This window comes from Mugil cephalus, chromosome 6, assembly GCF_022458985.1.
Source record: "Mugil cephalus isolate CIBA_MC_2020 chromosome 6, CIBA_Mcephalus_1.1, whole genome shotgun sequence".
NCBI classification, from domain to species: domain Eukaryota; kingdom Metazoa; phylum Chordata; class Actinopteri; order Mugiliformes; family Mugilidae; genus Mugil; species Mugil cephalus.
In genome coordinates, this window is record NC_061775.1 from 11,745,735 (window position 1) to 12,034,092 (window position 288,358).

The 288,358-nt window shown below is 41.3% G+C and overlaps 8 protein-coding genes and 1 long non-coding RNA gene across 23 annotated transcripts in view; 1 reads left to right on the top strand and 8 right to left on the bottom strand.

Moving 5' to 3' along the window:
* Positions 1-2,390: 2,390 nt before the first annotated feature.
* Positions 2,391-27,068, bottom strand: tprg1 (tumor protein p63 regulated 1). The gene is made up of 6 exons (XM_047586164.1): positions 27,021-27,068; positions 25,555-25,802; positions 23,041-23,132; positions 19,210-19,386; positions 7,467-7,620; positions 2,391-3,559 (listed from the first exon to the last, which is right to left on the bottom strand). Exons 2-6 carry the CDS (start codon positions 25,780-25,782, stop codon positions 3,365-3,367), a joined length of 846 nt encoding a protein of 281 aa, XP_047442120.1. The 5' UTR covers positions 25,783-25,802; positions 27,021-27,068; the 3' UTR covers positions 2,391-3,364.
* A 34,252-nt stretch (positions 27,069-61,320) lies between these two features.
* Positions 61,321-206,868, bottom strand: LOC125008969 (LIM domain containing preferred translocation partner in lipoma). Of its 6 annotated transcripts, none has more exons than XM_047586401.1 (12): positions 203,058-206,868; positions 197,380-197,446; positions 182,328-182,361; positions 153,228-153,406; positions 136,897-137,000; positions 132,906-133,028; positions 116,090-116,686; positions 100,360-100,456; positions 86,090-86,259; positions 69,514-69,692; positions 67,553-67,673; positions 61,321-66,105 (listed from the first exon to the last, which is right to left on the bottom strand). In XM_047586401.1, the coding sequence occupies exons 4-12, from the start codon at positions 153,400-153,402 to the stop codon at positions 65,977-65,979; spliced, it is 1,695 nt and encodes a 564-aa protein (XP_047442357.1). In that variant the 5' UTR covers positions 153,403-153,406; positions 182,328-182,361; positions 197,380-197,446; positions 203,058-206,868; the 3' UTR covers positions 61,321-65,976. The 6 variants fall into 6 exon arrangements, with proteins under 6 accessions (XP_047442357.1, XP_047442360.1, XP_047442358.1 ...); XM_047586404.1 differs by having other exon boundaries at positions 202,779-206,868; XM_047586402.1 differs by having other exon boundaries at positions 202,485-206,868.
* A 7,568-nt stretch (positions 206,869-214,436) lies between these two features.
* On the top strand, positions 214,437-230,164 carry bcl6aa (BCL6A transcription repressor a). 2 transcript variants are annotated; one of them, XM_047586399.1, is made up of 10 exons: positions 214,437-214,952; positions 221,947-222,039; positions 225,851-226,022; positions 226,132-226,353; positions 226,443-227,396; positions 227,618-227,799; positions 227,882-228,049; positions 228,142-228,272; positions 228,575-228,712; positions 228,807-230,164. In XM_047586399.1, the coding sequence occupies exons 1-10, from the start codon at positions 214,925-214,927 to the stop codon at positions 228,948-228,950; spliced, it is 2,232 nt and encodes a 743-aa protein (XP_047442355.1). In that variant the 5' UTR covers positions 214,437-214,924; the 3' UTR covers positions 228,951-230,164. The 2 variants fall into 2 exon arrangements, with proteins under 2 accessions (XP_047442355.1, XP_047442356.1); XM_047586400.1 differs by lacking the exons at positions 214,437-214,952; positions 221,947-222,039 and adding an exon at positions 223,579-223,661.
* On the bottom strand, positions 215,871-223,487 carry LOC125008971. Its single transcript, XR_007112933.1, has 2 exons — positions 223,082-223,487; positions 215,871-217,258 (listed from the first exon to the last, which is right to left on the bottom strand). It is a non-coding gene; the product is annotated as an uncharacterized LOC125008971 (long non-coding RNA).
* Positions 230,165-231,591: 1,427 nt separating the features above from the next.
* smx5 lies at positions 231,592-234,491 on the bottom strand. The gene is made up of 5 exons (XM_047586408.1): positions 234,388-234,491; positions 234,120-234,187; positions 233,832-233,862; positions 233,662-233,721; positions 231,592-232,080 (listed from the first exon to the last, which is right to left on the bottom strand). The coding sequence occupies exons 1-5, from the start codon at positions 234,388-234,390 to the stop codon at positions 231,955-231,957; spliced, it is 288 nt and encodes a 95-aa protein (XP_047442364.1). The 5' UTR covers positions 234,391-234,491; the 3' UTR covers positions 231,592-231,954.
* Positions 234,492-235,011: 520 nt separating this feature from the next.
* Positions 235,012-249,084, bottom strand: inpp5d (inositol polyphosphate-5-phosphatase D). Its single transcript, XM_047586398.1, has 27 exons — positions 248,749-249,084; positions 248,291-248,354; positions 244,495-244,648; positions 244,195-244,333; positions 243,680-243,820; positions 243,493-243,583; positions 243,328-243,405; positions 243,141-243,218; positions 242,887-243,010; positions 241,754-241,860; positions 241,498-241,600; positions 241,221-241,417; positions 241,022-241,139; positions 240,818-240,914; positions 239,367-239,505; positions 239,044-239,152; positions 238,791-238,879; positions 238,420-238,501; positions 237,257-237,346; positions 237,062-237,172; positions 236,901-236,980; positions 236,726-236,813; positions 236,496-236,642; positions 236,350-236,407; positions 236,068-236,268; positions 235,516-235,940; positions 235,012-235,422 (listed from the first exon to the last, which is right to left on the bottom strand). The coding sequence occupies exons 1-27, from the start codon at positions 248,898-248,900 to the stop codon at positions 235,391-235,393; spliced, it is 3,294 nt and encodes a 1,097-aa protein (XP_047442354.1). The 5' UTR covers positions 248,901-249,084; the 3' UTR covers positions 235,012-235,390.
* Positions 249,085-249,888: 804 nt separating this feature from the next.
* gpr17 (G protein-coupled receptor 17) lies at positions 249,889-255,481 on the bottom strand. 2 transcript variants are annotated; one of them, XM_047586113.1, is made up of 2 exons: positions 254,947-255,481; positions 249,889-252,444 (listed from the first exon to the last, which is right to left on the bottom strand). In XM_047586113.1, exon 2 carries the CDS (start codon positions 252,434-252,436, stop codon positions 251,417-251,419), a length of 1,020 nt encoding a protein of 339 aa, XP_047442069.1. In that variant the 5' UTR covers positions 252,437-252,444; positions 254,947-255,481; the 3' UTR covers positions 249,889-251,416. The 2 variants fall into 2 exon arrangements, with proteins under 2 accessions (XP_047442069.1, XP_047442070.1); XM_047586114.1 differs by lacking the exon at positions 254,947-255,481 and adding an exon at positions 252,533-252,804.
* Positions 255,482-256,674: 1,193 nt separating this feature from the next.
* Positions 256,675-278,972, bottom strand: LOC125009139 (unconventional myosin-VIIa). The gene is made up of 47 exons (XM_047586818.1): positions 277,924-278,972; positions 277,287-277,324; positions 277,062-277,163; positions 276,817-276,969; positions 276,097-276,281; positions 274,594-274,715; positions 274,358-274,500; positions 274,168-274,281; positions 273,901-274,054; positions 273,719-273,795; positions 273,523-273,642; positions 273,077-273,225; positions 271,772-271,982; positions 271,556-271,691; positions 271,278-271,453; positions 271,051-271,191; positions 270,807-270,965; positions 270,628-270,720; positions 270,366-270,460; positions 270,194-270,278; positions 269,886-270,104; positions 269,331-269,543; positions 269,033-269,242; positions 268,777-268,935; positions 268,546-268,691; positions 268,333-268,459; positions 268,118-268,237; positions 267,241-267,414; positions 266,373-266,600; positions 266,115-266,282; positions 265,884-266,001; positions 265,307-265,433; positions 265,033-265,190; positions 264,731-264,912; positions 264,502-264,623; positions 264,244-264,398; positions 263,144-263,297; positions 262,760-262,915; positions 261,469-261,574; positions 261,263-261,376; positions 261,079-261,166; positions 260,873-260,979; positions 260,435-260,620; positions 258,172-258,288; positions 257,858-257,941; positions 257,645-257,764; positions 256,675-257,552 (listed from the first exon to the last, which is right to left on the bottom strand). Exons 2-47 carry the CDS (start codon positions 277,302-277,304, stop codon positions 257,457-257,459), a joined length of 6,387 nt encoding a protein of 2,128 aa, XP_047442774.1. The 5' UTR covers positions 277,305-277,324; positions 277,924-278,972; the 3' UTR covers positions 256,675-257,456.
* Positions 278,973-279,124: 152 nt separating this feature from the next.
* sap130a (Sin3A-associated protein a) overlaps positions 279,125-288,358 on the bottom strand; it is an 11,264-nt gene continuing 2,030 nt past the window's right edge. For 4 of the 8 annotated variants that reach the window (XM_047586823.1, XM_047586821.1, XM_047586822.1 and 1 more), the window contains exons 5-21: positions 288,254-288,358; positions 287,455-287,570; positions 287,243-287,364; positions 286,935-287,085; positions 286,757-286,847; positions 286,565-286,666; positions 286,379-286,481; positions 285,157-285,275; positions 284,667-284,978; positions 284,394-284,565; positions 283,976-284,074; positions 283,531-283,892; positions 283,191-283,436; positions 282,987-283,112; positions 282,786-282,889; positions 282,308-282,421; positions 279,125-280,484 (exon numbers count right to left, since the gene is read on the bottom strand). The exon at positions 288,254-288,358 is cut by the window's right edge and continues 4 nt beyond it. In XM_047586823.1, coding sequence (XP_047442779.1) covers positions 280,326-280,484; positions 282,308-282,421; positions 282,786-282,889; positions 282,987-283,112; positions 283,191-283,436; positions 283,531-283,892; positions 283,976-284,074; positions 284,394-284,565; positions 284,667-284,978; positions 285,157-285,275; positions 286,379-286,481; positions 286,565-286,666; positions 286,757-286,847; positions 286,935-287,085; positions 287,243-287,364; positions 287,455-287,570; positions 288,254-288,358 — 2,603 coding nt within the window. In that variant the 3' untranslated portion in view covers positions 279,125-280,325. The remainder of the gene's footprint in view (positions 280,485-282,307; positions 282,422-282,785; positions 282,890-282,986; positions 283,113-283,190; positions 283,437-283,530; positions 283,893-283,975; positions 284,075-284,393; positions 284,566-284,666; positions 284,979-285,156; positions 285,276-286,378; positions 286,482-286,564; positions 286,667-286,756; positions 286,848-286,934; positions 287,086-287,242; positions 287,365-287,454; positions 287,571-288,253) is intronic. The other 4 variants (XM_047586825.1, XM_047586824.1, XM_047586827.1 and 1 more) reach the window with 4 other exon arrangements.

A 288,358-nucleotide genomic window follows, 5' to 3' on the forward strand; every position in this document is an offset into this window, starting at 1 on the left:
TAGTAAGTTAATTCGCGTTTTTTGAGAAAACATTGCCTTTCATATGTGGAGCTGACGATGATCTCACTGGCTACTGTAGCCGCGGAGACAGTGTTTGACTTAAACACACAAAGAATGGAGCACCCTCCTGCAGCACAATAGAGCGTGGCACTCAATCAGAGACAAATATATATATATATATATTCTTTGGCCTGTGCGTTTGAAATTTAAATCACGCTCTTATGTTGACTTCTACTTCACTGCATACCTTTAAAAGACAACCTCTTTATTTTGGGTTTCTTTGCAAACATTTTTTTTTATTGTCACCTCATAGGAATTTTGCATTTATTTGCGGCCTGTTTATTGCGGTTGTTTCACATCATTCTGTGATAATTCTGCATTTCTTTCTTTATTGTTTTTGTGCCTCCGCGGTCATTTTGTGGCTCTAGCGGTCACTTTGTCTCTTTTGAGTCCTGTCTTAATACCGCACACAATGTATGTAATGCTTTAATTCAGTTGTTGTACCTTGAGGGCTGAACATAATCAACTGTAATGCAACAACAACAACAACAAAAAAAAAGATCATCTGAGGACAAAGGCGGATCAACCAGTGCAACACACCCACACTCCTTCGTGTCTCCTGCACGCACACATTGGCGCGCACACATTGGCCCATATTTTTTCTCTGCACTGGCACCGAGCGCAAGTCACATCACACCTAGAAATCAGCCAAGAGAAGTGACGCTCTCTGCTGTTACGAAAATAGAGGTTGACAGACGACAAAAGAAAAAGGGGAGATTCGTGACACAACATGTAAACAGCATAATAACAAACATTACATCAGGAAGTCCTGTTTTACCTGCAGCTAAGAAATGACGAGGTAAAAATACACAAACTGAATAAATGCCCTTCAGGTAATTAATTACGATGCCTCTGGATGGCCAGGTGAGGCGAATGCAAAACTCTTAGTCGGCAGAGAAACTTTACAGGCGCTCATTTGTCTTGCAGTTAATCCTGTTTACTGAACCTCTTTTACAACTTTAAGAGGAGAAATACAGATGAGGTGCTTCGCTCCAGGCATGAGCAGCGCTTGATCCTGGATAAGAGACACATCCTCACGCTGGGATGAAACAAGTTAACCCCTTCAAACCCTAAGGTTATGATATATGATACTAAAGGTGCTGAACTTAGCCATATACTTTACCTCGTGGAATTACAGCTGGATATAATCCTGAGACATTCGCTACTTAACCTTGTCTCCTGATGAGAACGCCTTGAGAGAGACCTAAATCCTGGCAGGTTAGTTTGTCTGGATTCACTTGTATTTGTCACTCAGGAACAAAACTCACAGTTTCAAGTTCTAATCCTTGCAATTGTCCTGAAATCAAAGCCCATTTGGATATTTAGTCCGAATGCGTGTGCGTTAAGCAATAGTAATTCACATATATTTATTTATTATTTCTCGGTATGGTAGTTGTCATTGTTACTTTCAGGGTCCACCCATCCTTCCCTTGATGGATTAAAGTGCCAAGCGATGTATGAAAAGGGTTTAGCTTTGTGGTAAAAAGAAATGTGTCATCAAGTAATCAAATAAGCCTCTGTTGGCTTATTTGGATGTGGTTTAGATTTTTTTTTGTTCTGAGCTTCTTTTTTTTTTTTTTAATGGCTTTATGGATAGACTGTGAGGAAAACCAAGGAAATGCAAGACAGAAAGCAGGGGAATGACTCATAGCAAGTGGACCAAGTAGTTGGAAACTGAACTGGGGATCTGCTCGAGGTGTATTCTTAATCCATAATTGTGCTTACATAAGTTGGATGGGACCCACAAATGAGTAATGAGCTGACGTACACTCGTCCAAAATCGAAAATCTCTTTATTTTACTGAGATTGACACTATTGCACAGTCAGAGTGTGCAATCACCAGATCTATTTCCTGTTAAGCCACCTTAAGCTAGCTAACCTTCAGTGAATCCCACTAAACTGTAAAGAAGATGCAGTGTTTCCCCAGGGTTTATGGCTTTTTTTTTTTTTTTTTTTCTTTTAAACGGCTACGGCACAGCTACTCTGTAGTTGCCTCATCAGAATCACTTGTGGTGTGAACCGTGGATATTTTGACCAGTTTTTCATGTTTCTTGAGTCGTTCCTAAACCGTTTTGTGTGTCTGTGTCCCGTGGCATACTGCTGGGGGATGTCTTCTGCCATCAAGGCGTGCCATTACCAAGGGGATGGAGGTTCCTGTTTTGACCTAGGTGGGTGGTACTGACATATTCCTTCATTTACGCTGTGAAATTAAAAGTGTTCATTTTGACATGACGTGGTCTTCTCACAGAAGAAATACACAAGATCCTCACGTCTCCTGTTTGCATCTGTTCAGGAATCATCAATAAGTGCTGATTAATGAGAAAAAACTATTTCAATTGTAAAGTCATTTTATTATTTTTTGAAGATATAATGAAACATTTCCCATCACCACTCTACATAATGCAAACCTGAGCTGTATGGCATAGCTTGATGTTCAATTTGGTAGCGTTTTGGTCCACCTCAAACTTATATATCAGCTGCTCTTTTGTTACAGTTCTAAAAGTAGCTGCTTAGTGAAGTAGTTTTGTAGAGTTAAGGCACAGTCAGTGATACCACTACTAACAACAGGCGCCGCTATATCCGCCAGAACCGAATAATCTTTAGTAGGTCAGATTATTTGTCTGATGAAAAGTGCACTGAGCAGAAGCAGTGCGGATGAATCACTGTGAGAAATCTACATATTTCATACCACGACAACAAAACAACAAAATATGTAAACTTATGTTTTTTAGGTTTGCTACAAGCTCACGAGACAAACACGCGGTGGCAAACAAGGCAGGGCGCCACGCCGTAAACACACTAATCAAGGGGGAAATTCCACTACTGTATGCACTGTAAAAATACACCATGAGTGATAAAACTGAGCTGACAAATGTGCCCCCATGCTCCAATGAATCTCTAAGGGGTGGAATTGCATGGGAATGAGCTCTTAAAAGCGACAACGGGGGAGGAAGAAAGGAGTCCTGTTGCGAAAGAGTTGAATTACCATATCACTGAGGAGCAAATACAAAGCTCTTTGAGAGCGGCGGGAGATCCGTCATTCAGTCAAGAGCAGTGTCGAAATGTGGATATTTCTGAGTGCTCTCGCAACACAGACAACACGGCAGTGGAGGTGATCACACTGTTATTTAAACTTCACACAGAACGGAACATCCTGAGAAACACGTCAAATTAAAGTACATCTGCCAAAAATCCTGGGTCAATCTTCATAGAATTTCAAGGAACCCAACGTGGATTCAAAACTTAGTGCATTATAATATATATATATAGAAAAGCGAAATTATCACGTCAATGTTAAAAAGGTCTAGTAGCCTATGTTTCCTCGGGCCATGCAGTAACCCAGTTTGTTCTGGTTCCCCAGAAAAGACATGAAGCCCACATACGCCTCGATGAGGATGGGCTGGTTGAGGACCAGGACGCCATTGGCTTTGCCAGGAACTGGCTTCAGGGCGTGGACTTTCTCCGCTGCATCCTTGAGCTGCTCACGAAAGTTATGGATCTGTGGACAAGAAGAGGGGAGGATCACAAATACAGGTGTTTTAGAAAGTATTGAGACCCCTTCGTTTCATTTTTTCTTACACATTATTGCTTTACTTTATCTTCAATGGATAAAAGTGAACTCTTCACGCGTCACAGTCGATAAGATGTGTTCCATGAGAAGTGAACAACTGAGGGAACGACGAAGCCAGGTCAAGAGCTATTATGTAGCTATTTAGGGAAATTCTGGTTTTGTATTTGACCCACCCATTCATTCACACAACAGTCTGTATGACCAATGGGTTGCATTTTGGTGTAAGGTGGTTGCTACTCAGTCACCTCAGCCACACGAGGTGCAAACCTGTGAGCTTACAGTCCTAGAGCTGCTTCTCCAACCACTACTCCACCAGCTCCAACGGTGACTCAAAACATACAGCAAAGATGTGGTTTCAGGGCAAATCTCTGGTTGCTCTTGAGTGGCTTGGTAAAAACACAGACTTAGAAACGCTAACCCTTACCCACCAGACGGCAGACCAAGGTGTGCAAGGTTTAGAGACTTACCCACAAAGGCTCAAAGGTGTACCTGGTGCAAAAGGGCCTTTCGTCACAGAATTGTTCTTTAAATTACAAGTAAAGTCTTTTCACTTTGTTCTTACTAAGTATCGAGTACTGAGAGTAAACTGTGAGGGAAGTCCTTTTAAAATCCATTTAAAATTTAAGTTACAGTGCTATAAACTACGAAGAGTGAAGACATTCAAAAACATCTACTGGGAATATGACAGTGGGATTAAATGAGCGTAGGTGGGAGTTCAGTGAGGAGTATTTGTCCCCCTGTGATCTGTTCCCCTCCCAATATGAATGTGGGCTGTCGCTCTATTTCTTAATATGTTCAAAAGAACGGCAGCTGGGCTTGTAGAGTTTTGAGAAGACGTTTCGTCACAATTTACTTACTACCACTTACTACTTACTTCCACTTTCCCACGCTGTCAAAATTGGTCCGTCTTCAGCTGCTGCGTCACCACTTTCACACAATGAACTATTTTCCTGTCTTCAAACAGCGTGTCATTCCCCTTGTCCATGTGCTTTAGAGTCACTGTCATCATGTCCCTCCATTGTGCAACTTCCCTCCTCCAGTCTCCACCTCTCTACGGAATTACTTAATTTGTTTTTCAGGCAACTAATCCCAATTTTTTTGCTTTATTTATAGCAACGAGGATGGCTTGGTTTAAGAAATGCCACCGTTACTTTGTTTGCTAGTCAATTTGACTGGATATCTAAACTACAATTTGATGGATGGTGACTATCAAAGATACTGACGATCACCAGAGGATGAATTCTAATGTCTTGGTTTTCCTTTCGCTTTTCATCTGGCACCAACATGTTTGTGGTTTCATGTGCTAGGTAGCGAATAAAGGCTAAGTTGGAGAACTTGGTAATCACGTGCCATAAATAGCAGGGTGTTAGCGTTTTGCTAAATAAAGAGTTAAAGACGTGCGTTGGCAATAATCACAGATAGTTTTAAATGTTGTACAGTCTGCAGCAGGAAAACAATCTTGAGCATCCAGCTAAGAGTCCTGCAACAAATATTCTGGCCACACACACAGCCCCAATCTCTCATCATCATGGAGTCAGTCTGGTATTACAAAGAGACAGAATTAACGGGATGTTCAGCATCTTGCCACAGTTCATCTGTGTTAATTCCTAAATAAATACACAATCAAAATGTTTGTTTTGTTTCTTAAAACCCTTACTTCCCTTTAAGCGCATATACAGTAACTTATAGTATACCGTATAGATTTGAAATCAGCTTCGATTGAAGCCAGATTACTGCTAGGATTAGGAATCAAGGTGTTTGATGTTAGAAAGTCTTTCAATAAAACTGAGGTAGAGTTTTTCTTTTTAAAAGGTGGAGTTGGTTTGCGTCAGAACAATTTCTGGTTTACTGTTGGGCAAACCCGTTTCAAAGGCTGCGTCTAATTCCTGATCGTGGGAGTCAACGCCCGTATGACTCTTACCTGCACATATGATGGGATGATTAATAGAGTAACGTGTGGGCGCTGGTGTTGAAACTTCCTTTCGAACTTCCTAACCCTGAGCTTAAAGGCGAAGCAGTAGATGCTTCATTAACGTCTAAACAGTGCTGTGCATATCATTTTTGTCCCCCTCCTTTCCTCCTATGCATTTTATCCTTTATAGATGAAGAGACGCACGTTTAATGAAGACCTTTATTCAAATTTGTATATGTAAGATATTATTGGAGATAACAGATTGCCTAGAGCAGATTGCTTTCTTTTCTTTCCTTTTCTGTTTCGTTATATGTAATGTGGTGGTGTGCGACCTGCAAAATTGAATTGCCTCTTAAAGGAATAATAAAGTTGTTTTGAATTTGAATTTGACTGAGGTGCCCTCACATTGACACAGTCTAATAGTACACTAAAGCAATTAGAGCCAAACCATGTAAAATAAATATTTATACCAATCTAAAAATTGAAAATAATTAGACTAGAAAGTCTTAAATACTCCAAATAATAAATTCTTCTAGGAATATGAGTCTGGCAAAACACCATTTGCATTTAATTATGAGGTGTGTTTCGAATGTTGTTAACAAATTCAACTCCACGGCACTCAGATGAAGCTAATGACTAAGTTACTGTTGTCCATCGCCATATAAAGCTCAACCAGGTCTTTGCTGGAGAATAATCAATTCCCAAATCCTGGTCTGGCTTCCAAGCTGTCAGGCTACAAGACGAAGTATGCAAATTACGTTTCACCTGCAGAGACCGATCTGTCTCGGGGGTTTGCTTTTTATTGCATTGAGTGTTTTTACTACTTTGAATGTTGGATGGTGGCAACTTGAACTTTATCTAGTGTCTTAATTATTAAAAAAATAAGTGGCTAAAATATCTAAAACCTCAACAAGAACAAGGGTGTAGAGAGAAGTCTAAATGACTGCACACTGACGATCTACCAACAAGTGGGATTTCTCCGTGTGATATCATAACGAAGACCATGATGGCATCACATTCTTAACAAATGTGCCACCATGTCTTTCTACACCAGTTTGAGCCTGTAAGTATCCATGTACAGTCACTCACATGTGTATAATTTCCTCTCGTATCTTACTCAGCATGACAACCGTAACGGCATTGACTGGTTTGACACAACATAAAACAAAGCTTTGCTGACTACCCCTTTACCCTCATCATGTTGAAATTACAATGCAAGTTTCGCAAACACATCTCACTTTGGTGTTTTGGGTATGAGACGCTGGTTGGAATTCATAAGCACACGCTGTCTGAAGCTAAACCCGGTTTAAGGGCTGTTGTATACATTATATTTATATTTATTAGCTACCCGGTATCCACACACACACTGTATGTGTCAGTGTGTGTCAGATGTGAGTATATTACCGGGTATGAAAAGTGCTCAAATTTATATGAATCCTCTCCGATGACTGATTCCAGGTAAGCCATTTCTCTGTGATGACTCATTTGTGCATACAATGAATATCTAACCACATTACTGTTTTATTAAGAAATAAATGTGTCTATCATGGCTCTTGAGCAAGTAGAGACTTGACAGATCAAACACAGAAATTACAAAGAAATATCTTATCCTCACAGAGGGGAATCAAGCAGCTGTTGTATAGTTTCAGTTTTGTATCTAGAGCTGTTGTGAGACATCTGTCTCTTCAACTTGTTCTCTGGAAAGGCTCTGACGGAAGGTGTTGACAGTGATTACTTTTTCAGTAAGCGGTTCCTGGAACAGAACTGTTGCACCACAAATTAAACTGATTTTGGCTCCACTGAAGTGGGATTGTGGAAGGAATTTAATCTCTCACAACCCAACCCCCCGCTCCCCCGCATTTATTTGCATTTTAATCTTAAGTACAAAAATAATTTTTTTGTGACCACTCATACACAACTTACGTCGCAGAGAGCAGTGAACATGTCGCTGACATTCCTCACGGGGTGGTAAGTGAAGGTGATGAAGGGGAAGTCAGTGGCAAAGGGGTTCCACTTGGAGCTGAAGGAAGGCTCTCTTAGTCGGTCCCAGAAGACTCGCAATCCCTCCCCTGCTCTCCTGAAAACACATGACAAAAAAACAACTAGCATTACCACCTTGTGGTTGTACTCTGGTGACCATTCAAGTTGCACTCTACCTCCCTGGTTTATCTGTCAAGGTCCAGATGTAATGTAATGTAATGTAATGAACCCTTGTCACCATGTGAAGAAATGTCTATAAAAGTATGCACATAACCAAACAACGTCTGAGAACTGCTGGCAACATAAGCAGACTATGAAATCACCTGTGCGGTGAACTGCAAGTTCTGGTTTGTCATGGCCCTAACGCAGATGCTTGTTACCCATGGCACATGTTTCAAGTGCAGGACTGTGCTCATCTGATTTACAGAATGAAAGAAGCTAATAATTGTGTTCTGTGAACACAGATTAAGTTGCAGTGGTAAGTATAATTTATTTTCCCCACAATTAGCAAAAAATGCTAATTGCAGTGCAAAGATAAACAAACCGAAGTGCAGGGAGTGCACTCTTGCTGTGAAAAACTGAGTTCTGCTTACAGTTAATGTGGATGAGCTCAGTATCTGTGGACCAGAGTATGACATTATGCTTCCTTACGTGTCCTGGCTACTTTCAGGTGAAGCTAAATGGTTGCTAAGGCTAGCCAAGTCCATTCAAGACCATTTTGCCACCTTGGCTAGCCTGGCTAAACAGGAACCTAAAAGCTAACAGGTTAGCTCCATGAAACCATATGAAACAGGCTTAAGTATAAGAAATACACAGGAATAAATTCACATTAACTAATGAGAACACAAAATTAACATATTTGATATAATAATTGAGATAATGTACAATGTTAGCATTAAGTTGGATGTTTTTACAAAAAAATCTAATGTTAAAATTCTACTGTTAAAAATTATGTCTTTGTTTAAAATTAGTATTTCTGTTTGTCCTTAAACAATAAATAAATTGGTAAACAATTAAAGCAACACGAGTAAATTACCTGCTAACCTGTACCTTAGCTTAACTAGATGATTATTTATCTGTAAATGTGATAATTATATTATATATTGTTCAGCATAATAAAAGATGGACGTACAAAGACAGACATGTTTTTTTTTGTTTTTTTTTTTAAAAACTGTCTTTGGCAGGACAGCAAAAGGAACGTATTTTATCAGATTCATTTAGGGATAACGTGCTCCTTGCATGTGTGTCAGACAGTCAACAATCCAAACCCCTTTTCTTTAACTTCCCCTTTCCCCCTTTACTGTACACAAAATATCTTTGCATAAACAAATAAAAATGTACAGCATGCTTCAGACATGAAATTATTATATTTTCATGGTTCATTAAATTTCTCATGAGTTTCCATTATTTCCCTAAAGGGGACAATCCAACCTGTTGACTCCACAATAACAATGTTACAGTAATGAAAAAAAGGCACTGTCCTAAGGGCAAATACTTAATGTGAGGGCAATCTCACATTTACCAGGCTTAGAGGTAATCTACAGCGTGTTCATCACATTCTCTTTCTTCTTTAGTCGTTTTAAAGTAAATACAGGAGGTTTTAATGAAAAAGCCTCTGGGTCATATCTTTTCTCAGCCTAATGAAATCTCAGAAGAATGAGAGCAAACAGACATCCGAACACTCGCACATCCCTTCTTTGAAATGATAGTGGTGCAGGTCTTTAAGATGTAAAGCCTTAACAACTGTCTATTTACTGTTTGTCCATCAAATCTGATCTTATGCTGTGAAAATTGCAGTAACTTCCATTATTTATTCAGTGGAAAGACATTTTCTTCAATGGCTCCATTAGGGGATCTCCCAATTGGTACTTGGACCCAGGGAGGCATTTTTAAAGTGATCGGATTGGATTATTATGAGGCTTTTATGCCAAGAATTTAGACTTGAGATGGCAGGATGTAGTCTGTGATATGGATGGACATTTTACTGCTAAGCTGTGCCCATTGATTAGCTTAGGGGCCACAACCCGTTGTCGTGCTGGTTACCAAATAGAGCTGTATATTGGTGTTGATATGTTTCCATCAGATTGGACTTTCTCAGATTGAAGGCTGTGTAAAATTAGCCAAATACGTTACATGCTATGGACTGTGGACTATGGATCACCAATCACAGTAAAAAAAATGTTTTCTTTAGATGCAAGACTTTTCACCAGTACACGTCTGATAATGCATCTAACATTATATAGAAAGAGCCCCAAATTAAGGTTTGTTGGATGGACTGTGCTTAACGTTTAATGTATCATGCTCACACGTGGAATGTTTTTACTTATCAAGACAATGTCCATCAAGAATATATGCATGACTCACTCTAAATAAGACTAAATGAAACTGAAATAAATGTATTGTGACATTTAGAGTTTAGTTATTGTTTAGAAATTTTTTCCACATATTTCCATATAAAGGAGACAGATCAGTTGACTGTTTTGCAGATGAGAGTTGTTTCATATTATTAAGCCAGTCACAGTGGTCATGCAATGTACAGGGTCTAGCAAGGGACAGGACAGCTCCCGATATTTCCTGAGATCATCACGCACCACCTGCAAAATTGCTGTCGGGGAAAGCTGATTGTGATTATGCTCTGGCAAAGATCTCAACTGGTTGAGCTGTATGTGGTGAAGGACAGAAGAGTAATTGCAACGTAGCAATCCATGTCATTTGAGCATCGTGGAGATAAATTTGAATCACAGCAGATTGGCTCCTGTTAGAGAAGCGAGCTGCTTAGAGACTGCTATTGCTTCTGTTGTAACATAGTCACAGTGATTACTGCATTTGTCAAAAACATCTTAATCACTCAATATCACCTGCTTTGTTGCTCTGATTAGTTGTAGGAGTGACCAGTTAGATGCAGGGTATTTTGTCTTTCTTTATCGACTGAATCCAAATGGTGTGTTACCAGACTCGTATTCTTATAAGAATTGCATCTGGCGACACCGAGGCTGAGAGTTGCGTCACAGATATTGATATCATTAAAAGGGGAGCTCCTGATACAGGAGTGCACTCATCTAGAGTGCAGTGCTTGTGAATAAAGCAGGTCTGGCAACAAACATAAAGCTGACTAAAATCTGGAGATGTTTTGTCAGATAGAACAGCCTTGCACCTCTGATGTGTAACTGGAAAAAACAGCTCTGAGAGTTAATACTGACATCCTCAAATGAAATATAGCAGAGGGTTACACTGCCTGGCCAAGGAAAAAGCTGCTACCAAAAAAAAAAAAAATAGGTCACACAATTTGAGCCCCATGAATCCCGACATTGGCATCTTGGAATACGTCTGTGCCATCAGGGAATAAAATAAAAACACTGATGGAATAATCTGATCATTTGGTATAGTCAGGTAGTCAGCTGACCTCATTCTTTGGGCGTTGTTGCTGAACCTAAACCTGAGCAACTGCAGCAACCTCAGATCTTAGCACTGCCCCCACAGGCTGGTACAGGAGACACTAGGTATGAAGAGAGACAGATGAAGTGATGCTCCCATCTGGAATCCCTCTGGAACAAGGTAAATCTGGACACATCAGACCACATGACCTGCTTCCATTACCCCAGAGTCCAATCTTTATGCTCCCTAGTAAATTGAAACCTTTTTTTAACCAGTTATCCTCACTGATTAGTGGTTTTCTTGAGGCTACACAACTGAATTCTGCTGTTGTTTTCAATCAGTATTTTGTTTTGACCACATGTCTTCTTTGAAGACTATGGTGTCCTACTATCCTCCTGGTTTTTAATCATGCAATGGACAATTCTCCACCCAATTTTAGTATTGAAGTCTCTGCTTCAATCTCCTTAGATGTTTTCTCTGCTTGATTCATGCCAATGATTTGACCCTTCTCAACATCTTTTCTGACCCCACGAGATGCATTTGTAGACATGGTTGTTTAAGAAGTGCATCAGTTGTACTCATTGCATCAGTTGGGTTTAGACAAACTCGCCCGCTGAAAGATAATTGCCCGTGCAATAATTATCCAATAGGAGGCTGGTGCCTGTTTGCTTAGTTAAATCCAGGTGGCGACATTGTTTTTGGCCTGGCTGTGTATAATTGTTCCAGTCGTGCAAACAACTCAACAGATTTCTGTTGGGAGTTCATTTGACCGACTAAACTGAGCCACAGATCATGGATCTTTAGCTACAACAGCATGACTTCTCTGAGCAACACGGAAGGTAAACAACCAGATAAACGTTTATTCAAAACGGACTTGAAAAACCTGCCGTGACTGGTTTGACATCTCAGCCCTGCATACTGTAATTACAACTGAAGAACAACACAAAACACTGAGTACTGTTACAGTAGCTTAGCTGACCTACTAAAGATATAAACAAGTAATGAGGTAATAATTGAACAGTTTTTGCTATGGCAATGTAAAAGCCCTGCACTGCCCTCAATATCAGGCCATGAGGATCCATTATTTCCTCTGGTGTCCCTGTATGTTGTGAGCCATTAACCTTTTAACACTGTCAGAGAGGTATAAAATATCACCAAATCCACAGATACGCCTTGTGCTGCTTGTGGAGCATGGTCGGGTTTGCTTAGTGTTCACCGTTGTGCGGAGGCACTGGAGTGAAGACAGCTGTCAAGCAACTTGCACAATACAGCAAATAAAAATTGTGCAAACTGTGCTCATAAAGTGGTGCCTGCTCTGGCAATTAAGCGCTTCGTAATTCTGTCCACAGCTGCAGCTCCCGATGGTGTTAGCGGAGGTTCTGTGGTGCATCACCTGCTAGTTTGCATCAAATAAAAAGGTGACAAATAAGATAAATAAGGATGCAGGGGGCGATTGCCCAACAGTGTTCTGATTTCCTTAATGACCTGCCACGCTGATGTGCTCATTTTACCGCAAGCCTTGTGCAACTGAGCACTTCCTGCCAACCAGAATTAGACACCTGAGGCTAAACAATAGTGGTGTAGCTGTAGGTATGTCACGGACCCAGGGAGGGGCCACATCATAATGCAATCACCTCACCATGTTTACACAAGAACTTTCCAAATGACAATGCTGCCCCTGAACACTCTGTGCCTCCTACAGAGGTGTGATGGTTGAAAAAGGGAGGAGGAAAAAAACAAAACAATAAAAAAAATAATAAAAGCAAATCCTAAGCTAAAAGACTGATCATATTTCGGCAAAAGCAGGTGAGGATGGTGGGGTTACGTTTGCACACACTGCCCTTTGTAAGAGTGTGCAGCTATCAATGGGGATATAAAAAAGCTTTGGCGAATTCCACAGGTAAGCAATCACCGAGAGAGGGACCAGCCCAAACAGGCAGAGCAGGGCTGGGCTTTCCAGCCAGAGGCCTTGGAAGTCCTCACTGTGTTTATGTGGCAGGGCTGGGGTTTGGACTTTCACTGCGCCTCACTTCCATACACGCACCAAAATACAGAAACCGTGAAAAGCATGCCTCCGGGACTGCAGCAAGGTTTGTGTCAAAATAAACTCAAGAAAGAGGGCAAATGGAGGAAACCCAACCTCTTCTGACCTTCCCGGAGGAGTTCCACTTAATCCGCTGTGTTTATACAAAGCGCACACATGCATGAGAGAAACACTGTATTCTGACACATAAGCGAACAAACTAGATAAATATCAAGCCCAGCTCCAGTTGTCATGGCAAGTGTCCCACATTGTCTCAAAGCACACAAACAAATCTGCTCTGATTGCTCAACAGAGCCTGCAGAGTTGTCAGCCATCCATGCATGTATCCATCCAGCAGGGCTGCACGGGCCAAAAACAGTGGAAAGGAAAACTTGGAGTGGTGACTAGAAATAAATGAAGGAAAAAACTAAGTAATTCTACACACAGGTTATTTCCATTATTCATGATAAAACTGCTTATGCAACCTTTGTGGCGTAAAACATAGAGCCACGTTACTGTGGATGCCATGATGCAAACGCTGCAAACAATGTCATAGCTGCAGGCTCTTGGCAAATCCAATTCCACCTTAGAAAAGTGGAGTCCACAAGCCGAGCGCCGCTCCCTAGGTGTGCGAATCTACAGCAGCATGCCCCAAAACTGCAGGAATCCAGTGGTGTTTATTAATTCATGCTGCACACCACAGGGGCGGCCCGTGTGCACACTGCGCTCTTGATCTGTGCTTTGTTTTGGGGCTTGTTAGAATTTTTAATTCCACTTGGATTTAGATTTAAGACGAGACTCGTGCTACAGGTAGACGTACAATATCAGAGAGCAAGTTCTTACAGTTATACTAAGGACTGTGCTGTGATATGTTTTTATTTCAGGCACAAATTTTATTATTTCATTAACCAAATGGGAACCATTTGCCTTTCAAATGACTTGGATCATCCCCCAAATACTGTGTTTCTACAGTTTTCTACCGGTCCACAAACCAGAGGGTGTCACACGAATGTGTGAAGTGTCCTTGAGCAAGACACAGAACTCCAATTAGCAACTCTAAGTTATGCTGATGATGCACTGATCAGGAATAACATTATGACCACCTTCCTAATATTGCGTAGGTCTCCCCTTGTGTGCGGAGGGGCCTCGGTGGACGAAGCTTCTTCCAGTGCTTCCCACAGACACTTTGAACTGTCACAAGATGGTCAATGTTATCTGCTTCTCCTGTCTCCTGGTCATAATGTTGTGGCTGATGTATATTAAGTAGATACTTTGTACTGACTGCCCTCTGCTGTTGAATGCCTATGCTACTCTGGTTCGTACAGGTGTGGCCAAAAGGACTGCAGAAAGGAAGGATGACTGTACCGGGACCAGCTCAACTTAAACCTTAAAACAACAGTTAATAAGCTCACTTGCGTCTGCATATAAAATGATCAAAAGAGGAAGAATCTTAGTTAGTAAAACAGATTATAAGTACTTGATGAGGTGGGGGTCTAACAAAAGCATCATTTCCCCTGAAGTCTCATTCAGAGGAAAAATATATCTGATCAGATGAGAAGCAGAGGAGAGCAGGGAAGAGCAGAGCTGGGATTATTTCCAACCTTCATAAATATATATATTTCTCACAACAGTTACTGAAGAAATCTCAACTGGGGCTTCTTTAAACTTCCACACCCAACACTTTCAGACGGGAATAAAAAAAAATGGATGAAGCGCTGGGTAATTAGATTGTCTAGACAGTTTGGAAAGAAGGCGCTTAAAACACATCTTTCCCCACAGATTCTGAATATACTGTGCTTTTCCTTCATGGGAGCAACTGGAGAATGTGTGATGAAAACAAAATAAGGACTAAAAATACTGACACTCCCTCAACAGACTCAAATGGCATCTTCAAGCTCTTGTGTACAGTTGCCAAATGAGAAGTTCTGAGGAACGAGTTTGGTTTTCTTTGTTTTGGAGGATGGGACGGGAGCTCTTGAGGTCAGTCGTTCAGAAAAGCGCTAATATCCAGAGCAATGGGTCAAAAAAGGTGGAGTAAATTCTGACTAAATTGTTGGTCACACTGGACTTAACTGTGATGTCATGGACAGCACAATCAAATGTGAGATCGCTGCCAAATAAGCTGGGCACAAACATCTATAAGCATCAGCTGGAAATTCAGTTATACATTTAATACAATTAACCACCTCACTGTGGCCTGAAAACAGTGGGATTTGTTTTCTATGAGAGCCATAAAGTAATTTACTTCAGCCTGAAGAATAAAGACAGTTTCCAGCAGCAGCCGTTGCAGAATGATGATCCTGTCATCATCCATGACGACATCAAACAGACGAGGAAATGTTAGGCGGCTCCTGCCTTGAAAGCTCTGAACGAGGGTGCACACTGACATCAAGTGGTCAGATGACAACTGTCAGCAGGGAAATTAGGCTGCAGCTTCTCCTGCTCGTGTGTGAGACGCACAAATAGGAGGACTAAAAAAACCCTGCAGGTATATTTATCAGCTCTCGCTGAGCAGAAGAACTGGGGGCCTGACTGCATTAGTCCATCACTGTATAAACTTTTTAAAACATCAAAACAGAAAAGGTCTTGCATCTAAAAGCAACTTGCTGAGAGGTATTAACATCATAAGAGGAAGTGGGGTGTAATAAATACATCCTTGTAGTAGCTGGTAATGTAAATACAGGATCATCTGTAATAGCTGTAAAGCATATTAAGACAACGTTCATAAAAGTGCTTGGAAATAATAGATAACACTTCACCCCAGTGAAAGTCGTCTGCGCTTCGATGGATTCATTAAAAACGCCAGCTGCTAATGACTATTTCAGCATACTTCTAATGGTGATACTGACACAGTGTACACCAAACACAGGCAAAAATGATGCAGCTGCAGACCAGATCTAAACCAAGGATGACCCACAGGTTCATTAATGGAAAACAGTTCAGGGCTACTAAGCAGTGCAGGTGATATTAGAATCAGCCCACCGCACAGGGAAATAAATCCTGAATAGCTGTAGTAGGCATTTCTTCCAGGTGAAAGTGTAGCCTCATTCAACTCTTGTTGTGGCTTCATGGCCTCTAGCTTTACTGCTTCTGTCACGTAAAACTCATCAGGCAGCTGGTTGATAGCAAAACAAAGCACTGCACTGCTACTTGGCAGAAAACAGCAGTCAGGCAGTGGAGCATAAAGGAACATTTAGCAACTGAGAAGCATGAGCTGGAAGGACGGTGGGTACTGGAAGGGCCAGGAAGTTGATGTTCCTTAGTAGTTGTTGTTTAAACAGACAACCGTATCACCTTAAAAGGAGATAACACACCAGTAAGGCATAACATTATGACCACTGACAGGTGAAGTGAGTTCCCTGTCTGCAGTGATCAGTATCGTTCAAAAAGGTCCAAGAAAGGAACAGTGGAGAACCAGCAACAGGGTCATTGACTGCCAAGGCTCACTGATGCATGAAGGGATGCATGTGACTGCGTCTAATGCATTCAATTGTGGGTGCTTTGAGCATCTAATGATAAAGTACTATATAGAAACCAATGCCTTATTATTATTATTATTATTATTATTATTATTATTATTATTGTCACCAGGATGCACTATGGGAAGAAGGAAAGCCTCCGGAGGCATTGTGATGCTTTGGGCAATGTTCAACTGGGAAACCTTGGGTCAGGCCATCCATGTAGATGCCACTTTGACATGTACCACCTATCTAACTATTGCTGCAAACCGTGTACACCCTTTCATGGAAAAGGTATTCTCTGATGACTTTGGCCTCTCTCGCCAGGATAATGTGCAGTGCCACAGAGCGAAAATGGAATGGTTTGAGGAGCACCACAATCAATTTGAGGTTGTGACTTGGCCTCCAAACGCCCCAGATCTCAATTCAATCAAGCCTCGAGGATGTGCTGGACAAACAAGCCTGATCTATGAAGGCTTCACCTTGCAACGCACAAAATTTAAAGGATTCTACTGCTAACATCTTGGTGCCACAGCACACTTTCAGGGATGTAGTGGACACCACGCCTGGACAGGTCAGGGTTGTTCTGGCAGCCAAAAGGGGAGGGTGAGACAATATTGGAAAGGTGGTGCCTGATCATCGGTGTAGGTACCCAAATGTATAAAATATGTGTAAATGTATGTGTAAACATCCTGCATTTTTGAACTGGGTGGATTTGCTTAAAAGAAAAGATCCAAAGCAGGAGGACCCAGCAAGTAATTGAGGTGTTGTATCCGTAGACTCTTTGTAGAGATGGATGACAAGACAGCTCCAGTGAAGGCAAAGGTATTTTACAAATATACTGCCACTATGGACGTCATCCACAACCAGACAAAGATAATACCAAGTTTGGCTGTTGGCATGTTATGATCATCTTTATACACAGAATGAAATAAAATGACATATGTACAGTCTTCCAGGCTTAAAGCCTATTGAAACTAATTGGCTCCAAGGCCCTGCCTCATATTTAGTGCACATTATGAAAATGGCATCAAGATTCCTTATCAGTTGTACCGACTCTCACGCAAAAATGTGGTTATCAAGGTAAAACAGGCTCGTGCACACATGCAAACATCAGTCACTTTTCAACATTCAGCACTAGTATCAGTGAAAGAGCACAAAGACGCTGTTTGTGCAGCTATAGTAGCCACAGGCACCAGTATCACAAATCGACTTTCATGTATGTTGACTTTTGCTTCATTCACTTTGCTCCACAAAATACATCTAGCACGGATCAAAACTGTATGTTATCTACAGCATCATACAGCAGCATGTTGGGCATTTCAAAGGGATATTAAATGTTAGAAAGGTCCATGTATTTTCGGACACAGACAGCTAATGTTTAGCTGTTGTATGTGTAGCTCCGACCAAAAGAGCCATTTAACTAAAAAAAAAAAAAAAGCTGTTTCATGTTTCATGACTTACCTCCAATATGGATTTGAACATCACCAAACTAAAGCCCAGACTTACATTCATAAATACACTGAGAGCATAAAATACAGGCATTGCATATGAGTCTGGCAACACAACATTAGAATTTTATTGTGGAGCATTTTAGAATAGATGCTTGGAGAAAAAATACATCTGTAAGCAATCGGATCCATTTAGTTGTGAACAAATTCAACTCCACTGTAATGTGTATGACTACTACTCCTTTGTCCACTTTATATTACGTTAATTTAACTAATGTTTTTGTGCTAACCTGGATGCGAGGCCTGGACACCTCATTTTACTTCTTTAATTGAATAAAAAAAACAGCAATGGAGAAAACATGATCACAGCAGCTAATCTCCTCAGCTGAACTTGTAGTTTCCACTCGCGTTGATTTTGTGATTTGGAAACAAAGTTTTGCTTACTTTTGAAATAGTAGGAAGGATTCATTTCCATATGTACATGAACTTTACTGTGGATCAATTTCTGCCAAAAAATAAGACGGAACGACCCAGACAATAAAAGAAGACATTTCCTGAGGGAGAGGAAGAAAGGAAGACAGGGTAGGAGAGGGAGGGAGCGCCGAAGATGAAGACAGAAAGGAGAAATGTTTGAGGCAGCAGTCTTTCCTACTTGAAACCGTGTCTCTTTACTGTTGGTCTCCCGGGTGGCTTTCACAAGCGTTTTATGTATAATTTAACGTAATGTGTGGAGATAAAACCTCCAATAAAGGCCGCGCTCTCTAAGCTCTTCACAGCACATTACGTTTTATTCATCAAATTAGTTTTAGTTGGTTTGCTATCCCCTGAGCTGTCTTTAAAAGGTTTAGATGAAAGGAGTACATTAATTTTGCCACTAATCAGTTAAGTGACAGCTCCAAGTGACAGCTATGCACTTCTTACCCCCAAAAAACCTCTCAGCCACGGCGCTTTCAGCTCCGCTGTCCCCGCACTGATCCCCACACACATCTTACATTTTTCATCTGCCGATGTTTCTTTAAACGCAACACGCGGCGTGCGATACAAAATTAAAATGAGCTATAAAATCACCACACACCGGCCAAAAATGTAACTCGGCACGTTTTGCGGCGAAGTGTAATAAGAAAATTAGTAAAGGGAACTTAGCTTTTGTGAAACTAATTAGGGCGCAGTGCAGATAATTAAGGTTTATATTTGTAATCCTCCAAGCAGGACAGTTTTTACTTTTTAATCATCTGCTAAACCTCACAATGGGCAACTTTAAAGTGGCGTCAAGTAAGTACATTTTCTGTTTACGGTTTCCAAACACAAATTGCACGACAGTTTAAAGCTGTAGGTGCTGGACAGGAGGTGAACAGCGGGTTGACTGTGAGGGGACTTACTCGAGGAGGGAGCGCTTGGGGAAAGCGAAGTCGCCGTGAGAGATGCGGTCGATGAAGTTCAGCGGGATCCTCTGGATCTGCTCGCAGTTGAACATGACAAAGTCGTACTTGCACACAAGGAGAGTGTAGTCTGTGATGAGAACAAGACGCTCCTTCTCATTGTTCCAGTGATCCACCCTGAAACAAGCAGACAGTGTGTGAGTTTGTTTTTTGAGTCAGGAAATCAGAGACCATGCAGAAATATTTGAGGCTTTTTAAAGCATGTAAAATAAACATGATCCAGCACTGTTTTTAGGTTAGTTATTCACAGTTTTAAAATGCCCAAAAGAATTTGGTTGACAAGAATTAACACGACTTCTTCCTTAGTCCCACTGATGGATCTGATTGACTTATCTGCTTGTTTAAGTACAACAACTTGCACCATAAGCTGTTATAAATATAGCTGTGTATCAAGTTCCCAACAGAGAATTGCTGACTACATAAGTGTCAGAAGTACAAAATTTTATTCTAACTACAGAGTTTGATAAACAAAGAACCCAAGTGTCCAATCAGAAAAAGTCCTATCAAAAGAACACAAAGTAGAAATGACTCAGAGTAGTGACTGGTGCCTTTGAACCACTTCTCCAGGGAGGAAACAAGGCCAAGGGTGGTGCTAATCTGGAGTTGGACACATGCCCTAAATCAGCTCCTCTGATTAAGGAGACATAGCACTCCATTCGTCAGAAACAACCTCTGGTTTGTATTTTAGTGGAGACGGATCAATACTTCAACTAGAAAATGAGCCCAAAAACCCTCAAAGCTTTGAAAAACCACTCGAAGAGAAAAGAATACCAACGAGTGCTTCCTTCATGGTTGCCTGATCTGAGCCTTGTGGACTGGTTAAGATGTTATGTTGAGCCAACACTGTGCCACTGTTCATAAAAAAAAAAACACCTACATTCAGTAAAGTTATGTGTCTATCAGTAATGATACTTGTGTTCTAGGTAGAAACAGATTTATGAGTGTTTCTCTGACTTGAAATAAAGACGTCTAAAGGTTCCCTGCAGCAGCTGGTGTTAAAGTGAATGAGGCCGCTCTTATTTGCTCTTATTTGGGAGATACATTTGCTGTCCAACAAAGAACATACGGGCAAAACAGTTTTCCAGTGAACACAGTCCAAGCCTTTATGTGGAATAATTCTTGTCTTGGAAACATCTTGTGGCTACTTCTACTGTGTCAGGTCCTCGAATCTAATAAACCATGGAAGAAAAAAACTCCCTCTTTGGACTCTTCTTACAGATTAACTACTCACTGTTAACACGTCACCAAGGAGCTCAAAGGAGATCAGTCAAATGTGTCTTGTGAACCGCTGCTTTTCAGGGTGATTTTGCAAGTGTGCTCAGTGATGTGCTGTTATACAACCTCTGCAAAAGCTGCTGACAAATTTGACTGACAACTAAGTAAAAAGAGGTCATTTAAAACGAACAGGAGCACCTTAAACGCAAGTAACTGAAGTCTGCTTCCTCCCATGTCCTCAAAATGCGTGTCAGATAGCTTGCTGTGTTAATCGAGCTCAACTAAAAAACACCGTGTCACCCTCACAGATACTCCATCCCTCACCACTGTGCACACACGGCTAATTCGCGGCGACATGGATTCTCTCAAAGTGGCTCTATTTCTCATGGCCCAGTGAGCCGGGCGCATGTGGCCGGCTCAGACTAACATCCACTCTATTGCTGCTGGCAGCCGTAGGCCAGAAAAACATTTGCCTGAACAGCCAAGGCATCATGGGAAAGGCGTAGGTGAAGAGCTCTGCGTGTGCCAATGAAATGAGTTAACTTTGACTGGCGCTGACTTTCTAGCCACCGTGAGAAGATTCTCTTTCACAGCTGTATCCTACGAGCCGAGTTATGGACACAGCGGTCGCAGTGATCTTTGAAAATCTAACCACTTCACTCTTGAGTGCAAGTTAAAGTTTGTTTCATCAGGTTACAGTTACCCTTGACCTTTGATTTCTTAAGATTTATGACAAATCTCATTAAATCGCTCCTGATAAATCGTGCTTATGACAATGGTACTGGCTCGAAGGCACAGTCACCTTTGACCTTTCAAATTCAATCAGTTCATACTTGAGTTCAAGTGAACATTTGCACCAAATTTGAAGAAATCCCCCCAAAGTGCTTCCTGAGATACATCCTTTCCATGAACGGGGTGGACAACCAGGAAGCATATCGCCTCTGGCTACAGCTGATGCCAGCACATGGGCATAATAATGAATAATAAATACATAACAGATACAAAGGTAAGGAATAGTCTTATAATAAGTAAGGGCCGTGAATGAAATAATTTTACTCGTTCGGCGAAGCCACATACGAGGAATTTCTCATGGTTTTGTGACATTAGTCACTTAGCATCAGTCAGAGAATTTCAGCAGCAGAGTCATTGTGTTACCATATAATGCACTCTTTCTGTCACACAAAGTCCTACAGCATCTCCTGTAGTGATGAGAACAGCAGAGTGAATGTAGGACAGGGATTGGACAGAGCTGCATAAATTGAGATGTATTATTCATTCTCACAAGGCCAGCCTTTTAAATGTTTCCTAAAAGCTTCTGCAGGAGTGATACAACCTGACAAGTGCACTTGGTAAATGTTCTACAGTCACTTTATTTTTCTCTGTGTTAGATTACTAGCGCTAACTTGACTGGAGGGGTTTTCTAGGAGTTCTGACTGCAGTGAGCTTACTGATATTTGGGCTGGTGTTAATTGACGAGGACATCTGTTCCCGATGAGTCATTATGAGTCGGAAAAGTAACGTTTGATGCATGGGTACGATTTTAAGGGGAGCAGCCACTCTCTCCTCAGGGGCAGCAGGTTACTGCGGCCACTCGGCACACATGTTAATGATAGATTATGAATGAGCAGCACATGATACTGTAAACTGACCGAAAACATATACACTCACATCATTACTGGCAAGTGAAAACCATGAACCTCAAGTCTGAAGGATTGAGAATTCATATGTGGGTTTTTACGTTTCTAGATTAAACAAAATGTATTAACTGAGATTCTAATATATTTAGACTATAACACATTAACGTTCAGAACACACTTTAATGTAACTTTTTAGAAGATGAAATGGCTTTTCAGATCATATTTTAGTTCAATGGCTAGTTTACTGTCAGAAAATTAGCTAGTTCTAATGAGCAATATTCATATAATTTCATCAATTTCAGAAAATTAAATTTATATATTATGATTATGACCTTTTTTTTTTAGCCCTTTGAGACATTAAACTAACAAGCTTGTTTGGACAAAACAAAAAAACGAAATACATCTGCTTGGGTTGTAGGAAAGTGTGATGTGATTTTCAAGCACTGTGTAAAACAAATCAATAGCCAGGGAACTGAAAACTGAATAAAGTATGACTGTGAAGAATCCTTGTTTTAATCTATAAAACGTAAATGTTCTGGACAATATATGATTTGATAACACTATTAAACATGCCAATAACTTATTTATATCCATTAAAAGTTCGTATATGGACAGGCCTCTTTGTCTGGTGTTGTCATTATAAAAGATGATTTCTTTTGTCACTGGCTTCATGTCACATGTGGTCTTTTATCCAGTAATGAGCTGGACTGTGATTAAACCTATACATAAAAAATACAGACGTGTGAAACTACATTACAGTTCACTATTAACCCTTTAGACCGTGTTGCATTACATTTCTAAATGCTAAATGGGGATGGGGCGGCGGGGTCACGGTCAAGTGGAACAAGGTCTTCACCTGCAGTTCATCACGCTGCATGTTGAGGCAATCATGAAGCCGTGTAAGAGAACAAGAACTCACTCTGCCATCAGCCAGATGCTGCGAATGCTGCCATCTACCTCCTTATCCACGAGAGCTTCGACTTCCTTGATGGCCTGATTCAGAGTGCCAGGCTGAGGAGACAGAAAAAGCATGGATGTCACTTTCTAATTTTCCACTGTGACAATCACGACGTGCGCGCAGAAAGCTTAAGGGGTACTCTTTGAGGCAGATGTGCGACTGGGACTGGTAAAATGTCAGCGTGTCTGTGTCTCAAACGAAATAACAATAAACAACAACATGAAGCCTGGGCATGTGAAAATGACTGAAAATGAAGAGAGCTGAGAGTGTTGTAACTCAGGTTTTTGAACACGCGAGGGAAAGCTTCAGAACATAATACTCTACACATTCAATCTGTCAGCTACAAGCATTTCCATCCTCCAGCGTTATTCCATCCTTGCACTTTATGTCTTATTATTTCAAGCTGAAGAACTTAAAAAGATTAGGAGTTCAAACTGAGGGCTCCTGACAGTCTTACTGTAATCTGAGGATGGTGCTGAGTTGGCCCGGCAACATGGCATGTTGGTGTGACTGATTTGTCATTGCCATCCAATACAACAGGCCTGGAATTAACACTGACAATGCTCTCATATGTAGATTTATGAGAGTACGCCGGCTCCTCCCACTGTCCAAAGACATGCTTGTTAAGGTTAACTGGTGGTTCTAAATTGGTTGTAGGTGTGAGTGTGGTTGTCTGTGTCTCTGTGTTAGCTTGGTGATAGACTGCCGGTCTGTCCAGGCTCCAACCCTCCCCAACGGCACTCCAAATGACAAGCGATTACAGAAAATGAATGAATGCATGAATGAGCCCACCTCCGTTTTCTGCGTTTTTAAAAAGTTTGAAATGTGTCATTTACTAATGTAATACTGTGTGGACAAGCCTTTGGCAGTAATTACATTCTCAAGTCTTTGTGGGTAAGTCCCCATGAGCCTTTGTGGCAAAAGTTGGTCAGTTTATGCTATTTAGTTTATGTTTGTTGGCAGATGCCAGTAAGGCCTGGATCCTGTCAAACTCCATCTGTTCATAAATGTTCTATGTAGTTTAGGTCTGGGCTTTGGTATGGCCAGACGAGTGCCAAGGCCACTCCACTGTATGTCTAATTATTTGCCTAAATGTGATACCTGTATGTATTCTCTGTTGTGAGTAGCCTAGATATCCCTGCTGCTGAGAAGCGTCTCCATAGCATGATGCTGCCACCACCATGCTTCAGTGAAGGCAGGGTAACCCGCAGATAACGCACAGTGCCTGGTGCCCAATAGACATAAGCACTTGAAGGTCTACCCAGAGTGTTTCGTTGTTGTCTCATCAGGCCAGAGAATCTTTTTCCTCATGTTTGCAGCTGGCTAAACTGGTTGTTGTGTACTTTTAAGTTAAAGTTGCTGCCATTTAGTCAACCATCCTTAATAGTACTGCTACCGAGATGTTTGTCCTTCTACCAGCTATTTCCATCCCTGCAGAGGACCTCTGATGAGCAGTTGGGAGCTGGGCTTTTGGTCTCCTCACTGACCAAACCTTGGCCAGACAGACTGTGTTCCAGTGAACACTAAAGCTTTACAAATTGGATTATACCAAACTCCTGACCACAATTTTGTCGCTTCATGGATTGTTTTTTGTCTTATAATATGAACTGTGAAAAGATTTGTCAAGTGAATTCAACTTGCCACAACTGGATTCACACGAGGTTCTGAACAAATCTCATGAAAAATGAAAGCAAAAAAAAAGATTCAAATGCCCCAGTAACGTGAATTCTTTTGTAAATGAGCGAGTTCAGTTTTGATTTACTTACTTCATACACTACATTACGAGCTATAGATTGATAGAAAAAAATGCAAATGCATCCAATTTAATTAAATTCCTACATTCTGTATGAATGCTATATCAGCAGAAATACTGGCTCAGGCCAGTATACAGGACTGACACTGATAAGAGTTACAGAGTTTAATCAACACCTCTCAGACACAATGATGTCAGATACAGCATTAAAATGAATTACTGGTGAAGATGATTTTCAGGACTAGAGCGACATTTCAAAACACTTAACTCAGTCCATCCTCAATGATTCTTCGTGTGTGGATGAAAAAAAAAATAGTCAGCCCAAAATCACCGGTGATCTATGTTGGGTCAACCTGATAGTTAGTTCTTTTACCAAAATGTGCGCTAGGGACATGAACTGCAGTGGCATTAATGCAAATGATGGCCTATCAGCTGTGCACTGAGGCCTACTGTAAGATGTCAGACACAAGTTAGACAAACAGAGCACACGTGGCTGTGATCTGGCCCCACCAGGATCAGCCCTGGGCCATATGAGCCATTTTGCTAGCAGGCCTCTCTCACAAAAACTGTAATGGAGCAAGAAAATTTTCAATTGAAAGTAAATCCAAAAACGAAACTAAATATCACTCAGGTCTTAACTCTACTCCACACACACGGGGTGAGTAAGCCTCAGCAGTTGAGTAAACTCCACTCAAATTCTCGTTAAATGGAAACGTCGTTACCCTCAACACGAAGAACTTCCTGATTTTAAACTCCTGCAGAGCCGACGCGTCGGGCATGGCACCCAGCAGACATCGAGCCGCTGCGCCCTCCTCCGGCCGCTCCTTCTCGCCCTTCGTGGGGCCGGCAGCAGCGGGCTGAGACTTCTCTGGACCCCCGGGTGAGGAGACGAGCTCACCCTGCTCCACTGCTTTGGGCGGCGGCGCCGCTTCCTCCTCTGCGTCCATCATGATGTAGCTCCACGACACCGCTGAGAAAAAAAAAAAAAAGTGATTAGCAGCCCTTTCTCAGCGCAACAATAACACGGTCCTAAACTGCCGCTGTCTGTCTGCACTTCCTCAACAACTACAGACCTCTGTCAACAAGTGCGTACTCCCAAACAACAGAGAAAGATATAACGAAACCTTAGTCCCTTATAGAAAGTGATAGTAGTGAGTTTCCATACCTCAACTCAACAAGTGGCTATAACAGGTGCACAACTTCCTCGTTCCGTGTTTGATATTTGCAGGGTGGAGGGAGGCTGCAGCATCTGAGCTCATTTACCTGCGCGCTCACCGCCCGTACCTGCTGCACATGTAGCCCGTGGCCACTAAATCAAACACCGACGCGTCTGGAGCTAGTTACTGCAGTGACTTTTAACCTCACTTTTGACGAATTAGTAGTCTCTGCGTCATGTGGTGTGCTCCCTACCAGTCAAAAAATCTGGTCCGCACCTCCCCATTCAATGTTTTTGTTTTTATAATAATTTTCACTTCGACTATTGTACAGTAGAAGACATCCAAATTACGAATGAGCTACAAAGGAGCACATATAGAATTACAGTCTACACATACTGTGTGTGTATGTATATTATATATTATATGTTTGGTTTCTATGGGGGCATGATGATACCCAACATTAGAAGTCTCATGAGTCAAAATTGTAAGAACTGTGTGGAAACCATTGCAATTTAAACATGCACCAATGAGGCGTAACATTATGACCACCTTCCTAATACTGTATAGGTCTCCCCATTGTTCCAGTGCATCCCACAGATCTATAGTTTGGGATCTAGATCAGGGGACTTCAGTGCTTTTCAGGCCAAGGACCCCAAAACTGATGGAGAGATTAAGTAGGGACTCCCTACCTACTATATGTGTTCTACATTAAACTCAGCCTAGAGCTATTTATACATATACATTATTATTATTAATCAGTATTAATCTATCCCTTATCACTTTATTAAAATATGTTGTATTCTTGCTTATGTGTATGTATCTAAAGAAATTTAAATTTGTGGGGGAAACTTTGAAAAAAAACCTTTGCGACCCCCCTGCAGTACCTCTGCGTCTGACCACGTCGTGCACTCCCTGTTGAAGACCTGTGATCTAGAGAACTTGATATGTTATGATCCTTTTATTGTCACTTGTACAAGTACCGGCGAAATTAGCCATCAACCCGTCCATACATATACAAAACATACACTTACTTGGAGGCCAGGTCAACACCTTGTGAAGTTCTTCATCTTTTGTGTGCGTGTGTGTGTGTGTGTGTGTGTGTTCTGCTTGTGACAGGCTGCCTTTTGATGTGGGTGGTACAAGTAACATCCACATGAATGCCAGGTTCAAAAAGTTTCTCAGCAGAACACTGAACTGTCACAAGATGATAAGTGTTATCATCACCTGTCAGGGGCTTTAATGTTGTGGCTTTTCTAACAAGGTCACCAAAAACTGAAGGCTATCCGTAAAAACAGATTCGGCCACGCAGTAGTCTTAGTACCTAATTAAATGGCAGCTGAGTGTGTGTTTGATAGTTACTTCGTTTTTGATTTATTGTATAGACTGTGGATAAAGGAGCTTTTAGGTTGTTAGAGGGCAAAACATGAACCCTCAAAAAAAAAGACACGACCTTTAGGTTGAACATTATCAGCCGTAGCTTCCTGTTTGCTCTACAGTAAAATCTGAACCAGTCAGTGCCTATATCAGACACAGGATCAAGACTGAAGAGTTGTTTCTTGGGTTGTATTTTAAACCATCCTGAGGAAGACTTGCCTAGATTAACCAAAATCATTTGTAGACTCCCCAGCTTTTTGTAATACACTCTTTATACTGCTCATGATACTTTAAGCTCGCTTTGAATTGCCTCTTTCAAGTGTACGTTCCTGTCTTGACATTTTCCTAAAATACCAGTGAATGGCGTTCATGATTCATGCTGGACAATAACACAATCAAGCAATTGTGGGATGAACCAGATCACTGAAAGCGAATAAGACTGTTTCCTCCCACAAATCCTTGAATAGCATCACCATTTAAACATCAGTCTGCGTGCGTGCTAATGTTTTTTGACATGGCATACTGTAAAGGCCACTCATTCCTAGTCACAGAGCTGTCAGGGATCTCTTCCAACGTCTTGTCAGCGTTTAAAACCAATCCAGTCATAATCTGCAGCCGTCAAAGAAATGTAGACAGATTTCTAAAGGCGTCCTTTCTGCACGGTTGCTTAGCTACTCCCACGGACTGCAGGCTGAGATTTTCATGCTCGTTAGTGTTGTTTGAATGGCCAGTAATTTTCAGTCAGGCTCTCGTTTGTTGTTTTTTTTTCTTTTTAGTCCACAGTCAAGTAATTACTTCTAGTCAATCCAGGCCGTCTTTCCTCCAGTGATGGGTTAATAATGAATTTTCTGAAAATTCTACTCAAATAGAAGCACTGCTGCAGGAATTTCTTCAAAATACACATTCAACCTCCTTCTTGTTGTTTTTCCTTTTTCGTTCTGTGGTAAGTACAAGCGAAAAGACTGCAGCCTGTTTAAATCACAGACCTGATGGTAGCTTTAAGGAAATATATCAAGGGATTTCTGCTGCTACATCACGCTTTAGAAAAACCAGTGAACTTAGAAACCCTTTGCCCCCGTGACGCATCACATCATTCGGAGGAGCGAGGATAAGAATAATCCATATTGTTGTATCTAGGCCAAGCAATCAACACTGCATATCTGCAAATGTTCTCTGTTGCTAAGCTGTAAGCATTTCAGCTGGCACGACCATACATCTCCTTAAGTTTCTGATTCAGCCCCTCTGCAAAGGTTTTTTGGGTCTCTCCGAAGACATACATGTTCATTGGCGCTGAAACTGACCATGCATTAATAATAGGTTAAATAATGCATGTCATACATCCGGTGGATGTTTTAGAGGAAACATTGCTGCATGTAGTGCATTATAACGGTATGGTGAGTGGTGCAGCATGTGTTCTCCTTTGTAGCTAAGTGCAGTTAATGTTCACCAGTGACTAAATGTTACGCTGCATATTTTGAAGCCTGTCTCAGGTAGTTTTGTGTACGTTTGTTTGTTGTGGCATGATAATGTATGATGTCAAGAATGTGCCGTAAATACAACATGGGAAATTTTTGCTCAACAAAAAATCACAAAACAGTTCTCATATAACTTACCATACGCTACCACTGACACTTTAGTATTTTATATTAGTAATGGATTGACTGCAATAGGTGTAACATAAAAGGAATCACTACTGAGTGGGGCCTTGTTACAGTACAACACAGCTATTGTAACAAGCTCTTAAGTTTATACTGCAGTCACTATTTTTAAATCTCCTCTCTTTAGTACTACTATCTCTATCGACATTCAGCTTAAATACCCATGAGCCTTTGCTGACTTTGGTGACTATATTCCTGACTTGAATCTGTGAATTAGGATAATAGTCACAAAATGTACACTTCAAACTCTTCAAAACAGTCGTGTTTAACCAGAAGTTTTAACACAGCTACTGAATTTTGGCAAAACTGACAGTGAGTTTTCAAATTCCTTAAAAGTGTAATATTTATACACCCACCAGCCACTTTATTAGGTACACCTTGCCAGTAAAAGGTTGGACCCCTTTTGACTTCAGAACTGCCTCATTTCTTCGTGGCATACTTTCAACAAGGTGTTGGAAACATTCCTCAGAGGTTTTGGTCCATATTGACATGATAGCGTCACAGTTGCTGCATTTGTTGGCTGCGAGTCAATGATAAGAAACTCTCGTTCCACCACATTCCAAAAGTGCTCTACTGGATTGAGATCTGGTGACTGTGGAGGCCATTGGAGTACAGTGAACTCATTGTCATGTTCAAGAAACCAGTTTGAGATGATATGAGCTTTGCGACATGGTGCATTATCCTGCTGGAAGTAGCCGTCAGTAGATGGTAAACTGTGGTCTTAAAGGGATGGGCATGGTCAGCAACAATACTCAGGTAGGCTGTGGCATTTAAACCATGCACAGTTTGTACTAACGGGCACAAAGTGTGCCAAGAAAATATCCCCCACACCATTACACCACCACCACCAGCCTGAACCATTGATACAAGGCAGGATGGATCCATGCTTTCATTTTGTTTACACCAAATTCTGACTCTGACATCTGAATGTCACAGCTGAAATCGAGAATCGTCAGACCAGGCAACGTTTTTCCTATCTTCTATTGTCCAGTGTTGGTGAGCCTGTGTGAACTGTAGTCTCAGTTTCCTGTTCTTAGCTAACAGAAGTGACACCTGGTGTGGTCTTCTGCTGCTGTAGCCCATCTTCTTCAAGGTTGGACATGTTGTGCTTTCAGAGATGGTATTCTGCATTCCTTGGTTGTAACGAGTGGTTATTTGAGTTACTGTTGCCTTTCTATCATCTCCAACCAGTCTGCCCATTCTCCTCTGACCTCTCACATCAACAAGGCATTTTCGTCCACACAACTGCCGCTCACTGGATATTTTCTCTTTTTCGGACCATTCTCTGTAAACCCTAGAGCTGGTTGCGCGCAAAAATCATAGTAGATCAGCAGCTTCTGAAACACTCAGACCAGCCCGTCTGGCACCAACAACTATACCACGTTCAAAGTCACTTAAATCTCCTTTCTTCCCCATTCTGATGCTCGGTTTGAACTCCAGCAAGTTGTCTTGATCACCTCTACATGCCTAAATGCACTGAACTACAGCCATGTGATTGGCCGATTAGCTATTTTTGTTAACAAGCAATTGAACAGGTGTACCTAATTTAGTGGCAAGTGAGTGTATATCTGCTCACTATTAGTGGCTTAAGTTCATTAGTCCATAGTTTTTAAATTTTTAATTATTTGCACTCATCATTTAAGTTTCATGCAAATTCGAGCCATATAAGTCCACCTACTGTGAGGTATTTAACATTTGATAATAAACGGTTCTTCCAGAACCAGGGGTGCTCAAAATAGCTTCTCCGACTTTGCAACTATATTAATCCTCACCAGACTGCAGTTCAATTCAGCTAACTCTATGGAGCATTTTCTGTTCTCGTAAGTTTTAAACCATGTGTTTTAGCTAAGAAAACGTTAATACTATATTAGTCTAGCAGCTAAAACAGCATACAAATAACAACTAGCCTGCTGGTAAACATAGATTATTTAGCATCTAAAGAGCAATATTTACCAAGGTGGTAGAGCACATTTATTCCTTTCCAAAGAGCCGATAATCCAAAATTTGTGGAGTTGCATCCCCAGTCAGGTATCATGAAACCTGTTTCAGAGGAAAAGGGCACAACAGATGATGTAACTAAAGAGTTCGTAGATGCAGTGACTATAAATTGAAAAGGTGCATAAAAACAACAAATACTGAACTTTAAAGATTCTGGCAGACAAACAATGATCTCTCTGGACAGTGCCTCCATTTTTCTCGTTCTGTTTTCTGTCTCAAAATAATCCTTTAGTATCTCCTAAATGAGTAAACTGTGTCCCTTTTAATTGCCCGCTGGAATATTTTTTTTTGGGGGGGGGGTTAATTTATAAATACAATATTGATAGAAATGACTAATAAATTGAGGTTATATTTATCGTTGACTGGCATGTTGTCCACTTCTACAACCAACGTGAATTCTGTGAATCTGGGCCAGAGAGTCCGCTGTGAGATGACATCAGTTGACTTCCCAGCTTAAATACAAACACACAAACATGTCCAGGGGCATCCACCCTTCATCTCCGATGTTCTTGGTGGATGGAAGTAATTCAATTATGTCCCAGCACGTTTGTCTTTGTTTATCCATATCGCAGCATAGCCTGATTTAACTCTCCTGAGATATCACACGGGATCAGCAGATGTTGCAAAGACCTCCGTGACCCCGTGAGTTCCACAGTCATGATCTGTGTGTGTGTGTACGCAGAGGTTTGCTGAGGCGTAGCAACACTGGCAGCTTCCTTTTTCCCTGCTTAGCCCGTGAGTAATGCTCAGACCAGAGCGCGGGGGCTGGGCCATGAGGGTTCATTAACTCAGCTGAAGCCTGATGAGGTGGAAAACTCCTAACCTTCAATGTTTTAGCCCTGCAAGAGCTCCACTGAGGACCGTTTCAACCAGCATGGGAAATGACCAGAGCTGATGTAACCAACTTCTTTCATTTTCTTACCACTCACAAACAGAAAGTAGAAAAATAAACAAAGAAAAAGGTGTCAGTGCAACCATTCTGTGATTTGAATATTACGTAAAGCAGCATCACTTTAGGGCATGAAGAGAATATAGCCCTGTACATCTAATATGAACGGAACATATCCTTGTTACGTAAGGGACCATTCTTATAATGTGAAGTTAACTTTTGCAGTTCACTTGAACTAAACATAATTCTGCCTGACAGTTAAGTGTATGTGAGGTACACTGTACAGTATGTTGTCTTGAGTTGACGATAATGTGGCGTGGAGGAGCTGCACACACGGCCCGTGAGCTGATAACAGTGTTTACCGTCCAGAGGCTCCACTTCCAGGTGACTGCAGACAACTGTTTCACTTGACCTTGACCGGTAGGACCTGCAGGCCGAGACCTTACCTGTCAGGGATGGTTCACGGGGACATGTTAGGCCGATGATGGCCTGGCGAACCTTAGAGTAATATTACACACATAAATCAGTATGACAGGGGGTCGTCATTTCTCAGAGATAAAAAGGTCAAGGCCCCGACCCCCTCCATCCAGATCTAAGACGGAATTTCACATGAATGGGTTGTGGTTGAAAGGCTCAAATTAAGGGGGGGTTGAGAAATGGCAAGTAAAACAAGAACTGAGTGCAACTTTTGTGTATAGATACTTAAAAAACAGCAACTGGAAAAGTAAAGCTACTTTCTAAAAGTTTTGTTTGATGGAATAGTTAGCTTAGCTTAGTAGTTAGCTTAGCTTAAGAGCTACGGTATCTCTGAAAAAAAGATCACAATGACAAGGTCTAAAAAAGCACAAAAGTAAATCCAGTATTCAGATAATTACAATTGGTTTAGCATACCTTGAACTATCCCAAATACAATATTAGCAATATTAGCAAATTTAAGCTAACTGCTGAGACTACACGGCTAGCACTATGGACTGCCACCGTTGCTTAGTGAGTCAAATATACCCAAGACAATAAAAATAGTGGGATTATATAGTAAATAGTTTGTCCTGTCTTGTTCTAAATAATTTTCATAATTTTTCATTTGTTTTTCAGGCTTGCAGCCCAAGGCCTCAGATTACATCAGATTACAAATATAAATGTTTTTTCCAGCGACCATTAAAGGTCCAAAGAGTCCAAAATATTTTTTGCCAGTTTGAGTCATTTCATCATTCTGAGGAAACCAGATTAATTATCGTGTATCATTTGGGCAAATATTTCCTCTTCATCTGGCCATCTTTTTGGTTGTGTTAGTGCATGTGGCACAAAGTCTTTCTCTATACAAAGTTTGAAATTAAAAATTAATGGGCCAACACAACACTGTGAAACTACACTATAAAAACTTTCATTTTTTTTTTTAATATCAAAAAAATCTCTTATAAAATAAATCTCTTAAACCACTTCAGCACTTTACAAAACTACCAACAAATTCAATCATTTTGAGGATTTTAACACTTTAAATGGCAGTTTGATCATTTAAAGTCACAACAACAATTTAAAAAAAAAAAAGTTATTTTCCATAAAACTAATGTTCGTAAACTACGGCACTTTTTCAGATCAGTCTTGGATATGACCGAAATGATCTAAAATATTGACTTGATTCATTATTAGTTTTTGTTTAGCATCAGATTTAAAATTTAGCATCCACTGTGACCTTAGTGGTTAGTTATGTCCCATTGTCTCCCATTATAACCACATTTTTATCTAGGCAGTTTTTTTTAACACTAAAATCAGGCCTTTCCCCCGTTATAGAGCCAATGCATAAATTGTTTGCTTTTTTATTAGTTTCTGTTGTTGAAAATGACATTTTGCACGTCTGCACTTAAAAGTTTCCACATTTTATTTACAGAATTATTACTGCATGAATTTATGCTTGCTGAAATTTCCACACATTATTGCCAATGACATACAGCAGCATAAGAGCACAATGGTTAGAATTAAATACAAGTGTGCACCATGTAACTTAAATTCATGAAGCCAATCCTTCAGTTACTCAAAAATGCGACGTCCGTGTGGAGTGGCTCATCCTGGTAAAACAGAACTGTTTGCGAAAACAAGAACTGCAAAGGAATACATTATCAGTGTTTTGTAACTGGTGTTAATATTGTGGAAGTTGTAAAGCTTCAAGCGGAAAGAGAAGGACTGTATGATTCCCTCTCATAATATTCAGGTGAGCATTTAGTCAAAAAGTATCAACCATCCTATTCAGTTAGACTGTTTTTCATGAAAAATATTTTCTCTTTAAAATGTCATGTAGATATGAATAATTTACATGACTTATATAAATGTTTGTGTATGTTTGTAGTCACTAGTATATACACAATGTGAGATTTGTGCTTTCAAAAAAAAAAAGGACAAAAACTGAAAAGAAATAAAGTATAAGCCAACTCAGTGAGACCTTGAGATGCATTTAAACTGTGTTGGAGTCCCAGTGGCTGAAAACAAACTACACTTACGTTGGAAATTGTGCAATTAACTCTAGAGTCTACAGATATTTGTGGTGCAAGCCTGTGTAAACACCACTTGATTTACAACAGTAACATGGTATTAAATCAGACAGAAACAGAACAGAAAAGAGGAGTAAATTTTCCCCTCAAGCTTCTAGACCTTCTAGACGTACTTGCAACATTAGTTATGATGCAAACATCAGACAGGACTGAGTTTTGTCCAGAGGGAGTGATAATCCAGCCACTAAGTGGCAGTGTTGTTCCAGTGATGAATCCGACAGCAGTAAAACCGGGAGAGCGGCACCACTGGGAGCAGATTCATGTTCTACATGCATGATTACAACATGTTCAGCATGCATTAAAACTCATCGTCCAACTTCTGCTCACTAAAACGTTGACAGTAGCTGTATTATGATTAAAATTAAGCCCCATCACCGATTCAGTGACTGTACGCTTGTGAATAAATGTGTACATGTCAACACAACTTTGCTCTCTTTCTTCCCTCTCTTGCCATCCTGATTCTGTCTAATCTTTCTCACGTCACCTCTGACTGTAAAACAGACAAGGCCTCCTGGCATGTGTCATTACCGATCCAGACCGCTTCCCTGTGACGTAGCGTGTCACTCTGGACACACTGACTGCTCTCACTTGGCCCAGCCGTGCAGCAGGAAGCATGATCAGATATCGTGCAATTCGTACGAATTTGTGATGTTTCTGACTCATCTGAGTAGCACTTTAGCCTTGAGCTCAGAGTCAGGCTGGCGCAGAAAAGTAGCCAGGAAAAAATAAATAAATAAATAAATAAAAAAAACGACTGCTTTGATATGTGGGACTAATTTAAGGAGGATGAAAGCCAGATTAGAGCTGATTAATCAAAGGTGGCAAGTAACACATTTAATCTTAACTGCTGCCTTTGAGCAAGGCAGTGTATTTTCGGCTCCGTCGGTATCCGCACTCAGTTCTTATTACGTAACCACAACAAACTCTTTTAGACTTTCAGTTCCACTAAAACAAGCATCGGCGTTTTAAGCTGACACATGAAACTTGTACACTTTCTGGATATTACATCATGGGAGTTTCACTGGAGGTGAGTAATATCGGTGGGGATTCCTGGTATCGTTATGACCTCTGTTAGTACGAGGCGCAGGGATGAAGACACACTTCAAGTTTCTGTTGGTGCTGACGGGTCATTAGCATGTGTGCAGGAAGTCCTTTGGGAAACTTCGGCATCTACCTGGAAAAGCCTGCTTTGCAAAGTGCCCAGATTTTCTTCAAGCATCAGCAACATCTCATCTTAATTTGATGTCGAAGGAAAGCTTTAGTTGAAGGCCAAATGAGCTATAATTCACAATCCTTTTTTTTTTTTTTTGGACATTGCACGTATGCCCGAGGTAAAACAGCCATTCAGGAATTCTTCCAAACAATGCTCCACCTCTACTTAGTAGAAGTTCACAGATTTGTCATGCAATGCCCGTAGGAATACAGTGCATTTTCTGCTCTGTCGCAAAATAGCTTTCTGCTCCACTGGCATTCTCTTGCATGTTTGTTGGTGCAGGGCACGGTCTCGTGTGATTTATTGAGTCTGATTGCAAGACGCGCAAGCAATTCGCTGCTTCCCTGCCATCATTAAGATTGTATAATCCTGTAACGGGCCTGCCTAATATTTATTGTTCATTTCCTTGATTTCCTCCAGAATAAACGTGCTCTCTGCAAAATCCCAGACTCCAGTTTCAACATATGACACATCAAGGTCTGCTCAGTTGACAAACTTTTGTGCGCAATTGCGGAACATTAAACCAGGAAGGTGCGTGTGAGGATGTTGTCTCTGCTACGCTTCCATCACATCATCGCCCACAGTGTCACTTCTAACACAAGAGACGGCAGCAAACACTTCCTTTTCAAGTGATGTCTTTGGGAATGAAAAGCCTATATGAGCGAGAAACTGAGAAAATGAGGGGGGATTACAACAAGGTAGCCACACAAGGCACTGGGACTTGGAGATGATGAAACAGAAGCCCACTTTAGAACAGAGAGCCCTACAAATCTTGCAAGCCCCCCCAGTTTATCAAAGCCAATCCAAGAGGCAAAGCCGCCCCCCTTCCCCAGTCATTTCATGCCCTCACGTAGCTTCTCATCTCCTCAGGGAGGTGAAGTTTGAAACCAGATAAATAGCTCACCCCATTTACTGGCAAGACGAACACTTTGATTTCCCCCCGAATATTTGTTCAATGTAGCTGGGTGACGTTTCCTATGGAATTCTTGCCTTTGCTTGTTTGCAAAAACGAGTGTGCAATGGCTACTAAAAATAGCTCCATTGACCCAGTTTTTCAATAGTTCTCACTGGCATTGTTGAAAAGGATAGATCCCATCACACGAGACCTTTAACAGAAACACCCAGTCATTATGTTTTCAGTATAACCATGAGGTTATTATTATTTTTTTTTTATTATTCAAATGCGCGGCAAAGCCCGTCTCAGGCTTCGCTGCATGTGCTGTGAAGGCGGTGAAGCACTGTGGTTTCTCCTCGGTCAATAATGATCTGTTTGAACATGGACAGAGCTGCCTTGGAACTCTAACTGAGGACAGCTGTTGCGAGACATCTTTACTGTCTGCTCTTTACCTCTGATAGATAGATATAAGTGAGCGAGGCCTGAAGTCAGGGCAGACCTACAGCAGTGACTGCACAGTTGGAATAATTATAGCTAGGGATGAACTTCTGTGGCTGACATTTTAACCAATAAGCTATCAGGTGAACGCGCTTTCACAAAGAGTCGCATGATAACACATGAAAGCCAAACTGTAGAAGTTATTTGCTGAAAGTGATGAATAAATAGGTAAAACAGGTACGTACACTAACTAATAAATTGAAAAATATTTATCTAAAACAGTTCAAATAGTTGGTAAAATGAACACACATTATGACCACCATCTTAATATTGTGTAGGTCTCCCTTGTGAATCCAAAACAGTTGTGACTCATCAGAGAATGGAAATGGGTCTTTGGAGGGTGTCCCGTGGAGTCTGGTAACAGGATGTTGAGGGGAGGGGCCTCTGTGGATCTCTGTGCATCCCACAGATACTTGATCAGTTTGTGTCAATGTGTGTGTGCTGGGGATGGTTGCTGCCATCCAGATGTGTCATTGCTGTGGGCTGGGATTGCCTGGTCCCTGGGTTCCCTGGGGTGCCAGGTCCAAAGTTTTCTCAGGAGAACATTGAATTGTCACAAGAGGGTCAATGTCGTTCACTTCACCTATCAGTGGTCATAATGTTATGCGTGACCAGAGTACACCTGGGTACCTGCGGGTTTTCCAAATCTGAGCTGATTCTGGCTATTTTACCTTTGTTTGACGTCCAGTTATATGTCACGTTAATGTGGGAAACGCCTCTGATAGCGGCAAAAAATGGATACGTTTGCAAATTAAATAGTTGGCAAAATGGTGTGGACAAATAGGACACAGTAACTTAATAGGCATTCTCATAAAAGTAATCAATAGAAAGTACAATTGTTAAAAGTGATGAATAACTGAGCTAAAGGTAATTTAAAATCAAACAGTAAGTGAAAGTCATGAGTCAAAGGCAGCTGTTGTTGTGTAACAGTTGTAGATCCACATCACTACTAGTCACACAAACCATGACAACATCTACTTTAAATCGTCTGACATGAGCTCATTAGAAAGGTGAGGAGGTAGTGTAGCTGATGGAGGGTAACGTAGCTCATTTGATGGAGATGTGGGGTTCAGCTGACAGAAAAGGCTGAGAACCACTGACCCCCAGAGATCAGTAGGTGTGTATCTGTTGGGCTGACTGGTTGGGAAAGGTCCTACGCATGGTAGGACACTGAATAGCTTCTATCCCAAACAGTCTGCTGACTTTTTTCTTTTTCCGCTTGATTTACTGAGAAGCCTTTGAACTCTTCTCGGTTGGTGTGATAAACACAACTGAAGGGAGCTTAGAAAATGTTCCAAAAGGAATCAAAGTGCAAGGGCGACAAAACAAGGGTGAACAAATCCTACTTCTGTCTGCGTCTACATGCTGCGGTACAGTACCGTATACCTGTTTTTTAAAGATCTGCTAAATCTACATTTACTGTGCACTTGTGAGTCGTTCTGCAATAATAAAGACGTTCTGAACTAAACATTTGCTGCAAAGCGAGCTGCAAGTCATCTAATGGGAGCGACGATATGTGTAAAATCCTGGACAACTCCCCTGACACCTTCTTGTAGATCTGAATCCAGACGGCATGCTCTGAAGCGCTGCACTTTCATGGGAGAAAAAGAGGCCCGCTCCTATGGCAACAGAAAATCAGTTAAATGAAGACAAACAGGAGGCCTCTGAACTTCCACCTACGCGCGCACTAAAAAACACAACCTCCTTTCACAAATCCATCAATGTGGTGACTTTGTAGACTCGCTGAATGCTAATGGCTCGTAGCGTGCACCGCTTAAATAGGTCACGACTGGGAACAATTGTATTAACTGCTGTAAATAGAAATAAACAGGGGAAAGAGAGGAACAGTAATGGCTTGTCGGGATCTATTCAGAGGCTTTCTCAGAAAATGGTTCAGAAGTCTTGAGGGAGGCACTCAGTGTCACAATTTGGCTTTTTGTAAAAAAAAAAAAGTGCCATCTGCTTAAGAAAGCCAATTATGAACAGAGGGATGCAAAAGTAAAAAAAAGAAAAAAGAAAACTCTTAAAGTCATGAAGTTTAAACCTGATAATATTCTTCAGAAAAATGAGCTTCAGTAATGTTCACTCATATCTGAGTAACAGATAACAGGACTTTGGAGCTCCTGTTCTTCTTGTTTTTTTCCCACCTTACATCTCCGAGCTTTTTCACAGAACGCATTAACTCATGATTAAAACGGCTGTAGTTCAGTGTGAGATATTAGGCCCTAATACCTCCTCACATGAAAGCTTTAGTTGTTCGCGGAGATCGGTTCTCTCTGCCGTCTCTCTCTGTTTTTGTGGATCCTCTTCAGTGTTAGCCTGTCATGACTTCTGCCGGGACACAACGCCAAGAACAAGCTGTTCCCCGAGCAGCCCACAAATATGTGCAGTTGAGGTTATAGCAGCAAAAACAGCAGGAAGTTGATCACTTCTTCAGCCAAAAGTGAACACAGCTGTATATTTTCACACAGGCTCGAACGTCCTCACATCCACTGCTGCCGCCTGTGTGTTCTTCCACGGATAAATTCTGGTAGCAGTTATTTCCTGGTTGTGTTTCAAACTAATTTCTTCATCCCTATCTTGGGAGCTCCATTTACTCGACAGCACATTTGTATTAGTTGCTGGTCAAGCTGCTCCACTTTCCCTGGCTGACGAGAGCAAGGTATTCTTTAAATGTTTGAACAGATGGCTCCTAAGAAGTCTGGAGGTAAAAATAAAAACATGTGCGTGAGGCTTGAGAGCTCGGAATGCCATCTATTCTTCATCCCTTATCTCCTCTGGGATCCGGGCCTGGGGGCTGATGGTTTTGGAAGCTCATGCACACATGGCCATAAACAACAGCCAAATGGTGATATATAATTTTGAGGTTGCCTACAGTGTGAAAGCATTCCACTGTGAGCCGTGTCGTAGATGCAGATCAGGACTTAAAATACCTAAATTGCATTCTGAATTTCTGCAAAGATCCACGTTATAAAAACACTATTCAGTCCCTTCTCATTGACTTACACTCACTTGCCACTGTATTAGGAACACCTGCTCAATTGCTTGTTAACACAAATAGCTAATCGGCCAATCACATGGCTGCAGTTCAGTGCATTTAGGCGTGTAGAGATGATCAAGGCAACTTGCTGTAGTTCAAACTGAGCATCAAAACGGGGAAGAAAGGGGTTTTAAGTGACTTTGAACGAATTTCAGAAACTGCTGATCTACTGGGATTTTCACGCACAGCCATCTCCAGGGTTCACAGAGAATGGTACGAAAAAGAGGAAATATCCACCAGATCTCAGTCCAATAGAGCACCTTCTCACTCTCACCATAGATGTGCATCCAACAAATCTGCAGCAACTGCGTGACGCTATCATGTCAATATGGACCAAAATCTCTGAGGAACGTTTCCAACACCTTGTTGAAAGTATGCCACGAAGAATTAAGGCAGTTCTGAAGAAAAAAGAGGGTCTAACCTTTTACTCTCAAGGTGTACCTAATGAAGTGGCTGGTGAGTGAACATCAGTTGTGTTTTAAGAATATGACTGTGGCGGTGAAATGGCACTAGTTTGGTTAAGTAACGGATGCTCCTCTTGTGGTATTCAAGCATTTCCTCTTTAATATAAAACAGCATACAGAATGTAGTGATCAGCACTAAATCATCTCCACAGCTCTTGGATGGATTGCCGTAATATTTGTTACATTAAACAGCACTTGGCACACCAGCAATAATTCACTGCAAAACTCCAGTCATCACCATCAGAGGATGAATTCACTTTGCATGGACTTTTTGGGGACATTTGACATTTTTCAGCAGTAATAATGGCAGGACGTCTTGTCATTCTTTGAAAAGACCTTGGTTCGCCCCGTTAGCAACTGGGCTAGATTAATGAGCTAACGGGTTTGTGTCAGCCTTAATTTTATTGAATGAAATTATGTGTTTTGATGAATAACTGCCATAGCATCATAGTTAGGTCACCTCACCACATACGGGAGTTCCCAAGCTTGTCCTGTCAACAGTCACGACTCGACATGTTTGGCATGATGAGCAAAGTCATGTAACCGCTGTTATGTTTGCACATGTTTCTATTCTTAGAACAAACACAGACAAAAGTAGTCAAATGTGATGGGAGCCATTCTTTTTTATTGGCGTACCAAGGGTTGGGAATTTACTTTGCGGTGGTGGGTGGTGCAGCATGGCTGGCTCCATTCAAAGAGCTGAAATACCCATTGTTAATGTCACGCTTTTAAACTGAGCACTAGAACTGGCCCAGTCGGGTGGTGATACATACAATTAATATTATGTAATTTACCAACTTCTACTAATTCACTTCTACCTACTGAAGGAATATGTGTAAATCTGCAGGAATCCGTCCATAAAATCAAACAGCAGCAGTGCAGCATCTCAAGCAAAGCTCCTTGAAGGTGTGAGAGTCTTCTCTGTGAATCTACAGCATCCCTGCAGGCCTACGGAGACATTACAGCCTGTGCTCAAGGGCCCAACGTTGCTATTCCTTATATCCTAAATCATCAGGCTGTCCAGTCCGGCCTCTGCCGGGGAGAAAAACATTTGACAGAAACAAAACACAGATCTCTTGAGTTTTTCAACGTATGCCTGGGGAGCATGTGAGATGAAGACACAGTGTGAAGGGTGACATGTATAAAACATGAGCAGATTGGGAGAGCGAGGTGAGCACCGAGCGAGCGCCGCCTTGGAGAACAGACTAAATATAAAGTGTATGTCTCATTTATGACCCCCTAACCTTTTAACTGGAAGATTTTTAAGCCGTCACAGTGCGTTTGAAATCATTTAAAAATTATGTCTGTTGGTTTGCGGTCTGGAAATCCTGAGTGCAAGAAGACGAAGACGAAAAGAAGACACATATACCTTTAAAAATAGCATCGGTCTTCCAGTATATGTTCTACTTCATAGGTCTTCAACAGGGGTCCGCGACCTTTAGGGGGTCCACAGAGGTACTGCAGGGGGGGCTTGTAAAATCTTTGGTTGATTAGTTATTTTTTTAATATATTTTCTTTCATTTTCCCCTCACAAATCTAATTAAAAAACAACGAAAAAAAAAACAAAAACACATGAATCCAACATATTTTAGTAAAGCAATCAATGAAGGTAGAAGATGCTATCTTTCAGTCAGTACTTTACTCTTCAGCGATACAGGTGTTGTCTCAACAGCGCACCATTTCACACAGAGCACTAGCCGAGACCTGTCAATCAAAGCCTCTTGTACCGCAATAGGCCCCGCCCCCATCACTGCTGAGCCAATCACAAGGCCCCATATTACCCGCTGGCTTCGAGCCTATTCAGTCCTCAGGTGAAATCCCAGAAGCTAACAGTGCAGCTTGCTCCCATATGATAAATAGCACTAGTTTAATGTAGAACACATACAGTAGGCCGGTCGGTCTCTACTTAATCCCTCCATCAGTTTGAGGGTCCTTGACCTGAAAAATGTTGAAGAGTCCTGCTCCACATGCTATTGTCAGAGATGGACTTTGTTCTGCACTTAGATCATGTTCAAGAAAGTAATTATTGAAGAAGTCACGACTAACATCTGGAGTCTGCGTTTGAATGTCATTTACATTAACTGTTAAATACAGCCGTATGCATTGCAGAAATCCCATGTTTGCCACTTAAAGAATATGAGATAAGAGAAGTGACAGCTCCGCAGGAAAACACATTACTATTTCAACTGGCGTTGCTGCTTCCGTGCTGCTCTGCAACCACTTGAGTCATCCCTTACTCCTCTGACTCTTAATTGTTAATGATTTCTTCAAATGCGAGCTGGTATCGCTCACACTTTTCCCTCGGAAGGCGCCACATTCCAAGATCCGAGGTTAATCCGCAAATTAGGTGTCTGCTGGCAGAGCGCGCGGATATTGTGAAAATTTTACAGCGTGCCGAGAGCGCGAGAGTGTCCTGACTGCCATGTAAACCTGAACCTCAGACTAGATCTTCAGCGTGACTTTGATCATACAGTTCTGAATAATTTACCACGGAGAGCATGTGAAACACGCGTGGCCACAAAGTTAAAGCAAAAAAAATAAATAAAAAAACAGGGTTGTCTTCTAAAGGGCCTATTAAAAACGTGTTGACTTTTTTTTTTTTGATCAAAAGTCAACACATTTTTATTGAGTTTTATTCATTGTAATCAAATATGCAATAACATTTAAGATGCTGATTTTAGTCATGAGCTCCATGTGGCTCAGTCTCTCTTTTTGTCTCAAGCGTGGTCTCAGAATTGAAGTCAGCTGAGGAAGACACCGTCTTTACTGTAATTACCTTGGATAAGTACAGTCAATGAACAACAGGTTGCTAGGAGACTGTGGCAGAAAGAGTCAGAGGAAGGCATTAAAGCTGACCTTTAGCAGGCTACAAGGTAAGCTGTTCACACAAGGATGCTTAAGAATAACCTAGAAATGAATCATTATGATTATTATTATTATAATAAAAAAAATGGACTAAGTCATTGTTTCAGTGAGTCACGGAGTAAACAAACTTCACACTGCTGGTCTGACATGGAAGGGTCAGTACATTTCCTTTCAGTAGTCGACAGCTCCTTTTAAGTACATCAGCGACCACCAGTCGTCCGTACGTGCACTGTGCACTGACCTCCAGATGTGCTTCATGTACCGAGACCCACCAAACAACCAGGTGAGAGTGTGTTCCAATCAGGTCATGACTTATCTCATGTGTCGGTGACATGCGCTGATGTGAGGTGCCACAGGGCTGCCTGGTGGAACCTGCTGCGCTCATGTGAGGAGAAGAGAGTAAACACGCCTCGACGCTCTCGCGTGGATTTCTCGGTGGACGGGTAAAGGGTAAAGATGTGTGAGCACGTCAGATCGCTGGGCCTTTATTCAGGTGATTGATGTCGGGCAAAAACGTTTACAGCTACGCTGCCATTAATTCTTGAACCGATTCTTTCTACTGCTTCCAGGAATCTGTTTATATCTTGAGACATCTGATAATGTCAAAAATACATCACTGCTGTTATTAATAGCTCCCTGGCTGGAGTACACACAAAAACTGAGAGATACTGGACAAAATTACCTTCTTGTGGAATACTTTGCGCAGAGGCAAACATCTCAAGTATGTGCAGAGAGTACTCAGATCTGTTTCTCTCCACTTTATCAATCTTTTTTATCATGCGCTGGCTTCGCGTGTCATGTTTGTATAATGCATACTGCATGTGCTTCATGTATGCTAATATGGTTCCTCCTGATGCAGGTATGAATTGATCTGCTTTCTCCGGAGGCTCTTCCTCACCGTACTATTTTCTCTAGGTTCTGCTCAAGATTTCTTCTTGTTAACTTTTTTTTTTCTCCACTTGCCACTGTCACCTTGGTGCTTGCTCTGGGTTTTTTTCCGTGAGTTTTTTATGAACACACAAAATAAAACTGTGTAAACTCGTTTTCTTTCTTAATTAAAAGCAACAGACTTGAGAAATACTTACAGCATAGCATAACATGACATAAAAGCCTTACTTTTAAAGGTTTAGCGTCAAAGCATTTTTCCTTTTTGAATATTATATAATTTGATTACTGATGCACTCTCGCGTTTACCAATGCCATTGAAAAATCTTTGGTTGATTACACATTTTTATATATTTCTTTTAATTTTCGCCCACAAATTTAAATGTCTTTAAATACACATGTTTTAGTAAAGAGATAAATTACGTTATCTTTCAGTCTGCACTTTGCTCATTCAGCGATATAGGAGGTGTTTCAACACCACACTGTTAGCAGAAACCTGTCAATCCCCGCCCCTATCGCTGCTGAGCCAATCATTAGGTCCTATGTCAACACGCTGAATGTGTGAAGTTCCCCGCAATTGGCCGAGAGCCTATTAAGTCCCCAGGTGAAATCACAGGTGACATGAATATTTGAACCTGTGTATTATTTGAATAACTTGATATTGAATGCAAAATGATAATAATAATAATAATTTATATGTATAAATAGCACTAGGCAGAGTTTAATAGAGGATACATATAGTAGGTAGGGCGTCCTACTTAGTCTCAGTTTGGGGTCCTTGGCCTGAAAAAGACCCCTGCTCTATAGTCATCCCGAAGAACTGCCAGTTGTATCACAGTCATGTATGGGAGCTGCTCAGCCTCTGACCGTAAAGCACTGCAGAGGGTGGGGAAGACACGTAATCAGGTCTCAGGTCTCCCTGCCATCAAAGATCCACCCGCAAAAGCCGTCTGCGAAGACAGCATTGTCAGGGATGCTTCACAGCCGGCACATAAACTGTTCTGCCCTCCTTCCCTCAGGTGAGCTCTACAGGTGTCTGTGGTTCACAACCAGTGGGGACTCAAACAGCTTTTCCCCCCACAGCTGTCTCACTACTGAACTCTACCTCACGCCAACTCCCACTACACGGCTCAATCCCTCCAGAACTTCTACCCTCTACTCCCCTTGTGCTACTGACACTTCACCAGACACTCGTATACTCTACTGCATGTACACTTTTGTGATTGCCATAGTCTCTATTAACCATACTGTTAATATCCTGCTGTCAATAATCGTTGTGTGCACTGGAACACTGTGTGTTGTAATTTAATTTAAATCCATATGTATCTCTGTACATATGTACACACGCTTCACTTACTGCCTCTGCACTTTCATGTGGATGCTGACTACATTTATTTGCCTTATACAGAACAAAGACAACTTTATTAATCCCCGAATGGCAATTCAGTTTCTACAGCCCACCATCTAGACATACAACCATTAACACAACAATAATACTGTGCATTGCAGGAGGAGCGTGATACGACCTGGGCTCAACTACAATTAACATAAGGCAGAAAGCACAATAAATAGCAATAAAAGAGGATGCTTCTTCTTCTTCTTTTTTTTTTTTTAATATAATAAAAAAGATAATGATAACTGCCTGGAATAAAAGGTAATATGTGCTTATTAAAATACCCTATCAATAATTAAAGAAAAATAAGAAAGTGCCAAGTTAAAAGATGAGTTATAAATAACTGAATAAGTAAATGGATGAATGAATCGCACACAGCCGTTCTACCTAAAGTGTGTTGCGCCAAGGACAGATCCCTCAATAATCATTTTCTTAACTCAATATTTAACTGCGTAATAGCTGAAGGAATAAATGATCTTGCATAGTGGTTTGTCTTTTCTGCTTTCTGGGAGGCAGCAAGCGGCGCCGGCCAGATGGCATGAGAACAAATTCCAAGAGTATGATGTTGGTTCATCAAACTTTTAGCTTTTTTGGACGACACGTTTCTCCCAAAGAGAGTTCAAGTTGCACATTTGGATTCCAGTAATTTTGGAGCAGACTTTCAGAATATTATTTAAACAATTCTGGTCCTTCATTGACTGTTATATTACCAAACCAACAAATAAAAGAGAAGGGAGGACGGCTTTCGGTGTACGTTTCTTTCAGACTTCAGCTGAGAATCAAACACTGTATATTTATAAGAATCTGTTTGTCACATTTTCAAAAAAAACAATAACAAGTTTCTTCATTTTAAAGACACTGAGGCCAAGAAGGCTGTCGTCGCAACACTTTAAGAAATCAGAAAGTCCATGTAGGAGTGACAGCAGAGCAGTATCATCGGAAAATCTAACCAGAAAACTGCCCTCTCTGAGAGACCTGCAGCTGTCCGCGTATAGAGTGAAAAGCAGCAGGGAAAGCACACAACCTTGTGGGGAACCTGTGTTGGAGACCAGGGGTTTAGACATAACACCATCTACTAAAACCTGCTGTGTCCTGTCAGTCAAGAAGTTTAAGAACAAGGTGAAAAAGATGTGGCGAGCAGATCAGAATGAGAAGCAAGCCTCTCACTTAAAATATAAGGCTGCATTTTGTTAAAAGCTGACGGGAAGTTTGATGAGCAAACTGAAATGGGCCAAGTTTGCCCTCAGCCACGGTGAGAACCTCGTCTTTTAGGATTTTCTCCAGGTTTTTTTTTTTTTCACTACGAGAGAAGTAAGCACCACAGGTCTGAAATCTTGTAATTCCCTAGGTTTATTAATCTTGGCGATTAGGAATAATAGTACAAGATTTCAAAATAGTTGGGAGCTCGCAGATGCACAATTGAAAAAAGCTGAGAAAAGACACCACTGAGCTGATGAGCACAGTGGTGTAAATGTGTGACTACAGATCGGATCAGGGCCTGAGGCTTTCTTCTTTTTTGTTTTCTTAAATAGAACCTCAACTTCTTCTTCTTGAGATATCCGAACGTTGCTACATGGTGTCAAAGAGTTCTTTAACCTGGAGACATCGTGAGTGAAAAAAGCATCGGGCAGACAGTCTCCAAGGTCTCCATTTACCTATTGCTTTTCTATTTTCTCCCTATACTTACTTTGGCTTTGACTGTTGCAGCCTGAACCTCTCTAGATACTGACTTTATCTCCTGAGCGTCACCTGTAAAAACACACAGTGACAATAAAGTTGAATCTAATCAAAATCCGCTTTACTGGCCAAGTATGTGTGCACATGCAAGGAATTTGACTTTTACTCTCTTGTACAAAAACACACAACTAAAATAAGACAGGAAGAAAATAAATCTTGACCCATCTGCACAACATAAATTAGACTTTCAGGAAAAGAAAAAGAATAAGGATAAGAGCAGATAGTTTGGACAGCGTGTATATACAATTAATCCGGGGTTACTGTTATTTTTCATGTGAATGGTCTCACACTCTGTGACAGCTCAGAGTGGGTCAGAGCGACAGCCCAGGGGAAGAAAGTGTCTTTGTGATTGCGGGTGGTTTTGGTGTACAGTGCTCTGTGGCGCCGGCCTGAGGGGAGGAGTCTGAACAGATTGTGTCTGGGGTGTGAGGGGTCAGTGGAGACTTTACCGGACCCGCTTCCTGACCCTGGACCAGTGCAGGTCCTAAATGGAGGGAAGGTCAGCACCTTCTCTGCAGACGTGATTATGCTCTGCAGTCTGTCCCTGTCGAGTCTGGTGGCAGATCCAAAGCAGACCGTGATGGACGTGGTCAGGACAGACTGGATTATTGCCGTGTAGGAAATGATCAAACAGTATTTATGCAAGAGGGTCCACTTCAGGTCCTGTGAGATTGTGGACCACCTGAATGAATCCACTGCAGAGACCGTCCTGCTGAGGATTGTGAGATGAGGGGCTGATGGTGGTGGTGGTTCTGCAAAACTTCAGTTTGCAGACCACGCAGAGTTTAATCTTAATCCAAAGAGTTAGAGAGGTGCAGAATTTAAGTGCAAGTGTTGGTTGTAGTTGGTTGTAGTATTAATGGTGCGTTCAAGTGCACCTTTATGCAGTCAGCCTGTATCGTAACCAATTCTTTGACTGTAACTGCGTCGTCTCTTTTCACATCACTGTTAACGATTTAGTAAAACAGTATTTGAGTGTGTTGAGTTAAAGATGAATTTACTAAGCTGTCATTTGTTCATGTTCATTGTCATTATTTGTAGACACTGTGTTTTCTAAGTACTCTGTTTACATTTATTTATTTATTTATTTTTACTTACAACAATTAATGATTGGTCTGAATTGGGGATAAATAAAGTTTTTTTTTTTTTTTTTTCCTGATTCTGAAATTGCTGAAGACGAGCACAGACAGTTGTTTACTGAATCGTGGTTCAATCACAGCACCGCCACTGCGCTCAGCCTTGAAGACAGGATCAATAATGTTGATTACAGAATAAAACACAAAGGAATGAGGGAAGAAAGAAAAAGCTGAAGAAACACAGACACTATTCATATTAAAATTGATTCTTTACTTTACTTGGATTCTTTTGCTCACTGGCACTGACACAACATGCCTTCTTTTATCGTTTACCATGGTTGAAGAATGGGTATGTGGTATCTTTCCTCAATTCAAGTTTTGTTACCTCTAACCTTCAGTGAAAAAATACTCAATACTTTTTTCTGCAGCTCAAGCAAAAGAAGCAACTCAGCAATAAAAGTGTAAAAGCTGGCGCTTTAAATTTCGGGGAGGAGCTGTTTGTCGGGGTGTTAGAACTGTTGATGTTGTTTCACTTAATCCACTCTGTCAAGTGAATGGACTCGGTCATGATAGCACAACACAACCTGTGACATTCAGCTGTTTACACACAAACGTTAGAGTGGTAATCCAAAAATCCCTCCCAAATCCCCTTAATCACAGATGGTCGAGCCTGAACAAAGCACTGTTAGTTGAAACCACTCACTCAGGAGCGTCTGATAAACCGGAGACCTCGGCCTGACAGAGGAAGGTGGAGGACCGTTAACAGGAGGCCAACGCAGGGGCGGCTTAAGTCAGCTTGAACTGTCACACACTTTAAATGCACTGTGATGGATTAACATGATAACACAAAAAGATGCATTTACAGCAGGGGGTCTTCAACGTTTTTCAGGCCAAGGTCCCCAAACTGATGGAGAGATTAAGTAGGGACCCCCTACCTACGATATGCGTTCTATATTAAACTCGGCCTAGCGATATGCACAAATATACATTATTATTATCATTTTGCATTAAATATTAATTGTATATTATAACTTTTTAAAATTTCTTTTTTATTTCAAACATGTGCAACAATAGTCTGGCCTTGCAACTGCCATAAACAATTGGATCAGGGCCAATTGCAGGGAACCTGACAGAGTCACCGTGTAATATGTGGCCTTGTGATCGGCTCAGCATTGATAGGGGCGGGGCCTACTGTGTACAGGAAGCTTAGATTGACAGTTGTCGGCTAGCGTGTTACTCTATGTGAAAGTGTGCTGTATCACTGAAAGATAATGTCTTCTGCCTCCATTTATCCCTTTACTAAAATATGTGTATGTGTATTAAAAAAGTGAGGGAATTTTTTTTTAAAAAAGGAAAAAAACAAAAGAAATGTCTAATCAACCAAAGATTTTGTGATGCCCTATGATTCAGAGCAAACTGAGCCAATCTCCACCTCCCTAGACACTGACTTTTTCCACTGTGGTCAAACAGGGATGTAGAGTAACTCTTACTAACTTTCAGTTTTGAAGGACAGAGTCTCTTTAAGAGAGTTTTGGTTTTGAGATAAGGAAAAGTTTTGTTGTTGCTGTTGTTGCAAGCGAGTGGAAACAACAGACACACTGTTTGCGACAAAAGACATTTTCCAAGCCTGCGTTCTACAGAATTAAATGTCACACAACCTACAGCGGATATAAAAAGCACACCTCTGTCAAAATGCCAGGCTTTGTGATGTAATAAAAACGAGACCAACATAAATCATTTGGGACGTTTTTGATCTTTAATGTGACCTACAACCTGAGCAACGTAATTTAACAACAACCTGAAATCCTTTCATTAATTCTTTAATCCTAAACTATCTTGTAGTAATGCAGGTTTGTATGCGTGCACACCCTGTTATGATGACAAAATTAACCAATCGCATCCAAACTCAGGCCTGCAGGGACATCAAAGTGAAGTACTGGTTAAATTTGGTAGAAACACATTTGAAGTCCCCCAAAAGCATGCAGGAAAATGTGTTATGGCCGGACGAAACCACGACTGAACTTTTTGGCAATTATTCCAAAAGGTTTGGCACAAAAACGACACTCGCACACCACAAGAAGAACACAGTGGTGGCAGCATCATGCGTTGGAACCGGGGCCTTAGTCGAGCTGGAGGAAATTGCCAACAGGTTCAAATACCGGTCAGTGCTGGCACAAAACCTTCAGGCTTCTGCTAGGAAGCTGAAGATGAAGAGGAGTGTGTCTGTGCCGAAGATGTGAATCAAACAGATGTATTAGAAGCAGAAGCAGAAATTTAGACTTTAAAATTAAATTCTTCTCTCCTGCTTTCAGATGTCATTTCAGTTCGAACTGCTAACCCTAACCCTAACCTTGTTCCCCTCCAGGATCCAGGTCATCAGAGTCCTCTCCTCATCCTGGCCTAAGCTCCAGCTTTGTCTTCTTCCCAACACCACCACCAATGTCTATACGTTTTTTTTTTTTTTACATTAGCACCATCTTACCTTCTACCTCTCAAAATATCTATGACAAATCTAATGAGTCTACTCACATTTTTCTGTTGTGCGTGTTATCAAACCCAATCTTTATTGTTGACTCAGAATAAAGTGTCTCCTGATTGAACTCTGTTTCTGTGGTTAAAGGTGTGACTGAGAAAACATATTACACTCATTGGTGAAGCATGCACCAGACCAAAACTGTGAGAGGACGCCCAAAGCTGCTCACCAGGCCAAAGTAACACACCACACGGGGCCAAACTGAACTAAACTGCAGAAAGAAGGCACAGAGAACCCCAGGTGAACTGGAGGTGCAGAAGTCCAGGCCTCTGAAGTCTCTACTTCAGTGACTCGAGCCAAAAACAGCGGAGTTGGATGAGTTTGGAGCGTCTGAGCAACAACAGTGATAGGGGAGGGAGGGGCGACTAGTTTGATGTGAATAATTTATCACGGATGTTTCCACTGCCTTTGTTCTATGTCCAAAGGATCCGGGTTTTAAGTTTTAATAGCATTTGTGGCTGAACTTATTATGTGTGATCAAATAATGTTCAGTCCTGGGATTAAAAAATAAGTATCTTTTCCTTCTTCTTCTTTTTTTTTTTTTTTTTTTTCTAGCAATGGAAGTTATTGAGGCCACATGGGTATAGCCTACTTCCCTCTATCCGTCACCCTCTGATTTTAATTTTGCAAAACATACAGATGTGTCTCGGGTATTTCAGTGACTACACACTCATCAAAGCCATTCAGATTTTCACTGATTTAAACATTTACTTTGGTAAAAGTTCACATTATCCAGCCTAACTGAAAATAACAGATGAATCCAGTAAAACAGCAAGTTACACTTGTTAATACTTAATCTGTCTCTGTAACCATCTTACAAGACTCTTTTGTTGGATGTGGTGAAAGGAGCGCACAAGCAAGATATGCTAATCCCTCCTTATGTAATCTTCACGCTGAGTTAATATACTGTATATATATTGTACTTTTAAAGCCACTGAAATGGGGGAAAAAAATGACAGTGGCTGCATGAGTTCAAACCACAAAGTTAGAGGACAGTTTTTTTTTTCTTTTTCTTTTTGTCTCCAAGGTTGAAAGTAAAGAGAGCTTGGGAGCTGGCATTTGAGATAATTTTGGAAATTGATGTTATCTTGTTAAAGTGTAATTATCACATGGGTGATATGTAAAGAGAGAAATTCAAATAGCAAAATGAAACTGAGGGGATCAAGAGGTGTCTTATTTCATCATGCGGGCTTAGCAGTTGAACTCTGTGATGTCTGGAGTTTTCCGACACCGTTTGAATTCTGCTCTTCTGAGGGAAGCCGAAAGAAACCTCAAACACGCATTCATTAAAAGCTCATGAGTTAACAGGAAGATTGCTAGATGGACGGATGTGAGCCTCGCTGAAAGGGTAACTCTCTCTGGCGTTTTACCTGAGGCGAAATTTCAATTGTGCGACCTCCTGTGAAGAGAGAAAAAGGAAATGGAAAGAAAACACTTGTTTTTTTTATAGCAAAATTAATATAAATGTATATTTTCCAAACCTGTGTAATGTGAAGAGAATGTTTTCCGGCTGGCGTATCGCCGTTTAACCCTTCCATTAAAGAAACCTTTCATAAGAGCTGCTTGAGCAGGGTGAGAAGCATCAACAAGGATGTATCCCATCCTCACCGTGGACTGTTCACTCTCCGACCATCTGGCAAGCGTTACAGGAGCCTCCTCTTCCGCCCCAGCAGGCTCAGGAAGAGCTCCTTCCCTGAAGCAGTGACCCTGATGAACCGCACATCCCGCCACGAACTGACACAACCACCACATACACGATGTTTGCACTGCTCTGTATTCTTCAGCTGACGATGTACATGCTGGTCAGAACCTCTGTATCACGTATAACCTATTAACCAACGTCAGTTGTGCATATATATTCAGAATATTACATTACATCCCTTCGACAACCACGTATAGACTGTCTGTTAACCCTATGCAGAGCACACGCGCACATACGTCTTCAACTGTGTAGAAACTGTAGACTCTGCACCTGCACTGTACGCAGTGACAATGAAGTTAACTCTAATCTAATCTAAACTAATCTAATCTAAACACACCTGCAGCCCAGTGATTCCCAACCAGTGGCGCATGTACCCAGGGATGTACTCGCTTTGGGTTATGTAGAAAGATTGTAGAGCACCTCAACTAATAATACTAATATTAAAAAAAAAAAAGAAGAAGAAGAAATTAATTGATTAACATGATCCACTGACCTAATTTTAATACCTTAAAGCCACATCCTGCCATGAAAACTAGGTAGCAAGCACAGAAGTAAAAGTTGCTCAATGAAAGCAGCGAGTGAATGGTTTAAGTTGTTAAGGAGCATCTGATGAACGACACAAGTGAGATAATAAGATGAAAGGAATAAAATAGAACGGATAAACGCTGAATGCTATAGATAGCTAAAAAGAAATGTATAAAAGAAACAGATGTTCTGCTAAAATAATTCCTTCATCATCATAATGGCTGAAGAAAATAATAAAACTGGAATTACAAATAACAGGTTGAATAAATACTGAACGTGACTGATAGATGCTATTAACTAAATATAGCAGGTACGAGGCTAAATGGTTCAGTGTATGAACATGGCAGTAAAGTAAGAGCTTCTCTCCTTGACCACACAAGACACGTGTGTTATTTAATTCCCTGGGTGCAACTACGCGACAAGAGTTGTGATGTGGAACGTACCTGTAATCACAGATTATGGTGAATTATGTCCCTAGAGCACAATGCAACCTAAAAGTCAATTTGTAGACATAGACAAAAAATAAATAAAAAATAATAATGGATAAACAAATGGAAAATTATAATAATAATAATGAATTGGCATAGCAAGACCTCTCATCAGAATACAAGTCTAGTAGCACATGATTTTGGATTTCATTATAGGAAGTTCCAGCTGATACAGAGAAAAAAACAAAACAAAAAAACGATTCTGCACACAACTGGATAGTTCTGCAATCAGAGTCTTTTTGTTGAAAACAAATTCAACTCCACGTTGCTATTTGACCACGTTGCTCTTCTGCCCATCACAGCATAAAACCAACCCAATTGGTGATGATTGGACCAGCAGGTCTTAGCCAGAACGTGCTCCAGAACAAATGTCCATCACAAACGTGTGCGATGGAACCTGGTCTGACTAACAGACCAACCAGCTACTAGATACAGATATAATATGATATCATCTGACACGAACAAGTCATGAAACTCTCTCACAGGTATCAGGATCAGCCCTTTGAAAAGGTTCATGATCTGCCTGTGCTCAAGCTGCATGGAGGTGGATTAGTTTTTAACTTGGAAGCGGAGCATGAACTGATATGATGAAACAAAAATGTCATAAGGAATTTTTAGAGTGCGTAAAAAGTGAAATAGTGAACTCACAGTTCGGGCTGCGCCAATTATCGTCTTTGGTCGATATCAGAAACTATTGATCCCAAAGTCAAGTGATATAGCATATGATACTTACAATAGTAAATATAGGTTAATAAAGATACAATATTTATTATTATTTATTATTGATTTTCATTCACTGTTAAATCTGTGGAAGCATTTTCTGTACACATATAACAAACTGTTGTTTAAAATGACATGTTACTTCAGACAAATAGGTGTTGTTTGCACCCTTATGACACATTCTTGTTTGTTAGGGTAGAATCTGGCCCGGTTCACATGGAAACATTTGGCTCCATACCCATTAAAGTCGTATCTGCGGAGGTTCGCATATAATTGGCAGCACTCAACAATCCCACCAACTGTCAAGGAAACAAGAAAGTGGTGTTCATTTTGCGCCCACCGTTCCAGCATTCAGATATCCTCAGCCGGCTTAATCAGTTGCCCCGCTTTAGTGTGAGAATGAAAGTTCACCCTGAAACACAAGGTTTTGCATTAAATCCACGGACGCCTCTATGCCGCTTACCCTTAGGTCAAGAGGTGACAGCTCAAAGAGCGCCTTAAATCATGAGAACTGCTTTACCTTTCAGTGGAGCTGGAGAGACGCACCTACATTAAGTCAGTAAAGTCTGCGGATTTATCCAGATCTGAACGCTTCCCCTTGTGTTGCATATAAATGGATTCGACTCGGTAGGTTCAGCGGGAGTCTGACTGACTGTGAGGTGCGGGGAGAGGGGGGGGGTGAGTAGCAAAGGGCAACAAATGACACAGAATTATACTCGTCTCACGGTGTAAAACACATACGTACGATGGGAATGAGACAAACCTCTGATGTCATGTCGGACTTTGAAGTGATAACAGACGATCCTCACCCACCGCTTCAAAATCAGCAAGTTCAGACTAAACCCCTCTGTTTCTGCCGCTCGCCGTTGTAATGCCAAGGAGTCGACTTCATTTCGAAGCTGGTGAATTTGGACATTTGTGAGAGCTGAAACACTCAGAGGAGAGGGAAACTTGTGGATAAAAACAGCGTTTATCTCATGCGCTGTATAATGTATGGATTCTAATAACAGCCTTCGAGCCAAAACAACGTATAAACAATACGAACAGTAAGGAGATGAGATGACCTCCGTGCTTCTGTTATTGGCTTCATATGCAAGAACTGGAATTAGAAGCAGCAGCAATAGACAGAGCAACATTGATTATGTGATGCTGTAACCACTGGAAGAGAACACTGTGTCTTGAGGTTGAGTGTTGAGAAATAAACTAGAAGTCTCTGTGTATTTCTATCTAGTCCTTTCAGGTTGAGATAATAAGCTGCCATAGGCAAATTACACACAAGTTATGTTTAGAAAGATAATGGATTATATCAATGGGAAATATGGTTTGGGTCAGGCCATTAAAAAGTTGATTAGGGAAGGATTTTGGCTACTAACATCGCTGTAGTTGTTCGCTCATGAGCACAAAACGCTTTCATTGTTACTCACTGCAGTTACCACTTTAGAGGTAAAGTTAGAACTGTGACTAATAAATTATATTTTATACTGGAAGAGCTGAATGATCCTCTTTAATCAGCACAATGACACAGTTTGACTGTGCTGGAGCCGGAGAACCTGCCATCTGCCCTCTGATCACATCCACATACAGTAATTATGATGTCAGGTCACATTACTGTGTCATCACACTGATCAATTACTACCGATTAATTATTCATTAGCATCGGAGCCCTTGAAACATTCCCCATGAAAACAGCTACAACACGACAAAGTAAGCTGGATGAGTGAGCTGAGTTTATAATGCCGAGGAGTGTACACGCAACAGCCACAACATTACGACCACTGAGAGGAGAAGTAAATAACACTGACAATACAATCTTCTTCTGGGAAACTTCTGGTCCTGGCATTCATGTGGATTTTACTTATGTAGCACCCACCTAGACCAGACCAGACCAGACCAGACACCCCCACCCCATATCAATGACAATGACACACACAAAAAACGGTTTAGGAAAAATTAAAAAATCATGACAAACAGAACAAGGTGTTGACCTGGCCTCTAAATTCACTAGATCCCAAACTGATCAAGTGTCTGTGGGATGAACTGGAACAAGCTCACAGATGTGTTACCAACAGTAGACTGTATAAACAGATTAATAGTAGCAGCTAGCAATAGCAAAGGGAAATTAATTAAGAGACACAAGCAGACATGAAAATAATCAGAGCCAACGACAGACTTTTGTGATTAACATGTTTTTTCTCCCCCAGCTTGTTATGAAAAGAGAGTAAATCTGAACTAAATAAATCCATTCAGCTCCCCCCGAATTCCCCGTTTATTGTGTTTATTGGGCCGAGATGGTCAACTGCGTGAATACAGAGGCAGAAAATCATTCAATATTGACAAAAGGACTGTATTCTGGAAGAGAAAAATGAATGGGCCCGTTATTCCTACTGGACACTGTCTATTGTTGAACATGTGGGAGTATGTGAATGTACAGTGTGAATGAAACAACAACAAGGGATTGTGTTGCCTGAACATGTTGTGGAACTGTAACTTAGTAACAGATACCGGAGCGTCTTGAATGGATCTCACTGACTGTGTGGAAGCTTAGGCTTAGTCAGTCATCTAGTGGGAGGTTGAGTTTGCGTTCTTCATTGACAGTGAAGCTTAAAAGCAAACTAGCTTGAGTAGGTAGTTCGTGTTTTAAGGCAGAAGTACTGCAACTCACACACCCAAATCAGATCAGTTACTGTACCGAAGCGTCTCCATGTCCAACCCGTGGTGATCCTAGGTTCTCGGGGGGACCAGGCAAAGACATACATGTGCTACCCACCACCCATAACAAATAAGTTAAATCTGTCATAGAATAGATAGAAGAAGGCCCTTAGGGGACATAGTGGAGTACTGTTGAGACACTTGTTACAGGGCAATGATAGGTTTATAAAGGTTTATGGTTGTCATTGCAAAAGATGCCAAAATGTAGACAGGAGACTTGGACTTGCAAGCGTTAACGTATTAGTACAAGTAGTTCCCCTGTGCTTCTACATCTCCTGTGTCTTTGTAAGCAGTTAAAGTAGAACATTTAAAATGTATGTAACATGCTATAGGAAGCTTTGGCATGATCACGATGATTACATATGCTGATAGTTTTAAAACGACTGCTTACGAAGAGAAATGTGTTTTGTTCCAGTCTGCAAGTGATATATAGGAAAAAAATAAAGAATATAATAGAATAAATTAACAGAATACCAAATCTTTTACAATACAAGGTACGTTGTGCTATGTGGTAAAATGCTGTTTCAGATGTGAACATACACACGTACAGCTGAAATTATTAGTTTATTAATACACTGGCAGAAAATTAATCAGTGATTGGTTTTATGGTCATTTTAGACACAAGGCTGTCAAACATTTTATGGCTCCAGGTTCTCTCAGATGTAGAAAAAAAAAATGCTGCTTTTAGATTTAAATATTTGAAATTTCATATTTTTTTATCTGAAGGTTTAAAACAAAATGTTCCTGGTAGAACTTTTACAAACCAGTGAATCAGTCGATTCCTTTAAATGAGATATATTCTTGCAACATTGACAGAAACCATTTTTATGCATTAAGTATTTTTATTTTCCTGATTATACTTGCATGCTTTGACTCTTTGAGGCTCTGAGCATGACTTGCAGGACAACATCTCACTGGATGGACGAAGTAACAGCGTATGAAGAAAGAAATAATATGCAGCCATGCTGCTACTGGCACAAGCCACCATGACCACAATCTGTGGTCCGTGTGCTATACCTTCATTTTAAAATACTTCTGTAAAGAAAAAAAAAAAAAGAAGAAAAAACAGGTAATCTTCAACTTCAAGAATTTCTCTGATGGACTGTTATTAGTCGCTGCACTGGGTCATTATCCAGAGCTTCTTGCAGCTGCAGATTCTTTGCTGAGTGCAACATCCTTATATTAAGTCTCACAGTCATCATGTTGCTCAATGAAAAACACATTTCACCCAAAAAAACAACTTCTACATTAATTCTGCAAGCAGACACTGAATGTTGTGCGTTTCCCACAAGGTTTGTGAAAGATGAAGTGTCATTCTATTAAAACTCATTTCATTTAAGATCTTCAGTCGTCACTTTCCCTAACAGGCTGCAAAGGTGAACATTTCCATGCATCCAGGGGAATCAGTCAACTGTGACATAAACATGTTGCCTAAAGTTACCAAAATAATTTAAGGTGGAACATTTAAAGTTAAGGTCCCGGGTTTTGCAGGGAAGAAAAGCATTAGCTAACAGATATCTCTTTTTCACTTTTGTGGTCATTCGTGTTTTTAACGAGAGGTTTAAGAAGTATTAACCGCTATACAGATATGCACACATGTACAACATTTCTCATTTAGAGTCAATAAACCGCATGAGCTAATGGTTGACAGGCAACACCAAATGATAGCGCACCTACATGCTAAGCTAAGCTGTGTCAACAGCCTAACGGAGCCGTGTAGAAGCAGTTTATTGAACATTCTGCAAGCTAAGAGTTTGTTGTGCATATTTAAATGTCAACAGATTAACAAAGAGAACCAGCACAGTCCCCAGATGCAGAATGTTTCAACAATTGACATTAACCAGTCTGGATTACGCGTGTACGCCGGCAGAGTGGCCGCCAGAGGTAAGGTTTTCATCTAAGATGATTGCCACTACTTTAGAAACTCTGCTGCCTGGATAATAGCACTTAAAATACTTATTGTTCACTCGTGAGTGAGTCATGCAACAGTCAGACTTTTGCATCAGCCCACAAACGTCATACCACCAGAGGAAAGAGTTTAGCATGAGAGTAAGCTTCGATAGCGCCTACAGCTCCGCTGGAGTCTGTTAAAGAGTTGCATTATTTCTGCCCTCGCGAAGATGGCCGACACCCTTGAACTGTGCGAGCACCTACGCCGCTCCGCGGTGCTCGGTCCTTCACAGCCGGCTGCAAAACGAGAAGCGCTGCTAATAACGGTTTCATTCAACGTGCACACTGGGATGGCTTAGATTTGTGTCTCACAGCGATCTGTCTAAGTTTTACCCAGAGCAACACTGACTCAGTGATTACATCACCGCCTTTAGCCAAGTCAAGGACGCACAAAAATCAATGCTCTTGATGCAAATGCACAGCGGGAATTCACTTTAAAGCTAATAACATTAAGCTCAGAGCGCTGCGATGTCGGCCCACATTGTAATGTTATGTAAATCCGACCATATGACAGCTTCATTTAAATTGGAGTGTGCAAGATTATGCATGATAGTGGCCCATTTTGCTCCCTCGTGCTCATCTCTGCTTCCCGGTAAATAATTCAGGCCATAATTCTGCGTATTAGAAGAAGACATTCAAAAATGCCGAAGCATGCCCCCGGAGACTCGACGCTGGGTTTTTATGCAGAGGAAGAAATTGGAGGGTACATCATGTTGGCTGGAGGGCCCATCACTCATCAATTTGTTTGTAAACACAGATTTATGTGCAGTAAAGCAAGTCCTCTACTGAACTGCTGGGGGGCTTCTCTCTCTCTCTCTCTCAGACACACACACACAAACACATTTGTCTGACTATCTCTGTGAGAACATAATGCATTCCCAAGGCCTCTTAACCTAACCATCACATCTTTGCATTAAATCTTAACGCATACTTAAACCATAAACTAACACCCGTACAGCACTTTTGAAGAGGTGTCAAATGTGTCCCTGAATGTCCTCACTCACAGGTTCTAAGACAGGCCGTGGTCCTCAGAAAGATAGCTGAACAAGCACACATCATACACATCACACACACACACATAATGTACTGCCTCCAGCTTGTTTAGCAAAAAAAAAATACAAGGAAATGTCTACACAGCTAGCATGCCAACATTTTTAGTTTACTAATAGAGAACAAGGGGGCTGAGCACATGCTCTCCAGGTCACAGTTCATGTCAGAGGCTCGAGAGCAACAAGCCGATAACCACAGTGCTTACTGAGAACGTCAGGTTCTCTTTGATTCCGCGTTCTAATACACATTTCTTGTCGGCAACCAAAAAGAAACCCCTAAGCTGGTGCTGGTGCCGCCGCCGCTTCTCCTTTGCCTCTGGCATTTAAAACAATGTGGGTTTTCCAGTTTGGCCCGCTGAAATCCATTTGGCCATTGTTACATTTCAGATGGCTGTTTCAGTTTTGCAATCAGCAGGAAGAAAATGAAATGCTCAGTGACTTACTGCTGACATACAGCACACAAGTAAAGATGACAAATGGAAAGGATTAAATCAAGCGGGTCTTGGAAAGGCGACAGTAAAAAAAAAAAAAAAAAAAAAAAAGAAAAAAGAGGTCTTTAAATTATTCTAACAACTACATCAAGCTGATCCCAGCAGTAAGCATACTTCATACTTGAGTGCATTTGCAGAGTGTGACCACAAAAAAAAAAGAAGAAGGAGAAAAGAAAAAGAGGAGAGTGCACACTGTATCTCCGCGTAATTAAGCCGCTGTCCCAGATGTACACTCTAAAGACTATTGCGAGTGCGGGATTTCTATTAAGCAGGTGATTCCAATTTGTCTAAGAGCGGACCGGGAGTCACAAAAGACTGGAAGAAATGAAGCAGAGCTGTGTAAGCACGGGGCATTTGCTGCCACTGAAGGGCTTTTAAATGACTCTTGAAGAAGGTGAAGTATCCCTGGGTTTTACGTGTCGGAAATAAATCTCTTTCATCTGCCGGTACGCTGTGCAGGAGGTCACCGGCAGGTTTTTAAAGGGGAGCACCAGGAGGAGTTGATTACCTGTGCAATCCGATGGAGCAAAGACCCGAGTCACAGAGACAGGCAACATTAACAGTTTTCATATAATTACAATACTGGGAATGATTATTATTGTTTTTTTTCTTTTAAAGTAAGACAGAGACGTGTAATGCTATGGCAAAAGCTTTTATTGAGGAAAGGAAGAAAAAAAAACAAAAAAACACGAGACTATATTATGCATCTTCCAAAGATCAAGAACAGATGCTTTACTTTAACAGCGTCTCAGGCTCTTAAAACCAAGCTGCTGCAGCCTTATGCACCGTACCTGATGGAAACGTCTACTGTGTGGATTCAGAGTTGGTCCAAACAAAAAGGGATCCTCTTTATTTACTTTGGTAAAGACAAGTAAACAAGGCAACATCTTTGAGGCACGGTGAAATATGAATTACACAGCCACAGTATAATGATTCAATACTTCTCAGCCAAAGGCACTTTACACAAACAAGGGCAGAACAAAGACAGAAGGCAACAAAATACACAGAACAAATAAAAGAATCATTGAACATCTCTTTGCACTTGTAACATCAAGGTTTTATCAGCGGATCCGTGTTATTTAAACTCCCACAGAGACGTTTGATGTGTCCAGAGACTGTCCAGATTCATCAACAGAGATTCTGCAGCAGAGACTCATCTCTGACCCGACCGGGGTTCGCTTTGTAGAAAACATGTGCTAATAAGCCTATAATAAAATTCTGAAACACTTAAATGTACGTTTAGGAAAAAAAAAAGAGCAAAACTCATTCACAACCACTAATACAATTTGTTTACTCCCTGTTGAGAAGATCGTAGCTCTTGTAATAAAACACTTGTTAGCATTTCCACGCTAATTTCTATTTGATCTTAATGTGGCTAACATGATAGCACAAATCAGATTTGATCCGATTTCGGTTTCTTGACAGAAATATTGCTCAGAAAATAAATGGCTGTTTAACTTTGTTGGTCAAGTACAATAGGTTTATCAGAGCTGTTTTACTGAAAACTGAGGTTTGCTGGACTGGTGGGCTGAAGTTTTAGGCTGTATAGTGTATCAGTGAGATGAAAGGTACTAAAACACCTCGTAGAGTAGGGTGGTGATAAATATCTGTGTTTATCAATGTTAGCTACAACTGTGGACTGTTATTTAATCTAGTGTTGATACAAAAATATTCATAAATACAGCTTTTAATTTTCTTGTATACTGTGTGAACCTAAAAAAACCCTCAAATGCTTTCTGATTAATGGCGTTTTAATCAAAAGCATAAACTTCCTTTAACTAAACTGCCGCAAAACCTAGTGTTACTTACAAATGCCTTTGTCAAATGTTATCAAACACGGACGTATGATGTACCACACAAACTGTTTTATCGTTAACTGGTACATTTATTGGACATCTTGTAGGATTTAATAGAAGTGAACAGTAAGAGGCTGCTGTAGGATTTTGACATCCTACAGATGAAGATATCGGTACGACACAATCACTGTGTGCCTCTAATGAAGGAAAACACCAACAACACTGACTCAACACTGAACTGGTCACGTGTGAAGATCTAAAACCATCGGAGAGACTGAAGCAAAAAGACCCACTGATCAGCTCAACAGCTTTTAAACTGGAGACACTCAGCTTTAAAATAATAGGTCCAGTTTTGTTTTTAATTATTTTATATTTGCTTCCTGTTAAGTCAGTTCTCTTTTGTTTTCCTAATCTGTTGTTGGTGAACCTTTAACACAGCCGTCTCTGACATCCAGCCAACATAAGATGTCAACTTGGCTCGATCCCCAGCAACATCCATGTGAGCAACAACGCATAAAATAATAACGATGCATACACTGTGTATAAATGTCTTCTTATTTTAATCATCTTCAAACAACGGAACTAAGTTATACACTAAATGATGCTTGAAATCATAAACTGTTCCCAAAAGCTTTTGTGGCACTGTTGCCATTTAAAAATGACTTCATGTTACAAATTTGCATATCGTGCTTACTTCTTGCTGAACTTTCGTAAAATGTGTCATCTTTTGTGTTTTCGTATGTGACCAATGAACCGGGTGTCGATGATATAACGTTACGCTCCAAATAACGATGGAAAAATTCCAGGGGGCATTTAAGAGTTTAGGATGGTTTAACTTTTGGCTCCTTTCCTGCTTGAGGCATGTTTGCGAGTGAATGCTGACTGTGTCTGCAGCCAAATACTACCTGCCCCCCTTCTCACCTTTAAAGAGTCGTTTCAAAGAGAAACTTTAGTCTATTCTTAGGTCAAATATCTGGCCCAGCCACAGTCGGGTAGACTTAACAGCACAGTTATTTACAAAGTAATTTTGCCCTGGTTAAAAGATTGCCCCAACTTGATCACGACTTGATTTGCTGAAACCGAACTAACAACAGGTAGAGTATATAGATATTTGTTGTCTGTGTGATCACTTGCTGTTAAGCACAACTATTGAATGTGCGAGAAAAAACAGTAAAGATACGTAAAAGCTAATTTTCAGAAAACAACGATTGCTTTGTTCGTTATGTAACCGTCCACACTCAAAGACTTCCATAAATGAGGCTCGACAAATACTCTGCCTTGTGTGATGTGGTCAAGTGTAAACTAATTCAGCTAATACATTGGCTAAACTTTACTACTTAATACTTATTTATTACATTGTCGTAATTTAAAGGTACCATGTGGAGTTTCTTCCATACAAATAAAGAGTTTCTTCCCAAAGTCCAACTTGTTGATCTCATCTCCTTTTTTTAATTAAAGATGTCTACAGAAAATCAGCTGCAGGCCTTTGATAACATCTTGAGCGTCATTCTAGTGGTCATGCGACTGTTTTGCATCAATTTGTGGTGGCGATTTTGATTTTGTTTTATGTCTCCTTGTAGATATTTTGTACCACTTTGCAGTTGTTTTATAACTGTAGTCATTCTGCGTGTCTGTGGTCACTTTCAAGTTGCTCTACACGTCTCTGTAGCTGTTTTGTGTCATTTTGTACGTCTTTGTAGTCTCTTTGTCATCATATTGTGTCATTTTGCAGTTGCAGACAACATGAAGTTGCACTTTGTTGTTGATTTGTATCTCAAACTTCAAGGGGACACATTAAAACATTGCTCCACAGTGCCTCCGGTGGTTAAGAACTCCACAGGGTACCTTTAACTCCTCATCAGGAGTCTAGTCTTACATTGAACGGATTAAACTATAAAACTACTGGTCTATAATTCTTTAATATATAATAAAATCAATTTTAGAGAAACTCTCATTGTCCCTTCTTCACCCATGAACTTTAAACACACGCTAAATCTAAAAGATGACTGTCATTGGTGCAATCAATACTGACTCAAAGCACAGGGACACACATAGTCACACAGTACCAACAGCATTGTTTGGATTAAAGGGTTACTATAAGGACACTTATGATTGAATCTGTACAGGTAAAATATTTCCTTATTCATAAAATTACTAATAAAGTGTCAATGCAATGCATTAAAAATTGCATAGCCATGTAATATTCCTCGTCTCTGCCAGACTGCTTACAGTAAATTCACTTATCTAATCTATGACTTGGCAAATGGGGGGAAGTTACATAAAAAAAAAACATAATTAAAGTGAAATCTAAGGATGTGTACCTATATGAATGGAATATCGTGATTCTACTGCTCAGCCCAATTGAAACTAATATCCACCGCATACACTGTATATATCAAAGAAAACTCGGCTGGAAAGTAGAAAGAAAATTACGTATCGAAAAGTGAATTTCATCCAACAGCTGCTTGTTGAGGATTTGTTTCTTGACTGTGGGAATTACTGTTTGAAGTTCCCGTGGTCCCAATCACTGTAAATTGTGTTTAGTATAGTTACAGAATAAATACACAGGAAGTATGGCAGTTTGAATTAACTTCTTTGGCGTTCAGTTATGCAGAACTGTTTTACAATTATGGTCTCCGGTGTGTATCCTCATCTGTGTATTTACCGTTGGTGGATTTGCAGAACAGAATAAACAATGCATGGTTTTTCTAAATATAACTACAGTCATGCACACATCTACCCGTGATTTTGTCTGCAGGGTAGATGTGTCCAAAACATTCTGCAAGTTCTGGTGGAGTTGGGCTATAATTGAAATTACAGGAACCAGCCAGCGAGGAAAATATGAGTAAATTCCTGCACGTACGGCGTGACTGGAAGATCCATGTGGATGATAATTAAGGTATGAGAGAATAAAAGTGGGTGATGATGCATCCTGTCACTGTTGACTGAAGGACCTGGAGTGACTATTTAAAGCAACAGTTGGGATATATGAATAAAGGCTTGAGAGTGAGCATGTTAGCTTCGGATTTCTTCAACAAAAAACATATAATATATTATTGACTAAGCCCTTCTTCTTAACTTGATGCTAAGCTAAGCTAGCTAGCTGCAGCTTCATATTTAGGGTACAGACGTGAAAGTGACATAGATCTTCTCCATTTTGCCCAGCAGTGTTCCTGGTGAAGTGCTACAAGGAAATATGCCAAAATGTTGGACCATTCCTTATATAAAAGAACCCTACAGTTAAATAACACGGCCTCTTCTGCAGTGATTGTACCGAGTAAATAGTTACACGTAAGCCGGTGAACACGTGATGCTGTTTCTTGATACTGAAGATGGATACATATGTAGGGATATATATTTATATATATGTGTGTGTGTGTGTGTTTGTGTGTATATGCTGAGGAATGCAGGCTTCTGTGGATGGGTACGCTTGCAAAGGAAAGAAAGAGAGCGAGTGTTGGGTTATCACAGTGGAGGTGACCGGCTGGCGGGCTGTTCAGAGGTCAGTGGTGGCCTTGGCGGTGAGGGCCTGGATGCGGTTGGTGTTACAGTTTTTGCAGAGGACATGTCCGTCTAGTGGGTAGCAGCCCTGGTTATCCCCCTCTGAGAGGAGAGAGCCACAGTCCTGTAGGACACACACACTCCGTTAGTCCACAAACACAACCAGAGTCACTGACTGGACACGTTCGTCCCCTCACGTTTGTCAAGTTTCAGGATTCTACGTGGCTGCAGAGGGATTTAAGGGTTGATATCCAGATCAGATTTTGGTCTTTAGAATGACGTGTACCTGTGTATCTATGAGAGTGGACGGGTTATCTCCAAAAATCTCACTCTAAGTATTTATGGACAAATCGCTTCACAGGCAGGAGCATGTGTGTGTACGTGAACCGAGTATTATTATAAAACTTTACTCTACTTTGAAAGATTTTATCATAAACAGAAATATATTTAGTTTTGACTCATTTCTTTCCAAGAGCCATCACCACACTGAACTCTCACATGCAACAATCAACATAAAATAGGATGAATAATACGATGTGCAGTAACATAATATTGATGCTGCCATTCTTCTTAATAAAACCTTGTGCAATACATGTTTACACTTTTACCACTGCTGCTACAAAACAATATATATTTTATAATATTTTCCATATTTTTTTAGTGTTAGTCTTTAACCTTGGCTTGTGAATTTGTGAATAATAACTTCTTTGCACTATTGTATATACTGCTGCTCTCCAATCTCACTGTAGACTGTATAATCACTATAGAGGGCGTTCCATATAGCATCAACCTTATCTTTAGTTTGGACCTTTTTAAAGAGACACACATTTCTCCCAAAAAAGACAAAGAACAGTTACTCACACATCCCTGAGTAATGATTGGTTTTGTGTCTTTATCTGCCTTTTTCACTTTGTGATTTTTATTTGATAATGTCTGATGAATATCTGCTGTATCTTTGCTTGTTTTGTGTCGTAGCACCTGTAAAAACCTTTGAAAGCTGCGCACTTACCGGCTAATGACCACTGTACCGTTTCACAAATACACGTAATGCTTTGGTCTTATTTTCTAATTGTGCGCGAGACTGGCTTATGCTCTCAACCTTCCTGGCTCTCACACACAAAAACAGAATTACAACTCCATCTACTCATGGCTCCCTGGTGACAAAATTCTTCTCTTGTTGAGCCCCTTCAGCTGAACTAATCTGCTTTGCTTTCCTTTGACCTTTATGTCTGCCAAACGCTCTGTGTGCTCATGCTGGCAAGGCTCTTTGACAATGTGACACGTTACTTCTCTTTTAGCCGGGCACGTAATGTCTCAGCGCCTCTTATCAACTAGGCGAGCGGTGGCTGACAGATCGGTTACTATGTAAGTCCATGAACTTTGCAGAAGAGAGATGGGGAGCTATTTCGGGGCAGGTAAGAGGGGGATGATTCACTGGTCTCATTGAAAAGGTGACTCTGGTAGGTATGATACGCCGTACGCCTTCATGTAGTGAAGACTGTAACCTGGAGCGGCGAAACACGGTTCAGAACCGCCGCTGCTAATTATAGGGGGGCACACGGAGCACGTACCTCGCAGCGGTAACACTGCACGTGGAAGTCACGGTCCAGGGCCACGATACGAACAGTCTCCTCCTGACCGGGTGCCGGCATTATAGGCTCAGAGCACACACAGCAGCGTGGGGCAAACTTCCTGGAAAACAACCAAAAGCAACAGCAATGAGCTCGGGACAATAGGAGCTCTGTGACATCATGTGTATGAGTTGTAAGAAGCTTAGTGGTGATTTCAATACTGTATGTACACAAAGCCGTGCCTCATCAGGACGTGTGGACAGGTTGTGTCAGGTGAAGCCAAAACCAGATCTGGATCCTTTACATTCATACAAAGGTACAAGTATCCAGACATGCACCCAAAATATACAGTTGTACATTCTCTGCTGTCTCTGCGCCCTTTGACTTCTCAAATATATATTTCAACACCCACATTAAGAACCAGTGGATCAATAAATAGAACAGTTTAAGGTCTGCACGCAGACACGTTGTCTGGAATATATGATAACAAATGATTGTGGTTATTAAGAAACTGTGGTGATGTCCTGCTTTATTTATATATACTCAACTAAATATCAATGGCCCAAAAAAAGAACAGCTAACTATAGTGGGACAATTATCCTAACCGCCTCTGACAGTAAAATTTACTGAACGAGTAACTCTGGAAATGCCTCCAGCGGGAAGAGGTCAGTGTAACAATAGCATTGATGAGGATATGAAAAGCTGGCTGAGAGTTTAGGTCCCGTCACGTGACCGACGCTCGGGTAAACACTTCTTCTATTCCACACGCTAATTCGCCGTCTGGGAAAAAGTGAAGAGGATGTGCAGCTTTTGGGGAACCACGTCCGCACAGTATTAGCAACAGAGAAATGCTCAGACCCATGTGGGACTATTCCTCGACACAAAGGGTTGCACTGTAGAGGTCACACTTGTCATGTGGAATTAAACATCCGCCTCACGCTGCTACTCCGCAGACTGAGAGCTGTGCACTCACACCAAGAGCCAGCTATTTACTTCTGTTTCCCTTCTGGTCACTGAAAAAGGAACGTTTCTGGTAAGCTTGTGGTTATGCAATCAGTGGAGTGTGACACAATAAGAGGAATGCGCTATTAAAGTCATTGTTGTATCTCAAGGTACCCTGGACTTGTGAAACTGTTTGCGGTTTACTTCCAGTAAGGAAACCCAGAGGTCCTGAATTATCGAAACTCGCTTTGTGTCTGTTGAATTTGTTAATAACAACTGGATGTAAAGCAGCAGAATCGATTCTTTGATATTTGGTGGATGCTAAATAAGATGCTAACAAATAGTGAAACATGATCCCCTTATATAGTCTTTATGCATTGATACGTACTGATGTATCTGGCTGTTAAATGTAAATTTTTCTCATTTTATCTTGCTTTTAAGCAGCTGAATGGTCGGCAGTGCACAAAAGCTAGCAGCTAATATTCGTCCATGCAGGTACTGTAGCCCACAGTGAGAGAAGGGATAATTAAATGCATACTAACACAGTAATGGGGTTGTGCGAGCATTAGGTTGATGTTATTTCTATTGTAGTTATTATTGTTATTATTCTACTATCTCAGACTTTCAAAGGCTTTGCACAAAATACTGTGAGTAGCATCCTAGCAAACATGTTCCAATTTATATAAGATCATTTTTTCTTTTATTTAACAGGTCGATATTTGAAATGAAAACTGAGACTCTAGTTTCAGCCTGGATAACTGCAGATTTGTTTTTTTTTCCCAGCTGTTTGACGTTTCATATTCTTTGCCAGGCTGAGGCAAGTTCAACTCATTCAAGACAGTAAACTTTACTGTAACTGTAACCGAAGCATTGAGATGGAAGACGCTAAACCTGAAATGTCACATGCTAAACACAAGCAACATGTTTTTATTTTATTTATTTATTATATGTGGCTACTGAATCCACTGTTAATATAAAAGTCTGCAGCTTCCGATGTGATGAAAGCTTGAATTACATACTTGTGAAAGTCCTCGATGCAGTGGATGTGGTTGGAAGCGTCCACGGTGAAAGGGATGCCGTCCAGACTGCGGTGACACACCACGCAGGTGAAGCAGTGAGGGTGATAGGCTTTCCCCGTGGCCCGCAGGATGCGCTCCATGATAGGCTTACTGCAGATGGTGCAGGTCTCAAGGGTGTTCTGTAGACACAAACACACAAGCCCACAGACACCCACCGCATTACACAACAAATCTGATGATGGATGTAGTGATTCTGATGATTCATTTCCAGTGGGCCTTTAAGCACTTGTTTACAACTAGCTGACTTTTTTTTTTTTTTCCTTTTTCAAAACAGCATGAGGAATCTGGAAAGGTTGTCCTGCATCTCCTCCAGTTTGCAGTTTATAACTCGAAGCTTCCATTTGCTGGTGTTACACTTCAGGTGGCTTGGCTCCCACTTGCCTGTGCAGCAAATAAATCCACGCTCAGGACCTTTAGCCCGGCTGTCCTCAAATGCCTCGGAAGCTGAAGGAATCTGATTAGCACTCCTCTCGAAACACAAACACGGTCATTTTTCAGTTGCCCTCACCCACACTCCATCCTCCCATATGCAAGAGTGTGAGCAGTAAATATTTCCACTTTGTGATGACTGCAGGTTTTCTGCAGCCAGGCGACTGGGCAAGCGGCCCGCGGGGGGACGTGGCAGCCGCCCGCCTCTGACTTATCTGTGGCATCTCTCTTCTTAATATCTGCTGGGAGACGCCATTTGTTATTTCAATATTTCATAAATAATGACTGCCTCTCTAAACAGCAATGCAATTATGGGTGGATGGATATATCATGTGAGGGTGATCAATGTGCGGCCTGATGTGGGAGCTGACGGGCCGCGCTGTCGCTGCCTCTTGCTAAGGCATTTCCTGGATTTCTGTTGTCTATCCAAGCGCCACCCCCCCACCCCCATTTCTGCGCTTGGCTGGGCTAAAGAGTGCACGGTTCAGCTGTTCCCACTGGCTCCCAATGCAGTAGCAGGCCGCCTCAGTGTTTCCAAACACAGCTCGGGGTGTGTAGCAACACTGCGCTGCGTCATCGGCTGCCTCCCAGACGCACCGCCGGGCCCTGCCGTTTAAAATGACACTTCTGTGACCGCTCGGCCGAGGTAAACTCCAGACCATCCCCCCCCCGTCCGGCTGTGCAGCAACACGCAGTGACATTTATCGTCTGTATACTAATGAGTGAGGAAGCTTTTTACAGGACGAGCATCGTTGCAGCTGCACTGTTAAAAAAACAAAACAAAAACAAAACAAAAAAAAACACGCTCCTGACACTATTCTCACAACGGCATCGTACGCCACTACTAGATGGTGAGAGGGCAGGAGAGGGGAGCAGCTGACGAATGACTTGAGGCTGGAAAAAAAAATTAAAAAAAGTGGTTTGAAAAATGGCCGTTTCTTCAAAGCACTCCTGGAGAGGCATTATTTCATGAAAAGCAATGTGTGCAGACAAGCTCCACATTCTTCTTCTTTTTTTTTTTTTTCTCCCCCCTCCAAGACGGTAATAGAAATAAACATTATTCCCAGGGCAACATTTGTGTATAAACAATGTCCATATTGCAATCCTACTCGATCCTGGAAGTGGAATAAAGCCTTTAATGAGCTCGCTGCACTGAGCCCTTGAGGTTTGCCTCACGCACGCACACAGAGACCGAGAGAGGTAGAGGTAGAGAGGGAGAGAGTAGGGGGAGAACGTATTTGCAACCTGAGAATGTGACTAAGATACCGGGGCCAAACTGCTCTAAACCGTCTTCAACTCTTACTCATCTGTCTGCATTCCCACTTACTTATTCTCATCTGCCCTTCATGTGGGAATACCTTGCCCTTGTTTAGCTTAACTAGAGCATATGATTTCACGGCACACAGTTCCTCCGGGCCATTGTAATGAGTACAGTACTCAAAAGGCAAAATTTCTCTCTTTCTCTCTGATGGTAAGATTCTATGACCTCAATTCATTCATTGCTCAGCCTCCCTTGTTTTTGCATCGCACTCGTGACTCCTTTTATTTGGGATTAGGTAACACTTATTAGCCCGGGTCTTATGTCAAAACAGAACAAGGTATGCGGTCATTGGTCAGCGACCGGGCAAAACTTCCACAGACGGTTTGGGAAATTCTGCGTAAATCACTTCATGCTCTCTCTCTCCGTCAGACACCCAGGTCCTTCGCAGTTTGCCACTAGAGGGCTGTATATGTCTGCAGATGTCCGGGTTTTGCTTTTCCCTTGACTAAATGTGATGTATTCAAGCATATGTATTCTTTTTTTTTTTTTTTTTTCCTCCCTCTTCCTCATACATTTCTCTAAGTGTTTGCCCAGAAGGCTAAACAAATGTCTCGGCAGATGAGGTAAAGTGAATTTAGGTCAGACAGCCTCTTGCTCAACTGAGGGGTGAGCGGAGTGCGTTAAAGTCAATTGTGGCCCCTTTTCTCATTGTAAGTTGTTTCCTCTCGCTGCAAAGTGGCCTCGCAGCACCAAAGGTGGTCACACAGTCCAGCACGAGTTCTCACTATTTAGCGAAGGGCTCCCGAGCAACGTTCGACGCAGTCGACTGTAAGAACGAGGAGCGTGTTGGCAAACAAAGCATGTAACAGGGAGTTAAGAGGTCCCCCGAGCTCTACTCTGAACATGAGAGTCAGGCCTCACAGAGCGGGAGTGGGAAGTCTAAAATTCACTAACTGATATTAAATATTTAAAAATGCTAATGGGGTCAGATCAATTTCCACTTTAAATCAGGTTGTAAATGGAATCTTTGCTGCAAGAAATGACATAGGTACAGCTAAATAAAAAAACTTCTTCACGCCTTTTAAAAAAAAATCAACTCTTGTTTTGAAGCACAGGCCCAACACCAGCTCTGATATCTGTGATGCAAAACAGCTACAGGTAAAACAACGCTGGAACAAAGACGCGCTTCACAGATGAAACGGTTGGAAATGTGCTGTGGCATGACGCTAAACTGAAGCCGTTCACCATCTCCTCTATCAACACAAATTTTTCACCTATCTGTTCTCTTTTTTTTTTTTTTTTTTTCACGCCGCCAAGTCGGGCTGACAGGAGGCAGGCTGGAGTTCAGTGAGAGCGCACGCGATTTATGATCTGGCACGCTGAACTCAGACTGGGCCAAATTTACAGATGATCTGATTGTGTGTGTGTCCAGACCCTCACTGAATGCTCCGGTCGGTGCCAGGCCACGCTGTGTGAATTAACTACACCCTGCTGAAGGTGGCTCGGAAATACCTAACGAGGGCTTTCGGGAAAGACGCGTCTGAGCACCGCCGCTGCGTGTTCGGTTTGTTTTGGAGTGAATAAAAGATACTGACTTGTTGGTGAACTATGAGTCAAATCGCTGACCCTCCATCTTCCCGAGGGAAGGTGTCTGATGACTCAATGAACTTTGAAAAGCCGCTTCTCTCCCGGTTATTGCTTAGTTTGAGCCAATCAAGCCGGACAAAAAGTCACAATTAAAACATAATTATTACACTAAAGCAGCTTTGCTGTTTTTTTTTTTTTGTTTTTTGTCAAGTGACGTAAAATCAGAGAAGCAATGACGTTGCTATGAGTAATAAAGAAATATTACAAAGTGCATGGGTCAACAAAAAAAATGTCACAATTTCACATAATATCGTGCATCATCACAAAAAAGAGGTTGTTAAAATGTTTTCTTTTTTTTTTTTTGCCTTCTGTTATTTGAAGCTCTTTCCCAGGGAAGAAGCACAGTTACCTCACTCACAGCTGACTTGGCTCACGCTCATGTTCATGCATATTTAAACAGCAGATTTGGCAAAACTGTCGCCATGTTAGTGTTTACAGACACTGATGTTGCTGCGTGAATCCTAATTTTTGGATTCCCAAGCTAGGATTGTTGCCACAGTAACATTTTGTTTAAACAATGGGCCAAATGTATTAGATTGATGGTAATTAAGAGGTTTGGGGGGCGGAGGGGGGACTACCTTGTGTCAGTTTGCAAAGCAGCAGATAGGGTGATCATGGTTGGGGTTTTATATTCTTAGTCCAAATCGCCGCGGTGTCAGATGGTAGAAAATTCTAGCATTTCTCCTATGGCTGAGAGCTCATTTAAATCCCCGCCGCTTGCAGAGGGATTGCAGGTGCGCCACCCTTCCCTGATCTGTGGTCTGCTCAGGCCGCCGAGGTGGAGAGGTCTGTGTGTAGAACTAAGTTTCTTTCAGCTGTTTGAGTTCAGCAATCGTGATCCTCTCTCTCTCCGCACCTCATCCGGAGGTTAACAAGTGAACCTCCCCCCGCCACTTCTCGGTCCCTGCAGTCCAGCGCTCACCGAGACCCCTGACACGATCCACCCCTGACATTCAGCTTAAATTTAGTCTTATACCTCTGACTGCTTTCCAGTCGGCGGGCTTGGCGCCCTCGCTCCGTCCATCTGTCTGTGCGGATCCTAAGCATCAGGACCACAGCGCCGAACATATGAAGATATATTAACGTGACTTGACTCCTTTACAAAATCCTGTCATTTATAAGCGCGTTATGTAAATCACCCACTCGAGTCTTCTCCGCAGCTTGGAAGCAGATGACTGAGGTGTGCGTGCTTTTTGTTTACATGTGGGTGTGAGTGAGCATGTCACACAGTGGAAAGTGATTCTCCTAATGGTTTGCTAACTCAGAGGATCAGCGACCTTGAAAGTATCGGCTGCATAATTCACAGACGGAGCATTTGTGACACTCATCTGTGTGCACGCCAGTCAGGTAGGACAAGTGCTCAGAGGTTTCTGTGTTTCTGACCTGGATCGGCCCCGCTTCCTCTGAGTATAGGTTTGCTGCACTCAGCACGGCTCAGTCTGTCTGTCACTGTAATAAATTCACACTGGGTTATGGATGACCAGCGCATGCAGGAATGGAATGGCATCCTGCCAGAGCCTTGTATCCTGATTCGTTTTTAGTTTATATCTCTGCCTGGACGGTTTCAGGAGCCTCGGCCGCTGAGATACTTTTCACCGGGAGCCTGTGCAGGTTTCACTTCTCTCCTTTAACAAAAAGAGCTTTGACGAACTAATAAAAACAGCACATGTCCACCGGGATTTCAATTTCCGCGCGTTCCCTTATTTGTTCTCGCAGATTTCTCGTTTTTAGCCGCGTGATAACGTCGAGCTGCAGCCAACGCGAAGGGACAGGGTCGACACGCGGCTCAGGCCTTTCTTCAAAGAATAAAAGGTGGCAGTAGGGACCCTGATCTCATTCTTCAGCTCAGGCAAAGTGGCTGGACCGCCTATCTGCCTCTCTGCCTTAAATTCAGCTCCGCAGCAGAATGTGACCCCTCTGGACTTTGGGCAATGTCTCCTGCTCTGGTTACAGAGAGAAACTGACAAAGACCCCGGCAGTAGTTCTCTCATGCAATGAGTTAGAGTGACATTGTGGTGGGTCAGCACTGGGTCACGGATATTTTCCTCTCCTGCTGGTTCCTGAGGTGGGGTGGGGGGGCTTAGACACAAAAAAAACAAAAAAACAAAAAAAAAACAAGGATAGTTTGGAGGTGTGTGGATACAGTCTCCCGTCCCTTGTCCAAACAGTGTATTCTAACAACACGGCTCTCGTAATGTATAAGACGGCTGCATCTCTTCTAATGCAGGTCAGTAATAAGAAATAATGACCTGCTTGAATTTAGTGGGCTCGCACCCCCCACTGTACAGCACAATTATACTCACACATAATTGTCTTGGCAAGTCTGGAGACGCACTTATATGTGAAATCCTATTCATGCAAGTGCTATCTAATTGGCTCACTCCTTTGAGGAATTAGACCGAGTTAATCACGTCTGAATATACAGAACTCAATTAGAACTCTGCAAGCTAATGCAGACAGCCATGAATATTTGATGATGAAGTCAGCAGAAAGCAGAGCCTCTGTGTGTTTCGCGGGCGCGCTTCAGACGACAAGTAAAAAGAGAGTGGGTGTATACCTGCCGCCGATGCAGCACACCCTCTGCGTGGCAGCTCTCCCAGTGTGAGCGGCAGCTGTGCGGCGAGCCGAAGCGCCGCGGCGACGGCCGTACGTGGGCCCCCGAACTCACCACGCTGGGTGAAAAGCCTCTGGATCTGACTACCTGGATATCCATCACAGGAAAAGTGACAGGTGTGGGGGTGGTGTGCAGTCAGGTCTAATTAGAGACATATTACTGTCACGGTTTTAAACTTCATCCCGCGTCGCACTGTTTATATCTGTCACTGGATGAAAGGAGGGATGATGCCCTGTGAGTGGATGTATTGTTTTCTATGTCTCCTTTCTCAATGACAGCAGCGGCTTAAGGGGAGTTCTTCAGGATATCCGTTTGTAAGTCTGCTTGGTTTGTGCGGTGGAGGACATTCAGCGCCAAGGGCCCCAAAACAGCTGGCGCCATGCCTGTCACCTCTGGGTGATGTGACAACCTAGCGACACGTTTTTATTGGATTGTTTGATTCCAGTGTTTTCATCTGATCTCCCTTAGACAGCATAATTCAACACACGCACACACTACGAGTGGTCACTGAGCTACAGGCTATAGACACACCCAAACATTTAACAACTTCTAAACGTGTTGATGTTCTAGATGTGTTTCATTTTTGTTGCTGGTGGTGTTGTTGTTGTGCACACTGGTTAGAAATCATATGGCTGAAATCAGAGTTTTCTTCTTGTGATACAAGAGCGTTTACCTCCAAATATTAACGTCTAGGAACTTTTCCAGGAACTAAAAGGTTTCTTCAGTCTTTTGTTATCTTCATTTCCAAAGTGGCGTATAGTTCCAGAAAGTTCAGGTAAGTTCGTCAGCATCGAGACGTGGCTGCTTATTATTGTCATTTTTTGTTTGTTTTTTAAGCAGAAAAAATGGCATTTGCAAAGTGCTGGTTTGATTGGTAATAATGAGACTATTCAAACATCATTTGTGCACCAAGGTAAAGTTTCAAAAGCTACCACACATGTTACACCCTAAGTCTTCCTGCGACATAACACTTGTCGGACTCACTAGAAGAGAAACGATTTAGACCTTGGTTCCTCCAGCGGCAGATACAGAGGGAAGTTCCTGTAGTAGAGAACATAGCTTGAGAGAGGCTTTTCAATAATTCATCAACTACCTTCAGTTATTTCAACAGTTTTAGTGTTACGGCTTTAGTGTACGTCATGCCATTACTATTTACACCGCCACCGACGATTATTGGAGCTGATTCATGAATAAATGCAGCATTTCGGGTAAAAATAGGAACTTAAAACAACAAAGTGTTGAGTGGCTGATGGAATAAGCTCCGTATTCAAGGGGGTGAACTGCACTGTATGTGTTTACACTTGCCACACCACCAGACTGCCATGATTCAAATACTTTATAGTGTACAGCTTTGATACAGCCTGCAGGAGTATAATTATACCTGGATGGGAATTACTTAACTTCATTTTATTTGTTATTTTAGTGTTGGCTATGGTGTTGAGTGCATAAAGCACATTTATCAACTACCAGAAAAATTATTAACTATTTTAATAAGCGGTTTATTTTTATGTCATTAGCTGACTTTTGATTAAAACTTTAACTTTAAATTAACTCAGCTGGTGTTTACAGAGTAGTTAAATCAGACTTTTTGGAAATAATGCCGCGCTCTTTGTGTCTGGTGTCTTTTACACATTTGTGATGTAAAGGAAGCAGATGAGAAACAACAAAAAAGTGGCAAGGTTTTAAACTAAATAACTGTAGTACACCACTGCAAGCGTCTTTCATCAAACGGTACTCATAACTGATGACAGAAATTAACTTTTAGTTTGAGTGGAAAGTGCGTCCGCGTTTAAAAACTAATTACGCAAAATAAAGAAAGCAGTCCAACAGTTAAGGTACTAAAAAGGCGACATGAATGGGCCAGTGAGGGGTGACATCACTGCTTTCCAAGACAGGCAAACACACACACACACAGAGGGTAAAAGCTCATCAGTCAATCATCAAAGTTTCCTGGTGACTGCCAGGTCAGGGCTGCTTCCTGCAGCTCCTCCTTTAAACTAGCAGAATAGAAAACTGTCCGCGGTGTGTAGCAAACGAGACCAAAGCCCATTTATTTTAAATAACGGGGCCATAGTACAACACCAGATAATGAGCGTAATTACATTCAAGCAAATCGGCGTCCGTGACCTTGGTGGTCTGTGAAATTCTGTCAAAGGAGACGGAAATAGATTAAGGTTTTTGAGTTGGCAAATTCCTATCTCTTTATTACTGCTCTTTCAATATGACGCTCTGCTCCCGGCACGACCTTGTGTCACTCACATCAGGCTCATTACAATGCACTTAAAACCGTCTGGGCTTTAGAGGGTTGGTCTATATTCACTGGGACCGGTCGTATAAACACGAAAGTGGGGTTGTGAGTCTGTCTCAAACAGGTAACTGAGCATTGTCTGGAAGTCCATTACCATTCACTGGTGTCAGTTAAGCAGAGTGAATGGGTGTATTTACCGGTGCAGACCTCAAAGTGAAGGGCAGCTAAAGAGCCTTTGTAAAGTAAATTAACAGAGTAAAAACTCGGCTGTGGGAATGCCGCAGCAAAGTAACTGTCTGCTGTAGTAACAAGGCAGATATGGCCATTACAGAATGGACTTAAGAACAGTGGGCATGGTAACCTGTGTAAGCAATTAACCTCGGTGACACCGACTCCCACTGCCGGACTTCTTCAAAAGACCAGCTGAGCTATCAGATATGTGGAGAGTCCCTGTTGCTCTCAGCTCTGTTAGTTTATATGGTGCCCTTGTGGTTAGGCTCCCTAAAATGAAGGGAGAAAGAAAATTACTTTTCATTTCTAAGACTACTCTTTAAAATAGACGCACTGCCTTCGGTAATTCCAGTGATTGAGAACAGTTTGGCGTGAACCAGAAGACAGAATGACTGTATTTTCTATTTATCTTTTGACACAGTTTCATATGGATGTTTCCTGACTTTATAAAAAAAAAATATTTTACACACAATAGATTTAACTGGTTGGCTTGATGACACTTGTGGTCACTGGTGACTTTTTCTGATCGTAACAAACTAGGTTGACAAACTGGGAAGTGTGTTAAAAGATTTATACTACGAGTTAGAGCTAACAAACTATTAGCTTCGCTTTGCATAGAGACCAGGAAGCTAAAAGGAACCCACGTACCAGCACTTCTAAGAGCCTGGTAATTATATTGTGTTATTTTAATATAAACAAAAACTGAAATATTAAACGGCTCAACTGGAGCAACTATTTCCTGGAGTTCTGTTGCACACATTAAACAATCTAGATATGAAGTCTTAATTACTGAGCTGCAGTTTTTGGGATTTTCTCCTCCTTAGTTTTTCCGTTCCCTCTTTCCATCATCTTTATGTTAAGCTAAGCAAACTGTCTGTTTTCTCCAGCTCCATAATTAACCCACATACTGAAATGTGGCATCGATCTTCTAATAAAGGGGGTGTCAAACTTATTTTAGTTTGGGGGACACATAAAGCCCAGTTTGATCTTAAGCGGGCCAGACCAGTAACACAACAGCAGAATAACCTATAAGTAACGACAACTCCAGATTTTTTTCCATTTGTTTTAGTTCAAAGAAGAACAAGTACATTAGGAGAACCTTTACATTTAATAAACTATCCTTCAAAAAAAAAAAAAAAAATGCATTACGTTTTTCCATTTATTTTAGTTCAAAGAAGAACGAGTACATTAGGAGAACGTTTACATTTAATAAACTATCCTTCAAAAAAAAATGCAATTTTTTTTCCACTTGTCCATTTGTTTTAGTGCAAAGGAGAACAAGCACATTAGGAGAACGTTTACATTTAATAAACTGAAAAAGAAAAAGCAATTTCTTATGAAAAATAAGTTCAATTTGGGCTGATTGCTGTTTCTGTTTAGTCCTGGGCCTCAGGGTTGTGTTCTGTCCACTTCCCAAACTAAAACAGTGGACAAACTACACATAGCAGTTATTTCCATTGAAAAACTGGAGACTGCCATTTAATTTTCACACTTAGCAAATTCACGCTGCAGGCCAGATTTGACCATCTGGTGGGCTGCTTTTGGCCTGCGGGCCGTATGTTTGACACCTATGCTCTGAAACAACTCTCTGGAAGGAAGGAAGTAAAACAAAAAAAAAACTTACTACTACTAAAGATTGACCTGGACACACGTCCACACTAATAAGTACGATTTGCTTGCTAGTTAATAAGGAGTCATGCACCATTAAGAGGAGACACTGGGTCTGAAGTATTGAGATCATTTATCACTGTGCTTCTCTCTTATCCAGCTTTGTGAATTTCAGGTGGCCTGTGATTAATCTGTTCCAGTTTTCAGAAAACATACACTCAGCAATAGCTTTTTATTTATTTGTTTAATTCTGCTGGAAAGCCGTTCACATGAGAGCTTTCTTGGAAAACACTTAGTGGCACTAAAGCTCAGGACTGCTGTCTCTCGGTTACAATGATGGACGCCTCGCTGTTCGCGCACGTACTCGCAGTCTCGTTTATGTGTGTAAATTTTGAACGGGGGATGCTGGGGGACACCTCAGGCTGAGACAGATCAGACAACACGGAGAGTGGGGGAATAAAAAAAACAGTGGTGATGCCGATGTTGTCACATGATTACACATCACTCCATGCAAAATGAGACATTAATTGAGCGGCTGGGGAGTTTATCACCGTCACTGTGTATTCAAATAGGCAGCGTTAAGTCTCCTGTTGGGGCACGCCAGGGAAGTGCTGTGGACAAAGGCTGATTGCTGCTCTGCAATTTGTGGGCCAGTGGTGTGACTGAGGTTGGTTCCACAGAAAGATAGCAGATAGCAGATTGCCTAGATATCGGTAATTCCTTTTAGTAATGTAGAAGAACTCACTCCCTCGCTGGTCTACTTCCTGATTTCACAAACAGTTTGAGTGAGGCAAATCACTGTGCGGAAGAGATGCATCTTTCCCACTCAAATGTCAGCATTGTTCCACAGAATATGTAAAGTCCCAGCACAGATAAGAGCGATGCTGATCGCCCGCTCTGATACACGGCAGAAAACTTTGTTGGATGCAATCAGCGTGCAAAATGTATTCCCACAATTCCTGGCAAAGGGATTAATAGAGTTTTGCATAATATTATACAGATTTTACACACAGCGAGTTTCCTCAGGCACCTGTTATACCTGTAAGGTATTCTACATCAAATGTAATACGACGCCACTGGGTGTTGGAAAAATCTATTTCACACTTTACACAGTATACGGAGTATGAAAAAAAAAAAGAAAAGTAAAATGAGTTTTTAAGATAATCGCTGTTCATAATGTTTCCACCGAAGGGCTATAGAAAGTCAGCTTGAGAAAACTAACATGCAGCTACTGTAGACGTCTTCTGCAACAGCAAATACATGCCTTCATCAGTGTTTGCAGCGTACGACCGGAATAGTCAAAAAGCCATCGATCAAGAATGCACTTCTAGACTAATAACTCCTGATTTTCAAAGGGCGGCTCCGTCCGTTTTACTCGTCTAATTCAGATCAGTGGTTACACATAGTTAGAAGTAGCCGCTCAGAGACAATGGACCCTGAAGACGTCATTGTGACATAATTAGGACTAGTTTGGCTTATGTTAGGCTCAAACTACTAAAGAGTTTTTGGGCTGATTTATTCTCAAATTATTCCCCTCTCCCGGCAATCGATAGAGAAATGTGGTCCAGACGCTGCTTTGTACCAAAGTTTGGGCCAGATCTGTCCTTAAACCACCTGAACAGCTCGCAGACTGTTCAACGTCAGACTTGTCTGATACTTAAACATCTGGATGATTATGGCAGTACTTTCTAAACAGCCAGTGACAGAAACCACTTTACAAGAACACAGCAACAATAACATTAGTTAGCCTTCTACTATTAGGCAGATATTCAAACCTCTCTATACTTCTTTTTTCTTCTTCCCCATAAGGTTTTAGTAAGCTGTTGCACCGCGGTCTCCATCACGTGGGATGGTGGATCTCTAATCTGGTCCGACAAGATTAGTAATATCCTGTAGTGTGTTGAACTACTGTTTCCAAATCTTGCAGTGTGGGAAAGTTTAGAGAGAAGAATATTGAATTAGGCTTGGGAGGTAAACTTTTGTTTTAGAGAATCTGTGTAACAAATCGTGGGCTTTGAGTTTGAAAGATACAAACGAAAGACATATTGTGCATTATGTGAAATGTAGGTCTCCTCTTTTTTCTTCGGTTTCTTGTACTCAACTCATATTTCCAGCTAAGCTCCTTTGATTTGGACTATGCTTTTTTGTCATTATCATTATTGTAGTATTTTGATCAGACTCACAGGATAGCTGCCTCATCTTCCTTCCAGTCCTTATGCAAAGCTAAACTAACTGCCTGCGGGTCTAGTTTAATATTTGTTCTACAGGACAGAGAGTGCTATCTATCCTCTCATCCAACTGTTGAATCACTAATTTGTTTGTCTGCCACTTCACAGCGGAGAACTGGGTTAATATGGCGTTACTGTAACACGGCAGGTTGTAGTGGGGGAGCACAATAACTTTGAACGTACATTCAAAAAACTAAATTCAGAGAGTATCATTAATGCTGGTTTGATCTTGGACATTCCTAGACTGACTCTGAGGCTGACTTGAAGTTTTCCTCCTTCTCTCTGGGATTTGACATTTCTCCCCAGAGACTCAACTCTCACGTTCACTCTCTAATCGTACAGAGGCGTATGACCCTGAGGATGAGAATAAAAGAAGAAGAAATGACTTTCATTAAGAAATTCAGATTTCCCTCATCCTTTTGATCTTGTGCCAGAAGAACATTTATGCTGATGAAATGCATAAATAAAGTTCTTAAATTATCCCGTTCCTCTTTAGCGTATGTATCAGAGTTGGAGAACTTCCAGACCAGACAACTACAATCACAGTGAGTGCCTCTGAAAATGGATGATTTAAGTGATGGCCTGCTACTGGTTCAAACATCATGTAGCTCAGCTTTGAGACTTTACTGGTAAAGTGAATATTAAGCCATTTCCTGCAAGTCAGGAAAAATTGTATGTATGTGGTAATGTGTGCTGTCAGGAGAATCAACATTAACTAATTATTATTCCCTGGACATGCACTGCCTGCACTCTAATATTTCGTTGGACCGCCTTTAGCTTTGATTACAGCACACATTTTGCTGTGGCATTGTTTCGATAAGCTTCTGCAGTGTCACAAGATATATTTCCATCCATTCATTTTTAAGCAAGATCCCGTATTGATGATGGGAGAGTCTGACCACTGTGCAAAGTCTTCTCAAAGATTCTCTAAGGGGGTTAAGGTCTGGACTCTGTGGAGGCCTTTTTCCAAAAACATTTCTTTCTCAAAGACGATGGTTCCCCACCATCCTTCCTGTTTTAAAAATGCGTTGGACAGTTCATAACTCAACTTTAGTGGTTTCTGCTTCAATCTCCTTAGATGTTTTCTCTGCTTGATCCATGCCAATGATTTGATTTTTCTCAGACACAGTAACATCTTTTCCACCACCATGCGATGTGTCTTTCCACATGGTTGATTAAGAAATGAGAAGCTACTCATTGCACCAGTTGGGGTTAAATAACTTGTTGCCAGCTGAATATAATCACCCATGCAGCAATTATCCAATGTGACACCTGCATTTAACTAAGCAAATAGGCAGGCTCCTACCTATTTGCTTAGATTAATGCAGGTGGTGACTTTTTTTGGCCAGGAAGTATATAATCCTCATCGCAAGCAGTTTTGTCAAACCTGCTGTGTAGCAGCCATGATTTTCAAATTTTAAGTGGGATATAGCATAGCTCACCTAACACAAAACTCCTTATTAGCTAAAAATCTAATCTAAATGAACTTTCTACTGTCTCTTATCCATAGTCTGAACAATGGAACATTTATGTTTCATGGAAAAATGGACAACTGACACAATCTGCATCAGGAAAATCTCATCTTCTATAACTCCTTATCCTCTAGAGGGCTGCGGGTTGCTTCAGACTATCCCAATTAATTCATTAATTATCTGTAATCCAGAGGCTCACAGGGGCCTAGAGCCTATCACTGCTGGGCGCGAGGTGAGGTAGACCCTAGACAAGTCCACCGCAGGGTTGTACTACAGTCAAATCCCTGTTCTTCTGTGTTGTTGCAAAAATGATAATGCGTTTAATCATGAATATTAAAAAAACAACAACAAATAAAATCAAAACCACTGCAGCAAGACCAGTGATATGATCATTTATTTCTCCTGAGATTCAGAGCCGTGCAGATAGTTAGGTGAGTTGTACTATTAGGTCTTAATTTAAATACCACTGGCCTCTAGCTGCTTGAAGAAAAACGAGCTAGAGTTTAGTTTTAATTTCTAAAAATGAAAACCAATAATTTAAATCACTTATTGTGAAATGAAAACCAGTCAAAAGCCATTACTCATTTTTTTCCTGGTAACGACTCACTGCTACTTACTGTCTAACATATGTTATCGATGTCTGAAGAAACGCCGTCATTTCCAGCTTAAGGACCGATGGCAAAACTGAAACATATTCTAATGAAACCCAATGAGGGAAACACTTCTGCTAAATGATTTCCTTGTGGCTGTACATGATGATATGTCTTTCCTGACAATGTTGTGCAAGGGGGCACTTTCACTGGTGTGGCGCAACATATTGACAGGAAAACAGGTCACAGTTTTGTAAGAATCATTTCAATTTCTGAAACAACCCCCCTAAAAAAAAAAATAAATTCTCACTGCCAATAATTCCAATGGTTGATAGGAAGAGCGATACAGGAAGTAAAAGAAAACAAATCTTCTGCGTTATCTTATCGACAGAGGGAATTAACACTTTGTTGCATTCTGACACGATTTAATAACTCCAGTGTATTTTATAACCATATCTGAAGGCTTATCAGCTCAACCTGCAGATAGTTATGCATCATCTCGCTGAGTGAAGTGTGAAGGGAAACAATGTTCGTATATTTATTTGAGATTACTGAAAAATCTTATGTTATGATAAAAAGTAATATCAGGTTGTTTGACGTTATTATTGATAGCCCTGTGTATTTGCTGTGACTGCCCCTGATACCAAGGACACCGCCGTCAACAACAGGCATCATTAAGACGTTACACTTTAGTTTCAAATGTTTAAACCTGCAGTGACTGATTTCTGTGGACCGCAAAACATCAGTAGCTGTTTGTACATCCACCAGGTAAATAAAGCAGTATATTCACCAGCTACTTCACTCCAATGGACTGGTAATGTACGCTTGGATTTTACTGCTTTATACCGTAGAAACAAGGTTGATACAAGCGAGATTAAACTATAAACTATAAAGTTACTGCTTGTAAAAGTAAAACAAAAAGACACTAAAACTTAAAGTGTGCTGCTTGGGTCTTAACTTTAACTGAGTCCTTTGCTCTTGCCCTTTGATATATCTACCGTATACTCATTTCATCCATTGTAAATATAGTTGTGAGTCTAGCATCTTTGGTAACACTCATAGAAGTTGTTGCTCTAACATATTGACAGCACTCTTTCATTCAAATTCCACATCAATAACACCACTCGATCTGCCTACTTCCACCTCCGAAATATCAACCAGCTCCGTCCGTCCCTCCCTCAGCCCCAACACCACCTCCATCCTTGTCCACAGTCTTGATTACTGCAACTCTCTCCTCTTCAGTCTCCCTTTACAAGTCTTCCCACCATATCACCCCCCCCCCCATCCTCCCGCAACTTCACTGGTCACACAAAGAATTCAATTAAAAATCCTTCTGTGCACTTTTCAAAGCCATCCACAACCTCGCCCCTCCATATCTGTCTGACCTCCTCCACATCGCCACTCCAGCACGCTCCCACCGATCCTCCTCCTCCTCCTCCTCCTCCCTCCACCTCTCCGTGCCCCATGTTCACCTCAGCACCGCGGGGAGTAGAGCTTTCAGCCACTCTGCTTCCAAGCTCTGGAACTCTTTACCCCGAGACATCCGTAATATTGACTCTCTCCCTGTTTTTGAAACCAGACTCAAACCTGTTAAAAGTCGCATTCTCATTCCGCCACCTTTACCTCCAAAGTTTTATTCATGCTGTTCATTGTTCATGTTTGTTAATGCTTGAATGTTGTTACCTGTGCGTTTCTTGTATTTGGATGTTTGAATGCTGTTTTATCATGTTTCCATTCATGTTTTTATCCACTGTTCTATTCGTCTGTTCTTTTCTGTAAAGTGTCCTTGGATGACTTGTAAAGGTGCTTCCTAAATAAAATGTAATTATTATTACTACATTCAAAGACCGAACATGTCATGAGACCCGACTTTGTGAATTAACTGGCATAACAAGTTGTGTAACTGGACGAAAGTACATTCAGGAAAAGATATAGTAGAGAGACAGTTTCATTCAATGACCAAAAACAAAACAAAGCCAAAGAAAAGAGGAACTGAAAATGCATGCGTTGTGAGAGGCGGCAGCTCTCTCGGTTATGATGAAATGAAATGTGGTCGCTTCGAGAGAAAATACGTACACATTCCTGGCACAGCTCCTCGATGTTATAATGTGCACTTTTGAAATACGGAGACGTGAATAAACAGGGATGTGGTGGGGCAGGTGGATCTGAAAGCACAGAAGTTACTCACGATGTAGCAGGGCTCACAGTACGCCTTCTTCTCCACAGCGTAGAAGGGCTTGCCACGCAGCTTGGTGCTGCAGGTCATGCAGACGAAGCAGTCGACATGGAAGACCTGGTCCATGGCGGTGCAGCCGGTGCCTTCACCCACTACGTTCTCTCCACAGCTGGCACAGCGCCCTGGGGGGAGGGCGAGGAAGAGGAGGCTGAGAACAGACTCACTCTGAATCCACAGATATTTTAAGGCACCCAACATTCATCACAAAATAAACAATTGCGCTCGCGTCTCTGGAAATACTACAAAGATCTCGAAAAATTATCCATTTCTGTGTATTATTGGAGGGCTGTAAAGTGTCACATTATTTCCTTTCACTGGCAGACACTGGTGATAGCAGAGTGCTTCATCTGATGAGTGGCATCCTACAGTTCAGCCAATCTCTCCCTCTCAGCTTGAAATACATCCAAAAGAATCGGGCTTTGATAAGGGATACGTACTCTAAATAGATGTCATAAAAAGATGAAAATAATTCCTTGAATGGAGGAGACGGTATTTTTGTGATGTTATGAGATCTGAGAGGAGGATGCAGAAGAGTTGGAAAGGCATTTTAAACACCACGAAATCTAAAATATTAGTACATCTCAGAGGTGACTACATATATAAACTATATGGTCATTTAATAAGAGACGGGAGGTAAAACGGGCATGATTTAAAGGTACATTTAATGGCAGTACTACAACTATGTAGAGACATTTTGAAATTCAACTCCATGGCTCTCAGATGGGGTGTATGGCTATGTCGCTGTTACTCTTCTGTATAAAGGCCGTTCGCACAATTCAATTGATCAGGGACATCATCAGTTCCCAACACAGTGACTCTAGACCAGCTTTCCACTGACAACATTATTTTCAGGCCAGTAGTAACACATTTCCACCGAAATTCTCCAGAACGTGGCTACAGCGATTAATAATTGGGGACTTTCTGATGAACTAAAGGGTTCTTTCAGCTCTCTGTTAATCTGTGTTGGCACATATCTGGTCTAAAGACCTATGAAGGACTTGGTGAATTACTCAGCTGATGCAACAAAAAGCGACTTTAGTTTGTCAGTGTCATTTTTGGGAGAGACAATGCAAAACGTTGGTGGTGTATAAAGCAGAGGTGAAGGTATCAGTGCATATGCAGACGTTTTGTAGATTCAAGTATTTGCAAATGTGACCAATTCACATTGGAAAAGTAGCAAACAGAAAGAAGAAAAAAGTAAAAAGTAAAAAAAAGTAAAAAGTTTTTTTCTCAAGAGCAAAGGTTGTGATTCTCTGATTCTCAAAATAGATGTGGACAGTCCCCTGCCAATCACACTCATAAGTGTTGGTCTTGCTCTGAATTGGTGACATTTCACAGGAAGACTTTCGAGACGTTGAGCAGAGCTCGTGGTCAGATCATTGAATCCATTGTCGACCATATTTGGTGCTCCTCTTGAAAAACTGACATGGCAATGGAGTGAGTATTGGCATTTTCTACTTTGATAGCCTGGAGGCTGATCTTGTTTGATTGGAGCATTGCCCGCCCCCCAATACATGATCGCTGGATGAAGGATGTGCTCTGTAACTTAAAGCTTAGTACTTAGGTCCTCGCTCAGTGCTTCAGTTAAGACATTTCAAGATATATGGAGCCCCTTTTTGGCAGAGGTAAACTCTCTTGACATATCAGCTCAAGAGGCGGATTAAGCTTCAGTGTGTTTGTTTTGTGTCAGTCTTTGGCTCTGACCTGAAGGAGGTTTGTTCATGGGATGTGAAGGGACAAGAGGGTAATTGAAGTGTATAGGATGTATAAGTTTGTTACCGTTGCCATCCCAACAAGGCCCAAAAATATCACTTCTTGAAATTTATTTTCGTGTGGGTTTTTTTTTTTTTTTTTTTATATAAAACAATTTTGGTGTGACTTTATTTAGACAAGTTCCTCAAAAATGTTCTTCCTGCAGTGGACATATCGCTAATGTTGTCTTCTCAAATGCCCATAGCTGCCCTTGATTACTTCTCCATTGCAGCGGTGGCTGGAGTTCAGAAAGTTTGACATGTTTAGATCCATTCACTGTGTTTTTATACGAAACAGTGGCTATAACTTAAATCTTAACAGTGGTTTAATCACCAGAGAGACAAACGCGTTTCTAAGGAAATGCAAAAAAAACTACTTAGAGGTGACTTAGAGGAGTCTTTAACTCAACTGAACAAATACAAAATGTAAGTTCTCCAAATCCAATTTAATATCTGCAGTTGCTTTTAATTCTTTGACAAACTTACCAATATTTGTAAGGGTTCAATTTAAATAAGTAAATAAATAAAAAAAAAAGGAAATCTACAAAAATATCCATTCACGTCTAAGGATTAAAACATTATTGGTTAAATATTTAAGCAATGTAATCATCCGAAATAGTAACATGAAAAGTAAAAAGACATAATATACTTAATCCTAATATTCTGTTGAGGATGGGGAGGATGGGCTCATTCGCAGCTTGAATCCACAGAATTCCAACACTGAGCCGTTCACGCACCAACTCACGCTACCTCGAGCCAAAAAATATGAGCTATCTCTTTAAATGCTCCTTTGTCTGATGTCAGAAGTGCCTAATCTTCATTTCTATTTCAAACGCCGGATAAGGAAGGATTAAATACTATAATTATGCCACATTAAAGAAACTATAGACATCACCAAAGAGTGACATCTGTTTAAAAAGTCGGCCTTTAAATGATAAAAAGAAAACTTTAGAAGTACAACCGAGTCTTTGTAAAAGGGGGCACAAGTGAACTGATATTATTGCTCCAGAAAGAGGCTGATTGCATATTGCGGGACATGGCATTTGGATATCTTTAATTGAGTTGGAGATATCTTTAATTGAGTTTAAGATGTCCTCGACTCAATGCAAGTTATCTTCAACCCAATTAATAAGACTGTCAATTTAATTACTGGTATCTTACAATAATAGGGTTTAAAAGATATCTGAGAATGTTTTATTTTTTACACATCTGAGGACAGATGCAATCTCTCAGAGGGAGCATGATACAGTATATTTAATTAATTTAAGTTCAGTTCTGTGGATCATTTTTCTTCCCTTTTCATTTTTTGCTTCATCTGAAGGCTGATTTGGGCGATGATTGACACTCTGTATGTTCTGAACAGAGCGGTTCAAGCGTGTTACAGACAGAGGCGAGACACTAACCGGGGGGAGATAGAGTATCTGATGCTTGCATTTTCACAGTTCCACTTGCTGTTTTCATATCAAAAATTCAAACAGAGTGTAAAGCGAAATCTGTCTCAGGTATCAGCACAACTTTTGGAAGTCATATGTTGCGCAGATCAAATATCTGCTTGACTGCGAGGCTCGCTAATGGTATTCTAATCTCAAATAACTCATTATCTTATCGCGGGCCTCACTGGCACTGGAGAAAAGTTGCTTAAAGAACGAGCGGATCCGCAACTTTTCCATCAAGATCCTGAAATCATTAGTGAAACGTTGAAATATTGGAAAATATTTGTGACACGGCGTATTACAGGACTCGCTCAGTGGGAAAACGTTAAGGAAACACAGAACTGATGATTAACTTTTAAGGATTCTCATCACAGCTGCATTCTGCACATTAATTTAACAACCGCCGTCAACCACGGCAACTTATGGTGCAGACGAGCCTTCATAAAGCCTGCCACCGGTTCTCGTCTGTTCCCACAGCTCTATCCACACCTCAATTATGGCTGTGTTACCTACTGTACAGGGAGGCAGATTAAACAAACTAGTGAAGGCACGTCTCGGAGGGACATGTGGGTGTCAGTGGAATCACAAGCAGGGTAATCACTTCAGAGAGCCAGAGGGAAAGAGAAAGGGAGAGAGAGCGAGGGAGAGACAGAGACGGAGCACGCGGAGCCTGTTAGTGGCTTCAGATCACAGGCCATCTTCAGTGAGTGGATGAGAATGCCAAACATGTCCCACAGGGCTCCCACTTTAAATAGCGAGAAGGAAACCTCTCGGAAATCCTTTTCCTTTTGGCAGTGTGTGATCGCGAGGGCCCTCAGGAGCTATTTGTGCACGACTGTGCTGTACACAGCTTTACCTCGGCGCACACACACACACACACACACACGTACACACAATGAAAAAAATGATCTCTTAGCATAAGACACGCCACACATGTAGACGAGCATATACAAACCAGACACATGTATCATGTGTCTGGCATGACATGTCTGTGACACGCCCGACGCAGCCCACATATGAATTCACATCATCGCAGAACAAAGAGCAGGAGATTGGAGGCTGTTTACCACTGGCTTTCTATTTATTCCCTCGACATCTTCAATGAGAAGAAGATTAACATTTTTATTTTTATTTAAACAATGTCACAAATTAGTTTAATATGACCACTATAATGTCCCCTAATAAGACTACTTTCTAAATCACCAAAAATATTTGGTTTACTGTAATAATAAAAAAATGAAAAAATGAAAAGCTGCATCATTCACATTGAAGAGGCTAAAACCAGACATCCTCTCAAATAATGACATTAAACGTGGTTGATTGATTATTATTTTAAGATTATTTCTATTGTTACGGAAGTAAAGGTGGTATTCATCCCAGCTTGTGATGGCGTCAAAGGTGACACATTACAGAGCTAATACAGAAATGTGTGGGCGGCCAAAGCTCAGTCTAGGTTTCAGGATTAAACATGTGATGGATTATAAAATGGTTATTAAAAAAAATCACATATTTTTAAATGCGTGTGATATTTGGCCACCTTGCTTTTTTTTGAGCTACAGTTCTAAATCCAGATTTATTGAGTTTACTATTGTGTTTTGCTAAAACCTATAATAATGATACCTAGAGTCACCTCTAACTAGAAAGAAGAAGAAATATCTGGCTCATTAGCGAACAAAGGCTCCACGAAGTTCCTCAACTCCTGAAGTGTACAAAGGGTTTTTAGATTTGGAGGGAAGTTGGTCTGGAGTCGCTGTGTGGGGAAGTGATTATGATGCTGCAAATAACTGCCCATCAAACTGCATGGAAGGGACTTAATGTGGTGATGGACAGAAGAGTAACAGTGACAGTCAACCAGTTTAATCTGCCAACCACATATCATCTCTGATTGGTTGCAGGACGATCCCATCTGGGTGTGGAGGTGTATTTCTCTGTATGAAATCCAAATGGAAAGCTACAGACTCGTACTGTGATAAGAAATGCGTGTGGCTACATCAGGTTAGAGTTGATGAGGCCAAAAAATACTTAAAATACAACAGGCTGTAAACATATGGGCTGGACAAATTATCAAAAAGGCGCAGTCTCTGAAAATGTGTTTTGCAGGACGTGATGTCAAACAATAGTAAGAGCAGAAAGTAAAACAATAGTGTGGGATATTGCATCATCAAAAATGTGATGCGCCGTTTAATGGTAGTATGTGGTATGACTGAATATTTGCTTGATGATGATGTGTACATAAAATATTAGGCATTAGTGAAAATAATTAAGCTATTTTTAGTTCGTTTTAATTAACTGCTTTTAAAAAAAAAAAGACTTGGGTAGTTAATGCATTTTGCATGCATCATAATTATAGCAACCTAAACCATCGACTGATCAACTGATGGGGCAATTAAGCTTTCTTTTAATTTCTCTGATCTAAAACACCTTCATTTATTACGTTCACCAAGAAAGTGGAGCTTCCTCAATGAACGTGACTTATGGACTAATTATAAAACGCGCCATCTTTACGTATCAGAATTAAAGATCATTTTGTTTTATAGCGTCAGTATAATGTCTTTCTTTGTGGGGTATGAACATTATCCCACAAAGTGTAAAAATGTGAGGCTCTCAGTGTGTCTGAAAGTGTTTTTTTCTAACAGTCCTACTGTATGAGAACTGAGAGGAGTGCAGAGTGTTTTACGGTGCTTCACATCAATAATACTTCACACGTCTGCGTTAGAAATAAGCATTTTCAATTTTGAGACACAGCTTCAATTGACTTCTTGAATAATACAGGACAGCAATTGAAGCAACATCGTATTTACCCCCGTGGAGATGATCCCAAATACTTTCGAACTATTTCAGCTGGGCATAAAGGAATCATGAAAGGCCTCACCGCTCCCCAGCGTCCCTTTGCGCGGGGAATGGAACCAGAGTCTTGATATCAAAACTTCAAATACTTCCTGTAGAACCAATGCAATGGTGACGGGGCGGGAGGGGGAGTTCATTTACACTTTACTCGCTTTCTTTCCTTTCATTCTTCAACCCTCAGAAGTGTCTCTTCTCTGTTACATCGAAAGTCAAAAGAAGGACTGAAGAGAGAAATCTTTTCTTCTTTTCTTTTCTTTTTTTAAGCACATTCCCTGTGAGCTATAGAGGCTTAGGATGGTTAGACAATTTAATTGGATAAAAGGAAAAGATTAAAGAGGCCCTGACTCTGTTCCATAAATAATTGATTTCTAATGTATTTGTAGTGGCAGTGAGATGCTGTTGTTTGGGATTGGGGGATGTTGAGTGGCAGAACGCTTCAGATTTCCCTCAGTCTTTGCCTTCTTTGTTTTTTCACGCCGTGATATTGAAGCAGCATGAAAGGCAGAGAGGGAGCACACTTGCAGCTCAATTTGATCTTACATCGTCAGAAATCAAAGATCGTGCATGTAAAGAAGGATCGCAAGGAACTTTTTTTAGTGGGAGACCAAACTTTTCGCACTATGTTACTAAAGAATACAATTCTGCTGGTGCAACCCTTGCAAACCCCAAAGGCAAAGCCAGCAACTGCAGCTCGCACCCAAAACTAATAAAAGAACCACAAAATCCATTTTGGGACTTCAACTAAACTTTTGTTGCTCGGATTAAAATATCTGATGGATATTGTGGTAAAAAACACAAAACACATCAGGGCTAAAAAAAATTAAGACACAAACTGAAGTATTCCCACGTCTTTATACAGCATCAATGCATAGAGACGTTGTAAAACGTGCGGCGAACAAAGTTGTGAAATGTTGTTCACACTTAATTAAAGACGAATAATAGGTCGGCGAGTGGCTAACGGAAGAAAATAAGTCCGTTGAACACATTAAGAGTGTAACTGCCAGCTACAGAAGCGCCAGAGGCCGTGATTTGTGCGCTGCTTCATCTCTTTCCCCTCTAGGTTAATCCACTTTGTTGCTTCATATTGCCCTCTGTGCCGCCTGACAATGCTGCGGCCTTCAGTTGCCTCGGAATGACAAGAGAAATAGCTGTCATCGCTGCGTTTCAATCTCTGAATGCCTCTTTCCTAACCCCTGCTTTTAATCTCATTCCCAATGTCAGCAAATAGCAATCTGCAGAACTGCTGCGGCCACGGAGGAGGATGGCGGATAGGCAAGCCTGTGCCACTAAGCATTACGGCTCGGCCTGTCAGGGCCCACGGCGGCAGAGCAAAGGGGGGGGACTGAGTGTAGGTTACATGTTTTAGAAACAGGTTGGCAGGAGCGACATGGAGGGGTGCCAGGGAGCAAGCAGGGCTAGCGAACGGGAGGGAAGAGAGAGAGAGAGGGAGAGAGGAGAAAGGCAGGGGACAGGTAAGTGTGTTTACAGCCGAATACGTGTGTGTTTATATTCTGTTTATCAGTGCGCACCCGTGTGCTCGTAAAAGATGTCCGCGTTTCGCGTGCGCGAGCATGCGGATGTCTACTCATTCCCGAGGTCAAACGCTCACTCACAAATGAAATCTAGCAACGTGAGCGCCCGGAAGCCTCAGCTGGGCTCGCACGGCAGCTGATCTTGCAAGCCTCAGTGGAGCTGTCTCAACGAGGCAGGGTAGCAAGCGCAGAGCCTGGCGGGGGAGGACGGGGAGGGGGGGGACGGGCGGCGGCGGCGGGGGGACGGGGGACGGGGCGGGGGGAGGGAGCAGGGCGGCGGGTTGAGGGGGTGGTCACCTCACGTGAACCGCTGCCAAAAAGCGGGCTTCTGTCGTCGGGGAGAGAAAAGAAGCCCCATGCTGGCGCGCTGCTACGAAACAGCCACGAAAACTAGAAAGCAGCACAGCAAGGTCAGCGGCAGTGAAGATAATGAGAAAAAAAACAAACACACAAATAAAAAAAAGAAAACAAAGAGGACTCATGAAGTCTGCTTAAAAACTGCTTCACGTTTGTGAAACTGACCCCTGCTAAAAACAGTCATGAATATGATCAAGTGTTGAAACATGACCAAAAACACGCAAGATGATGACATAGCAGAAAAACTGCTAAAATCTCATTCATAAAAGAACTGGATTATAGACAGGTTCAACAAAAACAATAAAAAAAATAATAAAATGCAGAATTTCTTCAATCTGAAAAATGCAAAGATTAAGATTGGAAGCATTTCACATTATTTACATGAGAAAAGGGGTCTTAGAAGTCAAATCCGCCGCCTCACACTGACACACATACCGCGTTCTCCTTACAAAAGGCAGCTATGATGGATCATCCGTGGGTATTGTGTTGTATAATTTAGTCTTTTGCAGTCGTACATTATAATCCACTGTAGGTGGTATAGTGATGCACAGGCTTTAGACAAGTTGCCATGTCACCAGACTGCCTTGTATGCTGCCCTCCTCCCCCTGGGTGGTCTATGACCTCCTTCCAGCAGCATTATGCTCCTCTGCCACATAGTGAGCGCCTCCACTGTATAGTCTATACATAGAGAGTGCATCAAAGTGAAGGCCACCACTGTGATTGGAGGAAAACCTAATCTAGGAGGAGATGGGTTCTTAAAGCTCAAGCAATTACATCGTGGAGGAGAAAGAAAATAAAGGTGTGTTCAACCAACACGATTTAAATTTAGTCAAACGCTTTATTTTTAATGAACCAATTAAAGTCAAGCTGTGGTTGATACCCGTCTCAGTGTTTTAATTCAATTTAAATGATTTTTTTTTTTTTTTTTTAAGATTGCAGTTCCTGGATGATTTAGCAATCACTTCGGTTACTATGGCAACAGCCAAGTGCGTGTTAATACTACAACAAATCCTCAGTGAGTAGTTACTTTGCCAGAAACACGACATAATGGTGGCTGGAGAGTCGCCAAATCAAACTCTTGTGGTTTTCTTACAAAGAAAACAAAAATCAATGCTGATGTGATTTCATGCCGCGTATTTTTAACAGTCTCGGTCAGCGCGGACCTCCGTCAGCTTCCTGTGACCACTTCACAATAAAAGACATTCTTTTTGCCACCAGGTGAGACCTTTTAATGTGAGTCAGTAGAAAGTGTTGACTGGTATTAGTCATCGATAGGCTTTGTCTTTGCCTGTTTCATCGAGGCTGAAGCTAATATGATTTATTATGAGTTATTTACGACTACGTTCACGCACATCTGCTTTTAAGGCAAAAGTGTCAGGTACATAATTTACGTTTGTATCGGTAAACGTACCAGTATTGAGAGGATGAAAAGAAAAATAATTTTGAGTAAAGCACTTAGAAATTTAAATGTATTAGCATTTGTAGCAGGTAACCAAGAACTTTTCTTTCTCATCTCTGTATACACGCTAAATGAACACAAAAAAAAGGAAAAAAAAGGAAGTTGACATTAAAGGCACGCCTTCATACACTAAATGGAAACAGTTATCTGAATTGGATGAGGTGGTTGGCCAAAGGCATTTAGAGATGGTGGAGCGGGTGGGGGAGCAGGCTGAGGAGAGGGAGGGGGGGCGTCTTTTTTTAGGGAGCATAAAGGTTTTCAGTCTGACACATATCCCACTTGTTATGACATGTAGAGGCACATCTAAAAGCAAACTCCTAAGAGGTTGCTGAGGGCGACCTCAGTAAAATGCAAATGAATTCCACCAGAGTATCTTAGACAATGCACAAAGCTGTCTAAACTGGAAGCCTATTAATACATTAAGTTGCGATGCTCAGTTGTGTTTTAAAGAATTAGAGGCAGCTCCACAACAGCGCGCTGTGTGATCCTAAACTTTTTCTGACCCAATTACCTTAGCTGCTCCGCGCCAACTCCTCTGGCCTGCGCCGTTATTGCAGCTACACCACCATTTGTGTCTCTTCCAAGATTCCACATGAACTTTTCATGTGAGGTGTCTTATAAATTATGATGGCTCCTGCAGATGACATTATGATGGAAAATGGCAAAGCCTGCCTTTTCTTCTCTGACACTCGTCATAAAACAAAGGCTAGCAGGAAGGGCTTTTGCGACGGCTCCTGTGTGAAGAACGGCGTGTCCTTATGAATCTCTCCGCTAATTTTCCGACAAGCGCCTCTCTACGATCTGATAATAACATGCGCACAACCGCTCAGAAATCTCTCTGGAAAATATCTCCGTATAAATATTGATTGGATATTAAAATTTCAGATCTTTCTTAATTCCATAACGTGGAACTGGGAAAGTGTTGGATCACATGGAGGAATTCTCAACTTTGGCGTTGTTGAAGGAGAAATAAAAAAAAAAAAAAAAGATTCTCTGCGGCAGAAGGAACTACACCGTATAAGTATCATCATCACTAATTGTAAATAATGCAATGCAGCTCATCCTTTCAATTATTCAGCTTTATGTCCTGGTTTTGGTTGACAGAAATGTAGTGATGACAAAATATTGTAAGTTCCTCTGATGCACAAATGCCAAGGCATCTGTACTGCAAGCTGAGTAGCTGTGTCTTATTAGATTTCCACAAACACAGTACACCTACGCACAACCTAAGTGGATTAAACATGACGGATGATGACATTTGGAGAAAAGGCTCTTTCAGATTACTCAAATCTAATCTGGAACTCTAAATCAGGACTAATCAGTTGCTTTTCAAAGAAGCTTCAATCACAGGGGGAATAACTGGCACCCAAACTGGGTTTTTCACAAGAAAAGACGTTCTTTTATAGTGCATCATTTTCAGGTTTTTTTTTTTTCTACAGCTTGAGGAGCCCCCGAGTTTGAGAACGGCTGCTTTTTATCAGCCTGTTTTGCCTCAGAAAGACTTGTCCAGTGTAATTGCTGGACTGCGGTTGTTGTACAAGAGCATAATGATGTTGTATAACTTGAGGTCTAATGAAAGGTTTCCTTGTGACATCACAGAGGCACAGCGTAACGTTAATTCAATTCAATTAACCCCCTCTGGACCAATGAAAAGTCGCTGTGGTTGTTTCATATTTGGAGCTCATCAAAGACATTAGTAACACCAATAAAACTTTCCTATAGGAAGACAATGATCCAGTCCAGAAGTGCACTAGAGATGGCAGCCCCACTTTGATTAATCTTGTTAATTACTAGCCTTAGGGTTTCAACTACTGCGAGCCCTCTTTCCCCTTGTACCCCTGACAAAAAAAGAAGAGGCTTGGGTGCCATTAGATTCTTTGTAATTACAAAAGTCTCGAGCTCTGGGACCGATTCTCCCACAGCTCCGGATGTACACTAAGAAACATGCCGGACTGAAGTTAATTTTAACTGCGGTGACTATACGTACATTATTCAGTGTGGAAAGAAGGCGGCTCTGTGGACTTGCAGAGCAGCATGGCGCCCGCACTTGAACTCGCTCCTAATGAGTCCCAGAAGTCACCTCGGTCGTCGGGTTTCTGCCCTCGCCCTCTTCCCATCTCTCCGTTAATTCAGCCGCTGCCTTGTTTGACCACAAGACGACTCCAATAACAGCCAGCCGCCGTCAGCTGGGGACACACAAGCTATCCCTAACTTGCTCTCTGGACCTCAGCTCACATATGACCCACTTCTCAACTCGCAGCCTCCAGCTGACAGCCTTATAGCCGGCGAACAGCATGCATGGTATGGCAGTGCATAGAGTTTACGCGAGGCCTGCGCCACATACACATTCATCCAGAAATTAGGCCAACAAGTCCATTCCACTGTGAAATAACTACACTTTGCTTAAGCCAGCAGATCCATTTGACCTACGTCTAATGTGAACCAATTAAGGTCTTTACATCAGTGCGCACCAACGTGAAGCCGAATATCCCTTAATACCAGTTAAATACATGTCCCTGTAGCTATAATACACCTACACATGCTATCATGGTGTGCTGTGTGATTATGTGCTGATATAAAGCCTGCTCCAAAGTCCCACTGAATATATTGAATGAGGTATCTAATGGGCATGGGAACTAATTCCAGGGCAAAGGGGATTAAAGGCTAGAGAAGAGAGAGCAGCAGAGGGATGGCACTTGCTGGCAGCTGGAGGTGAAGAGGGCGGAAAAATAGAAATGAAATATAAATGCACAGAATCCTTGCCTTTTGAATCCTATTTTGCAAAATAGTATTAAAATTGGTATTTTGTTTAATCCTTACAGTTTTTTTTTTTCTTTTTTTCTCCAAGTGAGAACAAAATTAAATATGAACCGTGCCCGGGAAGAAATGCTGTAAAAACACAGACAATCAAACAACGAGCAGAGCTCCGTCAAATTCTGGATGTTTCATCGGCCCAACACCTTTTACTGTATCGCTCTTTATCACTAGACTCTGAGCCAGAGCTGTGCCTTGTCCTTTGATCACACTGTTACAGTTTTGAGATTCTACCTTGAGGGCTGCTTCCCCGACTGGCACAGCCGCTGCTCTTCTTACACCATGGAAATTAATGGGTAAAAAAGTACCAAGAATACCAGCTTAGCTTTTCCTGCGTCATTCACACCTGAACTGTAATTCTATAGCCTCGAGACATTTTCCAAAAACAGTGTTCCTGTGATGCCAAACTAACTTTGTGGGTCACTGGGTGGGCTAATCTAGGAAACCTTATGCCAGTTATATTCTATTAACCCACTATCCCACATTATTTTACTCAGCAATTAAACCTGGCAGCTGATACGCTTTGCTCTAAAAGCAGCAGCTGTTTTATTTGCAAATATAATTTAGATGCTTGTTTGGTTCTTCTTTCAGTTTCACCAAACGTCAGGAGTGACAGAGTGCCTCTAATGAGATCACATTACTTGCACCAGTGTTTACAGAAGTACATCTGAAATACATCAGAAAGATTGCTATTTATCTGAATAACTGTTCCCACTGGTAGTTCCACGTGAATCCAACGGTGAGTCAGGGGATAATTTTCTACTAGCACCTAAGCCATTAGGCAGAAGTGACTGTCAGCGACACTTACAGCAGAAAATAAAGGTCCATTTACAGCAGAAACGATGATTTAGTCCTGTTCAAGCACCTAGGTGGGTTTCTGGGAGTGAAATAGATCGACCCCAGCACAGTACAGAGCTAACAGATCACTATGATACACTGCATGGACATGGCAAACAAGCCTGTTGCCTCATGCTGCCATGAGAAACAGGATGACTAACATTATGAGGAAGAGAGATTTAGTAATAAGCATGTCTGTCTAACATATGGTTTGTATCAGGGGACCCCAAATTGATGAGAAATTAAGTAGGGACCCTCTACCTACTATATGTGTTCTATAATAAACTCGGCCTAGTGCTATTTATAAATATACATCATTACCATCATTTAGCATTCAATATTATGCTATTCAAATAATACACAGGTTTAATTTTTATTTTTTTATCATTATTTCAAACATGTGAGGTGACATGTAGGGTAACCAACCGCCAAATGCGGGAAACTTGACAGAACCAACGTTTAATATGCGGCCTCGTGATTGGCACAGCAGTAATAGGGGCGGGGCCTGCTGCCTGCTGAATTGAAAGATAACATTTTCTGCCTCCATTTATCCCTTTAACAAAATATGTTGGTTTCATGTAAATGTGTATTTAAAGAAATTTAAATTTGTGTGGGAAAATTAAAAAAATATATGTAAAAAAATGTCTAATCAACCAAAGATTTTGCTGTTGATGCCAGTGGTTTATATGTTAAGTAATAGTGGACAATAATGCAAGTAACGCAATGCATTAATATCACTATTAATATTATATCCTGTGGATTTCATGCTATTTAGTCCTCTTGAGTCATTACACACTCCAGTACACATAAAGGCTTTGCTGTATTGATTTCTTTACTAGCAGTGTAGGTGCTTATATTGTTTTTGTGTATATTTCAAGACACTTTGCTGAACGAACAAAGAAAAAACAAACATAATTTACTGTATGTTCCATCAACATACTCATATTTCTATTTATTTGGTCCATAATGCTGCTAAACTAGCTGCAGACAAAAACACTGTAATACTGACAGATAGCGTCTCTGGATTATATATCGTTCTAATTGCCATCTTCTGCGGAGTACGTATCATGTTCTAAATGACGAGATTACTTGAGCGTGGAAGTTAATGACTCCTTTACCATTCATACTCATCGCTACGTTTAACATCGTACACGTGTCGCAGACACAAGTCTGGGGAGCTATCGCATCTTACCGAAATATTCCTCAGACGGAGGGTTGTCCATGTCAAACAGCATCTTCTTGGTCAGGCGTTCGAGCTCATCTTCAGGGTGGGCTGAGGGAGCGATGCCCTGAGAATCGGAGAAAAGAACAAATGTGAATTCACAAGGCTCAAAAAGATAATTTGAGAGGAACATTTCGGCAGCTCATTGCAAATGAAAAGCAAAAAGTGCAGCAAATGTACTGCTTAGCAGGAAGAGTCCACCTTCAACTTAAACCGTCACAAAAACCTGACTTTAATAAATCAGGATGAAGCACTGCCTGAAGGTCAAACTAAATGCATTCACTGTAATTTACATGCAGTGGATGGTCCTCAGTCTGCCTGTCCCCTCTGAGATATCTGACCCTGGCTCAGGCCCCGCTGGTGTGCAGCCCAGAAGGTTGTGCATTTCCTTCTGTGCAACGCAAGTATGTGGTAAAAACTGTGACCCTGACTAATCCTTGTGTTTGGAAAATAATGATAGCAGAAGGAGAAGAAGGGGCGAACATTAGAAGAAAGCCGCTTTTAAAGGCTTGTACATTCGGGCGATAGGTCGGGAGACTCTGAGCACAAAAAGACTTTAGGTGAGAGATGTGCTGGGGCCTAATCTGTAAAGGATTCTGGAAGGATGACATAACTCTCTGAAGATGCCACTTCCTTCCTTTCCTTGTGAGCCTGCCCTCCTTCTTATCATGCAGTCTCTGACATCTGCCTGCTGTGTGTCTGTATGGGGCTGACGTGTTGTGCCTGACATTTTCTGCCAATCATCCTCAGAGCCAAAGAGCGGCTTCCCCTCCCCCAGCTCCGGCTCCGGCTCGGGCTCGGGCTCCGGCTCCAGCTCGCGGCACGATCCCATCGCAGGTGCGTGTGTCCTTTTCAGACACCCCGGAGGCCCGAACGCGACTCCTTTCGCGCCGCGCGGCCGAGCCTTTTCAGAAATCGGTGACACAACGTTGACCTTCCCTGGATCTGGAGTCGTCTCGATCTTTACAATGGATTTGATTTTCAATATTGCGACGTGGGCCGTGATCTGAGATGACCTTTGAGGGGTTCCTAATTGTGACATCTGGGAGCGGGTTTTGGACTAATTTATTTGTGATTTACTTTGTCACATAAAGGAATCAGATTTGTCAATAGGAGATTTAATATGATAATATTTTTATATTCAGAGTGAATGGATAATTAGAGATCCTGTCGCGCAGCGCTTCTGGTATTACTGACTGAGTATTGACCAAGGTATTCCAGGAGGAGTGTGGGCCTGGATATCTTCAGTTTGTTTTTGTTTTCTGTAATAAGAAATCTATAATAAAATAATACTAATATGTCACATTAAGTTGGTTCTTCCAGCGGAGCATGTTAATATGATACTTATGTTGCACTATGAGTAGAGCACAGATATGAGTTTACACACAGAAGCCATGTTTTTGCATTTTTGTCTGCACAAAGACTTTATTTAAACAAGAAAATTAAGCTTATGTCATTATTTACATGCTGCTGTAGTTTGGAATAATAACTATATATTAGTTCCTAATGTAAAAAACACACCCAAGTATATAAGGATTAATCATCAATCACTTGACTCACTGAACGTGTCAGTCAAAGTTACAAAAATATATCCAATGTAGGTGTAGCTTTAACAAGCGCCGATGCAAATTTACAGTCCATGTGAAACGACTACCGCCAATGGTCTGCTGAGTTTATTTCCAGAGACGGTGAGAAACGCTGAGCTCTGCTCACTGTCCACGATGTATCAAAGAGCTTCCACACTTTATGATGCATGACTTTGGCTCAGCCTCGGCTCAGGATGCAGCAGGCTGATAATGGAAGCCCAAACAGTAGGCCTCATTAACTCTGAGGGATCGACACAAACGACGTGTAAATCTTTCTGCCATGCCGGATCGCTCTCTAGAGAGCAGCTGGGCCTGAGCTCTTGGATTCCTTGGCACCTTGTGCCTCCTCAGCCGCTCAGCCATCACTAGCCGGGATCGCTTGATGGAGGATTAGGAGGAGATGAAAGGGAACATTCCTCGGCGGTTGGGTATTCCTCTGTTGTCACCTTAAATCTCTTGCCTCCTTAATAATACACAATGGTCAAAGGTGGTAAGCACGGCGGGGCTGAATTCTAATACAACAACCTGCAGAAAATAAAAAAGAAGGATTCTGTTCAATATCCTCGCACGCTAACTCAGAGAAGTGCTCTTGTTGTCAACCCACTGCTCATTATGCCCATGTTGTTGGGTTGAGACAGTGAAGGAGACGATTTAACACTGTTAATCTTAGCTCCACATCAAAAGCACATTGGAGAGGGAACGAAATGCTGCTATTACCAGAAACAGACTTTTGAGTTTAAGCTTCATTTATATCTTATCCACTCTTTGACACCCTGCAGCAATGCACTGCCAGAGAGTTTAAAGCACCTTGTTAGGGAGTCTTTTGTGACAGCATGGAATAATTTTTCACTTGAATAAGAGAAAGAAATTGCTTCCCTGCATGCTTTATGATTGCTTCGCAGTTCCTGTTCAGCTTTTCAGAGGCAACAATAGAAACCATACAGCCGCTATACGTGCTGCCGACATGATTTTTTCAGTTATGTCTGGCTCAGTTCAGTAAATTGTTTGCCTACACCCTCAGGACACTCGGTCGCAGTTTCATTGAAGTTCCTGCTTAAGTTTAGAGGTGACTGTGTTAACAGCTGCACACGTTTTCCACAGTTTTTCCTATATGAAGAAGCTTATAGGTCCAGACATCTGCCATATCCTTTTTTTTCTCCTCCTAAATCCGTCGCAGTACAAATCGCAGACATCTCGATGAGCTATCACATGCCTTCAGGCTGACGAATGATTTTTTTAGAGCACCGTTAAAAGCCAGACCACCGAAAATCAAAAACAACCAAAACATCTGTAAATGCCCGCTGATGTAAGCTACCCGATACACGGTGACTGGGTCTGGGAGGCGATCACTGGCCCACTGCCACATCTATGAATAAACCTGTGTGCGCCACCCACTGTGGAATTGGCATTGTGTCAGAACTGATTAGGTGAGGAGTGGAGCTGGGTGGGTGCAGGGCGGGGACGGGGTGGGGAGTTCAGTACATGCTCTAACCTGATGCCCTGACAGCATCGCGTCCTGCTAAGAGCCAAACCTCAGGCTCTGTCTTTCTTGCTCTCCGCTGCAGTGATAGAGAGTGAGCGGGAGAGACAAGCGTTCTCGGGGCATCAGATCCACACCTCTGTTAGAGGAGGTGGAACAAAGGAGAGCAAGTGAGCAGGAAGCTGGAACTATTTACATATCATCACCTGCTATGTTGCAGAATGTGGCAGGGGAGCGAACAGATCTGCGGTAAATAAAAACACGGCGCAGAGCATCGGCTCCACGAGTCACGGCAGAGGAGCAACATTATCGTCTCGCAAAAGGTACAACAATGTGAGGAGGACGTAAATGATTAATTGATCTGATCCTCTTGCCATCTGCACTCAGATTATTATTATTATTATTATTAGGGCAGTCTAAATGAATTTTTAATGTGCTGTTAATGCACACACGTTCTTGTTGTTATGACCCCGGCCCAGGCTGTAGTTTGGGAAATGAGGAAGTGATCAAAGCAGCAGCAACACAGAGGACAACAAGCAGAATCTGAAGTGGAAATCAAAGTGGGTTGTCCACAAACAGGAGGGTTAACGGTTCGATCACTGGAACGTGCCACATGATGAAGTGCCCTTGAGCAAGACACTGAACCCCCCCAGTGGCTCATAGTGGTCGGCACTGGGGTGTCAATGAGCCACTTAAGTACTTTAAGTACCAACAGGTAAAAAGTGCAATACCAATACAAGACCAGTTTAAATGCAAAAAAAATCTGAATGAAGCAGCAGAAATAAATGAGCAGAAATGGATAAAGAATCTTTTGAAAAGAGACTCAAGCTTCAAATCCCTTCTAGACGCTTCTTTGGGACAAGCACAAAGTCATCATCACCTGTGACGGAGACGCCTGGACAACAATATTCTGGACAGTATTTGTCATCGTTTTAGTTTGTTGCATTAATATTATACATTTGACTAAAGCAGCATATTTGTCTGATCTCATAAGAGTAATAAAAAATTAAAGGTACATTTACAATGTATTAAAAAATATGATTTACTTCCACTAATAACACATTTACTATGGAAATGACGCGATTAATTGAGATTAAATATTTTCATCTATTAACAGCCCAATTTTAATTTTTTACAGTTTTCCATTTCCATTACAAACAATTCCCTAAAAAATAAAAATTGGTCTTTTGGCAATTTCCACTCAAGAGAGCGGGTGCCAGCTTTGAATCCAGCATCCAGTTCAGTGCCTTGGTTTTAACGGTTTGGCAATTTAATAATGTAACCACAACTAGACCATGGAAGCTAGCTAGAGCCCCCTCCTGTGTATAATGTGGGACAAACACAACACTGTGGGAGCAGCCACTGACTCAGCAGGCGTTTGAATCACATGAAAGACATGTAACATCTAGTGGCCACATTAGAAAATCACAAAATTAGAAGTTAGCTAACATACTAATTAGATTCCAGCAATTTTACTAGCTTCCGGTTTCAGAGGAGAATACAGTCCCAATAGCTCAGTGGGTCCTCCTGAATGTTGAATGTTATAAAGAGGTATATGACCAACAACTGGCTGAAATGGGCAGAAATGTGGGCTAAGCAAAGCTTTGAAGTCTTCCAGTCAGTATAGTACCACATGCCAGTTGCCAGCGTGCTAGAAACAGAGGATCTCAAACAAACAGCGGGTTCTACAAAAACATCCAAAAAAGAAAAAGCACAATATCTTCAGTTTTGTTACTGTTTTTGCAAAAAACGAAGCGAACTCAAACGTCTGTTCAACTTTTGAGGAATCACTAGTCGTGTCCTCATATTTGAAACGGTCTCTTTTAGCGCAGTCCACCAGCAATGTGCAAAGACAATGAGACTGAGAGCCACAGCATGAAACCACTGAGCTGAAAGTGATAACCAGAAGGAGGAAACGGCGAGCGCTGGAGAAAGAGACAACGGCCAAACAACACTAATCTGTGTCTCTAAACCTGCAGTCATCTATCGCTGCGTATTGCTTCTGTTCTACTTTTTGTAAATGCAATATCGCACCTTACACCAAACACAATTGTCCCACCTTTAACAATAGCCCGACGTTTTCCTGCGCGATCAGCACAAACTGAAGAAAGGCACAATCACTCACATACATATTTATCCACAGATTAAATGATGATGGACTTTTACAATACGAAATGCTCTTTAGTGTCAATGGAGCTGCAGCTTTAACTCGGGCTTTTAAAAGAGAAGCTTTAGTCAGCTCACAATCTGACACCCTGTCTTTTTGTCTCCTTAAATCACAATAGAATTATCCGAAATGGACACAGAGCCTTTTTGCGAGGGAAATGGCTTATTAAAATAATAGTAATAATAAATCACAACAAGAGCAAATGGACCGTTGCATTAGTAAAGGTTCATGAGCAATCACATTTTTGTTTTATTGGATTGGAAATCTCTAAAAATAAGCATTTGTTGCCGCAGCACTAAACGTGTGATTATAGCAGCTTAGGCGACTCCGTTTCACCGAAACAATAAAAGGATTGCTGGATCAGTCACGCTATCCTTTCACTGAGTTTGTGTGCGTCTGCATGTGTGTGCGTGTCGACTCGGGCTTCAGCACAATCTGACACTGTACAGTAAGAGCTATCAGTTCATAGTGGGACGGCTTTATTTAGTTCCATCCTGCAGAGACCATTTCTCGCAGCTGGCTTTATCTATGACACAGGCGTGCACCTCAGTAGAAACTCCATATTCATTCATAAGACTGACCAGGCTGAATTAAGACAAATAGGAATGACAATTTGTCAGGTTTTCTCTTGGAATAACAGCAACAGCATTTGTGGGGGAAAGTCGCTTTGTCATTTCTTAGGCGGATGCATGATTAATTTAAGAGTTGTCTAAGTGCGAGAAAGGGATGACATGTCGGTGGCTTTACGTAATCCAGTTGATGAATTTGCTGCTCGCGATGTTAAACAGGTTATGAGTAATCTGTAATGCATTACACTTCGAGAGGAACCATCGCCGCGCTGCAAATTAAGCTCAAGGCCACCTTCTGAGGAGGCGCAGATAAAGTATACATTCTCTCCAAACAAAATAGGTCATGCTGTTTCAGCTCCAATTAAATGCCGCAGAAAAAAAAATAACAGCCAACTGTAGAGCAGCTGTGTACAGAGCAGCCGACGATAATTAAAAATTAACCAATTCCATAACTGACATTCTCCACAGCCATTCAAGTCGACGCAGTGAGAACTGAATCCGTATAAAGGAGTGATTTGCGTAGACGTGTAATGTATGTGGAGGGGCCTTTCAGTGTTTGTGAGATTGTGCGTGTCTAAAAACTAGGTCATCTGTTCGGAACTGACACATCCCCCTGCAAACAGATATTTGAAAATCTGAGAGTGTGGAGAGGGCTGCCACAAGCAATCGGAAAAAACAACAACGACAAATGACTGCACAAATTGTCGGGACGGAGATAAAACTTATTTGGTGTCTCATTGTATACCATTACAATCCCGTGAAACGAGCAAACACCATATTACACAGGATACAGGTTTCCCTGGTTTTGGGCGAGAGCTGAAAATCCTTCCTCACGCGGTCGTCGGATTCTATATTTAGACACATGCGGTGGACGTAATGAAGACTCACACAGGTTATCCCTTCAAATCGATGTATTGGCAGCCTGCACTTCCCTTTTGTAATACACAGTGTTGTCGATCTCCTGTGTAATTTTACCTCCCAAGCAAACCATGATATATCCTTCTCCTTTCCACCTAAACGACCGCACGGTTTATCTGAATGACACCCTGAAAGATAACTGCTGACCAAACGCTGCCGCTGGAAACGCCAACAACACACCAAAGACTTCCTTGATGAGAAAAAAAAATGTTTCGAAAGTGCACACGTCTCATGTACTCTGGTCCAGGAGCGGAGAAAAGACTGCTTTTTGTGGACAGAGGAGGATGTGAAGAGGGCAGAGAGGAATCTGGTTTCAGCAATGCTCCAACTAAAAAAAAAAAAGAATAAATACTGAGAAAACTTGTTTCTTTGTATGTAGAGAGACACTGTAGGGGACCATGTCCAGGAGGAGCCAGCAGGGGCCACTGTTTATGCAGTTGGTTTTTAGCTGCCTGGTGTCTGATTCTTCCTAGAGGAGCCCATGTTGTAAGGATCAATATATTAGAAAATAATTATAGTTCATCATCAGTTCTTTACATAACTTTAAAAACAGGCGCTTAAAAACACATTTAATACTTTCTGTTGCCTAAATACGAACAGGATGGACGGAGTTGACCCAGCATGCTGCAGTGTCAGGGCTGTAGTGGTAAAATAAAGGGTGGTTAAAACCTTAATGATGGACGAATGGGCCAGTCAGTCTCTTGAAAACTACCAAATTTGTATAATCTTCCTCATAGAGCCTCGTCTGGAATAAAACTAATTTACCAAAATAATCCGTATATAGTCCATATGTTTGAACGTGGTAAATAAGTGAAGGTCCTGACTGACCGTGCATTAATATATATGATTGTTTACCACAACTAACACTAGAAATAAATTTGTTGTTGGTTGGAATATGAGGCTTTAAAAATCTCATTTTGAGACCATGATGAAATCTTCAGTCTCTCCACCAGCTGACTCCTGGCTTGAACCTGAATCGGTTATTATCTCCCTTCCTGCATCTCTTTGTTTTGAATCAGTTGCACTTGCTCATGTTTCCACTGCTGCATTTCAACTTTCTCCCTCTCTCCTGATCCCTTCATTCAGTGTCTGGAAATTTATAAAGCCTCACTTTTTTTTTGGAAAAAAAAAAAAAAAAAACCTGGCAGTGTATCAAGCGGTACTGTAATGCGGTGTGAATACAGGTCGCGAGCTGGGGAGGCACTTTTAAGATAACTTGAAATGAACTCTTAAAGCGAGACTATATAAAAACAAGCGAAGGCCTTGTGACTGCTTGCTTTGTGCTGTTTTGTTTGACAGGTTGTTGTTTTTTGATTAAGATCTCAGTGTCTTTCCTTTCATCTACAGAACGAAGGGTGCGTTTGTTTTAAGACCCACGTAGCACATGTGGGTGGTGGTTTGATGTCAGGGGGTTGCGTAAACACCTTTTCAGAATTTGAGAGGTGGGTAAATGCCACTACAGTCCTGCACAGTATCACAAACTAACCACGGTTAAAGCTGCAGAATAATCTCGGTCCTGCAGGATACGTCTGCATCTCTTCACTACGGGCCAGAGAGGTGAGGCCGAAAACAAGAAAATAAACTGCTCAGACATTTTTGGATTGCCGGAGCCCACTGAACTGCACTGACAGCTATTGATCCAGTCAGTTATTTACCAGCCGCGCTCGTCGTCTCCGAGGGGGCAAGAAGGGAACAGGGTGGCAGGGCCTATTATTTATGAGCAGTTATGTGACAAACACTTCTGATCTACTGGAGGTTACGACTGGCTGAATGGACTGGCCAATCAACAACTAACAAAAAAGAACTTGAGAGAAAGCGCAGCAACTCCCGAGTGAGACCAACAAGTACAAAATTAATGTCATTTAATAAATTAAATGTGCTGAACCAGTAGTACTACTTTTTTTTTTTTTTTTTTTTTTTTGCGGTTCCACTGAAGCACTCATCTATTTATGAGACTGATTGTGTAATTGTAAACTAGGATTAAATGCCAGGAATCAAGAGCTCTGTATTTCCAGGGAATTTATTTTCACCACAATCTGCCCCCACTTCATAGGAAAAATACCTGTGGGAGTTTTATGATGATCACTCAAATGCAAGTCGGTTTTAAACTTGCAAACTAGCAAAATATTAGCACTTACACGGTTATACACTATAGCCAGAAAATAAAAAAAAAAAAAAAAAATATATATATATAAAGTTGTAAAGATGGTCAGTAAACAACTAAACAAATTTTGTGGTTTTCATTTTCTGCAGTTCTGTGAGTCCCTGGAAAAGTTAGATGTATTACTGGGAAGAAATGACGCTACAACTGCGGAGTTTTACTCAACCAACTATATCAGACTATTACAATGTGAGATGCAATGTGGCCTATTTTATGACTTCAGATTTCTTTAATTACTTTACATGAAGTTAAATTTCCATAAATTCCTAAAGCCAGATGATATGTGGCCTTTTGACATGGAACAGCGGAAAAAGCTCCGGTTTTATTGATGATATTCCATGAAAATGGATAACTACTGCACCATTTAGCACATTACCTCCACTAACTGCAGCTGTGGAAAAGCCTGCTCTCCTTGTGGTGAAACCCCCCCACAAGGCACCTTTAATTTTTCATCCATTTGTCTCATATGTCTAACAGCAGCGTAACGCACCAAAGGTTGTGCTGTTCAGTCTTTTTAAGTCACAAAATAATTTAACACACCAAGTCATTTACGACTGTATTTATTTTTAGTTTATTCTTGTTCTCAATGAATTATATTATTCGAATTTTGAACAATAAACTCTGGTATTTAAAACAACAATAGATCAGAACGACATCTAACTCGACTTATAAACAATCATTTTCACATTTGAAATGAGCCTGCAGCAACTTAAATGTAAAAAGTCTTCTATTTACTAATTCCACAAGTTAATCCTACTGGGTCTAATTCCCCCGTGTTGTTGCTTGTGGCTATATTTATGCTGGTGATTCGTTAAAGCCCAGAGAGTCCGTTTTAAACCTGGAAGCAACTACTGAAAGGAAGCTTTCTGATGTGTTGGCACAAGAAACTGAAACATAAGCAGATCCACTTTAAATCACTGACCTCAAGAGTCAGGTCCAGTTGACTGACCTTTAGTCCGTGAAGCATTTAGTAACCGGATCGTATGTGGACCACCGCCACACACCACGTCCTCCAACAACATGGTTGTACGGCAGAGTGGTAATTATATACAGTAGCTTGTGCATGTTGGGCCATTTGATCCCTGTCACACAGGCTGAAGAGGTGTAATGACTGTTGATGAGTGCTGATGACACAACATACAAGAATGTGTGCCGCGTGGTTACAAGACATAAGTCAGTCAATTGATATGAAGCAATGGGTTTAATATTTCAAACGGACACAAGTTACAAGGGTGAGCAGGTTTAGTTACCTAATGAGGCCTTTTCTGGTATGTGTCGAGGCCTTTGACTCTAATTCAACTGTCAATTGAGGCTTTATTTTTAATTTGAGTAATCAGAAAGGGTTTCTTTTGCTGTGTGAACAACTGTACTTTAAAAAAAGGATTTTGAACTTTAAAGTCCGCCAAGATGTCACAAATGCATGTGATGCATTGGTGGCTGCCTGGTGCTTCCTGCATAGTAATAATGTAAAATGATGCCTTCATGTGGAGTTGCATTTGCTGGTTTCATAAAAGGAATATGACTGACCCACAGTAGCATCACTACATAAACATGGTTATGTGTTTATTAAAAGTAGGGGTCAGAACTTTGGGGCGACCAAATTATTCCCCAAGCGCTACACAAGTGGCAGCCCTGTGTAAACACTACTGTGTGAACAAATTAATGGATGAAATGTAGGGAAAGAAAAGAATTTACCCATATGTTATTAATAAGGGAATAGAAATTATTATTATTATTATTATTATTATTATTATTACTAATAAAACGAGAGCAATGCTACTATCACATATTAAAAGTCCACTATGGACATTTGAACTCTAGAAGTACTTTGGAGCAATGTTTGTGCAGCCGTTGAACAGTAGTGCAAATTATCCGCACAAAAAAGGCAGAAATAGCAAATTAATGCACGTTCCATCTTCTACCGCTGGCGAGTATTAAATATATATTCAGTGGACTTCAGTGCCACCTGCAAATATGTCAGGTTTTTCACCTCGGCTGGGCATGATATTTTCATTTCTGGTTTCTCACTGTTTTGCGTGCATGAATTCAAAATGAGCATAAAAAAGTAAAGTGAAACACAAACGGTGCTATTCGCCAGTCTAAAGGTTGCCATATGGTAGCAAGCGTAAAATGAAAAGAAAGACAGAAAAGAAAACAATTAAATATTAATTCAGGTTTCAAAAATGAAAAACAATTAGTTGTACAAATGTCTTACACTGATGGATGGGAAGGAATTCAGCGCATGTTAGCACCAAAGGATACACAAAAGTTATATATATATATATATTTTATTTATTTTTTTTAATCAACAGTGAATGACTGTTCACTCTGATTTACATATAAAGGCAGGCAGAGGTAACTGTATATATCCAGTATATGTGATTCACACATTAAAATCCTCAACGCTTTAGATGATTAAAAGAAAATGTCTGTTTGTAGCGAAAAATTCTGAGATTGTTATTTGTGCTTTTATGCGTTTTTTTAATTACCTGAAAAGTATGGGAAGAAAAACTTAAACTGTTTAAAGTGCAGAAGGGCTCACAGGTGTAATTGGAGTATTCATATTTAGATATGAGTGGGAGTGCTTTTTCAAAATCACAACTCATTTTGTTTTAAATTGCGCTGTCAAGACAACATCACTTAGAAACCGCATTGAAAAAGTTCTAATTGTTCTTCTAGGTTCATTACCTGCGCACGCATTAACGTTTTCACACGACAAAGCTAAATTTAGTAAATAGAAACAGATATAATGATAGGGTCTTTTAAGTCTGTTGATATTTGAATTGCAAATAAATACATGTTTTGAGGTACACAGTGAGGACTGAAGACTGCTTTTTCTGATGATACATTAAAATGCTATGGTTCAGTAAAAATAGATGGCAGCTTTAAGAAATTCTAAGGAAGTATTTAGCTCTTTTTCATGTAGCCACGGGGCAACGCTTTTGATAAGACTATAGAAAAACACACAAATACTATATATGTGGATGAGCTTTCAGTCTTTTAGCTCAACTGAGCAGTAAAGGAAATGAAAATAGATCAGGGGGTCACAGAAAGATACTCAATGTTTATGATATCATCACTGATCTGAGTTCTTTTAATGAGGCTATTCCATAGCCACTATGGAGAAATTTTCATAATTGCAAAAAATATGGGACTGCGTGTTAATGGCTGACGCTAAATAAAATGCAATTTGTTTCAAGGTGCATCTACACACAAAAAAGATCACAGCGCTGCAGATAACATGCCTTCATTTTGTCAAAGCCTTGGGCTCTTGCTTTGTAGTTACACATGGTAACCCAGCACTAGTCACAGAATCCTCTCTGGCAATCTATAACAGAGCTGGAAACCCTACACTCGGTGTGACTGCTGTTTTAAGGCCTGCACATGAATTTAGGTCATCTAGGGTCAACTACCTGACGAGATGATATGATGTAAACACAGCAAGTGTTCACACCTGATCGCCGCATTCCATGCATAAATGGAACTAACTCTCGTGCACATGCAACCCAGTCTAGAATATACATTTACCTAATCTATATAGCAACGGTGCTTTAAATGACCCTCTGATCTTTGTGGGTAGGTAAAGGTGCATGAAAGAACACATCGTTATATCCTATATAATTTTCAGACACTGCTTAATAAGACCACATTTCCTAATCTGGAGTTCCCCAGGGGTCGATGATAGGTCCAGTTTTATTTTATTTAATATGCATTTAAACACAACGTTCATCTTGTTTAGACATTGAATTGTATTGTTAGACTATACACTATAGCCTGATGTAGCCTGAAACAGCTGATTGAGTTTATATTATATTAGATTTCCAAAAAAAGATCTGATTGAGTTTTCCTGTTGTGTTGTGTTTCCACATCTTTACGATCAACTGTCCAGATGTCAAGACTTGTAGTATTGAAAACAAAATCTCATTGGACTGTAAAACTGTTGAAGACTATTGTTACTGTTAGTATAGTATATAGTATAGATGTTTTGGTTTTTGTTTACTTTTTTAGTCGACTTTTCACTGTCAGAACCCGGTATGTTAGTAATAGTCTTTATTTAGCCACAGACAATTTCAGTTTAAGATATAATATATCATACTTTCAACACAATTTTAGGAGTTAAATGAGGATTCATATGAGGTTACATATTTAAAAGGGTTTTTTTGGCCGAGCAGGAGAGACACATTTTGAAGGCACCATATTGCATATGTTCTTGTGCAGGTCAAAAGGCAAAGTGGCCAGCACTGGAAGGCAGAAAAGTGTCAAGTTATTTAAACATGTTTGACAGTCGAAACCATTATTGACCTTCGAGGGGCTTTAACTGGTTGCGGGGATTGAGTAGTTCAAAATAATCCTCCCCTGTCAAATGTCACTCAAGCTCAGCAATAACACAAGTCATCGCTCAGCTTAGCTCTCCTCCAATTTCGGGAAAGACTGAAAGACTTGTGGAAATTATTATGTTAACCGGCAGCCATAAAATCTGTTGATTTTTTGGACTATAATAAAGATCAAACACTGCTGGAGTTGGGTAATAAAGTGTACTTGCAGCACGTTGACGCGAGAAGCTATTTTAACACCTCCACTTTACGTGTGAGTAAGGATATTGTGGGAAATTGGGTGGTTGGGTGGCACAGGGCGACTCGGGGTGAGGCAGAGGCCAGAGCGGCTAATCAGAATAAGTCTAGATGATAGAATTTTATCCAATGAGTTCATCTCGGACTTCTAATGACACTGACCTTCTATGAATACCCTCAATTATGTGAAATGACCGCTTTAATAAAGTCCTCAATCAAAGTCACAGACCCCCTACTAAGAAAGAGCTGGGAATTATATAAAACCACCATTAACTCTAAGTGACTGGAGATAATTCTAGATAACTATGACAAATATGTTAATAGTTCTTTTTAATTGATGGTGATTTGGTTTATTTACACAACGACTTAAAGGAGTCACAATCCACTACTTTAAAGTGGATTTGCCATTTGTAAAAGGTTATGTCATGACATGGGGTCAAGCAGAGTGATGATCATAAAGTTAAAGTTGACAGATGTTGCTTTCATTCTAATCTGGCTTTTATAATGTCTCTGGCATTAAAGATGGGCTATATTCGGCACAGACAAACAAAAAAAATAAATAATTGGATGCACATATTTTGGAGGAGGGTCAGGTCAAACATTATGTGCCATCACATCCCTACAAAGCACATTCTTCAAATCAAATTGTGCATTCGGAACATCATAGTTCCTTATTTTTAAAGCACTCAAATAAAGCAGGAGGAAAGGGGGTCGGCCCATTATCCAGCTACAGTATATCCTTGGGAAGGAAAGACAAATATATACATACAGTGTACAAGCTATATCTGTAAAATTAGTGATTTGCTTTTATCTGAAATCAAAGAGATGCTCACAAAACTATTAAACGCCACCTTTTGTTTTTTAATAATGTATCATACTGGGACCAAAGCGAGCTTTTCAAGCAAAATGTAGACTTTTGTTTTGAACAAATATAATTAGACTTATTTTTAAGATACTTGCTGCAATGTTGAAGCTAATTTGTATTTAGTAAAGTAGGGTCCTTGATGAGCTATTCCCAGAGGCTGGGAGGCCCAGTTTGTATTTTGAACCGGCATAAAATCCTTGAATTAAAGAAAACTCAGGGGCCTTCCACTTTCCAGAGATTGTCGAAGGCTGAACATACTGAGATTAGAATAGCTGTCTCTGTGGCATAGAGTACTCTGTTCTAAGGAAGGACTGCATTTTCTAATTCTTCTCAGTCAAGAGCAGTTCTATAAAAAGATCTAGTGCGGGATCGAGTGCCTTGCAAAGCTTTTCATTACATGAAAATGTGTGTTTATTACTTTGTAAGTAAAAGTATTATAGATGCTGTATGTTGCACTATACTGAATTTACTCTGAATTTCTTTTTTATTTGGTTATATATATATAGTGCCTACAGATATGACTGGAAATGTATTAATCAAAACAACTTTTAGATATTATACTTTCCAGAATGACAGTGGGAGACTAGATCTTGGCTGTTTGCACATGCCTGCAGTCAGATGGTCATATGTTCTTATTCTGTGCATTTCACACAGGTCTCAACTGCACTGCCACCTGAGGCGGCACAAATGTATGCATACTATACACATACATACCGTAACTACAAATAAACTGAGAAACCAGTAAAAGTGAATACAACAGTGAATACAATCCCTGTACACCCACACACTACTACTCCTACTTCTGTTATTCCTGTCACTGTTACTGTGACCATGTAAATTTTTAGGTGGTTTCAGTCATTCTGTTGCATCAGAAACTGAATAAATGTTTAAAACTCCTTAAATGTGTATGTGGTGACCACAAAGTCTAGGTTTTGGATGTAAGTAACCAAGTTAGTTTTTTTTCAGTCTTCAAAGATTGCAGAGACATTTGAAGAAGGACAGTTATGCTTTTGACAAAAGCCAGTTTAGGTGTTTCAAATGTCCAGTCACGGCTCCTCCCTGAGGAGATATTCCAGGGATATCTAACTAGGAAGGAGCTCCAGGGCCAACCTAACCACTACAGGGATTAAAAATATCCCATCTGACCGGAAATCACCTTGGGATTCTCAAAAAGGAGCTTGAGAATCCCAAGGTGATTTCAAGTAAGTAATGGAAATGAGCTACTCTGTTTAACTTCCTGCCACCAAATTGGACCATAACTTGCAAAAAACCATGGAAGTACGGCCGAGTGGGTAGCAATGATCAGTGAGAATCCTTCTAATGACAACTGTTTGAGTAGTGGCTGTGGATGAGGGATGAGGGACGAGGGAAACCTGTTCTTACCTTTGGTGGAACAGCTGGTCCAGACATGTATGGAGCCAAGCCTGGAGGCACATCTGTGATATAGGTCTTCTTGGGGCCTGAAGGTTGGTATGCCTGGGCAGGAACAGGGTCAGGTCTTCGGGAGCTTATTCCACCTACTTGGGGTACTCCAGGGTGGTGCTGTTCTTGATAGGCACCCTGTGCCATTGGAGAGAAGCCAGGCTGTGGTGGGCCATAAGCAAAGTCAGGACCTTTAGGCTGGGCGGGCATGTACTGCACCTGTGCAGGGCTGCGAATGGGCTGCTGGCCAAAGTGGTGCCCACCGGGGGCTTGATGCTGGGGGCCGGGCTGGGCCGACCTCACCTGGACGTTGAAGGTGGGCTGGCTTGGAGTGGATGCTGTAGCGTAAGAGGCTGGCACAGGCTGAGGAGCCATGTGGCTTTGAGGCTTGGCCACCGGGCTGGGGGAGGAAGGGGAGATAGAGGACACTCCACCAGGGGCCTGAGGTTTGGGTGTAGACTTCTTGGTTGCAGTGAGAGGTGGTTGCGTCGGAATGACCATACGCTTGTAGCCAGTCACTGGGGCGTTGGGGGTGGAGCCTGCTGAGGACCCAGAATTCTGAAAAATAACAGAAAAGAAACCCATAAAATTTAAGTTAAATCTAAATGCTAAAACCCTAAATGTCCACCTCAAGGTAAAGTCAAAGCTACAGTCAGCGGACCTCAGTCATAGCATTTATCATCTTGGCACCATGAATGGACATTTCATGCCAATCCATTGAGCAGTTGTTGAGATATTTCAGCTTTGACCAGAGGGAAAATCTTTAGAACCGTTGTGGCTAAAAAGGATTTTAACCGGCAAGCAAGAGTAAAAACATTAATGAATGAAAAACGAAGAAACACAACAGATGTATTCAACAGCATTTTACTGATAGTGTGGTTTACACTCAAATGATTATCCACCCTGCCTCCACACAGTCAATTACAAGGCTACCTCGACAGCAGAGGCTCTACACTGTCTACAGCCACCCATAATCTATGGCTAATAAAGCTGGAGGGGAAGGGATAAATTGTTTGGCAGAGGACGCCATGACAGCAGATTGGCAATGGCAAATGACACTTGTGCTGACTCCAGCTGCTTGGACGGGAAAGATGTTAAATCACTTAGATTTGTGGAGCTGGTGTTCCTGGGAAGAGATGGCTATAAAGCAGCAACACAAGCCACTGCTAAGATTCGCACTGTCTGAGCAACTGTGGCATTCTGATCTCATGTCCGATGGCAACGCAGGAAGCACAGGCCAAACTACAGCAAAATACGGCCGCTAATAATAGAAAAACAACACTTCACTCAGATGTCACAGGCTTCTGCCCCGAGTGTCTCTCATGTAAGTAATAATTGTTTTTCACTACCACTACATATCGGTGTCAGACGTTCAGCCAGTCTAAAAAGGGTCTATCATTAACCTTGGATGGCCTTATTAGGTTACTGCCTGAAGCCAAAAATCAGAGTCAATTACTAAATTTGCAGTACTAGAGGAACAAAAAAGAACACTTGTAGTCTTTAGACCCTTTTCAACTCGGTTTGATGAGATGTCTTTTAAAATGGGGCAGAGCAACACTTCCAATCGATTTCCCTTTAGAGCTGATCAAAGCCTGCTGCACAGGATGTCACAAATAGTAATGTTTTCCTGCACTGCTACGCTCCCTTATACATCAACAGTGTAAATGAATAAAGACTGAATAAAGACACTTATGTTGTATTTCTATCGGAGAAGAAGTATACAGCGATGTGCTCCTCATAATGTACTGAGATGAAAAGAAATCCAAGTTTTGGTGGAAACCCATCAACTTTGTCTAAATCCCATCTAATCTAAGTCAGAGGGGAGCCCCTAAGGAACCATTAAAAGCTCCAAAAAATATTTTCTGCTCTCACTCTCATTTCTGTCTCAGTGATTAGCGCCGATGTTTATTTAAAAACTGTGTCTGTCTGCATATGTATGGAAACATCTCCGCTATGCCCTTTAGGAAGTGAAATTACTTAATTTAAATGTTTCATGGGTTTTAAATGCTCTAGATTATTAATTTATCTTTAAGGCCTTAGAACCTACAGTAACATTTAGTTTGCAGAGCACTGGAAATGCAAATTGGCCCCCTCAATATAATTACACTGTCATGGTACGTTTTCCACAAATTACATTAAGAGAATGGATTCAGCCCTTTCTGAGGGTGATGAAACTAATCAAATGCACAAAATCTGAGCCAAAATGTCTGTGTAGTGGAAAAGCGGAAACGATTTCCACATTAGCTGAACTCTCTTTTTAGTTGCTGTATGTCCGACAACTGAATGTATTTATGAGGGCGGTAACAAATGACATCTTAGCTACAATGTGGACACTGACAAGGAGGGCCACGGACAATTTGCATTGATAAAAATGAGATAGCAGTGGCAAAACTAGATTATGCTGGCATAATTAGGGGAGTGGAAACACTCAGATGTATGCAGGATTGTAGCCTACATGCACATTTTTAAATTTTTCTTGTTATTGTTACAAATCTAATTGTTAATTGTTGCTGCACGGTGTGCTGCAACGTGCAACAGTAAAAATGCTCCACTGTTTTCTGCAGACAGGTTTAGAGAAACCATCATATACCATAATACAATTCCATTGGGGGCTGACAAAAGATAATTCTGACTTAATATCAATAATAACAGTTATAACATATTCCCAGTTAAAATAAGCTTGCACAGCCAGTGATTCACTGATGTCTATTTGTATGGTCAGACTTGCCCGTGTACGGCAGTTTGATATCTAGAAGTCCAGACATACATCCAGCGTCCAGCTATCTGAATGCACCCTGTGTCTCTAACACTGCCTCCATACACAAACACAACACATGCAGTTTTTAAAAAGTTTTCCCTAACCCCTTCAGAAAAGTTAACCCTCACTCTGCACCATAATTCAGCCTGACTTTGCAAACAACTTAAGTGTGAAATTTCACAGAGACTCTCAAGAAAGCCTTTTGACACATTAAAAAAGATTAGGAGAGACTATACAAGCCTTGGGGTGGGGGGGTTGGGAGGGGGGGGCGACTGAGCAAAACTGTTAACTTTGCATTTCAAACCACGAGGGTGGGGGATTTTTTTTTTCTTTTTTTCTTTCTCTTCAGCAAGCTCGGGGAAAACCCCTTAAGAGGAAGAAGTTCTGCATCTTTTCAGACTCATCTAAGACCTTGGATATTTTTCTCTCAACTTTTTCCTGCTTCTTAGTCATACAAAAGCGACTGCTGGCTCTGCCGTCCATTTGCATCTGTCCAATTCAGCGCTGACAACGTGAGCGTGGAAGAATTCCCAGTCAACACTGGGGCAATCACTAATCTTCCCTCCTTCTGTCATCTTGTCTCGCTACAATCAGGCACAATAGTCACATTTAACAATCCTTCAGCCTCTGCACGCTTGTGAAATTGGGGGTATCAATTCTCTTCCTAAAATAGTTCCAGATAAGGCACATTAAATATGATTAAACAATGTCTCGGTGGAACGTGGCGAGACCTCTGGCTGTTTTGGACTATCTCTTTCGTTTGCAGATTAAATGCGTTAGAAACATTTTGGGAACTTTCTGTGCCACGTATCTTATATCTGCTCATCGTATTGTTCTTCTTTCGCGCCTTCAAGTGACAGCAGAACGACAACCCCTGGCTTTACAAGTCGATATTTCAAAAGCGTTACATATAAAATGCACATTAACTCCTTTTTTTTTTCTTTTTCGAATCTTACGGAAATTCCAATTTGCATAACGTTTTGATAGAAATTCTGAAATTTGTAAGGGGAACTGAATTACTAAAATCAGTTTCAAGAGTAGGGACAACAGTATTTTAATTAACTGTGTCATTATTTTCTACCTATGAACCCTTGAGGCTCTTTTCGTTTCTCACTTCCACGTCTATTTTTGTGCAAGGCTGACTGCGACCTGAGTGTTTCTTTGGATTGTTGGTGTTACCGAAACTGCATCTGAAGATGTTGGAACATATTTTCTTTCGAGATTACGAGCAGCGCTGTGAAATAAAACTGAAATAAAAGGTCAACATTTCTAAGAAATCTGTGGTTTCTATTGATAATATTGGAGAAGCTTCCCATGTAATTTCTCAACCACTGTAAGGAATAGTTCTCTGACCGTGGGTTCATATTTGTATACTTAGTCATCTCCATAGAAGATTTTTGAGGTAAGTAGTTTTAAAAATTAAAAATAAAAAAATAAAGTAACAATATGTGTGCTTACTGATTTCTTTTTTCCTTTGACAATAATTCTATCAAAAGACATACCAAGTAGGACTTTCAGTTCAAGTATTTCATTCATTCGTCATTCCTCAGGTGCTAGAGTGAGTCGTCAACTAAACACAGGGTTGGAGCTTAAGTCTCTGACCGACTGAAGGCCATTTAAAAACAAAAGCGACAAGATTTTTTTTTATATAAAAAAGAATATCTTTATCAAAATGCTCCCATTCCTACTGTATCATTTAGAATAGTTTATGTACAGCACAAATCGGCGAAGCTCTTATTTTTTTGGGCAGACTGACTTTGTAATATCTGAAGGCTGTTGCGCTCTATACAGAGATTACAGACGCATAAAATGCAGGGGGGCTGTAGTTGTGATATGTACAGTACATGACACAGAGATTCTTTGATATACCACCAATGCAGCACAGAGTCGGTGTAGTGAACAAGTCCATGATTCAAAATTCCCAGTTATGTAATCCCTTAAAACTTGGTTTCAGGGGGGGAAAGGCATGTAATATTTCTAGGATGATGTAACAACTTCATACAAAGTAGGGCGTATTACATACTGATGCAACTTAAAAATCATTTTCGGGGATACTGAGAAAAAAAAAAGTCCCTGAGAGTCATCGATCGTGGCACTTCTGCAGGCTATCTTTACAAAAGAGGGAAATGTGTGTTTTTGTAGCTCTCACACAGCAGAAACTAATTGTTTCACTCACCTCTTGCTGCAGTACTACAGGCCACTCTCTCGCCACACATCTCTGACTCATCTCTGTAATGAGCTTTTCATGCACTTGTGACCTCTCCTGCATCAGGAGGTGAAATACGGCACTGTTGAAAACGTCAGTCGTTTACAGTGTGTCGAGGTCATCAATCGCAGAGACGGCGACTGTTCTCTTAGAAGCCGGGTGCACTTGTGTGAGTACTGTAAGACGGATAATACGCAATGACAGCGGTTGACGGTGAGTCCTTCAGCGGTGTTACGGGTTGGGAGCCGATTGCCACAGCTTCCTGACGCAAACTGAATTTGTTATTGGTTCACTCTGTTATTAAAAGACAAACGGATGATACTCTGCAGTTTATTTGACTAACAAACATTGGCGGAACACCCAGAGCCCTGAAGGCATACTCCGCTGTCCACAGTTGGCTGCCCTGTCAAAACTCAGAACCTGCAGCCAGACTGGCCTTAAGGTCAATGGGTGCCACCAGCACTGTGGCAACATCTCTGCTCCATGCAGTAACAAAGCAATCAAAGACAATTGTGCCACATAGAACAAACCGAGAGGGGAAGTGAAATATCACAAAAGGCCTGTAATTACAGAGTGTCATCTTGAAGCAGTCCAGTCAGGCCATGGGCATAAGCTGCAGATACACACAATCACGCACTTACGTCAGAGCCCTGTAGAACAAAATATCCACAGCAAAAAATAGCAGCCTAAGGCCTTGACCTTTTATAAGGAATACTCCAGGCTGGCTAGCATACATACCAGCGTCATACCAGTGACAGCAGCATGAGCTGCAAACAACTGAGGCAAATATTGCTGAGTTGTCACCACTGTGAGAGATAAACAAAGTCTCACAGCTTCAATTGTATATGTGCAAATATGTGACTGACCTTTGCGCTCACTGGGAACTATGGCACAAACTAGCGCTGATAACTAAAATGTCAGGTGCCACTATGTGCACAGTATTACACAGATTCCTGACTGATGAAAATATGTTCCACCTTCAGAGCGGCTTAAATCAAAGTGTCCAACTGTTGTGAAAGTTCAAACATGTGAAGGACGTTCTTGTCACTACAGCAGGACAACAGTAAAAACAGATATAGATAGACAGGAAACAAGAGCACACGCTGCAACGCCTCCAACTGCGCTCATGTTACACCTAGGGCGGGTGAGGACATGAATCAACAAATCAGCGGTGATCAGTGGTGATTTAAGGTGACTCAGAACGGATACAAAAAGATTATACACGCTCAAAACTATTTAAATTATAGCCTCAGTAAGATTAACCCTAATTATATTGTAATAAATACTACTGCACATTTTATGTTCCAACGATGGGGAAACAGTGAGAAATTCTGGTTCTGATTTCCCATTTACATGTATAACGATATAAAAGACAAAAGATTTACATTTTATTTTTTTATCTGACATTCTCTGAGGAATAAATGTCAGGCCCAATATTCCATATGGCTCACAACAATAACATCTGCAAAGATAACAGATTAAACAGCAAAGACAAAAGGTTTGTAGATGTGACGTTAGCAGACACTGTGGGACGAATATTACTATGAATCTTAGAAGACGCATTAACGCTACTATCAGTTACCATCAGTTAGCTTAGCACAGAAACAATGTTATCTTTGGCGATACCATTTAGACTAAACAAATTGCAAATTGACTGTTCATTAGCGACATGTGCTACCTGGTGAATTCCCTATAGTATGACAGACGTGAGCTAGCACTTTCCTTCATTTCCAGTCTCTGTGCTAAGCTACAACAAAATGTCAGCATTTTAAAAGATGCAGACAGACTGTGATATGTCATAAGCTACGTCTACAAATCAGCCAATTTAAAGGCAATGGTAAGAATCAAATGCAACTACAAACCCTATGCAGCCATGTCTGCTGTTACATTTATATTTTGTTATTTGCTGCTCTGTTTTCTTCTTGTTAAATGTTAAAATATTGCTGATGACTCATCTGGAGGTTTGTCGTACATACAAACAATCCCCTACTTGTCCATCACATGAATTAACTCATGGGTCACAAAATAGACATTTGATTACGTTCTGTTGGGTCCTCTAGGCATTTCACTTTCTATCTCATGTTATAAAAATACTTCTACACAACAAGCCTACGAGATGTGATCAATTCTCGTATTCCAACGAGCGAGGTTTGTTTTTGCCCTCACTGATCTGAAGATTTCCATCTTACACAATACGCCACATGATTATGTCTGACCTAAATATACGAACAGCAATTTCAAATGATTATATTTAGGATTTAAATTTTGTTTACTTTTTATGGACGGAATCACAGACCGAGGTTGTGCTGAAGAGGGTTTTTGAGGAAAGGGTTTAAAGGCTGAAATGGTGAGCCCTTCCCTTGAGATGCCTCCAGAGTTTGAGCCTCACAAGGGGAGCTGAGGAAAGGTCACCAACCCTATCATACTCTCAGGGAGGAGAATACCACCGGGGTGGTCTATCGTCTACGTTTTCCGCGATCGTTCAGCAGACTCCACGATCAGTGGGAGACTTGGGAGCAAGCACCGAGGGCCTATCATTCTGCCATGTTGTGACAGCGAGTGCCAGTCACAATGCTCTGCCTGTTGAGAGATGCGAGTGTCACGGCATGGCTTGACTGGCGCAGTGTGAAATGAGGCTTCCTTAAGGCACTCATGTGGTCGGATCCATCTCAGCAGCATTTCAAGCATTTGGCTTCAGCTAAACTGTCAGTAGACTTCAATATTGCCCATCTGTTTTCTGTGGACATGACAACTTATTACAAAGACATCAGGCTATTTGGCACCGAGTACAAATACAGACAGACATTACAGGATGTGTCAAACAAATAAAGCACACTGCCCCTGAAATGATGTGTCTGAATAGTGTAAAATAAAATCTGATTTAAAACATCTACATTTACCTTTCAATGTTCTGAAAAACTGACAAATAAAAATGTCACTTGTGGGCGACGCATACGAGTTGTGAACATTATTGAAAAACATCATCGCCATGTTAATTTACCTGAAAAACTAACAAAACGTTGTTTATTTACATTTTCCAATACTCTTTTTCTCCAGATCTTGACATCTGCCAGTGTTAAAAGGCAAACCACAATGTTCATTGCGAATAGTCACTGAATAGTGACTGCAGGCACTGGGGAACAGTGCAGGGACTGAGATTGATTAGTGGAAAGACATTTTTAGAGTCCTTTTTAGCTCCTAGTTCAGGGTCGTAACTCTGCAAGCACAAGATGTACCCTGAGTGACGTATGTGTGCGGTGATTGGTTGAACCATTTTCAACAATTTGTTGCTGTTAAATTTAGCCTTAAAACAGTAGTCTGTTATGTCAGTCCAGTGTTCCTGTTATGTGAATGCAAACAGAAAAAAACTCGGAGGCTACAGAGCTAGTGGTCAGGGGAGCTCCCCAGTGGGCAGTGATGGGGGTGTGACATCATGCAGCTGTGGGGAAAAGTGTTGACCCTCTTCCTGATTTCTTCTTCTTCTTCTTCTTTTTAACAAAAGTAAACACAAAATGCTGTTTTTATCACTCAGGGGTAAAAATCCAAACCTATACAACTCTGTTTAAAAAACAGTTTGCCACTCCTGTTAAACCATAACTTTACTGTGGTTTATTACACCTGAGTTCAATTTCTTTAGCCACACCCAGCCACACCTGTTCTTAATCAAGAAATCACTTCAATAGGACCTGTCTGACAAAGTGAAGTGGACCAAAAGATCCTTCATGCCGAGATCCAAAGAAATTCAGGAACAAAAGAGAAATAAAGTAATTGAGATCTATCACTCTGAAAAAGGTTATAAAGTCATTTCTACAGCTTTGGGACTCCAGTGAACTACAGTGAGAACCATTATCTTCAAATGGTGAAAGCATGGAACAGCGGTGAACCTTTTGGATGACGACTCATCCACAAGGTCAGAAAAGACCCCACAACAACATCCAAAGAACTGCCGGCATCACTTGCCTCAGTTAAGGTGATCATGACTCCACCATAAGACAGAGATGGGGAAAAATGATCTGCGTGGCAGAGTTCAAAGATGAAAACCACTGCTGAGCAAAAAGAACTGCAGAAAACGTCTTGATGATCCTCGACACTTTTGGGGAAAATACTCTTTGGACTGACGAGAGAAAAGCTGACCTTTTCGGAAGGTGTGTGTGTCCCATTACATGTGGTGTAAAATTAACACAGCATTTCAGAAAAAGATCATCATAGTGACAGTAAAATCTGGCGGTGGTGTTGTGATGGTCTGGGCCTGTTTTGCTGCTTCAGGACCTGGAAGACTTGCTGTGATAAATGGAACCATGAGTTCTGCTGTCTACCAAAAAATCCTGCAGGATAATGTCCGTCCATCTGTTGGTGATCTCAAGCTGAAGAGAACTTGGGTTCTGCAGCAAGACAATGATCCAAAACACACCGGCAAGTTCACCTCTGATTGAATGAAGAAAACTAAATGAAGACTTTGGAGTGGCTAAGTCAAAGTTCTGTCCTGAATCCCACTGAGATGCTGTAACATGACCTTAAAAAGGTGATTCATGCTGGAAAACTGTCCAATGTGACTGAATTACAACAATTCTAGAAAAGATGAGCGGGACACAATTTCTCCACAGTGCTAGAAAAAAACTCATTGCAAGTCATCACAAATGATTTCACCATATTTAACCGGAAACAAATAAGAAATCAGGAAATTGACCAACACTGTCAAACCAATGTAGTTTAAATAATTAACAGAAGACCTCTAAAGTCTGCGTCACAGAAATACACCACCTTTCCTTGTGTGTTCAGCAATTGAAGTCATCAGTCTAATTACCACTAAAACTTGCACACTTCAGTTTCCTCCATGGACACAAACAACGAGACAGCTTCAGTGAACTTCACTAGCTTTTAATTGAGGTGGAACCGTGAACTGTAAGTGAGTTGCTGATCCTTGTTTCCAGAAGTTCGGGCACTGCCAGGAGGCAGCCTAGTGACAGTTGAGTAGTTTGGCTTCTGTAAATCCATCTGGAAATATGCTACTTCTGTTAAAGCACCACGCAAAAAGACACACAAACACCCCTTGATGCAGCGTGGCACAACTGGGGAAGCTTTCCTAGGCTTTCAATATTTTATTCATTGCGCTGCACGTTATTGTTTCACAACACGTGGATGATTCAGACGGGGAGGGCTTTTTAATTTCAACTTAAATCTTATCACAAAAGACTGAATCAGATCAGAACGAGGTGCAGCTTAAATGGAGGAGGGGCATTAGAATTTAATTAGGACACAAACAGCACTGTGTAATGTGCAATAAAAATCGGTTACTTAATTGGTCATACAGTGGAACTGCACATTATTACATAGTTCCGTGTACTCTCAATATATGTTTACGGACTATGATGTAAAAGCACCTTAATCAAATATCCTGTCTTAATATGACATTTTATTTACACTATTACCGACACTAATTACTATTTTACTAGACTACTGTGTGTGTCTTCATGTGAATATCAGTTAGTATGACGATTTTCAGGCACCAGCATTGGGCCAAATCAGTCCAACTACGTCTTTGTGTATGTGTTTAAACTGTGTGTCCAAACGTTTGACTGGTAGTGTATTCGATGAATGAATGTAATGAATATGCTGAGGTGTAATAACAATTTCCTTCCAGTGATGTTTTCACGGCCATCGTCATTGTAATGAAAATATTATGTTCTGGACATCACGCAAAACAAACTGGACGCTGCAGAATCTCAGTGGGCCGGCCGCTGATTCATTTGATTTCTAGAAACGCATCACAGGTCAGTGTGAATTAGAGGTCATGGCAGTCGCAGCTTCTGTAGCCTCCACCAAAGCAGCAGTGGTGCTCCGGCGCTTGATGAGCACACTGTTATGACATTCATCTGGGCCTCCTTGTTAACTCCCCCACAACAGATCTGATGTGCTTAGACAGGCCTACGCTGCATATTAGTAGGGCTGGTTGGGCTCGGATTGCACCGCACTAGAAGGATTTAGCATGAACATGGTCCCTTGTGTTTCCTCAAAACACCACGCCGAACAAAAAGAGTTTGAAAATATTAGAATGGGGTTTACCCACCAGCAGACCCGACGACCCCTAGATGCCGTCTGATTCCCACTCAAAAAGCACCAATCTCACGTGCTAGCTTCTGCCCCCAGTTAAGCGTGCTGGTGATCATTTTGGAAATGATCGCTCTGTTAATAAGGTTTGAAATGTTACAAGAGGCTAGAATGTCCGACGGGTTCCTTACTGCTGTCCCCAGCTCCTAAACATGCCCCACTTTTAACTGTGGGACTTTCCATTTAAAAAATATAAACAATAATGTGATTCAATGCAATGATTCAATGTCAGTGATACCAGTAAAATGACACTGGCTTCAGTCTGAAGTAACAGGGTGCATTCGCAGTGTGAAAGGCACCACCCTACACTCCTGACCTGGATGTCCCTGCTCTGGGATTCATGACTTCATCACTACTTTTTGTTCCTAAGATCCCCACACAGTTATTTCCTTAGAGAGGAGACTGACTCACTTGTGTCTGCGCTTCCAAAAAATTCGAAGGTCTATCATTACGACATTAAAACCTTGTGGTTTAATGTTTAATCTGGGCTTTACAACAAATACACTTCCTAAAAAGAAAACTAACACAGACCCTGTAGAGATGCAAGTCATCCAACTCATACTGGCTTAAAAAATGTGGCTTCTTGAGCTAAATAAAACCACTTGGACAACGTCAATTATTGGTGCATTTATTTATTTTGCTCAAAGAAATCTGACTTAGTTTTGACGTTGCACAACTCATCCACTAAATAAATAACTGAGTAAGTGCAACTATGTTGTGTATAAAAAATACTATCAGATTTCAATTCCAGTTTTTATACACTGAGTGAAACTGAAGTAGCTTTAAAGCTACAAACACTTTCAGATTGTCAATGTGAAGAACCCAAATATACACCGATCAGGCATAACATTACGACCACTGACGGGAGAAGTAAATAACACTGACCATCTTGTGAAAAAACAATGTTCTGCTGGGAAACTTTTGGACCTGGCATTCCTGTGGATGCTACTTAGACATGTACCACCCACCTAGACCAGACCAGGCGCCCTCCCCACCCCATAGCAATGACACTCCCCAGCAGGATGCAGCCTGACACAAAAATGATGTAGAAAAAACGGAAAAAAGATGACCTGACCTCCAAATTCACTAGATCCCAAACTGATCAAGTATCTGTGGGATGAAGTGGAACAAGCCTGATCCACAGAGGCCCCTCCCCTAAACCCATAGGACAGCGCACATACTACACACTGTAATGCTATTCCGATATTTTTTAACACAAGGAATAATCTGAATCTCCAACTCAATAAAGAGCCAAACAATATCATCAGGTATGGCTTAATTTCTGCTGTCACAGGATAAAGCAAACAAACTGTAACACAAACTTCGTTAACTGTGTCAAAAAAACAAATGGCATCTAAGATGGAACTGGAGAGAGAACAAATGGGAATTATATAATGATCACATTTCATTACCCACTGTTATGCCACAGAGAATACCAACTAAAGCAAACAAAATTGTTTTGATGTCTGTGAAGCATCAGTGCTGGCTGAATGTTTGCAGGGCGCTGCTCAGATTTTTATGAATGAGCAGCAACGTCCATTTGAATTTCATCTGGGAGGCAAGCATACATAAGGTCCCCTGGCTGACTTCAAATTTAACGTCTAGGGGGGAGATTCAGAAACTTGAAAGGGAGAGCTCAGGGTGGCCTATTGATTTTGAAGAGCTGGCTCCGTGATTGCTTTTGCGTGGAACGCTGTAAATCAAGAGCACTCGTTATTCTTTGCTTATACAAGCGGAAGATTACTGTGCAGCAGTTGTGCCGATGCCGGAGAATGAAACCTGGCCCATTACACACGCAGACCAGCATTATGTTGTAGAATAATGCACTGAAAGAGCCCAAGCACAGGCTGACAGGAGCAGCTGTGTAGGGGAAAAGGTCAACCTGAGTTAATCAGCTAGAATCAGCATCAGCTGAGAAGCCAGTAACAGTGTGTGTCTGCGTGCGTGCGTGCGTATGTGTGTGTGCATGCATATGCTCTTAACGCCAGCAAATAAACAATCAAATAGAAAGCTAAATCTTTTCCACATGCAAAAAGCTCTGGGAGAGAAGGCACAGGGATGGCTAAAGGGCATCATGATAGCACAGAGATGTTGGGAAAACAGGGTTAAGTCAACAAGATGTCTGATGCACAACATTTCATGATTAATACATGTCAGAGCAAGCATGTGCACTCTGCTGAGACACAGGTGGTGTGGCTCCTCACCCGTAACCTCAAAGACTTGCAGCAGATTATGATAAAAATAAGCATGCAGCGACTTTGACCCTGACAGGTAGGAGCACCGCGGCAGCCATACATTAGTTAGTGAGACATTCTGATGCTGGGCTCTCACACAGCTGTACAGGTGCACATCAATTTTTCAAGTCGTGTTGACAAAAGCTTTCAGGCTCCTTCTCTAATATACTGTACACTGCAAATGTTTTTTCTCAACAAAGGTATGCACTTATACTATATTTTATTTAGAAAAAAAAACAAAAAAAACCCACAGCAGCCGGTAGCCCGTCCTGGAGAAGAGTTTCCGTATATTCCACGTGTATGCGTGGTCTCCTGTGCATTGAAACATGTATAGAAATGGTTGCATTACAATGTTTATAGGAAAGACGAAGAAAACAAAGAAAACACATGCTTTCACGCTGTGTTGTACGCACTTATTGATCGCATTCGTGGACTTTGAAGGCCAGACAGCTGTGGACACCACAGACTCATAGTTGTTTTTATTAAACCACTTTCTAGTCTGTCTGGAGTATGCAGGCACAGCTGGCGCCCTTGTGGAGCAGGGGCCGCGCAAGAAAAAACTGGAGGGTGCACTGGCATCTGCAGCCTCACATCCGCACTCTGACGATGACATTTACATCACTCAAACCTGAGCTGACCCTCGCGTACCCACGAATGAAGGACTTTTTCTTAACATCTTCAGATACAACTGTTTGCACGTACATGTGTTTGCTGAAGCTCAAGTGGAAAAATGAAATGATGGATGGAGACTTCAGATTTAAGTGTGCGACTCCATAAATATGTATTCGTTTGAATATCATCTGTGTCACCTCACTGGCCCAAATATAAATGCCATTTAACTCCATTTTCGCCCTCACCCCACGCCGATATAGTAACGATTCAGTGAGGAACTGATGGTGCCTTGGGAGGACAATATGGAGGAGGTCCATGAGAGGGAAGTAAGCAAACACCAGGAACTAGGGGGAGGGTGCAGAAGCTGAAGGTGGCAGACTCACTTCGACATCATCGAGGTCTTGGGAAGGACCGGAGCAGCAAAAAATAGAGTCATAAATTCTACTGAATGCCTCTGGATTAAGAGCCATGGGTTGTGGTGGGATGAATGCCAGGACCTGATCAACACCAGAACTTGGGTGAGAGGGTCTGATGTTGAAAGACCTGAAAACCCCCGATTACCAGGAACATCACTGATGATGCATCCCAGAAACGTATCTTAAAACCCACACTGGATTTATTCAGTTGCAGTGGCTTTTTCTTCCCGTCACTTTCACTTATCTAAAGCCAAATTCTAAAACTGACAAAATGGTAGATTTGAATGCACAATTATTTGTGTTTTCTAGGAGGGTCAGTTACAGCCTGTGCTACATTAGGATTTTTTTTTTTAACTACAATCTAAAATGATACTAAGAAATAGTTGTGACACAGAACGTGTCCCAGTATAAAAACAGATTGCTGAGTAAATGCTCATGGTGCCTTTTAAGCCAAAATAGACCTGCAGACTTAAACTGCAGCGGGATCTCAACAATGTGATCAATCAACAGGAACACATGCAGACACCTGCATGACCCCCATCTAAGAGGCCTGTGGGTCCTGTGTGATATTGTTGAACAAACGACTGCGATACGCGTAGTTGATTTGTCAAAAGGGCATTTCACCACATTTTATGAGTGCATAATTTCACGTCATTACAGCTTCCCGTTCAACGTCAGCTCCCATAAACACAGTGGCTCACCACAACACTAAGCATACTAGAAATCATCAAGTCGTATTTTACTTATTGCCTTGAATGTGTATCATTTCCGAACCACAGTGATCCTGTCCTTCCACTCAGTATCCGCTATGTTTCCCCTGTGTGGTGCAATAATGTTAACTTTGTGTGTAGTCCGCCCGTTTTTGCTCCCTCTAACCAGATTGCCAGGAGTCGCTAAACCAGAGGACGTCAGCACATGCAACCCTCAGTCTTTTGTCTCTTTGTGACACTGCGCACTCCCCTCAAAGTAGCACGTTCCTCCGTCTGCTCAAGAGTTTTTCCTGCCCGAAAAGTCAGCGAATGTAATTAGGTTCATCCGATACGAGGGCACCGACCTTGATCTGTGGCTAATTGAATGGCGCTGCCAATAATTTGCCGTCTTACCCCTGATTTCTTTGTTGTGTGTGAAGCCCTTTCAGGTACTACGTTTTTGCTCGAATATCTCACTAGAGATCTGATCTGCATGGTGTTAGAAGCCCCGCTGAGCCCTCCTACTCCAAACACAATTGGTTGGGGTTTTTTTATCCGCTTGTCCTACATTTATTGTGTGTCAAACAATTTAGTGAACTGCCCAAGGCTTTGACTTTTTGAAGTTGCTCCTAATATCATTTAATATCAACTAATGATATAGGTCAAGACATTTTTTTAAAGATGCATCATGTGCATCTATTTCCCGCAGAAACCTAATTTGCAATATCATTCAAGGGGTTAAAATATTTAAATTATGGTGTTAGCGCTCTTCATGTGCGTCGAAGTGTTACACGTCACCTTGCTAATACTTTCCAAAGCATTTTACTGTTGCAGCTTCTCAGAGCTAAGCTAGGTTTTACTCCGTTTACCAGCCATCTGGATTCAGATACTTTCTCCGGGATCAGAATGAATTCAGATCAGTCAGATTTGAACGTGGTCTGGTTGATCTGAATCCATTCAGACGCCAGTGCTTTGTGACAGGTTCTCAGCCAACTGTAAATGCAGGAGCTACAATATTACCACAAATCTGTGTGGCAAGGCGAAAGGTCACCTGACTCACCTCCTCCTGCTCTCTGAAGCAAACGTAACAACAGTACAGGTAGCAGTGGTAATTTTGTCAAATGGAGGTCACAGGCAAGACAATGTAAACGCATCTGAACTCACAGATCAGACGTCAGTATACAGATCACATTTGGGCCGTAGGCTCCTGTCAGGAATAACCGTTTCACAGACTTTAGCAAACTCCTTTAAAGCCGTGGACATTATTTACTGTCCAGTGGCCGACACAGTCAACGACACTCCTCAGGACAAGTAGGGAGGGTATTGATACACATTTCCTCATTCAAATCACTGCTGATTTTGTCATTGGTTCCAGAGATTTGTGGCTTTTCCGCAGTGTTTAACACTGTCTAGTCTAGTTAACACATTTGCATATGGCTTTGCTTCTGTGCAGCTCGTCTCTGTCCGCGTACTTTTTTTAAAATCTAATCAGCTTTCAGGCCTAACAGTGCTCTCGGGGTTGAAGCTTCTGTCATGTTTTGGAAATCCCTCACGCGGAGGCTAATCTCACCGAGCGGTCTCGCGAGACCGGCGTCACACATCTGTCCCGCTCCTCTCTGTCGTCATACATTTTAAATCCAAACTGCTGCGGCAAGAAATATGAATACCTCAACACAAAAGCTTTGATGTCATACTTATTAAGTACTTGTTGGGTACTTTCTACAGCTGAATGTGTCTGCGTGTTGGTAACCTACTTGTGCGCTTCGTGGCTTGTAGGGCGAGCTGCTCTCCAGGTCGGCCAAGATGCTTGTGAGGGAGTCGATCTCTGCATCCAGGCTGGAGCGCCTCTCTTCCAGAGTCTTCTCTGGTCCTTTTATCTGTGAGCAAACATCTCATACAGTCAATCCAGACTCCCTTTATTTTATCCCCAACATTTTTGCACTGCAGCACGTTTCGTTTCCAGTACTTGAAATTGACACCGTTGCCCTCTGTCCTAGACACAATAAGTCATACAAAGTGAAAATGTCTTGCAAGTTAATTTAAAGTCTAAATTTCTCATTAAAAAAAAAAAAAAGATTCAGATGAGTCAGTCTCAAATTGCAGCAATCAACTAAAGAGGCCTTTCTGTATTTGGATGCATCCGTTTTAGTCACTTTTAATGTGTGTTTAATGTCTGTGCTCCTGAAACTTTAGAAATGGTTTTGTACTCATGCCATGATCTAGACCTCGCAACAATCTCATCTGAATATGTTACTTTCAAACTAGAATCCACATTCTGCATTCAAGTGTGATCCTATTTAACATATTCTGAAAAATACATGAAATGTTACAATAGCAAATTTAATATCTATTTTAGCAATCTAGGATGCTTTTGTGGACCCAAGCGTGCCATTCAATTCAATCAGCTTCATCAATAACCAGTAATTCTGTACCGCTTGGATACGTTCTTTCTTTTTTCTTTTTTTTTTTGCTTCCCACATTTCTTAAACTTTGGATTACACTTCCATGTTCATGTTTCACCTTGACCTCAGACAATCCTTTTGAAAGCCACACATCAATAGCAGAGACTTCCCTCAGAGAGAAACGCGGTGAGAAATAAGAAGCAATGTATTGTCTGAAATACAACTTTCATAACATGGTGCACTATTCACCTCCTGCCTTTCACTGCTCTTGGATTTACAGTATCTTGCTCTTAATGCATTATTCATCACAAGCTCATTCAGTAGCATTTCAAACAAAAAGGTCAATTCTTTAATTTTTTTTCATTCCATATTTTAAATATGGTCTATAAAGGATGTGGAGAACTGCTGCAATATGTATTTGACTATTATGAGAGGAAGCTTGAAAGCAACAGTAACAGGATCACTCCAGCAGCAGTCACTGATTTATTCATACATGTTTTTTTTTTTTTTGTTTCACCTCAGAGGAAAAATACAACTCCAACATATGACACAAACTATTTAAGCAAAAGAAAAACAAAACTGTTGCACAAAAATCTGGAAAGTAGTTAAAATGATTTGACCATTAGTGACACTCCGTATTCTACTAAATTCTCGGGAATTTCTCTGTGGAATGACAGATATATTTTTAGTCATCTGAACTATGCTGCAACTGCAAGAAGACTTCTTGCAATTGCCTGCGGGGGCTTTTTGAGTTGGCTGGATCAGTGACTGCTTCTTATTCTAATGTTATGTGTTTGGATTACCTGTCATAATCTATTACAGGCAGGGCTTCCCTCCACTCGGAGCAGAGCTGCTGCCTGAAAAACATCTAAGGCGATCATGAGCGGGGGTAAACAAAGCAAAACACTAATGGCTTGTCTCAAATCAACAAAAGAAAAAACGGGTAAAGTTGTTTAACGGTGATAACGAGGAGGATGAAAGGAAACATCGCGGGCTTTGTGTTGTGTAGGAATTTGCCATGTAGGGCTTCATAATTTGGGTAACAGCCATGATGAGAGATTTGTCTTTCTCTCTTCTGTAAAAGGTTTCAGCTTTTTACGTGTCATAATCCAGACATCTCTCTCTGCCAGGGTGATAAAGAGCACATCTTCTTCTAAGTAAAATACCATTTAATCCTTGATTTATTCATTCAGCATGTAGAATTCCCCGCCGAGGCCCAGAGAAAAATATATAATGACATTTTGATTGATATCTTTCCCTACTTCTGAACAATTCTACACTTCTACAATTAGAGCTCCGCTCCGGCTACAGGACAATGACGGAGATAGCAGTGGTCTATTAAGGAATTACGTCGCAGGCCAGAATGACTACAGCCAGTATAAAAGGGGAAGATAAAACTTGAGAGAGATGAATACGGGAAAGAATTTTTAAAACTAACCGGACGACACTTCATCGTAAAAACATGAAAGGCCGCGTCTAGAGCCAGAGCTTGTTTTCTCTGGTCTGGTGTATTGTAAAAAACAAGGAAGGCTCCATGGAAGAGGAGGCCTGTGTCGACACGAAGGGTTTATTCGAGGCTAAACAAAAACAGCTTGTAGTTACATGTGAATCCACGCTAATAAAAGCGTTCGTCATAATACATTTAAAGGCTTCGGTGTCAAAAATGAACGGGAAACATATTAATGCTGCCGAGTATGTTTGTTATCACGTAATATGGAACATGTGAACGCTGCCACGTCAAAACTAAGTCGGATTCCTATGAGCAAAATAAATAAATGCACCGATAATTGACACAGTCCACGTGGTTTTATTTAGCTCAAGAAGCCACATTTTTTAAGCCAATGTGAGACTTCAGCAGTCTGAATTAACGGGGATGTATTATGCAAATTTTCCAGGTCTATATTTATTTTCTGGGGCTTTTCTGGCATATGTTTGCATGATTTACAGTTAAAAAGAAAAGCTTTATCTCACACTGTTTTAGCCTCTGTTGCTTTAAGGCCCACTGGTCACTTAAGGTAATGTTTACTCCATCCCACAAGGCCACCTTTATAAAACAGACGACTATACAACTGTTGACACAATAAACTGCGGCAAATATTCATAATGGAAAGAGTAATTTGTGTCTTTGACTGTGGTGTAAACAGAGTTCTCCAAAGGCTACTGCAGGGAAACGTCGTCTAAGAAACTAGTACATAAAAGACAGATTCCACAAAAAAAAAAAAACTAAAATAAATAAATAAATGAAAAAGTGTCTAGTACATATCAGGAGGAGTTTGTGGGCAAACAGGTGCAATGAAGACGATAATGGCGGAAAAAGTGCTCAAATAAAAGGGCCCGTGTGGAAGTTCGGGGATCCAATGATTTGCTGAGATACTTCCACAGATTTCTAAGAAGGGAAGTGAATTTTGTTGAAGGCTTATTGCATTCCTAACTGCTCATGTGTCTCTTTTCTCCGCGCTCTGCCAATTCTCGCTGCGTTAAGGGAGAGCGGCTTCGTCGGCTGGCCGGGCCTGACATTCCCCTGGTTAAACAAAAACCCACGAAAATGAGAACTCTGCCATTGCACCGCACCTTTTATAATAACTGTATAACTGCGAGAGTGTCTGCAGTTTACATTAAATCAAAACATCGCATCGACGCTCGTATGCCGCCGATCCTAAGGGTGCGGAGTTACGGTCGCTGTGTTTGCAGCTGGCGCGGGACGAGTGATGAATTTACACCCATTGCATAACTTATTTAAATTATGTAACGGTCTGTCTCCAAACTTACAAAGGAAGCATTCATTTAGGATAGAGAACTGGTCAGATCAAATGAGGGGCTTGAAGAGGGAGTTTTTTTTTTTTTTTCCCCCTCTTACACTAAACAAAGGAATGTGAAGCACTTGGAGGATTTCGCAGCAGAGGTCAAGTGCTGAGGGTGTCAGTTAAGAGCGCAGAGGCCAGATACCCCAGGAGGGCCAAATGCCTGTGGGTATTATGACCAGCAAAGCAAAGTAACTAGGCTCCACCAATAGGTGTCAGCCTTCCATCCTTACTGCATTACCGCTCTCAGATATAAAGTAAGTAGTGTGTGTGTGTGTGTGTGTGTGTGTGTGTGTGTGTGTGTGTGTGTGTGTGTGTGTGTGTGTGTGTGTGGTTTGGTGAGTTAAGACGAGCAGGCTCCAGGCAGGCTCTGGAGCCGGACGTCTCTGCAGTTGGCTGCGGGTCAAATGGACAGACAGTTTTCGCCGGACTCGGTGCATGAACTCATTGTAGCGCTCGGGGCTGTCTTTGCTTTCCCTGTTGACTCTTAGAGAGTTTACTGACAACCAGGAACATTTTAACGCAAGAGCGGCTCCTCTTACCTGAAAATCATACGAGTTCCCCGGCGGCGGAGAAGGGAAGGAACCAGGGGATGACGGGAAACCGGTCGACTCTTCGGCAGGTGGCGGCGGGGGGAGGTAGTCCGCTGGGATGGAGGCACGCACACCAAGAAAAACAAAAACGGCCTGTTAAACACTTCCCCTTTTCACTGCAGTCAAACTGTCACAATTCTGAACGACCAGACACCGCGCCGCTAAATAAGCGCACAAAAGAAATGAAACTTTTTTTTTTCCCCCCTCCCGTCGTATTTACAACAGGTGCAGACGAGAAGGTTGAAGGGTTATTAACGCATTGATGGAGAGAATCATATGAACTCCTACGGTTAACAATAGCCCCAGCTGATCACATGGTGCTCTGCACAGTCAAGGTAAAAGCAGATTACACAGTAGGAATGTTGAGCTAACGGTGTAGAAGTGCTTGAAAGGCTCAGCAGAAAGTCCTGCGCGTCGCTATTTCACAAAGTTAAATCTGACTGTGCGTTAAAAAAGATAAAGAGTGGATTGCATTATTCTAGGAATGTATGCACTAATACATCGGCTACTATTGTGTTAGGGTTCAGTGTGTTCATGGAAATCAGAACAGATCGAGAAAACGCTGCAAGTTCGCTTCAACTTTAGATTAAATACGCTACCAGTCAAAAGTTTGGACACACCTTCTCATTCAATTCAATGAGAAGGCGTCTCCAAACTTCTTGTTGCAGGTTTTACATGTGATAGTGTACAAAATGTTCTAAAGGTGTTTGAATTTAATTTTATGGATATTTGAGTATTATACAAAGTTTTTGTTAAGTGGAATAAAAAGGCACAGTTTTCCATTAATGGTGACTTTGACATGATGCAAAGTCTTGAATTTGGACGACAAATAAGAAACACTATATTTAAACATTTAAAACATAGTGAATCTAGACATCGCAGCATTTAGAAAGACGTAATGAGGCAACGGTACGGCAATGTGAGCATGTACCTACAGTACGGAGCATTCTTAAAAAAAAAAACAAACAAAAAAAAACAGCGTCCGCATAAAATTAAGATTATCAACGGCTGATTATTCTATAATAATTTATCAAAAATGGGCCCGAACTGTACAATCGAATCAGACATGTGAAAGAGGTTACACGGTAATTAGAAATGAGAGAGGGGAAAGCGAAAGAGACAAAGAAGCGGAGCCTCGTTCTCCCACGTCAATGGATCGACACACATAATTGCAGCAATTTGGTTAACTAAGAAGTACTAATCTGGAGTAAGCAGCGAGATTGGAAATGTAAATGTTGTGTTACAAACGGGTCCGACTAGGTGTTCGCTCTGCCAGGAGAGAAACGAGCCAAATTTGTAGTTGTGAAGTCCACGCTAATCCACGGATTGCATCCAGCCACATGTTTCAGACAGGATAAGGAGTTACGTGCCAAATTAAATTCTGATTTGGCTTCTCTCGGCGCAGGACTTAAGACTGAATCATTTGACCATGTACTTCTAAGTACCAAACCAGACATGAGCTTTGCAAATTAAAGGCTTTTATGAGACGTAATGGGAATTTGTTCCAACGCTAAGACTTTGATGAGTCCTGTTCAGAAATTCCATTTGCTTTCCATGGCTTTTATCTGTTTTCATTAGAATCTAATTGATGTCATCAGTGTAGTTTATCCAAGGCAGCTGACCAAATTAATTAAGCATGGTTTTCAGTTGCCTCGACAAAACAGCTGAAGAAAAAAATTAAAAAAAAAAAAAAAAAAAAAAAAGGAGTGGAGACAGAGAGATAATGCAGCATGGTTAAAATTGGACACGTCTGCGTCTTGAGCATTACTACGTTCAAGAAATTGTGAGCATTGCATTAAACATTCCCTCTGGGCGCACGAGGGCCTCCGTGTGAATTGTTTATATAATAACCTTGTGACCTCCACTAAAACTCCAGAGTGTAACAGCTCCTCTAAACCTCTGGGAGAGAAAATAAAATATGCTGCTCGACAACAAGGCTCTGCCCCGGTCCAGGCTGCATAGATCCTTTTTACCGGAATATAAGTCACTTGTAATTCGTGGCTTACAGAGAATTAAAACATTAAGTTTCTTGTTCGTTTCTCTCCAACATCAAACATGTTTTGGATTTATCATTTCAGGAAACACAAGAGTTGTAAATGTTTCAGAGGACGCATGTTTTATTAAAAAGGTCTTACGCTCTTGTATGTGGAGCAGTGGAAAGCAAGGCTCGGAGCCGGAACTCGGGGTCATCAGGCATGTTTGCTGAATGGATCTTTCTGGCCATTTCCCCTTCCTGACCTTATTTTCCTGGCGTACCGTCGCCCGTGCCAGTCATTTAGGATTGAAACGTGTTAACGCGCTAATGTAAAACACCACTGCCGGCTGTGTTTCGTATTCCCCGCGGTCCTTTCTAGCAAAACCGTTTTCTCTCATAAAAGCCTGCACTCAACCTTGAAGCTGTTTGCGGCCGATTCAGGGTCTGCAAAAGAAAAAGAGAGAGTGGCTCGACAGGAGCCTTTCAAACGACGCCGCGCGCCGCGTTACAGCTCGTTTCCGCCAACTGAACATTCTTCCACGAAAAGGAATTACCTGACTTTGAAATGACATCACCGGCGCTTAAAAATCTGTTCAAGTTTGCACAATTTCACCGAGATCAAGCAAAACAAGAAGATAAAGATAAAGAAGGAGATAAACTACAGATCTCGGCTCTGTGGCTTCGTACTGCGTTACTACTCTACTATGTGACGCATGCTACCGCTCTGTGTAATTTTATTTTAACTCATGCCTAATCGATGCTACGTTATTGACGATATGTGACGTCTTGACCGGAGTGAAAGTTGCCACTAAATAAAAAGTGTTACCATCATTAAGTAACTCAAGGCATCACATTGTAACAGTTATCACGCGAGGAGTCAAGAGGAGTCATCTCGCCAACAGAGAAAGGTTTTGTTTGTGTTCAGAGCTGCTCACCACACACACACACACATCCTCAGTCTAACAGACTTGCTTGTGTTTAACGTGTTGGAAAAACTGATTTTAAAAAAAAAATATTTAATTTTTAAAATCTGCAGGATCCACAACTTTATTTAAAATGCGCAGCGTATGGTCAAAAACTCTTCAGGGTACTTTTTTTTTCGTTTGTTTATTTGTTTTAAATGAATTCTTCTGTCTGCTACTTCAGCCAAGTTCACATCACATTAAAACTAATTCAGAAAACGAGCTGGAACAACATGTAGGTCCCGTTGCCCTCAGTTCAACTCTGGATCCACCATGACCTGGATGACTGGGAACCTTCAGTAAAAGTCAATGTTCACGTCCAGCGCGACACACGCCTACAGCCACGAATCAGCACAAAATCACGTCCGTCCATAAATATAAGTGCGTGCATTAACTTCAAAAATGACCTAAATAAATGACAGTAAACCGCAGACAAGTCCGTACGACTGAAGAAATCTAAAACCTTTATAGGAACTTGTAACATTTCCATAACCAGAAGGACCGAGTTCCAGTTTCGGTTCCTGGAAACAGTTCCTGCCCCCCGGTCAATATTAGCACAGAGGAATCGCATGGATTTTATTGGCGTTTTCTTTATGTTGTCAACTCATATGTCGGTCTAAGACAGAGATGCGCCGGAGACCACAAACCACAAAACTGTTATTATTACAGCGTTAATTTGGTTCCATATGAAAGTGTGGTGATTGGTTTAAACATTGCAAAACAGGGGAAAATCTGAGCCAAAGAAAATCTACATACTTAAGAACTATTTAAGGAGCAAACAAAAATACTTCTAACTGAATGTCCTCCGTGTTTTCTCTACTTCTCTTTTTTACCAGAAGAATTTTCTGTCACTTTTGTAACCCACGTCCTCAATAGGACTTTTACACGTTCTTACTGTCTCGTAAGCATCTTTTCGTGTATTCGCTCAGTTGCTAGCTCGCTACCAACAGCCGACTGACTCCAGAGCCTGAGCGAATTACAAAAAACAAAACAAAAAAAAAACAAAAATCCATGCTGGCGTCTTTGTCACATTTGCGTCACGATTGCGCCCAACCTTTCTATTCCTAACGCACGTGGAAATCCACGCAGGCCCGAGCCGGTGGGCACTCTCTGTACGCCGGCGTTCGCGCCGCGCTAATGCTGTCATTCTTTTAAGCAGTGTGAACCAGGCGGAGCGAGGAACGGTTCCTGTGCCGTGAATGAAGCCGACTCCATTTGTGACAACGGGGAGATGAAAGCTCCAAGCGAGCGCTAATGAGAGAAGCAGCAGGAACACCTACTTAATACGACAACTTCCCCTCTCTTTATTGAGCAATTACTTTTAAGTAGCTGCTTTGTGAACAAGGAATCCTAATCAGTGATTAAAGTTATTTGAGAGACCATAAGAGGTATAATTGGCTATCGGGAACCCAAGTATTGTTAGGAGGATGATATAAAAGGGCAGAGACAGATCCAGCTGTGACACTGGGACTAATATTAAACTTTGTTTTTCACGTAAATAATACATTTATTAACACTTCAAGTACTGTAAACTGTATTGGTAACAATGGCAGCCTGTGTGTAAATGCTATATAACGGCAAAGACTATGTAAAAAGATATATAAGCAGTGAAAAATTAGTTTTTTTTTTTAGTTCTCCTGTGTGGTAAGGATTAGTAAACTCTGTGGGGGAGGTAGATTGTACACTGAAGGTTGAGCATATGTTTCAAGATTTACATATGTACACTATCATCAGAGTTACACGTGTGTGAGCGGCGGCCATCTGGCCCCCGCGAGGACTTAGGACAAAGCCTGGCACAAAATATAACTGCCTTTCGCATAATGTATCATTTCACAGAACAAAACAGCTTCAGACAGAAAGAGCACAAACTGAAGAAACCTAAAATACAGGGAGAGAGCGTTCTTTGGGCGTGCAGAGCATAAATTATCTCCCTCAGCCTCGAGTCGAGTCGGTGCTCGAGTCGACGGTGTCTGTTAGCGTTTACGCGTGCTGCAATGAGCCAAAATAAGAGCGGGGGGGGGGGGGGGGCTGAGGCGGCGGCGGTTCACATGTGTCACGTGACGCAGTCGCAGCTTTACTGCTGTTGTCGACCTTTACATTGTTAATTCTTCTTTTAAATTTGCACCAACCTCAAGTGTTTCATATTAGAAATAAGGAAAGTCAAAGACATGGCTTCACTTTATTCAGTAGCAAAAACCTTTAATCCCTTCCAGAAAAAAATGGACCAAGTGTTTCAAGTCCTGGGTGTCAGTCCACATTGTTTTATCTCCACAAAACCAATTCCAAATGTGCTGTGGCAGAGGTTGAGAGCACATTGTTTTGACATAATTATGGACCCGTTTTTATTCCATCTTCCGCTGGAGAAGAGCAGCTGAGCCCTGCTCTTAATTAGCATGATATGTACAGAAGAGTGATTTATGACTTCATTTGGTTTAGAGATGCAAGGGAGGGATTTGAAGTCTTTGGAGATATTCTTGTTTTAAGTGTAAAGGAGTAGACAGAAATTGGCTTCTGCTACTCTACCGAGAAATCTCACGGGAGGGGAAACCGAGATCAAGAACAATAGACAGATTATGTTTTTGTACAAAAGCAAAGAAACAAGTACCGAGAAAAAGGTGAGCGGCTTCAAATCGGAGTCGACCTTTTTTCATCTGTGCACTTGAAAGCACAAAAGGGGCTGAACAATTAAAATGTGCGGTGATTAAGGTCCTGTGATGAGTGAAAGTGTGATTCATCAAAGGTAAAGAGGGGAGCTCTGCTGTCGTTTCTTATAAACAATCTGGAGAGAGAGTAAATGAAGCCAGTCAAATGTCACGGCAGACAGTCACTGCCTTGTGAACTCAGTTCGGTTTCGTAACGTGAAACCTTTCCAAGCAGCTTCTGCCGCGCTGAAAATATACAGCAAACCTACAGCAGAGTCACTTCTTCTCTTCTTCAAGTGTCTCACGGTATCTGAAGTATCAGTTTTACCTTCAAGTGACTCTGTGATGTCTTAAAATGACTCACGTGCGAGGAGGGTATTCCCATGCCAACAAGCAGAGTTCAGGGCTGTAAATATTACAATGACATTCAAGCATAATTACCATTTAATGGACGCTTAATTTAATTTATTAGGAGTCTTAATCTTTTTTATTTGGCTCGTTAACAAGCGACTGAAATGTAATCAAATATCTTAAGAATAAGTTGAAACTTGTCGCGCGCATGTGTTTATATTCGCTTCGTCAAGAGAGAAAGAATGTGTTTAATGCTCGACAGAGACTGTTTAAGAAGACGTTTAAATCACGTGTAAGAAGTAAATCAAACAACAATATCTCTCCGCGTATTAATTAGAATGTCATGTGCATGTAGCGAATACAAGGAAATATAAAGTCAAATGGCAGCACGTTAAATGGCAAAGAGAGACTGAATCACCGGTCAATCATGTAACAACAATCAGATTAATAGATCGCGGCACAGGTCAGTTAAGGAGGAAAGACCAGAGCCAGAAGGTGGACACTTCAATGTCACATGACACCACAGGACGTCCTCAGAAGACCCATGTCCACTCTCTGATGACTCACAGATGTTTTGCAGGACCCCTGTGCCTATAGATGTCTATGGTGATATGTGTAAACCAATAACAGATAATGTGATTATCTACTCGGGAGCACATCAGGACAGAAATATCAAATGTTTAAGGAAGCTGTGGTACGCAGTCAGGACAGACGCACTCTGTCTGAATTCATGTGATTTCCGTGTGACTGTAGATGGACAGTCGACACTTGTGGGAGTCAGTTATCCTGAAATGTTTTATGAACTCAATTCCACCGCTCCGACCGGCTCTGACTCAGACCTGCACACTCACACACTTGCGTGGAGATGTGGTAACCGGCGCTTCGCAGAAAGTCGTCATTAAGCATTTTCATTTCATCTCCGTCGAAGTCTTCACATGAATTATTTTAAGTATTTATTTATTTATTTGAAAATGTCATTAATTTGTCGAGGGCCGCCGCACATCAACTTAACAGCTGAAGTGTAAACACTTGTGTGTCTTTTGTGCAAAAACAAAAGAAAATTAACATTAAATGCGAATTAAGCGTTTGGGCTTGAAAGCAGCGACTCTAATCCTAATCCTGACCCTAAACCTAACAGTACGTTACCAGTGCCACTTTTATCGGATCATAATATCTATTGAGGGGCAGCATTGTGGTTCAGCGGTTAGCTTCGCCAACTCACAGCAAGAATGTTATTTAAAAACGGCAGGCGCTGCTGGCCTTTCTGTGCAGGGTGTGCATGTTCTCACTGTGTCTGCCGGGGGGTTTTCTTCAGGTGCCTCCACACACAGTACATTTGCATGTTAATGTTAATTGGTGATTTGAAACTGGCCATAGGTGCACGTTAGCGTGAATGGTGTGTGTCTCTCTGTGTTAGCCGTGAGGATCTCAGATGTCAGATGACATCCAGGTTTAGCTCCATTGGACCCTCTAAGGCAGGAGTCTTCAACGTTTTTCAGGCCAAGGACCCCAAACTGATGGAGAGATAAGTAGGGGCCCCCTGCCTAATATATATGCACTATATATACACACACACACACACACACACACACATATATATGGGGATAGACTGTAGTAACGCTGTGTAGCCTATTAACACAGTGGACTGGCTTTCCCTTTTGAAAATAAATAACGTAAAGAAGGTTGTGTGTGTGTGTGTGTGTGTGTGTGTGTGTGTGTGTGTGTGTCCTACACCAACGTTCAACCCGAGGACTAAACTATGACTGAAATAGGATCAGTACTGAATAAACTGGAGAAAATTGACTGTCACTGATACAGAGTTTATATAATTTTTTTTTTTATAATTTTTTAGATTAAGAAATTCACTTAAACATGTAAAAAACTGTGCATCTGGCCCAAAACAGCCTAAACAGCATGCACTGCATTGCTAGTTCCGCAACCGAACAGAAGGTTTATCGTGTAGTAGCAGTTCACTGAAAATCTTACTCAATGTCCTTTGATTATGACAACTGTGGAAGGACATACGGGATGTGGTGAAAAGGATTTTCACGATACTACCAACCTTCAGGACATGTGGCCAAGATTTACAGAAGTGAAATGTCTCATTGTGGCAATACAAGGCACGGTTAAACAACTGTTTGTTTAACAAAAAATTTAAAAAAATAAAAAAATAATTCTGAGCGAGCACAAGAAAACAATGATAAACTTTGAGCAGCGCACTTGGCACAAACTGCAGACAAAATACAACAAGTAGCTGGAGTACAGTACGTGTTCTACTTAGATGAAAGTTGCCCTTGTATGCGCTCAGAGCTCCAGCCTGTGGTTTCTATGGGGACACTGACACACTCATTGGTGGATTTCCTGTAAATTCTCTTGGTGACACCCATGAGGGACTCTGACATAACAACCGGTAGTCAGTTTGCCTCTGGCCAGTCAAGCAGGGAGGAATAAAAACAGCTTATGCACATGTTCGACACTTTTGAACTGCTCTGGGCAAACAATTAGCGGGTTTCTGGTAACTTGGTGTGAAAAGTTGTTTTTTTTTTAGTTTTCTTTTTTTTTTTTTTCTTTTAAACAAACACAGCACTTCTCGGATGTTGAACTTTCACTATGATTAGTCCACAACAAAAACTTATCGAGCCTCACAACTAGCGGCAGATAACAGACATTGTGAGAATAAAAGGGCGTGTTATTGTCACAACATGACCTCCGTATTAAAGTGTGCGGTTGAAGACTTTTAAACTGAATCTCATTTGCTGTAAAAAAGCTTTTAGATTTTGATCAGTGTTATAATATTATGAACGAAACCGACAACGATGACTCATTTCAGAATGACTCACTTTTTGGCATTCAGTAGTCGTGCCATACAAATGTTTACATTCATCTCGTGCAGACAAAAAAATTCTAAAGGTTTACATTAGTAGCCTCAAGTCAAAATCACTGACTTACATTTTAATATTTTCCCATTAATCTTATTAAATTATTCCCAATAGCTTATTCTGAACTTTGCATTAGAGCAGGGCTCCTCAACGTTATTCAGGCCAAGGACCCCAAACTGATGGAGGAGTTGAATAAACCCTCTACCTACTTTATGTGATCTATATTAATCTATTATTATTATTGTCATCATTTTGCATTCAATAATGTTCAATATCGAGCTAACCCTTATCCTTTTACTAAAATATGTTGGATTCATGTTAAAATATATTTAAAGAAATTTAAATTTGTGGGAGGGGTTTAAAAATATATTAAAAAAAAAAAAAAAAAAAAGTGTAATCAACCAAATATTTTGCGACTCCTCTGCAGTGCCTCCACAGACCCCCCAGGGGTCGCGGACCCCCTGTTGGAAACCTATGCATTAGAGCTTTCATCCAATCATATTTCTGCCATTATTTGTTTCCAGAGTCAAGGGAATCTTTCCTTTGACCTTCACTATTAAAACTGAAATCACATTTCAAGTTGGTATTCTCAGGCCTTCTCTGTGTCCTACGGCAACGTCAGCGTTCTCGCTCAGTTTAACAGTTTGATGGCTGTTTGTTGAGCCCACGATGGTGGAAGAAGGAGAGGACGTCGATTAAGCCGCAGATCTTCTTAGAAAGACATTCTCATGGCGGACTTTGAAGGAAAAGGCTGTGCAATCCCGGAGCTACCCAGCCTGACCCAAGACTGGAAAAGGTGGAAAGCACAAACACAAACGTGAAGCCCGAGATTGATAAATTTCCATTTTGTGAGATTAGGACCCCTGTCCCTGAACATCACATTTAGCACTTTGTTCAGACCTGAAACAGGTTAGTCGAAGGGAGCACTGACACCAACACGTGAGCACGTGTTGATCCATGCAGACAGCTGCACAGAAATCCAGTAACACTTTACCCAGAATATATGTCTTTGAGTTTAAATAAAGCCTAAAAGAATGTCTGGGAAGAACACGAGCAGACGTGAGCCCTCCTTCTTATAAAACATCATGATCGCATGCAAGGCCACAATGCATTTGTAACATACATCCATAGCGTCAAGGCTTCCTGATCTATTTCAGTTCTTGACAGCACGCATTCAATGACACACTGATGTCAGCGCTGCTTAAACTAAAGTGAACCTAATATTCTTCAGAAGGCTCGTTTGCATTGCAGGTGTGTTGCACTGGATTGCATTATTTTGTGCAGTTATTCATCCAATTTAGTCCAATCCTCCTGCAGGATGTTGGAGAGGGAGTCTGATCACACACAAACCGGAGTCCACCTTTAAAACTCCTAGACAAAATCTTAAGTTCAAATGTTGCAGAGCACATCAAAGAAGTAGACCACTAGCTGCCCTATAAAGACATACACGATTATGACGGACCGTCCTGCAGTGCTACAGCATGTACCATAGGAGATCAACTTAAAGCCTAAAATCTCATGTAAGGAAATCTAAGTAAGTGTCTGAGACTCGTATGTCGCTCGTTTCCTCCTGCTGGGGCTTTAATCGGAACAAGTTCCCCCTAAAAAACAAATCTATGGGCCTGACCTTACCAACTGTGCACCACCCGGTCTGCACCAGCCTCTGTGTGGACACAATAAACACGGCCTCAGACTGCTCGTTCCAGCCCCAGCGCGACCCTCCGCTAGACAAAAGGGACAGCGAGGCACCGTGCCAAATTGACTTGTCCCTAATTTTTTATGGTAATCCTCAATTTTACATCAGACAGTCCCCACGTTTGATATAAAAGATATTACATAAATAAATGAGGAGGGGACCCAGATAATCGCCGTCTTATCCTTTGACAAGTGGACATGTCTGCAGACGGCTTTTACGTATTTGCTTGTGTGAAATGCTGACAACAAGCAAGTGCCGCGATCAAATGTTAATGTTTTAATGCAAAAAAATGCATGATTTCGCAGCCCATTATATAAAATCTGCAGTATTTTTCATATTATACAAGACAGTGCATTAAACTTAGTAGTCTAAGGACTATAATGCATGTTACTACCTTTTGTGCAAACAGAATCATTATAATAAAGACTGAATCTAAAGCTTTAAGGTGTTTATGTAATTATTCTCTCAGTGAGTGAGACATAGTATGAAAAGGGGCATAAACAGTTATTCCTCAGGTCGCAGAGGTCATGAGATATTCATGTGACTTTAACAACATTCAGCAACATTTACATCGCAACAATTATATTATCTACAAATGTATTGCCACCCTCTTTTTTATTGTTTCATTAATCCTCTTAATACCCGGACAATGATTAATGGCGGAAAATAAGACAGTGTCTGGATTACATGTCGGTGGAGTGACATTTGGAAATCATAAGGCTGTACCGATGCCACAAATCATCAGCTGGCAATCATCAGCTTTTTTAATTTAAAAAAAAAAAAAAAAAAGGAGCCGTGCAGAAGGTCAGACCTAAAAATCAATCAGTGGGCTTATTGTTTGTTTTGGAGTCACGAGAATTTGAGGCACTGTTTTAGTTTTAAATACTAATGGAGCAAAAGGGCACGTTGCTCCTGTCTGAGTCTATTAGAACAAATACAGCTTCAAAAGTGATATTTTCACTTCAGGTCAAAGACCACAATCACATAAAAAAAATAGTTGGAGGATCATTTTTAAAAAAAAAATGTCATGTGTTCATAGTGGTACTGGCAGAGTCCAAACTCAAGTGTCACCTACAGTAGCTGCAACATGATCTGATTTAGCGACACTGTACACGGACACACTAGTTTCTCCTGTGTTTTTTCCAATAAGTGGCCTCCTAACCAGTGTTTGCTTCCACCAGGATTCTGTCTTTATACACACATGCATCCATATCTGCGTTGCCAATTTTCAAGACTGTAAGACTAAAGCTATATTTTAGATATGTTTTAGGACATTTACAACTATAATTGAGTACTAATATTTGCAGAAATTTACAGAAATGTAAACGTTTTAAAATGACAGACACCTGCTTCTTGTGGTCCAAAAGCTCCTGCCTTCTGAGCACTAACTTTGCGGACTTAAGATTTAAATACACAGTTATTATCTCTGGCAACATACTGTAACACACCCAGATAGACAATACCAGTGAATTAATGTGTTGTGAATGGGATTTCTACCTGCTGGGATAATCTGGGAGCTAAACCTAAAGATGTATGTAAGACTGTACTCCCACAATGGGCAAAATTTATGGATTCACCAACACCCCACAGAGCGGGTTTGAACCGTTGATGCATTGTAATGAGAGAGCGAGTAGCGGCAATGACAACTGCCGACCGTGGACATGAGCATTATAGAGCGCAAGCCAAAAAGAAAATTCCCACAGGAAGGAAGATGGACTGTGCTTGGTAGGGTCTGCAACACCCAGGAGCCAGATGTAAAAACCACGTGCATCAATACGGAGCAGCGACGCCACCACACAAGCACAACACTGCAGCCACGGTGTCAGCTTGTGGAGAAGTCTTCCAAGTCCCCCCCCCCCCCCCCCTTCACTCTCCAGGCACACTGTGTAAAACCAGACCTACTCATAATTAATGAAGACAAAAGCATACCAAACGTTCCCCTCACCATATCCTCTCTTAGGGATGTATCCCACATGCTGAGATCAAAAATGGTGCATGAGATGTTAATCGATACCACTTACATCTCAACCTCCAATAAATCATTACCAAGCAAGTCTCGGGACCCCGGCAGTCTCTGCTGCACCTCCACTACTTCCAGAATGGCTCTGCCGCTGGGCACTGACACCGAAGTACTCGACTAGATCTGGAAACGTATTTACCTTTAATTAAATCAGACCTTGGCAGGCTGATCATTCCCTTATAAAACATTTCCGTATTGGGCGCAATTTAGATTTTATGTATTTAAGTGAAGCTTTTGTCAGACCAAGAGTCTTCTTGAGTCGAGCCCTTCTGACCCATCCTGGTTTTGGGGCAGAAGTGTGCAGAAGAGAGAGGGCAGATCTATTCTGAGGAGTTTTTATGTCCTTTAATAATTGATTCCATTCAGTCCAGTGGGGACCGCTGTGATGAGTGATCATCGATAAACTCCTTCTGTTTTCTACCAGTTCAGAAATTTCCTCGAGTATGCTGAAAAACTGTAAACTTTGTGGGAGACTACGTCCACAATTAAACAGTGGAAATGTACAACTAGTACCTGCAGTAAACGTACGGAAAAAACACTGCATGACAACATGACAACTTTCAGTTGTACATTAGGTGGGTGGCTAGCACTTAAATTTAGGTTTCTGTATCTTATTATTCTTCTTCTATTTTTTCATGAGAGGTAATTTTAGCTTTCTGTCCATCCATTTGTGAACAAATGCAGCAAACACGGCCGCTCATAGTCCGTATTTTAAACTGAATCACAGATGCTAAAAAAGACGTTACATATGAACAACGGAAAATGATCAAGCGTTTCCTTTGGAAATAACATGAGTGTTAGTAAGTAAAGGTCAGTTTCCCAATTTCCATTCTCATGACGTTGTTTGTCCACCAGCTACCTGCACCCTCCAGCTCAGATAGTGAACAGTGACTAAATACCATACCATTTTATGCAGATGACACTATCCCCAAGAGACTATAGGGGCAACTTTATTCCTCATTGATGGGATGCGCCAATATTTCCTCTGGTTTCACAAATTTTGCCCCTTAAGAACAACTAGTCTCATCAGTCAAAGCCAGACTCACTAGACCAGAAACGAGGCCAGGAGTCCTGTTATTATTGAGGACACTCATTCATAATTCTACGCTAAAACAATGAATTAAATGAGTAATTAATAAAATCCTAATCAGTGTTGGAAGATGAAGGGGCAGATGAAGTTATTTTAAAGATGACCAGACTGGATTGAGCCCAATATTTTGAAACCATGAACCAGAAGCAAACGTTAAAGAACGTGACTAAGCAGCATTTCTGCCGCCTGGAAGTATTTTACAGAACCGAGAAAACTAGTAAGTAGTATTTGTTGTGACAGTGTGAAGGTTCAATTGTAGCTTCAGAACACTATTAATAAACATATTTGTTTTAAGCTTTAAGGGTGGTTTGGATCAAGAGCCTTTTTAGTTCCTTTACTGTTATCTTGTGCAAGAAAGATGTCTCCTTTTTTGAAATGAAAATCTTTAAGGAACAGCTTGGAGGCATGTCTTTTTTTTTCCCCTTAATGCACTGAAGAGTTATTTAACTGTCAAAGAGATAGACCAATAGTGCACTGGATTGATTTTGAAGTGTATTGTACTTAATACAGTTGCACAGTCAGTAAGATAAGAAAATCCTTCATGACTAAGTAGAGGAGGAAAATTAGTTTATTTACATAACATGCAAAAAGATTCTTGTTATTATTTTCATTATTGAGCAAGCACTGGCTTTCAAATACCGCTACAGGACAGGGTTAGGGTCAAAATTCTTTCTGATGTGCAGGTAAATTTATTTCCTTAGCTCTACCTTTTTGCAAATGTCTGTTTATATGGATTCACATTTCTTTAATATCTTAACTTGTTCCTGTTATGTATTAGCTTCAGTACTTTTCCTTGGCTTTTTGCACCAAATACAATTATTATTTTTTTCTCTTTTTAAAGTTTTTTTAAATTCGATTGTGATCTGTTGTTTTTTTATCCCCCCCTCAACGTTGGGCACAGCCTCAAAAAGCAGCCGTCTAAGAACAATTTTTACAAAACTAACATCTGGAGAACAAGACGGTCTGCATCTCTAACCACAAACCCCTACAGAGAGCCGTGTTTTCAGCCCGACAATGTGCTCACTTCTTGCTGAATTTCATAACCGTTTCCCCTGTTTTGGAAATCTAGGGCTCTCGGGGGGATTCGAGGCGAAAGGTTTGACAGTATGTTACGACACACAAACTGGATGGGAAGGCGGAAGATACAGTATATGGAAGTACAACATCATCGGAGTGTCACGTTCCACCTTCGCTACATCACATCTCTCAAGATCGCAAATATTGTGCAATTTGAAAAATATTTACTTGAAAACACTCCAGACCAAGTGACACAGAGAATATGCAAAACGCCAGCACCACTACCTTTAAAATGCCTATAAGTAGCACTGAGTAGGTTGTAATGGTTCCGTTCTCAGTGTCAATTCTTGCCAGTAACTCCAAAGCCACTTCCTGTCTTCTTATCTTCTCTTTTATTTAAAGACAAAAGAGATTTTTAAGTTTTTGCATAAGTCTTCCGATCATTGTGTTCGTCTGGGTGAAAAGCTATTTTTGAAGCAACCACATTTTTATCTCTTATGATGGGCAATTATCGAAAGAGGCTAGTCATCAAAGACAATTATGAAGGCAGTCAGTGGGTTTAAAAAAAATAAAAATAAAAATTATATTCATTCACATACATTCTTGGATGGATTTTTAAAGTTTAGGCTGTTTCCTGCTCCCTCTCGCTGCACTCATGCAGCAACGGGACCTCGCAACAAGATCAGTCCAGTTATGAGGGAGATTCAAAACATGACAGAAGCTCCAACTCTGAGAGCAAATAACAGGTCTGAAGGCTTTAAAATGAATGATGACAGGGAAGAACGGGACAAAAGTAAAGACATATACAAGATGTGTCAACTACGGATAAAATATTTTTGAAAATTCAACAAGAGTTTTGGGAAAATCTCAATTATAACTAAGTAAAAATGTTTAGAAACTGAACGTTAGGATCAAATTGATTTCAGTAAATCAGCAGTGACATCCAGCTCTAGTCTCCTGTAAAACAAACTACCTGCATCAGCATAGTTCAGCATCATTTTAAATGATACTCATCTTATATCTACATTTTTCATAATAATTTAAATAATTTAAACTATATTTGAAAAATTACACTCCCCACTTTTGCTAGTAAATGCATTTATTACACATTAACTTGAGGTTCTCGAATCTTTTTATAAAAACAACATCAGCTCCCGAGAGACCTAAAACAGCAGACAACAGCAAACACAAAGCTTCCTGAGCTCACACATGACTGCAAACCAGAGCACTCGCACTGTGTGTTTATTCAACACGAGGAGAACAATAACACCTTTCTCACACACACAAAAAAACATCTAGAAAGGTCCAAGTGTTGCTGCTTTCCACCGTTAGTCCTAAGTCTCCTCCTTTAATAAAACCAAACCAAACCGAAGTCCTCAAAGCAGCACACTTCGAGTGTGAAGGTGCATTCAGGTTTAATATCAAGCTAAATTTTAGACGTTGCATTTTTAAATATCAAGTTGTTGTGTGGGGAACGAGTCTAGAGAGACTCTCAAAGATTCCATTTTAGATAAACTACAAAATGGAGAAAAAGAGACACTGTTGTTGATAATATTGAGTTTTCTGCATGTGGCATGTAGGTAAGAAGAGATCAGCTGCGTCGCGCTGTCTGATGAGCTCTAAGACGACAATATGTCGGTTTAATTACCTTCTCCCGCTTGTTTGTAAGGGTTGAACTTGGGCTTGGGTGCGACCACAGGGGCAAATTTCTTGGGTGACTGCTGCTGGGAGATGGAGATGCTGGCGTTGCCCAGGGACGGAGTAGTCTCCATCCTGGCAGCCACTTGTCCCGTCTGATCGTTACCGTTCGCTGGGTTCCACATGGTTCTGATGAGAGGAGACAAACACAAACGTGAACAGTTGGGAAAAAAAACAAACAAACAGAGAAAAAGGGGGACTTTGATATCTTGCATCAAGTCGTGTCCATTTGCTTGGATAATATAAAAGACTTCTGGTCCAATCACCAATCAACATGATCATTTGTTTATACTTAAAACTTTGCAGGGAGAAGAACTACAACTCCCAAGTTTGGTAAGAAGAATTACATCGGTGTCCAGAGGTTATAGCTATTGTAGTATTTAGACACATCCGACCCAAAATGCCACGACACACCAAGTGGATGGTTGGCTGTTCTCTGGTGAGCTTCTTTTTCCTGTGTCCTACACCATCGGCCTCAGTGCGACCACTGTTTATAGATGGGAGGTTGAGTCTGAGAAAGAAATCACTCTGACTGGCCAAGATACCAGATGAAGTTCAAAGAGCACACGGAAGAATAAAATACAGAATCATTCAGGAGAGGCTAGCTCAGAATAACAGTTTGGCCCTTATCCTAGTTTCCTAGCCTCCTAGTTTCCTAGCCTCCTAGCCTCCTAGCTTCTTAGCTTCCTAGCTAACAGAACTTCTTCAGGTTTCTTGGACTTTCATGCACAAAAGCGCAAAACATAAAGTTTGTCCCAGTCAGCTGTTTTAACCAGTGTGTTCAGGTGAAACTTTTTGTGACATCATCATCAGCCTTAGTCGATGCAAGTTCTTTGATATCGGTTTGGTATCATTGAAAAAGAAACACAGGATGGGGAGAAAAACATAGTTCAGACTGAAACTAAAACTCCCACAAAAGGATAAAGCAGAGTCACTGTACAGCTGTCAAGTGTGACAGCAGGAAGACTAATCTTGTCGGAAACATAAAGTCCTGGACAGAAGTCAAATTTGGTAACGACACGACCAGTAAGAACAAACGTCCCCATTTAAAATGATACTGCATTCATAGGAATACCTAATGTGTTCCTGTCCTACCTGAACAGTCCCAGTATCCCATTAAATATAATAATTGAAAAAATAGGGTAAACAAGGTTATATTAATCTAAACCGTAGCCGTCCTTGAAGCGGTAACATACTTCAGTGGATTGAAATGAACCTACCGATACCTGAACATTACCACTTTGATTAAAATGATACACACATATTTTTATATTGCAAACTGATGCAATGCAATGAAAACCTGAGAAATTGCCCTACTGCAGCTTGTTACAACTAGGAAGTGTAGGTGGGAGTTAAAGGTATGGACAGTGCATTTGAAAAACGTGCACGCTCTTGTGTGTATGTAGACGTTACTGATTGTCACCATTCGTCGTTAAAAAGCCACTTTTACACTTCTTGTCGTCGGAGACGTGATAAAACAGACAATTTGGCAACGACCTTAAAGCGTGCAGATGTGAGGAGCTGTGAAATGAGTCATGGCTTCCGTCTGATCCTATTTTTCGTTCTTCTCTCCCCCGCCATCAGGTGCGGTCATTCCAAACCGTACAAACGCCTCTAGCCTCCAGCTGTACGAGCGCGTCACGAGGCCTCGTTCAGTTGAAGCTCACTGAGGCGTGCGGCCGTGCTAAGCAGCACCGTTAGGCTTAAACATAACACTTGCTGTGCTACGTTTATCGTGTTCATCTAGTCACATCCCAGTGTGACATGTTATCGTGTTGTCATTGGCAAACTGCCATTTAACACAATATGTATCTGAAGCGTATGGAAATGTGACAGGCTTCACAAGTGGCCACAGTGCTGCGCGAGCAGAGCATTTCAGCCACCGCAAAACACTGATCAGGCACAACATTATGACCACCTTTCTGATATCGTGCCTCTGAAACAGTTGGGACCTGGGTCTGCCGAGGGTGTCCTGTGGTGTTTTTCATGTTTTTTTTAGTTGTTCCTACTGGCCAGGGGGGTGTCTGGTCTGGTTTAGGTGGATAGTACATTTCTGAGTACCCTCCATATGAAAGGCAGGTCCAAACATTTAACAAGAGAACATCGAATTGCCACAAGACGGTCGATGTTATTTACTTCTCCTGTCAGTGGTTTTAATGTTATGCCTGATCGATGCATGTGATAGCAGTATTTACTTTCACTTGTACTGTTTAAATTGTTACGGTTCGACGTGAGCTTAACAGGCTCAGTTAGACTGAACCTACCGTGCGAAACGCTGTGTATTTGTCACAGCGTCCCACTGTTTCTGCTTGATAATGGAGGCGACTGAGGCCACTGTCTCCACACACAGGACTAGTCACAGTAATTACACGCGCATGAGGTTCAAGTCTTCTTCTCCCTCTCAACTATTGAATCAGCTTTAAAGCAGAATTATGTTACAAAATGAAAAACCAGGTAAAACACATCGCGCTCTGACATGTAACAATGTGTCCGATTTAATGAAGTAACGCGGTATTAAAGCGGAAGGGAAACCACTTTGAACTCCGAGCCTTTCTCTTTGCTTCCACCCTCGCTCGGGATGCCTACAGAAGATCAACAAATCAAAAGTGTGATGTGCGAGACAAAGAGCGGTGCAAACACCAAAGTATTTTACAAAACAAAAAGACTTTATAACAGAAAAAGTATTGAAAAATGCTGTAACGCTGATGTAACCGTCAATGATTTTTGCAGTGTTGACGTAGCTGTCAAAAAACGAGATCAGATCAGTGTTCGGGAATGACACAAGACTGAACTAAGCGTGCAGAAAAATAAACTACAAATGACTAATTAATTTAGTTTTTTTTTTTAGCTGTTTTTTTTTTCCATATGATTTATTACAAAATTGTGTCATTCTGCACCTCTCATGGCTAATCATTGTTATGACTTGATAGAAGATGTGTGTGTTTAATACAGTTACAGTGAAGGGAACACCACCACAGACTAAAAGTACTTGCGGTAGCTGAGGACACAAACATCCAGTATTTCACCATCACATTCTGAAATCACTTGAAATATTTGAACTATTTATACGACGCGCTTTCTTCACCCCCCCGTCCCCCCCCCCTCCCCATCCTTCTTTTTGTTTGCGTTTGTTGTGCAGCATTCTGATGTTTTTTTGCTGTTTATTATCCTCACTCTGACTGATACAGGGTTTACATTCTTTCACCGGAGCACAGCAGAAAAGCCCACGTACAATCATCTTTTAATATCTGCTCAAATCCCTGCTCCTCCTGCCGTCTGGATGGGTCTTCCTTTTGATTTTGATATTTTATTTCTCTGCTCTTAATGCTACGATTCAGGCGAAGCGCCGGTGTCTCACACCCACCTGTCCTTTCAATGCAAATGCTTTCATTTCACGACGCTCAAATGGCTAACAAAATAAGAAGATGAATTTAAAGGAGAGGGAGAGGGGGAGAAGAAGAAATGATCTTAGCATGTGTGAGTAAGACTCGATGTGCGACATCCTGAAAGGAACATTTTTGTGTCAGTATGTGTTTGCATCCTTTGATGATGGCAAATAATTCAACAGTGGGATGTCACTTTATACGTACTGGGTCCTAAAGTGCACTTTAAACCCACTAAAATCTGTCTGGTTGTTATTTCAAATAAACCTTCTTCAAAACAGCCGATGTTAGTGCCATTTAGCGACATAAGCCTGAACCCAACGCACCGATTACCTAAAAAAATAAAAAAATAAAAAACCTGTGATTGACAGATAACGTGTGTATGTGTTTAGACTCTGGATAGACTCTCTTTGCATTTAAATCTAAACACAAAATCACAATTACATCAGAATAATTAATAATTTGCCTTCAAACCAATTTGAAACATAATAGTGACTGTTTTCCTCTGAAGGAATTGTGCCTATTAAAAAAGTCAAGGTATAGTTTTCTGTGATTTACAAAAAGAACATGCAAGGAATCATCGCTCACAATCACTTCCATTGCACCCTCTGAGATAAAACTCAGATCAATTCAAATATCTCAAAATGAAACAATCAGGTGTTAAAGTTTCAAGCACTTCTATGTTTTTATTTGATCCTACTCTTTAATATGTCGAAGTGTGCCATCAGTAGTTTCAACAATACGTTACAAATACACCGGTCATTTAAGCACTGGAGTTTTTAGCACATACGTCTAAAACAGCTGCATTTGTTGGAGACTGTTTCAAACTGCAGCACAATCTATACAGGGCCCGGTAAAATACAGTTTTGCAGCAGAAGCGCGGATTGAGGTGTGTTTTGGAACAAGCATGGGAGCTATTGATGAGCAGAGTAATACCCCCAGACTTAAACACAAAACTGAAAAAGAAAATACAAAGTTCTTGTGACTGGAGAGAGGATGCATCTGACAATTTCGCCAACTTGCTGCAACAATTTTGGCAAATTAGTCATGGTATTGATCTCATCCCATTTTACTTTTATTTTTATAACCCTGCCTTCAAGTGTTTTCATTCCTAACAGGTAAAGGATGAAGTAGGAAGACACATCACAAGACCTAGATCATTTGAAGCTTCCTTCGGCACTACAGCGATGTGAATAAAGGAATGATTGCATAGCTGGACATAAACAGTACCTGAGCATAATTATTGATCCCCAAGGGTTGTATTTATACAGCACTTATCTACCTATATGTGCTCAGAGGGTTTTATAGTCACAATGACACATGTACCCTTTTGTTTACACGAGCACACACACACATCCACACTCTAGCTTTAGAGTGATGCTCAGTGAAACATCAGCATGTGTGTCCATATGAAACGGACAAACTCCACAGTCGCCCCAGTACATGAATGGGCAGTCAGTGAGAAGGCGTGTGCTGTGTCCGAGGCTCATGTGTCTGAACGTCCTAGTGCAGTCTTCTGTGAGCTACGTATTAACTGATTTGGATCAACGTGGTTCAGTAGCTTGTACTGGAGGCAACCAAGCAACATTTTTAGGCTCACGCAGCTTGAGAACGTAAAATTATTTGTTACTTTTTTAAACTTCAAAACAGGACGACCATGGAAAACACACACTAGAAATATATATTCCAGTATTTTATTTATTTATAGGTCAGAACCATGACCGAGCCTCTTACATGTTGGAAATATAGTCATCAAGTGTCATTACGATGAAGGTTATAATTTAAAAATTTGTTTCTTTTTTCCCCATGAAAATGCAGCTGTCTTACGACTCTACAATGGCTACCTGTGAGAAACCAACTGGTCCTCTACTACTATTACTACTGTATACACTTTATTAGGTACACCTGTTCAATTGCTTGTTAACACAAATAGCTAATCATTTGCTGCAATTCAATGCATTTAGGCTTGTAGAGGTGATCAAGACAACTTGCTGAAGTTCAAACCGAGCATCAGAATGGGGAAGAAAGGAGATTTAAGTGACTTTGAACGTTGTATAGTTGTTGGTGCCAGACGGGCTGGTCTGAGTGTTTCAGAAACCGTTGATCTACTGGGATTTTCACGCACAACCAGCTCTAGGGTTTACAGAGAATGGTCCGAAAAAGAGAAAATATCCAGTGAGCGGCAGTTGTGTGGATGAAAATGTCTTGTTGATGTGAGAGGACAGAGGAGAATGGACAGACTGGTTGGAGATGATAGAAAGGCAACAATAACTCAAATAACCACTGGTTACAACCAAGGAATGCAGAATACCATCTCTGAAAGCACAACACGTCCAACCTTGAAGAAGATGGGCTACAGCAGCAGAAGACCAAGATTGGAAAAACGTTGCCTGGTCTGACGAGTCTCGATTTCAGCTGCGACATTCAGATGTCAGGGTCAGAATTTGGTGTAAACATCATGAAAGCATGGATCCATCCTGCTTTGTGTCAACGGTTCAGGCTGGTGGTGGTGGTGTGATGGTGTGGGGGATATTTTCTTGGCACACTGAGTATTGTTGCTGACCATGTCCATCCCTTTATGACCACATTGGACCATCTTCTGACGGCTACTTCCAGCAGGTTAATGCACCATGTCACAAAGCTCATATCATCTCAAACTGGTTTCTTGAACATGACAATGAGTTCACTGTATTCCAATGGACTCCACAGTCACCAGATCTCAGTCCAATAGAACATCACCTTTAGGATGTGGTGAAATGGGAGATTTCCATCATAGATGTACAGCTGACAAATCTGCAGCAACTGCTTGATGCTATCATGTCAATATGGACCAAAACCTCTGAGGAATGTCTCCAACACCTTGTTGAACGTATGCCATGAAGAAATGAGGCAGTTCTGAAGTCAAAAGGAGGTCCAACCTTTTACTAGCAAGGTGTATTTAATAAAGTGGCGGGTGACTGTACTTCTACTGTATATTTCTCTCAGGATAAAAACCATCCATCCATCTATCCATCCATCCACAGAGTATATATAGAAATATATAAAACATTATGACCATGGTGAAGTGAATAACACTGATTATCTCGTTATCATGGCACCTGTCAGTAGGTGGGATACATCAGATACCAAGTGATATTTTGTCCCCATAGCTGATGTGTTGGAAGCAGGAAAGATTCAATATTTTGTAATGTAAAGCTCATCTTTCTGTTCTTCATGCACTCTGTCCTTTACCTTTAGACTTTACCTACTTTCACAAATCTAACCATACCTAAGGTATGTTAGATGTCAATCAACTCAATCAATAAAATACATTATGGAGCACATACCATAGGCACAAAGGCAAAATTACATATTATAGGAACACTGCCCATCCATCCTGTTTCCGTCAAAACAGGCTTGGAGAATATTCATGCAGCAGAAAATATAAATACACATATATATATTTTGGACAGGCCAACAGTCTATAACAGCTAGATGAACAAAGTCACAACCTCAGAGTTTCCATTTCACCCACAGCCAACACCTCAGTCAGACTGTGGGAGGAAACCAGAGCATCGAGAAGAAACCCACACAAACACAATGTTTGCCATATGTACTGTACATTGAGCTTTGCTGTAAACACAGTCTACGACACCAGATGTTGACCCATTGTCATAATTATCCCAAACCTTTCTCTGTAATAACAAAGTGAGGAGAAACTTGTCTTTTGCTTGCTCCTGCTATTTTACAGGTTTTAACATTTTTTACTGCCCTTCTGCACAACCTTTGAGGTATTGTGCGACAAATAGTAATAATAGTCTCTCAAGCACATGCAAGAAAAGACGTACAAACACACGACCACAATAGACTGAGGAACACAAGACAGGTCAAAAGTACACAAGCAGCGACAACGACGCTGCGTCTGTATTGAAGGCTCATGGAAGGAAAGTCGATTGTGATTGCCAGGGCAGTGACAAGATGACTCACAAAGCTGTGACACTATGTTTAACAGTTTGCTTTACAGGGGCATGGCAGTCAAGCTGTCTTCTCACAGCTGTTCCCGCTGCACTTTTACATCTGTCATTGAGGAACTGCTGCAGGTGCTTCTGCTGCATTAATCTTTCATACCCACCAAGGAAAGAATCAAACAAAACCATCCAAAGAGGACCACAGAGAATACTGGATTCTAACATGAAATGGCAGGGTTCAGATATGTTTTGGGGAAACACGACACGCTTTCTAGCAAAGAATCTTTATTGGGGGGAGGGGGAGAGGGGGGGTTCAGTTCAGGAGTTTTTGGGCCACTAGAAGCAGTGGAAAACATCTGAAAGCAACGCTGGCATGTCACGTTTAAAGCTGATATGACAAACATGTCAGCAAGCAGCTGCTTATTTACGCGCATATTTTCTGCTGCATTAGCTAGGGACGTCCTATCAAGTACCAGCCAATCTGAATCACTATCAGAATTATATTTATTGACTTATTTATTTGGATTTTGTGTGAATATTTTGGTAAAGTCACAGAGAAATGTCTTATTATATTTGTATTCTCCCAGTTCGTATGACCTTTTATCATTCTTGTGCTCACTTTCTGTTATAACTTTTGGTTTTAAGGTGTTAGCATGCAAAACCGGTCGCGGCTACATAACATTACAAAAGTCTGCTACCATCATTGGACACCCTGTTCTGTCTAGTTTCTGTGAAGAGCAAGCAAACAGAATCACAAGATCCTTCCATCAGGCCCCAGACTGGACAGTCCACGCTGCAGGTCTCAAGGGAGGAGGGACACTTTTGTCCCTACAGCAGTCCAGCTCCTGAACTTTGACCCCTCCGTGCTTCAACGTCGAACTGATGCTCCGTCTCTGGATGGGCAGATGTGATGGTCGCTGTTGTTGTTGCTAACGTGTAGCATGGTCACTTTATACTTCAATCTCGTGTGTCTGTTGTTTTGTTTTTGATTTGTTTTTCTGCCATTTGTCATGTGTATTTTGTTGCTCTCTGTAGCTTTTTAAATTGTCCCTTGTGGATAAATCAAGTGACTGAAATTAATTGAATTGACATGTGAACTGTAAAACTGTATTAGATAAAATCAAGTTACAAAACAATCTAATGTTGGCCTATGTGCTTGACAGTGGGTCAAGTAAGGCCGTCTTTGTTCACACCTGAACTTTAAACAAGTTACTTGTAATGGGATTACTCCAACAACCAGGTCTGAAGTTTACCATACCATAATGTATCACACTGGTTGTATGAGGCAGTTTCCAGGTGTGATTTTATGTAACTGTGAGGTCAGAGAGTTCTGCAAAAGGACAACCACGTTCTCAGTCTAACTTGCATAAATAAATAAATGTTGTATCACATACGCTATATATTTAAAGCTGTCCCATAATACTGCCAGTGTTCCAGTACATGTTTAAGTTTGTAAGAAGTGAAGAATTAAAGGGTGATCAAGCTGCTTTTCTCCCATCGTGGGCTTCGTCCCTCGAGTAGAGTTCAGTTAAATCTACACAGCCCTTGGCTCACTAAGCACCGATCAAAACATCACTTCAAAAAGACACTGCAGAGACGAAGATGGAGATACATTTTGGCCGGCAGATTTTTTCATACCCCAAACAGAGGGGCGGTAGGCGACTGGGATTAGCACTCACGGTTCGTGACGCAACGTGCGGAAGATCAGCCATGCGGACGAAAACGCTTTAAAAATTAAAGGTTCCCATCTGCGAGAGGTTGTTGCCGAGTCTTCCCAGCATTGGACTTTCTCTGCTTTAAAGGCCCGGTTGAATAACTGAACAGGTTAATGCGACATTACACAAACAAGTGCTCGCTCTCTGCGTTCCGCTGTTTGGAAACAGGGAAGAGCTAAGAGTTCAAGTGGTCATTATGGATCTCGAAAGGTTTTGTGTAACGGGGTAAATATTTGAAAGTGCCCGAAGTCTGACACCATGCCATGTGCTGACATATTAATAAAAGCAAAAAGCTGTTTTGGACCTCTTTCAAGTGGTCAATATTTAATAGTGGAAGTGCAATAGCAGTGTCAGAGCATCAGAGGACTGGTCAAGTCAAACATCATGTTCTGAAACATAGCCACTGCAAACAGTCCTGCAACAAGACAAGATTGTCTCAACACCAACACCACAGAAAGGAATGGGGTTTTATTACTGTTCATGCTAATGCAGATGGCTCTTTACTTTTATTTTTATGGGTCTCACAAACAAATCAAACCAGATTCACTCTCATTGTGTTGGCATAAAAATACAGACAATTCCAAGTATTGCTTATAAGAGTGTGAAACCATTGAAACACTTAACACAGATTCTGCTCCGATTCCACTGTCATAAGTCAAGAACAAGTGGAGCTGTTACTGAATTTACTTTTTAACACAGTGACCAACAAATAATCTTTAATGTACTTCTTTATCTGTATGAGACAAGTAATTCCCTGCAGCTAAATGCAAGTATTCTGTTATTTTACTTATCCCGAAGAATCATGTAGGAGGTGGATTAGGCAGAATAAAACACATCTGTTAAGTCCCAACGCGGTGAAAGGCCTTGTAAGTACACCGAGGGATGAAGGAAGAGGACAGTACTTAAAGAAGTAGTACAACTCTAAATGGGAAGTATCAAATATTATTGGTTTTATGTGTCACATTAAAAACTGTGTGTGTCATAATTTAGTGTAAAATGCACTAGCAGTGATAAACAGACGTGAAAAAAAAATAAAAATGACCAAATAGCAAGAAAAAAAAATACTATAAGAAAGAAAGAAAAGAAGAATTATGACTCACTGGGCTCATTAGTCTTAGTAGTTATTGAAGAAGTTAGTAGTGAGAGGTGGAGGTAACTTTAAATTTAAAAGTGGTAACATCTAAATAACAAATTTGCCTCTGAGGCATCTGAATGCCAGGATGGCATATTTATGAAATATGTTTATAGAAAAAAGCCTTTAGCGTTACTTAGTGCAGGACGGTTATATTGGAAGTTTTCACTACTATACATGCAGAGCACAAATTGACTATTTTGTCATCAAATTCTAGTTTCTTTAGTTATGTAGATTTTGAAATAAGAAATTATAGTTAGTCTATTAATGTGTTATTCAGCTTACCATATAGTAATTATACAATATTACAATTTTTCCTACTGTCCTAATATTTGCAGTATAATAGGAGATTTCTTTAAATGTTTGATGATCATTTCTGCGGATGTGGTTGGAGCCTCTGCGATTCGCTGATCACTGGTCAACAAAATGCCAGCGAAAAACAGAAGATGTCAAAATGACGCTGAACCTGTGCCGTTACAGTTTGGATTAACTGTGAGGAAAGAAAAAGGTTGTCTGAGGTCTTGATGCATTGCAGTGAAGCAACTTCACCTCTAATGCCAACAACGAACTATCCTGTTTCAACACCTGCTCTACGTCAATCGTTGCACTAGCACCGGCCGCTAGACACAAACCATCCACGACAACGAGGAGCAAGAAAGCCGGCAGGCAAAAATCACCTTTTTGTTGTGTCAAAGCAACTGTGCTCAGAGCTGAGTGAAGACGAGCGCCTCAGTCACAACTCATCCAGTCTGGGCTCAGACGCCGACCTGACGAGAGGCGGCTGATTCTGGTCTGACATATGCGGATGGGCAGCAAGTGTTCCCCAGAGAGGCGAGAGCAAACTCGTTGGGCAGGTTGCAGCAACTGACATTAACGGTTACTCGCCTGCTTTGACATCAACAGTGCGCTCTTTGTTTCATATCTACCAACGAGGCCTATCTACACGAGACAATCTGATTAAACCATTATCGAGTTGTGATTCTTTCCGGTAAAAAGGCAGCACTTTAAACTGTCACCGGGTGACAGAGTTTAAATAGCAATTTTTATTTTATTAATTTTTTACATGATTTCTACATGATACCAGGTTCAGTGTCAGATTTTAAACGCACTCACTTTGCGAGGCCATAAAATCTCAGACCTGTGTGTAAAGAAGCTATCAAACAGCCGGCGTAAAGCCTCTCATAATTAGACTAATTACACAGGGGGATAATGTGAAGGTTAATCAAACGATAAACATGGCAAATACTGATTTGTTTTCCCCATTAGCTATTGTGAAGAGCCCAACCAGTTGATAACCATTACAAATGAGATTTAGTGCTGTGACTACTACAAAGACTAACACCCCCACCCCCCACCCGCCCGCCAAACACCCCCCCCGCCACCACCACCCTGAGCAAAGAATGAAATGGGAAAGAAGAAATGAAAAAGTAGCAGGGTGGTTTTCACTTAGCGGTTTTAACATCATCTGAAACATTTTCTCAAGTGGAGAGGAGATGTGCAGCGTCTGGTACTGTACGCGTGAACCCGTCTTTGCTGCTGTCACGTTACACCACCACTAAAAACTGAAGTGTGTTTTCAATGTTCAACCTTCAGGGTTTTCTCTCAACACCTCTCAGTCTCCAGTCTGATCATTATCTTTGTTTTAATGTGCTTGTTTATGTGTAAAATATGTGTATCTATATGCAGAATGATTATATAATGGATCTACAAGGAAAAGGCGCTGAGGCCCATCAATTCAGGAAGTGACAATGGAGGTCAAAGAGATGCAAATTGACAACGGAGACGAAATGACTAAAAAGAGGTCCAAGAACACAAGGAGGCACAAATAACGACACACAAAACACCCAGAGGGATAAAAAAAAAAAAAAAGAAGGAAATTGACATACGTGACGTAAAATGACCACCAGGAGCCTCATAATGCCCCTAAAGAGATACAAAACGTTCAAAAAGAGACATAAAATATAACAAAACTATCACAAAGAAATAAAAATCAGAGCAACATCATTTAGAAGAGACGAAAAAAAGACTACAAAGAGATACAAAAAGACTTAAAGAGAAATGAAAACAATGCAGACTGGCAACAAAACAGATAGAAAATGACAAAAACAGCAAAAAGGCATCATGATTCTTGTTACTTATATTCTGATTCTTTGTCATTAGATCCTGTACATAGCTTAAGATCCGAGGGCCGACGTATTTTATCCGTCGTCTTCACAGAGTGACAGGTTTTCTCATTCTCTAAATGAGTTGCCGCTGTATTTCCTAACAACGTTTCTCTCTACGAGGGACCTTGGGTTTTTCTCCTGCGCCTTTTAAATACACACAAAAAAAAAAAAGAGGCACGGATGACAAAGGTCTTCTCTTATCGAGTCTCATCTTTCACTTGAAAAGCGTCAGAATTACATTTAAATTAGAGTTGCAATTCTGCATGACTTGGACATAACAGATCCTACTTCTTCCAGTAAATAACGACTATGTTTTCTAAAGTAACACCTAAAAACTTCCCGACAAGATTTGCATGACTTTTTTTTCTTTTTTTTTTTTTTTGAACAGCTGTTGAGTAGTTTACTTGAGTTGTTGGCCTTTGCTCCCTAATGACAGCAGCACAACTTTTCTGTAAATATGTGAATCTGACTTTAATGCTGACTGACAGCTTGTATTGGCTTGGGATGTATCAAATAGAATTGGATGGCTTGCATGACTGGAGTATGTGCTCCTTGATACTGCAAGTGGTAAGATACGACGTCTCAGGAGTTTATCTTATCCCAGTCTCGGGAGGTTACTGACTGACAGCTGTAAATATATCACAACACAACCTTAACCATCTCTCGCACACCTCTGCGGTACACAGCAGACTTAAAAAATAATATTTGCATCAACAATAAAAGAGAGCATCTGTACGCTTCACATTTTTAGAAAATCAATAGCCGATGACAGAAGATGATCCACCATCGGTTGATTGTTAGCGGGTGATGTTCAGCTACAGAAGGGTTCGCCATGAAAGCCACACGTCTCCATTTACACAGAACTGTAGCCAGATTATTCCAGAAAAACTTACGCATCAATCAGGATCTGAGAGATAAGTAAAGTAAAGCATCATCTCTTTACAATTAAAAAACAAAGCGCAGAACTGTGGACAGTTTTACTTAAACTATAGGTTAAAATTTTTACTCCTAAAAACGAGGAGTCACAATAAAACAAGTTAAAATGTAAACACCTGCATTCGCTGACGGCTGATGGAAAATGTCTGTAGGCATTCTGTCATAAATTAAAGACAAATCATCACCTGATAATGAATAACAGTCACCAGTGCAATCAGTCCATCCTCTGGGTAACATAAATGTCTGCGATTAAATTTATAAGATTTTTTAAGATATTTCAACAAAGAACTAAAAGTCAGTATCGTGTCTGTCACATTTCAATCAATGATAATAATGAAATTAGAGATCGACCAACCTATATTTCTGTTTTTTACTGGTATCAGTACTGGGTACGTTCGCCGATACATATATATTTTTTGCCCCCTGGCATGATTTACAGACAGGCGCAACCACAGCCAGCCTATATATTGCCCCTCCCCCACTAGCAGAGTACGTGCAGCTGGAAAATGCTTTCTTGCCTTTTTTAAATTTTTTTTAATCAGAAAAATAATACTACTAACAATAATAATAATAATAATAATAATACAAACACGGTTACCAAACGCAGCTCTATTTACTTTATCACTCAGCATCAACACATTACGTAACAAATGGAGGGAGAAAAAGCAGTATCAAATCGTCAGCACACGTCAGCCATCGGCCAATGCTGATGTAAAGAAAATCAGTATCGGCCCTACAAAGATACCATATCGGTCGATCTCTACATGTAACGTCATCTTCTGGGGAAACCTGAATCTGAATTCGCAGTACATCATCTAGTATATTACAAAACACTGCAAAAAGGGATTAAAAGTCACCGTAGTGGTGGCACAAGATGAATGTCATCCTCTGGAGAACCTGAATGTCCAAGTCTAAATCCAGACCAATTCATGTGGTATTTTAAAAGGTATCACAATATAAGGTTGAAAGTTACCCTCAAAATGATGCTGGATGAAACGTCTTCCTCTGCGGAGCATGAAAGTCTCAGTAATTCATCTCAATAGCTGATCAATACTGGAAGGCTCTTTAAGTCATGGACAGTCATTGTTTTTTTGTTTTTTTGTTTTTAATCTCAGCAGATTTGGAAAATAAAATGAATTGCATTCAATGACGTTTTTAACTGTCTAAAAGATGCTGCGTTGTTCAGCCGCAAGCGCGAGAGTTTATAAAACACGGCAGCCTATAAATAACACACATAAAAGTTTTAAATAGTCTTTACTCGATTATTACATTGCAGCTTTTAAATTAGCATCTAACCTAACGTCCTGATGTAGTCCTGACTTTATGTGAACTAGAGAATAAAATAAACAGTGTCCGTGATGAGTAATCAAGCATCTCTGAGCGGCTCCGAGGAGAACAATGGTCCTTGCCTCCAAAAATGCCAGACAGCTCCGTTGTGCCCTCGCTGGCCCAAAATTAAATCAAACAATTAACCAGAAACTACAGCTGTGACAGTAAAGGACCATTATTCAACGCTGGCCTATAGCTACACATGTCAGCCTGGGATAGGTAGTCAATAAGTGCCTTTAGTTTTAGGGAGGATCGGGGCAAAGTCAACAAAGCGAAGCTTATCTGGGAGGGGGACTACAGCGAGCGAGAGGAGCCGTGGACTTGCCTCGAAAAGATAAAACATCACATCAAGCCATCATTAATTGGCCTCATTTGACAGGCACTATCCCAGGGCCTCTTATCACAGCAGAGGAAATGCTTATCACACAACGGGAGGACTTTTTTTCTTCCATAGCTACCTGCAGAGGCTGTAAGGAACCACCGTCAACCTTCATGTGTTAATTGCAGCCTTTCATTTTGGAGATGAGCACTCAGTGTTAAGATGCGACTCTGAGCAGGGTCTGCCGGTGGGCTGATACCGGAGGAGCGCATCAGCTGACTTCTCAGTTTTTAAATGTTTGCTCGCTGTGACTGCGGCAGCCTTTCTACGACGAAGTAAAACGGTCAAAAGCGAGAAGTCTTGGACTGCAGCACAGATACAGCTGGGCGTTTCAAGGACAGACAGTAAGGCTAGGCAATAATTAAGTTGACTGGGGTTTCTCGGGGAAAAAAAAAAAAAAAAGAAAAAAAAAGAAACACAAAGACTCTCTAAAAACTTTCTGAAATGTAATTTACAAAGACACGGGGGGAGACTGGAATCCTCTTCTCATGAGAAAAGCATGAACTGCGAGAGGACGCGTTTTAAGGTCGGAGTTAATTATGACCCTGAACTCACAAACAGGTCAATTGTCTGGCCGTGCGACTGCTAACTGCTTGGTTGGTGAAGACTAAGGCAATGAAATACGATAAAAGGAAGGCAAGCTTACAATTTGGGGGATGAAACTGTCAACTGTGTGTGTCTTTGTAATTGTATGTGTGTGGCGTAGTAGCAGTAAATCAGTTTGAATGCATGTTTATTTAAAAGAGATTGGGATGGATAAGGTCGTCGAACTGCACTGATAACGAGCTCCAAAATTCTTCTAGTCTTGTCTTCGCAACAACATCGTATGCTGTGTGTACGGTGAAACATTTTAAAAGGAAGAGCATTAGTATTGTCAACTTAAAACAACATTATGTGATTGCAGAAATACTAATCTGCACAACCCAACTGGTGGAACAGTGTGTTTATTTTATGTTTATGTTAATTCAGCTCCGCTCCATGAGAGCCTCAGGTATTGTGACATAGGTTGTATAATCGCTTATTACAATTACTGCTGTGACTATGCAGTAGTATGTTTTTTTATTTATTACTTCTTTTTTTTAAGAAGCCATCGCTGTAACAAAGAGCAACTCTGAAGCATCAGCCTTGATGTTTTTCACCGACAACCCAGTCCTAGAGCTCAGGAAGTCGGACTGAATCACAACCAAACTCCTAAGTAATCTGTGGGGACAGGCCACTGTTAAAACGTTGCTTGAAAAATGTTTTCAGTAATTTGACCTTTCTTTCTAACTTTCACATCAGCTGTTGTGCTTCGGTTTCTCTCTGTCAGTTCTGCATTTGTAGCATTGCCAAGAACGAACAAAGGTTTCTGTCCACTCCCATTTGATTCATACATTCATAGCATTAACAGGCTGTGAATTTCCAAACAACTGAAGCCTGTGGACGATTAACATGGCAGAGGTACTTCAGTCCTACATACATGCTTTTGGAAGATGACTCCCTCCTAAACCTGTTAGGAATGTCTCCATGGACGTGTCAGACTGTCCTCACACTTGAAGGCTCATAAGAATGGAACATAGCACATGCCCATAAGAGACAGGTGAAAGAGACGTAATGACGTTTTTAACGTGTTTCTTCAATAAGGTGGGAGGGGTCCATTGAAGTGGTGGTAAGAACTATTTATTATATATTATACTGAATTCATGTGGATGTTACTTGGACATGTACCACCCATCTAGACCAGACCAGGCACCTCCACCCCATGGCAATGACACTCCTTGATGGCAGCAGCCGTCCGCAACAGGATGTCACTAGATCCCAAACTGATCAAGTATCTGTGGGTTGATCCACAGAGGACCCCACCCCTCCCCTCAACCCACAGGACCCAAAGACCCCCACTAACAACATCCTGTTACCACCCTCAGAAGACCCAGGTCCACTCTCCATGAGTCACAGCTGTTTTAGAGGCACAAGGGAGACCTACACAATATTAGGAAGGTGGTCATAATGTTATGTCTGATCTGTGTAGGTCAGATAGTATGTAAGGGATTTACTTTGTTGTAATATTTATAATATATTGTAATTATTTATCTAATAGGACGTGGAAATCCTCTTTACATTCATTATTATTATAATTATTATTATTATTATTATTATTATTATTGCTAGGATTGATATATCCTATATATTTAAGATTTAGGTTAGGTATTTTGTTGTTTAGTCATTTCTTTTTTTCAATGTCCATTTAAATACATACAGCACAAATTCCTGTTAGATTACAATGTAATGGTAATGCACTACTTCTATTGTTTATACGTATAAAATATATGACATATATGGAAGTAAGGAGAGTAGTTCATAGAGATGAGGATGTTTTTAGGTGCTTTTGAACGGCACTAGAGAGGGGGCAGAATGGATGTGGAGTTGTAAACTGTTTCATAGTGTAGGGGCAGTTATACAGAAGGTCCTATCTCCATAGGTTTTCAAAAAAATCAGAAGAAGCTTTTGCTAAAAATTCAAAAAGTAGATTGCTACCCTGTCTGAGCTAAGACTAGAAATTATTTATCCGCAACACCACTCTTTTTCAGTGCCGTTCTCCAAAACACAGCCCACTCAATTCAAAGTTTCTAAAAATGTAAATGATTCAAATATTATAGTATATCTCATTTTTCTTTGACAGAAACTTGTGGCTTTTATGAAAGTACTGAAATAATGCAGTTCTATATAAATTGGACAAACCTATTTTTTTTATGCATGTTTAGGTGAAAATTTGATTCTTAAATAACACATAACTACTTGATTATATATACTTTTTATTTATTCTAGCTGTTACGTAACACTATAGCATAAATGTAACTGTTCTCCATACACGGTATCTAAGTAGAGGTTTACTTAAAAATATCTTTCAGCTGCCGTAAACAAGATGCACTAGGTAACATCTCTCACAGCCGAACAATAACAGTGATTGAAACCAAACTGTGGACGGGCGAACGGAAAGCAAAATGCAAAAACAGAGCAAAGTCCCACAAGGTATAATCCCTATACTGAAGGAACGGTGGATTAGAGGATTTCTGGATTCCTCACAGCCTCTGCCATATGCTGCTGTAGTTACACCTTTCCTTCACGCTCAGTGGAAATCTTTCAGCCCTTCAGAAGGCAAAACCTCTGGAAAGTCCTGAAAAACCCGTCAGGTACAGTTCCTCCGTAAGCTGTTATCAACACAAACATCGGTGAATTAAAACACTTCTCTTTGCCTTCAGTAGACTCTTAAAAAAACTTTACTTGATTTATCATTCCGAGACAGTATACAGGCACATTTTAATCGAGCCTGAGATTTCCAGACCTTTTCATAGCACAGGTATTGAGTTGTTATTTTACTCTTGAACACAGCTTATCCTCTCCTGCTACAATGAGCACTGCACATCTATCCCCTTATTCAAACTTCTATTGAGTTTTGGCTTGGGGACATAATCCCTTCCCCAGCTCGCTCACTGGCAAAGCCACATAGAATCAACTCATCAATAACACTTTGTTTACTGAATACAGATGTCTTTGCTCAAGAATCCCCTTAGCACAGCACAGATGAATGAGTGTAAGCTTACGACAAATTCATCTGAGCTTTTTTAAATACTTGAGCTACCATTTAAGCAATTGCAGCAGACAGAGATTTCACATCACAATTGTATCCGAATCATTTGGACTTGGCCCGTTGAAAGATGTGGAGAGAAAGCCAGGCGCGCTTTGGCCCTTTGTCTTGACTTACAGGTATACGGAGAAAAGGGGGACCACTGTGTTGGCAGACACATCACAGTTTCCTCCAGTCTCTCTATATTCTGCAGCGCTGGACTGCAGGACTACTGATACATAACAATGAGGAGCTTTAGGCCCATTATTTCATCATGTCACACTGAGACACAGTTTCCTCATGTTGTCTTGAAGGTGGGGCTGCAACCATCGGTTATTTTAGCGGTCCCATTGATAATTCCATCAATTCATCACTTTTCAAGCATTTCAGAAGAAATACTGCTGCTTAATTGAAAGAGATAATAGTATAAAAAATAAACAAATAAGAGAAAAAAAGACAGGTCTCTTCATTTTCCATTTCGTGGCATCATTAGAGCATGTAAGTGCCATATTACATATTTTAAAACAAATAAAATATTTAAATAGATAAAATCACATGTGTAAACAGACTGTGCAACAATACAGTGAACTATACACAAAGGGTCATAACTTTATGACCACTTACAGGAGAAGTGAATCACATTGACCATCTTGTGACAGTTCAATGTTCTGCTTATAAACGTTTGGACCTGGCATTCATTCATGTGGATGTTACTCAGACATGTGGCATCCACTTAGACCAGACCAGGCGCCCCCACCCCATAGTAATGACGCTCCTTGATGGCAGCAGCCATCCCCAGCAGGATGCCGCTTGACATAGACAAACACACAAAAACAGTTTAGGAACAATGAAAAAATATGGAAAAACAGCACAAGGTGTTGACCTGGCCACGAACAGAAGGGTCAGGGGTTCGATCCCCCGAGTGTGCCATATGCTGAAATGTCCTTGAGCAAGACAGTGAACCTCCAGTTGCTCCCAGTGCAACTGGCGCTGGTGTGTGAATGTGTGTGTGTGCTTGTGTGAGCGAATGGGTGGACGTGTCTCTGACTGTAAAAGTGCTGTAAGTACCTTTGAGTAAGTAGAAAAGCGCTGTATAAGAGCAAGACCATTACCAAGGGAGACCTGCACAATATTAGGAAGGTGGTCATAATGTTATGGCTGATCTGTGTACATTCCTATATTACCTCACATGAACTGCTCTTTTTGTCTATTGCCCCTTTTCTGATTTTGTCTTTGAACTGCTACACATACATAAATACACATGTGAAGTTTGAAAACACGCTCCCATATTGTTGTAAAGGTCATATGATCAGTAAACACCACATTTACCACAGATAACCCGACCAAACGCACAATCTAGCCTACGACTACATAAACTAGAGTTCTGAAAGCAGCGTTTCCTTGAACAAGGTGATCAGGCCTCACTTTTGTTGTTTCAGGTTGATTATTTTACTAAAACTATTAATATTTTTTCAAGAAAACACTTAAAAGAACATCAATCAATACAACAGCACAGGGCTTCTTTTGTTAATTGGAGCACTTCAATATTTCAAATACGTATGACGTCAAGAACATTTGCTTCATTTGTGGAGTAAACAAAATGATTTGACTATTTAGATTTACATCATGGAGATTTTCAGTGAGGGGTTTTGTCCGGCTCAGTTTGACAAACATGCTCGAGCACAGATGTGTGTTTCCAGTTCAAATGTCACGTTCTGCAAATCCAAAAACTGGACTTCCACAATTCATGTGTGGATCACTTGTTAAGAGAAATACGATGTTTGTCAAACTCCCGAAGAAAAACAAAGTGCTAAAATCCTGCTTGGCCAGAAGCATCTGTGCAGCATGCGCCGGGTTGATTTAAATGCTTTGGGCCTCAGGCTTCATACCCATTTGTTTAGACTCTTAGTTAATCTTTCACTTCCCCACTGCTCACTATGCAGCACGATGACCCTCAGTGGCAACCAAAGAAGATTAATTGGAAAGCAAAGTTAAACTAGTTGTTTTTGGGAGGGTTTATCTTTAATTGACTGATGGCTATTGCTGTTTATTTGTTCCCGCCATTTAAAACTAATCCGAACCCACTCGCTGGTCCATCTTAAAATCCTCCCACGGTATCTATGTCAGCCCTCTTAATCAGCCCGGGGTTGATTTAATCTAATCGGCCCATCTTAAGCACGTCTTATTTACTTGTTTTCTGCTCTTCACTTTCCTTGGAGGTGATCACAGCTCAGCTGTAGATCACCCCGTGTACCAGTTTCTCATGGAGAAATGCGGTAATTGTTTGAGAAAGATCCTTCAAGCTTAATGTGTAAACATCCAGCGTGTTGGCAACCATTAAACACAGCGGTGGAGCTGTGAACAAAGAATACAATGGTTCTATCATATACCAGTTCGATATGCAATTATTTTCCATAGCATTGTTAAGGCGTGCGGCCCCTCCCAGCTGACAGAGCTGCATTGATTCGGTTAAACCGATTCATGCTCACTGTGCCTGCTTTCTAAATATGCACTCGGTTTGCTGTAAACAGGTTCCTGCACTGGACATGAAGCTAACTTATTTACTACTGTCGTCCTGATTTTAATAAATCTGTATGGGCAACATCAAAATAACATCATGGTCTGGTTTTTAATCAGCCATTCAGCCACAACAACATTAAACAGGACAACAGGCAACAAGCAACAAAAAGTACAGTACACAAAGTGACGGTGTAAGTACGCTACATATGGGCTCAGTGAGGTCAGAGCTGTGTGCTGTTCACACTGCGGTTGTACAGTCTGATGGCAGTGGGCACAAAGGATCCGCTGGCTGAATGAGCCCATCAGCCACAGCTCAGCGTGCAGAGGGTGAGAGGGATTGTCCAATATTGCACAGATTTTGTCCTTCACCCTCTTCTCAGCCACTGTTTCTTCGCAGTCCAAGTTCAATCCCACCACCGAGCGGGTTTTCCTCACCAGTTTATTGAGTGTGTTGACCTCACCGGTCTCAATGGCTGTATTTGTAGTATTTTGTGGTTGGTGAGTTTAAACGAAAGCTGACAATTGTACAAGTGCAAGTGCACTTTCAAGAAGTGCAACTACATCGATAGGTTTTACTACCACACATCTGACACGCATACGTACACGAGCCGGAGTATTTCACACGAGCATAGTGTGGTCCTGGATGCAACAAAGTCACTTCTGAATGCTTTGAATGCAGGTGTTTATATGTTTGACTGTGGACAGATGTTGCCAATACCATAGCAACACAACTATCAGAATACTTTGCAGATGTGTACTTGTGAACAAAGTTCACTCGAGTACTCGTCCGTCTGAGCGCGGCATCTGGTGTGATCCCATCGCAAGACGTTCAGCAGAGAAAAACATAACACGCTCATGAGGTCAATGATTTATGTGTTATTTGTAAATGAAATTCATACCTTTTAACGAAACCCTTTAGAAAATGACCGTGCGTTACTGGGATTTCATGACAGTAGGAGTTTTCCACTTCAGGAAGCTTTTTAATTCATTATATCCATCGACAGAAGATTAAATGTTTTTGTGATTGAAAGACTAAATGTACATTTACGTCATAAAATAAGCAGGGCTTCCTCACTCCAAACCCTTCAAGACCAACCCTGACCAATAGTTCTCCATCTTTATTGCCGTGGGTGTTCTCCATCTGTCCACTATATTCCACGTAAGGGCTAGAACATGTAGAAGTTGCCATATGCATTGACGAAACATTATGCAGAAGTGGGTTTACAGCGTTATGCGGTGACCGTTGGCCTAAACCAAAGACCAGAGGAAAGTTCTATTTTAGGGAGGGGGCTTTAAAAAAAAAACAGGAACTAAAATGGTTTGTTTCAGGCCATGGATTAACTATGGGCTGTGCAATGAATAAGGTGAATAAATATGTTTTTGGACTAGGAATCATGCAAAGCTATCTCAGTGGAAAAGCCTTTGACACAAATACATTGGAAAGAGTATAACCAGTCTAGTATGAATACAATTGTGTCAAAGTGCCCCACCACGGCCATGTCTCTTTTATTTTATAGAAGTCAGAAAGACTCCTCTTGTCAAGTGACTGCACTCTCAACCTCATCAACCGAAACTGCCAAATACAACGTCAATGAGGCACACGATCCCACATTAAAAGATGCCACAACACAGTTATCTCAGCTCTCTATTAAGTAGAGTTTATGAATGCAAATCACTTTGAGAGCCATGTTGGCATGTTGGCATGAGAGCTATGCTTGCATGTAAGCAAGGAGTGAAGTATTCAATGGCATCATGTTGCATATAATTTGCTCTGGACCATAAGCTGAGTCCACATCATGTCGGGTTTACACGTGCTGACACAGAATTAGAACTGTCAGTCGCCATAAATATGCAAAAATAAATAAATAAATAAATGTTTTCATAATGATCCACATTCCTGTCCACGTTTTTGAGGAAGCAGGACCTCAAGACCACAGACATCACATTAAAAGGGGCACTGTGGCTCACGATCGTGCCATAACTAGTTCCTCTTTCTGTGATGAACACCAGCAGCAACGACATAGATTTTTGAGTTGATTTGACTCAAAATAGTAAAATAATAAAGTTGAGTACACAACCCCGGTTGCCACAGCCTTGAGTGTCACGTTTGTTGACATTCAATTATTAATAACCGTTGTTGTCAAGAAATCCGGCTACATATCAAATTTTGGTTGTGCCCTTGGCTTGGCATCAAGAGCCAGAACCACACCACGTCTTCAGCACTGTCATTTTTGCGCAGATTATAGTGGCAAATGATGGCACCAATAAATAAATAAATAAATAAATAAAAACTTGATATTTCACTTCTACAAAACCAAAATTTTATTGACACGTGCAAGGGCTCATAGAGCAATTATTAACATGATACTAGTATTGTACACATGCATTGTCCTTGGACAATGTCAGGAAAAGAAGTGCAAAAGAAAACACTGGCAGGAGTCTGGACCATCTGACTATCACAACAAACACAATGAACACAACAAGAGCTCTGAAAGCTAGAAAGCAATCAGTGCACTTATTCAGTTAGCATGCGAGTGCACGACTCCTGCAGGGAAAGGAAATTAGCAAATAAAAAGCACCTCCTATTGCTGTTTTTTGAATTAACAGTTGATTCTCACACATCGTCCTACCTAAAACGTGAATGCAGTTGCTGGTATTTCCTCATTTACCACCGAATGCTTAAACCGCGGTGGAACGGCCACCAGAGCATAGCTGGCAAAGATGGATTTTCGTGAGTCGTGATCGTACAATCTCCTGAGAATCCTCCGCCACGCACTGTAAAACAAAGGCACTAGAGGGCCAGAAATGAAAAAGCTCTGGCACAAAGTAGCACACTACTTTTATAATAACACTGTGTGAGACTAAATAAAAAAGCAAAAAATATTGAAGGCTACCTTTCATACTTGCTTTATTTACGTCATATGAGCATCAAAGGAATCATTTTAGAGAGTAAGCAAAAACCAAAAGAAACATATATTTGGATAAGATTTCATATTTTCAACACTAAATGCATCCCAGAACAGTGATATATGAAATCAGGTTGGAAACACTGAAAAGATAATATACAGAAGCTGTATGAATGAGTTAGGACTTAAATTTTTCTTAAAGATGCTTCCATTGAGTCCATTAACATGCATTCAGTAGGACGGCATTAAATGCATGTCCACTGAATGAGAGGAGATCTCACAATTTCATGCGGAGGAGGCCATAATAAAAAATAATTTTAAAAAATTAAGCGTGTGCCAATCTACATAAAGTAAACCTGTGTGGCTACAGCTCTAGTCAACCCAACAAAGAGTTAAGGATTTTAAATTCTACTGTGCAGCTAAACTGTTCTTGAAATTCAGCTGGCAGCCGGCCTCGCTAGTCATTCGTCGATTTGATGCGTGCTTCAAGAATCTGGCCCAAACAGGCGAACTGTGAGCCAGGAATCCAAACAGTCTGAAAAACCAAGAGCCATCCCTGGCAAGTCAAGTTTACACCATCGCTGTGGACCAGTCATATGAGGTGGTCTCCATCAGCCCACTTCTATCCTGCTACGACACTTTAATCTTCAATAAGAAATTAAACTGAACTCTGCGAGAAGGACATCGTTCTACCTTAAAATGTGTCCTATACTGTGTAAAAAAAAAAACAAACCTTTGTGTAGCTTTGTGGTGGACGATAAAAAGGTGACATATGAAATATCGCAATTGTTACGGGTCGCTAGAGTACTATCTGAACGTCACCTGAATAAACTCCTCAAACTGCAGGTGAGTATATGGTTGCTGACAGATCCTTATCATGTGAGTTTCAAGTGTGCGCCACCCTCAGATGTCCCTAATAAAACCTTAACATCCCCACGGATCCTTACAACTCAAAAGATAACTTGTTGTATGTTTTACGTGGCTACGTGGCATGACCTGGATGACTGACAACCTTCACAGACAAAACAAATGTTTATTGTTTGAGGAAATGACTCAGCTCACTGTCGTTACCATAGAGGCCAACAAGCCTTTACTGTAAATACTTGGTTGTGGAAATAAGCAGAAAATTCTGCTTACACAAGTTGCATTTTATAAAATCTACACCGGTAACACTCATCTGCTCCTGAACCATGGCACTCGACAATCTACACAGTTACAACTGATGCAATTGTAAAGTAGGTGAACAAGACATTTAAAGGATATAAGAAAGTACTTTAAAGTAATTAGTATAGACCTTGAAGAGATCTCGCAGCCATCTTAGTAAAAGATGAAGAGGAAGACGTATATGTTACGGATCACCTATACATATATTCTACCAGCAAACCTGAGCCCATAGTTTCCATGGTAATTTTAAAAAACACAGCCATAGGCTCTTTTGAAGAAAACTTCAATATAAGAAAATATTAAAGGAAATTGCTGTTCAGCAAAGTTCATATTACTCTCAACTTTGCTGTAGAAAATAGCTATACACAAAAAAACTATTTGCAATTACCACTAACATTTTATATAAAATGTTGTTTAAGCTGCAGCCTTCATAATATTCTACATGTCTGGGTTTGCAACAATGTTATTTACTATTAATGTTGATGACAAACTAACACTAAAGGTAGATATCATATAAGGATAGCTCTCCACTCGAGCAGTTCAGCTGACATTACGTTAGGCTACGTTAGCTAAAAGGACTTGATCATGAAGTATGGATGTGTTGTCGTAGCTCACGTACTTGGTCTAGATACTTTTAATAATGGCGAATTAAACTTTTGGCAAAATTTCGTAGACAACTCGTACAAATGTTTGTATCCCCAAACCTCTAAAGTGAACCTTTCCTCAATGTGTTCCACCTTTACTGATCCAAAACAATCAATTCAAAAATTACACAGGTGGAGAAGCAGACAGAAATACTACAGCTGTTGCCGTACCTACGGCAGAAGCATAAAACCCACATGAGAGATTCAATCCGTTTACAAACTGCAAACATTATTACTCGACATAGACCTTCAAAGAAAGTATGGTGCTTTACATGTACTAAAAGCTATGAACTATGAGCTATGGTTTACGTAAGCTTCAGATAACATTATGGTAGATGACTTATGTTAGATAACACGGCGAACTTAGTAACATGCTTTACGTACATGGTGACAGTGGGAAGTCTTCAAATGTTTTTGTCTTCTTTACAGTTAAACGTGCAGTTAATACAGACAGTATTTCTCAATGTTTGTAATAAACCACCTTTGGCCAAATGTACAGATGTGTTCACTACATAACAGCCAATAGCTTCATTTTTTAGTTGGGCTGAGTATCTGTTGAGTTATTTAACCAAACACAACAGAAGAGGACACAACGAACCAACTCCCAAACACTAACCACCATCCAAGAATGAGACAAAAACTGACTAATAGTCTCATTGTTTTGACGCCGTGAAGAAAAGCATCGTTCCTACTGAGATATTCGCACATAGCGGTTATGCAAATTTAATTTTAATACTTATCAATTATTTTATTAGATCAATATTCATTTTGATTGCAGTTTACTTAGCACAGTATCGGAGTTGAAGAACAGCCACACAACAAACAGTGCATTAATAAACATATTTCAGACACCTATCAGATTCTAAAATATGCTCACACTCGGCGCCTATGTGCGCCTCTTTCAGCTCTTTTGTCTGCCCCGTGTCTCCAAGGGCACGCATAAGTGCATTATTACTCGAAGAATAAAGCACTTAATGAAAGCTACAGAAGGGAAGGGAGCTTCTTCGACCACCTGTTCAACAATTTCATATTCAGTGAAGACACGCTCAGGTTCCCGTATGAGCACCTTGCCATCTGTTTTTAAAAATATAGCAAATTTTGGTATTCAGCCACAGCGCATGCTTTGCTAAGCGCAGACACCTTGGAGCTTATTTTAAGCTCATTTTAATGTCTGTCTTTCTAATTTGTGCAACTCCTGTAACAAGATTTGCTGCACACTCTATTATTTTTATATGTTTGACAAAACTCATTCAAAGAGAGTTTAAGTGATCTGAAACATCGCAAAAATAACTTTCATAGCTCCATCCCGACTAAGAGACATCCGCATGACTGAAAACAGATCAATCAATGCATTGCATCTTAAATCAATTATAGCGAGGATCATTAGCGTTATCAGAGCATGCAAACACGTGTTTCATGTGGCTGTTAGAGGAGTTCTCAGCTGCTTATCAGAAATAATAGCAACAAAGATTCAGCTTATCAGGAGATGAAGACAAAGACTCACTGAAGCCTTAACTAATGCACCAAGCTCATGCTTATAAGAATTATTGACAAGGCATCTACAAGCGTAGTTCATTGTTAACATATATTATATTAAATACATTCTTTCTTTTTATTCTTAAATATTTTCATTATAGTAGTTTTGACATCTCCACAAAAAGAAAATTTCAACATATTCTCAGCTTATTGTGTCACTTTGCAGTCCTCTCCGTCTGAGATCCTACATGTCACATATTGCACACACATTTCAGTCACAGCATGACGCCAATTCACTCCGAGCTCTACGTAGATGAAAAGATTACTGTATTTAGACTTCTTTGGGTATCTACAATTTGGGCTAAAAAGTGAAGAAAGTATGTCGGATGGAACGGCTCAAACTATAACCACACAAAGCATCACTCCATGACTATACAGGCTCAATTAAGGGTTTTCTTAAAGGTTTTATTGTTGATCACAGAGCTCCGCATGATCGCTTCATGTCCAAACGTGCAGTCGAACCATGACAGACACAGAGTTTAATATCGGCACTAAATCATCAATCAGTTCCTAGGCGGGGGCGGGGGCGTGGGCGGGGGCGGGGGGCAACTTAGAGCAGGACATTGTTGCAGCTCTGTGATTTAAACTGGATAAAGCTTCTTTATATTAAAGGGGTAACTGTACGCTTTTCCCTCATTATCTATCACATGATTTGTTTTTGTTTCTTTTCATGGCTAATTGAATAAATGAAGGACGCATCATGGGAACAGTCACTGTACATCATTGAGGCAACCTCCTGAACTTTCACTCACCCTTTAACAGGCGAATTCTACACATCTTTACAGCTAATGAGATTCCAGTGCATTGTCTCATCTCATCTCGTCTTTTACAACCACTTGTCCTCACTAGGGTCGCGGGAGGCGCTGGAGCCTGTCCCAGCTGTCATAGTGCAAGAGGCGGGGTACACGCTGGACTGGTCGCCAGTCTATCACAGGGCCACCAATGTATTATATATTTAACAAAAAAACACATATATATGACTATAATTATATAAATTATTAAAATATAAAGACACGTTTTTAGACTTCCTGCGTAGGAAACCATAAAGGCGAGACTAGAGTTTATTTCCATCATTACTTTTGGCAAACACATATAAAGCTCATCCAGGCAGAGTGCATTTTATTTAATCAGAGCTAATTACAGCTAATTTCTACTTCAAAACCACAAAAGATTATTAGTAAGATCACAACAATAATTTGGATCCAACGAAGATCCAGAGAAGAAAAATCTGACTCTGAAAAGTATTTGGCTGTTTAACGTGGCCATAAACTGCACTGATATTCACCTCCCAGACGGTACCTTTTTTTGTAAATTGTGAACATCAGACTGATACAGGAAGGTCAGAACAATACATCAGAGATGAACATTACGTGGATCTTCTGCCTTGTGAATAAATTGAAAATATACAGCACATCGCCACTATTTGAAAACAATAGCTCTTTTGTTGTTGTTATTTTTTTTTTGTGACAGGTGGAATAGAAAACCATACTCCTTCCCAAAAGTCTAGGTCTAGACATACACGTGAGGTGGCCTCAAACTACAACAATTAGTTAGTAAATCTAAATATACATTAACTACATTAACTGATTGTGTTTAGGGAAGGCTGAAACTAAAAACTATTCAGTTCATTCTGTGAATCCAGTGTATTGCAGTGACGTGGGAATGTGGAAGAATTAGGTTGAGTACTCACCTAAATTAGTGATGGTGGGGAATAGATCAGACGCCTGAAAAGAAACACAACAAACATCTCAGAAATATAGCAAATAAAACAGACAATCACTTTGAGAACAATGGACGTGGGCCGGTTCGTGAAACGAAATGGTCCGATCTTGGGTTACAGCGCTGCTTTTCATTCAGCTGTTTACTTTAAGAAAGTTAGCATTAAAGTGCAGCTCTAACTCCTCAACCGAAACACTAACTTTTGACTGCAGGGGATAAATTCAAAAATGATAATTGTGACTGAAATTTCTATTTCTGGTGTTGTGAATGTCCTACATTCTGTTTAGATGCAGGTAAGGGTGGGGGTGGAATGATTTTTGTCTCCAGGGCCCAAAGATGTGTATTTCTCTTGCTGAGGAATGCTTTTGTTCTGATAAATTGACAGTGTCAGATTCCCACATTGCCACAGTGTGGCATATACTATAGGGAGCAGTAGTGGGAACACAGATGCTACACACAATTGGCGTCAGTCAATGTGACAGTTCTTGTTATTTCTTTTCTTCTGGGGGGTGGAGAGGGAGGGGGGGGGGGGGCTATTTTTCTAAATCTGAACTTCCAAGTCGAGGAAGCAGGAAGGAATAGGAATTAATACACCTACATTCCCCTTCTCCCCTTAGAATGGCAAAAATCTCTTTGTACTCATATCATAATTACTGGTGGGCGCCAGTTTGGGATTGTTACCCATGCCTCCTTCACACTTTTTTTTCTTCTTCTTCTTCTTTTTTTTTTTTTTTTTGCAACAATAATACAATGTTTTGAGAACATGCAACTGACAACTAGGTCTTTTCTCAACTTCACTCCAGTTTCTGTACACAGGCTTAATGTTAAGGAACAAACGTTGCTTCGAAGTGGCGCTCCTTCTTCTAGCATATGCTCCCTATTTTAAGTGGTGCTGTTTTCTACAAGCACAGCCAGGCGCAGAGGGAAAGTAACCAGCAGCCGGGGTGCCGGGGACATGATCCTCCAGGGAAATGGTGCTGATGAACACGCTCTATTTTGGCATTTTCAAGTCTGAAACTTGGATTCTGTTCAAAATGCAGCATTAATTACAGAGTCATTTTTTACATGTTTACCTCAAGAACTGGTTTGCTGTCCACTTTTAATTAGGACATTTACGGTTGAGCATCACTCTGTGTTCCACTTTTTCCGGAGGGTCAAGGGGTAAATATTTTTATATTTTATATTATGCTTATTTAAACGTTAAACTGAATGTCAATATTTTATTACGGAATGCAACTGTCAATCATTCGGAGACAAAAAAAACAACATTATTTATATATATAAATATTAAAGTCTGCAGAAATTCCATAAAAAATCCAAAAATATTTTCTCCATTTTTCTTTGTTCCACAGTTCACTAAATTAATAATGATTATCGGTTATCAGTCAAGTGGTCGGCGTTAAAGTCAGTCAAAAGAAAAGGTAGCATTCAAATATCTGGCACATAGTCTTCTGTTGAACAAAGGAAGCTGCACACGAAACTGTTCCCAAAGCAGTGAAAATTTAGCAGCTTTACGCCTTCAGAGTGCTTCAGAGAGTCATGACCTATTTTCTACTGAAGGTGCAAAACAGTGAAAAGTGTCCACTCTCTTATTACACCATCAGCTTCCTCCCCCCAAGTACCACCATCGGGACCCACCAAACTTCTCTTTTTGTCAGTATACATCTACCAAGCATTGTGCTATCTGCCCACGCAAAGTCGAGAAAGTAACAGTGGAACCTTATTAAGTGTTTAGGATATATGCCTCACTTCCTGTTTGCTTGTCTTGCCATCAGCTTTAAGTTGTGCACCGCGGCTGTGTGGTTTGGATACTTTATTTCTAACTTTATTCATCCAGGGTAGATTCAGTCAGGGCTAATATTATTTTTCAGCAACTCCGTGTCTCTCTCTCTCACACACACAAGCACTTTTACATATTCTACATTCCTCCCGACTCAATCTATCATTACCACATCCCGATTTTCTAAAAAATCAGCCGCTAAAATGAAATTACAAAAAAATAAATAAAAATTAAAATGCTGGAAGTATGCATCCGTACCTCTAACAATTTTTGTGACTCTTTCCCTGTAAAGAGGAGGACCTGAAATTTGTGCCCTAAATTTGATTGATGTCACAGTCTCCCAGTTACGAGTCCAAACAAAAAAACAAAGGGGGTTTTTAAGTACGTTCTGTGCTAAGACATCTGGAGAAGTATCCAGCTCAGAAGGAGATGTGAGCCGGAAATCTGGAGCCAGAAATCGTGGAAAACACAAGTCAGATTTACTCCTGACTTCCAGTTGCCAACTGCAGAAAACCCAGTAAATTTAAAGCAAAGCAACACCAGCTATGTACCTGTGAGGCAGCATCTGTGCCACATCTGGCTCTGCAACAAAGACGTTTTCACTTTTAACATTTTGCATTATTTTAACTAAATCTACAGCAACAATTTGCATTAAGTCCTCGTGTAAATGCTAATAACCCTTATGAGACATTTCAAACAACCCCTGGCTTACAGTGTGAATTTTAATAATGACAATAAATGGTTCATGAATTCGCGCTGTAACGACGGCCAGTGGTTCTGAGCCAGGCTGTTTGAAATGTCTCATAAACACATAAAATAACACAAATATCCACTATAATCTGCTTCAGTTAAATTAAACAAGTACTCCAAACCGTTAGTATTAAGAGCATGAGTTTATTTTACCATCACAGATTTGTGTGTCATAAACGTGGAAGCACTGCACTTTCTCTCACTCTGCCCGATAGTGGAGCAAAGCGGAAACGTTTTTATTTCAAGAAAATTACATACTAGTATTATTCCAAAAATCCTACTGAACAAATATTAACAGAATGAATACAACACATGTTTTAAATTTTTATTTAAACTTTTATCTTATGTGTATCCACCATACTTTAGATAAAGTTGCCATGTATTCAGTGAATTATTTGTTGTAAAACTGAAGCTCCTCATCAATTTATATTTGTTCAAATTTCCACAATTCAAACATGCCAAATTATCTCTTAGCACATCTTGTGTGTTTTCATAGACGTAGAGACGGCACTAAATTATTTGGGCACTGACTGGGAACCTACAGGCCTAATGACTCTCACTCCAGACTTGAGACTCATCTTTATTCAGTGTTTTCAAGGCAGATTCAAGAATGTTTATTCATACTTAACAATATCCTTGGAAAGCGTAAGAGTACACACTTCATCTCTCTACGGATGATGCCTCTTGTATTTCTGAGTCACATCACTGCTTATCCAAGCCAGAGGTTTCCAACCTGAGGGGAGTGGATGTAGGGGGGTACAGAGCACATGCGGCGACATGGGCAGGGGTAGAAAAGCTGTTATATGTATGTCGCCCTGACGTCTTCTCTTTCTGTAGGAAGCGCTGCAGCAGCCGTCGCAGTAACACACATTATGTATGATGATTATGTAGCCAATTAAGTTTTACTTTGAAACCCTCCGCGCCTGAGTGAACTCTTTCTCTGACTCATATCCAAGTCAAATCTGAACAAATATGACGCACGTATTGTACTGAAGTCATTCACAACACGTGTCCGTTCTGAAGACGATGACGATGATGATGATAATCGACCACCACAATCTCACCTGGACTTTGTCGGTTAGGTGTCTCAGAAATGTTCAGGCTGGATGGTTAAATAGTTAAATAAAAGGAGGCAATTTCACTCAATGCCAAATCCATTATGATAACTTAGGTTAAAGTATTTTCAGTCTCGTCAACCGAGGAAAAAAGACAATGAGCTAAATACTCAAATTATCAAAGCCATTAAATGTTCAGATGGAGTAATTTGCTATCAAACACAACTGATCATCCAAGTACATTAAACCATTAACAGAATTCTAAAGACCCACAATCTGTCAAAAAATGTAATTTAGGTCCTGAAAAGAGCTTTATTCATTAGGTTGTGATGGACGGGATTAAAAGAGACAAAAAAAAAAAAAAAAAAACAAGTGCATCACACACTTGTTCTAACCTTCATCTTCATGCTGCACAGTTCTACCATTTTTAAAGGACATATGTAACGTGTTTGAACACACTCCGTGCCTTTATTTTACAACAGCTGACCCAAACCTTCTTGTCATACAGATTGGATGCTGGGTCCATTTCCTCCGTGGACACACGCTTCCTAAGTGCTCCTGCATCAGACAGCTTGATTGGGCCTTAATGTTTACAGCCTGACAGGCAAACCAAACCAATGAAAAATACATATCTCTGTAAACACCTTGGCCTTTTCCCTGGGCTTTATGGTGTATTTATAACCATTTCTTTATAGCACTACAGGAAGTGAAGGGCATGGTCAGATTAAATTAGTGAATGTTACCTTTTTCTGAACTAGGCACAGCTAAGTACCACTGGGTTTAAAGGAATAAGCCTGAGGGCAGACGAATGAGTGCAGGGAATACCCGAGACAGGAAACAACTGGCTGATGTGCTGTGTGCCGGACCTGCTAACCATACATGAGACAGTCACATAGCGCTGAGTTAAGACGATACAGCAGAGGGACTGACAAAGGCCCAGTTTGGATTACTGATTAAACCTCTTGCTAGCGGAAATAAAAACATGTTTCATGAGGGGGATATTTTTTTCAAGAATCCTCACGTGCTAACTTTCATCTCCAAACGTGTAGAATCTCATACAGGAAAATTACTCATCCTGTTAAAATGATTTTTATTCTGATATTGCATAACGGTCACAACAATCCGTGCGATTTAAGTGTCCCGAATAATCCCCTCTCTTCAGCTCCAGACACATTCAGACAATCCCTCTAAGTTGTGTTTTCTATTACTTTCCCACAGTCTGTCATTCTACACCTGCCCACAGGTTGCCTCCACTGAGTTTCACTTGAGCCCAGCCGGTGTAGTGTTGCCTTCATGTGTCGTGTGCCTGCTGATTTTGAAGCTCGCCGATCAGGTCTGAACACTGATCACAATAAACATATACGGGTCAATAAAGGACACAATAAAAGGAGTTCCTGATAAACCATCAGAGCTGTCCCACTGTGAACTTTATGACTTTCGTGATGCAGCCTTAATCCTCTAAGTGACATCTGTGAGGGTTCAGCGTTCATACTGGATATAAGAACTGGTTCTTATAAGGTCAACGCGAATGCATCCATAGGTTCTATCTCAATATAACAAGTCATGGTTTATTTATAACTTTGCTTGAGAACGTGTTTGTCCATGCTACAGAGAGACTAGTATCCATACCACAGAGAGTCTGTAGTACACTCTGTGGTCCTGTCAAAAACACTCCAATCTGAAGAGGCGTCCAACGGTGCAGCAGTAAACATCAGGATCTGTGATGGAAGCTATGCTACACTTTAACTGTCAGTACTTAAAATACTTTGGCACAGCTGTGCTTCAAACATGCCGACACACTCACAAAGACAAGGCCAACATGTCAACGTCTACCAGCTACTATACTTACCACGTCGTATATTACATTACATTTCAAACATTTGTTAATTAGCACTGCACGATAAAGGCTTAGGGTGACATTTTTACACGTTATTAACCAGAATTAATTTAAAGTAATTAGTTAATGATCACTCAAATATATGTTGAGACATATGACATAAAAACAAACTAAAACTAAAGCAAACAGAAAAATTTTGAACTTCTGCAACAGAGTAGTAAATAATAACTGTACTGTCTCCACCATCCAGCAACACGAGTTCAATAGACGAGTTGCGTGTACCATAAAGGCAACACACTGGAGAAAGAAATTGTATTGTGGCAAACAATCACTGTGGTCTTAAAATGAAATGAACTGAAAACATATCTTACAAAAACTGTTCATCACACATGTATAGATCCCGTATAAGCTGTGAATATGTGAAGAAATGCCCAAAGTTTCACTCTTTGGGACAAAAAAAAAACGCAATTCCTGAACGGTGGCGAAACAAATCTAGGGTTTTGGTTTGTACGGTTCATCTTAATTTGATGCTTATTAAATAAGTGAAAGTTCGGTCAATGGAGAGAGTTAATAGATCATTGCTTCAAATGTACTGAATCTGTTCGATTATCACCACGGGTGACCTGACACCAGACACAAAAGGTACCTCTCGCCCTCAAGTTGAACCTGCCAGACTGCAAATTAAAAAAGCAAGCGGGAGCTTAAACAGAAAACGTCACAAACAGAGGAAAGGCTGTGATTTAGCGCTGGGAGAGGCTAAACTGTGCTACTTGATCCGCAATGCACGCAGCCATATATACAATTGGATAATACATTAACGAAACAGATTCTGGGGCAAGTCACTAAGACCCAGACGGTAACATCTGACCTGTATTATATCAGACATGAGAACAGCAGAGTAAATCCAAATATGGACGGACAAAGAAGCTTTTCTCTTTATGTTGTGACAGACCAACAGTTCGTGGAAGTCCCCTTCACCTCTTCCCATATACTTGTAATAGCATTAACAATGCTTTGAAGTCGGAGTCTTACTGCATTAGTGTTTATCAGCGCTGCAAACAAATGGTTTGTATTTAGTCGAGCCATGGCATTTTATTTTTCTATGACTGCTTCAATAAATTGCCTGGAATTCAATTCATTACTGACAATTTACAGAAACACTGAACATTTTGAAAAACGTTACCATCAAATGGGCTTTGATAAACACGTTTAAATGTTTAGTGACAGTTTTCCCTTTTTAAAGTGTCATTTCTCATAAAAACACGTGCATGGTGACAGCAGTATGGTTAGACAGGGTTATGATTAATTGACATTCAGTTACAGTTACGGTTCAGTTATAGTCTAATGTGGTAACAGGCCAGTTGGATTGTGTTATGGGGCAAGATTCAACTGATACAGAGAAAGATATTAGATAGTCCTGAAGCCAATCAGACCTACGGTATTTTGTTGTCAACAAAATCAACTGTACGGTGCTCAGATAATGGCAGTGTTCCTGTTACTCTTCGGTGCATCCCAGCACAAAGCCCTCCCAAACAATCTGATTGCCCCGGCTCTGTTTGAACTGTTTTGCCTGGCAAAGGATGCACAATATTTTTGCTCTGATGACATGGTCCTTGTGAACGATTACGTGAGCAACAAATTCTTGTAGTCAAGAGACATAATAGACTAAACCCTGGTCCCAGATCAATCGTATTTTGCCATGTTTCACTATATGGAAGGGCATCATCAGGAAGGAGGTAGTAGGAAAGAACAGTTGTATAGTCGGCTACTGGGTGTTTCGTGGTGCACCAGCATGTTGTCAAAGATAAGTTGGTTGATGACTGGCATCCTCGTGGCATTTTAAGCCCTGACACTGTTTTCCTGTTCAGCTGTAATGGTGCGGATATTGTGGTGAACCATTTTTGTGTGCGTGCCTGTGTCGGGCTGCTGCCATCAAGGAGTGTCATTGCTAAGGGATGGGGGTGTCTGGTCTGGTCTGGTCTGGTCTGGCCTGGTCTAGATGGGAGGTACAGGTCTAAGAACACACACACGAATGCCAGGTCCAAAGTCCAAATCACCAGATGGTGAATGACGCCCTGTTAGGGGTCATAATGTTATGCCTGATCAGTGTACATAAACAGTCAGTCTTTCACATCAGTCCAATCAGTTGTTGGGACCAGAATGCCCACTTATGCAACAGTGCATTTGTTTCTTGCTGGTCTAGTAGCTTTTAGTCGTGGAGTCCCACACTAAACACTTTGACTCAACTGCCACCAATAATTTAAAGCCTCGCATTTCTCTCAGAATATCCGTCAAAGCAAATACGACCTCAATTATTTACACATGCTTCTTGGCTGATAGAGCTCCCTTTGTCTCCCGTAATCAGCTCGGCTTGGAAACAGCTTGGAAACCGCATTCCCAAAAGATATGGCCTGAGTTCAACGTACATCCATTCCTGAAAAGAGGATACCACATTAACATGTATGAGCCCCAAATCAAGAGCTGAAATCAGAAGGTGCGTGCATTTGCTTAATCCCTTAATGTCATAGACGGATACCACAAAATGGCCTCACCAATCACAAATAACCCGTCACGCCTCTGTTTTGCATACACACCCAGCTTATCGCAGAAACATATAATTGTAGGTTTGATGTATGGGTTGTACCGAGGGGAGTGTGAGGTTATGTGAAGACTCAGTCCCAGGTGTAACCGTGCCAGAGCAGAGACAGTGACTTCCAGCCAAGAGAATGATTTGGGTCAGTAGGTAATTGCATTCCTGGGCCACGGGGGACTTGTTGGCAATTAATCCTGCCAATGAGCCACTTGAAATATGCACAGGAGAGTCATAAATGCAGATCTGTTAACGTAGCTCTTTCAAAGAGTGATAGGGTGTAATTTCTGCTGCTGACACCACAGTCACAGTTTCAATGACACACAAGACTGAATTTTCGTTGTGTCTGATGAAGTAGAAAATCAGAACGCTTGCCAGTCAATTAAGCATTACCTGAACTTCTAAAACACTGGCGCAGAGCTTTAAAATACCACAGATCTCATGCACTCAAACATACGGCTCTAACCGACCCCTTCGGCACTTTTTATCCATACAAGCATCCCATGACTGATGTACCTTCCTGCCTCTAAATCATGATCCAGACAAACCCCAGATAGATTAAAATATGATCACACTGACAGGAAAATAAAACACGCTTTGAAGAGTCATTTGTATTCTGCTTTCAAACTGTTATATATGATATTTGATCAACTTTATCATGTTCAAAATAAAGAAAAATAAGAAAAAAAATAATAATTCATCACCTATGGACTAAGAAAAAGAAGATTAAAGTTTAGTCAGAACCTAACTTAAGGAGCTTCAGGTAAGTGGATCCTATTAAATGCTATTTACACCATAAAAATGATAATGTGTGATTGGGTTCCCTACATGTTGCGGGTATTCAGATTGTCATCCTAATCTGATTTATGTCTTGGCACATCATTAATATCTCTATGTTTTGCCCACAACATGCTTCAGTAATTTGACAGTCTTGAAAGTCTGGCATCTGTCACTGCACGCCGAGCAAGTGTATCAGTCACTTTGCGTAAAGTGTCCTATTAGCCTCAAGCTTTCGGTCTAATCTGAGATTAATCATTTAGTGGCATCTGATCCTAAATGATAGGGACGCAGAGAAAATGCCAGTTCTGACACACAATCACTCCACTGTGTGGAGCCGCTACTGTTGTGACTATGTTTAAGATTACTGACGTACACTGGTATTAAGGAGACGTGGAGAGAAAATTTCAACCGTGTGAAAAAAGGTGGGATTTTTTTCTTTCGTTTTACCGTTTCAACAGAGTGTAACAAAAAGTTCTCGTTTTGGTTTCATGGCTGTGGTTGGTGCATCCCAAAAAGTCCCTGGTGTTCCACAAACTGTGTTATTAAGTGAAAAAGTTAACTTTACAAAAAGCTAAACAAGAAAGCATGCAATAAAAATGCAAGAGAGACAAATCTGATACTTTTTGGTTAATTGATTGGGTGCTGCAACACAGGCTACTGGAGCAGAAAGAGATACCCACAAAAATACCCCAACAAAATCTCGGCAGATCATCACTCAGCAATAAGAGCACGTGAACAAACAAACATCCACTCATATCTGACTGACTTTGAACAGAGTGGGAGCATCTTCTTCTCATTGATTTCATGAGGTTTTCTTATTGGCAAAAAAAAAAAAAAAAAGAGAGAAAACATCTGAAAATAGTCTACAGAAGATTTTGTTCATAAAGAATTGAAAAACTTACAAATTGAGAAAAAAAAAATAACTTGAATTTGAGAGCTCTTAACACAACACATGGCCACAGGGCTCAGGAGCAGACTGAAGTTCACTGGCAACCACAACAAAAATGAAAGGATTCCTGAAAGACAAATCTACGCATGAAAACTGACTCGTGCAAAAGATAGAGACAGAATCTTGATGAAATAAAAACTGAATTCTCCTAAGCATCTGGTCAAGACAAGTCGTCGCAAATCTGACAACATCCCAGCCATTAAAAGGATGATCGTAACACCATCCAGAAGGTGGGGGGGATTTTGTTGAATGTTGAAGAAATTTAGACAGAATTTGAGGGGAGTCGCCTTTAAAATAATCAGTGATTTATGTTCAGGCATGATCATGGCCACCGGCATGCAGCCAAATCAAGGGTAAAGGGGCTTGTGCCAAATCCTTGAAATCTACTGCAATACTACTGAGATAGGACTGAGATAAATATCACACACCTAGCTATACCCGGCGTGTAGAGACATATCAGGGGCCACTTTAAGCTGTAGAAAGTCAGGCTGTATTTCAATTTCAGTGAACATCAACAAATCATCCAGACATAATCTTTAAAAATGTCAGTTTCAACAAGGTTGACAACACCAGAGGAAAGAGCACGCGCACATGCTGACATACATTCTAAGTGTTCGATCCACATGGTGTAACGGTATCAACAGAGCGGAAAAAATAGCGGTTAAAAAGCTACTGTTAGTTATGGAGTAAACAAGAGTTTAACACAAAAACAGAAAGTAATCAAACCCTTAAAGTGATTCTCCCTAATAAGAAAGATAAGCTCCTCTACTTTAGCTTGATTCTCCTCAGCTCAGTTGGATCCTCAGCGTAATTGCTCTTCTTAATCATGCCTTAATTTGTTGACGAGATTCATTTGGAAGACTTGATTTGCAAACACGCTATCTCTTCCAATCTGGGCCTGCCAGCATCTAGACATAAGGAGACGCAAAGCAGAGTGAGACCAGATTATGTCTTTTTAAGAGTATTGGAGATGCCTCCAGATACTTACATAAAACCATGATCTGTGCTTCCCAACCCTAACCAACCAGTAAAACTGAAAACATAATCATTTCTTGTTGACAGAGATTCCTAGGAACTGCACGCTACAGCAAGGTGTGGTTGAATGGGGAACTGGAAGTCTATCACAATGATTTTAATTATCTGTGTTGGGTGTAGTTAAATATTTGTTTAAGATAATCAGAAATCTTACACATCTGGTGTTCAAATAGTGTCTCAAATGAGGCATATGAAGAGAAGTTACACAGACTAGCTACGATGGCTACTCAGAAATACAAAGGCATTCAAGTACGTGTATTTCCAAATGTCTCCCATTGTTTGTATTGTTGATTGCACACGTGCAACTGTTCACTAAACACTAAAGTTACACAGTTTCAATGGATAACAAAATGTCATCCGAAAAGCCCCCCAAGTTTCCATCAAGTCAGACAAACAGAAGGTGCTTTTTCAACCAAAATCTTCCAGTAACTTGAATTTTTCAAGAACTAGCATCCAGGAACTTTCCCAGGGATTCCCAAACTCTTCGAGCACAATGTGAGTTAAAGTTTGACAATAAAGGCAGTAGGGACGTTGGGAAGGTAGTAGAATGTGCTAAAGCAAACTCTCATGGGCTGTTTCAACCTAGTGACACCTAAAGCCACAGTCGCGGCTTTTAAGAAGAGTGTAACAGCATACCTGTCCAATCAGTGTTGTTCACTAGTCCCTAAACCTTCGGAAACTACTACCACCGAGCAGCTAATTTTGGGCGATAAAACTATTTCTTTATTAACTTAAATTAGACTCTGAATCTAAAAATCTGTATCCTGTGGTGGAAACATGGGTAATGAAACAATGTTTTTGAGAAGGATCCTGTTCCCTGGAGAAAGTTCCCGCTGAATTGTCACCTTACAGCCACACCAGTAGCTCTGTGAGGTCACTCAACAGTATCAGCCTTCAGCATCCTGATGGCACTTTTAAACAATCCCAGGATAATCAAGGTCAAACATCTCAACATCAGATCGTGCATCATCCAGGAACTGGAACTGAACACCAAATGTCATGAAATTCCACCCAAAACCTGTTCAGATATTTCCATGTGGACCCAAAGTGACGGACTAACTCCTCTGCTGTGTATCCAAAAAAAACAAAAGAGCCAAAACATTTTGACCATAGATGGAGTGGACAGCACTTGCATCTGGGCTACATTAGACGGTCAGTGAAATTCAGTTCTGAAAGTGAACATGTTGAAATGATGTAAGTGACTTTGACATAGTCTGAATCATAACAGCCACATGACTGGTTAAGTGTATCATATAAACTACAAGACATGCTCCCAGTCAGCAGTGGTGAGTATCTCCCAGCAGTGATCAGAGAAAGGGCAAACCAGCATCTGTGATAAGGTGTTGGGAGATGTGCTGGAACTAGCTTGATGTGCAGAGAGATCTACTGCTAACGTCTTGGTGCCAGATATCAGGGCAGGGCACCTGCAGAGGTCTCACAGAGCCCACGCGTCACCGCATCAGAGCCAGGGACATTCATTTCCCAACAAATAAAAAAATAATTGCAATTTTCAGTAATGACTCTGCAAGCAAACAGAATAAATAAAAATTAAACGAGAAGAAGAAATGGACACTGGCAAGCAAACAGGGTAACTAACTCCAAGCCTGAAAGCTGATAAGAGTCTCAGTGTAATTTAAAGATAAATGTAATTAGATAATCTCACCACACCATCATTAAAGTCAGCAGCATCGGCCCCCACAGCCAAGTAAAATCATTTACCTCTTCCCTCGACTTATGAAGAGGGAAAACTGCCAGGCAGCTGCCATTAAATGTTTGAAGTGTGAAAGTAGGTGCCAGGAGGAAGGTCAGACTTGTTAAGGTGCAGCTATCAGTAAGAGTGGATGTTTGCAAGACTCGAATTCTTCAATGGCCTGAGCTTCCCCCTACACACACACACGCAACCACAAGATATATACAGGAAAACACAGAGGGCTATTTAACCACTCTCAGCTCTACTTCATTCTGAAATATGCATTCAGTTTGGTCAGTTTAGTGTTTTTCACCTTTAGCTCTAACCTCCTCGCGTTACTGACAGACAGCGGAGTATAAAATCAGTCTCGCGGTCAAGATAAATGCCTCACTGCGGTGCCGAGCCAGTACGAACTTTTCTAAAACTTCCCCAAAAATATCTGGAGAGCCAGTGAAACAATCAAAATCAATTCCCTGCCTTTTGCATACTTGCAGAGATGCACAGGAACGTCTTGTGTTGGTATTGCGTCTGATGCAATGAAATAGCAATGACACTCCTCCTTTACTCCTCTCAAACTTTCAATCAAGCGGCAACAAATAATGACCGAAGTTCCCCAGAAGCAGCCTATTACGCACTGTCATGAACGGCACAAAGAAAATACACGGACAAATCCTCACCATTACAGCTGCTTTTAACTCATTATATTATAAAATGAGTAGAAAATGATACTCACAGTTTCTCTTTAGATCACTGAAGCACACAAAACTGCTAGCCTCACTAAATGGCAGTCACTTGGAAGGCTCCTCTCACCCCTAGAAAGCCTTATGCAGCTGAAATGACTCACATCCCTTCTTCCAACCTCTGTCAACCATCATGAGGAGGTAAACATTTCCAAATATGGAGAAAATATGAAGACGGTATTGAGGGCAATATCAGTTTGGTTTGCTTTTAGTTTGGAATGCCATACTCTGTGAGCCAGAGTCACTCCACGGAGCCAGTTCTGTGGTGCATACCTTTCACTAGGAATAATAATGATGATTGTAGAGAACTATTCACAATTGTTTTGGGCTCAGTCTGACCTAAGATGGGTGACAACGTGAGGCTGCCATATCTTCCCTTATTTCTAAGGGTAAACAGTGAAAATATAAACAGAAGACAAGCTGCCTTGTATATACAAGAATCCCACTGAAACAAAATAAATGCAAAACACAGACTTGATCCTTTTTTTTTTCTTTTAATTCCCAAGGCGCACAGGGCCAGATTAGCAGGTAAATACAGCCATACTGTGAGAAGCCATCTTGTCACACAAATTGTCCTCAACTGATTAAGAAGGTGTAATTAAAGTCTGATTACTCCCCGTGAGTGCCATAGGTCAAGCTCTTAACAGCTGCTCAGAGAGAACATTACACCGCCCTTCCTGGACCGGAATTGTATAGAGGAGCGACTTGGCTTGAGAGTGGTTGTTTCCTGAAACGGCACGACCCACTTGATTCAAATCCCCCAAGGAACGGACTGTGCTCACTGATCTCCGAGCACGTTCGAACATTCCCTTCTTTAACACTGCCGTCACTTCTGCTTCGGAAATTATTCATAAGGTTACTTGTGAGACCAATGCAGTCTGAGGTCATGTAAATTTCACTTGACTCTAATGCAACGCTGGTCAATAGCAGTACTTGAGAAAAGATGAGAGAAGACAAAAGGCAATCTGCAGAGGGGAAGTGAAGGGCTATTATTATTTTTGGTGGAATTTGGTTTTATGGAAAGCCAAAACCGAAAACGCTTGTTTCGATGAAGACTATGAGAGGCGGCTAAACAGGGCCACATGAGAATGTGGCTGCAGTGTCAACACAGAAAGATGAAGCCTTAAATACATCATTAAAGACAAGATGCTGTCCTTTTTGCACTGAGTAAACCATACTAAAAGCAATAAAGTCAGTTATAGGCCAGCGGAAGAACATGTTGTGACTTCTTTAAACATCTAAATGAGGATCAAGAGTCCAGTTCTTACGATGGATTTTAATAATGTCAGATGCTTTATAAAGCTTAGTTGAAAGCACCGACATCCACAGAGTAGAACCGTAAACCGTACTTTTTTTATTTTATTTCATGCACTCTCACACTTATGAAAACTTCGTGCTTCCAAACCTACCACTCAAGTCAACACTTTTAGCATTTGCCAGGGTATGTTACGCTAGTAGGTTAGCTAGTGGAACCTGGCTAACCTCAAGCAACATTTTGCCACATATGCTGCAGGACCCAACTACCCTATTAAGATTTGCTTGTTTACCATAACATACATGGTGTCCAAAAGCTCAGAGAGACAATAGAGAAATAACATCTTTACAGATGAGGAAATAAACTCTGACCCTTATCAGCCTAAAGTATTTATGACAGTTGCGGGTGCTGTCTTGGGTCCGAGTTGTAACAGTATAGGTCGATATTTTGTTAATATAAACCTTCCAGCCACATACTGCCATCACCTGACAGCCAGAGAAAGGACGAAGAGGACAAACATTGAAGTTGTATGAACAGCAAAACACAGCAAAATCAATCTTACCTTTTCTCCTCGTTGGCTCTCTGGATTTTCTAGAAGACAGCTGAAGCCTTTTACTGTATGTTGAAATCTGTTGACATTGAGAAAAGACTGTTACTCAAATGGATTACATAACTGTAATTGTGCTGCGCAGGACCACACCAGCATGGTAAGTGGGTCTTGTCATCTCAAACATTTTCCCCCCGTGACTGTGTCATTCATCAGCAGAAAGATAAACCTTGGGCAGGCTCTGATAAATCCTGTATGAACCTGAGTGCAAGCTGTCCATTTAAATTTTAGTCTGTCAGGGCTCCTGTCACTCTGCTGGAAGCAATAGTTCAACGCAAACAGGGAAAACAAGGCTGAAAACTGACACCACAAAAAATACATCAACAAAGTAGAGCAATTATTTAGTGGCAAAAAAAAAATAGAATGAACTTTGGTATGAATTTATCCCTGCCAGGTATGGGACCATCTATCCATCTTGTATGTCACGCATCTGATTACTATTTGGCAAATTAAATGTATCCCCTGTATATCCACATGGGTATTTTCAATTACCATTGCTTAGATGACCTTTAATTAGGCTGAAAATGGAAACAACGCAATGTCACAAAACTCTAATAAGACGACTACTGGAGTTTCAGGATAGTTTATCCTTATATTCATCGCTCTTGACAACCGGCAGGAAAATTCATTCTGGACCGAAGTCTGGCCCAGACTGAGGTGTTTACAGCTCATCTGTTAAACCCCTTGAACCGCTCGTAGATTCATGTTATAATTATCAAAGATGTTTGATATTCTGAATTTAATATCGGTATGATTATATCAGTATGACTCTGTGTTGACAAAGTCTCGCCAACCATTTGGTCATCTATATCCGCTGAGTCTCCTGGTTTGTTTTTTCTCACTGAAAAGTTTTACAAAGTTACAGCAGGCTCTTCTTTAACTTCTGAAGCAGCTTTTTTTTTATGGTCATGGACCAGAGTGCAGCGTGAGGCAGTATGCTGCAATTCAAACATCCGTTCCCAGTGAGCACAGTCTGAAGCAAGTGAAAACACCTCGGTGGAAGGACCATTGATCTTTGGGAGTTTTAATGCCGAGTTCAGACTACACTGTACTTTCAGATGACTGGTGAGTAATTGTGTCAGAATAAACTACAGAGCGATACATTCTCGGAGCGACTGGTCATAATTGCGACCTGCATGCTGTAATCAGGAAGTAGGTACCAGGGACTGACTTCTGGAGACAAAAATGTAAACCAACAACACTATCTGCAGAGGCGTTTCTGATAATGACTGTTTTGTGTTTGGAAAAATCTGGAAACCAAAAGGAAAGTCCACCGTGGGTCTCGTACACAAAGAGCAACATTACGTTCTGCAAACAGTCAACGCTGCAAAACAACATTTCGGAAATTATCCTACCTTAGGATACCCTAGATCACTCTGAGTGTGGATTATTATGAATGTTTACAACTTTTTCTCTGTTGCACACTACCCTTTTTTTTCCTTTTTTAAAAATACTTTCAACCCTCATGTGACTCGTTGCGCTCATTTGTCATACTTGTAGTTTCCTTTGTGGCCTTCACCATGAGTCCGAGATAAACACAGTTTCAATCATCTGTATGTAAAGCAGAACTGACTGTACATTGACTTTAATTTATGTTAAGATATTGTGCACTCTGAACCCTGCATAACATGACGAGACAGCACAAACTCTGCAGGTTTGGTACCGTCAACAGCACCATTCTCCCTTGTAACATTACTGAAGTCAATATTAACTTGTGACTGCAGCACTTCTGCTTTTGGTTTGTCAACAATGAACGCACAAGGCTGGTTTGTCTAGTTCTGAGATATAACTAATGTTCAACTTAATAATCATTTATTATTATTCTGTTGAGGTTGCCAGTAAATTTAACAAACCATATGCTTTCCACTTGAAGTATTACATCATAACTGATCAGCAGTTTGATATTCAGCACCTGATACTTATCAACTCATAATGCCCACTTCTGGCTCGTCTCTACACAATCATTTCAATATTATTAAAACGTCAGTTATGCATGGTAATAAACATCAAACACACAAACAACAGGATGCAGCACTTCCTTTTTAGCTGATAAATACACCCAACACCAGTCTCTACTGACACATTTACCCACTCAAACTTCCAAATTTGGTGCTGTAGCTGCTACATAGAGCTTAAGTAATAATATTTTGACGTAACTGGTAGTTGAGTTCTACACTTAACAGGGGTCAGAACTGAAGGGCTGCTGAACCAACAACTTGCATTACCTTGGCACTATTTTGCCATATAAAATGTGGGAGAGTTTCCATTTCCAGAGCTATTCCAAGCAAGCTGGGCTACGACGACTCGCCCGCGTCACGGAGCACATTAACAAGTTGTAAGCAGATTGTTTCTGCACATACAGACCTATAAAACTAAATGAATTTTAATCAACGCTATGCTCTAAGTGCCTGTAAACAACCTTTAGTGTTGCATCCCAGCATGAACGTTCTGGTTTTTAACCTGCTGACCATGAAAAGAATCTTTCCTAATTACACTCAATAAAATTGAACTTCATTCATAATCATGATCAGAATCTACGATCAGAAAATATTCAATACATGGATTTAAAAAGATAAATAGACATATTTATTGATTGATTAAACAATAATAATAATCAATGGTTGAAGCCCTCCAAGATATTTAGCCCTGACAAGAAACTTCAATTCATAAATCACTTTCCATCTGATTCTTTAACAGCAGTGTTTTGTCATTAAGGGGTCGCAAGCGGAGGCGTCCTTCATCTGATGCATCACACTCCCTTTTCAAACCCTTATTCAGACAGCGTTTTAACCGGTCTTTACACATTACTGCCTATCAGATATCTCAAGGTGATTTATTATGTTCATGTGAGCAATAAAATATCAGTAAAATAACATTAAGTCAGAGGATGAGGTGAAGGCAAACTGATTCAAACTCAATGAATATTAGTGTACAAGAGACACACAATAATCACAAGGCTACTGTAGGCTACTGTCTGAGCAAATAACTGTGATCAAACATCTAAAAACACCAAGAAGCGGTCAGCACACACGACTAAAACAGCAAACGCTGGTGGATGGACCGTTGGTGGCCATACGAAAGGCTCAAACACATCACTCAATCACAACAGACACCTAGCGCAAGAAACCCGCAAACAAATTTCTTTTTCAAATTTATCTTTTTCATACGTGCAAGTAACACATTACACATTACATTAAAAGTTATCACCACAGTTGTTGGGTGTAGGGCGCAGGGTTCATTTATCATCTGCAACAGTGAATACTAAAGTACAAGGAAATAAAAGTAGATGAAAGTCCCTAATTTGTATATTTTAGCTGACACTGAAGTGTCCAGCAGGATATACGGATGGATTCAATTAAAAACAGACAACAGTAACATTGTGCAAACCAGCTGAATACATGTCATAGCGCTGCCTGAGAGCACAGTAGAAATTTGAAACAGGCGCTGACACGTCCATGACATGTCTACCCAGAATCCTCCAACACTCAAACCTCCTGAAAAACTCTACTAACCATTTTGATGAAAGTTGCTGTTGCAAAAGCAGCACAGCCACAAACACGTCATTTCCTGCAACCATCATTGTTTGGGTTTCAAAACAAGCAGGGAAAAGAGTTTAGGTGTGTTTTAATGTGCAGCAGTCAGAATATCTTTTCGAATGCTGAAATAATGAGCCAGTACTCAAACAGAAAATGAACGTGCAACTATAAAAGCAGCTGATGATTGCATCTTCTTCTATGTGAAGATGTTCTGCTGCTTTTATCATGGATGTTTTCTCTTTTTTATCAGTCGCTTAGTTCTGTGAAAAGAGCATCACAGTGATACATGAAAGGCAAAAATAATTCTTGCTGTTTAGTGAACCACGCCGACTGTAGATTATTGAGATGCACACTTTATTCTGGTTGTGGTAACAGCCATGCAGGTGGTGGTGCTTTCTAAAAGCCCACCACCTCCTCTAAGACTGTGCCGTTCGAGTGTGGGAAACTGCCGCTGTTCCTTCAGATAGATAGAAGGACATCCTCATTAAAATATGGCAAGAAACACAAACAGCAGAATAACTTGACTAAACCTACCAGGGGGGCCCGGGCTCAAAGACAGCTGAGACACTCATCTTTTAACTTTAACATCATCAACACTGTCAAGCGCATCCTTTTTAGCCGGAGATTTTAAAGACAGTTCCGTTTAATGTTGCCTGAGTCAAAAATGTGTCGGAGCGACGCGGATGCGTTCGGTTTGATGACAGCCCTCTCGGGGGACCTCTGTGTTATTGATTTAAAATTCACATCTGAGTCAAAAAGTTAGAATTTAGTCTTTTGGAGAGGAAAGAGACACTTATTTTACTTTTCATGGTAGAACAATAAAGTCCGGACCAACATCCTCGTTGCACTCGCAAAGAGGGAGACAATGTACCTAAGTTTTCACTGAAGCCAGGAAACCCTATGCATAATGTCTTGCCTGTTAACCATGTAAACAAAATTGAACACCTCACACTTTACATGTGGGGGAAAGCCCACCAGACCACTATTTGCACAGGCAAAAAAAAAAAAAAAAAAAAATGTCAAGGTACGTGTGCAGAATAGAGATACAGCCTGTATAGTATAAAACACTGATTAAATGTGTGCTCATTTGTGATTCACAGACTGATTGTGTAATGTTTAACTTCCTCCTACGTTTAAACTCCCAGTTTAATTTTAAGGAATCAGCTAGATTTGGTGAAAACGTAAAGCCTTTAAGTAAGGACTGAAACTGGGTGGAGCAAAGTATGGCCTGTCTGTCTGTCTGTGTGTCATAACTCAGGCCACTGATGGTTTCCTGCCTTCCTCTTTCATCCAAACCAGAGCTATAAGTATAATTAGTCTCCAAGAGAGATGAACGCCACAGTCCACACGGTATCATGCGTGTCCCTACCAACAAACATATATGTGCTGTGAATGTTTTTTTTTTTTTTTTTTATCATGAGACCCCGCAGTTTTCTCCTAACTTCAAACCGCACGCGGTAGATAACGTTAAAACACAACGTGGCGAATCCGTGCAGTCGTAAACAAGCTAGTCCACGCGCTTACCCGACCAAACTAGCCGACAGTTTCGTATTTAACCGACAAAACTGCGACATATTTCTCCGCGGACAGGGGCTCTCATGTCCCTCCGGTGACAGCCTTGTCTTCCGCATTGCTCAGCAGCGGACCACTCGGCTAAAAACAGAAACCCCCCTCCTCCCCAGAGACGCCCCGAGACCCGTTTAGCAAAAGTTGACGGCTCGACACTGTCTGATATTTTCCACGCATGACCGAGGATGTGGCTCAGCGCAGGCTAGCGACAACTTAGCTTCGTTAGTATCCCCGTGTTAACATTCCTACCGGCCACGGCCACGGCGTCGAGTCCACGCCCTCATTGTGTACTCGGTCCGAGCCGCTACAGTAGAAAAAAAAAATCATATAACATCCCAACGAGGCCAAGCAAACTAAAAAAAAAAAAAGGCGAGCCCCTGCTTCGATAATTTAAAAAAAAAAAAACAACAACAACAACAAAAACTATCAGTTTCATATACAGTCGCGCATTAAAGTTCTCGGCACTCCACGGACGGGCGCCGCCGGTGTGTCCCGAGCATTTAGAGTGAGGTGGACGGTTTCGCTTACCTCGCTTTCTAGGAAATATTGCAGAGGTTTGAAGAAGTCCCACCAAAAAAAAGTGAAACTTCTTGGTCCAAATTCTGGGAGAGTTGTAGGCAGTGACGTCACGCGGTGAAATTCCAGCCGTCTCCGTCAGTGGAGAGGTTTGCCCATGTAAGGCAGCAGGCCAAAACACTGCGGCCCACAGGCATGCATGCTGGAGCCCAGGAAGGCCTGATGACATGCACGTCAACTGCCTGAACCACGACTCTGCCCTCATCCAAATAAATGCCATAACAACTAAAAAATATCATAACATACACATGCAAAAACACCACCGGTGGACATCTTTAAAAATGCTACTTAAACAGCACAGTGATTATTCACTTTATTTTAACACTTTGCTTCTTTATTTTTACTTCTTTTTGCGTGCATCACAAACTTTGCACTGTTAAAAGGTCTGCACAGAGAGGAGGAGCACTTGCCAGGCGTCTTTGCTCAGCATGGTCGAACAAAGGGCCTGTGTACATGCAAGGTGCTGGCTAAAAAGGAAGCAGCCCGCTGAGTGTTCTCAGCGCTAACTTGGAGCACTCATCCGGTGAAGTGTGAATTGCCACATGTCATAATCTGAGCAGATTCAAATTCAAAACTTTACGTGCATGTCCTGTCATGCACTATCTATCTTCTGGAACAGTGAGAAAGCACTCATGAACTCCTCTGTACGCTCACTTGCCAGTTCATTAGGTACACCCTGCGGAAAGTAACGATTCCAATATCACAGTCCTGCACTGTTCTAATGTTCACTTTATGCTGAAACGGCGTCGGAAAGGTGGTGATTCAACTGGACGATGAATTTGGAGAATGTAGTTTGTGGCGCTGTTCAACTGGATTGAATTTAACACTAAAGTGCTTCTGTCATTTAGGTTAACCCACTGACTAAAATGGATTAGTCAAAACAATACAAACAGTACAAACCACAGCCTCCACAATGAAAACACAGTTGAATCAGCAGCTCTATCAGTTATTTTAAACTAATGCTGAACACCATAACCTTCACGAAGACGAGATTTAGAGCAGAACTATTATATTAGAATGGATTTGTTTTCATTGGTGTACATATAAACTTGCAAGTGAGTGTGCAACTTCATGCCTTTTTTTTGTAATTACTATTTCTGAAATATGTTTGAATATTACGCACCACAGCCTACATTAAAGTATGATATTTAATAGCAGACAGTACTGGTGAAGGTATATAAACCCAATGTGACTCTGTAACTGCACTCTGTCTCTATTAAGTAGCACTAGAACAAAGTGTTCGACTTAACTACTGGTTGAACGTTATTCATTTGTTTCTCGCTTTATTAGATTCACTTGTAAATTTCTTTCCCCTGTCATCATGATTTGTGAGATTTGCATGCATGCATGCCCCACACGCTTCCGCCAGGCCTCACCGCGTGTGCTCTCGTCACAGTCATAGTCAGCAATATATGGAGGATTTTCCATACTTCATGGTTTAAGTATTAGAATGACCTCCACAAGTGGTTGGACAATGGCACTAACTGTATGTGTGTTTTTGTCATACACAAGGAGTACATTACATACACTACGTACATTCTGCACCGAATAAACATATTTTTTACCTCAGCAGCAGAGATAAGGAGTTGTCATATGAGGAAATATATTGGTGTTGGTAATAAAGGTAAGGATGGTTCCACTTTACTCAAGTATCCAGGGAGCCCTCGCTGTCACAACAAGCCAGCGACCATGAAACTGAAGCAGCTAAATGTTATAGTGGGCTCTTTTGAATGTAGTATATAACTATCATTTGCCATTCTCCAACTTAAACCAATTAAAACATGAGTGGTCTAACTTTGAGAAGCGAATATATATATATATGGTACATGCTGTCCATGTCAAGGAAACACGGACCAGCATTTATACATAGCTGGGGTGGTGTTCATGGATAGATAATATCGAATGTGCTCAGTATTCACATGCCAAGTTTGTGCTCCACCAATTCAAAAGACCTCACATTTGGGAGCTGACGAACCAAAACAAGGAGTTGGAATACAAACAGTTTGGCAATAAGACCATTTTCACACAACACCATCTGACTATGGTAAATAATAACAACAGCTTCCATAAAGTGGCCATTGGCTCTCCTAAATGCAATACAGATTTAATTCATGTCTGAATGTGAAACAGATTTCCTCTGTGTGGAATCCTGTACCCAAAAAAACATTTTATTAATTTCAGAGTAGATGAGACGTCATACTCTATGTGGAGGAGGTCGGGGTGGATAGTGGGTTACCAAAGCACACCGATCTAGCTTGAACATCAAAAAGTTGGAACTAGCATCCAGATTCAGGAACTTTGTTTAAGATTATGCAATTATGGAATATTGTTGAAGGAAACATGCTGCTGATACATGTATTGTACAAATCTGTCAATGAACTAAATGTTTGTCATTCTGTTAAAATAAAACACAATACAGATTATTTCCGCTGTCGCAGTTTATTTTTGTGTTAATGTCATTTCTAGGACAGAAGGTTGCTCTGGGTGCTACTATCAACAAAACAAAGAGTCATTTGACCCACTGTTCATGATAAAATTGGGTAAAACATCAGTACAGGTTGTGGTTGGTTATTCGCCAAAATCTCTGTGGACTTTCACCCTGTGATGTGCACTCAATTGTGGAACACTAGTGTACCACAACAGCACATGCAGAAGTCCTTACCTAGTTTCACTACACTTAATTTGCTAGTACTTCCATTACATTCCTCCACTTAATCAGCAGAGCTGGTGAATAGATAACTTAATGGTGGTTCTGCTGCATACAGTATTCACATGTATTTCACATGAGTCCCTATAGTATTAAGGACACTCTTTATTTATTAGTACCAGGTTTCCTTGCAAGAAGTCCGTTGTAAAAAAATCAAAGGCCTCCAATCAATATCATGCCTCATTTTTGGTGAAACATTCCATTAAATATTATTTATTTGAAAAACACTCCGGCATATTCTGGTTTATAATGACTGAGCACTCGTTATCCTCCGTCTCACTTGAATTTCAAGACGCTCCGTGGCGCCGCGTCGGTGAAAGCTCAAAACCCCTCTGATGTTCGACGCGAGCGATCCACTGTCAGAAGTTCAACAAAGCGGTCGCTTCATGTGAGCTTCACCTGACCCCAGTGATCTCTGGCGTGCAAACTACACAATTAGTTTGCATGTGTGTGATTGCATGCAAATACGATAACTGCTGTTTCCCCTGTTCTCGTAGCTGTATCACAGCATTGTCGCTCATAATGCCCGCATTGTGTGTCCCCTGTGTTTGTTCACGCCAATACATTCAGTTATGGCTGGTCTTATCTCCTCCAGAAGTGAGTCTGATGAGGTGAACGATACAATTAATAATTCACCACGAGGTGCGGTGAGGAAACTATTTAAAAGAAATTTGTTTTAGAGGCCAAATGTAAAATGGAGTCATTCTCTCGGAGCCATATCTTTTCAACGATAATTCTTACTCCACTGCAACTGATTACATTGTGCTTCAAGCTGTGAATATATATATTTTTTTCACCGCGCATGAAGAAAGCATAAACAGCACTTGCAGATCGAGCACGCTGATAAAAACCAAACGATTTGCTCTATTTTAGTGTCTTACCCATGCATCCCCTCATCTCAAAGTTCCAGGGCAAACTGAAAAAGGTAATCTCATTTGTAATGTGTGACAGCTTATTTGCAAGTGTGTACACTGGCAATTTTTTAATGGGCCCGCCAGTGATTCTTCTTCCACTCTTAAAGCTGATTTCACAAAGACACCCTGGAACAGTTTAGATGACACATTGCCATCGCCTGTGAACTCAAGTTATCAATCAAGCACCAATTAACATGCTCGGTTAGAGGAAATCAAGGGCTCTTTGATGTTCAGCAGTCAGGGAGTGGCGCTACGCATGTCACTGACATGATGGGTTTCAATTTTATCCACAACACATGAAAAGAAACATGCTCACAGGCAGAGTCCACCACAACAGGCATTTCACACGGGAGATATGTTCGATTTGTGATTGAACTTTGTCATGTTTAACATTGCTAATTTTAACTACAGCCAATAGAAAACACATTTGCTGTGAGCAGCCTCTTTTGTCAAATTTTAGTGTTTCAATTGTTCCAGCATCGGATATCCTGTTTTATTTGCTGGTTGTTACAGTGTCTTCTACCCCCACACCACTTCCTCTGAAGTAGGTGAACCTCAAACATTATACAGAACACAGCAGCTGCACTGCCGTTGTCTACTTCCTCATAAAATTGTGAGTGAAAGGATCTGTTTTACATCACGCACCTAGTGAATAAGAAAACGAGAAACCGGTTGTCTAAATACAGCTCTCTTGGTTTCAAAAAGGCCCAGTTTTCAGGAATCAAAGGCTGCCGATGATATCATGTAGGCTGCATCCTGACATGTGAAACCGAAATGAGCGGAGAGATGTTTTTTTTTTGTTTTGTTTTTTTTTTTACGTTTGTAGGTAATTTCATTAAGTCTCTGACATTAATCATCAGGAGGGAGACAAGTCCAGGTGCTTTGCACAAAAACAGCACAGAGATCTTTGCGGGAAAAAACAAAAACAACAAATGTGTCTGGGAACTATGTATGCTCTGTTAATTAGAGCTGAGATAGCAGAGATTAGTCTTCAAGCACAACCATATTACAGAGAGTCATGCCAAATAAGGAAAAACAAAAGTAGGAGACAGGCAGACTCACTACAAAAACAATGTCCCAAAGCTACTAATCAAACAACTCCCGATCTAGATCGAGACCTCAGATTACACTAATGAATTCTAATTCTTATGTTTTAGCATGTAAATATGTATTAAAATGGTAGACGGAGACAATCCCTGCCTTTAGCGATGGTTTTAGCATAAATGATCTGTGCTAGTCTGGTTCATACAGCACCTTTGAAGCATTTTTAAAGTGGCAGGGTTTTGTTGTTATATCCTGATATATTTCTTTTGTGATTTTTGATTTAATGTCCACATTATCATCTGTCTTGCCTTTGAGAAACATGCATTCAGCAGGCTCGGTTTCTCAGCCACAAGGAAAGCATTTTGTCCGGTGGACATTACCAAATCAAAATCAGGACTTATTTTACACAGTGTGTCTAAAACAACGTCATAAAACACGTATACATCTGAATTCATTTTGAACCATAGAACCAATAAACCCGACACCTGATGTAGGCAAGATTAAAAGCTTGATTTTTGCTGTTGAAAAGGAGGATTTTCTGTTGGAGAGAGAGGCCTGCAGGCCACAACTCCAGTTGTGGAGTGTGCGGGATGGTCAGTAGGGTTAGTTGAAGTAAAAATCAATGCCAGTTGTGGTGGGAGGGAATTTGGAGATTTAAAACTATCATTTTACTGTAGGTTCTGCAGAGCAGTGGCTACTGCCGCAACAGAAGGATAAACGCTTGAACACATCAGCAGCAGCAAGAGCAAAAAATGATTAAAGTCAGCAGATAGTTAGCAGATAGTATTACAGAAGTACTGCACTGGTATAGTTAGATTCAATTTTGATTGGAATTTCATTATGAGGCATTTTTCAAATCATACAAAAAATAAATCTGCACGCAATTAGATAGTCCTACAGCCAATCAGAGCTATATTGTTGTGAACAAACAGTTGTTGTGAACTCCAAGCATCTTCGGTCCAATACCGCATAGATCCCACACAAACAATATGACCGGCTGGGCAAATCTTTATTTATTCCCAAGTGAGTGACTCAAGACTAACTTTGCCACAAAAATGTGGCTAGTACGCGCCTACAGCTAAAATTCGCAAATGATAAATAAATGGACATACAAGGACAAATAAGTCTGTAGCAAGAAAAACCACAGCTGAGGCTTTGCAGACAGTTAAGAACCACTTTGGTTTTTATTTGTTAATGAAGTTCTGGGCATTTCAACCAGAAATATATTGGTTCTGAGCCCAAAATGTTGGTTCCCAGTCAAACTCAATTAGGCATCAAAACTACATTGCCTACAGTCAAACTTTACGTTTATTGACATTGTGTGCATCAATGAATTTTCCAAAAGGCAAATTTTATCCAGAGCTGAATAGCTGGTGAAGGCTATAGGTTAAGCAGAAGTTTATCACATTTTATGTGGCGTGTGGAACTGGGGTCGCGGTCAAAATGTGCCTGTGAGCTACGGGCTGAGATGGGTTCTCCAACAAAACTGGTGTGAAAACCAGAAACAAACTGTTTCTCTGATGGTTGAAAAGCAACCCCAATCAGGATAGAGCTTGTTTAGGAATTCAACCTCTTAATTTAGCCATTTTCTTCTTCTTTATTTTTCCAGTCACAATTTTTGCACTACTCAAAATCCTGCTTTTCTAGGTGATGAGTCCTGAAAATATATAGTGAGCTCTGCCTCGCAAATACACAAGGCTTCCTTAAGCATGTTGTGAACTGTTTTATTATACTAGCATGGGTCTGTTTTGAGTGCTGGCATTTGCTGAGGTCTCATGTGTACATACAGTAACACACTGTATACCTATGCACACATAGGAGGAAAGAGATGAGTAGACAACCACATCCGGACTGTGCAGCTCTCAAACAACCGTGTTTTCAAAGCAACAACTCCCAATAGGAAGTCAATACAGTGCTAAGTTTATTTTGCCGGTCAGGATGCAGGGATATTAAACGGCTTATTCTCTCAAAGGTACAAGCAGCGAGCGGATCAACATCTTCATGCCTGCGTTCCTGTGCTGTGAAACTCCAAACAAGCAGGAATGTTATGGAGACATTCCTGAAATCTGAGGGCACATAGTCAGACTGCACCTGTGGAACCATTTCACATAGCAGTGAATAAGAAAAATGTGGATGGTCAGTCTTACAAAAAGATTGTCATCACTTACCACAAAACAAAGGACAGCCTGCAGTTGTTGCCCAAGTAATAAAACAAGGTGCCACCATTTTTGTACCATGTTTGGTTAGAAAGCAAGCACAATTTGTTGCTTGCTTCCCAGCAACAAACATCATTAATTATTTATGCACTGTTTGTCTACACTAAAAGAATAGCAGCAAAATCATTATTAAAGTTTTAAGGCTGTTAGTGTAAAATATCTTTTGTGAGAAGTTAAATTTGGAAACACAACATATCAAAAGATTTTATAAGCAGTGGCATTACGTTTCACGGGTATCACATAAAAAAAAAACAGGTGCCACATCCAGTAGTGTATTCAAATACTTACATTTGGGTACATATCTTATAATTATGCAGTACTTCAACCACAGACACGACAGTTATCATAAAACTGCATGGATTTATGAGACCTGTATGGGAACAGCTTGCACCATACTGGTATCCACATTGGTGCAACCCTAGTAGATGAGGTGAGCAATAAATGTCTCCATGCTAGGTGCTGGCCTGCCAACAACTTTGGGTTCTTGCCTCAGATGCAGCCAAACTTTCCCTTGCCCTAAAAATTTTTGTTGGGGAAAAAACTTGAGCTGCTTCCTTGGGAACTGATCGTGTCCTGTCAGGGATCAGTTGGCCCATCAAATCGCTTGGACATGCATTAAGAGGCCTTGTAGAGTTTCTTGAAGATGTCTCACCACTCATCCAAGCAGCTTCTTCAGTTCTAAAGGACTAGTGGGGAGTTGGGAAATCTGTACCTTTTAAACTATCTGTCCTCTCTGGCTGAAACGTGGATGCTATTGTCTTTAAAGGGGTGTCCTTTGTCGTTCAGGTGTAGGTGGGCCGCTGGATAGTCCTGATCTCCTACTTTGTCAAAACTTGGCTCGTCTGGAAACAATACAGCGTTTCAGGGTGTTTGGGTGGCTTCTAGGTTAGTAAGTACCTACAGTTAGCTAAAATTAGCAAGGACTAATTATTGGGCGTGCAAAGACAAATAAGTCTGCAGCAAAAAAAAAGGCTTTTGGGTTTGGGTCAACCAAAGATATGGTTATTCTGAGCCTAAAATGTTGGCTCCCAGTCAGATCCAAACAGCAATTATGACCTGAGAAAACAAACAAGCCAAATGGAGAAGAAGCACATTGCGTGGGTGACCAAGCTTTAGCTTAGATAACGTACAGTAATTGGACGATTATTGATAGCTAGCATAGACAGTGACAAATGTCAAGGGATTTTCATCACAAACCAGTCAGACAAGTCGTCGACAACATTGAACCAGAAGATCGCAGATCCAACCGATCGACAAAGACGATGGGTCAGCGAAAGTCTGGTCTCCTTAGCTTAGATACAACTACGAGCATTTACACTTCAGATAATCACTAAAAAATATTTTAAATAGATACCCATGTTACTTTTATTGTGTTTTTAATAGACAGAGTAGTCCAGTTTCTGCTATTTAATGTTTTTTGGGAACCCTCGAACATTGCTAAGGACAGGCCACCCAATTTGTCTTTCAACGATAAAACTTGCATGTTAACATAACATACCAGTAAGAATTTATATAATTATGTGTGTAGAGCCAATCGATGTATTTTTTTTGCGCGAGTGGTTATAATGTGCTTTACTGACGTCTGGTTAAAGCTTTGTGCATGGATATCCTGTATTGTGTGATTGCGTGGATAGCCTATTAAACAGAATTTGGAAACCCTCCAGGAACATAAAAAGCTCAGGCTGGTTGATCTGTCTATTTGTTCTGGCAGAAATAAACTATCAATAATTCATCAGCCTACTAAAATCCTGACACAATGAAAAATTGCACCTGAACGCCCACTAGATATATATTTCATTCCAGACAGTGAAAAACAGCGAAATAGCGGCCTCTTTAAATAATCCCGTAGTCTGTTCCTTTTTCATAAGTATATTTTCTCTATAAATGCCAGTTAATGCAAAGCACCAGATATGGCTCTTGTGACCTTTATTAGACTTGATAGCGGCAGCCATGAATACTGGGGAGCTCCATGTTGGCACAACAAAGGCTAGTAGTGGAGCTAGATTATAGATCTGCGTGATAGCAGGTAAGTGAAAATGACAAGCAAGTATTATCCTTTACTGATGTTATAATTACCTGCCGTCGACTTCCTCGGAAAGGTTATCTTACACACTGACGACCTGGAAACGCTCCAGGAAACTGCACTGATGCAATATATCTGGTTGTTTATGGGACGACTGTCGTTTCAAATCCATAAGCGTTGAAAACAATTTATGTGGCAGTGACACACTTGACAGATCGATTGATTAATGATCTATAAAGCCAAGCAGCTTCATTCATTTCACAAGTTCCCAGAGAGCTACATTTTAATGGAATAATATTCTTGGAAAAATAAAGTAGGTGTTTCATTTGTCTGAAGAGAGCGCACTCTTTTCAACTTCCAGGACGTTTTTTTTTTTTTCTCCCGTAGAGAGTGAGAACGCTGTGAATCGTCGATCTGATCCTTCTAAGGGAAAGGCTAGAAATGCTGTATGTTAGTTTGTCCAGATTTTAGAAAGCCAAAAATAGACATTTCATGAAATCAAATCAAGTTTGCATCTAGAAGGTTGCAACCAAAAAAAAAAAAAAAAGAGGATCCCTTTTTAAAGAATTGGGTTGATCCCGCTTTTGTTAATTTGAGGCAGGCCGAAATTACATCAGATGACAGCATAATCCGACATCATTATCAACATCAAAATGTGTTTGACGCTGTTTGGCCCGGGGCTGACGGCAGAGCAGCCTCTGTAACGGGATGATATGGATTACACTTTGCAAACCGACCTTGCCCCCCACCCAACTCAAATTTATTTATTTTTTTTTTATGCCTGCCAGTCGAACGCACTGATGGCCGCGTGTGCTGCGTCGCTGCCAAATAAAACCCAAATATCCCTCCGATGATTAAGGTCACTCATACATACATGCTCTACAGAAGCCATCCTCTTATAAGCCCCACAGGGCAGGAGGAGAGGGGGTGGGAGGGATGACCCCTTGGACTCCAGTCGCTCTTGATGTCTTCATCATTATGCCTCTTCAAGCGCTGCCCAGGTTCTTTCTGGCTCTCTGCGGCTGCCGGGGACAGGAAGAGGACAATACAGTAATCAAAGTTTTCCTCTGAGGCAGTGTGACCTGTTGTTGGCTTTCATTCATGTGTCAGTTAAGAGGTTTAAGCTTCTTCATGAGAAGTTTATCCCTGGATCACGGGGATCTGCGGGGCTCACCGGTCATTTAACATCAGTATCCCGAGAGCCGAGATTGTCAGGGCTGCTTTATTCTGAAATATGATGGAAATGTGTTGGACTAATTTGACTTTAGCAGGATTGGCTGAATATTAGTCCACTCATCCAATGGATAATCCCGTGGCTGCGATAAACACACTGCACAGATCTTCTGTCAAATACCCAGTATTTGACATATACATATAATTTTTTTAATGTATTTTATTTTTTATTTCTTCCCATTGATGTGCACGTTCTGGTGCATTCACGTCCTATCTTTCCATACTGGTGACAGTATTTATATCCAGCCCAGTGCCTGGTGCTGACACAGTAAAGCTGTGCAGCATGTAATGCTGGTAATAGTAGGAGCTTTGGGAGTTCTTACCCGGTGAGGTGAGCTTATCTGCACAGACAGCATGTGTATTCATTTAATCTGAGTTCAACATCAGGTGTCAAGTACGATTACACACTGGTGCACATGCATTCTGCAAAATGCTTTTACACCAGCACTATGGATTCGCATGTACACAAGTTCTTCATCTCCAGTAATAAGGGCACTGGTGGTGTTTTGCTTTTGCAAACGAATAATAAAACTGATTGCTTTTGCATGACGTGCAGCTGCACTCAAATTAGTCCATACTGCCAAAAGATGAAAACAAAATATGAGATTTACCACTGATACACACACACACACACACACACACACACACACACACATATATATATACCAGACACTGCGTTACTGTCAGGATTTTCCTCCCTAATTTTCTCTCCAGCAGCAAAATTACTGACCTTCCTATTGGCTGTGCCAGGTTGAAGTGACAGCTGGTGTGATGTAATAACACCCCCTCCACTAGACAAGTTATAAAGAGCAATATCTAGTTCCATGGATTGAGATAAGCTTAAGTAGATTAATGCTCCAGGACACTGAAATGTTTGTTGTATAAAAGCTCTGTTTATAAAACAATGTGTCATTGCTGTATATGAAAAACTCTGATCTGGCAGATGGCCTGAGCTCCAGGAGTTCCTCCACGTTAAAGGCACTTCTAGTCTATGGTCTGTGCTCCTGTGGCTTAATGGGATTTTAGAGTCTTCATTCAAATGAATTATATATCGGAAAAAAAAAACTGGGATTATTTTACAGGCTGTTTAATCTCTTCTTTTTTTTTTTTTTTTTTTTTTTTTCCAAAACTGAGCCTGCCCCACGGTTTTAGCATTCGTGGAAAAGTGGAGCGACTGTGAGTGCTACAATCAATGAACGCTAGAGTGCAGGCGGCCTATCAGCTCAGAGAGCCAGAGAGATGCCCTGTGGACCGTTTCACTAACATGAAGCGTGCTCAGTCGATTTGACTCACTTCAGCCCGGCTGCCGTGCCCGCCTTTCCAGAAGCATTCCCATCCCGCTCAGACGCGAGGCTTCACCAGAGCTGCACCGCCACCGCGAGACACATCCGGTGCCCTTTTGCACTGAGGAACAGCTTCATCCCTCCAAGCTTCGTCTGCCACTCAGGGTGGAGGCTCGGGCACCAGTCAGCCTTTTGCATCTCGGATCATCTAGCTACTCACCAACCAGATAAATAAAACTCCGGCGAAAACACTTTTCGTTCTGTTGTGCTCTGGAGCTTACTGACGAAAGTTGACTGAAAAGGTCCTTTGGAGCTGCAGAAGAAGTCTCTTCAATTCCTGAACCAGGCTTTGAATTTAAGATTCGGAGGCGCCGCCTGATTCCCACTACAGATCCCACAATGCCTCACTCCTTCCAGCAGAAAAAAGGTGAGAGTTCTTTCGTTCTGTTTCTTGACACTAGAAATTCAAACGACGGTATCTCACATAAACGAACGTGGGATAAAGCTTTGCTGCATAAGAGGACGGATTCCAAGCAAACTGAAATGTCATTTAAAATTCTGAAACCTGAACATGTGACTTTGTAATGCTAAATTAGCACAGGTAGAGGAGTCGTAGCCTGACTAATATAATGCATTAAAATGCTGCACAAATGTCTCCTTGTATGTATAATTTTGGTCTATGCAACAAGGCATTATATTTGGTTATGTTAATATGAGTGGGGTTTTTACTTGTTCAACATCCTGCAAGGAAATAAATACATGCGCGTGTCATTTTTCTTCTGCCGTATGACAAATTAACCTCAATAAATCAATTTCCCTTCTTACTGCAGATATTCAAAAGGCATATTAGGAGCATCACACCTCAACAGGGGTTCACAACCAGACACCTATTCCGAAACAAAGGCTAGAAACACGGTCTTGCTAACACCTGCGCAGATAAATCTGTATATTTCCATACACCTTTTATGTTCGCCAACTAATCTCTGAGATCAATCCAATATGAATGGTTTGCTTAGTCACACCATTACAAAGCATGCAAAGTAACACCAAAGGACACACAACGGGAGCGGGTTGCGATAAAACAACTGACATCTGATAGGCAAATGACAGTGCCAAATCCAATAAATAATGCCCTCACAGGCTTTATCAGCTCCATGTAAAAACATGTAAAATAGACATTTAACGTGAGCCACGACACAATACCTGCAAATCAGATAAAGGTTTTTGATTGACTTTTGATTTTCATGCTAGACGTACACTTCAAGAATCTTCCCCTGTGCGCACTGAAAGACTCCGAACAAAAGAGGAATAGTTTCGTCTAAATAAAGACTCCATCAAAAAAAAGTCTTTGTAAAAGCCAGATCCTTTATTTTTAATGTTTTTATTTTACAGTTCAGAGACCGTTAATACACAATTGCGATCCACGCTCTGGTTGGAAAATTGAGTCGGTTGATGTTCTGTTACCAATTCAAATGTGATACAAAGAGTTGCTTGTGGTCCCGTGCATGCAAAGCGCAACATGTTTCAAAGTGCAGCAGATATCAGAAGTGGCTGCCTGCGTGATGTAGGACAGATAACAATTATGTGAATGTGTCGAGCACAGGAGATGTCACAATCTCAACTTCCACCTGGCATTTCCTGGGCTGTAGAGATGCTTTTAATGAAAGCACAGAGTGAAGTGTTTAGTGAGACCCAATTACAATAAAAAAAAAATACCTTTCGCTGCAAAAGATATCTCAAACTTGCACAAATGTGGGTGAATAAGGCCTGATGGTAATATGACTTGATTTGTTTCTAGCAAATATAAACCGTGGGAGTTTTTTTTTTTTTTTTTTTTCCAGAATATAGAGGAAGAAAGCTGCGTCTGGCTTTATGTATTAACTGTAATAAGGGTGTAGGCGCTGTTGAGACATCGTCAGTTTCAGGAGAAAATTAAATCAAAAGAGATGCATTTTAAGTGAAACTTGCACAAATTATTCAGACAGTGGGGAAAAAGAGAGAAAGAAAATGAAACAGACATGATACTTTCTTTGTGTGCAAATTAACAATTTAAATGTGCATGTGCATTTAATACATTATGCATATATATCTTCCTTGATATTTTATTGAAATAAAAATGCTGGAATTATCATCTCTTGAATCCATGTCGGTGCCCAGAGTTTGAGGTGTTTTTCTTTTTTTTCCTTTTTTTTTTTTTTGACTTCTGGGGCTTGGTGGGGTTGCTTTCATCCTCACCAATGCCATGTTTCCATGTTGGATTTAAATCTATTTACTGCTTCGGCTGGAGGAACACCACAAAAAAAAAAAAGCTGACATGAAAATACACCTGTACACGAATGGAGGCGGTCGCAATCTTCGCCGAAACATGAAGACTAAAGCCAGATTCCTGTCGTGAAAATCTCATCTAGTGCTGCTCTTTCCGCATTGTTAGTTTTATATTTCTGCAGCAGTGGGTGGGAGATAATTTAAAAAAAAAAAAAAAAAAAGAATTAGTGCGTGTTTAATAAGAACTTTAACAATCCTCTGTGCCCGGGATTACATTCACATTTGAGCATTTTTCCAACGCAGAAGCAACAGAGACCAAGAGCTGAAGTGGAGGATGCCTTGAGTGCACTGTTGCTGCTTTGTGCATGGCTCTTGTTGAACACCGGCCTGCAGCTGTGTAGTTCCTGTTAAACCAGCCCTGCAGACCAGTATCAGCAGTTGGCATTAGATGCAGACAGCTACTTTGACCTGCGAGTGGAAGCAGAGTAACATGGGAGAATTTGATATGGTTGAAATCCAAATTGGGCCACAGCGTGATAGAGTCTACGGGTAAGCGAGAGAAAAAAAAAAAAAAAAAAAAAAACAGCCGGGAAAGAGCTGCAATAGTTCACTGGGGGAATGACATGAGAGCCGAGTCCCCAGCAACAAAACACTGCTGTGAGTGAATTTCTACAAAACTGACAGCGTGAACACGTTTGCAGCGGCGCTTCCACCGAGCCTTCCCTCCTCACCTTTACTTCAACTCGATAAAAACACTACAGGCTCAATGTACAGCGGGGCTGGTCATTCAGCACAGACACAATGCATTCAAACAGGTTTAGCAGCTTTGAGCCCTGACCATCCCTATCACTGTGGACTTGTTTACAGTGGAAGATTCCACAGGTACAATGGCAATAGACTCCAAATGTTACCTCTGTTGCCTAAACAGTGAACATTTTTATTCACCATCTGCCATAGCACGCAGATCTGTTTACTTTTCTTGTTACGCGCATCAGGGGTAATACGAGACACTCAAATCACTAGGTGCCATTTCTTTAGAGAAAGCGTTTGTTTGTGTTTTCTTGCTATGTCACCAGGAGCTGGACAACATCTCAATTATGTCCAATCACGGTGTGAAATGAATATCCTAAAGCACCAGTTTGAGCCTAAGCATGTGTTATACAGAGGTACAACTTGTACCATACAGCCGTTTGATTATCATCCTGGTCCCCATCAGATAATGTAAATATCTCATCATCAACCACCGCTCACTTTTTCCGACGTGTACCTTAGTTCAACCATTCTTTATGCAGTCATAATACTAGAATTGTGTTTCTTTTAGCTATTTATTTCAATAATGTATTCATGATTATCAACAAATTATCTAAATCCTTTATTCAGTATTTATAGCATATTTTTTTTACACTTTTGAGCTTCTTTAGAGCTATTTAAACTATTTGTCTATTACATTTAACTAATTATTTCAACCAGTTTTTGTCATCAGCTTCAGCTTATAACTTTTTAGCTTAATTCCTTTAACTTTTAGCAAATACCTTCGGCTAATTATTTCAATTGCGTGTCAATTTACCTGTTTTTAGCAGATTATTTCACTTGTTTATTGTTTATAGCAGACATTTTCAGTTCATTATTTTTAGCTGACCAAGCTAACCAGTTATTATTAATCCTTGCTAGCTCGGCCTACCTAGCTTAATGTAGCTAGTATTTTCTTCCAACCATTTCAAATAATTTTCAACCATTTATCAAACAGCTTTGACTAATTATTGCAACTATTTATTATCTCTTAGATAGCTTTTTTTATCGTTCTCCCTTTAGCCCACTGTAGCTAATCAATAAATAATATTTGCTGGCTTGCTAACCACGTGTACCAAGGTACAAGTGCTCTGGTTGTGGGTCACTCCTATGCAGCACATGTGTGTAAATGTGTCTATAATGTGCAGGCTAAGGCAAAACTAAAATGCTGGGACACGAGGAAGGAGCACTGCAACATTTCCAGGACACAGCCATCTTATCGGGGTCCAAAGCTTGACGTGAACTAATAGGCATTGTGACAGTAGAGCAGAAAAGGGGGTTGATTCACACAGATGATTCTTATTGGATCATTATTGAGGGTGGTGCAAAGAAATAAGAGCCACTTGTTTACCACTAAAGCTCCCTGTCAGAGAGCGGATACCTCTGTTAAAATACCAAACTGAATCCACATGGAGACACACAACTTCAAGGCTTTCAAACTTATCTGCAGAAGTTGTCTCCTAATTCAACGTTTTGCTGCCCAGAGTGTGTGGCGCAAAAAAACAAAAAAAACAAAAAACAAAAAGCAAAACAAAAAAACAAAAGAACGAGGAAGACGGAGCAAACACCGAGATCGTGCAGATTTGCAGGGATGGCAGCGATTGCATCAAGCCTCGACTATATATCCCCTCGTTTTGTCAAAGTAACTGACCCATCATCCAGCAGATGGCACACTGGCAAGAAACTGTTTGTGGCATGTGTGGAAAATTCCATCAGGTTGGGCTCTGCAGGCTGCATTCCTGGCTCTAGCTCTCAGCTGGCCTTGAAAATGTCCTGAATCTACATGCTTTGATACGGCCAAATTGGAATTCTAACCCACTAACCCGGCTCTGCTCTGGCTATAAGCTGAGCGTGTAGCCTGCACGAGCGAACCAGTGAAGTCACGGTTACTAACGCAGGTGCAAGTACAGAAACTTACTCCAAAGTTCCTTTTGTTAGTTCTGTTTCTGTTTGTTTTTGTAATGGCTCATTGAGAAGAATGAAATGTTCAGTGGAATATTTACACTCTTCAGAGAGCCTTTTTATTGACCAGTGGAATTTAGCACTCGGCACAATACATCTATAGCTTATGAATACAAGTATTTAGGAAAGGACCTTCAAAATAAACTGCAACTGCTTATTCCCCCTTTTTTTAAGTCCTGTTTTTCTTTTATGTAAGTGTGAATCTCTGCAAGCGTCTAATCTTTATTATTTGGAGCTGCTAAAATCTTCCTTTGTGTGTTTAACCTCGTCAAGTGGGATAAAAGCCAACTTTCAACCTGTGGTGTGTGAACGCAGAGACCTGGCACAGCACTGTTGCAAACAGACACAATTTCATGTCAGAATTTGACTATTCTGTTTGTCTGTTAATTAAAAAAAAAAGCACGAGGCAAGCTTCCAAGGAAAGTGCGCCCATCATTACCTGCACAGAAAATCGTTTGAAGTGAATTTTCACCCTTCATTTATTTATTACACCTGGTGTTCTTTAACAGACGTCATGAATTATGCATGCCGCGCTGTATGTTTTCAATGATCTCCTCAAATAGATGATCAAGGAAAGTGTACAAATACATACGATGCAGAGAGCACGTCTTTTTTTTTTTTTTCCTTTTTTTTTTTAATGACACGCTGTAGCCGTGCCAATCCAAACCTGCAGCGGTGACAGTGTTTGACAAAGAGCAAAACTTAATTGTGGACAAAAGCCGAAGAAAAAAAAAGGGCTTCTGGGATGCATGGAGTTAAAAAAGTGAAACTTAACAATATAAAAAGAAATTCTTTTAAAGAAAGGAACTAAAAAGACCTCTGTAGCTAACAGCATTATCTGTTTGGTGTTACAGCGCGGTTGCATCATGCCTCTCAGAACAAAACTCCACACTCACATCTTTGCTGACAATGAACACTGAAGTTGGCAGAAATTTGCTGTGAAACGAGACAAAAGTGTGCAGTTTATGGAAAAAAAAAAAGTGAGGCAACCTCCGGGCCTCAGGCTTTTGTCAGTGGGCATTTCTATTCAATGACCTATCATGCACCAAGTATAAGCAATGATACGCCTTAGAGATGTTTCACACTGTGTCAGAAGTGTACTAGATTCTTTCTTTTTTTTTTCCTTTTTTTTTTTTTAAATATGCAGCTGTTACTGGTCGGCCGGACTTGAATTGCAGACACAACGTGCATCTGCTCTGATTGTTTCTGAACAATGTCGCATTTACATAAGGAGACGCCTTATAACGGTTGTTTAATTACACAAAGATTAACCACATACGCTGTCCACAACCTAATAACCTTCCATCAGTTCACACTGATCAGACACCTTTTTTTTGTGCCCTCGGTAAGTGGGTCATTTATTTCTGCTACGAATTGGTTGAGTAAAAGTTTGCCAAGGATTTGCAGTAATTATCTCATGCTTCTATAGCTGGGCACAGTGTGGGGCCTTGGTAACTTACGCATCTCTCTCTCCCCTCACTCCTGGATGGTTTATGGCCGTGCATTATGCATAACTGCGCTGGAGCGCCTTAAACATCCCCCAAGTGGATTGAAATAAAGTTGACGCTGCTCTTTGTTTGGAGCTCAAGAAAGTCTTTATTTGGCAGTGCTGAATCGGAGATTGCTGTAAAAGCGCGCGTCTTAATTATTTTGGAGACTTTTTTCCTCCCCCCCTCCCCCCTCCCCATCTCTCCCCAATGGTTTGTTAACACCTGGAGTGTTTTTAGTGGGATGCCGGATCCAGATGGGCGGATGCTCGGGCAATCCACAGGGAAATGTCGGTTACAATATAGCATGCGCCACCGTGCAAAGGGTTAAAAAAAAAAAAAAAGGAGAGAGAGAAAAGAAGGAGAGTCTGTTATTCACTGAATGACAAAGGTAACAGGAGCTCAAATGTCCCAAATGCCAATTAGTCATTAGTTCCTAATGAGTGTGTGAAACACATATTTTCGAATCTATAAATAAGTTTCACTCTCAAAAGTGTGACCTTTTCATGATCACACATTAAAAGCATTAGATAATAGGCAATTGATAAGACATTGCACACAGACTTTACAGGAAAGGGCCGAGTTATTTACATCTTTAGAAAATGAAAGTGGAGGACAGATAACAAGGCCGTGTGTGATGATTACTGTTACTGTCAGTCACTGATCTTTACAGTAACACTAATATCATTTTACTGATAGAATATTTATCTGATATTGCCTAATTAATATAATATAAGAAAAAAAAAACAATTTTAATTTCATTCTCATTTATTCATTTGTTAGAGATTGTATGATATTTAAACTGAAGAGGAATTATCTCTTGTGAAGGGGCGGTTGTACGAGATAACTCAGCTGACACTTTGCCTGTTTAATGCAGCCTAATCCATAATTAATTTGATTTTGTTCTACATTCTCCAGCCCAGCAAATGCTCCTCCTGTGCCAGGGAGTAAATGGGATGAGAAAAGAAGGGGAATCCGTGGTTTGGAGTCACCACAAACAAAGTTTCCAAGGTGAGTCACTGACAGTAAATGCGTGCCTACCCCTCATGAAATGAATAACTACTTTTCAGATGCTGTCATCGCATAACCAAGAATAACAAGGCAGCTATTAAGTGGTGAAAGCGACGAGTAAATTCACACAAGTTGTCCCCTCCGTGCAGGGATGGGGGGAAAAAAAACTACACACTTTAGCTTCTCTTCAATGTGTTTCGTTTCATGCAAAAGGCGAGCAGCAAAAACGCAATACTACCAGGCTGAGGAGTAAAGAAAAGCCACTTAGTTTATTCTTCCCCAGCACTGAGAAATGATGCAACGGGGAGTACACATGCCTTAAATTAAATGGTAGTGTGTAAAAAGGGGGGGTGGAAATCTTAGCAATGAATTCAATTAATTTTCCAGGAATTCTCCACTTTGCATTTACAGGCGTGCACACATCATCCAAACACAGACAATATTTCAGGCGTCCTCCCCTTTTCCAATTATTCGCAATAATCCAGCCAAGAGGAGATTTTTCAGGAAAACACAAACAAGCCAAAGAGGCAGAGGTCAGAGTCACACAAGCCTGATTATATTATATTCTAGCAGCCAGACATGACGTTCACGGCGAGCACAACAGGTTCCGGAGCATTTAAACACCAGTAGAATTAGGAGCTGAACGCAATTCACTCCTTGGCAGAATAAAGCATCTCAGCGCCTGTCATGCTTGATGCGCTCGCTTTTAATGCAACAAGTTCCCTGTGCAACGCCGAACTTATTAAACTGCAGCCCCGCATCTTTCTCTTAGCAACAATCAACCAAAAGCCTCCTCCTTTTTTTTTTTTCTTTTTATCGCAGTAACAGCTGGAAAGCCAACACGAGAATACACGTTAAAAGAAATACTACCTACCAAGTGCCAATTCTACCATGCGCTGAGGTTAACTGAAAACCAGAGTGACATTAAAAAGCTCAACTGGCTGCCTGCAGACTCGTGAATAATAAATCTATTTAAGCTTTCCTTTTTTAACAAACCCCCGATGGTGGTTCGCAGCATTTTCCGTCTATGAAGTCAGCATACCTGCAGGAGAATCTGGCTAAAAATGAATTGTGGTTAAGAAGAAGCAGCAGCAGCAGCAGCCTGTCACATCGACCTGTCCGCATGGGCCTAATTAAGAGGTCGGTCTGTGTGCTGTGCATGTACGGACTGTGTGTTAAATGCGACGAGACGCAGGGAGCGACACATTTGCTGAAGTCATGGAATATAAATTAGTTCTGAGAATTTCGGGGGCTGGGTTTAAGGAACCGGTGACGTCGCAGGCTCGACGTCCTGTGACTGTGGACCGTACCAAATGCAGGGGTATTCGGATCCTGGCGAGACAATTTAGTGCGTTATTTTAGACATTTGTGCCACTTTTTACACTCGTTTCGGCACTAGGTGTTTATATTCGTCACAGTTAAAATAGTTATGCACAATATGCGTTGGATTAAACGCGTCTGAAATCGGTTGTTTTTATCGCTGGGGGTGAAAACGTCTCTCCCCTGCCCTGGGAGAGTGGTACGGTCTCGGGCTCAAATTCCGAGAATTGTGCTCGACTGATTCTTAGAACTGGGGTTCTTAGAAGTGGTGATGCAAGAAGTTTCTAGGAAAGCGCTACCAGGTGATTTTTTAAATTCCTTTTTTCCTCTCATTTGGCGCGAAGTTGTTATCTACTGTGTACTGCTGGTGTTTTAGACGTGGCTTGTTTTGTCCATTTGTGCTGTTTTAAGTGTTTTGCGGGGCCGGGGCTGAGTGTGGCTGTCAGTGTGAACAGTGTGTGGAGTGAAACTCTGGAGGGGTTTCTGCTGTGGTGACAGCCAGAGAGCGACGCTCTCTTGACAGCTCTCGTCTGCCTCGTTGCGGCTGCTGCTGCTGCTGGGTCGCCCTCAGACAGACGCCAGCCCTTTTTCCCTCCGCTGTGTCGTCCCCTTGCTGCCGCTCATGACACCAAGTCATGTCGTAAAATAATGTACTCGCGCTCCGGTTTTTCGTAACTACGTCGAGGAGGAATGGGGCTCGAGAGCGGGGCTCGAGAGCGGTCCGGATCCCGGGTCGTAGGCGCGCGGCTGCTCGGGTCTTGCGCGTGTCTATGTTGATGCGCTGTGATTTAGCGCAACTTTGTACGGTCAAGTGTCAACACACGGCGGAGCGGCGCTGTCACACGAACTTAGTTGGCAGCATGGCAGGTTCACGTATACATGTATATACACATACGCACACACAGAGACGTGTGTACATGTATATGTCTTTCACTTCGCGAGGGTAATTTGCTCCAATGGAGCGTTAAAGTCTGCGCCGAACAAGCCCTCCTGTTACCGTAACATCGCAGCGGAAATATTAGCGTTGATGGGCGTGTGTGTATTTTCCGCGGTAGACGCTACAGGGCACGTCGTCGTCTTCTTCTCACCAAACTTGTCTCCTGTGTTTCCACTGTGTCAGCGTGCTGCGTGATAACATACACAACCAACTCGAGTTGAAAACGCGTTCACCGAGATGCGCACGGAGTTGGGCTTCAGCTTTTCTGCCGAAGTGTTTGTCTCATTTCAGTCTTGACCCGAGAGTTTCGGTTAGACTGTTTTTTAATCCCCCCGGGGGGGGAGGCAGCTACGCTTAATATTAGAATCGCGAAATGAAAATAAAATGAAAGATGAAGGGCATCGCGGAAAAAAAAAATAATAAATAAACCACGTCTCGCCATTTAAATGTGTTCATGTGCTCAAGCAGGTCATATAGATGTTGTTATTGGCTTAATTACGTTTGTATTGCTGCTTGTTTTCCTCACACAGGAGGTCATTATTTACCATCAGTCTGTTTAAGGTGCATTCTGCTCTGCTTCTATTTTCGGACGTGTCCAATTACAGACTCTTGACATTGACTTGAAGATACTGTCATAACCCCGCCTGCGTGTTACAAAGCCAATTCTGCCCAGAGTTTATTAAATATTAGTTTTCGCTCCCGTAAAGTAATTGACCCAGAAATGTGCTGCCGCGCTGTCACCGCTGTTTATCACAGCAAACAAGGAAAAGTGTGACTTGTGTAACCTTGCCAGCTGCAGCCGGTTGTCTGAAGGATCCTCTCCGGTTGGGGGGACATCTTGCGGTTGAAATTCAATTTTGTTATGTTAATTGTGTGCCAAAACGGGGGGGAAAAGTTTTCACTAATGAGAGAGCAGAAATAGTTTCCTGTATTTGCTCAGCCTGTCAAATCTGAAGTGTTAGAAAATCCGCCGTGCTGACTAAACTTCCCTCCGCTTTATTTTAGTCACAGAAATGTTTATGCCCTTTTTTGAAATGTAATTAATAAATCAGATCAGTTTATCATTTTAACATATGGATTTTTTTAGTTTTTAGTTTTGTATTTCTGAAATAAAATATATATTTTTTTAAAAAATAGGAGCGTTATTAGAGGATTATTTCGTGAGTATTGTTGTCTGTTCTCGTGAAAATGTGCTCCTTTTTTTTTTTTTGTTTGTATTGTTTCAATTGTTATAAATAATATAAGAACTTAATTTGTTCCACTGAGCTGTCAACCAGTGGTTCGGAGAGAGAAAGTGAGGGGGAGAGAAATTATTCCAAAGGTAGAAATTTAAATGTCTAGACTGTGTTTATTTAATAAATGGCGCCGCCTACTGGTGAGCTGCGCATCTGGTTTCGTTAGACTTCTTGAGACTCCCAGACAACTCCTGCTCAGTCCTCTCAGTTCAACACGACCCGTGCTCCGACGTCCACGCTTTGTGGCGCAGCTGAAATATAAATCAGTCTGTTTCTGCAGAAAACAGTTTAAATGTTCAATTTGTTCTTCTGTTCCCAGAACTTGACAAAATGGCTTGCGCAGCAGACAGCTGCATACAGTTCACACGCCATGCAAGTGATGTCCTTCTCAACCTGAATCGCCTGCGTAGCAGAGATATCCTCACAGATGTCACTATCTTGGTTAACAGGCAGCAGTTTCGTGCACACAAGACCGTTCTCATGGCTTGCAGGTGTGTTGTATGAGACGGGGTTTAAGCCAATTTTCCCGCCGCTGTTTGAAGTTGAAGTGTCTGATCTTTGTGCGCTCTTGTCTGTGTCTCTTTTTTTCCATGGCTGCAGTGGGTTGTTTTACTCTATCTTTACCGACTCCCACAAGTGCAACCTTAATGCCATCAGTCTGGACCCAAAGGTGGACCCAGAGGGCTTTGCCATCCTGCTGGAGTTTATGTACACCTCCCGTCTCACACTAAAGGAAAGTCTGATCATGGCTATCATGAACACGGCCATCTACCTGCAGATGGACCATGTTGTGGACACCTGCCACAGATTCATAAAGTCCAGGTTGGTAGAAAAAAAAAAATATTACAAATCCGTATAAATCCGCGGCGGTCGGCATCTGTGTGTTTACGATGTTGTAACTGTCTTCACAGTGATCCGTCTGCGAAGCTGCCCCGAGACGAGTTTTTGGTCAGTCCCTTGGTTTTACCTCAGGATGTCCATGCGTACCGGCCCCATGATGTTGTTGACAGTTTGCACAGCCGCGTGGCTCCCTTCAGGGATGGGAGGCCCTACGGCTCAAACATATTCAGCGGGGTGACCCCCAGCAACTACCATCTCTACGGGCAGTTCCCCATGCCAGGATTTCCCTTCCCTCTCTGCAAGCTGACTGATACCAAAAATGCTTTTGCCGACCTCTCGAAGAGCGGTATGCACCACAAGCATTGTTCCCCGCATGACAGCGCCAACGCCATCAGGGCAGAGTACAGCAGAGCAGTCGGCACTGGCTCCTCCAGCATTATTCACTCCACCACCTACGCTTCCAGGGAGGTAAGCAGAGACGATGAGATGAGAAAAGAAAGCCACGAGGGGGTCGGCCAGTCCATGGGTCTCGGCGCGAGGAAGCGCGTTTTTCCCGTGCTGAGTCTGGAGCACCACAAAGACTCGGCCAAAGAGCACGCTCCTCAGGCGGAAGAGGACCTGATCCATCAGCACTATCCTTTGGGAATCCCCTCCACCGGACGCAAGAGCCTCATGAGCAGCCCGCAGAGCCCCCTCAAGTCAGACTGCCAGCCCAACTCCCCGACCGAGTCCAGCAGCAGCAAGAACGCCGGCCTCTCCCAAGCTGCCGGAGTGCAAGCCCCGCAGGGCACACAGGACCCCAAAGCTCGCAACTGGAAGAAGTACAAGTTCATCGTGCTGAATCAGAGCGCTAAGGAAGAAGAGGTGGGGTTGAGGGATCCCGGGCTTCGCTCGCCGCAACGCCTCGGCCTGCAGCCCTACCTCCACCCCAGCGACTCGGAGAACCTCGACCCGCAAACCACGAGCAAGAGCGGCGAGGACCTGCCTGTGCCCCAGGCTAGTCGTCTCAACAATATCATTAACAGGTGAGCTTTAAAAAAAAATTTCAGTACAACAAGGAGATGTTTGTTGATATGTGACCATTTTATTATTCACTTATTTTAAAAACAAACCATTTATAGATAATTTTAGAAACTTTATTTTGGAATTTTGTTCAGGATTATATTTTTTAGTCTAATTTGAAAGTTGTTTTTTTTTCATCTATTTGTTTGCATGTGACTGAACTCTGTTTTATTTGTGTCTTCAGTGCACTAGAGGGGTCACTGAGAAACGGTGATGGCCACCCTCCACACTACCTAAACCGCCTCAACTGCTCATCCTGCGGCTCCCAGTCCCCTCACCACTCGGAAATCTGTCCAAACACGTCCAGGTCTCGTCTATCAGAGGACATGGCAGAGCTTCATTCAGAATATTCAGACTCCAGCTGTGGTGAGTGTGTGATTTCCAGGACAAATGAGTCCGCATTATTTGGAGCTGCAACTTGACTTTGACTTTGATTCGTCCTGAACAGAAAACGGTACGTTCTTCTGTAACGAGTGCGACTCCAAATTTGCCGAGGACGAAGCCCTGAAACAACATATGCTTCAAGTGCACAGCGACAAGCCATACAAGTGTGACCGCTGTCAGGCTGCTTTCCGCTACAAGGGCAACCTTGCCAGCCACAAGACTGTCCACACAGGTACGGAAAATAATAAAACGGATTTAACCGATCTAACGGATTCACGCGCTCTGTCTCTGATGCGATATTCTAATGCGATTTCTTTCTTCCAGGAGAGAAGCCGTATCGCTGTAATATCTGTGGTGCTCAGTTTAACCGACCAGCTAACCTCAAGACTCACACTCGCATCCACTCAGGAGAGAAGCCATATAAGTGTGAGACATGCGGAGCTCGTTTTGTACAGGTAATGACAACCTTACGTAAAAATATGAGTCCGGTCTCAAAATGTTTTTCCTCTCTATTGTGTACGGGCCAATAGTGGTAACACTTGATTGTCAAGTGTAATTATGGATGGCTCTAGTTATTTTCATCTCGACTCAAGTGCCTTCAAGTGCGTTTTAGTAGTTTTTTATGCAGCGGATACGTGCGTCCTCTGAAAAGTTTCACAAGAGTGTGTTTGTTTAAAAGTATTTGATCGGTTCTAGTTTTAGTGAATGTTGTTTTCATCACTTTTTTCTGACTTTTGATCATTTTTTTTTCTCTCAGGTTGCTCATCTCCGCGCCCATGTGTTGATCCACACGGGTGAGAAGCCATATCCATGCGAGATCTGCGGAACGCGCTTCCGTCACCTGCAGACGCTGAAGAGTCACCTGCGCATACACACAGGAGAAAAGCCCTACCATGTAGGTCGACTTCATATCAAAGTCCAAAATCAAGTGTGAGACTGTGAAGTGTAAATAACATTGCCCCCCCCCCCCCCCCCCTTCTCCTTTTCAGTGTGAAAAATGCAACTTGCACTTCCGCCACAAGAGTCAGCTACGGCTGCATCTTCGACAGAAGCACGGCGCCATCACCAACACAAAGATCCAGTACCGCATGTCCACGGCAGACATGCCCACTGACTTGACGAAGGCATGCTGAACGAGATGAAGGAATCGGTTTTTCATGGCGGCAATCTTGACCTTGGCATTTATCGGCCCCCCCCAACTTGTACAATCATCCAAAATTGTAGTGCCACACTGTGTTTATTAGACAAATTGGCTGTGTATGCCATTCTAAACGGGTTTCCACTACATGTGAACGTAGAGCCACAAATGGCATCTTAGTCACTTTATTGTTTCTATATAGAAATATATATATATAGAAATAAATATATATATATGTGTATGCTGGGAGTGTTTTTAAGCTTTGAAGGTACGTATATAAAAAAGCTTTATTTTGTTGAGAAGGATGGAATGTAAACAATCTGCTTTTTGAAAAATACAGTATTTTATATCAGAGAACTTACTTTTCTGAAAGTATTGAACATTTTGATCGACGGGTGGTACATATATTTTAAGATAACGGGATTTGCGGCTGTATAGAATTGTCTATACATTTTTACGTAGGTGTGCGTACACGTTGCACCATGTCAAGTTGCCATATTCACGTGAAAGGGAAGAAAAAAAAAACTAGACGTTGTAATTGAATTGAGTCTAAAACATATCAGATGACTGCTGCTGTCTGATGAGGATATGCATGAGGTACTCTCTTAACCGTTGCCAGTCGTTAGCGTACATGAAGTGGGCAACTGCATAAATATTGTGACATACTGTGTAATTATATCTGTGGGATTGCTCTCTGCTGGCAGAGCCAATCTAAGTGTTGAAATGCATTTCAAGGTACTGCTTTGTAATGACCAAGAAAACATTTTGCTTCAACTATATTTGTATAGACGTGACTTTTGTTTTTCATAAGTGAAGGTTTACAGTTTTGCTCATTGTTCTAGTTCCTGTTCCTACAGTAGAGTTGTGTAAATGTCAGCGTTTTTGTTTGTAGATACACTGTGTATTCAATGTGCCTTTCTCTATGGTGACTGAATTCCTCTCCATTCAGTCCAGATCTATTAAGGTACAACTCAAGGACATCACTTGTCCTACATCCCTGTCTCTCTCTGTGTGTGCGTGTGTGTGAGTGCGTGTGTGTGTGTGTGCATATTTTTAAAAGCTTGTCACCATCCTTAGAACATACAAATTCATCATTGTAAATCTTCAGGACTTGTTTTTGAATTGGGCTTTTTTAACTGCATTAAAATTATTGTACAATGTTATAGATGTATGAATGTAAAATAAAGGTATTGAATTTCTATGTATTAACACCGGAGTGGTCTCTTTTAGTTTGAGTTTTTTTCTTTTTTCTACTGACATTAGACATTGAAAATAAAAACTTGTAGCTCAACGGTTAAATAAAGTTACATTAAGGTATATTCATCCCTCAAGATCATAATTTAGACTTTCAATGATGAACTGCATCTAGACTTTTCACTTTACATAGCAACTAAAATAGAAAAGCTAAAGAAAATAAAGCTTTTATTCAATTAAATGTACGACTTGAATGCCACAATATGAACATTATAATAAGACCTAATAACTAAAGCATCACACCATAAAGATGAAAACTAGAGGGAACAATAAGGGCTACGTATTTACCATATTTATGATTATTAACAGTCTGAGCTGAAATGTTCAGTAGAGTACCGTAATCTCCTCTGAGCTAGTTGTGCTCATTTCTTGTCACAGTATTACTACTCGAACGTGTAAGGATGTTTTGACCGAGATAGAAAAACGTGCGTTAAGCAACGTATAGGATCATGCTGATAACTTCCTTAAATCATCATTAAATGCAAAGTGGATAAGCAGCAAAAAAATGGATGAATGCACGACTTAAAAATAAAAAAAAAATATATGTAACAAAATGACTTACGGTTGATGTACGGATTTATATTTTATATATCGTCAGTCAGAGGTCTGAAAAAACTTGCATTTGAGTCAGCTTTAATCACAGGCGGAAACAGGTTATCTGATTTAATGCTGCTTCCTGCAGGAGGCCGGAGAAACTCTCTGCACTGACATTTAAGGCTTTTTTCATTCCAAAAACTGCTAAAACTCCTCTCTTAACTCTGAGAGAGTGGACTAACTACTGAAATAGCATTCTGGGAAGTTTTCCAGTTACCACCCGTACACTTAACATCGGAGCTGATTCCCTCCAACAATCCATCCACTGCCATGTCAGTTATTTTAAAGTAAAAGCATTTAAAGGACCCTAACAACACTGAATATTACCCACTGCTGTCTGAGCCTTGCCAACATTGGGCACAATGAGCTGCTGCTCGTACCAGACTAAGTGTGGCTGTAGCAGCTCAGTGTATTCAACTTTTCATCTATACAAGGAAGAATGCGTCTCAGCGCTGTAAATCATCATCTGGGTCACAGTGGAACGCTGCAGAAAAGTGAGATTCAGCACAATAGCTGTCAAGATTAAAGTCATTCTGCTGCGTATTTTGATAAACCACTGGCCCCATCTCTCACAGGTATCGAGAACGGTTTATCCCACAGCAGCAGACGCTGCACATCACTCAACCCCAGGCCTCACCGCTGCACGCTCCTATGTTCAAGTCACCTCAGCGCTGGACGTCTAGCAGCGTGAGGCTGTGATTTGCATATTTATTTAACATAATTGCAAACTTTTAGCAACTCAAATCTTCTAACTACTGTAGCAGGGGGAAAAAAAAACTTGATCAAAATATAAATAAAATAAGTTTTATTTCCAAGTGGCATAAAAAAATCCAAACGTCATCATTTGTATGAGAGCAAACAGTTGCTGTTATTATGAAACATAAACATCAGAGAGGATCTTTACTTCTCTGGACTCAAAATTGGTTTGTTTTCATTTTAACAAAAAAAAAAAGAACAAACATGAAGAAGAATCAGGTTCCCAATAATTACTCATTTGCAAATTATTCATCACTAATGGAAGGAAGAGGCTTATTAGCTTTGTGTCAAAAGCTGCACAAACGGCTCATCATTAAATGTACTCAACTTAAACTATGCATTATTCACCGTTAGAAAAAATCCCGCCCCGGACTAAACCCCGTCCTGCAGCTGCATCACTGCTTCTGCTGCATGGCTTCTTTTCGCGCAGCGTCCTGCAGCAGCTGAGTGTCCACCTCATCTGCGGGAAGCTGAACATATCGGACCACCGATCCACGGATGAAACAGTTTTTCACAGACAGCTGGAGGACATTAAAACAAGACATGACGGAGTTTGAAGACGATCACTTTAAGTGCGTTGGAGTTGGTGCTCCATTTTATGAAACTTTTAAACAGGGAACAGATTTCAGGTTAACTTTGTTGACACCGTTTGGTGTAATAGTAACAGTTACAAAATAATTTTTGCCTTGATGAGGCGACTTTCTTCCTGCAACACTTGGTGGAAATTGTGCGTGGTTTATATGATATTCAAGGCTCACTTTATTAAGTACATCAGCGTTGATGAATGCATCCTAATAAAAAAAGTACTGCTCTAAATCTTAACTTCATCAAGGGCCATGAATGCATTATTCAGTATTAGTTCTGAGGCTGTGGTTTGTGCTACTGTTGAAGTGTATTGTGACGCCAATTTGTTGTAGAAATACAAGGTTGGTGGAAAATGACACTGAAGACTCAGATGGTGTTGAAATAAGATTTTCTGATATCAGGAGAAATGGTGACGGCTGTTCGTGCATTCAGAGCCAGAACCATTTTCACGAGTCACTCATGACAGGAGGAATATAAGATGTGAAATTAGGTGGGAAGTCAGCCGCCGGCCATCACCGTCCGTGGCGGTAGTCAGTCCAAGCGGCTAACCTTGTACACCCCGTTTTGTCTATGGAACGAACACAAGCCAGACTAGGACAGAGAGACCTGTTTAACATAGTATAATAATGAAGTTTTTCCTTCAGTACGGACACATGTTTCTATTACTTTGACACCTCAGTTAGATTAGATCTCCTCAGTTCAAGATCAGGTGTATAAATTCCTTTAATGTATATTTTGCAGCTTTTTTTTTTTTTTTTTTTTACAGATACTTGGATAGATAGAAACAGTTATGGAAAACTGACTTTCTTCCTGAGTAATACCACTTAAAAATGTGAGAAAAATAAATTGAGAAACATTGCTTTTGTCAATATTTTTTGGGGGGAGAATTTTGTTTTGTTTCCTTCCTTGTGGGGGTAAGTATTTGTTATTGTTGGTCGGCGATTGACTGAAAATAATTTAGTCAGTGACTAAATAAATGAGCATTTTGTTTAGGATTGTGTATATTAGTGGAATGACATTTTAACAAAACATACAGGATTGTGTTTCAAAATACAGGTCCTCAACATTTTTCGTCGTCCCTTGAATTACAGCTGAATGTCTGCACATTAAAATATAATTAATAATAAGTTATTATTATAAAAATAAGTTCTGTCAGTGCCTAAATATTTCTGGAACTGAAAACATTTGAGAAATTAATGTAATTCATGAATGGCTAATGCCAATATTACAGATAACTTGAGAACCTGTTTTATACCTGAACTGAAGACATTTCTTCTTTTATCACATGTGGATTTCACTTACCTTTATGGTTTAAAACAACTATGTACACAAAAGACCTTACATCTTTTACTTAGACACGATGATAAAAACTCACCTTTACATCAAACCCTTTCTGTTGTTCTTAAGTCTAATCATCTGTCTCAAAAACAGCAGTGGGAAAACTGAACATGAGGGCTTTAATGACCCCTAAATGGTTAATACGAGCCTGTGAATAAACAGCAGAAAGCCAAACTTACCATATGTGGATATTTCTCTGGGTCTGTGACACTGATGTCTGTGAGCTTAATGTTCAGGTACTGAAACACATAAAAAGAGGGATGTGATATTGAAAATGTATAGACTGAACTGGTTTATTAATTTTATTAAATAAAATCAATAAATTGTAGATTAATAGATTATTTCTAACCTGGTCAACGGAGTGAAGGGTTCCACAGATGCTGAAAGGATGTGCGGGAGCAAAAGTTACTAGGACACCACTGACTTACTAAAAACATAACATCACCAATGCATCACATAACAAAATTATTAGTGAGGTCTACAACTTTACATTGCTCTGCAACACCGTGACGCCTATTTTCATTGTACTCGATTCACTTTCCGTATATCTTGCTCCAAAATGTTAGCGCCATTTATTTTACTAAATAACGGACGCCTCGGAAAATAAAGTAAACATTTTTTTTTTTTTTTTTTTTACCTCAAGTCATTTTTGAGCTCCACCACCACGTCCTTCCCCACCAATGACTTGAAAAACGAGTAGAAAAGCTGAAAACACACAACGACGTGATAACGTTAGTGTTAGCGGCGTGCTATTTCTCGAGCAGTATAAGGATTTAGCACGCAGCTAGCCAACCAAACCACACAGGGAGATACACCGGGATAGGAACAAGTGCACAACTCAATTAATTTACACGTTTTTGATGTTAAACTGAAGAAAACCCCACATATTCCATTTAATATCTTACCATTGTTGCTGCTGCTTCTTGTGCTAGCGCGTCTCCTGTCGATGACGTATCAGGTCGCGTATTATTTCTGCGACGCACCGGGGTGCAGTTACGACCCAGCACCACGCGGGGGAGCCAGAGACGCGCTCAGCGCCGAGTCGTATAATAAAAATACACGGCTCTGGATCAGCGTGCACTTTCACAATTTGGTTTATTGTTGCTAAATTGATGAGTGGTGCCACACGACGGCAGAACATAATTACTGTGATGTTAAACACGCGACACAGTGCCACGTTTATTTTCAATCCACTGCCAATAGTTACGAGAGTAATAGAGTATTTTTATAACAAATTAAGTGTATAGCAAATGTGGTGTTTTGCGTCCAGTCCAGGCGCTGTTATGCCACTCATCATTTAAAAGGAAAATGTCCACATTTCACAGTTTTAGTCTCATATTATCAAACGAAAAATTTAACTGATGACTCTAGTCAGTGTGTTTTCAGTACAGTTAAATACACCATGCAATTCTTTGAGGCAGCAGCAGAGAGCAGCATTACACTAGTCTCTACAACATTATCACAAGCAACACCATGAGGGTGTAAAAAATAAATAAATAAATAAATAAAAAGTTTAATACACATTCTAGTTTTGTTTTAAGATTTTATTTGAGCATTTATTATACATCTTTAAGGCAAACATGTCTGTGCAAGATAATACTGTGCGGTAAACATTCTTTAGCTGTATAGTGTAAAAGTGTGTACTCTAGACAGTTACGGAAAGGCAGACATCAATTTCAGACCTATGCTGTAAAGCGAGCTTAGCTAAAATACAGTCTGCAAATGTGACTCCAATGTTTGCATTACGTTAAAGGAATGTGGTTCTATAGTTTGGAGAAGACTTCAGAGACTGTAGATGAGAAGGTGATCTGTCTGATGCAGCTAGTTAGCTTAGCGTAAAGAAGGGGGGAAACCGAGGGAAACTGCTAGCCTGGCAGGAGGTTGTGCAGTCAAAGCTGCAGCCTGATCTCACTTGACAGGACGGCCCATCTTGGGAACGTCTGGATGCACAAAAAGAAGACAAAGAGTTTGGATCACGACATGTTTTACATTGGTCTTTTGTTCTTTATTGTCTTAATGAGACTGTGGCTGACCGGGTCTTGCTGGCGGTCTGTGTTTGCTGGGGAGCTCGGAGCTGTCTCTGTAGTCTCTGGGTTTGGGGACCTGGGGCTCTGGCACGCCTGGCCGGGACTTAACTGGTAAAGGCGGCCGGCTATGTCCCATCCCAGCTTCCGAGCGTGAGGGCACCACCACTTTCTTGTGTATTTGAGGATGGAGGTTGGTGGGGGTCGGTGGCTGGGATTTGTTCTCAGAGCAGGTGAAGGAGCGGTTGCGCGGGGTGGGCACTGGGGGGCGATCAGCGTCTCCGTCTGCTCCTTTGGAGGACGAAAACAGCGCATCTGGGGGGGAGAGGTGGTCCCTCTGGGGAAGTTCTTGGTCTTTTGGCCGGCCGTGTGATTTCCCCATTGAGCCATACAGCGGATTGTCAAACATCTCTGATATCTTTCCATCCTCACCCCTGGTGGACAAAGGACCAGTTATTAAAGATTCACTTTCACTTCCTATTGAAGATTTTGTGATTTTAGAGATTTGTTTCTGAGCCCAAAATGAAACTGAAGTCACTTCACGCCAGAATAAGCACTTACACATTACAAACTTTTCCTGTGGGACTGCGTGTGCCCACATCATAACCGCCCTTCTTGGTGTCTTTAGCCCCTTGCCCGGCCGTGGCGGGGTTTCGCGGTGGCATGCTGTAACTCCAGCCCCTGTCGCACGCATTCCCACCTCTGTATCCAACTCCCATGTAATTGGGGTTAGAAATATCAAGGGCTTGCGTAGCAGAAAACCTGTCAACCGAAAGAAATTAAAAATATCACACGCTGGAGTCACGCTTGAGATATTTTTGGAATTAAGATGAAGAATCTCACCTGTCTCCACCTTTGCCCTTTGAGGCGACGCCGTCGTCCCTTTCGATTTTGATGAAATCTGAAAGTAAAACAGAAATTGATGCTTCAAGAAGTGAAGTGGGAAAAACGTTTCGATAAATAAATCCTGGGCTTGGATCCAGACTTACCGTATAACTTCTCAGATGTCTTGGCCTCGGTGGTGTGTAGCTGGATGCCACCGTTCAAAGTGCCCGTCTTCTCTCCATGGTGAGTCAGTGTGATGTGAAACTCGGTGTAGCAATTTTGGGCGGCACGCAGCGCAACGCAGCCCTCTCCTTTGAGAATAACACACCAGCCAAGTGTAAGCACAACTGAGTTCGGTGCATCTGCGCTACACAACTGCACGTGCGCTCATTACCGTACGACTCGTCGCAGTCCGTTGACTTCACACACATGAGGATGTGCTGGTCCAGTAGGTACTCGGGGTCGGAGATGATGGGGTTGAGCTTGAATACACAAAGATAAACGGTGATTGAGTGATGTGTCATTGAAAAGGGCCACACTTCCACACTGACAGCTGTGTTTTATTTCACCTCAACTTGGTTTCCAAACCAGACTTTTATGGACCCGTCTGGATGCTCCGTGTTCTCTCCCTCTGAAGTCTTCACAGTTTCTGGGGGAGACATTAGTTTTATTAATCGAAGCCCATGCAAAGCAGAAGTTCAGCGAGATCTGCCAAGAAGAAGAGGCTTACTCTCTAGACAGCTAGAGTGAAATTCGATGAAGAACTTGGTCTTTGACTTTGTCGACAACATGGCCACGCAGTTCATGATTTGTATTCCACCCTGAGGCGCACTATTTGGATCTGGAGAAAAAGAGGAAGAAGAAAACATTAGGTCACAGTTTTGGAGAAGAGCGCATCTGCGTTGAGGCTGAGTGTTGATCGTACCTTGCTTTGAGACATACTGAGAGGCGACGCCGACTTCAAATGAGGCAAAAACAGGCGAGTGGTCACTTGTCATGATGTCATTCGTGCACCCTGCAAATTAAACGGTTTGAAGAAATCATTAAATGTTGTTAAAACCGAAGCAACAAAATAACACTTTTCATATTTTCTACAAAGTTTCTTTGAAAAAAATATTAACTTCAACCAAAGTACAGCTCCAGTCATAAATATGAGCATTTGAAATGTTTTTTTTTCTTTTTTTCTGTATTTTAACAGAAACATTGACACATACGACATCATGTAGTACACAAAACAGAATATTTGAATGAACAGGTGAGACATGGTAAAAGTAAACTGGCAGAATTGTTTGCGAAGGTTGTGCTGGTCTGAAACAAACAAATATTCATATCATGGCAAAATCTGCTCAAATAACAAATGAGACCATCATTATTTTAAGACACGGACGTAAGTCAGCTTTCAACTCAGGATGTTTCTTCTAGAGAAGTCACAAAACCTTTCAAATCGACCCTTAGCTCCCTCCCTGCATTTCATTTCCCTACATTATCACTATGGAAACATGAAATATGTTTTAACAGTCTCATCATCTGGTCCTGCCCATTCAGCTGGTTGTCATCACCACGGTCTGGATCAAACTGCACAAAAAAAGCTCTCCGGCTCATCACCTTCCTTACAATCAGGTATTCTGGATTCACCCACATGGGACATTGGAGTCTTGTTTGTGGGACAGTTGTTGTTGACATGGCACCTCTGATGGAAGGAGCCTTTTTCTGCTTTTTAGATTAGTCCACTGAGTGTAATTTTTCAACAATATCTACATGTAGAGACCCACAGCACGGCCTGTGAAGCCTTCTGACAGTGCCACTAATTGTTGCATGTTTCCCGTGTCCTTAGCTGCCTCAGGATGTGGCTCAGACTCCACAGTGCTTCCATTGTTGTCCTCCATATCCGCCGGTACGTTCTTGTTAAACAGGTTCTCTAATTTACATCTCTAATTTATTCGGCATTTTACCATCAAAAAAAAAAAAAAAGGTGCTCCCAAAACTTATGACTGGTACATGTTCATTTACATATTCAGTGATTGTAAACTGTCATTGCTTGTTGAACTGACTAAGGAGCAATCAAACTGTAAACAGGGGACTACTCACCGTATGCTTGGCAGACCACATGAACCAGAGGGTATGACTTCCGCAGGACTCGATCACACCATGAGGGCAAATTGTATTTTGTCTGCAGAATTAAAACAGCCACGTATGCATGAGTAATGAACACGGGTGTGTTTTCACACAGAAGCCTCTGAAGCAGTAAAGATAAAAAAAGCTGCAGATTCAGTTTGTAGTGTGTGTTCGATGGTGGATGAGAGGGCATCAAAAAGCATCAGTCATATTCTCACGGGCAGAGGCGCAAGCGTGTCATTTCAGATTTGTGTTCACCGGTGTAGATGCTGTCACAGTTTCTGCACAGTGGGGCATGACAGGAGACGCACAGTGAGAAGAAATCTGAGTAAACATGGGCTTACCCCTGTGGCTTTGGCCTTTGTGTAGGCATACTTCTCTCGCGTGTCTCTTTCAAAGCGATACGTGGGTGCAAATGTGATTTCCTCTTCATCTACATGTGAAATACATTTTTTTTTCTTTTTAGTTTCGAGATACGCCGACAGTCAATGAACACATCAGAGAGTTCTCGCAGGAGACCACATACTGGACAAGGTATATTTAAAAGCCTATTTGCTGCATATTTGTAATAATGTCTTAATGTTTTCTAGAGCTCACCAAAATGCAAGAAGACCTTTCCGTCGTTCCTCTCCATGCTGAGCTGGTCTCTGGAGAGGAGGTCCTGGTACTGCTGCTGTTTGATTTTCGTCACGATGTTCTCAGCGTCCTGTGAAGGGAAACGGTCCAAACAAGTGACTTTTGGCAGACGCCTGACGACCAGCGAGCAGATGCTTTTTCATGCACCAGCCACTGAACCACAGCGAGATCTTTCATTTCTGACTTAAATGTCTAGACAAATTCCTCCATCATCTCCGTGAAGCAGATCTACCGACCTCATATGAGTGTCACCCTTAGGAAGGTGCGTCCTCTGTACGACTTACTGCGGGTGGGAATTCGATGCGGTAGTTCAAATCTCCGAGCCAGAAGAGGTGCGTGAACCGGTGAGTGATGTCAAACGGATTGAGCTTCTTGTCTCCCAGATTGAGAAATCGAAGGATGTTGGTGTAGTTTTGATTACGTCTACAAATGCAGAAATGAATAAATAATATAAAATTACGTGTCAGAGATGTGGTTTTAGGAACTGATTAGTTTTTTTTTATTATTTCTGTTCATGTGACACAAATAACCCTCTGTTTCATCTCCAAAAGCCATTTTATAAATTAAGATCATTTTAACTTCATTCATATCAATTGCCATTTTAAGTTAAAAGCACTATTGTTTTTAAAATGCTTCCACTTTCTCATCTCGGTGGCTAGTTTTAAACCCACCACTCTTGGGTTATATCAAAAATATAATGAACAAGATTCACAAAGGTTAGAGAGCACATTAAAACTTGATCCACCAAATCTAGCGACTTTGAAATGTGTTCCTGTCAGGGAAATGGCTTCTGAAATCCACCCGCCTATTAGGCCCATTAAATGGTGCAGTGTATTTGCTGACAGTGATTTACTGTAGTATAATCTGCCTCTGTAAATCCTTGTTTCAAAGGTATCGCCATTTTTTAGTTGTAGTTAGAATTAAACTGGCAACAGCCTTTATATCTCCCAGTATTTTTTCTTCATCACGCCTCCTTCTCCTCCCCAAAGATTTACTTTAAGTTTCATTTTGGAAACTTACAAAATTACGTTGAATATCAACAATGTGTCACAATTATTGGAGTTAAAGAGAAGAAAAATGTTCACGTAACTTAATGGAGCTGGAGTGTTTCACAGTGTGTGGGCGTTTTTTATGTTCAATAAATAGCACTAGGTCAAGTTTAATATAGAACGCATTTAGTAGGTAGGGGGTCTCTACTTTAACTCTCGTCAGTTTTGGGGTCTTGGGGCTGAAAAAAGACTCAAGACAAAAGACCAAAATACTGCTGAGTGCATCAAGCATATCAGAAAAAAAGCTAATGCTAACAAGGTTAGCTATAGTTAGGAGTTAACAGATAGCATGCTTTATCTTCACATCTTTCACTTCAAGAGCATGTTGTGGGAAATATGAAATAAATAATCTATTCTAATCTATAATAATAATAATCTATTGATGAACTGAATTATGCTTTTTATGCATTTTTGTCAGGTCTCAACAGATGTGTTTTTTTCTTCCTTGAGGCAAGTGGTCTTGCCTCCTTCCTTTCTTCCACTACATATAGTGTAGTATACTATACAGTGAACTCATGAATTTCATGTATTTTCATTATGCACTTGAACATCCTTCAGTCACAGGAGTATGTACTTCTTTTGTGTTGCTTCCATAAGCTCACCGCCTAACTATCCACCCATCACAGAAACTACACCATCCGTAATATCCATAAACGTGACGTTATTAAGTGCAATTTGCTGCTCACCTCAGCTTCTTCTCACTTCCAGAAGTCAGGTGACTGTTGACAAAGCCAAAGGACGTACCGTTGAACATGAAGGACACTCCCACGGCCCCCTTGTTTCCTACAAATCAAACGTCACAGTGAGCACAGGTGGGTAAACTGCTCACTGACCTTTTACTTTCCTCTTAGCTCGACACAAGTGATTTGTGGAGAAGTGGAACAGTTTACCCAAAGTGTTTGCAATCCCCGTCTTCACGCTGTCTGAAAAAATATGTGAGATCCTGTTTTCATGCTCAGGCTTGGCCAGGACCACGATCCGAATGTTCCACAGGGTGTGAATCGCCACCTGGATGTTTGGAAAAGGTGACATTAGATGGGTTTGTGCTCTGCCACGTTGGTCAGAAAATAACTTGTCACAGTCACCCACTTGTTTAAAGCTAATGTTTGTGATGTTCCTCAGGACACCTTTCACAGTATCTGCCCACTCCCGCTCCCCCAAAGGGTCCTCCTGCGTCCCAATTACGTAAAAATCATGTGGGATGTGATCCGCCGTGTCGTCTTTCGTCTTCCCTTGGCCCTTACACTGAAACCAGGATTTGATGTTGTTGGGAGGAGTAGCATTTCCTGTGGGTTCATGGATGAAATTTTAAATTATCAGCAGTCAGTCATAATACAAGCACTGAATATGTTATCATCATTGTTACCCATGTTCCAGGTTCCCACAAACACTGTGATCATGTCCGGTTCAGGCTTCTCCGAGTGTTGTGTCTTCATTTGTTGAAGCAGCTGACAAAAACCCTCTCTTTTCTAGGGTCACCGAAAAACAAAAAATAAACAAAAACAAAACACATCAAACCTAAATAACCTTGCAAGACAGAAGACTTAAACAAAATAAGATCAGGCTCTGCGACAGTTGTCTCTCAGTTAAACCGTCTGCATTCGGCCGATATGTTGATTTACCTTTGTGTCATCAAAGACGAACTCCTTACGCAAAATCTTCTCCTTCTCCGTCTCCACCACGATGACAAGCTTGGTGTGCATTTTCTGGGATTTCACCAACTGGAGGACTGAAGGTCACAGCATTGGAATTAAAATGAGTGGTTCTGCGGCACCACAGCTAAATGCTAACATGCTCACAGTGACAATGTAAACATGCCTTCTAGGATTTTGTTTATTGTGCATAAATGTTCACCGTCTTAGTTTAGTTTTGAAATCAAAGTTCAAATTCTGATCTGAGCTGCATGAAACAAGGGGCAGTCGTTGACCTTTATTATGTAAAAACTTAATTAGCCCACTTGTGCTTGTATATTAATCTCTCCATCAGTTTGGGGGTCCTTGGCCTGAAAAACAGTGAAGACCACTGGCATAGGTCATAAGTTCCATCTCTTCCATGTTAGCGGATGGGACTTTCTGTAATTTCAGGTCGTTAATATAACGTTGAAGCATTAAGTGTTATTTTTGTGTATAAATTTAGTTTAAGTTAGTTATTTGATGTTTCAGAAGCAGGATGTGACCACTAGTTGCCATGCCAACCGCTCTGTAAAACAGACACGTGGGGCTGTGAAAGTTGTAAAAACAATTTTTAAAAACAAGCACAGTGTATATTCCTGCATTCCCTTGTAACTGGTGGAGGTAGAGGAGAGTTTAACGTTAACTGAATGAGTGAGTCTGGCAGCAGACTGGTCGGACCGTACAGATCAGACTCCGACTCCAAAGTTTTAGGATGCCGTAGCCCGCATCCCCGGGAAAATAGCATCAATAATAAGGAAATGCGAGGAAGTAGGGGCACACTCTCCATATTTATATTCAGTCTATGATTTGCACACACAGCTTCCTGGTTCGTTACAAAACCACACTGATATACAAGTGGGACATTACCACTGAAGCTAAGGGGGCGTCATTTAACTCTTGGGCAAAACTACAGCACAAGGCCTTTGTTTTTCTGTTGTAATGTGAAAACAGCTGGAAAAGTCAAGATATTCAGTCCAGTGATGAAGTCACTATAGGCTATAGGCTATTTATCTGTCCAGATATTCAGTGGTGGACTGGAATGCTAGAGCTACGTTGCTAGCATGGGAAGTTAGATTCCTTACTTTTATTGTGCACAAAGTATTTGTCTTCAGTCCCATCTTTTGTTTTCTTGAAATAGAGCTTCCCACTTTCAACATCCACTTTCAGGAACATCTTTGGGGAAATCCCGAGAAATTCTTGCTTGACCTGCCAGTGAAAGAAGAAACTGATGAAATGAACCGCTAACTTCCAGGGAGGTGAAATCATTTCTTCTTTTTTTTTCTCCTTTTTTTTTTTAATCCTGCAGTGTCATATAACAAGTGAATTAGAGAAGCACCTCAAATGTAACGAGTGGGATGAGAGACTTCCTGTGACCTCCGTCATATCCAGCTGAGTCAAAGACAGAACTTTTAGCCTACACAAAAAAAAAAAAAAATAAAATACACAAGCGTCTGTTAGTGGCGTCAGCTGTTGGTAGGGCGAAAACCAAAGACCGTCAGTGAAACGAGGATCAGGGGTTTTACCTTATCTTCTATTGCGTAGAGGAGTTTCGTCAGTTGCTCAAGTCTATTGGACACAGACTGACCTGAATCGATAGACACCTGAAAATAAAGGAAGCAACATTTTATGAAAATGTCTTCTAGTGTGTGCTGCCGACAATGCTACCAGTGGACAACGGTGTCACCAACTTGTCTTGGGAATTGTCCGATCCCTGGGGAGAGCTGCTGGTCCAGCACTTTATGAAAGGCGTCCAGAGTTGGCTGGACGCGGGAAATTTCACTGTCTCACAAAAAAACACATAAACGCATGATTAAATCAGCCTCACACGAGATACAAAAATAAAGCATTGTGTATGCAATCGACCCGCAACTCTACCTGTTTAGGTTCTTGCAGATCGCAATTATTAGCTTCTTCAGCCCAGGGAGGTTAGGGTTACCGTTCTGTACTTGCTCAACATCCAAGAGGACTGAGGTTCTGAAGTATTCCTGGATGGCAGCTTGGTGCTCCTCCGGTACCCTGACAACATAACACAAGACCACTTGCCTCATGTATTGTGTCATATATATATCTCACATCAGCTTCAGGCAAAGTGCATCAGCACGTCAACTCGCTATGTAAAACTGTAGGAATTATCGCACTTAAAACGCTGGATTATGAATCTGGTTGTGGAAAGCTACTAGCAGACACATGAGCTAATTCTAAAGCTGAAGCTAAAGTACAGAGTCAATGGCTAAATTCTGTAAATGTGACTTTTACTATGGTGATGTAGGTACTGTTGATGGCGTGGGTTATGGAGATACTGGACAATAACCACAATAACACGTGGACTAACTACCAAATCCCTAGTACTGTGACTCTGGTTGAACAATTCTTTGCAAATGTGACCTTACGAGGACAAGTCCATGTGCTGCAGCCTCATCATGTAGGTGTCCGACAAGGACTTGGAGGCTTGCTCAGAAGTCTTGAAGTCGCTGTCTTTCACATCGGTGGGGAAGATCCTGGGTGGAAGCTGCGGTGGATGATTGGGCTCTGCAGCATAAAGTCATATTGTATGTTTAGGACTTGTATCCGCTGAACAGATGAAACCAACAAACAGCCACATCTTACGCCTTTCCCAGATATCATCACTTTAATAGCCTTAACAGATCTTTTAGTTGTAAGAGGCTCCTTGTCGGCTGTTGCAGCATTACCCATGTATTGTTTTTGACCCGGCTCGTCGTCCACCTCCTCCTCCGTCTGGACCGGGTACTGCAGATGTGTGACCAGACCCATGTTGGGACTGTAGTACGCCTCCACCAGCTCGGGCAGCAAGGTGAAGAACCTAATGGGAACGCCATCAGACGCCTGCAGGCCACAGAAGGAAAGTTAAAGATGATCTGAAAAGTCAAGTCGTGTTTTGTGTTGTTCAGGGAGACACTTTTTTTTTGTTGGTATTTTCTTAATAAACCAGGGGACATAACCTTATGAAGTCAGACATGTTGCTACATCTGTGGCACTGAAAATCCACCTGCTCCACCTTTAAAAATGATCAACTAGTCCCATAGAGATAATTAACACGAAGCATTCAAATGACTTTTTGAACTATATACCTCTTTGTTTAACGTTTTATTTTCAGTACTGGTCATTGTGTGCCATAAGTTGTGCCTATTTTAAGCTTGTGAAACTCAGTGTTACCCGTTGTTTTCACAATACTTAAAATGGCGGCAGTGCTGAAGTCTGAATCAGAAGCCAGCAGAGTAACACGTGTGCAGCTTTTGAGAGACTACAATGTGAACAAAAATAATTTTACTATGTATTTTTTGATAATTACACTTTATAGAGCCCTCAAAGGGTCACGTAGAGTATTAAGTAGTATAAAAGATGTAACTTGTAAGCATTAAATAAGCAAGATACATTTGAAGAGAACAATATTTTCATGTGATGGCCTTAGTTGAATTTGTTAGTGCTCGTCTGTAGCACGCCGTGCAGCTTCACAGGTGCTGCTGCATTAAACACAGAAAGTGTGGACTGTGTATGAGGAAAGAGGAAGCACGCCCTTGCAAAAGTATCAGGATATCTTCATTTCTCTCCTATTTTCTCTTTTTGTCCCTTCTCTGTGTATGTGAGGTATGTTTTTGAGCAGGAAATGGGTACATTTTGTGACACATTTTGTCTGACACATAATCGGTAAGCAGAGGCAAACAAGAGGAAACTATTTCCAGTTAACAATTAATCATCTCAACTGAAACAAAGCATTACCCATTTAGCTTATTTTCACCATCTGGTGTTGTATGAAGACAGGTGAAACCGTGACAGCTGGGCTAACAACACAGCAGACACAAAAGACATGGACAACAGAGCTGGACATACCAGAACTGAAGAAGCCCTTTGATGAGAGATGGTTGTTTTTTTGTTTGTTTTTTCGCTTTTTTTCTAAAATGATGTTATATTGGTGGAGGTTATTTTATTCAGATGTACAACCCCATAGCTAAACATAAAGGTTATTAATCACCATTACCTAGTTCTCTTTCTTTTCTCTTCTTCCTCTTTCTTTTTCTTTCGTTTTTCACCCCCCTCATTTTCACATAGAAAACTTAGCACTTTGCCACCACTGTAGTTTAAAGGTTGCCAGCCCTCGGGAGCCCCGAGCATTTGCATGAATGGCCTGTAGACAAGCTACACCTGTGACAATCTGTAGTTACACCAATTAGAAAGTGACAATCCTCTTGTTTAGCATCATCATTAATTATGATTCATTATTGTTATTATTAGCACATTTTTAGTCTTTAAGGTTTCCATTCTGACTTAGCCTTTAATGATCCACAAGGGGAATTACTTGGTCACAGTGGCTTAGTTGCACACGCTTAAAAACCACAAGTAAAAAAAAAGTTAAAATAAAATATGAGTAAAATAAAATATTATAAATAAATAAATAAGTATTAGCTAGTAAAATAAAATACAAAATGTTGCATATAAAATATTTCCTGCTCGTCTGTTTCCTCAATCATTCATTAAAACTACGAACGTACATGTGTAGAGTATCTTTACTTCAACCAGTGAGGTTGAAGCCAGACATATCTCACTACCTCCAGATGAATGTAACCATCTTTGGTTTATTTTTTTTTTTACCACATAGTCACATCGTCAAGCTTGTCACTAATAAGTAGTAGTTTATTTTTCAATCTGATTTACAGTGCAACTGATTACTAGTCCATCTCTAAACAGTTCAAATTTAAAGGAGATGTAATTTAAAAATATGCAAATAAATAGGTGGATTAAAAACGCAGTTTGAAAAAGGGAAATAAAGAAGAGGATGCACAAATTGAAACTGAACTCTATATGAGAGTTAAAGCAAAGTCAAAACGCCACAAACACAAAAACGTACTGTACGTTAGTAAAAGTTCAGAGATGGATCAGATACTGAGCTCAGAGAGCTCGTTACCTGCCAAGGCTAATTTGCATTGTTTTTACCTGTGTCACAGAAAGGCTACATGACGACGCAAAATAAACAGCTAAAGGGAGAGAAGCTGAGAAATGGAACCTGTCAAAAAAAATGTGTTTTTTAAACACCTGATCGAAATCTGCTTTGTTCATTTAAGGTGTGAATCCAATCATTTATTTCTCTTTTTAAGCTGCATTTTCAAACAGATTTTTTATTATTTTATTTATATATATATATATTAATCTTTTTATGTATCCTACTGATGTTTAGTTACTTTTGTGGTTGTTTTTATCTTGTTTTTGCAAATTTTGTAAATTTTCAATTTGAACTATTCATTAATGGATCAATGCTTCATTTGGAAATATTTTTTGGTCGATTTTGTTATCTTTTTCATTTTGTAAATTAAATTATAGAAAAATGAATTGCCAGCAAAATCTCTGAGGCCTGAACCTGGTCTGGAGTCGCCCCATTGGGAACTGATTATTAGATCAGACCAAAGAGCTGGGCTGATTATCATGTTGTTTGGGTGCTTATTGTGTAGAGTGACGGCAACGTGGTCATTTATGTCATCTGAGCATTGTGTAGATTAATTTGTTTACAACTTAATGACTCTGGTCGCTTGGAGGACAATCCAGTTTCATCCAGAGGTATATTTGTTTATTCTGTTGAAACACATCTTACAATAAAATCCAAATGAAGTGTTACCAGAATCACAATTAACCGTTATTTAGTATATTTAGTTGTATGTTAAAAAATAAACTTGAAAGCAAATGTAGTATGGTTAATAAATGACAAGCTATGTAACTCTTTTGGCTGCCAGAGCTCCCCTTATTTGTTCACTCTCTGCAAAATCCAAACTGTTGAGCAAATCCCCTTCTAGCAAACCTGCACACAAGCAATTTGCATTTATAAAAGAATGAAGGTCAATAAAGCAGAAGCCCATTCATTTTTCACTTGCAGGCGTCTTAAGCTTCATCAGTAGCAGTAGTTCTGTCAGATAGTAGTATTCACTGTGTAGCAGTAGAAGCACTGCAGACATCAAGTTGTATTCAGTGTCACATTTCACTTATTGTAGAGTCTGCAGCCTGTCTGCAGACTCTGAAAGGCAATGCACACCAACGCCTTTATGCACAAATGCTGAAATCAGCATGTTTACGTTCTGTAGCATGGCAGTCTGCTCACAGCTCGCATTAACAAGCGCAGAACCCACATCTTAGCTGTATAAGTTTTACAAATGTATGTTAACCTGCCTTTAATTCACTCTCAGTGTACTTGTGACTCATCTGACAGATGCACAGACATTTCGCGCACACAGACACAAAAAATATCAACCTCATTGTGGCACCTCATGAAAAAACACTAAATACTATAAATGTGGAGACAAGTCTGAGTCGGTGTGGTGGGCCGTTAAATATACTGACCTACCCAAATGAGGTTTCGGCACAGCTGCCTTAGAAATAGCCATGCAGCAGCGTTATTTGATATCGTAAGAGAAATAAACATTTACAGCTCATCTGACTTTGTTTCCAAAATTACTGGTAGCCCATGTCGTGCCATCTACCCACCTGGACAGAGAGCTTCTTATCCTCGTTCGGAAGGATTCGGTATGTGTACACACAGTTCTGGTATCTGTGGTTGAGACAGTAAAATGCAAACGTCACAAGCATTGAATGTGTTGATGCATTGGAAAAAAAAAGGTTACCCCATAAAAAGTGATACGCGCAGGGCAAAGGATGTTATGTGGCAGCACAGTATGCAAATAAAGGGGAACTAGTCTTGTGTTGGAGTGTGTATGTGCGAAAATGATCCTGCGGCAGCAGGTCGATCTTTAACTTTTAATCGTGTTACATTAATGCACGGATAACGACGTTTGGAAACAGAAGAGCTCAAAAACACACAGTGCCTGAATCCTCAACTCACACTGCATTAAGGTATGAAGGTTTCATGAACAAGGAACAAATCCACAGTATGAATGTGCATTAAAATCAATTGTCAGTGGAACAGTAAAAGAGAAATAACTTACAACACACAGAGGGCATACGCTCCCTGTATGGACTCACTGGCCCGGATAAGGAAGCTTCCATCTCTTGCTGCTTTGGAAAGTAGATCCTCGGCTTTGGATCGAGTTATAGTGCCATGGTACCAAGGTTGATAACTTTGCATCCTGTTTCTCATCCAAGAGCCTGCACTCAAGAGTTTTGCATCTGCTCTCAAAAAATATACCAGTGCGCCCAAAGTAGACTCAGTTTTCCTCTCTGAATATTTTCATCTTCTCACAGTGCCCTCTTCTAAGTCCCCTCTTTCACTTGTTAATCCACTGCCTCCGCAAGCTGTAAAAGGAAGCTGCTGCTAGCTTAGTTCTTCAACTTCCTCATTTGAGAAGTTTGGTAGAGGAGGAGGGCCCTGGTGCCTGGACTGCCTGTTCTATGTCACATTCACTGAGCTGCAAAATGGAAATATAGACTTAAGCTTGCACAGTGGCCATCTTTATCACTGTAGTCTAAAGATTAACCAGCGAGCTTAATGATTCTGTTTCCGTAAACTTCCTCGTCAGTGTGAACGGTTGAGAAAACAGTAAAGTCAAGTTCAAACTCAAAAAGAAGTGAAAAGGGGAAGTGGAAAAAATGATTCTGTTGCTGTTACAAACGAAGGCGTTTTCTGATTAATTCACGTATAAGTAAAGCTCACACTACAATAGACAGTACAACGGCCGGCTTTTGGTTTTCTGATGCATTTTTGCCCTTTTAGCTAAGATTATAAAAAGCCCTCGCATCCGGCCCCAACCTCGAGTTTAACTGCTATACACATTTAATCATATCTTATAAATCAGGAGAGGATGGAGGGGCCGGGGGGGTTGGGGGGGGGGCCAAGGGTGGGGGATCTGAGGTCTATACGTTCAGGAAATGCGTGTTTAGAATGGCTTGCCCTGTTCATGTGATGGACAGGAAGTCTTGCAGAAATAAGAGGAGGAAAAGCAGCTCGCAAACCGCAACTCGGGTCACATGATATGAAAAGAGAACTACGCGGTGACGAGTCACTGCAGCCTCGGAGGTTTCTGTCCCTGCACTTGAAATAGGTTTGCCACTTTCACACAGAGCGGGCCAAATCCTCAGACACATGAACTCATACTATCGCTTTCAGGACACAGCAAGCGAAATGTTGAGTTCCTGCAGTTTTTATGTAACAGCACAGACAAGCAGGTTATTATTATACAAACTATATATATGTACATGAGAGGAACACAGATCGTTCAGTCCTTGCACATGATTGGAGATTTTCAATTTGAAAGTCACAAAAAGAACAACCATCACACATTTAATTAATTATGCAAATTGCATTTACTTAAACCGACGCCCAGTAAAACAGCTCATAGTAAGTCGTGCAGCAGCACAGTAGAGATGCATAGCACAGGATTAAGAAGCATGATAATGAAGAATACATTTACAGTGGAGATTTGTCAAGCACAAGAAATAAAGCAAACATTGTCCTGCTGTCTAGTAGCAGTTTACAAAAGTCAGGTCTACACATGTTCAGAGATACAGCATGAAGACACCTACGGTAATAGCTGTAAACAGATATGAGCCGTGGACATGCACAGCGAGATATTTCACAGAAAGAGGTGTTCGTGTCATCAACACTACTCGGTTTGTTCCACTGTGATATTTTTAAAGGCACTGCAGAGCGGTTACATTTAGACACTTACAGTTAAACAAGATGGCAGCTGGTAAATATAATGCACTATATAGTATACAAGGCAGATTGTGTGGGCGCACAGGTCTGCAGCTTAGCCAGCAGCTCTGTGAGCCACAGTGTTGCTTTGAGCTAAATGCTGAAGCTAGCATGCTAATCTACTTACTAACCTTTTCTGATTAATGCACATTTTTGCAAGAATTGAAACAAGTAATTGGTCAAGCTTCAGAAAAAGGTTATGAAGTTATTACAGTAGTTTGTGTAAGGATCACTTGCACCAGGAATTTCCAGGGAGATAAAAAGAGCTTAAGACTACAAAGTCATGCTGTGAGCATAGATAAATAAACATATGAAAAAAAAAATATGACTAATGAATGTTTGGCTTACAATACAATAAAATAGAGTAGAAATATACAGTAAAAAATTGACTATTTACACATGTGATCAGTCTTTTGGTGTTTTACACAAAGCTGTTTTCTGACATCTGACATCAAGTTGACATCAGAAGTCATTTTCCAACGTGAGCCTCAAATCTCTGGAGCCCTTCATGCATGTAGAACGTGCGGCCGATATATAATAGCACCAAACAAAGCACTACTAATTTCCTGTGTCATATCTGAAACACGAACGTTATCAGTTCTTTGACAGTTTTTTTTTTTTTTTCTGGGGATGAAGCCTGTTGAATGCAGCCAGTGTGTTTTCAACTGGCTGCAACAGGGTTTTCTGTTGGACTTTGTGAGCTCTTTATTCAAACTTTGTGAAAACTGGCAAATTTGCAGTTGCAGTTAATGGGAATGAGGTCAATTAATCCCCTGGTTTTGATCTGATCCAAAACAGATCATTGGCAAATGTTCCCAATTGATTGTTACACATTGGTTGATAGCGCAACTGCAAATGGTCTGAGGATATCAAACTGGTCAGTGGGTAGTCAGACCCAAATTGGTTGCGTTGGAGAATAATTTATTTGACTCGATCTAGACTAGATCCAGGTCAGATTTTCCTCAGAACTCAGACTTGGCGCTCACGGAGCTCTCATGTGTTCCCTTTAGCTCTCCACTGGTGGCTCCTGACACCCCTGACTTATCTTTACAAAACAATCGCCTTAGCGTGCCGCGGAATTTCTCTGCCCCGAACAGGTAGACCAGTGGGTCCATAGCACCGTTCAGGCAGGTAAGGGAGGAGGTGAGGCGGTTGGCCAGGCTCAGGCCTCTGCGTGTCTGGCAGGAGATGCCAGGGTGGCTGTAGCCAAGGATGAAGGTGGCCCTGCTCATGTGATAAGGCAGGAAACAGACCACGTAGATGAGCATGACCAGGCCGATGGTGCGCAGGGCCCTCAGCTTGAGAGCGGGCTCCAACCTGGAGCCCCGGTGTAGGCTGTAGATGATGAGCAGGTAACAGGACAGGGTGGCGAGGAAAGGCGGCGTGAAAGCCACGGCCAGTGAGATCAGTGCATTGCGCGACGCTTTCTCCCTGTACAGCTGCAGACACACGGTCATGTTGTCCACCTGCGCAGTCTGATGGGTGACCAGCAGTGGCGCCATGGAGACGGTGACCAGGACCCAAAGGGAGAAACTGATGATGTGAGCGTAGCGACTACGACGAATCTTCAGGGACCTCACGGCGTGAACTACAGCCAGGTAGCGGTCCCCTGCCACGCAGGCCAGGAAGTACAAGCTGGCGTACATGTTGACATAAAACAAGAAGCCCACTACTCTACAGGGCACCTCGCCTAGAGGCCAGTGGCCTCCAGTGAAGTGATAGATGGCCCTGAGTGGGAGGATGATCACGTACGACAAGTCCGCCACGGCCAGGTGAATTAAGAAGACGTTAGCTGGGGAAGAAGTTCCACGCTGGTGAGAGAAGATCCAGAGAGCCAGACTGTTACCGCTCAGCGCCAAGACAAAAACCACAATGTAGAACCACCCAAACAGATTGTCCTCGACGGACGTTTCCACTGCTGCACAGTTCTCCGATGACTCATTGAACAGCAGGGACGGCATCTCCATGGTAGCAGACTCCATTTTGGTTGCTGGTGAGACAGAAAAAAAATTGTATGAATTGATCCTAAAAGCAAATCAGAGGAATCTCTATGCATGTTTACAAGACAGCTTTCTGACCTGCATTTGAGTCAAGTACTTTTGACTAACACAGAAGTTCATTGTTAGTATTCAGACAGCAAACTAGCCCGGTGAAAGGAAACCAGCTCAACCCTGTACACAGAAACACAAAACAGACAACAGCCAGGAGGAGGGATTGTTACTGTGCCAGGCCGACACAGTTACAAGGAAACAATAGATCCTTGGCTCGTTTGCAAATGAACATATGATTGCTTCATTCTGACCACTACCAGTGGTTGTTAGACTTCCTCTACACAATCCAGGAAGTCGGACCCACCCCGTCATCAGATATTCACTCGTCTCTGCAACTGGCAGTGCAGTCAGATTGGTGATTGGTGAGCAAGAAAAAGCTCTAGCTGGCTTCAAACTAATAATATACAGTAAAAAAAAAAAAAAAGGAATCTCAAAACTCACATTGGATCACATAGCATGCCGGAAACAGTTTAGATATTTAGGGAGATTGTTTTATTTGCTTTGTTGCTGATAGTTCGATAAACGTCTGTATGCTAACTGCAAAGCTAGAGCCAACCACTTGCTAGCGTAACCTGGTAACAAAGTATCCTTACCTAACCACCGCAAGTTTTAGTTTACATATTATAACACGAGTCATTGGGACCATTGGTTTATTTTGTACAGCTGTACAAATTTTACATGCTGCAAATCCAGTCGAGCTTTTCACCTGTTTCCAGTATTTCTGCTAAGCTAAGCTTAGCTAAGCATCCTACACCCAGAACTCACTCATTATGTGAACAGCAGTTTCAATCTACATATAACATTAGTTTGTATATTTGGTGCACGGGTTGACTGTGAAGGTTAATTTCCGCCAAAATCGGCAGACAAAACTGAATTTTTAACCTAAAATAACAAGAAACGTTCTCACAGTGACACAGAATCAGTATCAAAAACACATTTAAAACGATCAAGAAAAGACATTATCTTGAGACACCAATTCGTAATGTCATTAAATAAAGTTTCTCCTTATAATGGAACGACAAGATCCTTTTTTCCCGGTCACATTTGCGAAAAAGTGCTTTCATAGTGGACTGCATTCAAATCAGTATTATACCATTTCATTCTTATCTAAAAATCTAAACAAAAACACTGATGATACATCTAAATTACAATGAATTAACAATAACTATTAAGTCACAAATTCTGGTTAATATATGAGTTGTACATAGTATGATAATAATCACACATGTGGCAACACCACATGCATCACATGAGACATAAAAATAGCCCAGCCCAACAGGTTCAGAAAAATATCTGTCTCTAAAGACTTGAGGGTGAAATTGAACAATATATTATCAGGCACTCCTCGCAGGATTGTGCATTGTCTCCAACTATTTAGACACACCTCAAAAATGACCACCCACTCCTCCCTCCAAATCTGGCAAGCTCCAGCTGTCCACTCCTCTTTTTCTGTATTTATCTGCTCTTTCCTCTTGTTGCTCTAGCATGTCATCCAAACACTAGCATCACTGGGGCATGAACAGCAAAATCTGACTTTAATTAAACCGAGGCGAGGTTTCTCTCGAGCTTTTACTCTGGTATTCGTGTGGGATCCAACACCAATAACAGGATATGACACGAGTCATTGGGACCAATTTGCCATCTCGCAGGTCAGATGTTTCTATCGAAATAAACAGACGAACAATGCTGCGCACTTGTAGGAACGAAGCAAACAAAAGGGATTGTCCACCTTAAATCTCCAACTAAATCTCCAGCCAGACATTTGGCCCATATAGGAACCATCCAGATGTAGCAGCAGGGCTCTTTTCAGTGCGCATTGTGAGACCCACATGGAGGAACGTTTCTCAGCCAAGGCTCAGACTCTGAGCTCTCAGTGAGCGAGAAGAAAAGGTTTGCGGTGTAACATGCCGGGAGCGGAGCAGCTGAATGGAAAGCTTTCATAAATGCGGATCTCGGAGGGATAATCCTGGAGAGAGACAATCCTAAAAACGTGCCTTCATCGCAGTGATCTGGTTAAGCAGATGTGTGCAGGCGCTCACACGAGAAGAAGATCCTGGCGTCGGTCCTACGCAGACATTACGTGACAAAAACTGTGACAGCTGTAATGTCTTTAACTGGGACAAAGTAAATGTGAAATCCAATAACAGGATTAAATGAGCGCATTTAAAATCAAACCTCAAGAAACGATGAAAGATTGCCTTAAAATCAGTGTTGAGGGGTTTACTCGACCATTTAATATGAAATCTGTTTGATAAACACTTGCAACCAAGTGCAATTATACCAAGGCAGTAATTTATTTAGTTCTCCAGTTAAAGTCATTAAATTAAATGCCTCTAGCAGATGTTTGCGGTGCCACCTTTCACATTATACATCACTCCTCTGGAAACAGTCTTTTGAGAAAGTTACAACCGAACAAATAATCAATTAGGATAAAGACTTACCGGTGCCGCTGAGAAGAAAAGTTTGGCCGCTCAAAGGCAAAGTGGAGGAGCGGGGAGTTCTGTGTGTGGAGCCAAGTGAAGACAGTTAGTCCTCCGCACTGTGGAGGGACTGGTGCTCTGACACAAAGAATGCTGTCCTCTTAACCCCCTTTTCTCTCCTTCAAGATGTTCTCGGGAATGAGACTGTAGCTCTTTTTGTGTCTCAACAAATTTGATAACAGAAAGGGAGCCCCGATGGGAGCCTTTGGTTTGAACCTTGACCCCACCCTTTCTCTCTCCATCCCCTTCTCCTCAGAGAGCCACTTGTGCGCTCCACAATAGCCTGAGTCAGAATGAGCGGCACTTTTTTTTTTCTTTTTTTTTTTTTGCAGCGGCAAGAAGAATGGCATGCCTCAGTCGCAAAGAGTTGTCGGGGTATGGCTCCATGGAAACCAGGCCTCGTGGAGCACCGAGTGCCTTTACCACGAACTCCCACCCTCCCACTGATAGACAGAAGATGGACTCTGTTGTTAATTGAGAAGTTTATGACTAAAGTCTCAGAGATGATCTTTTGTAAATGGTCTGTTGAGTTCTAAAGAGGGCCCCATTCCCCTATAGGAGAGCAACATAAAAACAAGAGCAAGGGGTGGAGGGGGGGACGCTTGGAGCAAACAGAGGCCCTTGTTGGTCCCCTCCCTCCTGGGGGCATCTTGAATTGGAATGCCCAAAATAATCAGTCACATAGCCATCAGACAGATGTGGAGAGAAGACCCACTGGCTGGAGGGGGGATAATATTTCTTTCATACATGGATTTCACAGCTGTGTGTCACACACATCGTCCCTTTTTCTTCTCTGTGTCATCGATATGCAAATGGTATTCTGTCTGCGTGAATGAAGCCACTATCTGCGCAGGAGTGTGGAGACGCTTTGACATCACTACCCCGTTAATCTACTGCCAGCAGCTAATTGGGACGGCCCCACACTTTTGTTCTGCTTCCCAACTTTGTCTGTTGTGTGTCTCGCAAACCCCCCGAAGCGAAAACATTTCGCCGCGCCGCTGTTTACTATCATAAATATGTAATTCTTCTTACTGCTGGGAGGTGGAGAAAAAAAAAAAAAGACGCTGAAAGAGTTTGATGGAAAATGGATCATTTTAAAGGACAACCCTGTTACTGTCTTCAGCTGCTGTTGACACAAAGTCAGCTTCACGCATCATGTAAACAGTGCGAGCAAGCACAAGCTCAGACGGTTCAGGCAGTTAGCAAAATGACCGTTACGATTAATTAATTCAATGTGTACTCACGCTGTCTTGTCTGTCCAGTGAATGCACATTAATAATGGGTAAAGCTGAAATAGATCACAACCTTTTGAGCAAAGTTTCACTTAAAAAAAAGATTTGGTGGAAGCAAAATCATTTTGGGCGCTAGTTTCTTCAAATTGTCTGAACATAAGCTCAGTTAAAGGTACCTGAAGTAGTTACTAGACATTCCTACAATATTGGACAATGTTTTGATGAGTGGATCCCTGATTTGGTTGTGTTGAACATGAGCACAAAGGGTGATGAATCTCTGGTTGTGCAGCTGGTTTCACGCTACTCAACTATAAAGAGTATCGGTCACACTGTACATTGAAAAAAAAAAAAAGCAAAAAAAAGCAGTATTCTCAATATTTTGTTAGACTTGGAGGACGCGCGCTGTTTGTCTCCGGAGAGAAACTGAACGTAAAAATAACATTTGTTGACAAGAAGATTCCACAGCTCACCTTTAATGTTTTCAAGTCAGGCAGATTAATATGGAGAAACATTCACCTCATAGCGACAGAATTATTCCTCAGGATCAACAAGTACAAACAAGATTCATCAATGTACGCGGCAATCTAAATAAAGGAGGGTGACAGGCGATCTTTCTTGAGCTTGTGCACGCCACCGAAAAAGGAATAAATATCCAAAACAATGCTGCTGATGTCTGAAACGTAAATGAAAAACTCGCGACATTCGTGAAAATGAAAAGTGTTTCATTGCACTTTAATGCGACACATATTGCTGGATCAGAGGACATGAAATTACTCTTAAAAGACAAACACAAAAATAAAACGCAAGGTGCATTAGACAGTATGTGTACAATCAGTATTTAAAAAGCAAAATGGTATTACTGATCTATGAGATGGATGAAACGCGACTTTTAGTTGTAATAAACGTTTAAACACTTTAGGGAAGCTTTAGCTCCTGAACACACCGTTTTGTGGATCATTGATAAAGTCTAAAGGGACCAATTTCTCCCCGTAGGTTCTTCAGAGCTCAAGAAAAAGCTTTAATAAACTACTGTTCTTCACTTTCGATTATGTCAGTTGTGTACATGGCTTTAAATAAAACGTGAGGAATCTACAACCCTAACCCAATGATTTCTTTATTGTTTTTACCACAAATTTGACAGACCGGCACCCCCCCCCCCCCCACCCCCACCCCCACCCCCACCCGCTCTGCTTCCCTGTGGCCACGAGCACAAGCTGCACCGCTCTCGTCAAACTGACTTCAGTAGTTGTAGTGCTGGTTCCTGGTTTGCGTTGGCCTCGTCTCTCTGTAGTACAGGTTGACATAGGAGGTAATAAGATCGTCCATCTTGTAACCCTGTGAAAAAGAAGACGCGAAGGTCAAGACGAGGAAATGGAAACAACAAACTGCAACTTACAGTTTACTGCTTGTCTCGTCACACTTCTTACCAGTGACGTTTCACACAGGAATTTGTTTCCCTTGACTAAACTGCCCAGAGTCATGTGAAAATAGGTGCTACCACTGCACCAGTTAGCGATGCGGTTGAATGGGTGACTCGCCAGCACCTCCTTCACAGAAGAAAAAAACAAACAAACAAACATTATATTGTGTAAACTTAGAGCAGGCCGTTTAATCGGATGTTGCTTTTGACCGTCTTTAACCTTGGTTTTAGGGTGGATGATGGAGAGCCCTTGCTTGCTGATGGCTATTCGCACGATGTCGGGCAAATTCTGCTCCGATGTTTGCTGAAAAGAAGGTTAGAGAGTTAAAGGTTAGAGGTTAGAAATGAGGAAACAGTTCTCTGCAGTGGTCACGACTAGCAGCTTTCTGCAGCTCGAGTGTCACCGTGAGTGAGGGAACGGAAAAAAAAAAGAAAAAATAGAGCATCAGACAAACAACCCAACCACCCGGTACAATTAATCATCAGATGGAAAGATAAACCTCCGTTTGTCGTGCGCTCCCTGCGCAACCTTACCTTCACTTCAAAGAAAGCGCAGCCGAACGTCGGCCAGCGGTAGACCGCCTTCAGAAAAGCCACCTTCGCTTCATCAGGAGTCATACCACCTTGCTTGTTATAAGAGGCGACAATGCTCTGAAAGTAGAAACGAATAATAATCCCGTTATCACACAACACTCTTGTTTTTATTGCAACGTCTGCACAACTTGTAATGGCGTTAATGATTTTCTAAACCACCGCCCTCCACCCCCCTAACAGCCTCCAGGGTATCTTCTCAGAGAGCTCAGATAGAGATCACACGAAGGCTATAATGTGGATATTGTTCATTTGGGCAATTCAAAGCATAAGTCTCGTGATATTCTATATTTTTGATCATAAAGAAATTTAGTGAATAGACCAAATGTGTGGATACAAAGCTTGATACATCTTAAACGTCCGTGCCACAGAGCTCCATTGATGCCCACAAACTGTGAAAACATAGTGACCAGAATTAGTGAAGTGGATTCTTTGTTTTTTTTTAACATGGACATTGCATTATTTTGACTCGGTCCCAACCAAACCAAAGGTTTTTGTCTCTGCAACTACTATTATATACGATTATATTGTAAGGCTGGGTGATATGGCCAAAAGTCATCACGTCTTGGTTTGGTTCATGCTCACAGGAAAATGTAGACATCAAGACAAAGTTCTGACGTGTGCTCACAACACATGCATGCATTGTAGCTGTTAACTAACCAGAAAATAAATGAATCTAAATAGTTTACCCCAGTGTGATTCTGTCGTTTAACAACGTATCAGCATGCGGTTAATGTTAGATGTGGTCATGTTGATGTATGAGGAGTCATGTGTGTGGTTGTGCTACATGCATCCTCAATCACAGATGTCTTTATTGACCTATATAATTACTTTCGGGGTTGTTGTTATAATGTGAGTTTTGTGCAGATCTAACTAACATCACGGTGGACGATGGTGAATGAATTGTAACGTTGTGCCAAAGTTATGATGCACAAACATAAAACATCCCAAACATATCTGCATACAGATCATTCAGCATGAAACTGACATTGGATCTGGAGATACATGTTAATGCAAGGTCTGAATACAAAACCCTAAAACTGGTCACTTACAACTGGACTTCCCACTGACCACGACTCTAAGTCTTCTCCAGCACATCCCAAAGATTCTCAGTAGGTTTAAGGTCATAACCTGGTCACTCAGTATATTCAGATAGTCAGCTGACCTCATTCTTTGGGCATAATGTTGCTGATCCTAGACCGGAGCAACTGCCCCCACAGGCTGGTACAGTAGACATGATGGGGGCATCACTTCATCTGCCTCTCTTCTTACCCTGATACACCCGTGACTCAGGAACAGGGTAAATCTGGACTCATCAGACCACATGACCTTCTTCCATTACTCCAGAGTCGAATCTTTATGCTCCTTAACAAATTGAAGCCATTTTTTTTTCACCGGTTAGCCTCACTGATTAGTGGTTTTCTTAAGGCTACACAGCTGTTCAGTCCCATTAAACATAACTATTAAACATAGTCCTGAGTTCTACTGTTTTTTCTTCAATGTGATTTCATCAAACTTTTAAGTGATCGCTGATCACGATCAATTAGGACTTTTTTCCAAAAACATTTCTTCCTCAAAGATGATGGTTTGCTTTGGACGGTTCTTAACTTAGTTTTAGTAGTTTCTGCTTCAATCTTCTTAGGTATTTTCTCTGCTTGATGCACGCCAATGATTCTCAAACATCTTCTCCACCACCACGTGATATCTCTTTCCACATGGTTGTTTAAGAAATGAGAAACTACTCATTGCATCAGCTGGGGTTAGACAGACTCGCCAGTTGAAAAGATAATTACCCATGCAGTAATTATCCAATAGGAGGCTGGTACCTATTTTCTTAGTTAAATCCAGGTGGTGACTTTCTTTCTTTTTGGCCTGGCTGTGTATATTATCATATATACACTGTGATTTTTGGATGAACTATAAGGAAATCACATTTTACTTTCACTGTTCAGTATGTTTGAAAACGGATGGCGTTCCCGTCAGCTGTTTAGCGCTAATTAACGATCGTTAGCATGCTAACATGCTAGAGGAGGATGAACTCGGTTGACATCGTCACCGTGTTAGCATGCTGAATAAACTAACAATGGCCTCACTGAGATGCAAGCCGGACCGTGTAGCAGCGCTGGGAAGTACTGACAGGTGCATCGCTGATTTTGGTCTTTTGTGATACTGGTTGAGAACAACAAAGAGGAGCGGGCCCTCATACCTTCTTCCACTCATTATCAGACATGAGCTTCAGGTGGTCCATGGGCACCAGCTCCTTCAGCAGCCTGGGAATCATGACAAACTGGGTCTTGTCATCGTTGACCTTTATTCTGAAGAGGAGACCTGCGATGTTGACCACTTCCTCTTTTTTGCAAACATGATAGCCTCTCAAGTACTTTGGTAGCTCCTGGAAGACAGAAAGATTATTATTACTGTCAACATTCAAATTCTCAGCTTGGTTTAAAGTTGGAGCAATATTTGACATAGTAGGGCCGTCACTGAGACACCTGTTTACAGCCTGTTTGTGGGTGTTAATACTTTCAGCACTGATAGGATCTCATCCCTCACAGTAGGCGTGTGACAGCATGGAAACATTTGGGATTCATATCAGCTGCTCAAAACAAATCTGCCTAGAAAATATGAAGTCATTCAAATGTACCTGAGGGAAGTGGAAGATAAGATCGGCCACTGTGTCCCTGCCAGGGATCACATTGTACCACAACTTCCTCATGAAGTACACAAGGTAGGATATGTTAACTGACCCACCTGCAGAACACACAGACACACAGACAACGTGGGTACATAGATAGATACAGACAACCATCAATAGTCCACCGTCAGTCTGATCATGTGATATGTTGTTACCATCTTTGATGCCCTTGGCTTTCTTGGTCCACTCAGTAATTTGTCTCAGACTGTCAAAGAAGTAGTCCTGCTCATTCAAACTGATGACCTGAAGTGAAACAATTACATGATGAGGGGAGGAGAATACGATGAAGACGTTCTAGACCAAAATAAAATGTTCAGTGTTGAGAAACGCCAAACGAACCTTGTCGTGTATTTTGACAAAAATGCTGAAGCCGTCTGATGAAGCCATGTTGAGCTTCTTGGTGATGTTCCGGATGAGGTCCCTGATCCTGGTGTTGGTCGCCACCTCAAATCTCTGCAGGAGGAAGATAGGAATCACTGCTACTAGTGCAAGAACATCGTGGGTTTCTTTAGAAATGCAACCAACCACACAGTCCATTTTCATACCTCCTCTGAGTCGTTGGGGAAGAGGATTTTGTGGAAGATCTGGGTGCTGTTTTGTTGGATGGCGTCCACCTCCACCTCATGAGGTGGGAGCTTCCTGGGGTCCGCCCTGCACCAGAACAGCAAATGTAGCATATGCTCAGTGACATATTTTAACTTTTCGTTCCCATTTTGCTCACTATGAACAGCTGATCTAAGGTCCCCAACACACACACACTCCTGTAGATATTTGTCTTCCCATTCCAGCTTAAAGATTAAAAGCTATACATGTTTATACATGTTTTTTTATGAGCTTCTCTGTCGCACAGTCTTGGACACCTCGGAGAACAAACACACAGCACATTCAACCAATTAAACAAACAAAAAATCAAATATAACCATCACATCCATCTGCCTGAAGCTTGTTCCTGTTCATTCATTCCTATTGAAGTCAGACTGGCTACATTTAACAGACGTGTTTTGAAATATGGTCAAACTAAACAGTCCTTTGCTTCATTACTTTTGAAATTTCTGATAATTTAGTGCACCATGCAATAACTGGAGTTAACTCCACAACTGTTTATTTCCCAATTACCATGGAGCGCTCTCTTTCTGTATAACCAGCATGTACCCTGTTATCACTGTTTAGTTGTTTGTGTGGGTTGAGGGATGTGCAGCTGTGTTTATTTTGAATATACTTTTAATATGCTAAAATGTAGGGTTTTTTTCTATGGTGTTTGTTTATTTATGGAACATTTTGATAGGAAACTGTCTTAGAATCTGCTCTCACTATGTAAATTAACACTGAATGGAAATCCATGCAAATGTTGTGCAGTCACCTCACTGTGACGGTTGTATAAGGAGCCCTGTTTTTAATGTAGCCTGGTGTAGCCAGAACACATTGTTATGAGCATATGAGTCTGCCAACATGTTCATCACTGATACTCTAGCGTCCATCACCACTTAAATCACGCCTTAACGCCTAAACACAGAGTATCTGGACCAGTTTTCTGCCTCGAATAATTTGTTGGTGAAAGAGTTGGCTTGTTCATTTCTCCAAACAGGTCCATTATATGAGAGGTTTTAAACACAGGGTCACAGTATAACATTTCCTCACTGCACTAGTCATGGTGGTAGCTGCTAGTCCGGGGAAATGATACAACTTTGTTTTGCTTTTCCCCACACACAGCATGAGCTTTCTTTCTAATTCATCATGGTTTGCCTAACCACGGAATCAAGGCTCAATCTTCACGTCATACACCTAGCTTCATCTGTGCGTTGGTGGTGTAAACAGAGCACAGCGTGTCACGCAGACCTCAGAGAGCTCTGCAGCCGCCGCAGGCAGTCTGAAGCGAGGGGCTCTCTGCGTCGCGACTCCAAAAATCGCTGGGCGTGCTTCAAGAGAGCCTGGCTGGGAGGAAACAGGCCGCAGCAGAGCCACAGCAGCTGCCAGCCCTGCTCTAAGCTGAACCTGAGAGAGATGGACGAGGTAAAACAAAACAATCATGATTATGACTCTTCATCTGTATCCTGTTCACTCTGGTACAGAAATATAGGGTGGTTGCATTTAGCTTTTACTCCTGGAAACACGTTACGTTTACATTTCTCCTTATTTTTTCAAGATCTTTCATCAGAAATGGCAACTTTATATCAGCGGCATACAAGGTTTCGGATGCCGGTGGAGAAACAATGTGTGTACCTGTTGTTGTTATGGGTCATCTGCTTCATGATCTGGCAGTAGATCTCATCCCTGAGCATCTCGTTTTGAGTGGCGCCGCCGAAGATCTGGTCAGTGAGCTCCAGAGGACTCTGCATCTGCTTGGTGGGGTAATCTCCCATATACTTCAGGATCGGTACACAATGGTCAAGGAGGTATAATAATAATGATAATAAAAATGAGTATCCCGCTTGCAAAACTGCTGTTTTTGATGTGTACCACTGTGACTGTGAGGGTGAGGGCATAAGAGCAGGTTGGCTCAGGAGATGTCAGCCATCCATTAACCCACCTGATCACTTCTGTGCACATCTGCAAACGTTCAACGACCACAGTCTGGTTATAGAAATAGCTTAGGTCTACTACGCTATGTGGAAACGCATTAACACAGTTTCTGCCGTGAGTTTCAATTAAAAAATATCTACATTAAAATCTGACATGACAGAGTAAACAGGTTCGGTCTTCACGTAAATGTGGACATGTCTAACAACTTGGTGTTCTTTGCATACTAATGAAGTCAGATGAAAGATAACTAAATTTCGGCTTGGGCCTGCATTGAGGTCAATTGGAGGTGTCACAGTGTGAGAAACAAAAACGTGTGGGGAATTAACTGTATATAAGGTGTGGCGCGAGACCATGTGGTTAGTTTCATTTGTGCACATTTCCCGTTCACTGCCGGTAGCTTTCACTTCGCTTTTACTATGCTGCCTACAAAGTACATAAGGTAGCACGTACAACGTATCTGCTAAAGCTAATCTTGAGTAGACAAGCTGAGCACTAGACCTACTAGTCCCCCTCTGGCGTCAGAAGCTTTTTCACACTTTAAAAATGTGTTGCTTGACCCGCAGTTACAGAAGGAAATGGTTTTAAATGCTGCAGATCTTGAGGGAAGGGGTAGAACATGCATTGTCTGTTATATGGCCCAGACAATTTATGACGACAGAGCCTGGTACCGACTGCTGGGCCTGATTGTGGAAAAACCATCTTCCTCACTATGCTGGAACTATCCTAGTAGACAAGTTAGTTTCACCCAGTAAAAACCCAAAGGCGCTTTGGTAAAAAAAACTCATGTGTGTGGAGGATATCAGTGAAAGCCAGACAGGCTCTGTTGCTGAGCTCCGAGTTGCCCACCAGCTTCTTGAGGAGGGGCTGTCTGATTGGCTCTCTGGAGTTGGCCCACAGCCTCTCGGGAGCAGCGTTCCTAGAAATCACCTGACGGTTCACGTCCTTAGTGGGCTGCCTGCAGGATCAAGACAAGAACATGCTGTCCGTGTTACTCCACTCACCACGTTCCTGTCGACCAGCTGGTAAAATATATATATATATATATAAAAAAAAAATACCTGAAATACTCGAGAGAGAATTCTTTCAGTGTGGCCAGAGTCTGTCTCTCCACAGTGCCAGTTTCTTTCTGGTGTGCCTCTATGATGTTCTTCCTCTGGTTTGGAGACAGGTTGACGAGACTCTGAAAGATAAAAGAAACACACACATCATTTAATGCTCTTTACTACAAATACAGAATAGGGGCACAACAGCACATGTGACTGAAGTATGCAGTTGAAATGTCCGTACAATGATCTCGTTGGAGGGACGGCTGAGTGTTGGCAGGATTAGGATGGTCTCCATGCGGACGGCTCCTGTTTTTTTGGTTCTCTCGTTTTGGCCCTTTATCCAGTCACGCTGCTGAGAGAACTCCTCGTCCTTCACAATTAAAATCAGCTCTCCTTTCTTGAAGCTGAGTAAATTGGGGTCATCTGGAAAGGAGTGGAAATTAGAAATTTAACATGGAAATGACTCTAAAATTGATAATTTTGCAAGGATAATGAGAATTGTTATTTATTTATTTTGTTTTTGTAAATAATTGTGTGTCTGACCTTTCCTGCTGACTTCCTTCACGGCCACGGCATACTGGGACCGCTCTGTCAGTCCGCAGAGGAACATGGTGATCAGCTCAGCCATGTCATCAACAGTGGATCCGCCCAGGGTGAAATCTCCTTTCAGTGTGACCAGAGTCATGGTCTGGCCCACTTTACTGTCGCGGAGAAACACAACAGAGCCCGAAAAGACACGATTAGAACATTCGAAAGGTAACAGCATATTCCAGTAAACTCCCTCTGGTTCCCCTTGACTATGAAGAAGCACCTCTACCTTAAATTGTTGACTGCACTGACTTCTGGGAAGGAGAGTTCCAGCAACCTCCTCTCTCTCTCATCCAGGAAAGTGATACCAGTCCAGTTAATGGCCACAATGAACTGTCTCTTTGAGAGTGTAGGACCTAGAAATATCCATGGAGGAAACAGTAAATCAATAAATCACTCATGTTCCAACCCAGGAGACTTGTGCTTCTGTTCTCTGAGTTACATCTAATTCCTGTTCCGTAACAACCAATCTCTGAAATACATAAGTGTTTCTATATATAAAACTTAAGAAAATTTGACCTTTTGTACAAACGCATTATTAACATGGTCAGTGGTATGTTTGGGAATTTGTCATTATGTAAAAATCTGACAGATGTGACTTTTGAACCCTACTGTAGATACAAGTCTGTTAATCTATCCTGTAATGGTGTGAATATTACAAAAGGTTTGATAAAGCAATGGTGCAAAGGATGCAATAAAAAGGTTGTAATCACTGTTACTGTCAGTTAGCTAACCTTTACAGCTAGCCGGACTACAAATTCACAGACACAACTGAAAATGAAGTTGTTCTGTGACCACATGTCTACCTGACAGCTTGGTGACCTCGTAGAACCTGGAAAAGAACATGGGCCACTTCTCTCGGGCGTAGTCGACCATCTCTGCCTTCAGCGAATCTGCCTTTTGTCCTGACTTCATATATGGAGCCTTGGGTATTTACAAAAGAGACTGGTATTGTAAATCACTCATGGGATTGTTATCATTTACATATTATTTATATCTCATTTTATGTTTTCCATGCTGCACCATGAATGACTGACCTGAGCGTGAGCCGTGCTGACCATTTGCATCCACTTGGTCTCTGCCTTGGCCTCCAGAAGAGAGTTGTTGATGCATTCTTGTACAGCCTCCTTTACGTTCTGCGGACTGCTGTCTGAGCCATGCTGGATGTACAGATGTTTTGCAGCGAGCTCAACGAGGGCATCCTCCTGGAAAGAAAATAAAACAGCTGTCAGCTCTTTCTGTGAGAAGTGCATGAAAAAGGATTTTGTACTACTTTTGTTAGAGTATGAGCCCACCTTATTAGTCTGGTACTCCCCAAACTTCAGACCATGGATGATCTGTTTGTAGATGAGGTCTGTGCTTATCTTGTCCTCCTTGCAGTCGTGCCAGGGGGTGAAGATCTCCTTGCGGAAGAAGAGACGCCACGGTGCGTGCTGCTCCTGGCCTCCCCTTTTCTTCACTTCCTGCTCACACCTTGAGATGCCATCCATCACGTGCTGTCGACCGCTGCCCAGAGGCCACACCTTCAGGATCAACAGATCAACACCTGGGGTTATTAATATGTATTTAACCTTCATACATATATCTAAATATTCTAATATGTTCTTGCAACCATCTCACAATTCAGTTTGATTCTGTAAAATGAAAATAACTGGAAAACCTGTGTACATGTGGACCTCATTAGATTTTTTCCCCGTTTTCTGATAAATGAAAACTACACTGAACATCCTCACTTTACTTATAGTGGCTGTGTATGTACACAGACCTTCAATAAATCCTTTCTCAAGGTTTAAATGTTCACATTATGTAGAAACAGTTTTAGAGATCATTGTAATTAATCAAGCCTGTAGCCTGTTGTACCTACATAAATAAAAAGACTGAAATGGAAAATGAAAACAGGGCTAATATATATTATGGGTCATATAACTATATGTGTGGCTCTTCAATAGGTCCCTTGGTTGGGATGTGGGTTTGGAAAACTGTAGCGCCACATGACTATGATGTGAAGATAGGAACAAAGTCCTCTTTTTTTATGTTTTGCATCTTTTTGTAAATGCAGTGTTTGGGATATCATCTAGTTTTCCTGTTTCTCAGGGAAGTAATTTGTATCTGACCGTTCAAAGGAAGTAAACAAAGTATTGTTTTGCTGTTGCATCTGCGCACCTTCTCATATAAAGCGATATACAGAGAAAAGCCAAAGGTGTCTTTGAGTTTGATCTTGTTGGAGAGTAGCTGGCAGATCTCTTTGGCTGTAGATGCTGGGTCGATAGGAAGGTTAATGGCGCGCCTGTCCATCAGTGTCACAGAAACCGTCAGGGGCTTCTTTGTCTTGGTTGCCTACGGCAGTACAGAGAAATGGCCATGTTCATTCAACGGAAATCACATCTTCTGCAAATGAATGTTCATTAAAATCAACACAGATCAAAACAGAAAAACACAAACAGAGGTTAGTTTCCACTACCTGTAACAACCTGAATTAACTGGATGTAGTTTTCGGCACAGACTTCTGTATTTAAGGCAGCATATGTTGTGGCAAACAACAAGTCAACCAGTTCAAGAACTCTCTCTAGATGACTGCCATAAAAATGTGGTGAGTCATTAGGGCACTTCCAAGTAAGTCGTCTAACCAAGGTGAGGAACCAAGCAGGAAGGTGTTTGATAAGGGAGGTGACCAAAAGCCTTTAGGTGATCTAAACACACTAAACCAAAACTCAGAGCACTATGGAACAACAGGTAATGCTTATTACCTGCTGTTGCTAAGGCTACAGTGAAGCATGGTGGTAGCAGTATCATGCTATGGTATGCTTTTCCAAAGCACAGATTGGCTAGAATTGAAATAAAGGATGAAAAATGAATGCAGTCAAATACAGAAATCTCTGAAGAAAACCTGCTTCTAAGTTCATGTGATCGGAGAGTGGGTGGTAGTTCATCTTCAGAAAAAAATCTTCTTTGTTTCAATAGTAAAAACCCATTTTTTTGTCATTCAGGACTAATTGTGAAGCCACTGTCTTTGTAAGAGAGTCTTCTCCAGGTACAGTACCTGCAGCTCCAGCCATGCTGGAGGCTCTCCTCGCACTCCGTTCATCATGGTGCGCTGTAGCCTTTCAGCACAGTAGGAAGCATAACCTCCTGGACCGACACGGATGAAACTTTGAAGGTACTGCCAAGACAAAGAGGAAATTAAAGAGGATTAGCATATGGTAACAGCGTGCTGCATGTTAACATAGAAGGAGCCTGCGCAACTATTGTACTTACCTTCATGAAGCGGTCACTTGGAGGAAAAATGCCCAAACAGAGGGACAGCAGGATCCAACCACGTAGGGAGTTGTTCCGATTGGTGTTATCATGAAGCTGCTTGCAGATTTGACAGTAAATCTCATCCCTGGGCACACAACACGGTATTAGAAGAAGCTCAGCAACAGATACCTACAGCAGAGCTATGTGACTTTTTAATCAAACTTTTTTAACCTGAGGTCTGGTCTGAAAATGCCATATCCCACAATGATGTGGAGTTTTTCAAGATTTGTCAGTGGCCTGTCCAGGGTGAGTCCTTCTCCATTCATAGAATCGTTGTCTTCACTCACAGTCTGCACGGTGCGAAGCTGTTTGCTTTTCTAAAACAAACAACATAAATTTAAAGCTAACAATGAATTCATGTTAATTGTTTTTAAGTCGTCACCTTCCTTGAGGGACATTTACCTGGTCCTCCGTCTTACTGACACGCACGCTATTTCTGGCAATCAGTTCCTGCGGCAAAAATCGGTCCTTTGTGTAGGTTCCCTCAGCGTTGACCGGTTTCTTTGGCTCAGGGAGGTCTCCCATGAACCTCAAGATAATCCACCACACTGTCACCGAGGCCTGAAGAAAAAACACAACAGAACTGCCGATATAATGCAATGAAACAACAAGACGAAAACAGCTGAAATTAGGAGCAGAAGTGGTCTAAGAGAAGCACCTGAACGTCTCCCTCGTCCTCATGGTAGAGCAGGGGCTGTCGAAGCCGCTGACGGATGTGGGTGTGATTGGCTGTACCCTGGAAATACATGGAGGCAAACTTGGAGAAGGGATACTCATCCAGGTCATCGTAGTCTTCTTTGTTAACATCTTCCTCCATGGGGATCTCGTCGATGTCTATCTCCTCGATCTTCCTTTTGCTCTCAAAATTCTGAAAACAGACAGATGTATGTGATTAATCTAATCTGCTCTCAGCTGCCAGTCCTTTGACATGTGCCAAAACGGTGTGTTTCCCAAACCTCAAAGCCCACGGGTGCTTGCCCCTCCTGCCCTCCAACAATGTCGAGGGGCAGGAATCCAAACACAGTATCCACCATGTCCTGATGTGCGATGACTTCAGACTCTGCTTTGGCTTCCTTCTCACTCTTTTTCTTCAACACTTCCTCCAAGCGTTTCTGCCTCTGCAAAATCATCTGCTTCTCTGCTTCTTTCTCCTTGGCAGAGAGGGTCATCTGAAAGTACACCGCACAAGGCAATCAGAGAAAAGAAATGATCCTGAACGCTATTTTAAAAAAAAAACAAAGCTGAATTATGAACTGTAAAATCATGAATACACAGTGCTGGCATTTGAGTCTGTGTTTTCCATATAGACTGTCCTAAACCACAGCAATTACCAATCGACTGTTTAAAGGAGATAAAATAACTGCAACATTTAAGGAAACCACATTTTCAGGTTACAGATTACACAAGTAGATGTATTTTCAGTTTATTGTTATTGTCAATCTAAACAATTCTAATTACTACAACCCTTTCTTACAAAAGAGGTCCCTTGTTGTTCTTTAAGTTGTACTTACATATCTTTTCTTCTTCTCCAGGGCTTTTCTTGCCAACAGTCCCCTGACGTTTGCCTGCAGTTTGATCACAGCTGCTCTGTCATGCTTATATTTCTTCCTGGCCCGGTATCCTCGATAATGGGTCTGCAGCACGAGCGCTGCGTTGCGTTTCTTCTTATACTGTTGCTGCATTCGGCGCGAGCGGATCTGTGCCTGTAACCTTCCGAAGCCCAGCTTCACCTGGACGTTGAATGAAACTGAGTGTTTAACGCAACCGATGCCTGTATTCTCACTTCAGTAAAGACTGATGTATTTAAAAAGGGACTCACTGCTCTGTACAGCTTCCTGCCTTTGTGTCCTCTCCAGTATTTCTGAATGACAAGGGCAGCTGATTTTTGCCTCAGGAAGTCCCTCCTAAAGTTCGGCGACAAAAATCATACAGGTGTGAAGACATGGAAAAAAAATAAAACTAATGTTGATTGGGCAGTTTTTGTCCTATACCTGTATTTGTAGCCTCTCATAACTTTCTGGATCAAAAGTGCTTTCTTGTTAAGTTCCTTTACTCGCTCCAGCTCCAGAATCATATCATGGAGGTCCTGAAAAAAAAAAACAGTACCAATTATTATCTTTGTCTCTCATTGTTATTACTATTATGTCAGTTCAGGTATGTGTTCACTGTCATTCATTTGTTCATTTGGCTAAACACTTGCACACATATCAATGCCAGCAACGGACCGAAAAACAAACAAATGCAAGACATCACCTTGAGGAATATCTTCGTCTTGCCAGTCTTCCAGTCGCCTTCTTTCTTAAGCACGGTTCTACAAATGCTTTTGCAGCATTTCTCTGGGCTTTCCTGTGAAAGCAAAACACCATCGTAAAAAATATGGGAAAGGAGGATGAGAAAAAGTGAGAATGATCATTCTCTAAAGTCCGACTCACTTTTTTGGGATCACAGATGGAAGACTTCAGGAGGACCCGGTAGCGTTCCAGAAACTCACTGAAAGTGTAGCGTATGGGGTACCCAGCTTTCCGGATCTTGATGGTCTCCATCATACCAGAATAACGGAGCTGGCGCATGCACAGCTCTCTGTCAAACAGCTGAGGCAAAGAATGATATGTGATTTATTCCGACTAAAGTTTTCATACAGATTCTGGTTGGGTGCACTTTAAGTTCTCTCCTCACCTTGGGCTTCTTGTCATCATTGGGTTTGATGCAGCGTATGAAATAGGGCTGGCACGCAGTCAGCGTTTTCATCAGGGAGTCCAGGGACTGACGGAACTGGGCGCTCAGGGTCGGAACAAGCTTTTTGCTTTCAGATCCTTGCTGTCACGCAAACAAAGGTCACATGCTATGAGTAATTATTTATAACAATGGAGTTGAAGCTCGATGTCTTGAAAGGCTGCACTGACCTGGAGGCTGTTCTTGGGTGTGTTTATGGTGATCTTTGCAGAGGCGCTGCTCCTGACTGTGCTGGAGCTGGAGGACAGTTCAGCATGGAACGCCTGCTTGAGGAGTTTGTTCTTGGAGGTCTCCACCAGCACAATCACGTCTGAGGTGAGGGTGTCACGGTTTTTTTCAAGAAAACCTAAAAACCAAAAAGAGAGAGGGGTGAGAAAATCACAGAGGTCCTCAAAAAAAAAAAAAAAAAAAAACGATGCCTTGTTTTGTTTTAAAGCTTTAACGGTACCTTTTGTGTCGTAGAAAACCACTCCCGCAAAATGTTGGATTCCAAACTGTGTCTCATGGTCGTTCTTTGGGGGAAGGTAGACATTCCCTTTCTCAATAAACTGATTCATCTTTTGGAGCATGGTGGTGTCTGTGCCCTAAAATTGAGTCAAATTACCATTAAAAAACGCTTTCCTTTTTTCAACGGAATATTAAAAAGTACAAGGAGGACACAGACCTTGGGGAAGTTGCTCTCCTCATCAATAAGGGCCAGCATGTTCATTGGTTTGTTGGCCAGTACGTCCAAAGTGGCCTGGTTGTCGTTGTAGTCGATGTGGTCCCAGACAATGTTTTCCTGGATGTACTCCTCCTGCTCAAGCGTGAAAATGTGCTTGACAAAGAACTGCTGCAGCTGTTCGTTGGCAAAGTTAATGCAGAGCTGCTCAAAGCTGTAGGGGGGAAAGAAGGATGGATGAATGTTTATAAAGAAGCGCTTGGAGCAACAGTGAGGTTGTGGAAAGCAAGCAGATTCTGAAGTGTGGTCATAGGAAGTCATACTGTAGAGGGCAGTAATGAGCCTTTTAGGGTCAAACTACAAAAAAAATCCACAAGAAGCAGAAGAAGAATGCAAGCAGAAACAACTTGATAAATAAAAATGATAAAAAATCTAATCATTTTAGCTTTTAGCGTGAGCGGAATTACGAACAGAGCAGGGAGCTGAGATGTTCGTACAAAAACTTGAAAACTAGGCTCTTTGGGTACCTTTAAGTCACATGTTAAAAAAAGTATTTATGCATGATTACTCACAATTAAATATTTTAAAATGCACTGGTTCAAATACAACTAAAGTTCAATTCATCCGATGTTTGTCTTAGAGCCAGTGTTCCCATAAAAAATGTCATGGATCAAAATCATATATGTAAGGATGGAAATCAAAAGATAAAAATGCTAATACCAATACTAAATAGTAAGTATTTTATTTTACTTTTTAAAAAAAAAGTTTTAAATTAAACATGGCAAAAAAAGGTCAAAAGCACATGGGCCTACGCGTTGCAGCCGTATTTGTCAGAACCCATTGGGTTAAATTTCTTGTTGTCTTTGTCACTTCCTGTTTTATTTTGAAGTCCAGCCTCATCCTTGTCTCATCCTAGCTTCCTGTTAAGTTTTCCTCCTGTGTGATTGAGCTGCCCAATGTTCGACCTTTGTCTCGTTGTCTCCCTCCACCTCAGGTATATAGTCTGTGTTTCCCTTCCCCTATCAGTGCCAAATCATCTTGTTGTTTCATGTAATGATTCAGCATTTTTCCCTGAGAGTTTCACTGTGTAAGACCTGATCTCTGTTTTCTACTTCTGAAACAGTCTAGTGTTTTTGTACCCCTGCCTGCCTGCCTTGCCTTTTGGACTGAATAAACTCTGTTTTTGCCTGAACCCTGACTCTGTGTGTCCAAGCCGCTGAGTTCGGAGCCTGATGATAATATTGGCCTTCATGAGGGCCGGATGGACGGATGGAATTTGGAGGCAGGAGAACTGTGCTGAACACTGACCTGTTGTTGTCGAAGTTCTCAAAGCCAAAAATGTCCAGAAGGCCTATTGAGTGTTGGACCTCTTCGTCATCGTCCTCATCCTTGGGCGGCTTGTGAATGACACTGTTGATTTTGTCCACAACCCAAAGGAAAAGCCTTCCATAAATAGCCTGGACAGAAAATGATACAGAAAACAGCAAAAACAGAGTTACAACAAAACACAAGATTCAGACGTCACAAAAGTTGACAGAGATACTCATAGCATTTCAAAGTAACTATGTAATGTGGTAAAAACAATAAATAATTTCATTTTTCTTGTCAGGAGTAAAAATCAGTGAATTGAACCACTGCTGGTCAGCCCTCCCGCTATTTTGTATTCGTTCCTTCACTGAATGTCGTGTTGAAGTGTTTTATTTTACTGTCTGCTAAACTACATTCATTTGATTGACATTTCAGTTGCGTTTTACTTTGACAAAGGCGTCCTTGCCGTCCACAGCCTGAACAGGTGTCAGGCGTTTGACCACACAGTCCCTGGCGGTCGTGATGGAGCGCTGAGTCAGACACTTGGCCAGCTGTTTGGGGTTAACCTGGGAACGAGATGATTCAGTCAGAGAAGGTCACGTCTGCACACGTCTTTAATTTGTAAAGAAAAACCAAACATGCCTCCAAGAGCTGGCTAGCCATGCTGAAATGGGATGATTTGCGGATGTCACAGGTCTCCAAGTTCTCTATCACAGCGCCTGAAATTATGAAGAAATTGAAGTTCAGCTGCAATTAATTACTGCAATCCAGAATAAGATTGGAGCATATGGTACATAAATCATATTTTATATTATTGTGTTTACTCTCAAACTCCAAGTTGCCCAAGTGTAGGATGGCAGCGAGCAGCCTGAAGATTTCCCAGGAATCGTTCTCTGTGAACGTAAGGATCTTCAGAGCTGAACGGAAGTGAGCATAGTCCTTCACATCATCACGTCCTTCACAGCTTGTGCAGTTGCCCTGGTGATACGATATAAATACCATCCATTATCCATTCATCTGTAATTCCCATTCCCTGCGTATATTTTAAAACCATCATTAAAGACATCCTTTCACTCATATCTTCTCATTACCATGGTCAGATACTTGTACTCAGAAGCGTCTCCAAGAGAAAGGGTCTTTTTCTGCTCTGCTGACATCCCCACCAGCATGTAGTAAAACACATGGTAGTTTCGTTCCTCAGGCGCCTGCACATGAAAGCACAACATGTTCATTATCTCAATAAACCACACCTGCAAATATAAAACAGATCAATTTCCCCACCTGGCGACAAACTCTTGACTTCTCCAGCAGGTACTGCTCAATACGGGCCCCTTCAATGGCCCCGGCATCGCTGAACTTGATGTCAATGTACTTCCCAAATCGACTGGAGTTATCATTGCGAATTGTTTTAGAGTTGCCAAAGGCTGAGGGGGAAATGCATATTTCATCAGAGTACATCAAGCGAAAAGGGTGCGTGCGGGTTACCCGATAACTTTATCTGGCTGTTTCACACGTACCCTCTAGGATTGGGTTTGCTTCGAGGATCTGCTGCTCTATCCAGGTGTGCTGACCGCTCACTGCAGCCAGGAACTGCAGCATCAGCTTGGTGCTCTCAGTTTTCCCAGCTCCTGACTCTCCACTGATGAGGGGAAGATTAGGTAGATACTGCTTATTATTTATGTACTTTTTAATGCTCACTTTATCTAATTTATCATATGCCACGTCCTCTAGTGTAAATTATGTAGTATATAGTTCCTGTGTATAGTCTATTAACTTTTAACACAGACATTCCATCTGTATATGCTCATAGTACCTCAATTAATCATTATGTGTATTCTGCTCACTCACCTGTTTATATGGTCTCACCTATAAATATTGTCCATATGCTATAAAAACAACCTGTACCATACCGCTTATATGCCACACTATTTATGCTACATGCACTTAAAGCCTAACTGCATTTTGTTTCTCTGTTCCTATACATGCATAATGACAATAAAGTTGTAAAAAAAAAAAAACAGAGAGGTGTGACTAAGATATATTTCATAATGTCCCTTGTGTTCTGTGAATAAACACTTTCTTATTTTCTTCTTTTCCATTCTTGCACGGTTGAGAAATGACTCACAAATTGAATCTCAATCTGTGGTTTAGCAACGTTATCAAAGGGATTCCACAAGGATCTATTTTAGGTCTCCTTCTCTTCTCACTGAATACGATGCCTCTAAAGTTAATAATCGACTCATTTCAATTCTGTGCTGATGAAACCATTTATGACGCAGGCGCTCGAGATCACATGTGCGTTTAAGGCGCTGCAGAAATGAAACTGAGGTGAGTTGGAACGTAGATAAAAGTGGGCATGAACTTAACGCACCGCAGCAAAGCTCTGAGTCTTTACTTAGAGTCCTTTCACCTCATAACTGGTTTGAAGTAAAGAAGTATGTTGGATATATTTTTGTTTTTGTTGGACAAAATAATATTGATGGTGTTTAAACTCAAACTTGGGTTTTTGGTTTTTATAGAAATAGGAACTGCTTCAGGATTGTAGCCTTCCTATTATTTATTATCTGAATTCTATCATTGTTGTCATCGCTTGTTTATTTTGAAACAGTTTTTTATTATTCTTAAAAGGACAGTTTAATATTGCAAAATTATTAACTTTGTTGTTGAAAGAAAAAAAACTGTACGGTCAAAGTAAGGAAAAATCTACAGTAGTCTAGTTTACATTTTAACATATTAATAACCCTAGATTATTTTTGACCTTTGGAAAGCGCCCGCAGAGCATTTTACCCTTTTCTAGTTGTCTGACTTTACTAAATGACTGGTTATTATTTACTGAGCAAACGTGACTTTTCATCTTTTCGCCTTTAATTCACTGTTCACTGTCAGCATCATTTCTCAGGACACTAACCCTAAGCAAGAGAACTCGCTCTTTCCCTTGAATAAATCAAAGCTTCAATAAACCACTTGATCATTTGCATCCCAGCGTAAATCAGCCTCAGTCTCCTGTTATTAAAGCTGACCTGATGACACAGCACTGGTTCTTTTTGTTGCGGCGCATGTTGAAGAAGCAGCTGTCTGCGATGGCGAAGACGTGCGGGGGCAGTTCACCCAGCCGTCGGTCCGTGTACTTGTGCACATACTCTGTGGTGTAGATGGGCAGCAGCTGGTAAGGGTTCACTGCAACCAGAATGGAGCCTGTGTATGTCTGGAAACAAAGTGGGGCGTTAACTATCAACTGATGAGTGTGTCTGTGTACAGGAGAGTAAACAAGTGGTTACAGCAGAATCGGTGCACTGAGGAAATTACCCTGTTTTCAGACAAAGAGGCAGAGCACGAGACACATGATTCAATGAATGTAAACACAGATTAATCGTAGTCATGAGAAGCTGTTACATACTGAGATTAATACAATTATTGCCAAGTGAAAGAGAGAAAACATCATTCCTAATAAGATTCGGCCCCAGCACTTAGCAATGATTTCTGTATCTTGATTCATGATGAACACACACTGCTGAGCTTTGATGCAGCACTGCAGAAACACAGAAACACAGGGACGTTCTCTGTCAACAGAGGCTCATTCGTCTCTATGGAGACAAACGGCACTGTGATAAACTGCGGGGCAAAGTCTAAGACTGAAAGCTGTCAGCGGGCACGGGAAGACAAGTAAGCATTTCCACTGCGGGTCATGGACCTCATAAAACTAGGTGGATCTGCAATGACTCCAGGAAACAGAAACCTACGTATATGACACCCGCTTGGTGTCGCACAAACAGGTTCCTGAGGAGGCCAGCTTCGTTGAGGTCACCGAGCCTTATCATGTCATCCACACCCTCCACAGAGGTGGGGTGCATGGGGCGTAGGTTAGCCTCTTTCTTCTTCTTGATATTGCGCACCTGTGCGTTAGGAAAGAAATCTCATTAATGGCTACGAACGGCTATGATTGTTTTTTCACTGATAACTGGTAATAGAGCCGTGGGGTTTGTACCTTCCCTTCATCATCGATCAACTGAACCTGCCCGGTGTCTGCCACCTTAACCTGTGCTCCGATTGTCATCCCATCACGAGTGTCCAGCCACACAAAGTCTCCCTGGTTGAGGAAACCAGAAGGAGAAATAAAAAAAAAAAAAAAAATACACACAAGCCAAAAATAGTGGATGAGACAAACTTCTGATCGTGAATTTATGTGAATTAGACAGATTCACAGTCATACCGGTCTGAAATGTGTCATGATGGAAATGTGGATCCAGTCTGCAGAGAAAAAGAATTATTCTAATTCAGATTTAGTACAGTCACAGATTAACACACATCTGTTGGCAAACCAAGTTTAGTTACATCAGCCGTGCCTCATGTTCATATTTATACACAGTGTAGTAAGTTAAAGTAGCCTGAACACAGTTTAGGAAATTAAAATAAAAACATAAGCAAGAAATCACATTTTTGTTCGTCCATTAATTCATGTTTTTAAATCTGACATCATGTTAGTCGTACTTGTTCTCGTTTTAATGTAAATTAAGTCCTGTAGCTTGTTTTTTTTTTTTTTTTAATCTTCCATGTATTTTATTTGCATTGTGAGAGTTTCTGCCTGTTCTTAATTGTTGAAACTTTACTAGGCTGCTGCTAGGTTTTTGTATCTCAAAGGGATCGACCTGGTAAAATAAAGTGAAAATAATAACGTTAGCATTAAACAGTAAGCACGTCTTCCAGTTTCAAGACACTTCCTGGAATGACTTTGTACTGAATATGACTGTAAGATTACAGCTAAACAGAGAATATATCTATATATGTGAAAGGATATTTATTTGAATGTCATCACATTATCAACACATACGTATATTGTCAGTTCTTACCCGAGAACAGCCGTGCCTTCGTTGAAAGCTCCTGCTGCTGCAGGAAGGACCTTCTCCGTTAATGCCTACGGAGCACTACGTTTTTCCAGCAGTGTCTCACTTTATGGCCCTTTGACTTTGCTCCTGTGAAGGCTGAGCCACACAGACTCACTGACCACTAGAATCCAGGCTTTAATCACGACCTCACAGAGCATCTATTTCAGTAGCGTTTCAACACAGTGTGGTTAACCTGCATAAAATGAAGTCTGACGACTGAAACGTCAGCTTTACAGAAGCTGACGTGTTAAAGCAATAACACTGCTACAGTATCTACCTTGAACAATATCCACAAGTGCCCATAAAAACATATAGCATGTAATACCGACTCCCAAATGTGTTAATTACTGTATTTAAATGGTTACAGGTTTCTAAGGCGGGGAAAAAAATAATCATTTGCAAAACAACCTCTTAAATACGATAGTGTCTGTGATCGCAATAAAAGTGGAATACCAATTACCCAAATGCCAGTATCTTATTTTTCCTGATCCATGATCAGAAAGAAGAAGATCATGGGTCAAGTGCAGCCAATGAGCTTCTTACAATTATGTTGTAAACGGCAGATGATAAAGATGAACGACCGGGCTAAATCTGGAGATATTAGAATGTGAACAATACCACAAACCACCCATGTGAGCACAACAGACAGAGGAGACCGAGTCGTAAAACTCTGAAGTGAAAGAAATATAGAGAGCGCAGAGTGGTTTAACAGTCAGTCGAACTGATCCAACAGAAAAGAAACAGGGCTGTAAACAGTGAATCATTTGTTGGGTTGTACCGTAGCTTCCTCATATGTACCGGCAATAAAATACAATCAGATAATGGGGGATGTCACGCTCCTGAAGCTGATCTACGTTTACACCGCTCACACTGTCAGGCAGTTGTTTGGCAATCTGCTCTCAGGTGCGGCCTGCTTATAATTAGCCCGACACCAGAGAGTGGTTTCAGTTTGTTAAACTGCACACAGACACCTCACAGACCTGTTTGAGGGCGGACATTTTGACTGGTCACAGAGGGAAACGTGTGTTAATGGTGGCTCAGTCCCATTGAACAGCACACACACAAAAGACCTGGAAACGCAGCCATCGTCAGCGGACCTCCAACAAGATCAAATCAAATATTAAAAAACAAGACACAAGGTGGAAAAATCAACGTGAAAATGACATGTTGTTTAAGTATCTTTACTATAATTACACAGACAAAAACAATGTACAACGGCTGGATGCTTCAGGCCCACTTCGTCTCACGTCGTTACACTTGGTCGACGCGGAGCGGCCGCGTCTCACAGCACAAAATGTTTCATTGAGTACAAAACTTGAAAAGAACCAGGTCAATGAAAAACCAAAAGTACATTTACAGCGTTTTTTTTTTTTTTTTTTTTTTTTACAGGAATTCAATAAGCCGTTGTGATCACAGGGATGGTCACCCTCTTCCTTTTCAAGCACTCTGAATGAAAGCGTCGGGACGTTTAATCTTCAAGTGGATAAAACTGTTTAAATAAAACAGTTTTAAATAAATCGACCCGACGTTCTCACTTTCAATCCAAGCACACTGCTCGTCCTTTAAGAGCCTTTTCTCCCCCCCCATATACTCAATTTGACACATTCACTCGTGTTTAATCCAAACCACTGAAGTACTTTTTTTTATCAGATTAGCTAATCAACTCAAAAAGACGCAGGTGCAGGATGAAAAAAGGGTAGTGAAATTGACCTGACACTTTTCTTTGAATCCCGTTTTTTTTTTTTTTTTTTTTTTAGAGCATGTGGAACAGCTTTCAAATGTCCCCGTCGGGTTCATGTACTCTGACAAAATGAAGGCACAGACTGATGAAAACAGCACGACTGAGATTAGTCTGTATACACGCGGTTTGATAAAGGACTCGTTTTAAATGACTCGATAACTCCGGGGTCTTTCACCTGAACTGAAACTCTTCTTATGGGACATGCCGGGTGTCAGATTCACTGCACCTGCATTTAGTGCCAAATATTATAGAACCACTACGCGCCTGCTTCAGTTTGTCCTAAAAGAAGAGGCAGAAGTTAGGTTAGTAAAAATGATCTCAGGGATCTTTGAAATTAAAAAAAAAAAAAAAAAAAAAAAAGAGGAGGGGAGGGGGGGCTGCGGCCGTCTTCTTGGCCACTCTAATGTAACCTACACTGCTCCACGCTTTATGTGCGTTGTGTCTTGAATGAGAACTTGTTCCTGATGGGCGTTTCTGATGCGTGAAGCCCTCCAGTTACTTCTCTCTCTGTCCGCTCTCAGGTGTGATTGTTTGCTGCAAATCATAGCACCAAAACTCTGAGCAGCTGCTTCACCCCTTCGGAGACGGGGGCAGGGGTGGTGGTCGACGGGCGGGAGCGTCGCGCCTATGCCCGTTCTTTGCGCTTCAGTTTTGAGGACTTCTTGACGCCTCCGTTCTTGTTGAGGAGCTTCAGCACTTTCTCCTTGTGGTCGAGCACTTTCATCATGGTGTCTCTGGCTTCTGTCACCTGGTCCATCACCAGCTTACAGCGTTGCATGTTACCCTGAGGACGAATGGACACATTACTACGGCGACCGTGCTGGTAAACTGAAATGATTTGGTTGTTGTGATGGGCAGGGAGCAATGAATTAACTACCTCACAAAAGAAATCGAACGTGCAAGAGCTCTAACGCAACTGCAACAATCTTAGTTTAACTGCCAGTCAAATCAAAAGCAGCTGCTGTAACTTTTTAAACCTCTGAACTATCAACGCAAAAGGCAAAGCGACACGGATGAGAAAGATGTGGTGTACATGTGTTGTCTATTCTTCAATCAGAGGTGGAGGTGAGATTTTAACTCATCAACTTTTGATATCTAGACTTTCACCTCGTGTCAGATATAACCGTCATATAAATATTTCGTATGCTCGTATACTTGTAGTTCCAAAAGCTTTAACTGCAGCAGATATCACTTTATGGCAACGCCCTATGCTTATCCTCGTAGATCATGGGGTTGCCCAACTCATTTGGGCCCAAGTATGAGTGATGTCTATTCCTGCTCAATTTAGGAGGAGTTAACTTGTGATGTAAGGTCCTGAGTTTCCTTTGGAATCGAGTGTGATCGAGCTACAGATGAAGCCTTAGCTGAAACTTCACTGAAAACAAAAACGCCTGTGTCCATCTATTTATCCGTCCGTCTAAATACTGGGCATTGTACCGAAGAGTCGACTATGGCCACTTTAAGCAGGACGTCGACTCGTTGCAGATCACGTGACGATAACAACACGGACGCCTCCAAGAAGACAAGTGAGGAGCTCAGTGGGTCATAGCAGCAAAGTAGCAGCGGTTCAGAAATATACGGCATTTTTTTCTTTTTATCCAGGCTACATTATATTATATTATAACACACTGGGAAGTACTATTAAACACTATTGATGGTCCCGAGCTTTATAGGCTGAACACCCATGTACAGTATTCTGTTCTATTAGTTCACACTCAGTGTGTTTACATGTACGTGAAAAAACCCAGTAACAGAAGAACTTAAGTGCATGTAAACACGTTAACATGGTATTAACCCGTTGAAAAGACATATATCGCCACCTAGTGTCGAGGAGGAGGACATGCTCGCGTGAGTTATTCAACTTTCTCCGTTGCATGTAAACTGGGACAAGGACCATAGTCAGAAAGTCGAATTTTGAGCATAGCTCTGCATGTAAACACAGATTGTTGCTGTGCTTGTAGGGGATATTTTTTATCCTTGTGTCAGTTTATTCACCACGCGAGAGGCGGGATTTAGAGTAGTTTGACGAGTGACAGCTACATGTTAGAAGTGTCAGACTGACGGCGTTTATGGTGTTGACGTGGGCTACGGCCAACAGCCGGTAAGGAAACACCATTGACGAGAAACTGACGACACGATCCACATCACTGTTGCTATGCAACTGGCCAAACATCACCTTGGACACTACTTTGCAAACTACTTTTGTATATTTTCATAATGCTAATTCTGTACATTTTTTTGATTATACTGCTTATTTTTATTTTACTTTAATTTAATCTCATTTTATTTATTAAGCTATGGTGACAAAATAATTTCCCTCGTGGATCATTAAAGTTTGTCTAATTCTAATTTAAGCTTCAGGTACCTTGCGGAAAAGCCTCCATAGCAGTATGTGTTCAGGATATAGATTTCATTGTGATTTCTACTGTGTTTTTGTGTGACGTCATCAACTACTTGACTCGACTTTTACCACATTAGTCGACTTTGAAAAATTGCAAGTAGTTCACCCCTATGATATACATGGGAATGTGCCCCTGCCTTTTAAAAGTAAACGGGTTCCATTTCCATTTTGTGCATGCAGATATAAGCGCCCTGTGATAACCTTACCTGTATTAGTTCATTGATTCGGTGGAGGTCATCATCAGAGCCCGCCCTCTTCTTTGGAATCAGGCCTTCTTGGAGGGTGGAGAGACGACTGTACACATCATGCTCCAAACTCGACTGAAGTGCAAGTAACAAATTATTAAATTATTATTACGTGTGGCTGCTTTACTTGTTGTGGTAACTACAGGCAGTGAACTGCCATAGTCACACTGCAGAGATTTAATAAACGTCTAACCATAACCCTACAAGTTACAGTATCCCTAAAATTAAAATCAAACTTTTACTAAAAGAGTTCTTGCTGGATGCCAGTAAATTTTATGCTCTGCTCTTGTGTTCATATTGTAGCATCACAAACAACACATTTCTCTCTGCTTTAAAGACAAAACTAAATTATTAGACACGAATTAAATGATAATTTTGAGTAACTGCAGTAACTAGTATCACAGACATATCTGTGTGTTGGTTTGAGCTCAGCACTCACCAACTGTCTGAGTTGTGCAGCACACAGGTGAATTTTCCAGCCTTGTGCTCTGCAGGCCACCCCTCTCTGATTGGCCATATCCTGCAAGCTGCCCTTCTTCTCCTCTGAGAAAGAAAAGCAGAAATAATAATTGTTAGAAATAAAAAGTCAGTAGCTCCATAAAATGTGTGTGTTTTTGACTGAACATTGTAAACTACTGACCTTTGACCCGGATGTCGCTGTACCTCTGGAAGTGGTGGTACGCAGCCTTCCAGGGGTTACGATAGTGCCGCAACAGGGTAACAGGTGGACGAGGTCTGACTGGCACGTAACGCACTCCTTCTTCATCTTTGAGACAAAACCCAAGTGTTAAACAAAGTCACGGTTAATTATTTATTACTGAATCAACAAGTTGACACTACATACCGACATATTCCCTAGGTGGAGATTCACGCCTCTCCGCCCTGCCAGTAATGGGCCTGCCTGGAGCCTTCTCCTCATCTGTGCTGTTGGTCTCGACCATCTCACTCTCCTCAGTAGAAATAACATGCTGCTGCTTACGGGGCTTCTTCCTCGGTGAGGCCCCGGGAATCAAATCTCCCGTGGCAGGAGCGTTCAGGGTGGAGGCCTGGGTGGTGAGGGTTGGTGCTGACGACATATTCACATTAGGATCTGAGGGGACGGATACGTTTGTGTTCATGTTTCCATTTTCACACGTTCGTGAATTTCCCAGATCTCATAACAAAGATGTGGAAATGAAACTCACCTGGCTGAGAGGTGTCCATTGTCTCCACCTCTTGTTTGATTTTCACATCTGGACAAGTGGAGCTGGCCGCACAGGCTGCAGTGCTACTGGCTGCGGGCTGAGTGGGGGAGGCCACAGTGTTGGCCATTGAAGCGGGAACAGGGGGGGTCACAGCCATGGCTGCTGGCAGAGATGAGAGGACAGTGGAGGGCTGGGAGGGAGGCACAGGTCCAGGTGTGGCAAGCATGGTGGGGATGGCTTGGGCGAGGTGCTGAGCGTTAGACGACACCGCCTGCTGCTCTCCTCCCTGAGAAGGCAGCGCTTCTACTGTGGCCATGACGGGAGGGGCCACAGTCATGTGCACCTCAGCTTTGGGCTTCACACTGTGAGAGGAATCAAAAAGTGTCAGGTCGTACAGGACAGGAAGGGATGTAAACACGGATGTGACCCGTGTGACACAACTCACCCTGCTGGCCGCGGAGATCCTGCTCCTCTCACACCACCCTCCATTCTGCCGGTGCCAGGTTCACTGGGCTGGACGGGGATCAGGTTCTTACGAACACACCTGAAACACCATCACAGAGAAATGTTGTTTATATTATTTTATGTGGATCTTCCTATGCTGAATGTCCCCCTGCTGCAGAGTGACTATGCACCAGTAAAAAGCCTGGTAAGTAAGTAAGTAAGTAAGTAACAATTTTAGGGTCATTGAGTTTGAAAAATGAGAGTTAATGCTGCCGCAGTGTGTAATGATTGGCCAAATCCAGGGAAAGAGATTTGTTTTAACATCTATGCTCAGGTGACACGCTGCTAGCAGCTGTGTTGTCAACAGCAACAGAAAATCCAGAGTGAAGTTTTTCTTTATTGTGCCAGTGTCTACTCACCCTTCATTAGCGGGCTTCTTGCGGAGAATGCTGGGTCTAGGGGAGGAGACCAGTGTGGGAGCTCCCCCTACTCCTCCCTGGGTGTGCGCCTGCACCATGGTGGCTACCGGCTGGGTGGTGCTGAATGTGCTGCTGATGGGGCTGGCTACAAAGGCGTCAGCCAAAACAACCCCTGAATTGAATAAAACATGCATTAAAAACAGCCAACATCTCAAACGATTACTCATCAACACAACGTTGTTTTGTGTACAACAATATTAACGCAGCAGCTACCAGGTTTGGCTTCAGACTGTGGTTGTTGTTGTTGCTGTTGCTGTTGTTGCTGCTGCTGAGTGACTATCGGCGCCTGTTGTATTCCTTGTGTGGTGATTGGCGCGGATGTGTGCAGGCCCTGAACTCCTATTGGTGCCGGCTGAATGCCCTGTGCAGCTATAGGTGCAGGCTGGATCCCCTGGGTGCTGATTTGTGCTGATGGGATGCCAATCCGATCCACTGCCATCAGCTGCATGTGATTTAGATGGACAGTGGTGGCCACGCCCACTCCTGCCTGAGTGGGCAGCGCAGAACTCGGAGCTTGAGGAGTAACTTGGTGAGGAAAAATAAAGTTACAATGAGATCTCAGTGCTACGTTGAAAATACTTAACTGAGCACTTAAGACACAGAAAAAGTTTCTCACAATCCAAGCTTGGCATTAATTATAGACATTACTCTAAAATAATTAGAAATGCCTGCCAACAAAACAACATTGGTTAGCAGTGCTTACCAGGATACTGACGGATGGTGGGTACAGAGCTGCTGATTGGTGTGTAGGTGTGTGTCAGAGGGGAGTATGATGAAGAGTAAGCCGGCAGGAAATACTGGAACTGCACTGGCACAGGAGTCCTTGAAGACAATAACAAAGACGTTAAAACAAGATTAAACCTGATTTACAAACCAAATTGGTTAATCATTATTAGATGCGTCTCAATTACCTAATTAACTACAAGTTATTTCCTCATATTTTCTTTACTAGTCTCCACACCCATATATATGTGAACCACTGTTTCCCAGCAGTGAATGAAATCTGCTTCCATCAATATAATATTATGTCCAGTTCTACACATTTTAAATCAGTGCATCTATCTTTAGCCAGACCAGTAGGATGGCTCTGGGGATGGACAGCCCATCTGTGACTTCAGCCATTAGATTCTGAAGAGTAGTTCTGAAGCTCAGTGTGGTGTCTCCAGCATTGTCTGACTACGCCTAACATCCTGCGTATTCAAAAGCATTTAAGTGGTGGAACGTGACTTAGGGAAAGCACACATCTGTCAGTGGAAGCAACCACACGCTCAGTTACACATATGTTGAAGCCTTAACGCAGCTGAGTTAAATTCATCCACATAGATCTGTCATGGATGGGGAAATTTGCTGTGAAGACTTGCTAAAAGACTATATCGGGCTGTGAACATGTTAATTTCTGCTGTGAAGATGGATATTTTAACAGGCCTTCTTGTTGCTTGATAAGCTTCAACTTCCTAGCCAACAGTTAGTGCAGTGTCCTCCCAGAGGATGGGTTATAGTAACTTGGGCCACTCGCTGACTTTTCAACAAGGTTCCCCATCAGGTTGCCATTTTCAACTTGAATTTGAAATCACACTAAACTAAGATGGTGAATCAACGTACAAGTGCAAAAACTTTACAGGACGGTTGGGAGTGACACAGAGTGGAGCAGTGAACTCTGGACTTGCTTCAAAAAAATACCTGCAAGCTGCAGCATTTGCCAGAGGCGGTGTCGGTAATACTTTGTATTGTCAGGTCCACGGGTCAATGTATTTATAATGTTTGTGAAATGTTACTTCCAATGTCCATTTACTACAGGGTTCATATTTACTTCAATAATGACCAAACTGTGTAAGACATGTAACTTATCCGAGCATTCACGGAAAAATCTACAACCGCGTCACTGAGTCACACTAAATTCTGCTCAGTCTGCACCCGGGTATCACCTGTTTTCACTTCTAGTTTCCATGGCAGGGTTGGGAGATGACCTGTGGTAGTCGGGCTGCACGCGGGATGAAGTGTGGCTGATGGGCTGAGGAACCACTTTGGCTGTGAACACCACAGGATGGTTAGGAGAAACACTGTAGCAGCACACACTTTAAAAACAAGTGAGACAAAAAGGGCCAACTTACCAACGGGGATGGTAGAGGTGGTGCCTGTTGGAGTATGAGAGTGTGAGGGCACTGTCATGGTGACAATAGTGCTATTAGTCATTTGAGTATGTGGGACAGTGCCTGAAAATTAGGAAAACAGGAGTAGAGATAGAGCTCTGGGTGCTAACAAGATGACTGTCTAACAACGGTATTAATACAAAAATCCAATACCTATTGTGGTTGTTGATGGTACAGTGTTAGTGGCAACAATTGGTGCCACAGTTGCAGCAGCTACTGGTGTCACGGTACTGAAGATGGGCTTCTGTGTTGGACAAACACATACTCAATTTAGCCATTGCATGCGTTCATTATTCAGTATTTTTGCGGGCAGTCAAGGAGAAGCAGTAACCTGTGCCATGGTGTGAGGAGGCTGGGGCTTCTGAGCTCCAATTGCAGGAGGATGTGAGGGCAGAGTGATCCGTGTGGCAGTGTCACGGGATGTCTGGGGCCTCTGAATACTAACCGTGGGCACCGGGGTGTGAATGGTCAGCGCTGGACGGCTGAAGTTGTGAGAAAGTGTGATTACTGACCTCAACAGGTTTGGTATATACCAGAGTGAATCCTCATCACAATGCGCACACACAAGGTTGCCCCATTGACAAATCAAACAATCTGAGAGTCAAAAGTGCTCTCTGCTTATGTTACTACTGTACTCACCCATGTGCCACCTCTGCAGGGTGTGTCACTGTTGGATTAATAACTGGGGACTGAGTTCTAGTTGCTGAGATAGGGGCCACTACTGGATGCACAGGTGTAGAGGATGTTACCGGCGGGCGGGACTGTGGACAAACAAATACAATTCTATTAGACACTTTCTCTAAATATACATAATAGCCCAATTTCGTTACACTAAGGTGTGTAAAAAAAACCTGAATAGTCTGGTGGATAATGTGCTGCACTGTGGCCTGGCCGGGGCCCGCACTTGCTCCGGTGGCTGGCCGCAAGACGGTTTTAGCACTGGACATAACAGCTGCTGCAGCAGCCCCTGCAGGAGAATGAATATGTTGATTTAGTGGATGCAACAACTCAGCACGGATTGGGCATCGATAACCGGCTCTTTTAAAGAACTGATTCCAACTGGTTCAATTCACCGATATCATTAGCCTTCATGCTAATCGATTCCCCTCCTCTTTACATCCCAGTGCAGATGATGGCGGTAATGCACCTAAAAGATGATTGCCAACCGCCATAACGAAGGAAGAACAATCTTTACTCGAAGCACGTCATTCACATCACAGGGAAGATGCGATAACGTGCAACTTATGCGCCATAATTTAAAGTAAGGGCAGCAACACCACCAACATGCTGAAGCATTTGTGGACGACACACGGCATTAAATGCCAAGAGTGTCACGCGTTCTCCAGTCAACGAGGGCAGCTATCGCTAAGCCTCAGCAGAGCAGTGCTAGTGAAGATCCAGTGGCCAGTTTCCTATTTGTTTTCTTACACAAGGTCTTATCGCTTGTTTAGAAATTCCATAAAACTGCTGTTGTTTACATGAAACCATGAACGCCTACTTTTTCTAAACTAAAAATTTAATTGATAAAAGAATTGGAATGATAAGCAGAATCAATAATGGCATCGTTATCAATAAAATCCCTCCCCTACAAGTCAGTGGGAAATGGACAAGCATTTCAATGACACAAGGTGCTTTTGACATCAGACATACCTCGAGGTAAATGAGATGTGAAGGTCTGGGTGGGGGCTGCAGGGATCTGCAGCGTGGGACCACCGCCCCTAATGATCTGAATATTAGCAACGTTAACGTTGGGAT

Bases quoted from the DNA above. Each gene is read 5' to 3' on its own strand.
- inpp5d (XM_047586398.1), bottom strand. From the start codon at position 248,900: ATGAGAAACAGGATGCAAAGTTATCAACCTTGGTACCATGGCACTATA. The intron at 240,915-241,021 runs GTAAACTGTTCC...TTTGATTTGTAG, and splicing joins GGGGATTGCAAACACTTTGG to GAAACAAGGGGGCCGTGGGA. The intron at 238,502-238,790 runs GTAAGCCCATGT...TTAATTCTGCAG, and splicing joins CAAAGGCCAAAGCCACAGGG to ACAAAATACAATTTGCCCTC.
- gpr17 (XM_047586113.1), bottom strand. From the start codon at position 252,436: ATGGAGTCTGCTACCATGGAGATGCCGTCCCTGCTGTTCAATGAGTCA.
- smx5 (XM_047586408.1), bottom strand. The intron at 233,863-234,119 runs GTAAAAAAAAAA...ACATCCTTTCAG, and splicing joins GAGCTCAAAAATGACTTGAG to CATCTGTGGAACCCTTCACT. The intron at 233,722-233,831 runs GTTAGAAATAAT...TATGTGTTTCAG, and splicing joins CCCTTCACTCCGTTGACCAG to TACCTGAACATTAAGCTCAC.
- tprg1 (XM_047586164.1), bottom strand. From the start codon at position 25,782: ATGATGGACGCAGAGGAGGAAGCGGCGCCGCCGCCCAAAGCAGTGGAG. The intron at 23,133-25,554 runs GTAACGACGTTT...CTGTCTCCTCAG, and splicing joins GGAAGTTCTTCGTGTTGAGG to CCTGGCACTCTGAATCAGGC. The intron at 7,621-19,209 runs GTAAGTCCCCTC...ATGTGTTTTCAG, and splicing joins CCCAAGCGCTCCCTCCTCGA to GAGAGCAGGGGAGGGATTGC.
- LOC125009139 (XM_047586818.1), bottom strand. The intron at 274,055-274,167 runs GTAATGAGAAGA...TCGTATCACCAG, and splicing joins AGTACAAGTATCTGACCATG to GGCAACTGCACAAGCTGTGA. The intron at 262,916-263,143 runs GTACACACATTG...CATCTCTCTCAG, and splicing joins ATGACCCATAACAACAACAG to GTTCAGCTTAGAGCAGGGCT.
- LOC125008969 (XM_047586407.1), bottom strand. From the start codon at position 153,402: ATGTGGAACCCAGCGAACGGTAACGATCAGACGGGACAAGTGGCTGCC. The intron at 116,687-132,905 runs GTAGGTTACCAA...GTTATTTTTCAG, and splicing joins ACAAGCCACGAAGCGCACAA to AATTCTGGGTCCTCAGCAGG. The intron at 69,693-86,089 runs GTGAGTAACTTC...TTGTGTCTACAG, and splicing joins ACTGTGAGCCCTGCTACATC to AACACCCTTGAGACCTGCAC.
- bcl6aa (XM_047586399.1), top strand. From the start codon at position 214,925: ATGCCTCACTCCTTCCAGCAGAAAAAAG. The intron at 227,397-227,617 runs GTGAGCTTTAAA...TTGTGTCTTCAG, and splicing joins CTCAACAATATCATTAACAG to TGCACTAGAGGGGTCACTGA. The intron at 228,713-228,806 runs GTAGGTCGACTT...TCTCCTTTTCAG, and splicing joins CAGGAGAAAAGCCCTACCAT to TGTGAAAAATGCAACTTGCA.